General features: G+C 44.0%; 1 protein-coding gene and 1 long non-coding RNA gene across 2 annotated transcripts; one reads left to right on the forward strand and one right to left on the reverse strand.

The window, feature by feature from the left end:
- Positions 1-34,116: 34,116 nt before the first annotated feature.
- On the reverse strand, positions 34,117-41,521 carry DYNLRB2 (dynein light chain roadblock-type 2). The gene is made up of 4 exons (XM_012926668.2): positions 41,415-41,521; positions 39,817-39,892; positions 34,595-34,762; positions 34,117-34,280 (listed from the first exon to the last, which is right to left on the reverse strand). Exons 1-4 carry the CDS (start codon positions 41,415-41,417, stop codon positions 34,237-34,239), a joined length of 291 nt encoding a protein of 96 aa, XP_012782122.1. The 5' UTR covers positions 41,418-41,521; the 3' UTR covers positions 34,117-34,236.
- A 73-nt stretch (positions 41,522-41,594) lies between these two features.
- LOC131482192 (uncharacterized) lies at positions 41,595-206,585 on the forward strand. The gene is made up of 3 exons (XR_009246796.1): positions 41,595-41,647; positions 46,572-46,676; positions 206,291-206,585. It is a non-coding gene; the product is annotated as an uncharacterized LOC131482192 (long non-coding RNA).
- The last annotated feature ends 21,890 nt before the right edge of the window (positions 206,586-228,475 follow it).

Below are 228,475 nucleotides of genomic sequence, written 5' to 3' on the forward strand. Positions count from 1 at the left end.
GATAAGTGTGGCTTAGTTCTTTTTGCAAATTTTGGTTGAAATGCTTATAAACTTTAATACAGTATATATTTTCAGAATATAAACTTTTGTATTTCTGTGGTAAGTTAGGATATGCGTTTTAGGCAATCTTTTCCATTATTATCACCCATTCTGTCATAAAATAACATGCTGGTTTGGTGCCAATGTTTTTATTATTATTATCATCATTAGAATCTATGTTCTTAAAGTTGGAGAGAGGAGGCTGATTTTCTTTTCCTTGAAGTAACTGAGTTTGACCTATATGATTTGGAAATGTGTTGAGTTTGTGAATAAGCCTTACCACTAGGATAAGTAAATTCTCCATCCTTTACAACTACAGTGGTAGTTTCAGATCTCCCCATAAGTTCTCACTGTGTGGCAGTTGATGGAGTCTGTGAACAGAGCCTTAAGTGAGTTGCAAAAAAATAAATAAATAAATAAAAAGGAAAAAAAAAAAAAGAAAAAAGTAAAAAGCAAAAAAAAAAAAAAAAACCACACACTAAAGGGTAATACGGGTTGTTTCTCACATGCAGTGTAAGCCATGGGTGGACTCAACGCAGTTTGAACTCCATGGCTGCCTGGAGAGTTTGGTTGAGTTGATGGCGGCAGGGACCAGATATACACCTTGGTGACTGTCTTTGGCTGGCTGCAGATTGGACCAAGGACAGGTTTGTTTTTTTTTTTTTCTGGGGCCACTTTGGCACTGTCGCATGGTTATACATGGTCATAGGGAGGAATGCTGGTCCGTCGTTTTGTTCTGAACAAATGGCAGTTCCTGCTTCTTGTCTGGCCGTTGACTGACCCCAGGTTCCATATGGATCACTTGGAAATGTCCGGTCTGGCTAAGGTCAGCACTCCTGGAGATATGTGAGCAGAGTATACATACAAATCTTACTGTGTAGACAATCGCAAAGTTGGTTTTAGTTACACAATCAGATTCCCACGTGTCTTCAGTGTCTTATCGATGAACTGTGCGTGCCAAGCCATACTAAACTGGAGTTTAGCAGGACGGTAGGCAGACTAGTTACAGAAAACACACACACTTAACAGGTTGGTGAGGCCAGGACTGTTTCAGTGGAGCAGAGCTCATGGGCCCATGGTGTCTGGGACCTGATCAAGCCAACTACCATTTGAGCTTAATTTTCAACGCAATTCAATGCATTTGGGATGATTACTCTTCAGTAGTTAACATCTACTTGGTTCTTGTCCTTAATAGCAGTTTACAAGGGCTCTTGAGTCCTGGGTTGGAATGTGGCTGCAGTGGTTGGGTTCATATCTAGTAAATGTTTGGAAAGCCAAGTTCACAGGCTTTGGGATAAAGATTTGCTCCCCATTGTTGCAGTGTGCATGGGAGCCAGGAGAACCCACATACAGTTGGAAGCTTCAGCTCTGATCCGACACTGGTTTGACCTTACTTCATTGCCCAACATCTGGCTCAATGGTAGAGCTCAGTTATTTGACTCTGGGAAGTTCAGAGGGTGTATGGAGTTTTCCATCTTGTATTTAATTTGTCCCTGTGCCATTTGTCTCAGCTTGAAGTCATTTGCCAATGTCTACATTGACGGGATTGTGAAAATATTGCCTTTCATAAAACCAAGGACCAAAGAATTCCATTCCAACAAAGCATGAGTCTCTTGGACTGTGAGCACATCTAGACAGGGATGTGCATACTCAAGGGATCAGAGGAAAATAGTTACTCCCACTGTCTGATGCTCCCCCTGGCTGACCACATTGAGAAGGCTCTGGAAGGCGAGTTTCCGAGATTGAAACTCATGATCTCAGGTGGATATTTCTGCTGTATAGTGTTGAGCCTTGATTTAAAAAAATTTTTTTTGTATCATAAAAAAGCATAGATCTGGCATTTCTGCAGACTATTTGACCGGCGTAGACCATGAGTGTTACAGGTATGTCTGCACTGGGTGGTGGGAGCCTGCACTTGCCAGATTTCTCCCTCCTTTTGTTCTTCATGGTCACATTCCGATTCTTGTTTGGCCTGAGAAGAGTCCTCTTCCGTTCTCAGGCAGAATGATGCTCCACTCGTTCATGAGGGAAGCATTGATCCACTAACCAATTAAGAGAGATGGTTGCTGAAGGAGTGGCATTCTATTGGTAAGGCTTATTGCCAAACTTCCGATAATGAAGCAGGCTACCAAAAACTTATCCAGCCCACCCTAGGAGTGCTTGGACTGGTCAAGGATGTAGCACACACACCAAAACCCACGGAGACCTTTGCAGATTTGGCCACTCTTTTGTTTTTCCAGTTTATCATGGGAGAGTCTTTCACTAGTTCTGAATATTTGTAAGTATGGGTACTTCATAGAATTCTAAAGCAGGTACAGTCTACCCTTTCTCACCATGCTGTAAATATTTACTGAGACTGGGTACAGTACTGAGGGATAATAATCTTCTGATTTATCAAACGCTGGCTGTCTAGAACAAATTGTACAACCTCTTTGTGAATGGTCCTGTAACGTGTATGAACACATTTCTGGGTGCCTTAGAAGTTGTATTTTTCATGTGTGCTAATATGCAGTATTTATACATTGTGAGAAGCTGCTTTGAATAAAAAGGTCAAAACTTTGTCTCCACACTCTTGTGTTTTTGCAGCCTGTACATGAAGTTTGCAGTCAGATTCTGTGGTTTCTGAACAGAGAGACTTGTGGGGCCCCTGGGGGTTGAGACATCTGATGTGTTTGGGTCGCCTCTGAGTTCCTGGGGAGTGTGGACATGCGACACTCCCAGGCTTTAAACTTCAGTTATTCAGGGAAGCATTCACTGGACATGGGAGACAACAGCTGGGTTCCGGGAGTGGTGGGGGGAGGTTAGAATGATGGACACAGGGTGGTTTTTAGGGGTTAGCATGTACCCCTTCCCTGATATCCCACAATGCTTCTCTTGTCGCTGGAGACAAATCCAACTGCACTGGTCTTGCACAGTCCCAGCTGCACCCCTCCATTGTTCCTATTCCGGTGAGCCACCTTTCAGCTGTGTGGGTCAGCCAGCTTGGGTGGGGCCTGGGCTGTTCCCCTGCGGCTTCTGGCCCTTTTCTGTTGTGTACTGATGTCATCACTGTTGTCATGAAGTTGTTCCTTTTGGGGAAGCCCTCCCTTCAAGGTTCCGATCCTCTTCGGTGAGAGGGCAGGGTCCAACCTGGAAAACCCTTTGCACTTGGCTTCTCAGGGTCCTTTCAACAGATTGGACTAGGCCTATCACGTGCTCCAAAGGTACCACCACAAGTATGAAGCCTCCTTTTGGTTTCTGTAGGCTTCTAAAGCAGGTTGCTGCTGTTTGAAAGGCACAGAAGGATCCACTGGTTTCACTCTCCAGATGCCTACAGCAGTCAGGGTTAGGCCAAGATGAAACCAGGGCCAAGAACTCAATCCTCTCCCATAGGAATGGCAGGGCCCTAGGTAGCAGAGCTAGGACTTGCACAAAGATACTCCACAAATCCCAGTTAGCAACCACTGTTGTGCCTAATGCCTGCTTGCCAAGCAAGACCTCTTGTCTTGACTGTGTCTTGGGCTGGCTTTGACATGATATCATGGTAAATAGAATAAAGAAACCTAAGGAACAAAGTTCAAAGGGCCGAGATTCACCATCCACTCCTCCATGCCAACAACTCAATGATTACCTGGCATACAGGATGGGCAGTAATAGAGTATAGTCCCCGGATCAGTGGTCACTCAGATCTGCGGAGTAGAGCTATCTTCCCAGCCCTGGATGTTCTCTTATGGGCTTCAAGACGTTTTGTCGCTCTCAGGCATGGTTCCTTACTGACAGAAACATTGTCTGCTTTCAAAAGTTGACAATGAACTTGTTGCTGTGGAGCAATCATTGCTTCCAGTTTCATTCCTGATTGAGGCTTCACTCATCCTCGGTGACTGTCGCTGCCTTTTCTCGTTGGATCAGGAGAGCAGGAAGGAGCTTACATGGTAAGTACTGTTATTAAATGGTGCTCTTCTTTGTGTTTGGCTTCATAGAAGTTTACACCTGACTCTTGCATTTGGGCTTTTTGTAAACGACTTTCCTTACCTCTACAATTGTCAGGTGACTTGTACATCACCAGATTTTTACTTCATTTTCAGTCCCTGGGAGTCTGGTGGGCCATTGACACTTTTACAGTGGAGGTCTACTGGCCTCTTGAGGGGGCAGACAAGATAGTCAAACCCCTAGGTAGCTCTCAAATGGGTCATGGGAAACACTCCTGCATCCTCTATCCAGCACAGGCAGGAGGGCGCATATATAGATACACACACATACACACATATACACACACACTTATACATACATAGGAGGGTATATACATACATACATACATGTGTATATATACACTATATATAGATATATATGAGGTTATATGCATATATACATGAGATTGTATCTCTACAAAATGTTTAAAAAGTTATTGGCATATGAACATTTTTGAGTGATTAAATGAGCTTTCCATAAATGCATGAGATGTGTTAGTTATTTTAAAAGATGAGCTTAGGTAGATACACAGAGAGAAACATACATACACAAACGTTAGACCGCTTGGCACAGCCTTGGAGTCATTTTAGCTTCCGTGTACTCAGGGCTGGGGCCTGCTGGCCGGGAATACAGCACAGGGGGTTTGCTATAAGCACATGCGAAGCAGGGCACAGCTGAAGCAGGGCCTAGAGCAGGCTCCCAGAGATGGTCCTACAGCGGTCTCCCTGGTGGAGCCCTAGCTCCTCCACTGAGCTCCCTCTGTGCTGGGTAGCATCTCCTCCTGTAGGGAGCAGGAGTGTCATCTTCAGATAGCCTTCCCTCATGGGTTGCCTACCACAGCCCCACCAGAAATTGGGGTTCTGTGGTTTCTAGTAAGTTCTGTCCCCATGCAGCATCCCAATTCCTTCCAGGAAATAGGGAAGCCCATGACATTGGATAGGGAAGGATGGGGTGTGCTCCTGAGCAGGGCAGAGAGCGAGTCCAGGAGTCCAGGACTGGACAATCTGACCAGGACATGAGTGTGGCTGGCTGAGAGCAAGAACCCAGGGATGGTGTGAGTGGTTCTGGATGAAGAGTGGGAGGGACTCCTGGGCCCTGGGATAGTTTCGCTGCTGTCTTGACCCAGGATGAATAAGAAACTTTGCCAGGGTAAGGATGAGCAGCGGAAAGTGCCAGGCTGTGCGAGAATTTATGAGGCTGCCTCCTCCAGGACTGCCAATCTGTAGCAAATGTGGCGAGGTTTCATGGAGACACCAAGGCAGGATTAGGGATTCTTGGGTTTTCATGGAAAGGGCATAGTTGGAAGTCAGGCGACCTTGTATTTGAACCTGACTTGGCTTTGCTCATTCTCTCGCATAATTCTCTTAATCTCCACAATGACCACATGAGTATCTGTCCAGGTTATAATGAAGCTCATGTGAACTCGATGCAGAAAATGTCCAGGAGAGTGGTTTGTTTGTAAATGCCCCCAACATCCACCTTACCCCCTTTCCTTTGAAAGTAATGGAAACCTGACTGGGAGATGTGGCAGAGACAATTGGGAGCAAAATCAGAGGCACAGAGTATCTCTGCAACTCAGTCGTTAGGGACCAACATCCAGGCTGGTGTAACTCAAGAATGGCCAGGAGACTCCGCCCCCTTGGGACACTGCCCAGCCAGATGGTGACGCCTGGGGTGTAACTTAATAACCTCTCAGATTAAAGACTTTCAGAATGATTCATGACTGGTGGGTGGTTGGGGTTGGTGGGTTGAGCCACTGTGAACCGAGAAACACAGGCACGGAAATCGAGCTCTCGGGGGGGGATGTCCCCATGGCACTGGTGTCAGGGAAAGCCAGTCCTGCTCTTGTGGAACACAGCCCTTGGCCTTGCCAGCACAGATGGCAAATGAGCTGCCTCCAGGTGACCAGGGACCTTTCCTCATGGCACACACACTGCCCCAGGGGCCACCTGCGCAGCAGCCACGCTAGTTTACGCTTTCACTTCCAAAAAAAGACACCTGACCTGCTCTTCTGGCCACTTGGATGGTGGCAAGCAGGGAGTGATGACATAAGAGAGTATGCAGACGGCATGGTCCAATTCCTGGGAGAACGGAGCTAGTGATGGGTGGTGTTTCAGCAGCCTTGCGGTTGCGTCTTTAAGATCTTATCTGCTCTTGGCCGCATTTCCTGTTTGCTTGCAAAGGCTTTTGCTCTTCAGGTCCACTTGCTCGGCATATTCACGGGTCCAGTGTAGCAGGAAGAGCAGAATGCAGGGGAGCAACCAGCATGGAGTTGCTCTACCACACCTGTGACGTGTAGTGACGACACAGTTCCTCCTGGCTGCAGGTTGCTTGCTAGGAGTTTTTGTTTGTTTGCTGACTCAAGGATTAAGAGATAACATAGACAGATATGCTATTAAATAATGTGTGCTTACCTAGTTCCTTATTTACAAGGTGTGTGTGTTTTTTTAAGTTTACTTATTTTTATTGGAAAGTCAGATTTACAGAGGAAGGATAGACAGATCTTCCATCCTCTGGTCTACTCCCCATGCAGCCACAACGGCTGGAGCTGAACTGAACTGAAGCCAAGAGCCAGTAGTTTCTTCTGAATCTCCGACATGGGTACAGGGTCCAAAGTCTCTGAACCATCCTCTACTGCTTTCCCAAATCACTCACAGGGAGCTGGATGGGAAGTGGAGCAGCCAGGACACAAACCAGAGCCCATATGGGATCCCGGTGTTTGCAAGGCAAGGATTTAGCCACTTGACCATTGCACCAGGCCCATTTGCAAAGTATTTTTATGTCCAGTCTCCTTTAACACTTTCATTTAATAGGAAAGAAATTGGACCCAGAGAGTTCAGGTCAGACTTCCCAAGGATGCACAGTGGCAAGTCCCATATACCCTCCGTCTGAATCTACCCAACTTTGACATCTGCTGTGTGCATGGGCACAGAAGGAGGTGAGGGCAGGAGGTGAGCCAGAGTCCTCTGCTAGGTTGCAGCGGGTCCTTTGCCTGGGCCGTCTCTGGTCCAATCTTTCTTGGTGTGTGTGCTTATCACGCCAGGACATGAATGTGCCTGTGGCGGAATCCCAAGGTGAAGGGTATTCCCTGCAAACCGTTTCAAAAACCACCCAAAAGCAGCTCTGCCAGGAAAGGAAATGCCCGAATCAGCTTGATTCAAACCGAAACTCCACAGGTCACCAAATTTCCAAACGTGTGCAGTTTTGTGGTGAGTAACAAGCAGCAGCCGGGGCGCTGACTCATCAGGCCGGGGGCCAAGTGTGGCCTGGGCTCTTTCCCACGAGAGCCTTCTGTCAACGGGCACTGCTGCCAAGCTGGCCGTCCTTGGGCTGGCGATTTTCACCATGTCCAGTGGTCAGTCTGCCCTTTGGACGCACGCATGGCTCATGCCTCATGCACATGTGGCCTTGGAGCATCCGGCTGGCAGCTCAGAACACACTGGGGTGCGGTGTGCAATTGCAGGGGCCTGACTTTGACTTATCTTCCTGCTATAAAATAGCGGAGCAGGTTTGTAATCTCTGAGTCACCCACAGTTAATAGAACCTGTGTTCTCTATTCTAGTTTTGTTTGTTTATTTTGGGGGGGTTCCAGAGCAACCCTGGTGGTCACTGCAAGAGAGGGTGGGGATCCAAAGTTGGAACTAAGCAAGGACCAGAGAAAGCTCCCCTCCCTAGTCCCGAAGGAAGTTTACTGTTCTGTTTCTGCGGACCGCTCAGGGCTCCTGGCAATGGAACCTGTGTTCTCAGTGCCACTCTAACCCCAACTTGTCCTGCTCACTGCCCTGTGTCCTTGCATCCTCCGTGTCCAGGGCCTTCTCCCCAAGCTGGTTATCTGCACTCTGGCTAGTCCAGAATTTTCTGACCTTCATCTCTTGGATTTTTTTGGCCAACCCTCTATCCCATTTGGGCTATTCAACCCTATATTAGTTTCCATCGACTCCCTTCATTGTATAAAGTTCAATATTGTTTCATATATGCACACATACACATCTAACATACATTAAAAAAAATCAAGTTGTTGGGGCAGCATTTCCTATCGTGTTAGGCTGCTGCCTGCAACACCAGCATTCCATATGGGCGCTGGTTAGAATCCCAGCTGCAGCACATCCAATCCTGCTACTGCTAATGTGCCTGGGAAGGCAGTGAAAGATGGCCAAAATGCTTGGGTCCCTGAACCCTTGTGGGAGACCCAGATGAAGGTCATGGCTCCTGGCTTTAGAAGCCTGGCCCCGCGCACCTGTTGTGGTCATCTGAGGAGTGAACCAGCAAAGGAAAGATTTTTCTCTCTCTCTCTCTCTTTCTATTTCCTTCCCTTTCTCTCTCTGTAACTCTTTGAAATAAAATAAATCTTTTTTTTTAATGAATGTATTAAGATGAGCCTAGGCATGACATATGTTACATTCGCATCTCCCTATGGGTGCTCCTGTCACTATTCATGAAGCTCTGAAGCCTTTCTGTGTTCAGCAGCAGGAGTGGTCTTTCTGCAATACAACTCGCAACTCATTCCTCCCTGGATGAAGCTCCTCCTGAGCCTTCATAGCAGGTTCTGTGTAGGCACCTTGTGTCCTGCTTCCCCGGCAGGGCAACCCTAGTGAGCTTGAACGGAGCCACCTGTGCATCTGCTGCCTCCACTGCTCCCACAAGTCACAGCTGTAGATGGGCCTCAGTGGTCCACCTGCCTGGAGCCTCCCTGTAGTCTCTGGGGGCAAGATACCATAGGGTGCATCTGCCAAGTGCAAACAAGGCAGAAGCAGCCCAGGAGTTGGCCACCTGGGGGGTGAGCTGACAGAACATTCCAGAAGCCATAAAGTGCCCTCTCTTCTTTCCCCTGCTGTTCTTCCAAGTGCTAAGCATATCGCTTTGTCACCAAGTTGCAGCCCACTTAATGACTTCCTCCTTCTTGCTCTTCATTCTTCCCTCTCATCCCGTAGCTTTCTGTACATTGCCCCCGAGAAAGTGTTGGCACCTAAGCTTCACCCTCAGGCTCAGTTCCCGGGGAGCCACAGGCTGAGAGCCTCCTGTAGACTTCAGGATGGAGCTTGGACCTGCCACACTCAGACCTTTGCAGATGTCGCTCGTCTCATCTCTTCCCGTAGCAGCTCTTCTGTCCCCTCTGCTCCCGATGTCCCAGGATCAGTCCACTGTTGGTTTCCTCTGCTAGCCAGCCATCTCCCTCCTTTGCTCACAATGCTTCCTCGCCCTCAAAACCGTTTCTTGCTCTCTCTGAGTTCCCAGCGTGTAGTCTCCCCTCAGGACTCACTCAAGGGTCACCTTCCCCAGGGAGCCCCCCTTGCTGCCCGGCCTTCCCCATGCCTTCTTGTCCCTGCCGAATTCTCACCAAGGTTCTCTGATACCAGTCAACTTCCGATCCTTTATTGTGTCACCTCTCTCATTCAGGTCAGTTCCACAGAGAGTTTCCACTTGTGTGCCTGTTTCTACCTCAGATTGACTTATTTGAAAGGCAGAATGTGTGTGTGTGTGTGTGTGTGTGTGTGTGTGTGTGTGTGTGTGTGTGTTTTAGAGGGAGAGAGAGAGATCTTCCATCTTTCTCTCTGCTGCTTCACTCTCCCAGTGGCTACAAGGGACAGGGCTGGGCCCAGCAGAAGCCAGAACCCAGGAACCATGGACTTCATTGAGGTCTTGCACTTGGGCGCAGGGGACCCAAATACTTGGGCCAGCCTCCCCTGTGTTCCCAGGGACATAAGCAGGGAGCTAGATTGGAAGTGGGGCAGCTGGGACTCAAATTTGTGCCTGGATAGGATACAAGTGCCCCACACCAGGGCTTAACTTACTGTGCCACAGCACTGACCCCAGGCATGCTTGTTTCTGACTCCTTAGCCACCCTGTGCATGCCTTGAGGGCAGATCTTTGTCTTGCTCCACGGTGTACAGAGCAGAAGCTCACAGTGTGTGTGTGACACACACAACGCATGAATGCCCAGATGGAAACACAATCTAAATCACTCAGCCTGTACTGAGCAATCATCAAGAACACAGAAGCACCCCAACACTAGTTGCCACCACGACACACAAGCTTTCTCACGGAAGGTAGCGGCTGGGGAGGAATCGTCACAGAACTCAGCAACCAGAAGATTCACACCTCTGCTTGGCTGCTCAGCAACCTGGCCTTTGGAGTCAAAGTCCCACTGGGCTTTTTTTAATTGGTTTTTTTTTTCAAGATTTATTTTATTTTTATTGGAAAGTCAGATATACAGAGAAGAGGAGAGACAGAGAGGAAGATCTTCCATCTGTGTTTCACTCCCCAAGTGGCCAGACCTGAGCCGATTCAAAACCAGAAGCCAGGAGCCTCCTTCAGGTCTCCCACGTGGGTGCAGGATCCCAAGACTTTGGGTTACCCACAAATGCTCTCCCAGGCCACAAGCAGGGAGCTGGATGGAATGCGGGCTGCCAGGATTAGTACCAGCGCCCATCTGGGATCCTGGCGCGTGCAAGGCAAGGACTTTAGCAGCTAGGCTACCCTGATGGGGCCTTCATTGGGCTCTGACAAACTCTTGTACTCTCCCTGAGAAACATGTGGGGAGGACAAGGGACAGTGGGGCCAGGCAGTGGCCTCAAGGGCTTATTTGCTGCAGGCCTGGAAAAGGAATGATGTAAGGGGATGATGACTCTGGTCCTGGAACCTTGATGCATAGACAGGGATCTGTGTCTGAGGCCCCACGTGTCTTCCTAGGGAGAGAGGACCCTCGAGTTGCCCTGGTGGGACAGTGGGCTCCACAGAGTTCTCACACAGCACCCCCTGCAGGCTCAGCTGGGAAGGTGCTGGCTGCTTCCCAGGGCCGCCATGAAGACCGAGTCAGGGTGACCACACTGGTCCTGGCGTTGACGTGCCAGCTGAACCTTAGTTCTCAGACAACGCTCTCGGGTACCTTGAAACACTCCGGAAAAATGCAGTGTGAAGACAGCGTGCCTCATTGATGAAGGGGCTGCAAAAGCTCATGGGAAACATGTTTAAGAAAAAAATCTGTGCACACGTTCCAAAAAGTCTCACTCAACAAAACAAAACAAAAAACCTTACCGTACCCTTTTCGTGAACCACCAATGAAGTCCCCTGACCACACAACTTAAGAGAATTCACACAAAGCCCTTGAACCTGGTGGCTGTGTTCGGCCAGTGTTTGACAGCTGACAGCTAGTTTTACTATTGCTAGTGAAGGTGGTGGTTCCCAGTAACAGGGTGAGAAATTTGAAAACAGGCTGCGTGCTGCTCGGCCGTTTTGGGCTGTTAGTCTGCCAGTAGACGAAGCGGCCAGTAGCCAATCATAAGTCTGTTTCTCACTGTCTTGCAGGCTGGGTGCCACAGCAGGCCCTGAAGAGTAACCATGTTCCGAGTCACAGATTAACTTCACTGGCTGTGTCCTCGCATGTGGAATGGATCGGGGAATGCACTCCCACCTCTTTATGAGGGCCTTGAGCCCATCAACCCTGCTTCGTGACCTCATGTGCCAAAGTCCCCCATGTGTTACTCAGCTGGGAGCGGAACTGTGAGGTTGGGGAGCACACACCAGCACTCAGGCCACAGCCATGGGGTTGGGGAGCAAGGAGTGCCTTCCGATGACAGCATGGCCTCTGTTTGGATCCCCAGACTCACAAGAAGAATATTTAAATAAGTGGGCTGGACTTAGTCAAAAGAGAAGGAGGGAGCTCAGAATGTGAGCTTTAGGGTTCCAGCCTTCAAGGAGAGGGTGCCCACCGTGAGCCCCTCTGCCTGGCATTCTAACCTTGTCCTCCTCCTTTAATCCTCATGGGATTTTTCTAGAGATTCAAACCCTCCTGTGAAAGATAGGTTAACTGAGGCCCAGACACTGGACGTTCCCCCTAAGTCTCACCCTTCCCTGTGAAGAGATGCTGAGAGGAAGGCTCGCCCAGGTAAAACTCCTCCACGTCCCTCCTGCTCACCGGACAGAACAAAAGTGGCCAAGATGCAAGAAGCCCAAGTTGTGAGTGTAAGTCCTTGGGTCCTCAGAGCCGGCACCCAGCGCCAGCGGTTGAGCTCTCCTCTCTGACTTTGCAGTTTCTCTGTACCCCAGTGCTGTGCTGTCTCACGTGTGACAGAAGCCCCGTGAGGAACAAAAATGAAGACACAGCCGGTTTGGACCAGGGCTCCATCTGCCTCCCTGGCTTGCAGCAGAAGGTCCTGGTCCCAGCCAAGGAGAGCAAGCGGCTGGGTGAGCTGGAGAACTGGTTTGGCTGAACGTTCTATATTTAGAAGGGGACTTGGACACACCCTCTGTGGCTTTTGACTCCAGCCCAAAGTCAGAGCATGGTGGTGTTTTTCCTCTTTGGTTTCCCGCCGGGCAGGAGAGCTGCCTCCCTCTCAGGTTCCTGAGGGCCCTGTCTCTGGCGCCAGGTTTATAAATACCCTGTCCTTTCCCTGGCAGCTCCAGCCTTGGGAGTCGGGGCGGGAGGGGGTGAGTGTCCGCAAACTCAAGGTTTCTCCAGGAGTTCCAGCTATCGGGTTCACCAGGGTGATGCTCGGGGCTTTCTTCATCCTCCCTGTGGCCTGGGAGGTGGCAGGCTGTGGATCCTCCTCAGGGGGGCCTGGGAGGTTGGCATGGCGTGTCGGCAGCGGGTGGCAGCTCAGGGGACAGCTCACCAAGTGAGCATCGGGAGAGCCCCAAGCATGTGACAGATGAGCTGGGTGGGGCTGACACGGAGTGTCTGCTGTGTGCATTGGTGAGCTGGCCAAGGGATGCTGTGAGTGCCATGAGCCAGGGTCAGAAATGATCCCGTGTGACAGGTGGGGCACCTGAGGCTGTGAGCAGGAGAGTGACGTGCCGCAGCTGCCTGCAGGCACCCCGACCTGGACTGCCCATCTTGCTGCGGGGAGAGCGCTTCTGGTTTCCAACTTACAGCATGCTGGAGCAGTGAAGTGATGCGGAAGGTTCTGAAGCCATGGAGATGACGTGTGTGTGTGTGTGTGTGTGTGTGTGTGTGTGTGTGAAATCTGCACTTCCACTTGCTCTGAGAACTGGACCCAGACCTCTAAACTCTCCTGCGCCTCACGTTTCTTATCTGTTAGACAGACCTGAGAGTAGAGCTGGTGTGAGGGCTATCTGAGATTGTCTAAGTCACTCATTTGGGACAGGTTATGCCCTGAATTAACAGCGGTGATGAAGACAAAGGAGAAAGGGGTAACACTGGCTTGATCCCTCCTCAGTGTCGGGCTGGGCTGCGCACATCACAGAATTTATTCAATGCTCTGAGACACCTGAGAGAGCTGTGCTTTTGTTAATTTGTTGTTTAACAAAGGCTAAGTGACTGGTCCATGGTCTCAGTGCTGGTAAGTGGTGGCACATGGGTTTGAGTGACTTTTGCCGGCTACACTACCTGCACCATCATCATCATCACCCATCACTGCTATCACCCTCCTCATCTTCATCCTCCTCTTCCTCTTCGCTTTCACCATTTCATGACTGTGGCATTCTTTAATTTCCCTGTTGGCCCAACTAGGGAGGGTCTGTGACTCAGCATGGGCATTGCACAGGGCAGGGTGTTAGCAGGTGGCTGTGGACGGGTTGAGTAAGCCATGGCTGACTGGCAACATGCTTGGGGACATTCCTTTCTGAATTCTGCTCAGGCAGGAGGCTTGCTCACCCCACTTGTGGGAGGAAACACTGGGAAGTACAGGGGTGGCCCAAGGCAAATGACTGAGTCCCGTGGCCAGTGTGGAAGCCATGGGCTACAAGCAACTATTCAAATGGAAAAATTCAAAGAATGAAAGTTAAATAAAAGTAGACTTTGGTTTTCCTATCTATAAAAGAAACCTGCCGATTCCTAATTAGGCATTATAATGAGGTCGTAAGATCTTCATGGTTGAGGTTTAGCATCTTTAAAAATGTTATTAATTTATTTGAAAGGAAGAAAGGTCTTTCATTTGGTGTTTGACGTGCCAAATTCCTGCAGGAATGTTAACACAGACTTCCCAGGTGGGTGGCAGGGACCCAAGTAGAGCAGCCATCACCTGCTGACCCCCCGGGGTGTGCACTTGCAGGAAGTTGCACACCACAGTAGTGGAGCCTGCACTGGGATGTGGGATGCGGGCGTCCTGTGTAGACTTTGACCTGCCCCTGAGGCTTTTCGCTGGCGCCCAGTGGAGTTCTGGGCCCATTAGGAACCTCCAGCCCCCTCGGCCCCTGGGTGTGAGTGTCTACCACTGTCTTGTTGCTTTGGGCTGGGCTGTCCTGGATATCCCAAGACATTTAGCAGCGTCCTTAACCTCTCCCAGTAATAGCCAGCTGAGATGACCCCCTCAAATGTGCCCAGATATCGCCAAACATCTCCCTTGAGGACAAAACTGTCCCTGGAGGCAGCCCTGTGCTAGCCACATTTTGCTCTCAGGCACCGAAGGTGGCGCATGCGCTGTCTGCAGTCCTGGCGTCCCTTCAAGGAGCCCCTGACAAAGGCAAGGAAGCCCCCACGGACAGGTGGGCCGCTGGCCTGGCACCCTTGGAGGTTTGGCACCTAGCTCGCCGTGGCAGTGGGCAATTATATGAACAGAAGTGCTCTAATTGCCTGAGGATTGGGTTTCCTCTGGGGGTCATTTCTTTCAAGGCTCCTGTTGCTGTTTATTTACACTCACCTCAACATCCAGTGTGTGCTCAGCTGTGCCGAGTATTAATGATGGAACGGTCGCTCCCGACGGCGCCTGTAGATCCACCCTCCAGGGGCTCCTGGGCTGCTGATCTGCCTGGTAGGGTCCTGGCTTGGGGAGGGGACGTGGGAGTGGTTGGTGGTTCAGAGGCAGGGGCCCAAGGTGTGTGTGTGTGTACATGTGCATGAGCAGGCTGGCATTTCTTGCTTCTGTGAGTTTGGACTTGTGATACCGCAAATGCTTCCTCTGAGAAAGTTTTTGCCCTCTGCTGTGGCTGCCAGACCTGCCCACTGACAACCCAGGCTTCCTGCATCTCATCCCAGGTCCCTGCGGCTTCCCCCTTGGGCCCTGGTAGGTACATGCTGAGACCCAAGTGATTCCAGCTGATGCTCTCCCCAGAGAACAGCTAATGAAGTTAATGAAGGTGCCGCATGTGGGCTTTGAGCTTTGCTGTTAACAAGAATTCTGTTCTCTCTGGGATGATCATCCTGATAAGGGTAACAGTAAATAAATGAATAAAAACCCTTGTTGATCAATGACTCGGTTGTGACCCCCACACTTTTCACTGCTTCATTCGGTCACTGACTCACTTGTCCACATGTTGAAAAGCATGGCAAGTGATGAGTACTGCGGCAGCCTTGTCTTCGTTACCGAGCTAGCATGGTGGAAGCGATCAGATGGACAATTAGGCTGCTGCCTTGGAGCTGACACTTGGGAGAGGCACAGGAGACACAAAAAGCAGCCTCCCGTAACACCTGCCACTCATACAGTTGCAAGCTGAGTAAGTAACTGCGTCGATAAGATCCCTTGTGATAGTGATGAATGCGAGGAGAAAACAAAGCAGGTGTCGTGACAGGGGTTGGTGAAGGGAGAGGGGCTCTGTTAACATGACGCTATGTCATCGAGGGAGATCCCAGGCCAAGCCCTTCAGTACCAGGAATGGGCGTATTCAGCAGAGGGGAAACAGTGAGGCGGACACGACGGTGGCCGGAAGCATGCACAGAGTGGCGTCCAGGGTGGCCAGAGCCTGCTGAGGAAGTGGGGTCAGCTTGTTCAGAGAGTGGGCAGGGGTGCGAACTGAAGGGCTTTTGAGGCCACACTGGAGGTGTATTCTAGGTGCGGTGGGAGCCATTGGAGGGTTTTCTGTAGCAAAGTGATGTGATCTGACTTAAGCCTCTGCAAAGCTCACATTATCTGCTGTGCAGAGAATGAATTAAGGGGCCAAGAGGGAACAAGGGAGACCAGTTAAAAGGTGAAAGCAGTGAGGCGCTGGATGAGCTTTCTAGCACTGCAGGGGGAAAAAAAAGCTTTCCATGAACTTTGCATGGCTTAGAAAACGACATATTTACTATCCTATGGTTTTCAGAAACAAGTCTTGTGGCTAAGGTCTGGGTGTCGGCAGAGCTGGGATCCCTCCTGGGGCTTGGGAGAGAAGGAGCTATTCACTGTCCTTCCCAGCTACAACTGACCTCCAGCATTTGTGGGCTTGCAGCTCTTCCCCCTTTTTGGAACCTGGAAGCAGCATCTCCAGATCTCTTTTTCCTGCCCTGGCATTTTGCCTGGATCTGTATCAGGGTACCAGGCTGCAGCTCCTGATGAGATCCCTGCTAATGCAGACGCTAGGGAAAATGACTCCAGGGGCCCATGGGTTCTCACCATCCATGTCAGAGATTCAGATTGGGTTCCCAGCTCCGGTCCAGCCCTGGTTGCTGAGGGCATTGGAGAGTAAATTTACCGATCACAGCTTTGCCTGTCTACTTTTCAAATAAATAACAACTTCTTTGTCAAAACCTCTTTCTCTGTCCCATCCTTCTCCTCTTTCATCATCAGCTGTCCTCTGACCCTGACCTTCTTGGGTCTCTAAGGTCCCTTTAGTTCTGCTGGGCCTATCTGAGGACCCCTGGATCATCTCCCCAGCTCTGATCCCAGCTTCCATTATGTCTGCAAGGCCCTTTTGCCATGACACTTTTGCTATTAACCTCCTCTAAGGTGGTCTACTTCAGGGGCATGCCACCTCAACACTGAACCCCAAGGTTAAGGTGTGAACCTCTAGGGAAACCAACAAACTATGACAGTCAACAAATGAACATCTCTCCTAAAATATCAGGCCTGGTCTCAACAGATGGCAGTCCTATGCCACAAACTTCCCCTTTTCCAAGCAATTAAACTTTTTACGATTAATTAATTAATTTGAAAGGCAATAAGAGGGAGACATTTTCCAGCCACTGATCCACTCCCTACATAGCTGCAATGGCCCTTATTGGACCAGGGTAAGGCCAGGAGCCTGGACCTCCATCCTGGTTTCCCAGATGACTGGCAGGGACCCAACCACTTGCGCCCTCTCTGCTGTATTTTTCTGATCATTATCAGGAAGCAGGATTGAAAATGGAGTACCTGGGACTTGAACGATAGCCTAGATGGGGTGCCGATGCCACTTAGCCCATTGGGCCACCACACTGGCCCCCTGAACGATTAGCTTTAACATCACACGTTGGTGAATAGAGACAGTATCTGACCAAAACAGCTAGTTACTTACTCCAGAAAGAAGGCTAAGTTCCTTGTGTACATTAGTGCACGTAGGCCTGCAGCTGTGCCTGCCTCGCCTTCACTCCTCTCTTCACCACAAGCACATGGGAGCATGTGACTCAGAGCTGGGTACTGGAGCCCGCCCCGGAGGCATGACAGCCCACCTCGGCCCTTCTGACACGAAGTTCAGAGTTGAACCTTGCTCCAGGCAGAACATGCCCACCAGCTGAGCAACCTCGGGCCCTGCCCTTCCCCTGCACCCCACCCCCTGGCCTGGGCTGAAGCCATGCCCCAGTGATGGCGAGGGGAGTCAGGATTCAGTTTCAGAGATGTGCAGTTGGTTAAGCCAACAGCTCTCTGAGGAAATGCGAAACCGAAACCCAGTAAGTGCTGTGAGGAGGAGGGTGTGAGGAGGGTGGACTCCAAAGGGATTCTGGGGGAAGTTTAGGCTGGGGATGTCCTGAGAAAGTGACTTTTTTGTTTAAAGGTTGATTTCTTCAAAAGGCAGAGTGACACACAGAGAGAGATACCTCTTAAAAAATATGTATGGGGCTGATGCTTTGGCATAGCAGCTTAAGCTTCCGCTTGCAATGCTGGCATCCCATATAGGCATGGATTTGAGTCCCAACTGCTATACTTCTGATCCAGTTCTATGCTAGTGTGTCTGGGAAAGCAGCAAAAGATGGTCCAAGTCCCTGGGCCCCCACACCCATGTGAAAGAAACAGAGAAGGCTCCTGGCTCCCAGCTTCAGATCAGCGCAGCTCTGGCCATTGTAGAATGAACCAGCAGATGCAAGATCTGCTTTTCCCACTACATCACAATGCAATACTGGTTCTAGAAGATGTCTTCTGTCCATCGGTTCACTTCCCAGATAGCTGCAAGAGCCAGGGCTGGGTCAGCCTGATGCCAGGAACCTGCCTCTTCTGTGGATGACTTGAGCCCAAATACCTGTGGCCTTCCCAGGCACAGCCGCCAAAAACTGGATCCAAAGCACAGCAACCCAGACTCAAATCAGCACTCTGACTTGGAGTGCTGGTGTTGCGTGTGGTAGCTTAATCCACTGAGCCATGGTGGTGGTCCTAGGAAAGTGAGATCTGAAGGGCGGACAGGTAGGAGTAAAGCAGATAAAGATGTACCTCCCCTCCAAAGCACGTGACGAGGCCTGTGTGACTGGGCAGGGTGAGGCCTATGGCAAGGTCCTTGGCAGGACCTCGGCAGGTTGTAGCTGGAGGGGTTGGGGGTGCGGGATGGTGAATCAGCCGGGTGTGGCCGAGGTGGTCCAGGGCTAGACCACTTGGGCTTTCCAGGCTTTGCCAGCTTAGGTGGGAACTTTGTCTTCATCCTGAGATCAAAGAGGAGGCTTGAAGGGCACTGAGCAAGGGCTGGCATGCCTGTGCTCACACACATGCCTTGGGCCACAGGTGGAATGTGTGGGCAGGCATTCCAGGGTGCCTGTTAGAGAGGCCAGCCAGGAGGCCTTGTGATGGCCACGAAGAGAGGTCAGGCACTGGGCACACGGTGCTTGTGGTTAAGGAACGGCCTGAGGCTAAGTCTCTTGGCTGGGCTTGCAGGATGGCAAGTTCAAACCCGGTTCAGTTGTCTTGCACAGCTAATTTCTAACCACAGGCACCCCTTCATCAAACCAGGGCATCATGCTTGTGAGTCAGGAACTGTATTTTCCAGAGAAATGGAGAGAGAGAGAACCAGAGAGAGACAAGCATAAATAGAGACAAAGGATAAAGTCTCAGCTTGGTGTGTGAGGTCGAGGGTGAGGATTTCTTCACGGATGTGTTTCTGTTTGTTTCGAGATCTGCACATGGAGGGACCAGACTGGGATCTAAAACCCATTTCTGTGGCTGCTCCTGGCTGTTCCAAGAGGCTCTTGGGCTCACCATTCCCTGCTTCCTAGAATGAGCCAAGGAGTCCTCCCCCACCCTCATCTCTGCTGCATGCCTTGCGGTGTCTGATAATGTAACGTTGTACTGTGACCGGGAGGCAGGCCTGGGAGCCCCATAGGTACACACATGACCTGAGCCACTGCCGGGGCGGGTGTCCTGGGCCAGCAGAGCATGGGCTCCCACCAGTTGCCCCTGCATTATGCAGTTGCCCAGCCCTGGGGCGATGAGTCAGAATGCCCTTGGCCCCAGCCTCTCCCCATCCATCCCTGGCTGCGAGGCAGCAGCCGTGGAGCTGCAGAGCTGAGAGGCCTTTAATTTGTTTGATGTAAGACCTTGCTGCCAGACGGAGTGCACTGCCAGCAAGGCCTCCGAGGAAGAGGAGGAGGAACACACAGCTCTCACAGGGAGCTGCTCGAGAGCAGCAGAGAGGGTGAGCCTGCTCAGGTCTCCTGTCCACACACCAGACTTCCCTTTGGTATGGTACTCATGGCATGGCCAGCAGACTGGGGAGGGCTGGGGGCGCTGCCTGGAGTCAGAGCGCAGTTGCAGGTGGAGGCAGCGTAGCCTCACTGGTCACCCTGTCATTCCCTCCCAGGGTGACCAGGACCATGGCAGTGGTAGTGAGGATAGAAAGGGGGCCTCTCCTGCTCAGACGTATCTAGCTAGCTATTACCACCTATCCATCGACTCCGTTCTCCCTTGCCTCCCTCTGTTTACATTCCTAGCATCCCTTGTAGCCAAGGCTGGCCAGTGGAATGTAGACAGAAGTTCCTGGAGAAGGCTCCCATGTTCACTGAAGCCAGACTCGGAAGAAACTGCAGGCTGCTCCCCTTCTTCCTCTGCTGGGTGACAGCGTGATGTCCAGAGACCCAGCAGCCATTGTGAGGCTGTGAGGATGTATAGGAAAAGGTGAAGGAACAGATGGACTGTAACCTGTGCTGTGTGGATGTGAACTGCCCACACTCTGACCTTGGGGAGAAGGAGTGGTGGGACAGTCCCTGCCACAGGTTCTGGGCATCTGGGTTGACCCATATTCTGGTTCTGTGTTCCCTGTCCCTCTCTGCCCCCAAATAAGTTCATGGGTTTAAAAAAAAACACCTCAAGTAGAAAACCAGTCTGCCCATTTGCCAGGCTTATCCTTGTGGTCTGAGCAGAACCCGCCAGGAATGTTTGTCGTTGCTGTGCTGATGAGCAGAGAGATGGAATATTTTCCTGGAAGGAGATGGGATCCTTGGGACCACTGGTGTGTTGGCCCTTCTCAGCAGGGCTGTTTCCGGAGAACAACACATGCCCTTCAGACTGTGTCCCAGACACAGGGCACGTGAGGTACTGCATCTGGAACCCAGAGAAGTGCACCTGCCCAGTGCCCCAGGTGAGTGATTTCCCATTTCCATGAGTCATTTTCTGCTATAAACTTGAGGAGCCTTCGTCCTCCTCTGATACTTTATTTTGTTAATGAAGTTCAGGTAACCTAAAATTCACCCTTTTAATGTGTACTATGTATAGGGTTTAGTGCATGCACAGAATCTTCCTTAAAAAGCTCCGATGCCACTAGCAGCCAACCTCTGGCCTTGCTGGTGCAGACTGTGCATGCCTCTCTGGCCCGTGGAGGCTGCTGGCAGCGGCGCCTGCAGCCGGAGCAGAGTGTTCTCTGGAGCACGGCTTTGGTTTGGACGTCTGCTAGTTTACCTCCGCTTCTGGATTAACAGATTGAATCATCTCTGAGACGTACTTTGTGTTGCTCACCCTGTGTTTGGCTCTCCTTCCTGTATCCGTGGACTTCCTCAGAGCACAGCTCGTTGTTGGAGGCAGAGGCTGTCTGGCCATATTGGAAGGAACAGAGCTACAGCTGTGTCTCCACAGGTGCCCTGGCTGGTATTATTTGCAGCAGTAGCAGTTGCCGTGTGTCACTTGTGAGGGGTGGGGCCCGCAGCAGAGGGGTGGTCCTCAGGGCACCAAGGTCCCCAGAGGGCTGGCTTGGTTCTAACTGTGATTCCCTTGTTTCCTATTGCTTCAGCTGCTTCTCCTGCCCCCTGGGCTACTGGGTGAGCTAGCCCTCTGTCTTTGAAATAGATTCCTTTTCAACTACAGCTGTCTGGAGTTCATTTTTATGTTTGCAACCAAGAATCCTGTGTGAAAAGAAGTGCTTTCTAAGAGTAGAGTTTGAACAGGTTCATGGAGGTTTTGCCCCAGAACACTGCGATTTAGAAGACGCCACCGTTTGAGGCCTGACCCCCCCACTTCCCGACATCTTCATTATTCCTGCTGCAGTGCAGTAGTGAGTGAGCCGGCCTCTTCTTTCAGCACGAGCCTTTTTGTAAAAGCAGATGAACAAAAAAGAAGCAGATGGAGAATCAAGGTCAAAGGCATTGACTGCCCTCCACGGAGAAGGACAAGTTTCTCCCACATCTCTCTGGATGTCCTTGTTTAGAAATCAAGATGCTCTCTGCCGGTCCTCTTGTAATGGGTCGAACCACATCACCCCAAAACGTGTGTCCAGGTCCTCACCCCTAGTGTCTGGGAATGTGATCTTATGTGGACACAGGGCTGTTGCAGACATGGTTAGTTCCATGCGTTCCTGCTGGAGTCGGGGTGGGGTTGCCTTATTCCGGTCTAATGGGTGTCCTTTGGGGAAGAGTGAGGGTACTGGAAAGACATGCTTTTAGGGGGAAGGTTGTGAAAGGCTGTGACAGAAGCAAGAGATAGGAGTGACGCACCTGCAAGGCCAGGAATGCCCATGGCTGCTGGCTTCCACTAGGGGCTGGCAACGTGGAAGTTGGATTTTAGCTTCCAGCACTGCTAGGAAATAATTTCTCTTGTTTTAAGCTTCCCAGTTAGTGGCAAAAGTAAAAGCAGCCAAAAAATCCTTTGTACCCAAATTTCTGGCAACAGTTCTGCTTAAGAAGACAGTGCTAGAAGCAGGCGTACCTGGGTCTGAGCCTTGGCTGCCTTGGGTTGGAGTAAATGCTTTCTGGCCCTGGAGTCCCTGTTTCCTCATCTGTATATCAAAGACAACCAAGCCTTCTTCAAAGGCTGTTAAACATTTATGGGTAGTGCATGGCACATAAATGGCAACTATTAAGACTAAACAACTGCTTCTTCTCAGTCTCCTACCCCTTGAATCCCTGCCCACGGAGGGGAGTAAGTCCAAAGCCTGCAGTTAAGACACAATAAATGCCATGGATTATTCAAAAATAGTGAGTTACTATGTCTTCCCAGCCCCACCTCCCGCCAATTTAAAATATGTTATATGTATTAGTTTAGGATGCTGGAAAACCTCCTTCCCAGGAAGAGCAGGTGCTAACTCATTCCCAAGTAGGGGGAATCCACTACACTTCCAGCCAACACACTTCCCAGCCAGGGTGTGCGGATAGTACAAGGAAGAGCTGGGGCTGGGCTCAAAGTGGGTTAAGCTGTTACTTGCAATGCTGGCATCCAATATCAGAACACATGCTCCAGTCCCAGCTGCTGCACTTCCCATCCAGCTTCCTGTTAATGTGCCCAGAAAGGCAGTGGAAGACAGGCCAAGTGCTTGAACCCCTGTCGTCCATGTCAGAGACCTGGAGCAGCCTCTACCATTGTGGCCACTTGGGAATTCAGTGATTGTTTGGAACATCTTTCATCCCTCTCATTTCATCTCTCCCTGTGTGTGTGTGATCCTGCCTGTCAAAAATACACGAGAAAGAAGAAAGGAAGAGTTGTGCAGAATCTGCCTGTTAATCTGTGGAGAATGGAGCAGCCAGTGGCTATAATATCGGCTCTGTGGCTTGCCCTCCATGCAAGATGGCTGTGCTGATTGTAGAGTAATAAAGCTGGGGTGTTGTCTCATGTAGGAGCCTCCACAATGCTCTTCACAGAGGCGGAGGAGCCACTCGGATAACGTGGGGCTTTAGGAGTTGAGATCATGTATGATTCCTGTTGACTCTGGGGATTTAGTGATTCGAGCAGGTCGCCCCATTGCAAGGCTGGCCTACCATCAGCTTGGGGAAGTTTAGCAGGTTTAAATGCCTAGCGGTGCCAGGTGATTTACATGCAGCTGTCTCTGTTCATGTTGCAACAGCCTCTAAGGTGGATGAGGCAAGGGTCCCTAAAACCAGACTCCATACAAGGATTTCTGGGCAGGCAGCATCTCAGGTCAAGGGAGGGATGGGGAGAGTGCAGCCAAGGAGCCCTGGAGGGCGTTTTTCACCTTATCCATAGGCCAGGAAGCTGCAGCTGTTGCTACTTCACAAGGGTGAAGAGCTGATCGCCCCTGTGCAGCCAGCGTATATGGGCCGCCAGGCACTTGGGGCTCCCTAACTGTGCCCCAAAAGGGACTGCCATGAGCCATGGGCAGGTGGAAGCCACAGACCCCAGGCAGCAGGAAAGCATAAAGAGCTGGAAGGAATCACGAGGGCCAGGTGGGAGGCTCTCAGTCCCTGCTCCAGGGAGTGATTCACTGAGAAGCTGAGCATTGCAGTTTGAACTGGGCCTCGGGGGCATGTGCTTACTGAACCGCTGGGCTCTGGGGGCCCAATACGGCAAGTGTTGACTTTTCTTCTTAAAAATCATGATACATTTTTCTGTGCTTAAAAAAGCAGTAAATGGGGATGAAAATGAGTGGTCTGCACTCACAGAAGGATGTGAGCCTGGTGGCTGAGTAAGCCCAACTGAGAGAGGTTCATTTCCATATAGTTACAAAGAGAAGGATCCTAAGCACAGAGGAGAGAAGCACACCTGTTTGGTACCTCTGCTGCAGGCATGAGGGACCTTAAGGGAGCCCGAAGGACTCTGCCGGGGAGCTGCATGCTGGGTGGGGGGGTCTTCCTTCCAGAGTTGGCTATACAGGTGTGTTCTGAGAGCTCCTCCAGCCATAGGCACATGTGTGTGCATGTGTGTAGATGTATGCCATACTCCTCTGTCCATTTACAGCAAGGAAAAAGAAAGTGAAACTGCGAAGTAGAGAAACACAGGAAGTTGAAGGGAGAAAATGAAACAGGTCAGAGGCCGCTCACTCAGGAGCCACTGGCTGACGTCTGGCAATGCACCTTTCGAAGTCTTCCCACATGAACATGCCCACACCCATGCAGGGCCGGGTGATGGTGTGTGTTAGGGGAGTGCTTATGCTGGCCTTGACAGTGGAGCTACTGCCAGGAGTTCTAACTGCAACAGAGGTCATGCAGAGGGGACAGAGGGGATGAGGGACAGGGCCTGTGGCCTGGAAAGAGCTGGGAAAGAATAGGTCAGAGCGACCACAGGGGTCGTGGGGCTCTGGGAGGTACAGCCTTTAGTCAGCGGGAGCCCCTGTTTGCACCCCACACTGGGTTGTTCTAGCACTGACAAGTCACTGATGTTGATTTAAACAGGTGTTTCGCTGAGTACCAACTAACAGAGGTGCTGACACTGGGAGTAGAGCACTGCATGATGGTGAAGCCCTGTCCAAGGGCTCCAGATCCAGCACAGTGACTGCCCAAAGACTGGCCTCAGAGACCCCGTGGGCCTGGCGTTCTGCTTCAGCAAGTGAACTTGCTGCCTGTGATCACCCGGGCTCCTCTGCTTCTTCTTCTTCTACTCCCTTTTTTAAAGATTTATTTTCATTGGAAAGTCAGATATCCAGAGAGGAGGAGAGGCAGACAGAAAGATCTTCTGTCCGTTGATTCATTCTCCAAGTGGCCGCAACGGCTGGAACTAAGCGATCCAAAGCCACGGACCAGGAGCTTTTTCCAGGTCTCCCACACGGTGCAGGGTCCCAAGGCTTTGGACCGTCCTCAACTGTTTTCCCAGGCCACAAGCAAGGAGCTGGATGGTTAACGGGGCCGCTGGGATTAGAACTGGTGCCGATATGGGATCCTGACATGCGCAAGGCAAGGACTTTAGGCACCAGGCTACTGTGCTGGGCCCAGCTGCTGCTCTGCTTCTAATCCAGTTTCCTACTAACATGTCTAGGAAGGCGGCAAAGGATGGCCTAAGTACTCGAGTCCCTGCCACTTACCTGGGAGAATGTGATGGAATTCCAGGCTTCTGGCTTCAGCCTGGTCCAGCCCCAGGATATTTGTGGCCATTTGGAGGGTGAATCAGCAGGTGAAAGATCTCTTTCTCTTTCTCCCCTTTCCTCCCCCCTCCCTCTTCTATCCCTCCCCTCCACATGGGTGACAGGGGTCCAAGTCATTGAGTCATCTTCTGCTGCTTTCCTAGGTGCGCTAGCAGGGAAGTGGAACAGCTGGCACTTCAACTGGCACTCATATAGAATGCTGGCCCCAAACACCTCACTGTGAGGTGCTGACTGTGGCTTGGGTGGTCTGGGCTTGGCAAAGGAGGGAGCTTCGAGAAGAAGGGTATAACAGCAGTGTCCACAGACTTGTCTAATCATGAGCCTTCCCTTCCAGGACACCTGTTGGGGAAAGCAGATTTCTTCCTCCCAAAGCAGCAAACTTTAAAGGGAATAAGTATGCCTTGGGGTCTTGTTTAACACAGGTGCTGATTCAGGTGGTTTTGGATGGGGCCTGGAATTCTGCAATTCTGACATGCTGTCAGGGGGTGGTGACGTCACTGGTCTACCACTTGGAAGACAAAAGAGCCCCTGTTCAGAATTTCAAGGAATCTGGATTTTTGAAGCAAGCTTAGAATAACCACACAGCATAGACTGAGTGCTTGCTGGTGTGTCGTTAGGCCAACTCACCAGGCTGCGGTAGGGGAAGTATTCCAGGCAGGATGCTTATTTGCAAGGTTTTACAGACCTGAGCTAAGATTGAGGATTCCACACACTAAACCTAATTGACTTTGCACAAATGCTCCTGAAGGTAGCTGTGAACACCTACAGAGCAAAAAAATGAAGCCGAGAGGTCAGGTTTAATTGTGGGAGTGCAGCTGAAAGTATCCAGTATGATCTGAATTTATCAAAACTTTCCAAGGTCATCCCAGTTCTGGTTTAAGCCATGGCAAATCCAGAATTCGCAGTGCTAAGCTCAATGGTTTCCTAAATCTGCTTGTACTGCCTTGGCGTGGGGGATGGGGTGTGGTGGTAGGGAGGATTGTGGGCGTGTTCCGTGCGATGCCCTAGAAGGACCACTGTGTGTGAGGTGGCAAAGGGCATCAGAGTAGGGGGAGTTTGGGAGGAGCCTTGTCTTGCTTCACATTGCTGTGTTAACTTGGATCAAAGTTCATTGTACACCTTGCTTTCCCTAAGAAATAAAGCAAAAGGTTTGAGAACTGCTAGCTTAGGGCAACCTTTGCTTTGCAATTCCTCCTGCCCAGGTTGTGCCTGCTTTCCGCATCCAACGTCAGCTCCTTTCCAGCCTTTTCTCTTGCTGCAATCTCTGACTCAGCCTTTAAAATCCAACTCACGCATGTCTGCTTGAGGGCAGCAGCCCTCCCTCAACAGTCTGCACAGTACCGATGTCTGGTCTGCGTGCACTTTTCCCTCACAGGTGCTCCTCTGCTGTGATCTCACTGCACTGAAAGGGTGTGTCTTTGCACCCCTGTTCCCTTGCCTTTTCCCAGAGCTCCACAGGGCATGGATGACGGCTCCCTTGTCTAAGTGTGCCTGGTTGCAAGCAATTTCTGGTTAAACGCGTGCAGAGTGGAATGCCGCCTGGTTCATGGGTCCATGACTAAGAAGTGCATATCTTTCCTTTAAATCTGCAGATGGAGCCAGTGTTTTTATTACCTTGAGATTTCATAAGTGGCTAATGATCTCTGCTCGCTTTTCCCCAGAAACTGCTGGGCTTGGCAAAAGCGTGGGGATTCATGTTCCGGTAACATCCACCTTCCCATTCTCCTGCCCTCTGTGATGGTGGTGTGTATATGTGTTTATCAGATGGGTGGGAGCTGGTGGACAACTTAAAGTCCATGCTGGCAGAAGGATTTGGCTGCCAGCCCCTCCTAGGCATGGCCAGCCTGTTCCCCGGGAGCCCTGCACTTGCCTGGACCGGCCTCCCCTCCAGGCTCCACAACAGGTGCGGCTCTGTGTGCCGATGCCATTCCACAAAGCTAGACCTTTCTGCTCTCCTGGTGTTGAGTGGGAAAGGCCTCCGTCATTCCCCAGGGGCTATTTAGGAAGCAGAAAGATGCAGGAGCAGAGGCCGAAGGAGGCTCTGAGAACCACTGACCCACCTCAAGGCCTGTTGCAATTGTGAGAAGGCCACGGTTTAAAGCTCCTAATTGGTCAGGATCCTGGCTTGAGTCTTCTCAGGAGATTTCGCTTATCTGTTTGCTTCCAAGATGCTCATTAACTTGATGAACTTCTTTAAAACCAATCCCATGCTCTAGGGAACTGGGTTTCAAAAATAGGGCCTGTATTGGGGAAGAGCTGTGGGCTGTTTACCCCTCAGACACTGGGACTGAGGTTGAGACAGTTTGTGTCCTCAAGCCTGAATCACTGTCAGTCACATGGGAGATTCTCTTGTTTGGATTGCTGTGTAAGTGTGGACCAGCAAATCTGTTTGATGAACTGATCTGACCTATCTGTTTGGGCTAAATAGAAAAGCAAGTCATACAAGGTTACTTGGAAAAGTCTGCAGAATAAATGAAGTGAGAAGCTTATTTTAATGTGGAAATTTGAAATTCATGTACAGCTCTGCTTTTTCATAATGTATGCTCTCCATGAACTTTTTGAAGGTTCTTTGAGTGTGTGAGCAGAGTGGGATGGGGGAAAGGAATGAGTCAAGCTGGTTACAAGTACAGACAGAAGCGGAGCAAGAGAAAGGATAGATTTGGTGAATGGACACCACAGTAGATGTGTTCTTGGGTGTGGAAGTTGACCCTACGAGCAGATCCTTTATATGAGGATGTTCCTTGAGGGGTGATGTAGTTGACTGTTAGCTGAGGATTCCAGAGGCATGATGAGAGGCTTAGGGGTAACAGACTCTCATGGTTGAACCCATGGAATATGTCTGAACGTTGTAATGTTGATCTTATAATGATAATATTGTCTTCTCCCAGTACTTAATGGTTCTCTAGGTAGTATTGAAGATGGTGCAGATAACAGCACCACCATTTGTTGAGTACCTATAAAAGTATCTTACGGAATTTTTTCTAGTCTTCCAGCAACTGACAATGTGGTTCTAGTCTGCATTTTATATGTAAGAATTCTGAGGCTCAAAGGTGTTAATTCCCTTGCTATAGAACTGTTAAGTAGGCATTAAGGAAGGGAATGAGTGTGTGTGCTACGTTCAAGAACTGGACTATGGATGCCTCCTCTTACCCTTATAAGGCTTGACTGACCTTGGACAAACTATGCTACTTTCCTATGTCCTAGTGTTCTGGTGAAAAATGAGGAAAAGCCGATGTGACTCTTAGAAGGTCAAAATGATCGACGTGTTAGCTGTAGCTGGTGCTGCTGTTGGTTCAATTGTTACCTTTCCCCTTCTTCCTCTTCCTCCAGCCCTTCTTCTCTTCCTTGTTCCTCCCCAAGCTCCTCCATCTAGTATTATTATTGCTTGCTGGGCTGGAAGCCAAAGACAGTGTGTCTAGCTACAAAGCAAGTTTCATTTCTTCTGCCCTGGACTGTTGTCTGGGGAACAGGGAGTTGTAGGAGGTCAGGTGAGTTGGTATTGCATTTCCTAATGCTTTTGCCCCTCCCCAGGCTCTCCTGTTCGGCCACGTGGCGTGGGGCTGTCAGAATGCATTTACTCAGAGTCCAGCTGGTCAGTTCTCTTTCCAGCCAGTGACAGAAGTCTAGGCCAGGTAAACTACATAAACGGAAGACTCTGCTCCCCATGGACAAAAGCATTTGGTGCCTTCCTGTCTGCTTACAGTTCACCTCCTCAAGGCTCCCTGAGCACCCTGTCTCCCTGCCTAGCTGAAGCTACTAGGTGGAACTGGGACTAAGGATGTGAATGGCCATGCCCAGTTACCTGGAGAGCATTTTCAAAACACACACACACACACACACACACACACACATTTCCTGGGTGCTGGGGGGCAGGGAGACATAGAGGCATTGGGCTTGACTCTGTTTTCTTGGCTGTGTCTAACTAAAACAGCTGAGATGACACAAATATAGCCCAACTGTATTTAATTGAGGCCTTTTGGCATCCAGGCAACCTAGAAACCCACCCTGGAAGTCTTACTGTAAGGTTTCATGGAATGCAAAGATCAAATGCACTGGAGGACCTAGAAAGTTGTGGGGACCTCACAGGTGAACATATTATACTGTGCCCCGTATTACAACCCTCGCTACTGTGTTCTTTCCTTCTGAGAACTGACTGTGCGTGTTCTTCTTCTGTGGAAAACATGGCTTCTCCTACACCCGTGGCTGTGTGCAGAGGTACAGCTGCGTGACTACCTTCTCTAACTCTCTTCTAGACCTACATCCCCAGGAAACATCTCTCACTGATTTTCATCCTGGCCAGATTTTCAATGCAATCTGTTTTATGGAACTGCATTTAGATTATTAAATCAATGAAAACTCTAGGTTGGAAATCCTTATTAAATGATAAGAAATTAAATATGGTAAACCTTGTTTATTTTGCTACTATTGCCAATAATGATAAATAATAGCAATAATTGGCATATATACTTATAGTTCAGCATGCAAGGCTGTGGTGGGTGGACATGCTTCTCTCTTGGAGGCATAGAAACAGATTCAAATAGTTGTTGGCACTGAGAATAAACAAGTCATGGAGTTAGACTCAGTTACACAACACTAGGCTTCATGTTGCAAACTTAAAGAAAATTTTAAAATAAATTCTATAGGAAGCAGGTAGGTTCCAGGTTAGTTCTATAGGCACAGGGATGCCCCCCTTCCATCTCCCATTCTATTCTCCATATTGTTTTCTCCCATATTATTACAAATAGGATAGTCCTTTAGTAACAGACTAAGGGAGCTGCTGAAGGTCTTGAAGTTGCCTGTATTGAGGGAAACAAAGAATGGTGGCTCCCTGAGGCAAGAATCCAGGAGAACGTAAGAAGGTCCAGTCTTCTTTTCTTTGGGCTTGTTCAAGACAGTGATGGACACACAGCCAAAGCTCTCTGCCACGTCTTGCCCAAGAAATACGCTAGGAGAGTGTTGCCAATTTTACTATTGCATATTGCTCAAAAGATGAGTTTCCCTTGCTAGAGGTTGTTTTGCATTGAGGGAGCCCTGTAGTGCCATGATTCCCAGGATCTGAGACCCCTTTATATTTGTAAGGGCCCTGGGTGGAGATGTCACCATTGCTGTGAAAGTTCTGCTACAAAAAGGTCCCATTTTCTCCCCGCCTTTTTGATGAAACAGGATCTGTTAAGACTGAATGACAGCTGAATGCACGTGTGAATGCTATGGTTTCTATGGTAAGGATACGGCATTGTTTTCTAATATCAGAAGAGTGAGGATATTCTGTCTCATCATATCAAGCACATATTGAAGAAACTTGTGATTTTTTTTCCAGAGGGTAAGAAGGAAGGGGAGAAAAAAAAAAAAACCCAGCCTTCGTCTATGATGATTTTGGCTTTGGAAGAGGACAGGTGATGCAGCTGATATGCCAGAAGCATCCACGCAAAAGGGCTAAGGGAAGCAGGTGCAGTTCTAGGGATTTAGGCAGTTTCCCAAGCTCTAGTGGGATGGGTCCTGCTCATCAGAGCTGCAGATTGGGAATTTCTCGGTACTAATGATGTGTAAATGCATTTCCAGCTATAATATTAAGCTGGTCTCTCCAGGTTCATTATCATTGATATTTATAGTCGATATATGTTCCTCGAGAGACTCATTCTGTGAATAGTTCTTCTATTGTTCAGCTGAAATTTATAGCAAGTTGAACGAAGAGGAGCAGCATGTGAGCCCAGGTTTGTTCTTCTCATAGGAACTGAAAGCTATCCCATGGGTTTCAACGGTTGTGGGTCTTTCATTGATTGGTTCAGCAGCTTTCAAGTCGTTAATTAATTATGCTGTTATGAATCCAAGACAGAATGTAAAGGTCTGTGTGCTGGAAGGCAGAATCATGGCACAGATTCCCTGAAATCACACTTTGCTCTGTTGGAGTTGGCTCTGGCAAGAGTCACTGCCTTTTACAGCCATGGTCTCTGCCCAACCAAGGTCGGTTTCCTCTGGCTGCAGAAGAGGCTGCTGTGAGCTCTCTGCCCAGTAGGATGGAAGTACCTTCCTCTCTGGAGGAGCCCATATGGAGCCCTGGCACTGGTAGCAGCGCCATCTGTACCTGTCAGGGATTTCGCAATGCTCCATCTCAAATGGGGCTTAAAATTTCTGGCTGGGCCAAGTGGAAGGAAGTGGCTTTACCACTCGGCCACGCATCTGCTGGGGAGCTCTGGGTGGGATAGGGAACTCTGGGGAGAAGACAGATTTAGGTATTGGACTCAAATGTTATCTCTTTTACAGGCTACACTAATAATCTATTCTGTGCCGCGTACAAACCGTATATAAGGGGGGTGTCTTACAAGATACTCCAGTGAGGTCATTTTGCACCAGTTCCACAGGCAAGACCAGACTAACACAAGCTCAGATACCAATCCCTAAAAGATGCCTTGAATTATAATAAGATCTTCCTTAAAAAATGCAGATGCTCAAGATATCCAGGATAATTGCGTATCATGCCAGGAAGAGGCCAGCCTGATGGGATACACGCACCTGTGAGAAGATCGGATCCTCAACTGGATTTCCCAGGGTGACAGTCTATATCGTGGGCCCATCAGGAGGAGCTCACGGGAAATGCAGGTGGGAGGGGGGCAGAGAGGGGACACATAACACTAGGGACTCCAGGGAGGGCAAACACAATTCTGATACCACCTAGAGGTAGAGGAGTAAAGAAAAAGATTTCTAATGACAGATAAACATTTTGAAGAGACATGATAAGCCAAATATAACTCATCATAGGCCCTGGACTGCCGCCACTATTAAAAAAAACATTTTGGGGACCAGTGGGGAAATGTGAATGGGATCGCATGATAGACGATGTTGCATCAATGTCATATCTCTTAAATAAGGATGTGGTATTATGCTCATGTAAGAGAATACCTTTATTTGGGGGAAACTCCTACCAGAGCATTTAAAGTGTTAACATATCTGCACCTTTTGCATCTCTCTCTCTTTCTCTCTATTTCTCTCTCTCTCTCTCTCTCTCTCTCTATATATATATATATATATATATATTTATATAGGCATAAAATGTATATTCATTTGATATAGAACACATTTATGGAGACAGATGAGGCAAATGTTGTAAGATAGTAACATTTGGTGAACACAGGCAAAGCTTTTATGAATCTTCACTGTGCTATAGTTTCTAATCTTCTGTAAACCTTATGTCTTTTCTGATAAAAGGCATGGGGAAGACAGCTAAAAAAAAAAAAAAGGAGGCAAATGTGAGGGGGATTCAAAAGCATGTGAAATGGAACTAAGAGAAAATACGAGTTTTCCAGGGTCTTTTTGAACCCCTTCCCTTTCCCTCCAAATATGTATATGGTGTAACACTCCGGGCTCACTGTGTCGGGAGTCCTTTCTTCTGTGTTTACTCACACAGCACAAGGGTGAAAGCCAGTCTCCTCGGGGCTCTACTTAGAACACGTTTCCAGGCATCTGGAGCCACCCTTTCCCCACCCAAGTAAAGACGTCTTGCAGTAACAGCAGCAGCAGCAGCTGCGGCCAGCATTGTCAGGGCTCCCTCGCTTCCAGGCACTCAAGCTGCAGCAGCTCTGTTGATTCTGAGGAACCCGCATTAGATTCTCTTGGTCACCCCGTCTTCCAGAGGAGCCTGTGGGGTTCCTCCTGCTTGTAAAGGGTGGAGCCAGAACTTGGAAGAATTCAGGAGCAGTGACTGCCGCGCCATGCTCATCTCAGCCTGGAGCTGCAGTGCAGTTACCTGGAGAGCATTTTCAAAACACAGACCGGCTGGGCTCATTGGCTTCAGCCTCCATCGCCTCTACATCTTAGGTGAGTTCTGTTCGTCAAGTGCGTCCTTTCCCATCACCCTTGGGATGGTGACCCTTTTAGCCACGGGGATTAGGGTTTAGCCCTTGCTTTCTGTTCATACCCCCACCCGCGTGGGTCAGCCATGGGAGTTTCCTGAGGTCCAAGCTGGGGTCATGCGAATGGCTGTTGTGAAGAGGCAGCAGAAGCTTAAGTGAAAGTGTGTGTGGACCCTCGCACGCAGTGACTTTCGGAACTCTTGGGCAGGACTCCTTGGGATAAGGACACAGGCACAAGGAGGAGGAGCAGCTGTTAGCTGAAATCGGAATCTGTCATTTGTATTTTGAGTGACTCTCAGGATAATTATGCTGAATGAAAAAGACTCAGTGCCCAAAGGTTACATACTGTGTTAGTCCATTTGCATAATGTTCTTGATCCGATTAAGATGCAGAAATACAGGGCAGAGTAGTGACTTCCAGAACTCAGGAGTTGCAACAAGGGGACAATCGAGGGGTGCTTGGGGAAGGGTGGACCTGTTCTGTAACTGCACTGTGTTAGGGCCAGTTCTGCCGTGCCTTGGTAAGGGTCCTAGAAGATGCTGCTAGTGGGGAAAACTGGGTAAAGGGGCACTTTACCCAGTGTGGCTCTTTTGTTAACGTCAATTTTAATAAGCTTAGTTCCAAAGAGAGGAGGTTATAAAGCAAATGCGGGAAAAATCCATCTAATTCTTGATGGGGCTAGGGTACACGGAAATGTGCGTATTTGTGACATCATTTTCACTGTATTCTGAATACCTGAAATAACTATTAAAGATCAAATTCCCGGGAGTCATCTGCTCAGCACATATGGAAAGAAGCTTGCTCAGTATGTTCTCCTGGAACCCTCAGGCTGCTGCGCAGAAGCACAGATCTGAAGCATTTCACAGGAGATGCATAGCTGTGTTGCTAACTCCAGGGGCGCGGCACGCTTTGGACTTCCCGCGACCCTGCTGCACCTGGGAAAAGCAGCTGCTGCTTTTCATGTGATGGGACTCTCTGCCCCCTTGTAGGATCCACAGCGCCTGACTTCATCTCCTTGGCAGGTCATGGAAATCGGCCAAATTCTACTTTGACACTTGGTGATGGCTACTTCCAGGCTACAAGAACTGTCACACCCAAAGCCCATCTTCTCACTGGGCTCCTTCAGGTTTGTGTGTTATAAACAACAGAGATGTGCACACCAGGATTTATTATATTGCTAAAGCACAACTTCACAACACAATCAAAAGGGACTAAACGAAACATGTTGAATACTTCTCAGTGTAAAAGTAGAAAAGAATTTCCAAAAGATTAGTTACATTGGAATATAATCGTAGTCATCGACCCAGTCTCGGGGACAGGCTTGGCCACAGGAGGTCTATTCACACGGATTCTGAATGACAATCAGAAGATATTCCTTGTCTAAGGAGAGACATGGACAAAATTAAATCAGCCTAAAAATTAAATTCAACAATAAGCATTTCAGATAATCTGCCTGCTGTTCTCTTTAAAACGTCATATGGGCCTGGTAGAGACCAATGGTTCCTAATGGTTGTACACTGGAATCACCTGTGGAGTCTTGAGGGGAAAAAAAATCCATTCCCCAAGCCCAGCCTCAGGAAGACTCTGACTTCATTTGTCTGGGCTAGCGTCCCAGGACAGGATAACTTGCTTTAAAGTTCTCCAGCTCTTCAAGTGGAAACACATTTTAGACAGGATGTGAAATACCAAGTTACCTGGTGCTACCATGATTTCATGTTTCTTTGATCTGATCCTAAGAAAAGTTAGGTCGTTCTGTGGATCAATATCACGGACAGTGCTCTTGGCTTTCATTGTCAGCTGATGAAGGAGACCTGCGTATTGGACTGTTGTGGAGTTGTCCAAGGTCGTTCGGATTGGAATGCCTGTCAAGAGATTTAAGTTGGGGTTAAATTATTTTTCTGATTATAAAAGTTGTATGGACACTGTAGCAAAATTGGGAAAACATTATTGTAATGAGGAAGAAAACAATGATGGTGTTTATTTCTCACTGGAATCAGGGTGAGTTTATTCCAGTATTTCTGTCTTTGCACAGAGAGACAAACTATACTGAGCTAAACTATATAAGAACTTCCTGCTTTTTTCTTCATTGAAGTGATGTGTTGATGTCACTGCATATCTCACTATTTGATATATCACAACATAAACACTCCCCTCTTCTTTGGTCACCTGATACTTTTTTCTTGCACAGAAAATAGTGTGATGAGAAGTTATGTGCCTAAGTCATTGGGAAAACATGAATTGATTATGCCAAACCTAAGTTAACATATTTTTATATTAAGTGCGTTTACTCAGGTGCCCCCATTATAAGTGGCTCTGTTGTGAAAAGGGCTTGGTCTGGGACACGGTGTTACTCTTTTTTCTGATGAGACCAGAAGCAAAAAGAGATGTTACTACGCATGTAAGAGTGTATCCAGCGGCATTTCAAATTACTTCCTAAATCTTCACATTGTATTTTGAAAAACAGATTTTGCTAGAAAATAGTAACAGATACTGTAGTTTTGCTGTGCACTCCATGGCCTGGATTTTCCAACCCCCGGTTTGAACACCATTGAATGTGGCTACTTTTTGAATGTTCTACTCTTCTATTACATGCATTTAAAAGAGAAGCAATTAATTTAACTGTAAAATTCTAGCCAGAAAAATATGCAAGTATTATTAAATTCAGTTCAAATCAACCTAGCTCAACTCCAGCCACCTGGTTCTCAGTATCTGTTGTATAACAGACACACAGTGAAAGCCACTGTTCTATCTAATCAGAGAGAGCCTTAATATTATTTTGAGAACTTCCAGACACCAAAAGTAACGTGAGGGATTCTATTTGCAAATATGCCTTTAAATTAGGTGGGCGCATGAATTGGCATTGTTGTCAACAGGAGGGTGTAAGCTCATGATTTTTCATCAGAGAATGCCAGAAACCATTAAATAAGATGAACACTTTCAAGAGAGGGTCAGGGTTAGACACTTGGGATTTTGTCAAGTTTTCATGAAACTGTTAGAGATGATTGATTTTGATTTCAGGGCAGACTAACTTCAGGTAATGACTATCTACAGACCAGCTCCTGGTGAATAGTATCAAGACGATAGGTACAGGGACATTTTTGCAATCGAAGAAGTAGTTCTTTTGTATTATGATGTGCTGGCCACCTTCCCCATGGAAACTCTTCAGCTGTCTCCCACACCTGACAGTAAGGTCAGCAGGCAGGGATCTTCAACAAGCAGGAGACAAACGTAGCAAGCATTCAACCTTGGAAGGGAACTTTTTGATGAATGGTTTTATTTTGGATCCTAAATGGTGACTACCTAAGAAGTCTGCATTGCTCAGTGTCAAAACATGACATATACCCAGAATAAATTATTTAACATGCAGATGGCAAGACTATGAATCAGATGCTCAGGCCTCTTTAGTAAGTCGGCTCGTGATCCAGGTGAGTAAATCCAGGCGTGCCGTGCCCCGTGGAACATGTGCAGTTCTCCGTACCCACCACAGGTATTGGAGGAGAAAGAGATCAGTCAGCAAATATTTACTGAGTCCTTGTTGGGTATAATGTGAGGTAATGAACAATAATTTATTAAGAAATAATTTTGTCCCATGATATCAGGTCACCTCCCTCCCTTTGAGGAGCTACTGCTACTCCTGGTTTCCTACGTATGTTTCTAGAGATAGTCTAGGCCTGTTCAAGAATCTACATGTTTTGGTCTATATTCTTTACTGATGTTATTTTCTCTTTGCCTTCATTTTTGTGTTTTTATGTCACACCCTTGGGAAACTATTCAAATCAGTACACGCAGTGCTAAATCACTCATGTAATGACTCCCTAAGCGGCTGTCACCTGGGACGTTCTGTAATACACTGAGAGAAGTCCTGGTGTGATGTTGACTGAGGCTGTTCCCGCCCTTTGACTTTTGTAACCGGGGCCAGAGAACATGTCCCTGTGTTTTCACATTTGGTATGTGTTTCTGGAACAAACTCCTGAAACAGAGCTCCTAGCATAAAATGTCTATAAGGCTTAAAATGTGATGCTGTCAGATTTACGGCACGACGTTCAAAGAGGGCTCTTTACGATCCCAGTAAGCTGGGCTTCATGATTTCAGTTTGTCATCTTCAAGTGTTCATTTGTACTTTGGCTAATATACTGTATTTCAAAATAAAAGGAACTGGCTCAATGGCTGATAAGATCTAATGAAATTCAAATGATGGAATGTTAGAAATGCCAAGAATATTTAAAATTAACAGCTTATGGAAATCAGGCTTATATACTTATAAAAATGTATGCCAGACATGGCTGCCTGGGAGACAAACATACATTTCAAGCACACACACACACACACACACACACACACACACACAGATGCATTTCTAACACAATTTTCACTGCTGCAACGTTGGAAAAAAGGTTTGGTTCACAGATCTAGAGAAACCAATCATTGAAACCTATACCACTTAGCATTGATAAATTAATACATCTACTTTCTTGTCATGAATAGCAAGTATATATTTCAACGACATGGAATATAATGAGATCTAAATGAAAGGGCACAGAAGGACAACCTAATTGTAGATACAATCTGAAAACGGTGACATGGAATTAGTATACTAAAATCATTACAGAGTAGGGACACACAGACACCCTCCTCTTGGTTAAACATTTCTGGTATCAGTTTCATGAGACTTAAGAGAGCTGCAAAGCTGCAATGCAGTAAGTGGCCCCTTCCTCACACGAGTGACTGGAATAGTTTAATTCTGACCACAGAGTTTATACTACATGCTATTAATAAATATCCTTGTCATGTTTTCTGGTGAATAATAATCTGGCTAATAGAATAAATAAGCCTCTCATATATTTGTTGGCTGGGGGCAGGGGGAAGATTAATTTTATTTTCAGGTAAAAATTCTTGAGCATCCAGAAACCTTGAAAAGTGCCCTGAGTCCATACACAACCTTCTCCTGGTGGAGGTTAATTAAAAGTTAATGGGTATTAGAAATAACATTTTGTCAGCTACGGCTAAGAGAAGTATTAATTGAGGAAGCCCCAGGAAAATACAGTAAAATTCACTTTTATCCCTCCACTCAGACAACTGCCATCACACATCCACATATTTCCACAGCATGTATGCATCTGGTTGTATGGTTAGAAGATGATGCTTTTTTTTCCATCCCATATTGTCAGTAGTTCCCCAGGACTCTAAATGTTCTTCCGTGTTTTTGAGAATTGTCTTCATTTTAGTACACACTGCATTGTTAAAAGTCTCCCTGCGGTTGGGAGATTTCTTATTTGTCTGTGCATAGGATGCCTAAGGCAGTATCCTGGCACCTACATCTTTCATTCATTCCCTCATTAGGCTGGATCTCCAGGTGTGGGATCTGAAGATCCAAAGGTGCAGGAATTTTATCCAGCCATGTGGTACAAATCACCAGGATCACACACTTCAGCATTAAATCTTCCAAAGATGCACTCTGAGTTAGCTGTCCTGGGTCTCCTGGACAAATGTTCCTGAACAATGTCCCTCTAAAATTCAAGTCTAACCTAAACCCCACAGTGTGATCTTATCTCGATGCAGTTTTTGTATGTGTACTGAGGTGGATTAAGGTGGGCCCTACTCCAGTAGCGGGGGTCTTGGCAAGCACGGAGAGGAGAATGTCATAGGGCCTGGAGGCTGCGACTGGACCGAAGTGTCTGCACTGAGGACCGCCGGGAGCTAGGAGAAGGTCAGTAACGATCTTTCTGTAGTGACCTTGTTAATGTCTTCATTTCAGACTGACAAAAAAAATTTTTTTTTTTTCTTCAGCACTTGGTACTTCATTACCTAAACTAAAGCATCTCCATGGAATCAGGCAGGTATCCCAAAGTTGGTGGTGTGGCAGAGTTGGTGCCAATACCTGGGCACAGAACCCGTTTACCCAGGCCTACCAATCTGCCAGCGCTGGGCTGTGTCCTAGTGTCATTAGCACAGAGCTAGGCTTCCTGGGAAGGTTGGTTGTAAATTCTGCCTCTCTCTCAAACACTCAGGCTGGCTGAGCTTATTGTATCACGTACACATGTACATGAATTAAAATTTCATGGAAAAAATAATTTCAGTGCAAACTTACTTTGAAATGCATTTTTTAAAATTAAGATGCATTTCTCTATGAACTTTTTGAAAACTTAATGTCTCTGTGTATGGCACGGAGGGTTTTTCTTTCATAAAAATTTTAAAAAATCTATATGCATTAAAACTTTGCACATTCTGTGAAACATTTAATTACAATTCTATTAAGTGTCCGTCTATCATGCTGAGCATCTGAAGTCACCAAATCAGGTAGGTTATTTGCCTTCCCTAACGACAGGGACCTAGCCAAGTTTCTACGTTTCTAGGTTTCTAAGGTGGGTAGTTGCACAAATATTCAATGACTTCCTCATGAATTTTTTTTTTTGAAGTAGTCATTCTTGCTTCAGCAAATGCTCTGGAATTTCTGGCACCTCTTGCCCTGATAGATTCCTGAGTTAGCAATGAAGTCAGCAAGTCAGCTGGGACGTTTAAGAGGTCACTGTCTTGGTGACCACGGAGCAATGTGCCTGAGGCATGGCTATGCACATTCTTCATGAAGATCCTGCAGCGAGCACCAGATTCTGGGAATTACAGATTTCCTGCTGGGAAACCAACAATGACAGTGTCCTTCAGCATTGGAGAATAATTACCAAAGCTCTGAGAAGTACATGGTGGTTTTGTTTGTTTGTTTGTTTTGGAAGACACAGATATTTTTTAGACAGGTCTTGTTCATATTTTTATATCTAGCTATCAGCAGAGGGTTTGGCATATCATAGATAATAAACATCTGATGTGTATATTGCCATTTTAGCTTCAGTGTCTGGCATGTTGGTGTTGAAGTCCCTGGCTGGCCTGTGCACATCCAGGAGTTGGCATGTGACACACATACCTTCTGCGTTCACAACCATCGTGCCAATCACTCCTTTGTGGCTCTGAATCCTCTTCAAGGTTTCCTCCACCTCTGCCTGGAAGAGACCAGGACGGGAGGAAAACACAGGGGTCTTAGTGGTGACCCCAACCTTAAGGAAAGATACCTACTTCCCCACCTGAAGTGCTGCGTGCTGTCACTGGGTGTTTGAAAGACGGCTTGAAAATGGCCATATGCAGCTGCCCACAGCCCTGGTGAATCTCTTTGTTGGAGCCCCTCTACTAACTGAGCACTAACTATCTCGTGGAACCTCCTTCCATTCTCTAGAAAACACTACATCGCAAAGTGTTTACACAACATGACACCCCTCTGTCCGAAAGTTGCCCTTCCAGGAAACCTTATTTTCATGAATGATAACCTACTTCCGTGTTCAGATGATGGTTTGCAGGTGCGTATTCCATACAACATGCATATTGGGATTCTCTCCATAACAACAGAGGGCTCACACTAGGGAGCTGTGTGTTCAACACTGAATAATTGTTAAGCAATTCTGTTGCCATTTTTAAATTCCCCTTTCTGAATAAAACTGATGCATAAACTGCATAGGATCAGTCTTCCCCCTCCCTCTGAAAATGCCAAAAACCAGGACTGACTTCCCCCACCCCCAATACTTCGGAGCTGTTCACGACTGATGAATCGCTGCGTATTCTGAATGCAAACATGACTCTGCAGGATCTCCTGATGAAGGTTCGTTACTTTCTCTTCCGCCCAACATTGTGGGGCGGACATTGCGGGCCTCACAGGCACTTTTCCTCTGTAGCGCACACTGCCCTGGGCACTCACTCCCCTCTTCCACCCCACAGCAGTCCTTCTCCACATTTCAGGAATCATGCATATTCGATGCGTGAGTTCTTGCATCTAAAAGTTTAGATAAGCTAACTTTCGGGAGAAGACTCCGCCTACCACAAATGGAAATTTGGCACTGAGTTTACCAAATAGAGATCGCTCAACAAACAAAATGCATCGAGCGCACAATATTAAATTCTACTTCAATAGAGGCGACAGCTTGAGGTCCACCGATGTGTGTATCTCATTTTGGGAGATCCACAAAGCAGACCAAGAGTTGTGCGAGAATTAAAAACTTCTTGCTCTTTTACTCATCCTGGAGAAAGCTGAGCGCTTAGAACCCTCCTTTTTCTCTCGTTTCTGTAACTTCTCTCCCACTCCTGCTTTCCGTGCCTCTTCTCGCCCTTCCGTCTCTCCTCAGCTCTGGGATGGCCCTCCTCCCCTGCGCCATCCTTAAGCGGTGCCTGCTCCACCTTCCCCTGCTCCTCAGCATCTGGTATTTCTTCTTTCCACTCCCCTCTCCCCTTTACAAACTCAGCCGTCCTTCCGACCCAGGATTTCTTCTTCTCGTCAGCCCCTCTTATTCCCCCAGTTTTGTCTTCCCTGAGACCAAACCTCCAGACACTGTCCCCTTTCCCCCCAATCTAGACATCTTCTTTCCCCTCTTTGGGGTCTGCCCCTCGCCCCTTTCAGAAGCTCCCGGTGCCGCCAGCTCTGCTCCTGTCTGTGGGCGTCCTCGGGGCGGCGGGGCGAGGACCGAGACCCAGATTTACCATCGCGCGGACGCCTAGACTCCGGACTCAAGCACTGCGGCCACCTGGGACGTCAACAACGCTTCCAGAGGTTGCTAAGAGACAAGAGAGGAAGTGACCTCCGGAAGCACCGGGACGCGCCTGCGCACGGCAAGGTGTGGGGGGGCAGCCCCGAGGAGGCGGCATTTCCGCCCTGACTGTGCCCGGTCGCCTCGCGGTTGCCGTAGGCAAAAGTTCTGGAAAGCAGGCAGTGGGTTAGTGTCTAGTCCTGAGGGCCGTGGAGCGGGAAGGGAGGGACTGCGGAGTGGGCCAAGCTCCCCGCCGTGTCATTCGTTCGCTGCTTTCGGTACGCGTCGCTGTGGCACCGGGGCCTAGGTCCCAGGCGCTCTGGCTGAAGGCCGCCGGGCCGCTTCTGGTGTTTGGTGATAAGACTTAGGGTCTTCGTGACGCGTCCTTTAGCCCGCACCCAGCATCTCCCAACCCCGTCGGCCCCCGACCAGTGGAAGGAAAACGGAGCCCCCGTTGACAAGGACAGCTGTGTGTTGTGTGAGAAAGAGGTTCATGTCGAACTGTCCTCCCTCAGCCAAACCGATACAAAATAAGCGGCACCTCACGTTTAGGCCCTCACCCGGCTGTAGCACCCCGAGTCACAGAAGTTGCTCCTTTATCCGTAGTTTTGTGGAATCTATTGGGATGTGTTTGCTGTTTTTTGCTTAGAGTTAGCTGATAACGTCGTTAAGCGGAGCGCTTGGAGGTCCACAGATGGCCGCGCCAGTGCCTTCTGCTGGAATGGCGGGAGGAATGCTGAAGTTACAGACGTCGGGGACGGGCTGAGGTCCCTGGGCCCTTTGGAAGGCCACCCGGGAGGAAGACAGGAACACCTGTGACTGGTGTGGTGTTAGGACTCCCTGGCCTTGGAAATACCAGTGGGACAGCGGCCATGCCTCTGCTTGGAGACCACTCTGTCCTGTCTCCCCAGAATACTGGTTTGTGCCTCCATTTCCACAAAGTGACCTGGCCTTGCTAGTGATGTCAAGTAGGGTCTATGTGAAGGACCCTTGTGAGGAATGTCCTGGGACAGGTTTGAATTTATTGAGTACAGCGAGCCTTGTCAGCTCTGTCCTTTTCCTGGATCCAGGAGCTCTCAGTTCTACTTCAGTTTTGTGGAGGTGATTCTGGTCACTGTAATTTATTATGATTCTTGAAATAAAAACAAAATAGGTGTGTTTGAAAGGCAGGTGGAGGTCTCATTCCTGGTTAGTCCCCAACTCTCTGCAGAGCCCAGGACTGGATTTGAGCCAGAGCCAGAAGCCGGATGCAGCCCATTACCTCCAGCAGTCCTCCTGCCTGCCTCCCTGGGTCGGCTTGCTGCACGTGGGTGCCAGAATCTGGAGCTGGGAAGGGAAGGCAGGCCCCTCAGAGGGGGGTGTCTGCATCACTAGACTATATGGCTGCACCCTGCTGGGAGGTTTCCACTGATTTCCCTGGGGGTGCCAAGCTGAGGTCTTGTGGAAAGGCTAGCTGGAGTTGTGGGACTGGAGTTTTGAGTCTGGCATGTGTGTGTTGTACTGATCTGGCTTCTAGCGGATCAGTTAGCTCTGTTATTCTGCAGTAATGAAAATGCAGAACTGTATGCATAGTGACCCTTGGGCCTGGTGGATGTTTCTGATCAGAGACAGTTGTTGACTGTGCAGCACCATTTGTATTTTTGATGTGAAACCAGTGGCAGTGCATCGCTGCTGGTCTGTTAGTCAACTTCAGTGAAGGCAAGGGGTGTAAACTCCCTCGTTCCTGGAGTCAGGGCGTCAAACTCATTCAGTAGCTGCCAGCTGTGATTAGAAGGAAGCACGAGTATAGCCTGAAAGGCACTGACAGCAGACTGACCAGCTGAGAAAGAAATAAGAAGTAGCCAAACTGATGTTCAACCAACGGCCAAGTGTGCCTTTGTGTGCAGGAAATCAATGAGAAGAATATGAGCTATTTTCTCCTTATCGATTTCCACTCCTAATTATTCCCTCAGAGGTAGCTTTGTTTAATTTTTACCCCTTTTGGGGACTAATGGATATCTGCAGTAGCGCTGTGTAGCACAGCTGGCAGTGTCTGACTGTTCTCTGTTCTTTCCTTAGTACGTGTAAATTCTCCCTTTAGCCCCTGCCCCCTTCTCCTTCTAGCCGCTCACCCTTTGCTGTGAGTCCTGAGAGTGCTAACTATTACTCGAAAATTCAGCACAAGCGTTGCTGAGTAGTAGTTTCTGTAAGTACTCTGATGTGACACCCAAAGATGGGGTACATGCAGGCATAAATTCTGCTTTTCCTCACCTGCAGTGTTGTAAAATGAGCTGGTTTCCTTTTAGGAAGATCTCTCGCACACTCTGATAAGTTGCTACTCTTTTTTTTTTCCTGGTTAAACTCAAGAAGTCCTGGTTATGTCATGATCTTGAGTTTTCTGTTGTAATTTGCTAAACTGCCCTGTAAGGCAACCTCCAGCATTTCTGTACACCAGAAAATACTGGAAACAGAGCCATGGAATGTTATTTCATGTCTGTTTTCTCACCAGGCATTGTTTTCCAATATAAACAGAACAGCTGCTAGCACTGTACTGGTTTTCCTCCAGGAAGTAGACCACACATTCTTCTAAAAATGCCCTTTACATCTGAGGTAGAATGAGAGAATGTCAGTGGTGATGTAAGTATTCCACACAACTGCCCCAATGATGTAGAATTACAGAATTACAGATGTAGGGTTTTAGAAGATCAGCCATTTTTTTCTTCCTTGTTAAAATTAAGCAACCTCTGGCCAATATTTTGCAGGACCCAAGTATTATATAAATTCTGATTTCCCGTAGTAGGATCCTCCATCTTGGACCAGCCAAATGGTTCCCTAAACTTGGGTATACATAGGGTTGATGCTTCTAGATGCTTCCTTCTGAAAAATAAGCTCTTAAAGTTCTGGTCTCTTTCAAAATGAGAAAGATAATGCTTTAGGGTATTAATGAGAGGTTTATGTTATATGGAAGAAATGGCTCAAATCAGGTGCCAAGGTTCACTGTGTTTCTTTTGTCTTTTCCCTGTTCTCTCAGGCTTTCTTCCATTTATTCCTTTCCTCCCCTGTCTCTTTCCTTTTCATGGGTTCCTTTTTTCACCTCTTGCTCCCTGCACTGTTTCCTCACACGTGTAACAGCCTTTTCTTTAGTCACTCTCTTGCTCAAGCCTCTGCTAGGAAGAAGATCCAGAGTTTATTTTGTTAACCTTCTTGCTAAACAACATCTTTCCCCTGTGCATCCTGTTAATAACTTAGCACTCTCATCTACTACATCTCATTGCATTTTTATTGTTGTTGTTTTTGGAAGTTCCCATTAAAAATTTTGTCTTCAGAAAGCAGTTTTAATATCAGCATTTGGCAATTAAAAGATGTTAGTCTCTCAGGGTTGAGCACAACAGTAAATATTTCCTGGTCTATTAATTCTGTTCAAAGACGATGGCAGGAAGGAAGGGTTGAAGGGAGCAATAAATCGTATGTACTTGTGCACCCTTCCTTTTCTCTGGTAATCCAGTCCCCAGAGCTAAAATTGATTTTTCTAAGCTCCCTAGTCCATGTAGTTTTCAATCGAGTTCCACCAGTAAGTATAATAGACAGAAGTACAGTGGGCAAGTGACTGCAATGAGAACTCTTTTGTAACCACCAAACCAGTTTAAAGAATAGCATACTCCTCACAGCCCAAGCGTTTCCACATGGCCACTCCCAGGCACGACTCTGTCCCCCACCCCCAAGTTAGTTATCAACTTTTAGCAAGATGCTTTTTCCATTTAAAATTGCATCAGTGGGATTTCCTAGAATGTAATCTTTTGTTCTGGGCACAATTTGCTCAACATTGTGTGTGTGTGAGAGAGAGAGAATCATTGGTAGTGTGTGTAGCTGTAATTTCTTCGCTGCTGTGCGATAGCCAGCTGTAAGAACGTATACTTTCATTGTTGGTATGTACTTTATAGACTCTGTTAAGAATAATACTTCCATAAGCATTCTCTCATAAGTCATTTATTGCACATGGTCATATGTTTGTTTTGTATATGTATGTAGGGGTGTAATTGTTGGGCTATAGAATATGATTCGTTATCGGTAATGCCAAGCTGTTTTCCACATTGGTTCTACCAGTGTTCCCAGTATTAGTGCAACAGGATTTCTGATCTGTAGTCTTACTAAAAGTTAATACTGTGCAAGTTTTAATTTCAGCCATTTTTGCATTATTTAGTGATAATCTGTTTTCATTTAAAATTTTTTATTTCCAAAAATTTTTTATGCAAAAGGCATACATTTATCTGCATGTGTGTAGAACATATGTGTGTGTGTGTGTGTGTGTGTACATAAATGAGAGAGAGAGAATCTTCATCTGCTGCTTCAACTCTCAAATGCCTACAACAGCTGGAACTGGACTAGGCCAAAGGCAGGAATCTGAAGCCCCGTCCACTTGGGTGGTAGGAAGCCAGGTACATGAGTCATCATCTCTTGCCTCCTAGGGTGTGCTTTAGCAGGAAGCTGGAATTAGAAGCAGAGTCAGGATTTGAACACAGACACTTAGAGATGGAATGTGGACTTCTCAGGTGGAGTCTTAATCCCTGTGCACTTATTTTAGTTTTCATCTTCCTGATGGTTGTTGAAATTGAGCACTCTTCCCCATTTGTTCGATATGTGAACCCTGAAGATAAGCTCTTTGCTGGTTATTTCTGTATCTCTGGATTTACATATATGCTTACACATGTAAATATAAGTATGTATTACTAATCTGTGTTTGTACTCGGGGGCTCACATTCTTTGTGTCATGTAAGAAATGGAATTTCTGTTGTGAATTCTAGTCATGAGTATTTTCTTTTAGGAGGATAATACTTTAGTGTATTGTGTAGCAGACACTTCCTACCTGATGGGCATGAAGATGTTTTCTTGGTTCTCTCATGACATCAGATTGACATATTCCCATTGCTAGGAGCTGAATGTGTGTCCTAAGATCATGTCCCTAATACGACAGTGTTGAAAGGCAGGACCTGTAAGCAGCAGTTCAGGCTGTACAACTCTGCTGTCTTGCGTGGATGGCTGTTTTTGTTGCAGGAGAGGGTTTGTTGCCTTGGGAGTGGGTTAATTAATTCTGACAGTGATTTAGGCCCTGTCTTGTTGCTTGCTCACGCAGTGCTGTCCGGTCCTTCCTTTCTTTCATCCACTGTGGGGTGCTGCACCAACAAGGATTCCACCAAATGCCAGCACTTTGAAACTGGACTTCCTAGCCTCTGCTACTGTAAGTAGTAATTTCTTTCCTTTCTAAATTACCCAGTCTGTAGAGTCCTGTTACAGCAGAACATGAGATGGAGTAAGATGACTATGTACTGGAAAGACCCTTTCTCTGGCTGTCCTGAAGGGCAGCCCCTGGTAGACGCCAGGTTCCATGTGTATGTGTTTCCCCTCCTGGGCCCTCTATCCTGTTGGTTTTAGGGTCAATACCATTTTAATGCCTTATAAATAGTCTTTATGTCTGGGAGAATGTTTCCCTTCCTTGTTATTATTAGTGTTTAATGAAAAGTGAAACATACCTTTTTTCTACATTTCCATACAGTTTTTAGAATAAGGTTGGTATTTTCACAAAAAGATAGCTGTTGTTTCAATGAAAGTTAAATGTTTAGATTGGTTAGGGAAAATTGAAATTTTTGAGTATTTTAATTCACAAACATCACATGTCTTCTATCTTCAATTTTTTCTTCTACTTTTTTCAGTAATGTTAATTTTTGCATTTTAATTATATATCTAAGCTAATATATCCTGGATATTTGTTGGAAATTTTATTTGCTTGTCACTTGTTGGTGTATAGATCAGTTATTTTATACAGACTTTTTGTCTAGCAAACTTCAATTACATCTAATTATATGTTTTAATGCTTTTAGCATGTGTTTAAAATATTTAATCATCTGTTTTATATTTTATGTATTTGTCTTATATATAGCAACATTACTCAGCTTTTTAATTCTGTATTTTAGTCTATAGATGTTTTCGAATTTTCTATATATGTAAGAATCATCTTCAAGTAATGACAGTTTCCCATTATCACACAGATAGTAGAATGAGAAAATATACTTACCACTGTGTTTATGTGAGATTAGAATAACATTGATTAAAAATGACCTAAAAATAGGAGCAGGCATGTGGCAGATTTCCAGCCACCACTTGGGTACTCACATCCTGTCTTGGTTGCCTAGATGTTAGTCCTGGCTCTTGGACCTCCTTGCCAGTGTGCTGCGCCTGGGAGCAGCAGGGCGGAGTGGGGATTACAGGTTCCTCATGGCCGTCACAGAGACTGAAGGGAGTTCCTGACTCCTGGTTTCAGCCTGGCCCATCTGTTGAAGGAATCTGGGGAGTAAGGCAACAGATGAAAGCTTTTTCTTTCTCTGAGGCAGGTTTTGTCTCTCTCACTTGCAGGTAAATGATAATAAAAGGTAAGTGAATAAAAAGATTAGCATTAAAAATAAGCTGACAATATTACAAGGAAGGAAAAGATGCAAATTTAAATTGAACATAACTGCAAATGTTTAAACAAAATAGTGAATAGTACTTTATATGAAAATATACAATATACAAAAAAGAATAATATGGTTTAATGAAGTTGGATTTATTTTAGAAACTCAACTTTGATTTGCTGTCTTGAAGTCAGTTATCTCAAGTGCATTCTATGGCAGAAATAAAACCTTTACTGAGGGACCGGCGGCGTGGCCTAGTGCATAAAGTCCTCACCTTGAATATTCTGGGATCCCATATGGGCGCCGGTTCTAATCCCGGCAGCTCCACTTCCCATCCAGCTCCCTGCTTGTGGCCTGGGAAAGCAGTCGAGGACAGCCCAAGGCTTTGGGACCCTGCACCCGCTTGGGAGACCTGGAGAAAGTTCCTGGCCCCTGGTTTCAGATTGGCACAGCACCTGCCTTTGCAGTCACTTGAGAAGTGAATCATCTGATGGAAGATCTTCCTCTCTGTCTCTCCTCCTCTTTGAATATCTGACTTTGCAATGAAAAATAAGTAAATCTTAAGAAAAAAACTTTACTGAATGCGTGAGGAAGTTGTCTGATTACTCTGAAAAGTAAGTGGTGTCATGCATAAGGTAGGACAGAACTAAGAAGGCAAACAAACATCAAACCAATGGTTTTCTCGTTTTTGCCCCCTTGTGTCTATCCTGGTCATGGATAAAAGACAGCTCTAAACCCCAGAAGAGGGCCGTGGTGTAGGCAGAGAGTTCTGGTGGAACTAGTTCTGGTGGAAATGGGAAGCTCCCGATGCTCTAACGGAGTGGGGAGACATCCCCATTTTCCTTTGTTTTTTCCAGTAGGTGCCCTAGATCCTAGGTCCTCCGGTGGTAGAAGCGATGACGGTGATGGTTGCCCACAGGCACCAAAGCAGGATGGGGGCAACCTTCCTCTTCCACCAGAGAGGCTGTGGTTCCAAGACTGTGGGACAGAGTACGCTGTGCTTGACTCTCTACAGATGCAGTCACAGAAAAGGGGAGGAAGCGTCAGCAGTTTGGCCAGAGCACTAAAAGGCTGGGCGCTCTGGGAGTTTCTGATTGTCAGGGAGAGCTCAGAGAGGGATGTGCCAGGAGAACAACTGCATCATGGGATTTTGGACTCCTGGGCTTATCTCTGGATTACGCATGAGTATTTCTGATCTCCAATTTATGCTACAGACTTTTGAATTCAACTATGGTGTAGCTCCCTGTCCAGGTCCCGGAGAGGTGACTGGGTAGACTAAACATGGCAGGGATCCACACAGTCCTTTGGAGTCTTGCAGAGTGGGCCTTACATTGGAACCGTAAGTCACAGAATCCTGGGTAACGTTTGGGGTGAGAACCACACTGGATTGACTGCCAGCTGAAACAGAAAATGCCAGTATTATTTATAGAATTTAAGTAACACAGCCTCTCATTATAAACTATTAAAACATCCTAGATACTATCCAAGTCACTAGGCATACAGAAGATGTAAAAAAAAAAAAAAAAAGAGCATAAAATAGCAAACACAATTCCCACTAGATGGACCATAGAGCAAGCTGGAGATTGCAGAGGAAAGAACCAGTAAACTTGCAGATAGATAAAATGATCCAATCTGAGCAAAAGAGAAAAAACCTTAAATAAGTGACTTGAAGGAAGTGTGGGAAAATCCAAAAAATCTAAGAATTGTCTTCTTTGCCTCAGAAGGAAAGGAAACACAGTGCAGAAAAAAAAAATTTTGAGTAACTAATAGTGAAATATTCTTTATATTTTAAAATGTACAAACCTACATACTGATCCAGTAAGCTTGGTGAATCCTAAAGAGAATAAGCAAAAACAAGCTATTTCCAAACATAGCCTAACTGAATTGCTAAAAATGGAGAATTAGGAATGTGGAAGCAGTCAGAGAAAAATGAAGCACGGTTTATAGAGGAAAGATGCTTGTGACTGTGGGTTCCTCACTGTACATGTTTCAAAGAGCTCAGAGATAAATGCTCTCAGCCCATGACTGTTTCCAGTAAATGCACCCTTCAGTAAAGTGGGAGGAAACGAAGCCCAATCTCAGACATGAGTCAAAGAATTAGTATTAAAGGGCACAAATGCAAGGATATAGGCTTTAGAACATAGGGCATGGAGGAGGAAGAAAAGATGTGAAAAAGATCACGATAATTGTAGTGCACCAGGCATCAGCCAGTGGTGGTTCTCGTACCACATTCAGCTCACTACCCAAGAGCAGTCCTCGGGTGTCCATAGGAAAACACAGATTATGGAAACAAAAGAAAACCCTGCAAGTTTCAACTTTTTTGTATTGAAATAAGTTTACCTTTTAATTTGATTTTTCATTGGAATTTTTGAAGTACCATTGAATTTTTTTAAATATATATTTATTTTTATTGGAAAGGCAGATTTTTTTATAGAGGAAAGGAGATACAGAGATAAAGATCTTCCATTCACTGATTCAGTCCCCAAGTAACTGCAGCAGTTAGAGCTGAGCTGATCTGAAGCCAGGAGCCAGGAGCTTCTGCCAAATCTCTTAGGTGGGTGCAGGATCCAAGGCTTTGGACTATCCTCTATTGCATTCCCAGGCCAGAAGCAGGGAGCAGGATGGGAAATTAAGTATCCGAATCATGAACCAGCACCCGTAAGGGGTCCCAGCATGTGCAAGGCAAGGATTTAGCCACTGAGCTGTTGTGCTGGGCTCTACCCTTGTATTTTGATAAACACAATTTTGTTGAAACATAAATATGTGTATTTGTTTATGTATTTTGTTTGACTCTTTCTTGATTGGCAGAGTGAAATGATTGTGATAGTTAATATATGGTTTATAAAACTTAGGATATTTATTTTCACAGTCCTTTACCAGCCTACCTAGTCTAGTACAATAAATTGTTCTTCTTGTGAGGGTTTTATAACTTATTTGAGAGAGAGACACACACATAGAGAGATGGGAATGGAGATAGAGCTAGAGAGAGGACTCATGATGGAGATCTCTGTTCACTGCTTCAGTCCCCGCTGCCTCAGCCTGGGTTGTGCCCCAGGAGGAAGCAGGTATCCAGGAACTGAATCCAGTTCTCACAGGGCCCCAGGGGCTTGGCTTGTTTCATAAAGTGTGCTTTAGTGGGAACTGGAATTGGGAGCAGAGCCAGGACTGGATCTCAGGTAGTTCGAGATGGGATTAGGGTGCGCCCAGGGCATCTTAAGTGCCCCCTTTTGAGTGTTTTCAAGACATGTTTAATAGCTGAAAACAGATTCTAATATTGTCTGGGAGCTTAGAAGTATATAAATGTACTCTTTAAGATAGCTGCAACGTGAGATGGGGAGGACACAGGCACCTATCTGAAGGTAAGTTCCTTACATTATTATTGAAGAGGTCAAATGCTAATCTAGACAAATGGAGGGATCTTGGTTCTCTAAATTTATGTATAGGTTTAATATGGCTTCTTTCACAGTTACAGCAAGGAATGCAAAGGGAAGAAAAGTCATTTGGGTAAAGCACAGCGTAGGAGGAATGAACCTAGTGTTAAGACCCATTCTGTAGCCTCAGTGATCAAGGCTGCTGAGGAACAGTGATGCAGCGGAACAGAGGGTCTGGAAGCAGACCCACACCTGTCTGCTAGAGAGTAGAGGCACAAAACCTTTCTCGTGAAGAAGCCTGGCTTCTTCAATAAGTGTTGCTGAAGGCCTTTGCATCCATAAGCAAAAGCAAAAGGTAAAACTCTTATAGGTCAGACTTTACATACATAAAATTAAAAATACACCACATACTTGCATTTAATATGTAAAACTATGCCATTTTATAGTCTTAAGGGAAAAGTAAGATAAAATTGTTATACTCTAGGACTTAGCCAAGACTTCTTACACTTGGCACCCAAACTACTATCCATAAAAACAAAATAGACAAATTAGACTTCATCAGAGTGAAAAACTTTTAAAAAATATCTACTTATTTTTATTGGCAAGTCAGATGTACAGAGAGGAGGAGAGACAGAGAGGAAAATCTGTTCACTGGTTCACCCCCAAGTGGCTGCAGTGGCCAGAGCTGAGCTGATCCAAAGCCAGGAGTTTCTTCCGGATCTCCCACTACTGCTTTCTCAGACCCAGGGAGGTGAATGGGAAGTGGGGCCGCCGAGATACGAACCAGCACCTGTGTGGGATCCCAGTGCATGCAAGGCGAGGACTTTAGCTGCTAGGCTATTGTGCTGGGCCCAGTTAAAACTCTTTGAGAGTCCCTGTAGAAACAATGAAAGACAGACTGTTAACTGGGGGGCAAATATTTGCATACCGTATCTGTTATAAAAGATTCCCATTTAAAATAATTAAAGAAAATAAAAATTTATCAATAAGAATTACAAATGATCCAGTGAGAAAATGGGAAGTTGGGTTTTCCAGTAAAAAGACATGCAGATGGTGAAGGAGCTGGTGAAGGACTTCCACCACTTCGACCGTTTGGGCGTGCCAGGTGAGACTGTGATGAGACTGATGGCGAGCATGAGAGGACGCCGTGAAATGCTGGCGAGAAGGCAGAGACATGGAGTCCCACGCCTGCTGCAGTTGCATTGCGTGTGGTTTCCCTTGTGCTCATCTTGTGTAGGGATTGTTGTGCCTCTTGAAACTGTGGCTTGATGTCTCCTGTCAGTTTTGTATACTTCTTACCATATGTTTTGTTAGTTTCCAGTAGTTAAAAACATGATTTCATGAGTGAATTGGCCGAGATGTGTTTATCATACTTTGCATCTATAACAACTGCACAGTCTTAATGAAAGCAAACAAAATGGAACCACCACCTGCCCTTTACCCTCTCTTGTACCCTAAATGCTGTCTGCTTGGTTCTCACACTTGAGGTCCACGGATAATCACTTAATAGGGGATGTGCTGGTTTTGCTATTCATTTTATTTCCCAACTAAACATTTATTAGGATGAAAGCAATGAAACATTCTCAAGATTCTGGAAGTGAAGCATATAGGATATAGGATGCAGGGGCAGTCTGATTTCTATAGAGGAAGGCAAAGAGTGATGCTGTGAGTTCAGATATACAGAAAGGTAAGTGAGCAAAAGCCAAAATGAGGGACAGATTCCACAGCTGGGCACCGAGAAGAGTTGTACAACATCATTGTAACACTAGTAGATTGTGCAAATTCGCTAATCTCTTATTGTGTTGTTGCTTGGGCACAGTTTTCCAGTATTTTCCATGAATTCTCTCAAATATCCTTAGAACCTCCTGTAGCTTCAGAGCCAAGATGTTACAGAATAATAAATCAGAGTGGTATACCTCATTTGTTACCATCCTGGGATGGCTGTGTCTGGATGACTGCTGTATATGCTTCATGTGACCATGTGGTCCAATGGAATTCTAGTTCCAGCATATAGTCCTTCTAGGGACACAGTAAGTGGTCATGCCAGAAACCTACTTGGTCTTCCTTGTCTGAGTTTCTGTGTAATATGCCAGTTGCATATGAGAGACAGAATGGAAATGTGTGGTCTTGACAAGGAGGCATCTCATCTCCCTACTAGCAGTGGGGTGGGAGGAGACAGCACTCCAGGCACCCCAGGGAGCATCTCTGTAAATTTATCAGCTGACTGCTTCTCTGGCAGTTGACACAGGAATTAGAGGTTTTCTATGAGGCCTGCAAGGAGTCAGGAGATGGTGAAGATTGCCAAGCCTTAAGCCTTGATGATCAAGAATAAGGTGACATAGTTGACTCCTTTGGGAATTAGAGGACAAAGTAAGAATGTGGGGAAGATGGTGGATATTGAAGATCCAAGTTTGGTAGGCAATGAAATGGAGGGTACACTTGGAACTTCCAAGTCCCTTCCAGGATAAATCATGCTGTGTAGGATGATAATCCCTTGAACAGTATTGGTGGAACACTTGAGACAAAACCACTGGGGCTGCAAGGAAAATCACTGTGAATGGAATTAGAGATAGCTTCTCCTTTCATGGTACCCACAACCTGGTGGGGGATGTAGCTACTAAATGATCATTTTAAAAACTGCACCTCAAGTTTCCTCAAGGGAGAAGTATTGGTTACACGTGGGCTCACAGGAGGCCATCTTCATGTACTCTGGGAAGATCCCAGAAGGATGCCCAGAGCTAGTGAAAGAGAAGTTGAGCTCTGGAGGCGAGTTAGATACAGTTAGGTGAGAAGGCATGGGGTAGACGGGTGTGAGAATGGAATGATGTTCCACAGAGCAGTCTGATGTAATTTTAGCTGTGGCAGTAGCCTGCAAGGTGGGTTTTGCTCTAGCAAAAATCTAGTATTCCTTTTGCAAACTGGACGTGGGTACACAACTGGAAATTCAAAGCCTCACCATCAGCTGAGCCACTAGTGTGTCCAGATAGGAGCCCCAGCCTTATTATTTGAAGACAAGAATGCTGTGGCTCAGCAGAGTGACTCAGCCCCCTAGCACCATGGCGGTGGGAGTGAAGGTGGGCACCCTGCTTGTGTGCAGCTCTTGTATGCCGCGTTGCTTTCCCTTGGCAGTGTGCGGTGGGCAAGGAGTTAGGGAAGACTGCTGAAATTCTATTACCCAATAACTCAAGGAGAGTGCGCCTACCAAGAGCCAATTTATTCTAGTATTTGACTGCTAGCCCTTTTAACATGCTGCCAGGGAAGTTTCCAAATCAAGAAAAATAACCAAAAAATCACAAGAGAGTGTGAGAACTATAAACAGCGGGAAATGATTTGTCATTTCTCTCTCAGCCCCATCCCCAGAACATGGATTCTGCCTTGGCTGGCGGAAGGGGATTAGGAAGTGGGTCTGCTGGTGTAAACAGTGCTGTCAAGCCTCCTGACAGGTGCTGGCAGCAGTTCAGGGATGCTGCTTTGAAGTGCTCCCAAGTGTCACTTATGCAGGTGATCACAGATGCGGGGTGAGCACAGAACCGGGAGGTGTGTGTGTGTGGGGAAGGTGTCCGCAGTGCCTGCGCTCAGTCCCAGGGCCCTTTTCTCCAGCTCCACCTTTTCCTCTGCGGGGAGTGTTAGGACTTTATGTCCCAGTGCATTTCACTGCGGATTATTCGGTTAAGTTTTGACCTTCCCTGAAAATGTCTCGATTTAAGAAGCCACTGAATGACCTACATAGACTTGAAATACTTTGAGGGATTTTGAGAAGTGAAAATGCAGTCGCTTGGGGGAATTACTCGCCTTGCCTTGAAGAAGCCTCTAGGTGGTGCTGCTGCGACAGCGATTGGCTAGGTCTTTCTCCTGGCACTGGTCAAAGCCAAATATTTAACTTATTAAATGTCTTCTACTTATGGCTAATTGCTAACATGATACCATTGATAATTTATATCATCACATTTACATTAGAATCTCCTAAGAAGGAACCTGTGTTCATAAATTACACAAGAGAGTAACTGCAAGGGTTGGAAAATATGGCTTTCTGTGGTTATTATTTAATAAAGTTGAAGACTTTCATATGCTGCTGGATTTTTCCACATGCATAAAAGCAAGCTGACTTTACAACGATTTCTTCTTTATCTCCACAAAAGTAGGATGTCAGGCTGTGTTGTACCTGGCAAGTGTCAAATTAATGTTTACCAAAGGAATTGGTAGTTTTCTGTTTCTCCTCTTTTACTATTTATTGGAGATTAAATAATTGACCAGTTTAAGCTTTTTAAAACATTCATAAGACATTGCTGCTGTCTTTGTTCATGAAAAGATTAGGGGGTATTTTTTCTCTATTTCTGAAAATGGCCTGAGGTGTGTATGTATCTGTATATCTACATACGTACTCACTTTTTTTATTTGAAAGCAAATTGGTTTTTGAGGTTAACTCCATTGAAATGCAGGAATGGTATGAAAAATTGCGTTTGATAATTGCTGGAATCTTAATCAAGATTTTATTAAAATCAATATTTGATATGCAGCTCAATTTAATTAAATTAAACCACAGAGAAATGAGTAATAAATGAGTTTGAAAATCAATCACAGGATAATGTATGTTTCTTTTAATTAGTTTAATGTATGACATGTTGGGTGAAGCAGCCACTGACCATGAGGGAAACCAACAAAATCACTGCTTTTGCTTTGAGAAGATGACTACACTCTGTCCCATGCGCTGTGAGGGACCCGGCCTGTGTTCTCGTTTCATTCTAAATCAGTTGCTGATAGTGGGAGTCTTGTTCACTCAGCTTATGATTAGACATAAAAATAAGGCCAGTCATCCTCTCAGTGAGAGTTGCAAGTGAATTTTAATGCAACAGCCACACATCTAAGGAGAGCTATGATCAGATGGCTCATGAATAAGGAGAAGCTTAGCTTAGTTTTTGGAGAAGGGTGTGGGTGGTGGTTTCCTTCCCAAAAGAGGTGGAGTTTTTACAGGCAAGTGAATGGAGACAGAAAACCTAAATGAAAAAGGCCTGAGAATTGCAAACAAACTAGCTAACCAACCAAAACCCCAACTAAACACAAGCAGCTTTAAATTTTTCTCAGTAGACGCAGGATATGGTTATTTTCCATCTAATTTGTGCTCGTTGACAGTGGAAGGAATTTATGGCTTTGATAGCCTCTTGTTCTTACCGAGCTTAGCTGATGAAAAAGTCACGGTGCAGGAGAGGAAGGAGTTGGGAAGGCGCGACTTCTCTGGAGGCGTCTTCACTGGTGGGATGGCAGCACTGGGCGAGTTTGCGCAGACCTAGGGCAGGGAGCTGAAGGTGTTGTTGCTGTACCTCTTTGCCATGAGAAGCTGCAGCTCCCTGGGGAACACAGTCTTGTGGGTCTCAAGTTTGGCAGGAAGGAGTTAACTGATTTGGTTCCTGTGTTACTTTTACTTTTTTTTTCCCTCTCTCATTTCTCTACATCTCCTCAAGTACTTAAAATTTTTATTTAAAAAGTCTATTTTCAGCAACCAAGGTTAAATGAATTTAATTGTTTCTCAAGCATAAAATGGGAAACCAAAACACACCCTCAGAAGTATATGTGTAAAACAAAAGGACAGTTGAGTTAAAAGTGTTGTCACATTTTGATCTAGGGACCTGTTCAGAGATGTTGGAGACATCCTTATACCAGGCTGACACTTCTTTGGGAAATAAAGCCAAGATTAGAAAAGGGTAAAATTTACAGTAGGGGAATCAGTTTTATCCAGTAAAATGTCTACAAGCCGCCTGAAGTCATGTTTTCCATGAAGAACTCAGCTGTTAGCCTGGTGAGCAACAGCCCTTGTGTCGTTTCCAGCAGGCCATATGAAACTGCCCAACTCCCTTTCTGCATTTTCATTTTCCGGTTTACAGCTAACCTTCACAGGTGCCTGAACGTTGCTCTCTCTTCACGTGATCCCATATTCCTCACTTCCAGCTATTTAGAGAAGCCTGTTCCTTTATTTCCAGAGGTCTAGAGAATCCTGATTCCTTCCCTTATTGCCAGACACTGGAGAATACTGATAAGCCAGCAGGCTTGCACCAGAAGGCAGGTTAAACACAAACAGTATCTATTATGGGTTGACAGGACTTTTCCCCACATATACTGTTTTAAATTGCTTCTTTAATCGTATCTGGTGAATTCTCAGCAACAGTACAGTAATTCTAATGAAAAATAAGTCTCTCTTTTAAAAATTATTTATTTATTTATTTATTTATTTATTTATTTATTTCATTGGAAGGCCGATTTACAGAGAAGGAGAGACAGAGAGAAAGAATGATCTTCCATCTGCTGGTTTACTCCCCAAGTGACTACAATGGCCAGAACTGAACTAATCTGAAGCCAGGAGTCAGGAGGTTCTTCTGGGTCTCCCACACAGGTACAGGGTCCCAAGGCTTTGGGCCATCCTTCATTGCTTTCCCAGGCCACAAGCATGGAGCTGGATGGGAAATGGAGCAGCGGGAACACGGACAGTTACCAATATATGAGACCAGTTAGCAAGTTTAGTAAGGTGCTTAGCAAGGCAAGGATTTAGCCACTAAGCCGTTGTACTGGGACCAAAAATAAGTTTTTCAACTACTCCAGGTCTGCTTAACTCCTTCCTACTTCCAAGGGAATATCTTATTATGAAAGTGGTGGTTTGTTTATAGGCAATGAATTCATAGGATTCCCCTTAAATTTCCTATGCAGAAAGTCAGACTCTCCTGTGGCTCTATACTATTTTTTACCCAATGATATTTGTCACTTAGTTTTGTATTATTGCATGGAGCCTGATCTGTTCTTTAGAATAGTACAGGAACACAATCCGTGCATGTATCCAACTACCTTTTGGTGGACAGTTGTATTATTATGTTTTCGTCTGCAAACAGTGCTGCAATATCTTCTTATGATTGTCTTTAGGTTCAAAGTGACTATAAATAAGTAAATAGTTATACCTAATGTTGGGCAGTGGATATTCATCAAGTAGATCTCAGAGAGTAAGCATGATTGCGTTTTTCATGACTACAGTCTTTATCCTCATCTATAGTATAAGTTCTTATTTTTGGTGCAGCTCTGTATAGAAACATGAATCCTGCTTTGCACTTGAAGTTGTAGGTTCTGGGTTATGTTTGTTTGGTTGTTTAATACTATTTGATTCTCTCGCACTGTGAGCCCCTGAAAATTTTTAAGAGGCCAGGAAAGGGACTGTTGCTGAGTTGGAAAATGCAGTGGCTCCATCGCAGAGAGCAGCACCCAGCACTAAGTCATTTCACAACACATTGAAGAGACTGTGACCGCTTCCCCAAATGTGTATGTTGGAACTCAAACCCCTCAGTGGCAGCCTGTTGCAACAGGACTGGCATCCTCATAAGAGGAGAAAGACCAGAGATTTCTTTGTTCGCTTCCCTCCCCGCCTCTGCCATGTCCACCATGTGAGAAGACAGTCTGAATATGATCATGTTTTTTCAGGAAGTGGGGCCTTAGAAAACCTCCAGAACGGCTAGGATCTGCGGCCTGTGGCAGTCTGCTACGGCAGCCCTGGCTGACTGATCCACTGCTCAGCAGGCTAACATAAATACTGTGCAAGTAAGTGGGCACAGCATGGATTACACATAGAATGGAATTCATTCTCACCCTGAAATTCGTGGGTGTCATGATTGACTAAGGTCAGAGAAATGCTTTTCGGGCATTTGTATTCTTTTACATTTTTTCCCCCTGCTTTTTCATCTCTGCATTGCTGGTGACCAAGCTACTTGTGTCTCACTGAAAAGTAAGTATCGCTGCTTATGCTAGTTTACAAACCTGGCATCTACCTTGTTGCTTCAGAGCAGCTGCTGGAGACCTGGGGTTTACTCTGCATCAACAGAACAGAGAACAGCTCCTCTGTAGAGAGGCAGGCTGTGCTGGGGGTGGGCGTTGAATTTCTCTGATGTTTTTTGTTGGCTATAGGATTGGATACTGGTGACTGTCGCAGTCACGGTGGGGAGATGCCTGTCCCACCTGCTGAGTCTTCCCATTGTATCATGACAGCATAGTCACTCCCCACTGTTCATCATTCATTTATTCAGTATCTTATAATGTGCTTATAAGGTGTCTGCATTCTTGTTACTGCAGGAGACATGCAGGTGTCCTGACTTTACCTTCAGGAAGTCCTTAAAAAAGTAGGGAGGGAAAAGATGTGACTGCAGCTAATGTACAGGACAAACAACAACAACAACTGTATAAAGACCTCTGCTCAAGAACTGAAGGGCCTGGAAGAGGGGGAGACAGCTTCTCCAAACCCTGTGAGCTACATTTGTATGTACCATCTCTTTAATTCTCAGACCATCCAGGTGATTGTCTCTCAGTTTTCAGATCAGTAGAAAAGCAGTTCTACTTCATCCTGGTATAGTCATGTGAAAGAGAAAGGTATACTGCCGCAAGAGGCAAGCAGCTGTCCTCCGTGTCAGTTAAACTACCGGGGAAGTAACACCTTTCTGTGCTGCAGCAGTGTCCCAATTGCAGATGCTCCAAAATGGTGGTGTTCTGATGATGTTTGGCCCGAGACCTTTCATTGTCACACACAGTCTCTCTGGTGCCTGGGCCTGGTGGGATGGAAATGGTGGTATGTTTGTTTTTTTTTTTCTTAGTATGGCATTTTTGTGTTCCTTTTCTAGGCTGCTTATACCTAAATATTCAACAAGATTTAAGGTTGTTGAAAAATCCTAAACTTCTCTGACCTTAGGAGAGTATTTGCCATGTTATTTTAAGAGCAAGTAAATGCACATTCCTAGTGTGACTCGAATGGGAACTAAGAAGAAAAAAAGAAAAAAAGAGAGAGAAAGGCACCCACACCCCGTGAGAATTGAGACTGCTATTTCTGCCCCAGCTGTAATTGGGAAATACCAGGGGTCTCACAGGAAATCTTATCTCACCGGAAGGTGATCCTGGCCTCTTGGCTGAAGAGCGGGTGTGCATTCTTGTGCACATAAAAGTTGCAGACCCAGACAGGGCTGGCCAGCTCAGCCTGCCCTCTTCTGGGTTAACCTGCCATTTATTATCATTCACCAGGTGGTGTGAGCAGCCCAGCTTTAAAAGAGAACTGGCTCTTCAGCAATATTTCTACCCTCAAGAGTATGGAGAGAGCGCTCTGTGTTGTGTATTAATCAGAGCCCTCACGACTGGCTTTGAATGGTGTTCAGCATGTCTGGAAATGTGGTGGGTGAACTCTGCCCAAAGAGTGCTCTATTATTTATGACTCAGGAGTGCGTCCATCTGAGACCAAGGCTGAAATGAAAGGACTCAAATACCCATCTTTATGAGCTCGGTGTTCTCTCGGTTTCTGCTCCCTTGGGCACCCACCTTCCCTGTGCACAATTCTCAAATTTGGCACCTCTGGAGAGTATGTTTGTATGTGAAATTGGACTGAAGCGTGCCTTTTTAAGCGCCCCACTCCTTCTGTCTCCGTGTGACTCCTGCAGCGCACAGCACTTCACCAGCCCTAGGCAGATGAGCATGGAGGCTGTTCCTCCCGGACCACCTCCCTTCCTTTTCCTCAGTGCCAACTCGTGCGCTTCCTACAAAGGCTGACTCAGATGTACTCCCTGATGGGCCCAGGCAGTTAGCTCTGGCTTCTCTGTGAGCCTGCCCTTTCCTCTTTCCGGGTCTGTCACATACAGCTTCTGCAACTGGCAAACACTTCCCTTTTCTCTTGAAAATATTGTAATAATAATAACAAAAAATGAAAATAAAACCATGAAATACATGTGATAATTTCCTGCTGATACTTTCTGTCCTGGGCAGACAGCTCTGCATTCAGGGTACTGTTTCCTTAGAGAAATAGTGACACTTTGGGCATTTCCAGACAAGTTCAAAGACAAGTTCAATTTCTCTCTTTGAGGATTTCAGGCCAAAGGGTGACATGAATGTGACAGGCAGTGTGGTCTATCTTAACCCCAGGAGGCCCCAAGGAGAGTCTTTTTTTTCTACTTTTGGACAAAATGGACAAATATGAAAGGTTAGGTAGTCTGGGGGAAAAAATGAAGAATGTCTGAGGCTGATTAATGGAAATATCAGAGAAATGATTGGCAGTGGTATGACCTGAACTCTTAATCCGTCCTAGAAAGAATCATTTCAATAATTTTCATGGTATTTTGGGAGACACACTTATCAAATCTCTGAGTTACACATATTAAAGAGGAATAGCAAATACCTACAGTGATAATAATTCTAACAACTTCCCAGGAGGTTAGAGAAAAGAGTCTCAACTCTTTGGACCCAACATTCCTTTTATATACAAGATTTCATTATGTCACTGTGAAAAGAAAATCACAGTTAGTATGTTATCCACTTGTAATTTCTACATATTAATATGACACCTTGAATATAATAGAAAGGAGAAGTAAAAAATTTTAAAAATTACAGTGGGAACCATATTGACAGATAGTTCTGTGATACTTGCTTTTTGAAGATGCTGATTTGCTTTCATGTAATTGACATATTAAGAAACAGTGTGAGCACTTGGGTTGCTTGTGTGTGATTTGTTCCACAAGAAGTACAGGGTGAATACAGAAAACAGCACCCGGCAGCACCATGCAGTTGAGTTTCTCTGCTGACTCCAGCAGTGGTGGTGGTGTGAAAGATGGCAAAGAACTTCTGAAGTCCTGAGCAAAGCGAAGTATATACTGATACTGTGATTTATACTGTTTATGCTTTGCTGAAGACTTCAGAAAAAAAACTGTACTTCTGTGACTAAAATGGAATCAGATTCTCGGTGGCATATATCCTATACATACGCACACATATATCATCCATACATATGCGTACTTATATATAGTCTATAGAAATGGCATATAGACCAGAGAAGTGAGATGTAATGTCTCTCATCCACCATAAGCCATCCAAGCCCTTTCCTACTGAATGCCAGCAGTATCTTCTCCTTATCAACCTGAACGGTGCCCGAAAATTTCCCCATCTTCTGGTAAACCAGTCATCTCTAGGAGTGGACTTCGGTTATGCTACAGCTGGGATTCCTTCAGCATGTCTGAGGGATTGACTGCTGAAAACAGGCTGGAGAAAGGGAAAGCAAAGGTAGTAGGCTTTAGTTAGTAAGTTAATAAGTGAAATATGAATAATTAGTTTGATGTGACACAGGGTCCTTGGGCTGAGGGGTGAAACTCCAATAATGGATCAGTGTTGTCCAACAGAAATAAAGTGTGAACACAGAGGTCATTAAACACTTTCTAGTGGTCAAATTCAAAAACAAAAAAATGTAAGAAAACAGCTACAGAAGACTTTATGTCTTGGTATAATTTACCTCAAATATTATCCTTTCAGGAGGTAATTAACAGTGTGTTATGAGATGCTTCGTGTGCTGTTTTCAAACACTAAGTCTCTGAAATTATGTGTTTTTCACTTTTATCTCACGCTTCAAGTGTTCAAAGATCTTTTCTTGCTCCATATCCAGTATTATTTGGTCATCATAGCACTTACAAATTAACAACTGAATGTGTTTGCTAAGGTGTTTTTGAGAGTGAGTTGAGAAGTCCCAACTCAACCACCTTAGGCAGTGAGAACATGATTGTCTTACAGAGGCCAAGGTTTGAGGTGTACTGTAGGATTGGTTGATTCAACAGTTCTTGGTGTCAAGGACATGTCACTCCCTCCTGATTTTCAGGCACCTACTCCTATCTTGTTTGCAAGATGTGGCCAGAAGCAAGATGGGAGTCTCATGCTTCCTTGTTTGTGTGCAACAGGAAGAGTGAAGACTAAGTTCTCCCCTAAACTTGAAATAGCCATTTTTTCCTTCAGTCTTGTTGGACCAGAATGCCTTGTTTTGTATGACTGGCTTGCACAAGTCACGTGGGACAGGATATAGCACAGTCTTATCATTCATGCAGAAGTGCACCTGTCTGTTTCTGTTTACACACCGTAAGGCACACCGTTTTCTGTCATCTTACATTTGCCTTCTTCATTCGTCTACACTGCCTTCCTGGCTCTCTGTAAGTGTTTGTGTCATAAAACATAGGCTGCAATCATTGCCGATCCACACAGGCAACAATATGCTTAATTTTGACTTAGGAGGATATAAGAGCACGGGTATATGTTTAAGGGAGAGAGCTAAGGAAAAGGGGGAATTGAAATCATTCCATATGAGGGCTGCTGAAGGAAATGATAAGTGGAGAGGAACGGGGTGGGGATGATGATGCTGTGTCTGTGTGTAGCCAGTGTGTGCCCCTGTCGCATCAGTTACCACTAGCTTGTTCTGGAACTGTTAGCCAGATGATTACACTTGTTAGAGTAGCACGCACTGTAAGAACCAGTAGGCTGTGAATGAGAACCTGAGGTGCTCCCTCGTGAATAAAGCACTCAGTTATTCGTCAGTTCATGACTTTGTTACCCTTTGTTCACCTCTCTCTGTTCTCTCTTGATGAGTTTGAGGCCTTGTGCTTAGTTCTGAGTAGATAATTTTATCAGTTTATGAAATGTGCAAATACATTCATGAAGTAATAAAATATTTATATACGTAATATAATAAGTGTATATTTATTGACATTATGAGAAATGAGTCATTTTATCTGTATTACCTTCTTAAATCCTCCCCTAATCCTATCACAGAGTTACATTTGGTATTTTACAGATGAGGAAGAAAAATAAATTTCTCTAAATTTATGGAGTTAATAAGTTGCAGACTTGGGACACACCCCTGGGTACCCAATTTCAAAGCCCATCATCTTACATATTACCAAGTGGACATTTGGAGGAATCTCTGCCCTTGACTAACAAGGTATTAGGAAGGGCAGGCTGTCCTTCTAATTATCTACAATGTCACTGGGGCATACCACTGACCCAGGGGAATTGTGACATGGACATAAAGCTGCATTTCTTGTTTTTTCCTTGTTGCCCACTCCTCTGGGGTGTGTGATTTTTTTTTTTTTTTAACACAAAGGATGAAAGCTTCAGTTCATTTTATGGGCTGCCCTTACTCCTTCTTGCCTGATTCTGCTTCTTGGTAACTGTGAAATTCAAGGGACTCTCTTCTCAGGGGGTGAATTCTCCATCATCTTCAGGTTTCATGTTGCTGCATGTAGGCAGCATGTTCAGTAAAGAGGGGATGAATGAGCTAACCAGTCACATGACCGGTTCCCCAGGAGATTTGGGCTTATTTTTCTTGTGTACTCTTCACCTCTCATTCCATTATCCATAAAGCCTGAAGGACCTAGACCTTGATAGCTCTTCAGGCAGTTCATGGCCAAGGGGAACACGGGTTATGTTAGGAAGAAGGAAAAAGTAGAAATCCTTCAAGGTCAAAAGGAGTGTGGGACATTCCTAATTTATACAAGGACATTTAGAATATAATAAGGGAATATACTTCAACTACAGAGAAGCTAGAATAGCTAGCATTGGTAGTGTTGCTTTACTGTAAGTCCTGCATTGTGTGGCACGTCACAAACATTATCTTACTTAATTCCCACAATAAGCATCCGAGGGATTATTCTCATTCTACCCAATGGGTGGATACATGGAAGGCTCTCATGGCCAAGTGATGTTCTTGAGGTCACATGATGGGAAATGGTGGGGTGTAATAACATGGGAAAAAAAGAAGTTTGTGAGATGAAGGCAGCCAGCTGTAATTTCAAGAAAATGTTGATTGCATGCTTTAGGAACCGTTTCACAAAGCCTTGTTCCAGTGCAGATTTTCCTTGTAAGGTAGCGTGGAAGAAAAAAAAAGTTTTTTATTTGAACTTGGTGCTCATTGTTTCTTCATCAGCAGCTGTGCCGATGCAGTGTTAATTACTCAGAGAAGAATTATTTTGATTATTGACAGTTGGCATTCTTCTTATAATTTGGAGTTCTTCATCTCAGACTCGTCTCCTCACCTCTTCTCCTGTCTGTGCGTGAATGACACTCTGAAAGCCCCTGCCGGGATCCTTCCCCAGGCAGCTGTCAGGAGGATGCGGTTGCAAGTTCAGATGCACTTCCGAGCAGCCAAGTGTGCATGGCTCCCCTGAGAGTCTGAAGGGGCTCCCTGGACGGAAGAAGTCATCCTGCTCTGTGGGTTCCTTTCCCTTCACCCCGTCTGCTGGCAGCCCTGTCTCTCCCAGCCACATCAGTTCAGAAAGGCACGTCAGAGGCACGCCTGATGGATTAACAGAAATTAATATCTGCACTGTTTTCTGTAATTTTTCCTTAGAAAAAAGACCACGAGAAAACTGAAAGTGATCTCAAAGACCTCCGTTTCAGCTCCCCGTCAAGTTGTGTAGGGAACCTCTCTGGAGAAGCCTGCCTTGCAAGCTCTTGGCCCACCTGGATCTCCACTGTGGGTGAGACAGAATCCACCACAGGCTTTCTGTCTGGAGGTGTCAGCACCCCAGGGAGAACCCTGTCCAGGCATGCTGGCAACCAGTGGAAGTCAGTCCATAGAAAATATTCTGAGGTGACAAAGCCCACAATATGAAACATACTGGTTTTCTGTTTCTGAAGCACCCCAATGCACAATTGTTTTCCCCTTTGCCCATGAAGGGCGTACATCCTGCCCCCAAGATGCCGGTATTTCTAATACTGCCGCAAACACCATTTTTTGTTTGCTTATCTTTCCCTTTACTTCTGGGATTGACCCAGAAGTGATATTTTTCACCCTAAAGGAAAGTTCCAGAGTTTTTCTCCTTCATGGATCCTGCCTGGACAATTTAAATGGGAAGAACACGTCCTGCCTCCCATCCTCCAAGGGTCTGACCCTGTCTGTAGACAGCGCTTGCTTGGCAGCCATGCACACAGCCATCTTTCATCATGGTTTCTGTTAGCTTTTGCATAAATATTGTAATGCCACTACCCTTTCTGTAAATTTGTACATTTTTCTACCAAATGAAATTGCTCAGTCTTGGGGGAATAAAATGATTTTCGACTTTGCCTTTTAATCTAGGCCAGTGGTGTATGGTCTCTCAGGGGACCTGGGGCAGTGTCTGGAGAGTTTTGATTGGTTGTGACTGGGGGTCTCTACTGATGTCTAGTGGACAGAGGCCAAGGCTGCTGCACAGGACAGCCCTGATCACAAAGCATCCTATCCCCACAGTCCAGAGCGGCTAGGGAAACGCTGATGCAGAGCGGAGGCAGCTAGGCGTTTCCTCCTCTGGATTGTTCCAGGGCACTGCTGGGTCTTCTCAGCAGGGAGGCATGTGGAGCTTCAGGCCTTTTCTGAACAAAAATCTAAAGACAGCTGTCTGAGATCCAAGTTTCCTAGTTATTTACTACTGCTAGTTAAGTACTACTGCTCTGATGGAGATTGGCAGGTAGAGTTCAAGTCCCAGTTCAGTGACTTTAAGGTGTGGAGATTACGCACGTGGCTCTGATACAACCGGGAGAGCATTTTATATTACTTTTCTTTATTTATCTTTCTATTTTAAAAATTCAGTTGGTTTTGAAAAGATACAAAATCTTTCAAACCACATTAAGGAGTTCAAAGATGCAATTCTCAGAGTAATGATGTTCTCTTCCTTCTCCCATCCTTTCTCCTTCTCTCTTTCTACTATTGCCTTTTGAGATAATATTTTTGACATTGTGATACTTAGAATTTTATTTATATAAGATGAAAATAGCATGTATTTAATTTATACAGAATAAAGAGAATAATAATATTCCCATCTTTTTTTTAAAGATTTTTATTTATTATTGGAAAGCCGGATATACAGAGAGGAGGAGAGACAGAGAGGAAGATCTTCCGTCTGATGATTCACTCCCCAAGTGAGCTGCATCGCCTGGTGCTGTGTCAATCCGAAGCCGGGAACCAGGAACCTCTTCCAGGTCTCCCACACGGGTGCAGGGTCCCAAAGCTTTGGACCGTCCTCAACTGCTTTCCCAGGCCATAAGTAGGGAGCTGGATGGGAAGTGGAGCTGCCGGGATTAGAACCGGCGCCCATATGGGATCCCGGGGCTTTCAAGGCGAGGACTTTAGCCGCTAGGCCACGCCGCCGGGCCCAATAATATTCCCATCTTACCCTCCCTTCAGCGGATGCTCCTACCCTTTCTCCTACTACCATATTTTTCCTCTTATTTTTACGTATTTCAAACTTGCATTACAATAAAAGACTTATTACTTCACCAAATAAACAGTTGAACAATTTGACAGCAAAGAGACATTAGATTACTGAGAATATAAGCAACTGCTGTAAGTGGTAATTGAGTGCTAATGTGGCCACTTCACTCATATATGAACTTTAGAGGATCTTTAAACTATGATAATGTAATAGCAAGCATTGGTTTGACAAAAATATAGAAGAAAGTTGCGTAAATCTATATTTGCGGCAATAATGATATACAGACATTTTTTCTTCCTTCTTGTTTGTTTTTTAAGTATTTTATTTTTATTTTTTAAATTTTAGTTCCCATGTGCAGTGGAGGACATGCAGTGTTTGTCTTTCTGCTTGTCTCACTCACCGTGGTGTCTTTAATAGCATTATTTTGATGGTAGATGCTAGAATTTCATTCTTCTTCCTGACTGCGTAATATTCTTCTGTATATACATACCGCATTTTCTTTGCCCAGCCATCTGATGATGGGCACCTTGGTTAAGTCCAAGTTTTGGCTGTTGTGACCAGATTTGCTATAGGCAGCATGGTTCAGGTACCTTTTTGGCACCATGTGTTCATGTGTTTGAGAATATAGCTAGTAGTGGGATTGCTGGATCACATGGTAAGTTTATTTCAGCTTTTAAAGAAATATTCACAGTTTTTTCCACAGTAGCTGCACAGTTCCATCCAGCTGTGTCTGTTACGGAAGTACTTTATAAGTAGAATCTGCAGGCCTGCACTGTAGCATATCAGTTAAAGCTGCTGCCTGTCACGCTGGTATGCCACGTTGGTGCCAGGACATGCCTTAGCTGTTCCCCTTCTGATTCAGCTCCCTGAGAACAGCTGGTAAAGCTGTGGAAGATGACCCAAGTTTTTAGTCCCCTGCCACTCTCATGGGAAACAGATAAAGCTCATATCTCCTGACTATGGCTTACTGAGTGATTCCCATTTGTGGCCATCTAAGGAGTAAATCAGCAGATACGAGACGTCTCTGTCTTGGTCTTTCCTTTTTCTGTAGCTCTTTCAAATAAAGAAATCTTCAAAAAATGATAAAATCAGCCTTCTGTGACTTACAGTTGACAAGGAAGTCAGATTGAAAGGACCCACTATCTTTGGTTTGATGATGGAGGCAGGCAGATGGACAGGAGTGTGGATGGCTTCTAGGAGCAGAGGGTAGCCCACAGCAGGGAGAATCAGCAAGGATCTTGTGACTTCAGACCTGCAGTCACAAGCAACTGATTCCAGCAACATCCTGGACAGGCAGATCCTTTAGATAAGGACCCAGCATGGCTGGCATCTTGTCCATTGAGACCCACATTGGCGGATCTATCCAAGTTCTTCTGGAACTCTGCACTAATAGATATCGGCTTAAGTTGCTAAAGTGAGTGTCAAGATTTTACTGAACAGAAAATTCCTATGGAGTCCAGCCCTTGGTTTAACCATGAAGCTCCTTTGTAAAAATAATTTCTGAGCAAGTGTTGTGGCATATCAAGCTGTTGCTGCAGATGACTGCATCTCATGTTGGCAGTTTATGTCATGGCTATTCTGCCTCCAATCCAGCTCCCTGTTGGTGGCCCAGAAAAAGCCACGGAAGACGGTTTGAGGGGTTAGGCCCCTGCTACCCACCTGGGAGACCCAGATGAAGCCCCTAGCTTCTGGCTTCAGTCTGGCCCAGAGCTGGATGTTGCTAGCTTGGGAGTGAACCATCAAACTGAAGATTTCTGTCTCTCCCTCTCTTATTATCAAACAAATAATTAAGGATTTTAATAATTAAACACTTTAATAATTAAATCTTTTACATTTTATTTCATATATTGAGTGAAAAGATAGTTCTTCACCTAAAAAATTTGATATCTTAATTAGCCAAGCATGCATGATTCCTAATGATTTTGGGGGTTAGGTGGATGTAAGTTTGAACTCCATTTTGCCGTGTATTAACTATGGGTTAATGAGTTGAATCTCTAGTTTCATGTCTGTCAAATGGGTCAAATCTGCCTACTTCTTAGGGTCATGATCAGAACTCAATCATATATTTCATGTAAAATAGTTATCACAGAGGTTGGCTCATAAATACCCAATAAATACAGCCTGTGAGTGGGAATCAGTTACCTTCTTGAGATCTGCTGATACTGGGTTGAGTAAGTGAATAGCTAGCAGGAATCCTCAAGTTCAGTGTCTTATAAAGATATTTTGACCATTTCCATGGTTTTGGTCTTGACCTCTGCCTTTCAAAAGTTGAAAGCATGACCCTGAAGCCCAGTTGACTTGTTGGAAAATGAAATTTCAGGAGAATAGGTGTTTCTTAAGAGATTTTATCACCATCTGCATTTCCCCCTTTCCTTCACATATATGATTGATCTTCTTGATGTGCTGGTTTTTCCAAAACTGTCTGTAATGAATGGAAAGTCCTGTAGGATTGTAGGACCACAGTAACATTTAGCCTTTTGTTTCTGTCCTGTCCTGTTTCAGACAATTAACACATCATTACTCTTTAATTCTTATGCCAAGAGATAGGTACTGCCTTCTGGGTATTGAGGCAAGAAAGGTTACATAAATTATGAAATGCAAAGCAGGAAATAAAGGTCAGAGCCAGGATTCAAGCTGAGGTAGTGTGGGTCTAGAATCCATGACTGCTATGCATTAATGTCTTAGGGAAGAGCATCTGGGGAAAGGCATTAGGCTGAAAGCAACTGAAGTGAGAGGAACTCTGGCCAGTGTAGCAAGAATAAGGGGGATTCTTAGGTAATCAAATGGTGGTTGAACCAGCTTGAAATTTTTCTCTTCATGATGAAGTCTGTCTTCTAAGATACCCAAAGACAAGTAACAAAAGGTATCCCATTGACCCTAGGTAATCCGGTTGAAAGACTCAGATTTTGAGTTCATTTCTGCTCCAAAAATTACATAAATATGGGCAAGGCATTAAATCCCTCCAGATTTTAGATACTTCCTCTGACAAATGGGAAGAATCAGATTTCTTCTGCCTATTACAAATAAATACCCAAGCCAAGCTACTAATGAAGGAAGACGTGTTATTTTGTACAGACAGAGCCTTTGGCATGTATGGCAGAATGCAGAAGTAGGATCACCTCATAGGTAAGGAAGCAGAGGGAGACAGCTACACCCAACTTGTCTTTTAGAACCAGTCCTCTTGCAGGAACTGCCTTATGAGCACATACTTCCCCCACATGTGCTAAGGACCTCCCTGCAAACCCACCTCTAGTTGCTGTGATTGGATTGCCTCCACACTTAACCCATTAATCCATTAACAATTAGGATAATATTTGAGGACCCAGCCATATTTAAGGAACACTTCAACTAATATCCAAACCATAACATTCCTTCCCAGATTCATTGTATCAGAGAACAGTGCATGCAAATATGTGTTAGAGCATACAAATGCACTTGTGTTGTGACCATCACATTTATTAGTTTGTCTCAGCTAAAATTCTGGATTCTGGGTTTTATTTTGTCTTTAGTATACTCCTTTTATATATTTGGATTTTATCATCATCTGTGGGTCTTAGATAAGGATAAACTCAAGGCAGGGAGCTGGTGAGAAGTCTGTGGTCCTGCTGTGGAGACTCTGACTCTCCTTCCTACCAGTACCTTTCAAGAGGTTGGCTTCTTGGGCTCCATCTCCCTTCCTGGTTTCCAGCCTACGGTTTAAGGACATGATCTCCAAGGATGTTGTTGTGGTGCAGTAAGTTTTTCTTGGAAGGATCACAATCCTGGCTCTAAAACTGACCCAGAGAAGCTTTGGAAACCAGTTCTTTGGACATTTCTATGCTTTTTCTGGTGATAGTAGAAAACCAAGGATAAGACCAATTTATATACCTTCTTAGCAAGATCCGACTCTTTCAACTAAAGGTAGACCAGCCATAACCTAAACTGTTATATGTAGGTCTTATGTCCAGTGTCAAGCTCGTTCGTGACCTTTAACATGGGCTTTAGACTTGAATTCTAGTAACGAGGAATGGGTGCATAGCCCAGCAGGTAAGGCACAAGTTAGGAAACCCATACTTCACATCATAATATCTGGGTTAAACTTCTGGCTCTAGTTCTGTGCAGGCCCCGGTCTCCCAAGGATTAACTCCACAGCTTAGCTTGTTTCTCAGAGGGAAACAGGATGAGCAATTTTGGCCTGATACATCTAGCCACTGGCTTAACCACAAGTTCCTGCTTCCTATTTGTCAAGTTATCTGCCAAGGGATTGGATAAACACTGGGAGGAACTCAAAGTCTTTAGGGTGGCCACAACAGGATTGGATAAACACTGGGAGGAACTAGGGAGAGTATAAAAGAAAGCCTGGAGTTGCAATAAAGATCAATCTGTCATCGATCAGCATTCGGTGTACTGCGTCTTGTGTTGTCCTCTGTGCGCTGTCTGTGTTGTAACCCTAGTCCCTCCGCTCAGCTCGGATTACGTGGCGACGCGGGCGTTGCCAACAGTTCTGAATTCCAGTTTTATTCTAATGCTGACCCTGGGAGGCAGAATACTCAAATAGTTTGGTTCCTTTCGCCCTGTGAAAGAACTGGATTGAGTTCCTAGCTCCTGGGTTTGGCCCACTGACTGAAGTGGGAGTGAAGTAACAGACCAGAGCAATTGCACGTTTTCTCTCTGTATTTCTCTCTGTATTGTGATTGTTTCTCTGCCTCTGAAAAACATAAATTATAAAAATGAATTCCAGTGAAGACATGTGACTCTGTTCTAGCTGCAAGGGAAGGCAGGAGGACAAAATATAAAGAAATTCTCCAGTCACAGAATGGGGATGCTGACACTGGACAGCCAAAATCATAAGATCTATGCACCATAGGAATAGCCTGAAATGTTGGGAGTGAGAGCTCTATAGTTTTACCCTCAAGAATGTATACCTTGTTTGAGACGTGGAATGTTAAAATGGTAGAGGAACTAGCTGTTCAGGATGAGCTATGTGGACGCCAATAAGTCTGAAGGAGGAAATATCTTAGCAGTGGCATTGAAGGAGATGCAATTATGTGCCAAAATTCAGGAAGAGACCAGAACAGGTCTTGATCAGATTCAGCTGTTCCTGCTGTTTTGGAGAAGCACCATATGCCATGAAAGAGACTTATGAAAGAAATGACTTTGTATCCAAACATTTCCTCTTGATTTTCTTTGCTTTTGTAATACGTTATCTAATCTCTGTATGAGAATGTATCTGAGAAGGCTGTTTGTCAGGTTTAGCAAATAAAAATACTTGTTATCCAGTTAGACTTCGATTTTAGAGATGCAACAAAGTTTTTCTTAGCATAAACGTGTCTACATTTTACATTCTCATACTAAAAAGAATATTTGTTGTTATCTGAAATTCAGGTTTTACTTTGTGTCTTATTTTTGGCAACCCTAGTTGGAGAATCCTTCATCCTAGACCCTTTGAGGGACTTCAGGATTGGGAAGCCAACTTTAGCTTTATGCATGTTCTTGGTAAGTGCTGGAATGTGCTTGCATTACTTCTGACCAGTGGTTTTTTTTTTTTTAGAATCTGGCAAGCAAGCAAGCCTGAAAGTAAAGAAAGTGAATATGTCGAAATGGAGATAGGTGGAGGTACAGGGGGATCTTCAAATTGTTGATTGAGTGTTAAAAGAAAAAGCAATGTAAAAATAAACATGCCAAAACAAAACCACTCACTGACAGGACTGAGAATAACTGTGACATTGAAGGTCAGCTCTTGATTGTATTTAAATTTTTGGCATTTTGTTTATCAAGGCTTTTTTTAGTTTAGTTTTGCTTTAAAATATTGCATGAAAAGGTACTGCTTATATTGGTTATTGAGTTTCTTGGTGCCTCTTAGATTGGGTATCCTTTTCCTTATCTGCTTGTTGTACTTAAAACAATCCTATTCTGTTGGGGTGATGTTGTTGTTTGTCCTATGGAATTGTTGCAGGAGTAGCCACCTCTATCTTGGCAATCTCTGGAGAGTTCTTTATCTCTTGTCATCGTTTCTTCTAATTGTGTATATTGGCATCTTTCCATCAATCTTGGCTCTGCCCTTGTGACAACTGTGTTGCCTCATGTCAGTTTCCCTTCTGTGTAATTTAAGAAGAAAACCAGTTCTTACCTCATAGAGTGGTTTAATGGGATTTCTGCATTATATCTTGTAATGGAAAGCAATCAATAATGATAATAATCTTGTTCCAGACAACCATGTGATGTGGGCACTGTTTTCTCATTTCACGAATTAGAAATTTGGAGAGTAGTTTATACAGTGTAAACTAAACTTGTGACAGGTGTGGAAGTCAAGCACCAATCAAGATTCCATCGTAACTCACCAGAACTTTCAGTAAGACTGAAAGACTTCATGTGTGCACATTGAAGCCTCTGCAAGCTTCTAGGAGCTGAGGTGTGATATTCTTTCTAGCTTCACCATGGAATGCAATGTGCAAAATAATTTTAATTGCCTTGGATTGACAGTATACCGCAATGCCAATATTTTTTGATTGATCTTTCAGATTTGATGTGTATGTTTAACAGTCTAGAGGCAATCTCAGCTAAGTATTAATTTAACTTGTAAAGTATTGAGTGTGGAATATAGTCATGGTGGAAGGAATACATTTTCACATTTGGTTGCATTTTGGAAACACAATATTGTAGTGTAGGGGAAAATGATTGAAATGTGTTTGGTTCCTATACTAAAATAAGGTTTAGGGGAGACAGTCAGTGAGTCTCATTGGGATATTTCCACTGGCAAGTGATCATTTCTTGGGAAGGCATATGGCTGTAACAGAAGTGCTGGCTGAGTGTACTTAGAAAGCATTGACATTATCAGAGAGTTAAAGAAAACTCAAGGGTTAAAATCTGTATTTTTCTTTGCTAGTTATCTGTTTGACAATATTTATTCACAGTGCAAATCCTATAATAAAAGCAAATTGCACTCTATATTGGAGAGTGGAGACTTTCAACTACCACAGAAAGATAGAAGGTGAATAAAGGCAGTATCACCTTTCAGATTTATAGCTCAACCATCACTTTTTACTGTTGGCTGTGATGTGTGTCCTGACATCTTTTTGTTTTTCCTCTGAGAGTCAATTTTCCTGGTAACAGAGTGTGCTCTTGAGAAGCAGTCTGGTGTCATGTGGGCTGCAGGCTTTAAAGAGTAGTGGGTCTGAACGCCAGCTCTACAATTCCAGCCATACGAATTTGGGCACATTCCCTAGGAACTTGGAGCCTAAGCAGCTGGATAATAGTTGTGTCTTCATCCTGATGTTGTGTTTGGGACCAGGCCTTATCAATATTATGTGGTAAGTATTAGTTTTGTTGTGAAAGAGGGATGACATGAAACACTGAAGGATGTAAAGGATTAACTGAGATGCTTGAAAAGCATTTAGGTCATTACCTGACACACAATCAGCACTCAACCAGTGTTGATCGTTGTTGCACTTGGTATGAGTGGTTTGTAAAATGTGGATAATGTAATTAATGTCCAATTGTTGTAAAGTCTAAATGAGATACTATGTGTGTGAAAAAATTAGCACTATTCTCAGCGTGGAGTAAGAAATAAATAAATGTTAAACTCCTTAAATGCAAAAACTGGATTTTTTTTGCACCATTTTTTCCTTCACCGCTTTGGCCACATGCTTAATGCCTAGAAAATATTCAAGTAAATTGTGAATGAATGACTGTGTTAGTAATTGGTTTCTTTTTCACCTCAAGTGACAAAGAATATGTTGGGAAAAAAGTTCTGTTCTCCTTTAGAATCTGATGGCCCCTGAAAATGGAGAATAAAATAAACCCAAAACAGGATGTTCCCAAACTCTGAGATCATCATCATAATCCCCTACATTAGAAAGGTCTTTATGGTTCACAAAGAACTTTCACATCCAGTATGTCATTCAGTTTTTTTTTTTTAACAGAGTAGAAATGCGCTTAGGGTCAGCAGCCTGGATATGGAACTCAATTTGTTACAGATGATTTAAAACCCACTGTGTCCTGCTACAGATATTGCTTATAGAAAACTTCAAGCACGGAAATGTTACCCAGCTTGATTTAGCTTAAAGAAACCTTTTGTGACCTTATAAACAAACACAGCCTAGTGGGAACCCAAGCAGAACTTCAGAATTTTAAAGATGAGCTGAGAGAATTTGCTCAGATATGGGACATATTAAAAGCAATCTCTACCAAAGGAGTAGAAACAATGAAGAGATTGACTCAGAGCAAAAGGCCAGTGCCACTTAATGGCAAGCAGAGAGTGCCTTACTCATTAGAACTGTAGACCGCGTAAGAATAACATTTGGGAACACTGCAGTCTCAAGAGTGGGCTTGTAATAATGCTCAGCTGCCCCTATGCATAGATGGTCTCACATAACTCTGAGTGCTCATGAGAAGAGCTTCTGAGCCTAAATGTACACGCCAGAAGGGGGTGCTGAGCCAGGCTCATTAAAAGACATTTTTATGAATATGAATTTCAGCCTTTAAATGCCCATCTTGTGACATCTTGATGTGTGTGTGTGTGCAAGAGTTGGGTGAGTGTGCGTTGATCTTGTGTCCTGTGAGTGGGTTAAACTAGTTGAGCAACTGTGTGAGTTACAGAAAGACTAAGGCTGTTTGGTCAAAGTTTCTTGACAGGAAATGGATGGTTCAAGTGCAGCTTCAAATAGGTCAAGTGGAGGGATGTTCTTGATGAAGGTATGGGCAAAAATAAGAAGCTGTTTTAACCTGTAGTGTGTCTATAGCAGTATGCAAACTCAACTGGTATCTGGAGACGTGGGAGAGGAGCATGTAGAAGGCGCTGTGACCATGGGATGACACAGATACTAACGGAAATAATACCATGCTTTTCTTCTAGCCCCTGATCTCCTGCAGATAACCTCTCACGGGTTAAGTCCTGTTGGGTGCTAGTGGGAAAGGACACTTCTTCAGGGCTGCCGTCTGCCAGTGGTCCCAGCATAGTACGGCATGTAAAAGAAAATGGATGGATGTGGGTGAGCTAGATGAGAGAAGAATCAGCACAAGCACAAGCACTGTGGAATTTGCTTCCTGACTTCCTCCCTACCACTATGCCATGGGTCATTTCTTTTTTGTGTGTACCAACCTGGGCTTTTGCTTCTTGTTGTGTATATGCTATATATATATATATATATATATATATATATTTTTTTTTTTTTTTTTTTCCCCTGCAGCCGGCTTTTGAGTTCCTTGAGGGTAAGAGTAATACCTCATTGCTACTTGGTTCCTCAGTCTGTCACCTAAGGGATGCCCCACAACATTTGTCAAATGACAGAATAACTTGGGACAGCTGTTTGTTAGAGTTCATAGAAAGGCTAAACACAGCGTGACATTCTGTAAAAGATGACATGGTCTTTTATAGAATATTCTATTTGGAAGGCAGCATGACAGAGAGGGAGAGATAGAAAAATAGATATAGGTATAGAGATGGAGATAGAGCTCTTCCATCCACTGGTTTGCTTCCTAGATGACTATGACAGGTTAAAGCAAGAAGCCAAGACTGCCACCTGGGTCTTCCACGTGAGTGGCAGGGTCCCAAGCACTGGGGCTGTCTTCTGGAATAGCCAGGACTCAAACCATTGCTCAGATACAGGATGCTAGTGTCACAGGTGGCAGCTTTAACTTTTGTGACACAACACAACACAACACGGAGCCATAAAATGGTCTTATAATATCATGGATTTTTCTAGTCACCCCATCTTTGGCATAGCTAGTCATCTCCACAAAGGAAAGCATCTAAGCCAGTATGTAAATGAATAAATACAGCTGTATGCTGATAGTAGCTTATTTACAGAATAAGTTGTGGGCCACAAGCTGACCCATAGCTGAACATCTCAAACTTACTAGATGATTTATATCCAGCCATCATTCAGTTCTGGGTGAAAACAGATAATAGCAGTGGTGTCATCATTAAATCTTTTTGGTAAGGGCCCATCTCCATTTAGTTTCTGTCCTAAGTGTCATGGAAGTGGAAAAAAGCTCCACAGTGCAGACTTTGCATACACCAGGGTAAATTATGGAAGAAGCCTTTAGCACACATGAAATGAGGACATAAATAATTCTATTAACTGCATAATCAAGGCAATTCCAATAATATACGTGTATTACAAGTGTGTTCCATGCTGTTTGTCTAGAGTAACAGGGAAATGTGACAATTACATGTGGATAAGATGGGTACAGCCCTAAGACATGGTAGCCATCCCCTTGTTCAGCTAGCCGGCTTTGAGGTGCATGTGACCTGCAGGCAAAGCTATAGTAGTTTCAGCTAAAAGCAGGATGACCAACCACCTCCTCTGTGGAAATGCACCAAGTCAATACACAGAAATCAAGTATTCAGACCTTTCCTCAGGCACCATCACTTATTTTTGGCAGAAACTCAAAGGCAGACAGGGGAATGGGAAAGTTTCTTAGTTAAAAGTAGGAAGAGATGGAAAGGTTCAAACGTGCTGGTTGGCATGAAGAAACTGGTTGTAGCCACACAGGAGTAGGGTTAGGGTTAAAAGCCGGCAGCTTTGACTCAGTTCTCGACTGCTTTGGGTGGATGGTTTTGGAGGTTGTTGCTTGGCTTCCCTGGTTGCCTGTCTTGGGGCCATGGGCCAGGCTACTGTGGTTACATCCTCTAATGGTCTAGGCCTGGTCTGTGTGTTCATTCTGTTTCTGCTATTACACAGGTTTCTGATGGTTCTTCTTCCTGGCTCTGCCATGTCCAGGGGGGATGTTAAGACATAAGAGCATCTCAGCAGCTGGAATCCATCTCATTGTATATGGGTCACAGTGCCCTTGTCAGCGTCCAGCTTTCACTCATGCTTTTGTAAAAATGTCAGATTTGTTCCTTACTGACCTCATCCTTGGTTGCTTCATCCACTTTCAGTTCCTTCGCTGGTTTCCCATTAGATGTGTACTCGTGTACTGTTCACTTGCACGTGGTTTGTCTCATCACAATTTAACCAGCCTAGGAGGTATCTTTGAGGCGGGAAGCCCAAGTATGGAATGCTGCTGGTGAGAGCAGGTGCCTCTTCCAGGTCAAACCAGATGTGATCTAATTCCTTGCGAGGTCTTGGCTTCTCCGTCATATGTCCGTAACCGATTGTAAACTGTTTCCCAGGTGTTATGTTCTCCTTTTTAGTTCATGTGGCATTTCTTTTCTCAACATTTGGCCACATGGTATAGTTTCATGAATTTGTGAAATTGCTAGATGCGTTTCTCTTCTAAAACATACGACCCTCTGAATTGTATTTCTGTTAGCGTCTCTTTGAGCACCTTGTGTCTGATCAGTGCTTCTTAACTGTGAACAAGCTCTGCAGTCCATTTATTTTGTGGCATGCATTTACTTACCTGGGCAAAGCAATGAAATTCTTTCTCATAGACTTACAGATCCCTGGAGCAGGAAGAGGTCTCCAAGGTCGGGGAAACTAATGTTCTCCAGACGTGGTGCATGGTCTGTGGGGAGAGCGCATGAGATGTTAGCTAAGCATTCTAAGTAATTCTGGTTGTTTTTTATTTTCTTTTATCCTGCTAGAAAGGAAATAATTGGCACACCAAACCATAGAAACTCGAAAATATTTTTGTCTGTAGTGAGATAGAGACAGGTGATGTCTTAGAAACTTACAATATCCACAATCTGTGAATTACTGGCATTTTTTTCAGGTCATATTTGGAAATGATGTAGGTCACAAAAGCAGAATTTCGGAAGCATGTAGCTGCTCCAGCCTCCCTAAAGCCACCTGTGACAAAACAGAGACTAAAGATGGAGGAGGTTTGTCTAAGACATCAGCTCTGGGAAACAGGACGAGGACTGGCTTCCGGTTGCCTGGATTGGTTCCTAAGGTTCTGTCATCTCAGTTTCCAGGAGTTCAGTTCTAGTTGACTACATTCTCAGAAGGTGCTTTGGGGATGAATTTTCTGAAGCACAAGAAGCCATAGGAAAGCCTGTTCTATCCATATAGTGAATTTACCTGAAAGAATCCAAGAGCCTTGTTTTCAGACACAAAAACTGGTCGTTTATTGAATCCAGTAAAACTGAACCTTCGCAGGATAGCAAGGTAAAGGAATGCATCCTGCCATTCATGGATGCAGAGGCCTGCAAGCTGCTAGCTCTTCGTAGGAATGCAAGATTCAGAATGCAGTGAATGGGTCAGTGTAGTTGTTACTGTAAAAGAAAACTAAATTAAACTGACAGTTTTAATTAAATTTGAATTGGCTGTGATTTTACTCAGTTTTAAAGGCCACTTGAGATACCAGGGTTGCATTTAAAATTGAGTGTTATAATTAGTGACATCTACATTTATTATAATGGTTACTGTACTGTATTGAATTTATTCAGGAGTAAACAAAAGCTCAGCAGCTAAAGAGCTTGTATTCCAGGATGAGCTGGTTCTGGAAGCCGCCTGTGTCGTCTCTTGTTAAAGCATCAGGTTGATGATACTGATCTTGAAAAGCAGGTTTGTGGTTTAGTGATTAAGCCACATGCTGGGACTTTGTGCTATCTCAACTCAGAAATGTCCCCAAACACTGTAACTATGTGTCTGACTCTGGAATATACAAATTTGGTATTGTTTAAGCATCTCTCAGCCATCTCTCCCCAGTAACATTGCAATTCGAGGTCCTTTTTATGGACTGCAAGTTTGTCTTCTTGAAGTGCAGCTCTGGAAACCGTAATCCATAAAGGAATGGTGTTAGGAAGTTGATTAGGATTAGGTGGGCTCCTGAACCCTATCATGGGATTGTGGCCTTGCAAGAAGGGAAAGACACTAGAGGTTTCCCATTCTCTGCCATGTGAGGATGGTGGTAAGAAGGCATGTATCTGCAAGCCAGGAGAGCCCTTTCCCAGGAACCAGATCAGCTGGTCCATGCTTGGCAGCCTGCAGAACAATGATAAATTTCAGATGTTTAAACTACCCAGTATTTTCATTATCACTTCCCAAACTAAGACAGTATGTGTTAAATGATAATGAAATATCTGAGATGGCTTTTTATGAAGGAAAGAGAGATTTATTTAACACAGAGTTTTGAAGGCTGAACAAGATGAAGGCAGATGGGAGAGTGAGAGCAGAGGCTGGGCCACGTGGCAAGCCAGGGAGTAGAGAGAAACTGTGGTCGGGCTTTTCTTTATTTATTTTAAAAGATTTATGTATTAATTTTTTTGAAAGACAGATTTATAGAGAGAAGGAGAGACAGAGAGAAAGATCCTCCATCCACTGGTCCACTCCACAAATAACTGCAACGGCTGGAGCTGGGACATACTGACTCCTGGAATGGACAAGGCAAGAACTTTAGCCACTAGGCCATGGAGCCAGGCCCCTGGTCAGGCTTTTAAAATAGCCCTCTCATGCTGGTTGTTTAGAAGGAGGTATGGAACAGAGAGGAAATGGTGATGTGGTGTTGGAATTCACAGTCAAGTCGAATTTTAATTATTAATGAGAAATAAATGCTCAAGGGGTGATATGCACATGGAAGGAACTTGTGACAGCCGCTCGGTCCTTTTGCAGGTTGGGCCTTTTATAGCTTGAAGGTCTTGGGAAGATTTATGGGTGGAGAGTGGGTCGGGCTGCAGCAGCTGCTTTTAGGTATTTGGACGTTGGGCCTAGGTGGTTTTGAAGGAATGCAGAGGGAGCGGTGGTGGGGAGCAGTATGAGGAAGGCACAGGTTAGACTGGCCTTCAACAATGCAGTAGCAAGTCTGGTGAAGATTGTCTCTACTTACAGCAGAGACCTGTGTCCTTGCTGCAGCAACAGTGACCTTCCAAAGACATGCACACAGTGACCTAAGGGCCTCCCCCAAGGCCCCCCATAATAGCTCCCTCACCTCCCAGTAATGAGTACCCTTCTGGGGACAAAGCTTGGTGGGCATTCAGCATCTTGACCACATGATGCTACAAGTTTAGGTCTGGCTAATTTGATCTGGAAATCAGCCGAGCTCTGTGACAGCTCCAGCGAATGTTGTGGGGGAGGCTGCTGGCTTCTTGAGGAGAGCAGGGCCACGATCATTCAGCATCATCCATTCCAGACAAAATTGGCCTTGATGAGAATGGTTCTGGTAACTTTGATGTGTGTCGCATCACCTGAGAGATAGGTTTTTGATCAAAAATCTCCTGGGCCTCATCTTGGATAGTTCTGATTGGTGAGTGAAATGTAAGACAAAAACAGAATAACTGTTCTTTCCTATGGTACTACTAGAAATCCTGTCAGAGGTGAGTCTTTCCATCCCCTGTCCCCATGTTGTAGGGTTTTTGACCCCTGGACCTTACATGCACCTGGCCAACTTTTGGATTTGGGTAACAGCAGAACTTTCCTGGGTGCATCTAGACTTGAAACTCCAGTGTCCATGTGTGTAAGATCTTAGAAACAGTTTTTACTAGCTGGCACTGTAACCTTGAAGGCCACTGTCTACTGGAGCCCTGGCCTTACCATAGCCCTTACTTAGCTCCTGCTAGCAGCCAGAGTCCCCGTGAGCAGAGGGAGGGGACTAGCTCAACTCTGTCCATTGTGGTCATTTGGGGAGTGACGCAAGATCTTTCTCTTCTTTCTGTAAATCTGCCATTGCAATAAAAATAAATATATTTTTTAAAAAGATTGATTAGAACTGGGTATTTTTTTCAGGAGTAATACATTATGTTTAATAAATAACCTACAATTATAATAGATTTGTTGTAGGGTTTTTGTTAGATGATGACCATTGACCACTGACCACTGGCCTGCTGGTGGAATAATATCAGCAAGTTGTTCAGAGTTGTAATGGAAGCTTTATTGAAAAATCCACTCCTGGGCCCCCTTCGTGCAGAGGGGAAGGAAGATGGAGGCAGAAAGGGCAGCTGAGATACGTGTGGGGGAGTTTTACACTCCTGTAGACACATAGGCTGGCAAAGGGACTGTCTGTGCCCCAATTAGGTAAGGAATGTCCATTCAGATGTGCCATTGGTTGGCTGGAATCCCACCAGGCCAGTGACGTAACTGTCTCCTGTGGCCCCTCCTGTTCCAGGCTGAAGCCTGGGAGACATGCCGGGTATGGAGCAGATCCAGCCCCTTCTCCTCCAGTGCCCTGGGCAGCCATCATTTTTGACACTGAATATGGCAGCAACCTTGATTCTTGTCTCACAGGAAAGAAGAATTTTCATGCAGACACCGTTTTAGTTTTAAAGCAAGATTTATTGGAAAAGCTGAATTTGGAAACTGTCTGTAAAAGACGAGTTTTGATCAAAGTTGAAACAACTCTGAGTCATTTGCATTTGATTGTTTCAGTTCAAGTTTATTGACTTGAAACCTGTGGGACCTGAAATTATTTAATAACAATCAATCAAACAAAGAAAACAAAGAAAACTGCCAAACTCAATGTACAGGGATGCAAAAGAAAAAAAGTCAGGTGCAATTTCTCTTTCTTTTTAGTCAGTATAAATCCAATTTCTTATTTCCTGTTGTCAAAGTGGCCCCATGGAGCAAGGAACATTAACTTCAGAATTCTACATCTTATTCACAAAAGTTGAAATCATTGACAAATATTTTAGATTTTGATAATGTTCTGTAGATAAGTTGGATAAGACTCCTAAGTGTATAAATTAGAAAATCATGATAGCTATATTGGAAAGAGATTAAACATTTGACCTTTGAATTTAGGGAGACTTTGGTTCTCATCTGTGTTGACCCGCAGGTGGTTCTGCCCCTTTTAACTAGTCTACCAGTCAAAGCTAATCACATGGCCCTATCATCACTGAGTAATTGGGGGACTGTGAGACAGCACATAGACTATTGGGTGAGTTCTAACTCTGCCATGATCGTGACCATTGCTATTAAATCCAAAGAGGTAAAATCATTGTTTTTAGTCTTACAGAACCAGATACAGTAAAAGCAAGATATGAAGCATTGAGCCACGATTGAGAACTATAACCACTAAGACTGTTTATTTCATGGATGGTAACCCTTGGGTTCCTGAAAGTAGAGTGAACATCTCAAGACATGGTGTGACTTAGGAGCGAAACTGAATGCTTTCCTTCCTTCCTTCCTTCCTTCCTTCCTTCCTTCCTTCCTTCCATCCATCCATCCATCCATCCTTCCTTCCTTCCATCCTTCCTTCTAAACCAGGCTGCCTCTCCTCTCTACCGGAGATTTCTGTAGCACCATTCCCTTTTATTTCTGTGACACTTCCCCTCCAAATTACTGAATTGTTTATTATCACCTAGAAAGAAGAAGTCTTTCAATGAAATGTATGAACATGTAAATTTTATGATAATGAGAAGCACTTCCTCTGAAAATGAGAGACCATCTGGAAACATAAAACACACATTGAAATGACTAGAGAGATGCCTCCCTCAATCAAAGCAATGAACGTTTGGTTTCAAAGATTTGTATAAAGATGAGGAAGTGCTCCTTCAGGGTCTGTGGTTATGACAGGATAGTCTCCTGGCATGTGAATACCATTGCTGGGATCCATGTTATCTTAGAGTAGGCAATTGGAGCTGAAGAATCTGCTTACATGATCACTTCTTCATTCCCATGTCTGTTGCCTTCCCAGGCATTACAACAAAATGGAACCCAACCAGGCTACTATCCCTCCTCCACATAGTCTCTAACCTGTCCACGCAAAGGCATAAGTCTCCCAGAACACTGGACTAGTCATGGAAACTGCCTCGTGCCTGCCTGCAGCTCAGCATGGCTGGCCTGGCCTTTCTTGCACCTCTTGCCTCTTTCTTGGGAAGAATAAATCCTGTGTCTTGCAAGTGTCTGGACAGTGGGCATGTGACCCAGACATGTACATGTCTCCCCTAAGAACTTTATGTCATAGTCATTGACAGCTATTCAGTTTTCCAGGATCGCTAATCTGATTGCTGATTTCTTTACATAAGGGTTTCCACAAAGAGAGGGAAGAAAAGAGGGGAGACAGACAGACTCACAAAGAGATCTTCCATTTGCTGCTTCATTCCCTAAATGCCTGCACCTGCCAAAGATAGGAGGCAGGAACTCAACTGAGGTGTTCTACATGGATGGCAGGGACCCAATTTTTGAGCCATCCTTTGCCCCTTTCCTGGGTGCACATCAGCAGGAAGCTGGAATCAAAAGCTGAGCCAGGATTCAAACTAAGTCACTCTAGTGTGGAATGATGGCATCTCAACCCCCAACCCCAAGGGCCTCTAATTTGAAAGTGTTGCTGTCCTGTTATAGTAATGCTGGCTCAGAATAAACTAAAGAGCAGGCAAAGTCCTTAGAAGATTATGCAAGCATCTGGGGCCAACCATCCTGCAGGTGGATAATAATCATTGTACTTTTTTATTATGTGGTCAAATTGATTTCTCCTTCCCTTTTTTTTTGCCCAAGTTAATTCAGGGTACATTTTTATTGTCTGCAAATACTGAAAGCTTTCTGCAGTAGATGATGCTTGAACTGGGTCTTGATGGATGAGTAGGAATTCCTCAATGAAACAGTGCTAGTATCTAATGTGGGTACGATTTCCAGGCAGAGAAGCCAGCAGACTCATGGAGATAGCAAGAATATCCATACAAAAACAATTATATAGTGGGCATTGCAATTGATTCTGGCTGTCACTTAGAGAAGTGTTTCTATAGAGTAGCCAAAACTAGTTTGTAAATGATACCTACAAGACCAGACCTTCTAAGTAGGATCCGCAAAGCAATACTGTATTGCAACTATGCTAGCTCATGAAGGTCACTTAGCATTCAGGGATCAAGTTGTAAGTGTAATACACATGGGAGACGTCACAGAGATTATACCTTTAATAGGAAATTTGATTTAATCTATATGAGCACTTTCAAACTTTGGGGAAAGCCAGTAATGTTTACCGTACACTTATTTATGTATAATGACTAAAAAAAGTGTGTTTTCCTCTAAGTACATGTATGTAATGGAATTGTTTTCAGCCAAATCATTGCCATTTTATTAATCACACATGTCAAGTTTAAAGCACCTAATAATTAAGATAAGTCCTCTAAGCGGCATGGTTAGCAATGACTGCCGCTGTAAGCAATTTGAATATATCATTCTCCAAATGGGTCCTTTTCTCCTGTTCTTTATTGCTATTTGCTTTAGCTATTCTTTAATGGCCCTTTCACGCTCTCCTCCCTCTAGATAGTTGCATTTACATACTGTGATAGAATTGATCCCCAGAATGACACGTGCAATTTACCATTTTTTTGTGTTTATGTAATTTGGTTAGGGAACTACTGCAGGTGGACAGTTTTGTCCCTATGCCTGACCTTTTGGCTGTGGAGTGGATTTGGTGTATAGCTCCCTACAACAGTACCAGTATACTTCAGTGCTTTGCACAGGATGTCTCCAGGTGATGTAGTTTCATGTGATACTATAAGTTGTGTGAAAATTTACTCTTGATGAAATGGAGTGATGTCTGGGGGAACCCTGTACATTTAACATGTATTTGTAGTACATGACTTATCAGGACCTTTCACCTATTTCCTCCTTTACAAAAGGAGAAAAATAGCCTGAGGGTGTTTCAAACAGCCCAGGAATAAAAGAAAAGGTGTTTATTTTGATTCTGAAAATGAAGTCCATAGATTTTTTTTTTTGCAATAAACATTTTTCTTGAATGTCTTGAAGACCCCTTGTACAAAAAAAATGCTTGCTAAATTTTCTGTTCATGTGTTTCCCGTTGAATCTACTTTGGAATAAGTAATTCCTTAGTTTTCTAGGAGGAGATATACAATTCTCTTATTATTGCTTAGTAAGTGACTTCCAGAAACAGTTTCCCTTCCTGGTAACTGCTTCACTTTGGAGGCAGACTTATCTCAGGTTTCTCATTAATTTTTAGCAGTACTTCGTTTTAATTGGCCCATTATAATTGTACAGATTTATGGAGTTCACTGTGATCTTTTGATAATGTATATATTGTGTAACACTAAGATTAGAGAAAGAACAATCTTGGTTGATCTTAACTGTGGTCTTCAAATTCTTGCTCCTGCAATAGATGAATCAGCAATGGACACTGAGTTTATTTCACCCAGTGCCACCCTTGTAGTCTCTATCATCTATTAAAAGGATTCTTTCCATCCCTCAAATCTTACACCTAAACGGAATGAACTGTTTTTCCTAACAAATATTACAGTTATATTTCAATGTTAGTGTAGTTTTGCAAATAGAAATTCACCACAGCTTTTGCTATGATATGTTAAGAGATGTATTTATGTTAAACTGACCTCATGATCAGTGATTGCTCTCTGTTTGGAAATGCCCAAAAAGACTGTTCTTTTCCCTCTTTTTATCCTTAGCATCAGCCACTCTGGGAATCCTAGCGCAGAAGGAGTGTGGGCTTCAGGGGAACCTGAGCTTGAGTTTGTGCACACCTGTTCTGCTTTTTCTTAACTTTGTGGGTCTGAGAAAATTTTTCACATATTTGAACCTTTTTTACCTTCATCTAAAAAGTTCGAGTGTTTTACCAATCTACCACATCAGAAAGTTGTGACCTGCCTCTTGCTCTCATTTTGGCAAGATAATTCCATACCCAGTGATCACCCTGAATCTAATGATTGCTAATATTGTCTGGAATTCCGCTTCTCTCTGCGTGTGAAGCTTTCCACCCCAGTTTGTCCTGCATGTACACCTCACAGCAGCATACAGACCTTTCACGATTGCCTGATCATCGTTTTTCTGTACACATGACATTCAGAAGCAGTAGAGATACTATGTGAAGACTTCAGAACCTTTCTTTTCAATTGTTGCTAGATATGATTTTTTCAATTATTTTGTATAAATGAGTTAATATTGCTCAAGGTTGAATCTTGTAAGCATTGTGGTCTTTTGTAAGATATACCTTTGAATTAACTGGATTATGAAAGAAATCAATGTAAATTTATTCCTTAATATTTTCTTTAAAATTATTTATTGTATTTGAGAGGCAGAAGGACAGAGACGGAGTGAGACATACATAAAGCTAGCGCTCCCACATGCTGGTTCCACCCTTCCCACAAAACAAACAGAACAAACCTTTGAGCCTGGAATTCACTCCTGGCTTCTAGACACTCAATGTTTTGCACCCTCATCTACTGTCTCCCAATGTTTACAATAGCAGGACCATGGAGTCGAGCTGGAGGCCAGTGTGGGACGGGGGTATTCCAGTTGACGGCATAACTACTGCACCAAATGCCTGTCCCATTCCTTTAATCTCTAGACAAAGCGTGGCAGAGCAATTTCTGATTTGATCCTCTTTTTTTTGTATTCAAGAATTTATTTGAATTATCTATTACAGAAAAATCAAAATATACAAAAAAAGGCTAGTGTAATAAAATCTTATCTCCTCAGCTTCATTAATTACCAATTCATGGTCACTCTTATTTTCTGTATACCTTCCACTTGTTCCTCACACCATTGGATTGTTTTGCTTTGTATGCAGGTCATCTTGTCATTTAAGCTATGACTATTCCAAAATTTGTATTTCTGAATTAAGGCACTTATAAACATATGAGTATAATGAAGCGATCAAATCCAGATGTGTAAAAACATGTTAATTGAATGGTAAAAAAGAAATGTACAGTAGTTGTGGTATATTATAGAATAACTGTGGATTGATAAATTATTATTTCTAAGCCTGAGCCATTTTGTAACATTGACCTTCACTCCTACTCTCCGATTAGAAAAGTCTGAAAAATTTCGAAGTCATGAAAAAGCAAGAAGTGAAGGTTGAGGAGTGATCCTTTTAATGTCTGAACCTTGATTGGGTGATGTAGTGTGTTGCCATCCAGCACAGTAACAGGGAGCTGAACATCCCTGGAGCCTCAAAAATGCATTTGGTGGGTTCCTCTGCAGTTCTGATGCTCTTTCCTGTGTTAGTAATCAGCATATCATTGGTAAAAGATGAATCATCTATAATTGATAAAAGTGACTTCTTATGTTCCAGCACCGTGGTGTTTGCTTCAATATGGCCTTTGGTTAGGAATGAAAGAATTAGTATGATTGTGATATTATTATTCCTCCCAGGAACTAGTAACAATCATAAAATTAAAAATCTCCAAAAATAAGTCTTAAATGTGCTACTGGAGTGCCAAAGAGTATCCTCAAGTGGCAACTTTTCCTGTCAAAATGTGCCAGAATTTCCTTTTTCAGAAAAGTGCCAAGTTAATTAGCACCTTCTAGGACCTTGTTATAGCTCAGAACGACTTTACATCTGTTCGTAATTTAATCATTATAAATGTGACACAAGGAAATCGAGCTTCACACTTCATTATATAATGTTAATTGACAGTGAATGCTGCTCGGTAGCTTGACATCATTAATAGGGTTGTTTCTTAAGTGCATAATAAACATCAAATATAAATATAATAAATATCAAATTGTTTTTTCCCAAGGTTAGGAAAATAGACTCAACACATGGGACAGTTTTGAGATGTCAAAGATCTGATGTTCAACTTGCCTATAGATGGGGCATGTTGAAGGTCACATAGGTCAAGCAGGCCATGTCACATGGTCCTGCGACTGCTGTCCTTCCAGGCTGTCTTTAGCTGCTGGCAGAGGGAGGGAAGAATCTTTGCTGTGGAGGACTTCTGTCTGGGATTTGCGGAGATGTCTCTGAGATTGTGCTATGTAGGAGTCAGAGGAAGTACACTGGGCTGTTCTTGTGCTTCCACAAACTCTCAAGATTGAGTCCAGAACATTCTGAGAGAAGCTTGGGTTGCTTGCCGCTCCAGACCAGCACATGGAAGGGCCTGAGCGACATCCCTACTGTGATGGCCAGCCCTGGCAACCTTAGTATGCCTTCCCTCTCAAACATCACACTGGAGGGAAATGAGAGAAGCCTTTCCAGCTCCCTCAGGTGGAGTCCTACGCTCAGAGTTGAAACACAGAGGCAGCGCCAGCAGGAGTGGGCGGCAGGAAAAGGGAAGACAAGAGCGTTAGGCCCGCCTCACAGTTCTCAGCGGCCAAATGTGCAGAAAGATGGCGATTTCTCAGGTGTCTTGAAGGAGTCAGATCTGGAGCCTGTAACATTCCTGAGCATATGAGGAGAAGAATCCGATGTAAGATTTGACTAAAGAGCGGGGACCAAAGTGTCTTGGCAGATGGGGATTCCCAGCTGAGGCATGTGGCAGGAAACTCTGAGGGTGGGGTGGGGCGTGTGTGTGTCGTGTGTGTGTGTGCAGTAACTGACTTTGGGGAAGCACCAGGTAGACCTGTCACATGAAGCAGTGTCAGGCTGTCACTGGCAGTGCAAGGACAGGGGCAGCCTCTGTTTCCACGGTGGCACTCTGAGGGAGTTTGGACAGTGGCCATGCAGGAAGCAAATGTGTCCACAGCCTGGTGCAAAGAGAAAGCAGCATGAAGCGTAGTGGCTAAGTGCGGCAGCTGTGTTAGATAGAGGCCACACCCAGGTTATTTTATGTTTTTCAAGAAGAACTTGCCTGGTTTGAAACATGTTTTTTGCTTATTAAGAGAAAGAGTAGTAATAATAGAAAAAAAACTTTAGATAATAAAAATGAAATATAAATAAGAAACACCAAATTTACAAGTAATATATGAAGATAAATCACTATTATAAGCTTGATATATTCTTCCTTTTCCCCTTTCTTCCTTTTTATGTGTTTATATATAACAAAAATGTATTAAATTCTATTTTGTATCAATTTTTCTTAATACTGAAAACATTTCTTACATCAGCAACAATATTTTAAAGAGATTTAAATAAAAATATTTGAAAGCAGAAAGGGATAGAGATAGAGTGAACAGTGAATGCAGTCCCTCTTACATCTGCTGGTTCACTCCTCAAGTTTCTACAACAGTCAGGGTGTCTGGGTTGAAGCCAGGAGCTAGGTACTTCAGCTGGTTCTGCCACGTGGGTGGCAGGGGCCCAAGTACCTGGACCATCAGCTGCTGCCTTTCCAGAGGCATTGACAGGAAGTTGGATCAGTGCAGATTCCAGATGTTGAACCACCCTCTGATATGGGTTGTGGGCATTGCAAACGATGGCTGATTGTGCTGCACCGAACGAGTACATCCCTGCAACACTTCTTGATGACAGAATAACATCCCACTCTATGAGTGTGTTTTTCTCATTGCCTGAGGATCAACATGACACTCTTCCTAGGAGAGGGGCATATTGGGGATTGTACTCCTTAGATGCACCTCTAAACATGCACCCGGGGAAGAAAGCAGGAAGGCTTCTAGAGTCAGAGACACAGGTGGGAAGAAACCTTGGTTGTGGTTTGGGGAGTTCTGTGGGAAGTTTGAAGTGCTGTGTGCATCATGTCCGCGTCTTCTTCTACTCTTGGTGACTGTAACACCTCGGTCTTCACAAGGTAGCAGTTCACATCACTTCACTTGTTCTGGCTATCCTCTTGCATTTGCTCCCATTGTGCCCATACAGAGTGGTCTTCTCCCTTCCCTTCATTCGCAACAGCCCCTCTGCACTTTTCCAGATTAAAACCTGCTTTTCTGATGGGAGACCCCAATGGCTGCTCTGCTAAGCATACAGAGACACTCCCTTCGCTAAAGTTTGTCTTCCATTCCAGCCTCAAGGGACATGCATGCAGGGATATTTCTGTCTGTAAATTCTGCTTGAAAAGGAACAGTTGTGAAACCTGAAATGTTTTGATGTTCAGTGTTACTTGTCTCCTGTTTCTCTGTTAAGGATGGATTTTGTTAGAATTATCTGTATAAAAACATTTTGGATGTCAAGATCTCACACTGGGAACTCCTTGAGGGTAGGAACCGTATCTTACTCATTTCTCTCTCCTGGCTTCCTACAATGTACTATTGATAGTTGCTGTGTATTGCATGATACCAGATGCCATACAAAATATCCTAAACATATCAGAGCTCTTCAGACAACTCTGTAGGGGAATTTGGAAAGCTTAAACAAAATATCCAAAATCACACAGGCATTAAGATTAAGATTCTTCCAGGTCAAGAAATAACAATATTTTCTTGCTTTTATGAATGGAAAAGTAATTGTTGGACACAGGAGCCAGGTAAAGATTAAAATATTGCCCTTACTACCATAAAACACAGTGTGAATTATGCCTGTCAATTTATGACCAGGGAACTGCTGGCATCATCTTCTCCTTTCCTCTTATGAGTTAAGATTTTCAAGTTAAGAAGCCATCTGAGTGAAAGTTAGGAATTGAAGAACAGTTTGCTGTTCATACTAATCTGGGTGAGAGGGACACAAACACAGTGTTGGTGGGAAGTGTTGACTTCCCAGAGATTACTTCCTTTAAATAGATTGACTTCACTCAGTCATCAAGCTTAGAAAAGTGTCCCAGAATCCAAGCTCACTCCTGTATGGGGGCAAAATAAGAGACTGGGGAAGGGGGTGCCTGGGGGTTGATTTTTCGCTAGGGACCTTTTACCCCAGAGATGCAGTTCCAGAGGACAGTAGGATCCTCCACCAGTCTCCATCAAGACATGAACCCAGGTCTTCAAGGTGTTTGTATTTTCTTTACTTCTCACTAATTTGTCTACTGAACAACTTCGTTTTTCCATTTGAATACTTTAGGGATGAAGAGGAGGCAATATTCAGAGTTTTTCCATGCTTCAATGTTTTAAAGAACATTTAAATACACGGTCTATTTTTTTTTTTTTGGCTTGGCAAAATTCCCACTCTTTGACATAACAGATAACTTTGCCTGTGCCAGAAACACAGACTGCTCTGACAACATATGTGACTGGAGCTGTTTGCTAGATACCATTAAATGACTGAGAAGGTTAGCAGCTTTTCCAGGTCCTCCCGCCGTGTCCAGCCATCTTGTCCATCCTGCTGTCTTATCCCCATTGGAATAGATCAGAGGGGATGCTGTCTTGACTCTAATTAAATTCTCATCTTTGCACAATGGTTTGAAAGGGCAACTGTCTTAAACCTTTGAACTTTATTTGTAAAACAAAATTTCAATGAGATAAAGGACAATAATTAGCAGATCTTTTATCTTTGGGCATAATTAAATCATTAAGACGGGGCATTTTAATCAATGAATTGTAATGACAAGTTCATAAATTAATTAATCCCACCAATGGAGGCTTGGCAGTAATCAATGGATCCTTAAGGAGGTCTAGAGTAAGGGGATGTAGCTGTGGGAATATAGATGTTTGGTTCAGTTTATTGTAAAGATTCCCATTTATTAGGATTAGTTGGCTCAAAGGTAATTTCTTTATAAATGGGCAAATCATTTAAAATATTAAGATTTTATAGGAAGAAAATCTTAGAAGTTTTTGCTTTCAAAACATTTCTTTTAGTTGAACTTTAACTCAGACCATTGCTGCCAACACACATTTTTCTTCTTATTCTGGAGTTGTGTGCCAAATACTGCTTTTGTAGCTAGATTGAATTAGAGGGAAACCAAAACGAAGGTTGAATGCCATTAGATGTCTCAAGCTTTTCCTTCTAAAAGGATTCAGCAAACTCTGACCAGCTTGGCAACCAAATTTGATCCAGTGTTAGTCGTTGGAAATAAGGCATTACTGGAAGTCAGCTGTGCTGACTTGGTTTTGTATCATCTGTGACCATTTTCACACTGGAAGAGCATAGTTGAACAATTACCACAGGTACTGTGTGACCCATAATATCAAACATTTGTTGTACCTGACTCTCTTTTGTAGGTTTGCCAACCTATGTTCTAAAACATTGAGTGTGTGTGTGTTTTTCTTTTTTTTTTTTTTTTTTTTTTTACCAAATCTCATATCCCTTTACCAAAACTTGAGGGTTTTTGATAAAATTTGAGCTTTAGAGTCTGGCACAATGGCTCAGTGGCTAAATCCTCACCTTGCATGTGCCAGGAACCTTTATGGGCACCAGTTCGTGTCCTGGCTGCTCCATTTCCCATCCAGCTTCCTGACTGTGGCCTGGGAAAGCAGTAGAGGATGGGTCAAAGCCTTGGGACCCTGCACCTGTGTGGGAGACTCAGAAGAAGCTCCTGGCTCCTGGCTTTGGATCGGCTCAGCTCAGGTCATTGTAGTCACAAAGAGAGTAAACCAGCAGATGTAAGATCTTTGTCTCACTCTGTACATCTACCTTTCCAATAAAAAAAAAATAAATAAACCTTAAAAAAAAACCTGAGCTGTAGGCTTTAAGTTCAATATTCCGAACATGAGGTCTTTCTGTCTAGGTCAGTGTCGTCCATCCATGTAGGAAAACGAGAAGACTGATTTGGATGGGTAGTAGAGAGAGGAACTTCCATCTGCAAAGGCCCTGTGGCAGGAAGGAGATGAACAGATTCCAAGTGTAGGGAGGAGTTTCTGGTAATTTAAAGAGCAAGTCTGGGGGACAAGCTGAGGGTAGAGGCCAGAGACTGAGCACAGCAACTGGACCCGGCAGTGACATCTGACCACTATCGTTCCTTCTGTTTAGCACCATTAACAATGTGAGTGGCATCTCTCCAGGATGAAGTTCCAGAGCTTCACCTGTGTATCAGAGCAGAGTTCTGATGTTGAAAGGTGAGAGGAGAGAGGAGCTTGGAGAAGCAGAAATGCTGGTGGGGTTTGTAGGGCTGCCTTTGTAGGGTTTGTAGGGCTCCCTCATCTGCTGCGTGTGTGTGTGTGTGTGTGTATGTGTGTGTGCCTGAGAGAAAGAGAGCAAGCGAGAGAGAGAACACAATCTTCCCCTCTGCTTTTGGATTGTGGACCCATTCTGAATCCAGGACGGTTTCATCTGAGATCCTTAATTCTATCTACAAAGAATCTCGTCCGCAAACAATACCAAGTAATGCCAGCTATATGTACTGAACGACTAGGGCCCAAACACATCTCCTTGGAGGAGGCAATATTAGCCCCCAAGCAGTGGAGGGCCTAATGTACTTTTTCATAATAATGAAAAATACAATGCGTACTTTCTTGGTGTAGGACCAAGGAGACAAAAATTAGAGCTAAGGGGACTAGCAGTAAGATTGATGCGGGCTTCTGGATGTCATCTGATGAAGATTGCTCTAGCCAGCTGTGTGGGCGGCAGGGTGGGGTTGAGTGGGAACTGTTGCTTCATCAGGGTGTATTATTGGCTTGGAAAAAGTTAAGGTGGGTCTTCTGCAAAAATTGTTTTTCTTCTCCTGCCCTTTAAGGCAGTGTGTAAAAATAAGGACAAGGAGGATGAAGGTGACACTAGTCTAGCAGAGAGTCTGACCCATCATGCGGAAGATGCTTTGCATGAGTGTATATTCAGTGTATGCTGGTAGAATAAGTTCCAGCAGAGGAATATTCAGAAAATTCTTTTCTGTTTCATTTTATTTAATTCTTTGGTTTGGACAAGAATGTAGGTCTTTCTTTTTCAAAATGTTTTTTAAAAATGACAATACTCATTTGAATGGGGCTCAGAGTTCCTTGGCCGGGAAACATCCAAACTCTTGGAAATATTACTATTATTTCTGGATCCAAATTTAGTAAGGACAGCGCTGCCTTTAATTACTGGTTGATGCTGAGTTGTATAGGCAAATGATTACATGCACAATTAGTTGTTCCCACAAGTAGCCAATTATGGGAATGATTATTTAAGAAAATTGTGGCTCCTGCTAAAGAAACTTTACATTGTAGCCTCAAAATACTTATCTAGAAAAATTCCTTTAATTACATGTATTATTATTTTTTCCTGTCTCCTGGGCTGCTAGAACAGTCATCCTGGTCTCATCTGTGGCAAGATAGAACCATGAAATGAGACTCTGGCCCTCTGTGGTGCTCGCTGGGAGTGGAGTTGGGATTGGAAGTTCTTCCAAGGCCATTTTCACTTAGCAGACCATTTCTTAGCCTGAAAGACAGACTCTAGAGGCGAGCTCAGACCTCTGGGTGGCTCATCAGGAAGTCTCGGGAGAAACACAGAGCCCAGCAGCACAGCTCAACCTTGTGCTGCTGATAACTTCATCTTTGCCTATACCCATCAGTGCTGTTGTCAGGTCCTCTTGGTGACCACACTTCTTGCCCCTTCTCCCCTGAGCATCATAGTCCTATTCATGTAGCCAAGTGATCGTGAACTCACAAGGTCCTGGCCTGTCACTCTAATTTCAGAGATGATAAAACTCAGGCACAGATTGATGAAGGACTCACCCAGTGGTCCCAAGGACACCTGAAATGTCATCCATTTTAACTGATTCCAAGGCTGTTTCCTCAGTGCTATGATGGCTGCTGGGAACACCACCTGTGGGGCAGTGCAAACACTGCTTGTGAAGCTCACAGTCAAGGGGTAGCCTAATGTTTTCCTTAGTGTCTGTGACCGCCGAGAACCCCACTAATGAGGGGACTCCAGAGAACCTGAGGTCTGTGCCCCCTACCTGGACACAGAGTTTTTATTTTTATATTATTGTCTTAACTACTAGTAGTCAATAGTACATTTTTGCTTCTTGTTTTCACATAATACTGTTTTTCATAGTATTCTGCTATTTTACCATAAGGTGGTATGTTACACAATTGGTCTATATTCTTCATTGTCTTATATTTAATGTTTCTTATTCAGCCCATGTCAAAGCCTCATAGTGGGTGAGATGTCATTTCCTGCTCCTTAAGTTTTGGTTTGGTTGTGTGGTTTTCTCTGGCTAAGAGGTTGTCAGATATGTGACAAGCATAGAAGTCTAAAAGATGCTTGCACATTTGGGTGTGTCCTTGTGTCATCCAGGGATGTAGCAGGACAAGAACTTTCCAAGAACAGTTGTTGATTGTTCAACCTGAACCCGAGAATGAGATGTTTAGAGCAGACCCATTCTCCAGAGTAAAAACATTAGTAAAACTTTGTCCAGTTCAACAACTCGGAGCCCACGTAACCTGGAGGTAACTGGCACATCTATGAATGTAGGAATAAGTAACTGCTATTTTAAGCTACTGAGTTTTGGGTTCATTTGTTCTGTAGTGTGACTTTGGCAATGGCTCACTGACGTGTTCTGTGTTGCATTCTGATTAACACTGAGGTAGATTTAGAGGTGATCTATAGATTTAGATAATAGCTGAGGTAGGTGGGATGGATCCAGAATTATCCAGCTCAAGCTGTATCTTTCATTACTCTACTCCTTAGGTGGTTGTTTGGACTTGGTAGTTTGTGTTTGGGGTCTCAGTGTAAGCATCTCTCTGTACAAGAGAAGTTTGGGGAAAAATATAGCACATAGTTTTGAAATCTGCTTCTCTTTTCAAAACGAAGGAAACTGGCTAGCAACATTTTATATTTCTTAATCGGCTATTCAATCAACTCATCTCTGACAAGCAGTTCTGTGTATCTTGCAAATACCCGCCGTGACCTTTGCTAAGTGGACTGGATCCAGTAACCACAGACTGCTCTTGTTGAGTGCTCAGGGTTCTGTGTTTTTTGGCAGCTGGCAGATAAAGTTCTGAGAAGATGCACTCTTCACTCCATGAGAATGTAAATCCATTTTCCTCTCCTGAATACCATAATTCAAGCTTCCAGAAGCATTAAAACCTTTGATTTTAGAGTAATGGAATTAAAAGATGTGATTTCTTTCCTGCTAACATTTTATTCGTTCTTTGGTTCATGCATTGATTTGTACTGTTGAAGATAAAAGCGAATTTTGTGGTAATTGTGAGGTTCTAGGCATTGTGAACGAAACTAAACTCCAGGGTGGATGTTACAGCAAGAAATACATGGTCCATTGTTTTGTCTTTAGTTTTCCATCAAAGGATAAGAAACTTTGATTTTGAATGATAACATAGTTCATGAAAAACTACTGTGAACTAGAAAACCATTGGCTTCAGAGTCTAGATCTTCAATCTGCCACTTGCTGAGTAACTTGAGGACTTGATTTCTTGATCTATAAAATGGGAGTAAAGTGTCTGCCTCAGCAATAATGGGTTAGAAGTCTGATTGTAAACAAAGTTCTGTATAAATCAAAGCAATTTCAAATGAGGATTGAATGAACAAGTTAAGAATACCTTGTGTAGGGCCTAGCGCTGTAGCCTAGTGACTAAAGTCCTCGCCTTGCACGCTCTGGGTGCTGGTTCTAATCCTAGTGGCCTTGCTTCCCATTCAGCTCCCTGTTTGTGCCCTTGGAAAGCAGTCGAGGACAGCTCAAATCCTTGGGATCCTGCACCCACGAGGGAGACCCGGAAGAAGCTACTGGTTCCTGGCTCTGAATTGGCTCAGCTCCGGCCATTGCAGCCAACTGAGGAGTGAATCATTGGACAGAAGATCTTTCTCTCTGTCTTTCCTCCTCTCTGTAGATCTGCCTTTCAGTAAAAATAAATAAATCTTAAAAGAAAAAAAAGAACATCTTGTGTAGTAAAACAGAATAACAGTTTCCATAAAAAAGAGTTCTGTCAGAATCCCCAGAACCTGTGAACATGTTAGGTTTTATAACAAAGTAGCTGTGAAGGTTTGGGGTGCAGTTAAGGTCACTAATCAGCTGAGCTGGATCAGGGGCGTTTCCTGGATGCTTCAGGTGAGCCCAGTTTAGTGTCTTCACACGAGTCTTTTTTTTTTAAAGATTTCTAAAAAATTAGACACAGTTACAGAAATAAAGGGAAACAGAGAGAGAGAGAGAGAGATTTTGGTTTTTTATTGTAAAGTCATATATGTACAGGAGGAGACACAAAGACGAAGAGATTCCATCCATTGATTCACTCCCCAACCAGCCACAACGGCTGAGGCTGAGCCGATCCAAAGCCAGAAGCCAGCAGCCTGGAGCCTCTTTTGGATCTCCCACGTGGGTGCAGGGTCCCAATGCTTTGGGCCGTCCTTGACTGCTCTCCCAGGCCACAAGCAGGGAGCTGGATGGGAAGGGGGCAGCTGGGCCACTAACTGGTGCCCATATGGGATTCTGGCATATGCAAGGCGAGGACTTCAGCCACTAGGCTACAGTTCCAGACCCTTGAGACTTGGTTCTTGCTGTTAGCCCAGTGAGAGTTGCAATCACTTCCTCCTTAAAGCCACAACTGCTACTCTTAACTCTTGTGATATTTCATGTTGCAGTGGAGCTCTAATCATTGCTTTAGTCTGTAATCCTGCTCTGCTTGGATCTTTGCAGGCCCATTCACCTGTCCTGTAAGGGTTTTCATTGCAGCATTGTCAAGACGAGTTCCACTAAGCTCTTGAATAGTACCTTCCTGAGGAACACGCCTAGTACTCCCAACCCTAGGGCACGAGCAAGGTCAACTCTGACTTAGCTGACACAGCTGATTTCAGTCGTTCGTCCTTCTTTTGTGGGAAGTCTTACTTCTTGGGTTGGGTCCTAGTTTACTGCCTTGACTCTGTCTCCAGAATCATTCTCTGCGATGTAGACAGAAGTGACATCCGAAGTGTGTGCTCTGGAGGACAGCTGTGTCCTTTCTGCTTGTGGAGAGCACCCTCCTAGGGAGCTGGGGGTCTCCCCCAGATCACCCCAATGCTTCTCTCCTGGGACATTGCTTCGGCTCAGTTCAGTTGGTTAGAAGGGATGGGAGGAGAAACAGATGAAGTGGGCCTCAGTGCTCTCCTGAGCAGTGTGGGCACCACAGAGATGTTTTAATGTTTGTTTGCTATCTGGCATGTGTTTGGTATTTTTGAACAATGAGGGCTCACAGTGAAAGAATTTTCTCGTCACACTTAAAATAGAAGCTGTGCGCCCTCTCCAGTGTTATGCTGTAACTCCTCATCCTGTTAGTCTTATACATCATGGAAAGTTGTCAGAGATGTGTGGTTGATTTAGTTTTGAAGGGTTTAAAGTTTTCTTCTTTTCTCCACAATTTTTGGGTGTGAAATCAGGAGAAGCTGGATGAAAATTCTTCATAAAATGTCATATATGGGGGACATTTGTCACATTTCTCCCACAACGTCAGGCTTTGCTCAGAAGGCATTGTAACATTTGGAACTGCTGGTATTTTGACTTGACACAAATAAAATGAAGAGACGCAGAAAGGTGGCCCAGGGAGACAGAGCCAACAGGCACAGGTGAAGCTTGGGGCTGGGGGTTCTGACTCAGGCCTTTTCCCTGCTCTTGGGCATGTTTTCTTTCTGCTGCAGTGGAGCATTTTGGTCTTTGCTCTCTTTCTGGATAAACCTGAACACTGAGGGTCTGAAAGTGGGTGGCGTTTTGCAGCTTCTTTTGGGGGAAGGTGAACAGTAGCAAGACCCATGGACAACTCCCGTTGCTAACTCGTCGGTCAGTGCTTGGAAATTGCCTTTCCATGCGTTAGGCATAGTGCCAAGATCCAATTAGTCTTCCGCTTCTAGAATCATTTATTTGTAGGTAAACATCCATGTGTGTGCCCAGAGACCAGTACAAGGCCTGTACAGCTTGTAGTAGCTCACGCAGCATCATCATCAACGGTACGGTGGACAGTATATTTATAGCATGGAACACAATACAGGAATGAAAAGGAGCCAGATGAAGCAGTGTGGGCAAATCTCATAGCCTTGAGCAAAACAGGCACACTTAATGTAAGATTCCATTTATGTACATTTAAAAATGAGGCAGAACTACTTTCTGGCCGACATGTGAACAGCAGTTATTTTGCCGAGAGGGGTAAATAGCTGGGAGAGGACTTGGAAGGTAAGTCACCTGGTGGTGCGCAAGTTCTGTATGTTGAGCCAAGTGTTTCTGTCTTTGTAAGCGTTCACCAAGATGTTAATTTGCAGTTTGCGTAATTCTATTTTGTATTAAACTCCAATAACGATTCACCTGCGGAGTTAAAATCCTGAAGACTCGTTTGCATTCTTCCATGGCCTGCAGCAGTTCCTCAGCTTCGTTCAATCCCATGTTTGTTTCCTTATGTGGCTCTTTGATTGGCTTCCTTAGTGCCATTCCCATCTTCCTTCCTGTCACTACTTCATTCCTATGCTGGTTTCTCTTTCTCTACCAGCTACTTCTAGCAGTTTTAAAACTCCACTTTGACTTTAAAACAAGTTGCAAAACCATTACAAAGAATCCCCGCATTTTATTCATCCATTTTTCTAGAATGGTGTCAAAACCAGGAAGTTAACATTGATCCCAAACTAGTAACTGACATGCAGATTTCATTTCTCTGGCTGGCCCACTCGCATCCTTTTTCTGCCCTGGCATCCAGCTCAGGAGCCCACATTGGTTTTAGTCACCATGCCTTCCTTTCTTCTCCAATCGGGGACAACTCCTCCATCTTTGTATGTATTATGGTTTTGACATGTTGAAGAGGACTGGCCAGCTTGGGTTTCTCGGTCCTTTGCTCAGTCAGACTCAGGTTCTGTGCTTTTGGCAAGATGACACAGCCGTGTGTCCGATGAGAGGCACAGGGCGTCAAACTGCTTCATTGCCGTTTGGTCAGGGAAGCTTTGGGCAGACTCCTCCACTTGAAGATGACTCTCCCAGCTGCAGCCAGTGGTCTCCTCAAGGGGGAGGTTCTTGGGGATCATGTGGATAGCCTCCGTTGCCTGCTACACTTGACCTCATTGCAGCACCTGTTGTTGGCCTGCCTTAGGGCTTGGCTCCACAGCCTCTTCAGGGACCCTCTGCCTGCTGCTGCCTCCCGCACTGCACGTCCAGCTCAGCTCCCTCCCTTGAGGACTCTGCTTGGGTGCGTCACAGGCACCTCGTCTGACCCGCACCCTCACTCCCCAACTTGTCCTCCTTCAGTCACGGTGTGATGTTTCACCTGCTGCTGCTTCTGTCATCGGCTGTCCTGGCCTGTTCCCAGGCAAAAGCTGGGACTTCCTTGACAGCTTTCTTGCCCTCACCTCTTGCACGAAGGTAGTCACCAACTCCTGACGAATCTGTTCTTCCTGTGCTCACTGCCAGTGCCTAGAGAAGCACAGTTATCTCCCCATGGCCCCGGCTCTTAGTTCTTCCTTTCCAACGTGCATCACGTGCAGCTTTGTTCATGCCTCTTTATTATGTAGAAAGTGCTGTGGAAACCGGGCGGCTCACACTCTGAGTTATTACTGGGGGAGTAGTAAATGAGTGAATGCATGAATAAATGATAGAAAAAGGCAACAACTTTCCCTTTCCTGGGGTTAATGGCTCCAGGAGCACTTTGCCCAGAGCTGGGGCCAAAGAAGGCAAGAGAGACGCTTCAGAGACAAAACTTAAGGGGCCCCCAAGACACTCAGTAAGACAGGTAATATTTTAATGCAGTGTTAAAAAAGTAATGGACAAAAATCCACGGTAAAAAGTCAAACTTTGAATAAAAACAGGATCTCTAAGATGATCCCCCCATCCCATTGCTAACAGAACGTGTAACTCCTCAAATTGTAGTCACGCAGAGCAGGGAACTTCAAGGGGTGGGGGCCAAGGTTTCCTCCTTTCCCCCAAAAGGACCCTTGCCGGTATCTGGAGACATTTTGGCCTTGACTCCCGAGGGACGTGTGTGTATCAGTGACGTGTCTGCATCTTGCAGCATACCACAAGCCCCAACAACACAGGGTGATCTGGCTGAGCTTGAGAAACCTCACCTTAGCGACACTTCAAAAACACCGTGTGCTTCTCTTTCCAAGCTCTACATACCTGGAAAAATATATTAAGAGTTGAGCAGCATGGTAGATAATCTCAGCACTAGGATACATTGTCTCCTGTTGAAATAGATTCTGATCCATCTGAGAAGAAACATTGCATTGTCTCTACTTCTCAGTTACTGGATTTTCTGCTTCACACAGGGTGGGCTGGGCTAAATGGAAGAGCCTGTGCTGAGTGACCCGGGAGAGTAGTTGCCCATTTCAAGGGAGAGCCAGCACCCAGGATCTCCTCCAGGGACACCCTCATGCGGACGCTCCCAAGGCCCTTGGGTGACTTGGTGCTTAGGAAGCTGCCTTCTCAGCTCAGCTCCCAGGGGAAGGTGAGGTAGCCAGGCCAGGTAGCCTCCAGTGCTGCCGCCTCTGGGACGTGGCCCATCCTGTTTATTTCTTGTCCTGTGTCTAGTCCATGGCACTGTGGCCTCCTCTCCTGGCTGTGCCAGTCTCAGGAGTGCCAGCCTTATCGCCGTGCTCAGGAACCACCTGATTTCGTCTTGTTCCCTTAGCCCTACCTGCATCTTCCAGGTTTTTCCCTTCATAGCCTCCTCATTGACATTGGAGCTCTCCTGATTTAATTTCCTTGCTGCTAGTGTCCAGAAATATAAACTCCTCTTGTCCTTCCTTGGTGACCCGAGGTCTCCTGTTATCTTACTAGCTGGCACCTTCTAGCTAAGCTAAGCTCTCCACATCATTAGTGGGGGACCATGGGCCAAGCTATGTAGTCCCAGCAGCCTTTGCTCTATCATCTGTTAAACTGAGATGGTGGTTACATGTCCTGTTGGCCTCACAGAGCAGTCCCAGTCATCTGCTGAAGCGGTGCATGCCAAGGGCTTTGTCCACGGTGAGGTATTGCACAGAGCGGACCTGCCGCCGGTTCTCATGTCCCCACGCTTGCATCACACTTGTGTTCAAAAGCCTTCCCTGGGAGTCCTTGGAGATGTAGGAAGGAACTGTTGTTTTTAAATTTGGAGGAAAACACAATCCAGTAGGCCTCCATTTGAAGCTGGGAAGGGGGCTGCCGTGTAGGAATTGTTCACACACATCCTCAGCTTGTTTCTTCTGAGGGGTGGAGTGGGACTGCATCCCAGTTGTTTGCCAGTTGAACAGATATCTCCTGGTCACCGTGCGTGAGCCACTGTGGGGAGGACAGTGTTTCAAGCAGCTTGGGCCACCATAGCAAAGTACGACGGATGGAAGCTGTTGCCTTGCAATTCTGGAGGCTGCAAAATATTAGATTTATTTATTTGAAAGGCAGAGAGAGAGAGAGAGAGAGAGAGAGAGAGAGAGAGAGAGAGCTGATTATCTGCTGGGTTAACTCCCAAATGGCCACCATCGGCTGGGACTGGGCAAGGCTGGAGCCAGAAGTCTGGAACCCGGTCTGAGGTTCCCAGGTGGGAGGCAGAGGCTCCGGCACTCAGGTCAGCCGCTGTTTCTTCTCCAGGTGCATGAGCAGGAGCGGGCTGCGGGGGGACAGACACCGGGGGTGGCACACAAGCAGACCTGGGCTTTACTTTCAGCTTGAGGCCTTGCTGCTGGTGTGACCTGGGCCAGAACACGAGGGTCTCAACTCGATCATCCGATCATCTGTGAACTGGAGAGAGTGACGATCCCTTACTTTGCATGGGGTTGCTGGAAGGGTTACTTGTAAATGATTGTTTAATTATTTGTTATTAAGTACTAGTTAGTTTGTTATTAATTATTCATGAATGCATACAAAGTATCTGACAAATCGTAACTGTTTTGCATTTGCAGCTGCCAACACCAGCATTGTTGTATTTTCCTGACTGCCAAGTAATCTTATAACTTCCATCTTAATGTCTTTGGGCATCTGAAGGAGTCAGTGAGCTTGGGTGAAGAGCATGTTGCTCTACAGCCAGGGAAAGGCCACCCTGTTCCCAGGAATACCCACGGTCAGGATTGGCAGGATGAATTTTGACTGTGCTACCCCATTTTCTCTAATAGCCACAGATAAGATAGAATAGGACTGAGTCAGCTTTGCTCTCACTGTTTTCAGGAAAGGGATTGTTTTGCCTTTCATTTTTCAAGTGCTCCTAATTTTTTCTTGGCCAAGTTAACTTTTTCCCTGCCTGAGACAATAGCCAGTGACTGTAGCACATCTCTCCTGTAGCCACCAGATGGCAGTATTTCCTTTGTCATTGTCCAGGGAGTCCTCAAGTCAGTGCCCAGCAACCCTAACCCGGGCGGAGGGCTCTGTCAGGCTGTGACGGCCCCATCTTTGGGAGGTGGTATGTTAAAGTGCAGTTTCTCAGTACAAACTAGTGCCCCTGCGTTCCCAGTCAGAGCTGACCCAGGGAAGGCGCCTGGCCTTGCTTCCAGCTGCCCATGCCAGTGTTTCCCCATAGCTTTGCTCTGGTTTGCCTCAATCAGTGGCTTTTTTTCATAAGTGAAACCCCAACAATTAGCCTCTTATTACCATGAAACAAACTCTCTTCCATACAGTATTGAAATGCAAAGAGAATTTCTGGAGAACAGAAACCGGCCTCAGGCAGTCTCCTGCTGTGTTGAGGAGAAAGGATCTTAGGTAAGCCCTAACGCCTTGGCCAGCACTGGTGCGGAGCTGCAGGGTCTTCCTATAGGCGCCCATTTGGCCCGCAGCCTACAGGTTGGGGCTATGTTTTGGAATCCCCAGTCTGGGCCTTTCACCTCTTCTCTATTGTTTGAACCTCTATGCACTTTTGTGTGGGCCTCATGGAAAATCTACCCAGCACACCGAGACAAAGTCACAAGCCCTAGGAGTTTGAATCCTGATGTCATCATTTATTTCTTTGATGTTCTGGATAAGCTGTTTAATCACTCCTCACTCATCTATAAAATGGAGGCGAGTGGAGCACTTGGAGCAATGTGTGGCATATTTTGTAAAAAGTATTTTATGACTTAGCCTTGTCACCTGATCTTGAGATAAAAGGAGCTCAAAGAAGGGTCGGGAGGAGGAAGTAAGAGATTGGAGTGGCACTTTTAGAACAGATCTCACGATAGTAGGAACAAACAGCGATGAGAGTAAAGCAGCACTTCTGAGTCTCACACAACATGGCGTGGCACTGTAGGCTGGGCCTGAGGTCACATGCTGACAAGCTCCATCTGAGAAGTTGTGCGTGCGCCCTCCTTGTCAACTCTGCAGGGAGAAGATTGCTCACTTTAAGGGGCGATGTGCTGTGTGCCTCTGCACTTCTGCTTCCCTCCCATCCTGCAGTCTGTTCTGTGCACCTGCGAATGAGCCTTGTCCATCATCAGACTCCCCCGCTTTGTCCTTCCTGCTCTCCAGACCTCTCTGTTCCCTCGTAATCTCTCTTCTTGTTCAAGACTGTCTGACTGGCTCTGTGAGGTCCGCCTCCAATGCCGCTCTGGCCTGAGGTCTTGTTGAACCTCCAGAGCCCACTCCTTTCCTCCCAGTTCTTTCGCTCAGTCGGCGGACATCCTTCTGGCCAGCTCCTCCTCAGTCACTTGACCATAGCCCCAATCTTGCTGCACTTATGGCATCATAGAATAACACGAAATCGTGGAAATAACCCCACGTAGTGCAGCTCTAAGATGGCTTGGGGTCTCTGGAGATCTTTCTCGCGTAGCCTGGTCGCCACACTTCAGTTTGCAGTGGGAGGTGGTATCTCCTGTCCTTCCAGATGTTTTTGGGAGTGCCTGTGTGTCAGCTGATGTTTTGGACATCTCCTGAGAGCAGCATGGATTGCTTTCTGTTGAATGTTTATCTGTATCTGACTCCCTAGCAGGCTGCGAGCTCCGGAGGACGCTATGTCATTAAGCTAAGCTTTTTAAAATTTATTTATTTTTTAAATCTCTAGAGCCCAACACCAAACCAGACACACAAAAGGGTGTGTTTCCTGGGGTGGCTACCTAACAAACAAGTGTGGTTGAGTGTGTGCAGGATGGACTGGGGCAGGGTGAAAGAAAGATTGTGACAGAAAGGTTTAATTGGAGTGTCACCTCCCCGTGTTGGCTGAAATTCCCAGAGGACCCTCTGATCTCTGCAGAAGCTGCCAGAAGAGGCAAGGTTGGAACGAGCAGCTGAGCAGAACATTGAGTTAAGTGCAGGCACTGATCCTTGAAAGGTCCGGCTCATCCAGGCAGAGAGGGCAGCACAGAGGGTGCCTGGAAGCGCAGCCGTCCTGGGCTGCCCACTCCAATTCACTGCAGCAGTAACATTCAGGGGAAGGAAGAGACTCTTGCGGAGGCCTGTTGAGAACACACTGCACACGCCTCTTCGGCTGCCACGGAGGACTTGGGAATTCCGTCTCCAAACCAAGGGAAAATGGGGGCAGTGGCAGGCGGTGCTGTTGGAGGCAGGTTTCCTTATCCGAGTTTGGGAAGTCGTTTGCAGATCCTCCCCACAGGTGGGAAAGTCTTCTGCATTTTACACCTGTCTCCTTCCCTATCCATCATCTTGATTCTCTCCTTCTGTGCTTCCCTGTCTGAAGCCTTTCTCAGTATTTATCTTGTAGTCTTTAATAAATCATTTCCAGATCACGTGCCACCCAAAACATTTTACATGACTGGAACACACCCCGTCAACCCAGGACATCTTATGTGACTAGAACACACTCTGTCAACTCAAGACACCTTACGTGACCAGAACACACCTGGCCAGGTTTGCTTGACTTCCGTTCTGACTGCCTCCCCACACTGCAGTGAATCCAACTACCTCCAAAGTCTTGGTGTGGGGAAAGGCAATTTCTCATGCTCTGATTATCTGTAGTCACTGTTTCATTAGAAAATTCTTATAGCAGAAACACTGGCTAGCACAAACCAGCCCAAGTTTCCCCTTGAATCTTTCCCGTTTATGGAATTGCCCTGGGGCCAAATCCAGCCCACTTCCTGTTCTGTCGATAAAGCTTTATTGGAAAGGAATGACTGCACCTTGTTCTGTGCATTGTCAGTGGCTGCTTTTCCCACATCAGCAATAGAGTGCTTGGTGCACATCAGTCAGTTGTTTGCAGAGGACATTTTCTGGTCCCTGTTCTAAACTTTTAACCTACATTATCGCTGGGGATAATGTGTTCCATCAGTATGTGTCACCAGCATGACAAATCTGTCAGGGACAATAGCACATATGCCCAAATGTCCCTATCTGTGGCACACACGTGGGTGTGGTGTGTAGGTATGGCCCTGAAGCCAAGGGCACATTGAAAGTACATCCACCAAGCAGGTGAATGGTGCCTGTCTGGGTGGCAGGATCTCATGCCATATTGTGCATGTGCATTTTTTGAGTCTTCCTACAGTTACTGTGTTAGTTGTGTCACAACACCAGCAGCCGTAGCAGCAACAGCAGCAACAGCAACCAAGTCTTTTCATGGTTCCCAGTGTCCCCTGCCCTGGCTGTGCAAGGGGGCAGGAGATGTGGCCCCGAATGTTGAGAAGCTGAGGAGCAGCCTGTGATAGACAAGCACAGACCTCTGATTCTCCATGGAAGGCCGAGGGTTGTTCATTCATAAGGTGTTAGCCCACAGGTGTGTGATTCTTTGTGCAAGGCTGAGGGGTTGTTTGCTCATAAGGTGTTTGCCCCAGAGGGTGCAGACTGGCTTCACATGGATACCACTCAAGCGCCTGATTAGGAGAAGGAGTGATTATAGCATCTTCTTGGCACTGAACCTAAAGCTTTTGTAGGTCAGTTGCCTGTGTAATTAACTTCCCTCAACCTACATGCCCCTCTTTTGTGTGAAATGTCTTTGTTTTCTCTCTCCACTTGTTATTTATCTCCATATTCTGGTAAGTCAGTAACATTGGGAAAAATAGGAAAACCTTGAAAAAAATACTTTAGAAAGAGAATGTACTGGTAAGTCATAAGCTGCGGAAGGGGCTGACCACGTTTTCTTACTCCTGGGAGATTTTCTCGGGGAGATTCATGCAGGTCTCACAAAACCCTTAGTGCATGAACTCTGTATCAGGATAGTTGAAAATGGAAGTTTGGGACCCACTGCGGTAGCCTACTGGCTAGGGTCGTTGCCTTGCACGCCCGGGATCCCATATGGGCACTGGTTCTAATCCCGGCAGCCCCGAATCCCATCCAGCTCACTGTCGAGGATGGCCCAAAGGCTTGGGATCCTGCACCCGCGTGGGAGACCCTGAAGAAACTCCTGGCTCCTGGCTTCAGATGGGTGCAGCTCTGGCTGTTGCAGCCACTTGGGGAGTGAACCAGCAGATGGAAGATCTTCCTCTCTGTCTCTCCTCATCTCTGTATATCTTTCTGTCCAATAAGCATAAAATGACTCTTAAAAAAAAGAAAATGGAAATTTAACTGCCTTTGTGTGTTTCCTGGTTTTAAAAATACAAACTTTCAGGGGTAAGATCATGAGGACCAACTTGCACCTCCAGGATCTGACTTTCTCTTGCCTAGCACATGGGCCTGGCTGGGCCTGAGGATGTGCTGCTGTGGTTCTGAAAGCAGGGCCTTGGGGCCCAGCATGGTGGCCTAGCAGCTAAAGTCCTCGCCTTGCACATGCCAGAATCCCATATGGGCACTGGTTCTAATCCTGACAGCCTCAGGACCATCCAGCTCCCTGCTTGTGGCCTGGGAAAGCAGTCAAGGATGGCCCAAAGCATTGGGACGTCGCCCCCATGTGGGAGACCTGGAAGAGGCTCCAGGCTGCTGGCTTCTGGCTTTGGATCGGCTCAGCTCCAGCCATTGTGGCCGGTTGGGGAGTGAAGGGATGGAAGATCTTTGTCTTTGTGTCTCCTCCTGTATATGTATGATTTTACAATAAAAAACAAAATCTTAAAAAAAAAAAAAAGAAGAAAGCAGGGACATGACCGCAGCCCAGGGCACTCACAATCTGAGGGGTCAGCCTGTGGCGACTACTGCATCTCCATCTGTATTGGTGCGTCATCAGACTGAGCTGGGAGGTCCATAGGGAGGGACGACCCCACAACTCCAGGTGTCCCTTGACAGTGGCTGCGTTGTACAGAGAATGTAGCCTGAATCCGAATCTGCGTCTTGTCCTTGGGGGCGTGGGGAGGCTCAGACAAGGTGTGCCTCTCGCAGAAATGAGTAGGCTCGGTGTTTGGCAACTCTTGCACATCACATCACGGCTAGGTGGCCCTCTGTTCTCAGAGGGCCTGGCTGAACAAAATATTGGCAGGACTCAAAGTCAGGATTTCCTCTTTGTGAACCCTGGCAAGGATTTCAGAAGGTCAAAGTAATGGGCATAGAAGGTTTGAAGCAACCACACCATGCCTTTGTAGATGGATTAGCTCATTTTCTAATTGCCTCAGTATTTGAACACCCCTGCACACCAGCGGTAGAGACAGGAGGCACTTCTTCTGATCTCATCGCAGCCTCCCCCAGCCTGCTCCCATGTGGGAGCTCCAGATTTTTCTGTTGTACTTTATCAAGTTGTCCCCTCCTCCCTACCCCCTGCCTGCCTTTTTTTTTTTCTCCTTGAGGCTGCCAATCCCTCCTCCTTTCAATTTAGTTCTAATTGTCAAGCAAAACCAAGTCTGAGGATGGGGTAATGTATCTCACAGGACTCCACCCCAAGGTTAGCTGGACTAGTGTGGGCATCCTCCCCACAGAGTGTGCTCTTGGGGTTTCCAGTGTGCTCCCATTCATTTCTGACGGTGGTGCTGATTATCCCAAAGAAGCTCCGAGCCCAGAAGGAGAAAGTGCAGGGCAGATCAGTGCAGCCCTCACCAGAGCTCTGCCCTTGCATTCTCTCCGTTAGTCAGCGCAAACTCCTGTGACTAAGGCCCTGTCTGTCAGAGAAATGAAACCTTTGAGCCCAGAATTGCGTGCCCATGAGTGAGGTTAGAGCTACCTCTGCCTGACCTTACAGCTCGTGGGCTTCCTGCTGGTGCTTCTCAGAGGGAGGGGATCAGGCAGGTTGGAGGGTAACCATGGGGGAGGAGGCAGACACAGCACCCCTGCTGGCCTGTTCGGTGTGTCTGCCGGGTGGGAAGGGACAGCATTGTGACATAGAGGAAGCATCCAGCTCTGCCCACGAGCCTGTGGGTGGAGGACTGTGATGGGGAAGGTCAGGAAAAGCTTAGCAGGGAGTTGGTTGTATGTAGTTTTTCAGTTGAAAGAGCAGAGGTTTTATGGGGTGCTTTTTCTCCCACTTGGAAGTTTCCCGAGGAAATAAAAATAGTCTTGGTGTCTTCTGTGAGTTCTGCATCTCCAAGGCAGGCCACTCATTCCCTATGCTGGCAGCAGGGATCCTGACAGCCCGAGACGCTGGTGTGAACTCCAAGGCCCTCATCAAGATTTGCTCCCCTGTTTCCCTGCCAGGCCTGATGTGCTTCCATTTACCAATTGAAAACATACTTAATAGTGACAGGTTTTTGGCAGGGCCAAGATATTGTCCAGGTTCAAGTCATTATGCTGGAAACAGAAGAGTCAATATTCCAGTTTGAAGAGTTGAGCTCAACTTGCCTTGGAAAGAGCCTCTTGCCTTGTCCTCCACCCACCTCTCCCAGAGGGCCTGATTTTCTCAACGGAAGTAGGCATCTCTTTATCACACCAGGGTGCTTGTGGGACCAGTATGTGGGATTTCTGGAATGAAGTCCTTATTGAAAGCAGCGGCTTCCTCTGTGTCCTCCCCCTCCAGGAACTTATGGAATGTACTTTTCTCCTTTGCAATTCCAGTCTGCTTTTGGCTGGAGCTGCTTGCTTTCTTTGCTCGGGACTATATTTGCCTGGTCTCCATTCAGCTTGCTTAAGAAAGTGTGTTGCTTCTGGTGTTCTTGCTGTGTGGATGGGCAGAGTTGTGAACTGAGCCAGTCGTTTGAAACATGTAGGCTCTAAGATTTCAGCCATGGTATGTCTGGAAGACTGAGCCTTGATAAAGTTGGGGCCTGCATGTCCCTTATGCAGGCACCTTCTCGGGTTCCAGGAAGAGATGCTTAGGCTCAAGAGGTCCAGGAATTCTACTGGTATCTCATGGAAAATTGCTAGCATGTTCTGCGTCAGATTCTTGGCTAATCTCACCAAGTCCATTCCCGTTTCCTCTCTGCTCTGTGTGTTCCTGTATCACTCTTGCAGATATTTGCCTTTGGGGTCTCAGCCCAGCAAGTGGGACTGCATAGCACAGATATTCAGGGGTTTTGGGATTTTGGGGGCTAGTTTTTGTGACCAAGAGTGTCATGCAATAAAACAATCCAGGTCAGACTTTAGGCTTCTAGGTGTATTCACAAGACGCTGAGAGACAGAAGCTGGGGTTTGGAACCAAGGTGGCTGTGTGAGAACAGTGACTCAGTCACCTAGGAGTGTGGAGCTCAGGCCTTCTCATTCACCTTGCTCATCAGTGTTGTGAGCCACATGGGATGGGTACGGGATACTATAGTGGCTCCTCTCTTCCTCCTTCCCTTGGGTCCAGATATGCCATCTTAATCCAATTTGAGATTCCCGAAATTTTGAGATTTGGGCAGTCTGGGAGAAGGGGGAAGGGGACACTGTGGTGCATCGGTTGTGTTCCAGATCATGTGCTGCTGGGACCAGCTTGGGAGTTCACCTTGGGGAGTTCTTCACAGGGCAGAGAAGGAGTAGGACAGTTCTTGCGCACTTGGGTCCACACATAGAGTTCATGGGCACGTCATACTGTCCTGACGAAATTACCTGTGAATCATTGAGAACTCATTCGCCAGACTGGGCTCTAACTTCTGTTGCCCTGTTTCAGCCATGTGATTGCCTTGGGAAGTGGGACTACTAGTCCAGTTCTTAGTAGTGAACATGTGTGGCAGCAAGGGACTTGGGTAAGAGTTCAGTTAGGTATCAAATTCAGATTTTTCTGGCTCAAAATACCAAATGGGCCATTGCTTTTCTTTCCTTCTTTAGGTGCATGTTGGAATCTGGACGCTGTTTCAGGCTCTGAGCTGTCGGCTAATGAAAGACTATTATTCGTCTTGCCTAAAAATTGGCAAACTATGCCCCATGGGCTAAATCTGGCCTGCTGCATGCATTTATAAATAAAGTTTTATTGGTGTGTAGCTGTCACTTGCGTGTTGTCCACGGCTGCTTTCATGCACCAGTAGTGCAGTTGAGTGGTTGCAACAGAACATATAGAGTATAAAACGCTTGCCATCTGACCCTGTGTAGACAGTGTGTGCCGATCCTTGATCCAGACCACACTTCATTTGAAAGATTAGGAAATGGTGACCTGGAGAAGTGGGGTGTGTATTAAAACAGAAAGTTACTTTCTTTTTTTTTTTTTTTTTTTTTTTTATTAATTATTATGCATTATGTGACAGTTTCATATGCTCTGGGAATCCCCCCACCCCTCCCTACACCCCTCCCCCCTGGTGGATTCCTCCACCTTGATGCAGTATTACAGTTCAAATTCCATCAAGATTCTTTCCTTGCAAACATATACCCAGCATAGAGTCCAGCTACTCATTGTCCAGATGGGTTGAACAGTTTGTTGGGGAGACCATTTCTGGTCCAAAGTCAGAGCTGGTAGAATATCATCCCAGTCAATTAAGAGTCTCAATATAACATTAACAGCAATTTGTAACATTATGGAATTGACAAGGTTTTGCGTAACCAGTATGTTAAAAAAAACAAAACAAAACAATACAAAACAAAAAAGAAGCAAGTTCTTAACCACAACCTATGATTAGCTCATTGACATTTCAATTTTAGTTCATATACAGGACCAGCTGCTATATACCTTAAAATGGCTATAAGGTACCATTCAGCTGTCTCGTGTCTGTTTCATTTTAGTATTTAGCCATTTGTTGTGTTGAAGTCTAATTTTACTGATCTTGGCAGATTTTAGGATAATCTAGACTGGCTTGTAACTCTAACAAGACATTTGTCAGCAGTTAAGGTGCAGAACATTTTTTTTTTTTGGGGGGGGGGTGTGCAGGAAAGTCCCCAACACCACGGTAAGGAGTGACTAATCTTTGTGTCCTACCCAGCGAGGCATTAGCCAATCCATGCCAGCTCTTTCCTGTCGGATTTCAAGCTCTACTTTTTGTTGTTTGTCTATTTATTTTAGGTTTTTTTTTTAGTTTGTATGATTGTTTGTTTGCTGTGAGGGGTTTTCGGAGCGATCCTGATGGTCATTGCAAGGGAGGGTGGGGGTCCAGAGGTGGAGCCAGGCTCGGTCCAGAGAAAGCTCTCCTCCCTGGTCCCGAGGGACGTTTATTGTTCTTCTGTTTCTGCGGACCGCTCAGGGCTTCTGGTTGTCATTCCGATGACGTTGGTTTCTGCGCGGTAGTGTTTGGACTTCTTCCATCCCCTGCGGGAGCTCCGGTTAGGGGTGGGTGACCTCAGAGTACTCGGCCTCCGAGGGCATCCAATTCCCTGTGGCCTCCTTGGCAGTTGGGATATAGTCCTTGTTGCTCGTATTAGTAGTTTGTGGTGAAGGTCTGGGAGTCTTCATGGTTGGGATCCAGGCTTTCTCCTTGCCATCTGCTCTACCCTGGAGTGCCCCCCTGCTCCACGCACATGACCTCCTGTTAAGAGGTTGTCAGGATCGCACCCGATTCCCCCCTCATGCATTGGTATAGTAGTTTTACTATTGTTTAGTGCTGCTTTGGGTCTGTTGTCTATGAATTACCAGATTTGATCATGATAGGCTATATTATACTTTTTCCTCACTCTTTTTATGGTCCTGAAAGGCTTCCCTGCACTCCCCCCCATTACGGATTAACATAACGTATTGAGGGTATAGTAGGTTTTACAGTTTTTCGATGTAGATCTTAAGTATTCTGACATTAATTGTTGGTTTATAGATTATATCACATTATCTTATTGTATTGGATACAGGTTGTTAGAGATTGCAATAATATTACAATATACAGGTACTATCAGGTTGTCATCTTTTCATCTCAGATTAAGGCAAACATGTGGTATTTAACCTTTTGGGATTGGTTCATTTCTCTTAGCATGATGGATTCCAGTCGGGCCCATTTGTCCACAAAGAACTGCATTTCGTTTTTTTTAATAGCTGAGTAGTATTCCATAGAGTAGATGAACCATAGCTTCCTTATCCAGTCTTCTATTGATGGGCATTTTGGCTGCTTCCAGGTTTTTGCGATTGTAGATTGTGCTGCTATGAACATTGACGTGCATGTTGGTTTCTTGAGTAGGAGATGTTTTGGATATATCCCTAGGAGTGCTATTGCTGGATCATATGGCATGTTGATTTTCAGTTGCTTGAGTATTCGCCAAACTGATTCCCATAGAGGCTGTACCAATCTGCAGTCCCACCAGCAGTGGAGAAGGGTTCCCTTTCCCCACATCCTCGCCAACAAGTGTTGGTGGTATTACGTATGTGTGCCATCCTTACTGGAGTTAGGTGGTACCTCAAGGTTGTCTTCATTTGGATTTCCCTTATTGCCAGGGAGCTTGAGCATTTTTTCATATGCTTGTTTGCCATTTGGGTTTGTTCCTTTGTGAAATATCTGCCCATTTCCTGTGCCCATTTCTTGAGTGGCTTGTTTGTTTTGACATTTTGGTTGTTTTGTAGTTCTTTGTATATTCTGGAAATTAGCCCTCTGTCACCTATGTCGTGCGCAAAGATCTTCTCCCATTCTGTGGGTTGCTTTTTTACTTTGTTGATTGTTTCTCTAGCTGTACAGAAGCTTCTTAGTTTGATGAGGTCCCAATTGTTTATTTTGGTCTCGATTTCTACTGCATTTGGAGTCTTTTTTAGGAAGTGAGGGCCTACTCCTAAGTGTTGCAGTGTGTTTCCAACATTTTCTTCCAAAAGTTTGAAGGTTTCTGGATGTAGGTTTAGGTCTTTTATCCATTTAGATTTGATCTTAGTGTATGGTGAGAGATGTGGGTCTATCTTTTTGTTTCTGCAGGCTATCAACCAGTTGTCCCAACAGCATTTATTGAACAGACCTTCCCATTTGCTTGGATTGTTGTCTGTCTTTTTGTCAAAGATTAATTGATTGTATCTATGTGGATTACTGTCTGGTGATTCTATTCTGCTCCATTGATCTTCCTCTCTATCTTTGTGCCAGTACCACGCTGTTTTGATAACCACTGCCCTATAGTATGTCCAGAGGTCTGGAACTGTGATTCCCCCTGCTAACTTCCTGTTCTTCAGGATGGTTCTGGCTATTCGTGGTTTTTTGTGCTTCCAGATGAACTTTTGGATCATTGTTTCCAGTTCCATGAAGAATGTTTTGGGCAGTTTGATTGGAATTGCGTTGAATGTATATATCGCCTTTGGCAATATAGACATTTTAATGATATTGATTTTACCTATCCAGGAGCATGGGATGTTACTCCATCTTTTGAGGTCTTCTTCAATTTCTTTTTTAAGTGGTTTGTAGTTTTCCTCAAATAGGTCTCCTACATTTTTGGTTAGGTTAATTCCCAGATACTTCATAGTTTTCTCTGTTATTTTGAATGGTATTTTGCTGCTTAGATCTTTTTCCAACTTGGGGTTGTTTGCATACACTATGGCTGTTGATTTCTGTTCATTAATTTTGTACCCTGCCACACTCCCAAACTCTCGTATAAGTTCTAGGAGTCTCTGTGTTGAGCCTCTTGGCTCTTCTATGTAAAGAATCATGTCATCTGCGTATAGTGAAAGTTTGACTTCTTCATTTCCAATTTGGATTCCTTTGATTTCTTTTTCTTGTCTTATGGCCTCAGCGAGTACCTCTAGGACTATGTTGAATAGCAGTGGAGAAAGTGGACATCCCTGTCTTGTTCCAGTTCTTAGTGGGAAGGGTTCCAGTTTTTCTCCATTCAGTATGATGCTGGCGTTGGGTTTTTCATATATTGCTTTGATTATGTTGTGGATTTTTCCATCTATGCCTACTTTGGTTAGGGTTTTTAGCAGGAAGTGGTGTTGGATTTTGTCAAAAGCTTTTTCAGCGTCTATTGATACTATCATGTGATTCTTGTTTTTCAGTTTTTGGATGTGGTGTATCACATTTATGGATTTGCGAATGTTGAACCATCCCTGCATTCCAGGGATGAATCCTACTTGATCCGGATGAATGATCTGTCGGATGATTTTTTGAATTCTATTGGCTAGGATTTTGTTGAGTATCTTAGCATCAATGTTCATCAGAGAGATAGGTCTGTAGTTTTCTTTCTCTGTAGGATCTCTGTCTGGTTTTGGGATTAAGGTAATGTTGGCTTCATAGAATGAGTTTGGAAGGGTCGCTTCCTTTTCTATTATATTGAAGAGTTTGTAGAGGATTGGGGTTAGTTCTGTTCGGAATGTTTTGTAGAATTCTGTAGTGAAGCCGTCTGGACCTGGGCTTTTCTTTGTTGGGAGTTCTTTAATCACTGATTCAATCTCTGCTTCAGTTATGGGCTTGTTCAGGTCGTTTGTTGCCTCTGGGCTAAGTTTTGGCAGGTTGTATAAATCTAAGAACTTTTCCATTTCTTGATGGTCATCTGATTTGTTGGAGTACAGTGCTTTGTAGTAATTTCTAATTATGTTCTTAATGGTTGCAATGTCTGTTGTTATGTTGCCTTTTTCATCTTTGATGCTGTTAATTCTTGCTTTCTCTTGTTTTTTCTTTGTCAGTCGGGCCAACGGGGTGTCTATTTTGTTTATCTTTTCAAAAAACCAGCTTTTTGATTCATTGATTTTGTGTATGGTTTTTTTTATTTCTATATGGTTGATTTCCTCCCTTGTTTTGATGATTTCTTGTTTCTTGTTGTGTGTGGGGCTCATCTGCTGTTGCTTCTCCAATTCCTGGAGGTGTGTGTTTAGTTCCTGTATTTGGCGCCTCGCTTGGGCCTTGACATGAGCTCCAATTGCGATGAATTTACCCCGTAGCACTGCTTTGGCTGTGTCCCACAAGTTTTGGAATGTTGTGTCAGAGTTTTCATTGGTTTCCATAAATTTTTTGATCTCATCTTTAATTTCTTCTCTGACCCATTGTTCGTTCAATAGCATATTGTTCAACCTCCAAGAATTTCTGTATTTCCTTGGGCATTTTGAATTGCTGATTTCCAGTTTCATTCCATGGTGGTCTGAGAGGGTACATTGTATGATTCCTATCTTTTTGAAGTTACTTAGATTTGCTTTGTGTCCTATCATGTGGTCGATCCTGGAGAAGGTGCCATGTACTGCTGAAAAAAATGTATAATCTGTGGCTTTAGGATAAAAAGTTCTATAAATGTCAACCAAGTCCAGTTGTTCTATTGTTTGTATTAGCTCTGTTGTTTCTTTGTTGAGTTTTTGTTTTGTTGATCTGTCTATTGTTGTTAGTGGGGTGTTAAGGTCACCCACTACTATTGTGTGCATATCTATGTCTCCCCTTAAGTCTGTAAGTAATTGCTTCACGTAGCTAGGCGCATTGGGATTTGGTGCATATATGTTCACGATGGTAATTGCTTCCTGATGGATCAATCCTTTCACCAATATATAATGTCCTTCTCTGTCCTTTTTGATGTCTGTAAGCTTGAAGTCTATATCATCTGAAATTAGGACAGCTACCCCAGCCCTTTTTTCTCGTCCATTGGCGTGAAATATCTGTTTCCATCCCTTCACTTTAAATTTCTTAGAGGCTTTTCTGGTTAGATGTGTCTCTTGTAGGCAACAGATAGTTGGATCTTGTTTGATGATCCATTCCGTTAATCTGTGCCTTTTGATTGGTGAGTTCAGGCCATTTGTGTTAAGAGTCAATATTGAGATGCTGCGATTTTGCCCTGCCATACATATGTGTCTTTGTGGGTGTTGTTATCTGTGTAATTACCCCTCCTTGTGTGGGCTTTAGTGGGGAGATCTTCCTGTTTGCCATCTTTGCTTGTGGTTTGCCCCTGTTTTTTCTGTGTTTAGCACATTTCTAAGGAGATTTTGAAGAGTTGGTTTTGTGCTGGCATATTCTTCAAGTTTCTCTTTGCTATGGAAGTATCTGATTTCGTTCTCGAATATAAATGAGATCTTTGCTGGGTACATTAATCTTGGTTGACAGTTGTTCTGTTTCAGGATTTGGAAGATCTTTGTCCATTCTCTCCTTGCTTGTAGGGTCTCTTCAGAGAAGTCAGCCGTGATCCTGATTGGTTTTCCCCGGAATGTGATCTTTTCTCTGCTTCGTACTTGTCTTAGGATTCTTTCTTTGTCTTCGTTGGAGTGGAACTTGAGCACCATATGTCTGGGTGAAGATCGCTTTGGGTCATATCTGCTGGGAGTCCTCTGACCATCCTGGATTTGGGCTGGGTTCATGTTCCAAGTGTTTTGGAAGTTTTCCTGTATAATTTCGTTGAGCACCGTTTGCATTCCTGATTCTCTTTCTGCTCCTTCGGGCAGTCCCATAATTCTGATATTAGATTTTCTTAGGTTGTCTTTCATCTCCTGAATGGTCTTACTGGCTTTGTTCAGGCTTGTTTCTAGCTGTTTAATGAGCTGGGTGTGTTCATTTTGTGTGTCTTCTGTTTCAGAGATCCTCTCTTCTGCTGTATTTATTCTGTTAGTTAGGCTCTCAAGTTTGTGCTCTAAGTCAAGGATTTTGTTTTTGACTTGCTGTATTTCTGTGACTATGTGGTTCTTGAATTCCTTGAAGTCTTCCCAGTTCTTCTCATTGTCTCTGACAGCTTTTAACATTATTTTTTTAAATTCCTTGTCTGGTAGAGCTTCCATGTCTTCTTCTCGTATCTCCGAAATAGATATTGGCTTTTGGTCTTTTTTTGGTGAGGTACTGGCTCTCTCGTCTGGATCATTCCCTTTTCTGAAGTTTCTTCTCATTGCGTTATTGTTTCTTGTTGATTTCAGGGATGTATTCTCTGATTTGTTTATCTACAGTTTCTGGTCTTTGTGCAGTAGTTTGGAGTAGGTGTGAGTTCGCTGCTTCCTTTAGGTTTACTTTTGAAGGAGAATTTCTTTGAGTTCTATTGGAGATGTTTGGTGCGGGGGGATAGCTATATCAACCCCTGAATGTCTATAACCCTCTGTAGCTTGGTTTCTGTAAGGTCTGTTGGTTAGACCTTTCGTCCTGTGTGTGTTTTCAGGGGTAGGGCTTAGTAGCAGTATTTTGTAGCTTCAGGGCTCCTTGTCTGTAGTTTTGGGGTGGATTTGGAAGACCCCTAGCGCCCCTCAGGCCTGCAGTTGTGGAGCCGCCCAACCCTGGCCTGATGTGAAACTCAGATGCTGGTGTGCTGAGGGGTTTGCCCAGAGGGATTCCTCAGAGGACTGCTGTTGTTGTGCTGGGGCAGTTTTCCTAGGGGGATCCCTCAGAGGAACCGAAGCAGCACTCCTGCCGCAGGCGCGCACTGCTGGGGACCTCCTCTGTGGGGCCTCGGGGATTCAGCAGTGAGAAGCTGCAGGCGCGCACACCAGAAGTTGCTGTTGCACCGAGTGGTTTTACTGAGGCAGCTCCCTCAGAGGAACTGAAGCAGCACTCCCCGTTGCAGGCGCTCGCTGCTGGCGCCCGCCGCTGGTGCCCGCCTTTGTGAGGCCACAGGCATTCAGCAGTGAGAAGCTGTGCTGGCGCACACCAGAAGTTGTTGCTGCACCAAGGGGTTTTACCGAGGCAGATCCCTCAGAGGAACTGAAGCAGCACTCCCTGCCGCAAGTGCTCGCTGCTGGCGCCCGCCGCCGGTGCCCGCCTTTGTGAGGCCACAGGCATTCAGCAGTGAGAAGCTGTGCTGGCTTGCACCCCAGTTGCTGTTGTTGTGCTGGGGCAGTTTTCCTAGGGGGATCCCTCAGAGGACCCAGAGCAGCACTCCCTGCCGCAGGCGCGCACTGCTGGCGGCCTCCTCTGTGGGGCCTCAGGCATTCAGCAGTGAGAAGCTGCAGGCGCGCACACCAGAAGTTGCTGCTGCACCAAGGGGTTTTACCGAGGCAGATCCCTCGGAGGAACTGAAGCAGCACTCCCCGTTGCAGGCGCTCGCTGCTGGCGCCCGCCGCTGGTGCCCGCCTTTGTGAGGCCACGGGCTTTCAGCAGTGAGAGGCTGTGCTGGCGCACCCCAGAAGTTGTTGTACTATGTGGTCTGCCCAACGATGTCCAGTAGAGAGAGTTAAGCTGCGCAAGTCTCCTGCACCTTACCACTGGGGGACCTGTAGGGACTCTCCGCCCTGGCTCCCACACAAGTTGGAACGTTCAATTCTCGCACAGCCTCAGACTGGGAGAATTCTGGGGGACAGGGGGCACTGAACAGGGACAGTCTCAGTATAGTTCTCTCAGGGAGCGAAAAGCCCGAAAATAGTTTTTTTTTTTTTTTTTTTTTTTTTTTTTTTTTTTTCACCTCTGGCGCACTCCACCTCTCTGGGTTCCTGTGTGTCCCAGCGCCACAAAGTCGCCAAGCTAGGTGCCTCCAGGGGCCAGTGTTGCTGTCTCCAGCTGCCCTGGGTCCTCTGGGCTTCCCGCTGTTGCACCCCCTTCCCGGGATGACTCACCACGTTTTAACTGGGTCTTTGTGTTTCCTGCGTTCCTTCTCTGGATTTCTTCCGAACCATGTGTTTCTTCTTGGATGCTCGATGTCCAGGGAGCTTCTGGCACTCCTTCCTGTGGTTCCTCAGTCCGCAGATCTCTCTCCAGCCGCGCCCTGTCTCTCCTTCAGCGCCTCCCTTTCTATGCCCGTCCTCCCAGGTCGGCCATCTTCTCTCCCTCCAGAAAGTTACTTTCATGTAGTAATGAACCACTAGGATGACACAAAATGACAATCTTTGGAGTCCCATGAATAAGCATTCTAAAATCACATAACTATAATTTGTCATGAAAGAAATGATAGGAATGTTTTTACTTTTTCATAATAATGAAACCTTTGAAAACCCTAGCAGAAAATAATTTTAAAACAATCGACTACTGAATTGATTTGTAGTGATGTCTTTTTGGTCAGACCATATGCCATTTGCGATGTTGTCCATAATCGGTTAATTTGACTTTACATCAGGAAGGTTTCCCAAGCCATTAACATTTTTCATAAATGTAATTAGAGATGTTGCATATTCTTCTGCTCTATTGAAATGCCTTTAATTTACATAACTATTATAATATTTTCAGGTTTTTTGTTTTTCCTCACACTGACCCTTTGTACATAAATCTTTGTTCATTTTTCTGAAATTTTTTTGGCATTGATTCGTAGAAGTAGAATTCCTGCTGAAAGCATACAAATGCTATAATGGTCTTGATTCATCTTACACATTTATTTTAATAAAGAGCCATAGAATTTATATTCTGTCCTGAAGATAAGGATATTTGTCATACAAACTTCCTGAAGTATACTGTTACATCTTTTTCTTTCCTTTGATAATGCACAAATAATGTATTTTGGTTTTGATCGCCATTTACTAACCATATTTTATTACCATCCAGGGTGATTTTTTTTCATATGATGCCAGCTCTTTGCATGTTATGTTATGAAACTACTCCGTGCTAGTTACCTGTTGCTTGATTGAGAATTTAAAGTTTGAGAAGCTCCTTTGATGTGTTTATTACTCACCTCTATGCATTAGCCTTGCTGTCCTCAGATTGGTTTGAAATGTCCCTTTCACCATTACTTTCCTCCCTTCCCGCCCTGTTCCTTCACTCCCATCAGCGAAGGCGTTTCACAATCCTAATGATCTCCATTTCGCATCTCTGTCCTCTTCTCCTGGGCTGACATTTTCCTTTGCAAACTGCATAGCACTGTGTGTGTTGATGTTGCTTTTGCTCAGGCTTGAACTGAGGGGTGGCCACTCCAGCACTGCTCTGACAGCCTCATTGCCTTGGTCAGCCATTGCTGCCATTTGGCCAGTCTCAAATGCTTCAATAAATGCGTCTGATGTTTTTGGTATTAGAACAGTTCCATAGGAGTCTCATTTTTTCGGACCTGATTTTTGAATGTCTATGTGAGAACTGATTTTTAAACAACAGTGTCAGGCACCTTTCACAATGTTTGGGTGTGTCCGAAATATAGGACCAGTGCCCCCACAGAACTTGAATCCCATGGCCAATAGTATAATAAGCAAGTAAAGAAGAAAACAGAGCAGAGGGGTCTGTGATAAGAGAGTGGTTGCAGTTTAAAATGGTACATTCATGGTTACTGTGTGATGAAACATCCAGGTCTGAGCAAAAATGTACAACAGGTGAGGAGGGTAGGTGTGTGGATGAAGTGCATCACAGACAAAGAAAACACCTCCTATTCGTCCTAAGGCACTTTAGCTACCGTCTTCAAGGAGCCACAGGGAGGCAAGTGATTGGAGCAGGGCAGCATCAAGGGAAAATAGTAGGAGATACAGTCTGAGGTTAAGAAAGGTTAAGAGGGCTGGGCTTGGTGTAGTGGGTTAAAGACACTGCCTGCAGTGCTGGCATTCCAAATGGGTGTAGGTTCATGTCCTGGTTGCTTTGCATCTGATCCAGCTCCTTGCGAATAGCCTGGGAAAAGCAGTGGAAGATGGACCAGATGCCTGGCACCCTACCACGTATGTGGGAGACCCAGATGAGGTTTCTGGTTTTTAGCCTGGACTGATGCTGTCTGTCAAGGCCTGTGAGGGATGAATGAATAGGGAGACTGAAGCTCTCTATCTTCTCTTCTGTCTTTGGAACTCTAACTTTCAGCCTAAGCATCATTATTATTTTTTTTAAAGAAAGAGTTCAGACCATGCAGATACTTTCCAAGTCGTGTGGGTTCTACTCTACAGTGTTACAGAATGGGTAGGTGCCAGTTGATCATGGCATCTCTAACTGAGGGCCTTGATCTCATTGAGGTTTTAAAAGAACCAATAGCTGTAGTGAGGATGTGGTCCAGAAGTGAAGCATCTGTGGGTGGCACTGGTGTGGAGATGATGACGGAGCACTGTGGACCTGTAGACACAGCTGGATTCTTTGTGTGTTTTGAAGATACAGCTAGCTAGATATTTCCCACTAGACTTAATGCAATAAATAGCTGAGAGAAAAAGAAATAAGAACCATGCCAAGGTTCGTTGACATGAAGCTGGTAAGAAGAGGCTGCCATTAATTGAGATGTAGCACACAGCAAGAGAGAAGCAGGCTTTGGGGTTGAAGACTGTGTGTGAAATGTCTACTTAGGGTCACTGGTGGAGCTGAGCATGCAGAGGACACTGGATTTCAGTGGGGAGAGATCTGAGCTGGAAATATAAAAGTGAAAGTTTTGGGCCCGGTGCGATGGCTCAGTGGCTAAATCCTCAACTTGCACATGCCAGGGTCCCATATGGGCACTGGTTCATGTTCTGGATGCTCCACTTCCTATCCAGCTTCCTGCTTGTGGCCTGGGAAAGCAGTCAAGGATGGCCCAAAGCCTTGGTACTCTGCACCTGTGTGGGAGACCCAGAAGAAGCTCCTGGCTCCTAGTTTCATATCAGCTCAGCTCTGGCCATTGAAGCCACTTGGGGAGTTAACCAGCAGACAGAAGATCTTTCTCTGTATTTCTCCTTCTCTCTGTAAATCTACTTTTTCAATAAAAATAAATAAAATATTTTTTAAAGGAGGATTTTTTTCAGGATATGTTGGTTAAAGTCTTCAAAGTGGATGAGATCCTAAGCAAGTGAGTACAGTTACAGATTCATTGGCCACTTACAAATTGCTAAACTAAATCAACTGGACTCCGTACAACCTGCTCATCCTTTTTGTCTTTTCTTTGACTCTTTCATTCTGTGCTTTTTATTTGGAGGCCTGATTTCTGCCTAAAGGAAAGTTAACAATTCCATGATCTCATGGAAACCAGGAAAAACATTTATAAAATATCTTGACTTACAGCTCCCTCCATAATTGAAATGCTATTCCTTAAAGATTGTTGACTTTGTAATGATTCGTCCCAATTTTCTAATGTGACCAAACTTTAGAAGTGTGCATTTTCCATGTTAAGAGAAAAAGTTGGAAAATTAGGGACAAGTCATTTCCTCATCCATTCCCCAAAGTTAGCACTGTCATTCCTCATCTTACTTGGCTTTAGGGCTTTTGATTGTTTACCAAGTCAAATTTTTCTTCCGTGTAAATGTTTCTAAAGAATGCAACATGGGTAATGGAAGACTATGCCAAGGGAAGAATAAAACCGTTTCTAGCTATGGCAGCATCCTTATGGGAAGTGCGTGGTGTCTGTGGTGTGGGTTTTGTAGTCATCACTCTCTGGATGTGTGATGTTTGGACTCATTTATTAAAATTACAGCTTTAGGACTTTAAATTTACGTTTCATATGGCTCTGTTTATCTTCATGGTTTTCAGACACAGCAGGAAAAGAACAGGGGAGGGCCTCAAGGAATCCAGGAAAAGATGGGTCCAGCTTAGAAAGCCAGTACGAAGGTGTGGGATGGGGTCGGGGTGTGTTACCGCCATACCATTTTCTTAGATTGCAACAGCAGGATGGATAACTCCAGAGAAGAGAGATTTTGGGGAGAAAGGTTTTAATATGCTCGTGATATACTAGGAATATAAGCATTTAAGGATTAGATAAACATTTGGGAGACAATAGAAGGATAAATTAAGAGTCCATGAAAAATAAAAAATATATATACAGACAGGGAAATGCTATCTTTTACACTCTACCTGGTTTTTATTAATCACTTGTAAAGAGAATGCCTGGACTTGTTTTTAATCATAGAGCAGGACCCGTTTTGGAGAAAAGTGTGTCATTCAAGTGAACTAGCATTGATTGAACATCTGTCACATGTCAATACTTTCTTAAATTCATCACTGTTTATAAAACATGACTTCTCTGTGGAATAACTAATACAGTGAACATTTTGCAGAGGTAAAAACAACTGAAGGAGAGATAAGAAGTTGCCCCAAACATGTGGACAGTTAAGTAGCACATCTAGATTCAAGCCAGCCTGCCTGCTTTGAACGTTCAAGCTCTCTTCTACACATGGCTTCAGTCTCTTCTGAGGGTTAGGCAGAAGAGCTGCAGAAATGGCTACCTACCACCTAAATGCTACAGGTCTGGACATATTGATCAGATTACCTGGTTATTCTATCACAGTAATGTCAAAAGGTAGAATTTATTCGAGTGCTTCAATTGGCGTTCTCAGCCAGGATGACTTTTCCCTGCAGGGAACATTTGGCCCGTGGCTCTGGGCTGTGGGAGTGTTCTGGACACCTGCAGACAGAGGCCAGGGATACTGTGGAGCACAACACGGTGCATAAGGCAGCTTCCTCCCCAACATGGACAAAGAATTAATTCAGGCCAGAACATTGGTAATGCGGAGGTCCGTCTAAAGAGTATAGGCAGAGAAGGAAAACAAATGCAATTTGATAAGTATGTGGGTTTCTTCTTTTTTATTTCCCCTAAAATATAATTGAAGTTCTGAGTGAATATTTGATTTTTTTTGACACTAGTAGTGTTTGGTTATGAAGGTGAAAACTAATAGTTTATAATGATCTGAAAAGGGCAGCTATCCAGTGATCTCCCATCAAGTTTCGTGTGTTTGTAAAGCTTCTGGGTAAAAGGAGTGTGTGTCCTCTGTGCAAGGTGGATTGTGTCAGTTGTAGGAGATTGTTGTTGCCTGCCTGCTGGTGTCTGTGTGTGTGCGTGTTGTGTACACACCTGATGGTTTGGAAGGGAAGTGTAAATTGGATTTCCGAAACAATGCCCCGTGCTACTTCTAGCCCTAAGCCTTCACTTCTTCCCATTAAGATTTCCCTTGCAACTTGGCCTCTTTTAAACTCCCATCTCGTGCATTCTCTCTTCTAATCTAATACCTCTGCGTACATATCTAAACATGATCAGTGACAGTTTTCGCTGCGGGGTGAGGCTTTTACTGACAAGGCCAGTGAGTGCTGATTTGAGACCAGCCGTTGTGAGTGACTTCAGCTGTCTCTTCAAGTGACATCCAGCTACTTGAGAAAGGAACGATGACGAAAGTTCTTTGGACAGAAAACTTTCGCTGTCAAGAAGGTGACAGGTCTCTGCACAGCTGGTCTTCTGATATGCCTCAGAAGGGGCCCACAGAGTGACTAATTTGAACTCTGCGGTGGCTGGAGAGAGTATCGGGCCCATGAGAGGAGAAGTGTGCTATAAAAACCAGTGATGGGCCTGGGCTGGAGGAGAGCATTGTTGGTGGGCAGCAGGCCAGGGGAACTCATGTTCCTAAAACATGAGCACATTCGAAATACTCATGGAGAGTGGGTGTTTTGCCTGTCACAAGTCTGTCCTTGTTTGGTAACAGTGTCTCATTTTCCCTTTCTGTAGCTGTCCCATCTCAACTCTCATTTGCTTAGTACCAGTCCCAGCTTCCTAGTCCCAGCACAGTGTTATATCCAGTAAAGGACAAGTGATCCCATCTGATCCAGTGAAACTAGATCCTGTGACTTTTGGTACACATACTGGGAAAGAGATGCTTTTCTACCTGCTATGAATGTAAGCATAATCTCGGCACCACTGTGTGGAACAAGTTAGCTAGAGAAAGAACCAACTTAGAAAATAGGAATGCTGAGAAATAGAAGAAAGGGATGGGAAATTCCAGTTCTACTTCACCTGCTCCCATCTTTTTTCATTTTACAAACCAATCCAGTTTTGTTTTCCAAAAACTGATTTGAGTGTTTTTTCAAGCATATCTGCAATGTTTTTCTGGTCAATACAAACAACTATGATTTTGAGCACCTGTTATATGCTAGGCACTGTGTTTATAATTAGCTCATTTATTCTCTCAAGACAATCTCGTAAGGTGGGCACTGCTACTGTCTCCATTTTAGAGATGAGGGTATGTAATGCCTAAGGATTGGCAGCTGGGTATCCTAAAAACCCTGCGGATGCATTTCTGACACCCTGTGGGTGTCAGAGCCTGACTTCTTGGCTTTGAGCCTTGGCTTGAGGACATCTTGACTATGAGTCATTTTTTAGAGGAGCTTTCCTGTTCTGTTCCTCAGTTTTCTGATCTGAACAATGGAGGATATAAGTAATAGTATCTGTTTTAGAGTGGTTGTGAAGTTTATATGAGATAATGGATATAAGTGCTTTAGAATGAAGCTTGGAACACCATAAACACTCAATGCATGTTAGCTGTTGTTACGTTTTGTGACCAGTAAAGAGCTACATTTCTGTTTTGGGGTCTATTTCTACTATACATTCACTTGGGACACCCTGAGAGTCCTAAGCACTTACACTGACTGATTAATGCTAAGACTAATTATACTGTTGATAAGAGAGATGTTTCAAAAGTAATGGGAATTTGGGCTATGTGATGCATCATGCTTCATTTGTTCATTTGTTCTGTGTTTCTGGAGTAATTACTCAGTGCTAGATGTTGAACACAGGCCATAGTAGGTCAGAATTTTCCCTTCACTAAGGAGAGAAATCAAAGCACAAATAGTATTAATAGGCCAGGAAAATTACTGCGCAGTGTAAGATAGAAGGAATATTTTGAGAGCTAGGAGGAAAGAGAGGGCTTGAAAAAGGACAAAATGAGAAGTTTCAGGAAACAGACCTTGGATAGATGGGATTCTAATGTGTGGAATGTGGGCATTCTAAGAGAGAAGCATGGGCCTGGCTGCAAGGTAATATGGCTCCCACTGGGAATCCCTTTCATGGGAAATAAGGTTGTATCCAACTCACTGTCCTGAGTGTATGCTTTTATCTGTAGGGTAAGTCTAGGAGGACACTTACAGTGACGTGCACTCTTGAGAATTACCTCAGTGTTTATGATCCGGGAACTGGCTACATGTACTCATCGCCCCTTTCACGGTGTCTCTTGAATTTGTACATTGTGTCCAGTCTCTTGTGTGCCCCTGTGGTGATTTCTTCCCTTTTTGTTCTCAGTTGAATCAAAAAGTTGTCTTGTCATGTTCACTTATGTTATTTCCTGGCGTTATTTATTCATCTTATGATTCAGCTATGATTCTGTTTTTTCATTCTACACTCGCAGTGCCTTTAATCCAAAGCATAGAAGGTCTGTTACTCGCTTTTCCCGGATCAGAGCATCTGTCCTATTTTCTTCCAGCGAAGCATGCATAGGCTGTCTATACTACAACTCAAGTCTTTCCAGTCACATTTTAAAGGGCTGGATAGAAGAGGAAAGAATGAGGATTGAGACCCTTGGAGGTGAGGGGACTCTGGCTGTTGGTGCGATTAGGTATTGGGACATGTTGAGGAATAGTGAAAGACAAGACTCAAATAGAGTCATCATATGGTGAAGGACCTTGAATATCAGCCAAGGGAATTTCAGTTCCTTATTTTCCATGACTGAATCTTTTTTTTTTTTTTTTTTTTTTTTTTTTGAGCATGAGAGTACCATATTCAGCTGCCATTTAGAAATGCTTGTCATGGAAGCAGTGTTGTAGACAGGATGTTGAAGGCATGGAAGCATTGAACTGTTACCTGGAACACAATCACAGTGGCTCTGGCATTGAGAAGGCATTGATCATAGGTGTGGGATGGAGGGGTTGATGTGAGGAAGAGAAGTCTCTTCCAGGTGCCCTTTCTGGTTGGGCCCACCACTCCTGACTAGAGCCTGGACATCCATGAGGGATAGAGGGTGGGGAGTTAGAATTACAGGATAAGTGTGTGCATTTCTGGTGAATGCCATAATAAGTTACCCCAAATTTGGCAAGTTTAAACAACAGGAGTTGATTGTTTCATGGTTATGGAACCCAGAAACTTGCAGCTACAGTGTCAGCAGGATTGTGTTCTCCCTGGGGATGTAAGAGAAGGACTTGCCTCTCCTGCCCTGTGCTGTGTCAGGCGTTCCTTGGCTGGGGCTGCATCATATCCGCATTGGCCTGCTCCCCAATCGGCCTTCTCCCCGTGTGTCTGTAAGTCCCAGATCTCTTTCTGTCTTTCTCAGAAGGACACACAGAATTGGATTTAGGGTCAGTCCCCAATTCAATATGATCTCATCTTGAAGCCCTGAAGTTAATTAATTACAGCTGCAACAACTCTTCCCAAGTAAGGTCACCCCTCTTCACAGTTCCCAGGAGTTGGAGCTTGGAGGTTACTTTTGGAAGCTACCATTTAAACCACTGCAAATGGTGAGAACAAATGATAAAACTCTGGGAAAGGATGGTGGAAATGGGATTGAGAAAGTGGGCTTTAACAGGATTTTGAAGATAATTGAGATTTATGCGTAAGTGATGCAACATCTGAAATTTGCTTCATAAGAATCCAAAAGTGGGAAGGAGGAAGGTGGGAGTATAAATGAAACAAGATTTCTCTGAATCAATTAATTATTGCGGCTGTGGGTAATATAGGGCCAATACTCTATCCTCTACTTTTGCAGATGTTTGAAATGTTCTGCAATATAAACAAGTCTAAAGAAGATAAGTGAGAATATTCCATTTCCTTGGGTTAACTGTTTGTTACTTAAATTTAAATTTTTGTTAAGTATTCACCATGTGCCTGGCATTTGCCAAATACTTTATTAGTGAATTGTGGGGTAGCCACTGACATTTTTTTTGATGTAATAAGACACCCATATCATCTGAAAAATAGACCTGAAAATTTACTTTCTGTGAAGGCGTGTGAATCTGGGACAAGATTTAGGTGGCAGGATAAATGTCTTTCATCCCTGGTCTGTAGGAAATTCGTGTCACCTAGTTTAAACCCCAAGCAGGCAAGTCCTGTGAATAGCCAGGGTCCTGCAGGCCAGCAGTTGATTTTATTCAGTCATCATGATGTCACTTGTAGGTAGGCATGAATGACCAGGATGTCCTCCAAACTGTAGAAACCAATTGTAACTGAAAATTGGAGCCCAGGTAACTGAGGGGTAATGGTGAGGTAGTTTGCTTATCTTGTTTCCATAGCAGATGATTGTTATCAGAATGGAGGAGGGGAAGACAGGGCCCAATGAAATAGTAAATGCAGACAAAAACTTGCAGGTCAGTATAACTTTATAGTATAAGCCACATGCTTTTTTTTTTTAGTCTTTCAGATCATTTCTAGTTCTGTTGCAAAATATGGCATAAAAATGATGTCAGAGGAATAGTTGGCTGGGTTATTTAAGAGCTTGCACACACCATTTACAAGTTATGTTGTTGGTGGTTAAAAATGACATATCTATTATTCATGTGGTTGCCCCTGACATAGAAGAAGCTGCTTGAACTTGGCAGCTGTAGAATAAGAAAGAGGAGAGTAATGGAGTTCATGATGTAAACATGTGCTTAAACGTGCCTCGGGCTGTTTGGGGAACTCAAATTGCAGTTTTCTTATAAGAGACAGATACCTGAGTCTGATATGAGCACCACTTAATGAAGTTTCCTTGTACACTCCAATTATTTATTTCAGTTTCTTTACTATGATCTTCATTTCGCTCTGACAGGAGTGGTTAGGAGCAAGACACCCAAGACTCATCCCAATTGGAGTTGAGTCTAGTTGCTTGAGTCTTTTAAGGGTGTAAGTTTCCCCTTCTTCAAAATGATCATCACAGTTCATAGATATTTGAAAACACTGAGAATCAAGCAATGTATGCATGTGATACTCCTTAGCACAGGGTTTGCCCTGTTACCCAGTAAATGTCAGCTATCAGACATTCTAAATAAAGAGATTTCAGTGGCCCCCAAGAACAGAGAGCCAAAGACATGAACACCTGCTAATGTGCGGTTTGCAGGCTGGTCAGCAACAGCATCACCATCAGGGAACATGGGAGGCTGTCAGGGTCCGTTGTTCTGCACCGGTGCATGAACATCTGCATTTTAATGTGTTCCCCAGGTGATCTGCATGCACATTACAGATGAGAAGCATCACAAACACTTCTGTTCTGGGATTGTGGGGGAAGGCCGGGAGGCAGGTAGAGTAGTTTTCTGTGTCTTTGAACTTAAAGGACAGGTGCTCAGGATCCCTATCATTGCATAGGTAGTCAGTGGAGGTCCTGTCCTGAGCCCTCGACCCCAGCTTTTGGAGGGTCTGCACATTTTTCTTGTACTCCTTGAAATGAGCAGAAAAATGTGCTTGGCATTATTGGGGGGGGGAGGTATTATCAGTGTTAGGAGTTGTTGACTCAGAATACTATAAATTTTTCAATTTTTCTGCCCCCTAACCCCAACCCTGACCAAGCCAAGTGAGGGAGCATCTTTAGTGACTTCATTCTGAAGATTGGGGATGCTTTGCAGAATTTAAAGTATGCAGATCCTACTGTATTGGCTGAAGGCTGAGTTGATAACCTCTTGGGCCAGTCTGGCTAGGTGATGCTGTTTGGGGTGAATGGAGCAAGATGCACAGGGGCATTCTTGGAGATATTGGCATGTGTTTCCTAGACTGTGGGGACATGGCGGGAGGTAGGAATTAGGGACTACTGTTTCTTCTCTAGGTGTTTCTTACATCAGTGTATACTTGGGAACAGAGCTGAAGAAACCTCCCCAGCTCAGGTCCTGTGACCCTCAGGGAGCACAGAACAAGAACCGTACATTCCTTGGCTCCATGTGAAAAAACAGGGAGTTAGAGAAGAAGCAGGCTTTGTAGTGTTCCTTGGCCTTAGATGTAGTGGGCAAGTGCATAGAGCAGCCTTAGTGTGGCTGCAGAGGAGCAAACCTTCCCCTGTTTACAGTCCTCAGAAGTGCCGCCTGGGGAGGCTACCAGGATGGCAGCCATATATGAGAGAGTGTTCCTGTGTTCCTCCTGTTCTAGGCAGATCTGATCTTTCTGGTTTTTGATTCAAGGGAGGGGAATCCGAGTCCTTGTCCTTGTACTTCTCTGCATATGTGGTTCTAGGAGAGAAGATGAGTGAAAATGAAACCTGACTGGTGATAAGGAATGAGAGAATTTTAAGGTGGGCCAAACATTTTAACAAATTTTATTAATTGAATGTAACCTTGAGGTGTGAGTCTATCCAAATGCTTACTAAGAGAATGGAGATAGAAAATCAACACACTATAGTCCAGAGCTGTTCCTGGAAAATGTGTAAATATTTCTGATTTACATCTCTCAGAGTTCAGAGGGCTCAAAATCAAAATTTTAAAGGTATATAGCAGCCACAGTTGGTCTAGCTACCAGCCACCTTTGGGTCCCATGGTTTGCAGTAACTTTCATGTTTCTCTAGCATGGATTTGAAGCTCCTTGGAGCTGAGACTAGAGCATGAGCATTGCCCAGTCCCCAACCAGGGCATAGTAAGTTATGCTTTGTACTTTTTTGTTTGTGGACATGCACATGGTGACACTCTGCTATGATGTTTACTTGTAAGCACCACCAACACTGAAAAAGAAGCAAACAAAAAATAAAGACAGCGGGGGTGTGAAACTGGAGGCAAGTGACAAAGAACGACTCAAAACCAGAGAGCAGAAATTTGCAAGTACACATGGAAAGAGATGTTTGTGCCAATAAGAGCATCACTCTTTTCCACGAACACATTGGCTGGAAGTTCTAAAAGTCCCATGAACACACATAGAACTGGTTCTGTGTTGAGATTATATCATGTGTATAATAACTCAGTGCCTCTTCTCAGGGTTATTGATTTTCTTTGCACTGGACTCAGTGCAAGTAGATAAAATTAGTTTCCTTTTGGTAATTGATCAGTTGTAGGCATGAGGAAGTGCTGTGCACATTCAGGAGAGGGAAAGCTGTATTTCTTAGTCTTTTCATCCTTGGATGGACTGAATCTTGTTGGTCTGGAGATGGTCTTCATGGTGCTTGCACGCTTCCTTAGTCTTAGCCCTGCACACCTCACCTTAGCTAGGACTCCTTGCAGGCCTGTCTTCCTGCGGCTTGTAGTTGTGTTCCATGGGAATCTGCCCTTTTTGAGAGCACATCTCCCTTTGCCTTCAGGTACAAATTGTGATACGTGTGATAGTAAATCTTAGATTCTTGGTATGTTTGAGCAGCCAGCGCACAAATGGCATTCTCCTTATTCAGGCTACCCTGTTTGGCATTTGAGCATAAGCTCTGCCCTTCCACTTACCCTATGCCTATATGCCTCCTTCCCATAATTCCAAGGTGTTTCTGTTTTTCTGGCATTGAACTTAGGAATGGACAGTCACAGGCTTGCAGACGATCAGCCTGTCCTTGGCCAGCTTCCAGATATCCTGATAGAAGTTGGCACTGTGGTTTCATCAGCTTCATTGGGGCCTAAACAGATTTCTTCTGAAGCCTGCACATACTCATGGCTGTGGCTGAAGTGGGTGAAAGGAAGTTACAGATTTTTAGTTATTCAGTATAATGTCAGTGGGGAATGAGGTTGGTATTAGAACAGAATGAAGGTTCGAGACCAGTGTAGGTGAAATTTGGACTTGGAGGTTCTTTGAAATAGGAACAGCTGCCTTGCGAAGCAGTAGTCTTTCTGCTTCATAAGCCATAGAATTTCAGTGTTTATAAAGCTGTAACAGATACAAGTTGAGGTACTGTGATCTTCTCTCGTTTCTGATGCCATACCTGTATTTGATATTGTTATTAGCTTTAAAGCAGAAGCGTAGATCCTTCGAAAGAATTAATTGTAGATTCAGTCTTTAATTGAATCATAAGAGAAATCTGTAAATTTGTTGTTGCCTTGTTTACCGTAAAAGCAATGGCTAAAGTTATTAAGCACTTGCTGTGTCCCATTCTGCCGAGCCTCTCACCCATTCATCCATCTAGCTGTGTGTTTGTCTGTCTTCTCATCCAAGGATTCATCCAGCCAGCCAACCGTATACCCACCCTTCATTATCTGTAATTCAATGTTGTAAGTCCTCAGGAGGTTCCTGTAAGATTGGTATTATGATGTCAGAGTTATAGATGACTGGTGTCTGTGAAGTCTGCAGGTTTCATCTGTAGTGTGATTGAGAATATTTAAAACCTAAAGACAAAATGAGACTCTAGGGCTGATTGTTAGTCAGCTGTGACAGTATAAAAAAGAAGGGACAGAAAAACAGGGTTCAGAGATTGGAATAGTTGCTTGCGTCAAGAACTTCTTTTTAAATCAGCTTTCTTTCTTTCTTTCTTTCTTTCTTTCTTTCTTTCTTTCTTTCTTTCTTTCTCTCTTTCTTTCTTTCTCTCTTTCTCTCTTTCTCTCTTCCTCTCTTCCTCTCTTCCTCTCTTCCTCTCTTCCTCTCTTCCTCTCTTCCTCTCTTCCTCTTCTTTCTTTCTTTCTTTCTTTCTCTCTTTCTTTCTTTCTTTCTCTCTCTCTCTCTCTCTCTTTCTTTCTTTCTTTCTTTCTCTCTCTCTTTCTTTCTTTCTTTCTTTCTTTCCTTCCTTTCTTTCTTTCTTTTCTTTCTTTTCTTTCTTTTCTTTCTTTTCTTTCTTTCCCCTATCTATTAAGGACATATATGAGGCTCTGAAGAGAATAGGAAGATAGAAGTTTTCTGTCTGTGCTGGGAACTAGTATTGTTTGATTCTCTGTTTTGTCTTTTTCCAACATGTGAAAATTTGAACTCATCGCTGCCACTTCCAGAGTTGCTAACTTACTTGCCTTTGTTTGAAATATCTCTGCACCTTAGCCTTAGTAGATGGATGCGCTATTTTCCTTTCCTGCAGCCAAGAAAAGCAGCTAGTACTAGAGGCACGCAGGGTTTGGAGCCACATTCTGTATCAGGGGCTTTTTTTTTTTTTTCTGATTTTGAAATGAGGAGCACTTCTCAGCCAGCTCAGCCTCCCTCTTGCGGCTTTTAGCTGACTATGGAATGATGTGAATTGAGGTGTCTGCAGTTCTGAGGTGTAAATAAATCCAGAGATGAATCTCCAGGGTGGAGGTGCAATGCCACTTCATTCAGTGCTTCGTAGAGACTTCCAATGGCAGCAGTCAGAGCGCTAACCTAGGAGAGCAGTGTGAGATTATGTCACTGAGCTGGCTTCCCAGGTTCCTGGGATGTTGCAGGTGCCAGGGCAGGACAGCTGTGGCTGAAGCTGAGCAGGGATGGATCTTAGGTTGAGGTACTGGATTCATGTCTTCACTGGGCGCAAAGGTAGAGTCCTAGAGGTAAGAAGGGATTCTTTCTTTTGGGAAACACTATTAAGCTTAAATCCCTGTCTTTTGTTTTGTTTTTGTGGAAGAAAGTGCTTTCTATTTTTTTAGAAGCTAGACCCCTATCTTCAGATTGGTGGTTGGGACATAGAATACCTCCTTTTACTTCTTATGGCAGTTTCACACAAGAGAATGTGGGCTAGTCTTTTCTTACTGTCTTGGAATGGACAGTGAAGTGGTCCTCAGTGATTCCCTGTGTCAGCACACTCCGGAGGGAAGGCTGTGAGGCTGATGGTGCCTCTGCATTCCTGCTCTGAGTACGTCGAGTTGGGCTGTCTAGAAGAAGAGACATGCCTTTTACTGATCTGAGATTTTTTAAAATTTTAGATGGAGATTACTGTGTGTGAACGTGCATGTGTGCATGAGGTCTTCATCCATCACTGCCCGTCCTTGTCCAGTTTCATTAACCTGAGCTTGTATTCATCCTGTGGCAGCTTAATAACCTTTATTTGTGGAGTCCCTCAAAGAAAGCCTTGGTGATAAATCCCACATCACAGAAATGAAGGCATAAATGCCTATCTGTGTCATTGTAAAATATTTATTATTTTAATTAAAGAAAATGGATAGTGACATTTATTAGTTCACAAGTTACTTGTTAATGGCAATGAATGACAAAAATTTACTGGTTTTATGAGCGAATCTTGGAATGTTGCTCCGTGATTATTCTGTTAGCTTTCAATGCGTGCACTGCCAACAAAGCACTGGACATATCTTTGGGAGTCATTGCTTGGTGAGATACTTTTCATAAAGGAAATACCAGTTCATTGAAGGGAAGTCTCAGAAGACTTGTGGATGCAGAGTTAGCTTTTGTCTACAGCTCTGCTGTGGGCAAGCACTGGCTTTCTGAGATGAGTTTCAGTGTGTGAGTATGTGTGTGTAACTTTCAGATATGAAGAGTGTGTATTTGAAATCTGAGCCATATACAAATATCTCCACATCAGTGCCCACTCCCATTGGGAAGGAAACAATCAAGAATGATGTATAACCATGGAAAGGATTGGGACCTCAAGGGTGTTGGAACTGAAGTCATTTTACTAAATACTCATACTTTTACCACCAAAAGCATGACTTTATTTGTACAGCCTTCATACACTTATTGTTTGAAGTTAGTTGTTTTAGGGAAGAGTTTATGGAGGAGCAAATAAATACACTGTTGTTTAGTAACCTGTGCCTAGTTTAGCACATCTGTAAATCCATTGCTGACAAGTGAACCTGTTGTCTCTGTGCCTTCAAAACCTGCCATTGTCAATGTTCTAATGTGTCCTTCCATAAAGTTCTGTTTCCCAGCACTTTGGCTCTCTTAGTTTGTGAGTAAACAGGCTCAAAGACAGTGCTGAAAACTTACAGTTGGCTATCTCCTGTAACAAAAAATTATTAACCTACACACAATCAGGTGAGATCTTTCTTTTGATATCTATTTTATTTGCGTACTATAGATGGGAAAATACTAAGCCGTATAAGTTGAGTTATTTTTAATTCAGTTTCTCAGTAATTATTTTGTTCCATAAGTGTAATGACACCAAGAATAATTTTGTTCTGTAGAAATACAGTTTTCTTTTCAGAATGGGCTTGCATTCTAGCATTTGGTCTTTTCAGGTGCACAGTGTTCTTTTGTAACTTTATTATGGGAAACTTAGGCAAAGACTCTCTGGGGTGTGCACTCAAAGGCTGTGAGGTCAGTTGTACACAACTCATGTACAGTTCCAGGAGCCCTCTGTGCGTGGGGCACTCACTGCTTGATTCTTTAAAAACATAGGTATTGAGGCTTAACTTATACACATCAACGTGTATCTGAAAGATAATGGTTCAGTGAGTTTTGTAAAATGTACACACATATGTAATTGATACCCTGGTATATGTATAAAACGTTAGCATCACTCCAGAAATATCCCTTGCTTGCTCTTCCAGTCAATCCCCATTGTCCACAGGCCTCTCTTTTGTGATTCTTCACACACACAAAAAAATCCAAGGCAATTCACTCTTCAAAGCTTTGACTATTCAGCATATTGTTTTTTAGACCCACAAATGTGTTTCAGTAGCTTGTCCCTTTTTTGTGGCCAATAGAGTTACATTGCATGGATGTGTCCCTGTCTCGTATTTGTCAGTTCACCTGTTACTGGCCATTTGGGTTCTTTCAATGCTGTGATGACTATGAATAAATCAACTGTGAGTATTCATTTTCAATCTTTGTGCAGTTTGTCTCATCTCTTGGTGAAATAGCTAGAGTTGGAATTTCTGAGTCTGAGTGGAGAGCAATTCTTAGCATTGTAAGAAATGGCCAAATGGTTTACCAAAGTGGTCGTGTCATTTATTGTTCTCATCAGCAATGTATAAATTCTCGTGGCTCCATGCTTTGCAAAATTTGCAGATGACAGCCTTTTTTTATAAAAGATTTATTTATTTTTGTTGGAAAGGCGGATATACAGAGAGGAGGAGAGACAGAGAGGAAGATCTTCCATGTGATGGTTCACTCCCCAGGTGACTGCAATGGCTGGAGCTGAGCCAATCTGAAGCCAGGAGACAGGAGCCAGGAGCTCTTCCCATGTCTCCCACATGGGTGCAGGGTCCCAAGGCTTTGGGCCATCCTTGACTGCTTTCCCAGGCCACAAGCATGGAGCTGGATGGGAAGTGGAGCCGCTGGGATTAGAACCAGTGAGCATATGGGATCCCGGTGCGTGCAAAGCAAGGACCTTAACCACTACGCTATCGCGCGGGGCCCGACAACCTATTAATTAGAGCAGTTCTGGTGGTTGTGGTTTGTACCTGTTTCATTTTAATTTATGTTTCTATATTAGTTTATGGTGTATGTATCCTTCATGTGCTTATTGGGCATTTGAATGTATTTATAAAGTGGCTTCTTGAGTTTATGGCTAAGGATTGAATTGTTGTATGTTTATTATTGAATTGTGAGAATTTTTTAATATAATTTGGATATGAATCATTCTGATTTTAGACATATATTTTACCTTTTCTCTGTATATTTCCTGTATAATTTCTATGTTTACGTGTAATTCCTTCTTAGTACTTTAAATGACTTTATTTTGCATTATTTTTTCTTATTAGTTTTCTTTTATTTTAATTATTTTCATTGTCTCTTCTACCCCAAGTGTGCAGAGATATTTCACCATTAATTCTACTAGTTTTACAGCTGTCTTTTAAATTTCAGGCCATAATTTTTATTTGTAGATTGAAATAGAGGTTGAAATTCACTTTTTAAAAAGATTTATTTCTTTATTTAAAAGCACAGCTGGGGGGATCAGTCAATCTGTCTTCCATATGTTATTTCTCTCCCCAGATGGCTACCTTGGTTCGAGCTCAGCGGAGTTGAAACCAGGGGCATTTAACTCCAGTCAAGTTCCACACAGGGGTGTTAGGGACCAGAGCACTTGGGCCATCTTTGGCTCCTTCCTAGGCAACCATGGGATGCTGGCATTGCAAGCAGTGGCTTCACCTGTGGAACCATGATGTTAGTCACAAGGTTCACATTTTGCCGTATGACATAATTTATTGAAGACATTTTTTCTCATTGAATTCTTTTATAGCTTTGTAAAAAATGAAATTATCTTAAACATTTAAGTCCCTTTGTGACCTTTAATCTTTTTTTTGCCATTCAACAGGTCAATCCTTTGAGGATAGTAGTCAAATATTTGTCCTTTTTATTTCCATATAAATTTCAGAATAAGATCACTAAACTCTAAAAATAGTACCTGCTGGGATTATGATTTGTACCATTAGTTGATAGGTCAGTTTGAAAGAAAATTGATACCCCAATAATATTGAATATTCAGGTTCATGGAATTGATATGTATCTCTGTTGGTGACTTTCTTGATTTCTCTTTTTTGTGTTTTGCAGGATAAGACTGCTATGTATATTTTGCTAAATTTACTCTTAAGTATTTTTTGGTGATATTATAAATGATATGACTTATAAATTTCATTTTGTAGTTGTTACTTGCTGCTATGCTGAAATTGATTTTCTGCATTTATATTTTTACCCATTAATCTTGCTAATTCATTTATGAGTTCTAGAACTTACTCTGTAGATTCCTTTAGATTTTATATGCGCGCAGCAATATCATCTGAAGATAAAAACACCTTGACTTCTTTCTTCCAAATCTGCATGCTTTTCATTTCTTATTCTAGCCTTTTGTGTTTTCTAGGATTTTCCCTTAGATGTTTAGAAGTAGTGAGAACAGTTGTCCTTGCAACTCCTCTTCTTAGGGGAACATGCATATTTCTTTATTAAGAATGATGCTATTTTCAATATCTTTTGACTTTTTTGCATTCAGTTTTGTAAGATTAAGGTATTTATCTTTGTTGTTAATTTGCTAAGCACTTCTTTTAATCATGAATGGTGGTGAAAATTCATCACGTTCTCTTCTGTATCCATTGATATACTTTATCAGTTCTTTATAGATTATTGGTACAGTCAGTTACATTGATTGGTTTTTCAAATTGTGCATCATCATTGAATATTTTTCATAAGGATAATTTGGTTATTACACATGACCTTTTAGCAAGTTACTAAACTTGACCTGTAAATATTTTGCTTAGAATTATTTCATATAATTCATGAAGTGATTGGTCTGAAAATTGTCTTTCTTTTGTAATCTTTGGTTTTTGTATGAGAGTTACATTGGGCATTTCTGAACTGTCCTTTTATCAACTCCTGGGAATTTATTTAAGTTTGGTAATATTTGCTTCTTGAGCATGTGCTAGTATTTATTATGGAGGCCTAGTATGCCTGGAATTTTCTGTGTGAAAGTTTCGATCACGAATGCATTTCTTCAACAGAAAACTCTATAAGTTTTCCATGACTTCTTATGAATTTCTGGTATATTTCAAGGAATTTAGCTATTCCAACTGTGTCTTTTACTTTATTGCCATGCATTTCCTCATAATAATCCCTTATTATCATTCTGATGTCTTTAGGGTCTTGCGATGTTCCTTGTTTCTGCTTTTCATATTGGTCACTTGTGATTTTGTAATTTCCAATTATTTTTTACCTGAGAGGTCGATTAAGAGAGAGAGGGAAATGGAAGGAGAGAAAGGGGAAGAGGAAGGAAGAGAGTGAGAGGGAAGGGAGGGAGGGAAAAAGAAGGGGAAGAAATTTCACCTCTACTCTCTCCTGTGCAGACACAGCTAGAAGGAAGATAGAAGTCAGCTGTTACAAAGCTGGAAGAAGAATCCTTGCCAGGAACTGAATGGGTTGACACCTTAATTGTGAAATTCCAGACTGTGAGAAATAAACATTTGTTGCCTGTGCTCTGCAGTCTGGTATTTCTTCAAAGCAACCTGAACTAAGTCATTTTGTTATGACTGAATGTTTTGAAATCCTTGCAGGATCAAAAATGCTTTTAAAATTAATTCATCAATTGATGATAGCGTAATACCATGGAGACAACACACTATTTAAAATCACACACAGCTGGAATTGTGTCCCATTTCAATATGTGGAAATAGGTGACTTTGGGCAAGTAACTCAATTTTTTTAAGTGCCAGCTTCTTTAAACAGAAAAAAATGAGACTGTTACTTCTCAAAGAGTCAAAAATATGAAAATATGTAGATAATATAACAAAAGCTAGTGTAGAATAAGGCCTCAGTAAGAAGTAGATCTTATTAATGCCCATCAGAATGGCTAACATATTTCTTAACAGTAGCAGGCTTTGGTGGGGGTGGGGATGAGGAGCAGTTAGAACTCTCAAACTCTGCTGGGGATTTTGCACATGAGCACACCCCCTGGAAATCTGCTCAAAGCTGGCGTCTGCATGCACCATAGCCAGCGATTCCACCAAAGTGCATAGAGATGATCATAGATACATGTTTCATATTAATGTAACCTGAAACAAGTCAAATGTCTGTTTCCAGTTTAATAGAAAGATGAATTATGTGGTTTTTTTATAGTGGAATACCATCTGACGATCAGAAAAATAAACAACTGCTGTTGGAGCAGTATTTGTGAGTTTCACAAGTATAGTGTTAAGTGGGAGAAGCCAAACACACACGAGAGCAGTGTGACTCTACCTAAGTAAAGTTCATAGAGATGAAATAATACTCTCTGTGTAAGAAATTAGGAGAGCGATTGCTCTGAAAGAAGGAGAGGCTGGTGGCTAGAGTGTAATGAGAGGGGCTGATGAGATTTTATACATCCTTAATCTTTTCTTGATATTATTGGCAAGAAGAAGGCATTTTGTGAAAATTCCTAAAGATAGATTAATGATTTGTATACTTTCCTGTGTGTTTGTCACACTTACACAACAAAAGTGCTTATTCTAAAATATAGCTGTTATTGATATTTATTGTTTCTAGTTATCCCTGGAAGGACTTGCTTTACCTGCCTGCCTTTGCAACGTATTCACTAGCTGGAGCCTTTTGCTGCCAAGGCGAATCCTAGCACTCTAGAACTCCTCTGTTGTCAGCTTGCTGCCCACCCCTGGGTAATCTTAGAGACAGCCCTGTAAAATCAGGCTTGACTCTTCTTTGGACAAATTCTTCCCTGAGCAGGAGGAGACGGCGGCCTTGCCCCTCAGGCATGTGGCACTGCCAGTCCCTTGGAGCTTTTGGTTGATTAAACTCTACATCTTGCAGAGCTTGCAAAGTTCAGGATACTGCTTAGATCTTAGCTGCTGGAGGGAGGCCCTACTGGGATTGCTCCCAGTCTGATCCCAACACTTAAAGGGGTTTCTAAAAACTGTGTTCTTGGCCAGTTTATCCAGAGATGCAGGCATAAACCGTGCTGATGGCTGGAGAAACAGCTTGCTTTTAAACAGCAGACTGACTAGCTTTCAGGGGAATAAATTCATTTGAAACGCTAAACAAAGAGGTTAAAAACTTACAGGACATGGGCCTCCTTGATTCTCTCAGGGAACTGTGTCTCTCAAATAGAAATGTTTGGGCCCCTTGCATATACAGACTTCATATGATGTTATACCTACTTTACCTTAAACATTTGTGATAGAGATGGTATTTTCCCACCCTTCATGGGAGGAAATTGAGTTTCCAGAGAACTTAAGTAAGTTGCTCATGGATAGATGACTATTAAGTAAGTCAGGAATTGCTGATGGTTTAGATATACCTAATTAATGGCTGCAGGTGAAAATCACCGAACTCATAGTGTCAAGGATTTCAAACTCAGAGGACTGGTGGAAGTGATGCCCAGGTTACCTTAACAGGGACTGGGTATAGGTGAAGAGTGTTCAGCAGGTTGAAGTTGCACAGACCAGGAGAAGGCAGCATCAACATCGTCACTCAGCGTCATCAACAGCTTCGTTTGTCCTACCTTTCTGAAGGATTCTTGTTCTGTGGCAAAGTGGCTGTGTGGCTGTGAGTTTGAATTTCTGGTCAGGTTGAAAATTTCTTTTTTTTTTTTTTTAGTTGTAGTTTTATTTATTTTTATTTTTTTTAAGTTTTTTATTTTTTTTTTTGACAATCTTTATATAGTTAATTAGGGTAAAAAGGCTCAGGGCTATAGGAAAGTGGGTAAGACTATTGTTTCCATATTGTTTCCTTCATGTTTAAAGGGGGGTATTAAGGGAGAAGGCCCATCCAATTTCCCACCCTCCCCAGGTCCTGGATGTAGGGCATGCTCCGAGGTTCTTGCTCAAGTGGTTTTGATGGTTCACAAGTTATGAATTGCTGCCAGTCTTGCCACTCCAAGCACTATGAGGTCTTTGAAGAATCCACTGATCGACATAGTCCATCATAGAGTCTCCGTTTGCCCCGTATTTTGCTGCCACCATATAGCTGAGATGGTTGATTGACCTGTTCTGTCTTCTGTCTTTTCTTGGTTAGGGTTCTGAGTCCAGAATTTTGACTGGGGAGATCTCCAAAGAAACTTTGTCTGAGGTGTTCTCAGACCAGATTCTTGTATGTGCTAGCAAGTATAGGGCCCAGCACAGTCCATCGCCTCGATCAGCTGGTGGTTGCAGTCCCTGGGTTGGTTCTGTTTTCAGCCCCGACTTCCATTGGAACCAATGGGTGTTGCAGTGCAGCCTAGTTGGAGTGACCCACAATAACCCCCACCAGGCCCGCCCCCTACCCTGGTTTGCCAATATGTGTAGCAGTAGTCCAGTCTGTCCCACACCCCATTTGGCTCTCGTACATGTCAATGGGTATTAAAGCTTTGTTCCCTCTAACCTGTTCCACTATGCAGCCCACACAGATGCTGTTAGGTGTCTGTCTAGCCACCCCATCCCCTGTCCTAGTTTTCGTGCCCTCCCGTGGAAGTGGTAACCCAAGAGGGAGGAGCCCACTATTTCCCTCCCAGGTCTCTCCCACTCCCGGATTATGTACTCTTCAGGTAGTTCTGTGGTTTGACTGGACAGAATTAGACCCCAGTGCCAACTTCTGCCAGCTGATGCTGTGGCTAAGCCCAACCAACCTTCACCCACTCTAATTTGTTTGTACCAGTAGGAATAATCTGCCCAGCCTGATCTAGTCCACATGAGGAGCACAGCAGTTGTAGCCCTGCTTAGTCTGGTCTGTCTCCATCCTAGCTCACACTCTCCAGTGGGAATAGCTATCCAGCAAGGGAACCACCCCATATTCCCCCTGCTGGCTCCGCCCCCTCCCTTCCTGGTTCTCACCTGTGCTGGTTGGGTGCTGCTGTCACATCTGGTACAGGCAACCTCACCTTGGCATTCCGTATTGTGCACTAGTTTTTGTTGCGACCGAACCCGGCTCGACCCACACGGTTCTGGTGCTTGGATTTGTCAGTGGATGACTTGAACTGATCCAGCCTGGTCTGCCCATGACCCTTGCCAAATGTATGCCAGTGGGTAACTTTCCATGGCCTGTTTTGGGCTGTTTCCTATAATGTTTCTTGTGCTTACCTGCTGGGTCTGTGTCCTGCCAGAGAAGTTGCCCAGGCTCCTCCATCAGAACCTCTCCCAATGCCAGATTTTGCGCTTACCAGTAGGTCCATGAGCCAGCCCTACTCAGTTCACCTCCTGTCCTAGCAGGAGCAGTGGCTTTTTCTGACTGGCCCAGGTTGAAAATTTCTTAGAGTGGATGCTTCTTGCGTGGAATTCAGGCCAGGACATTTAATGACTCCCAGTATCCATTTAAAAGGCAGATTTAGTCATTTCCCCATTTCAGTGGCTGTAAAAAAGTATTCCCTACTTGGACCTAGGTCATTATGCCCGGTAATGGAAGTCTTCAGGACATGGTAGGTTTTGCTTTTTTTAAACTGATGAGAAAATGGCGCAGCCACTGTGTCCCTTCATTGCTTCCATCACTGTTCCTAGATTAATTCATCCCTCGAAAACCTATTGATTAAAGATCAACCACCACGGTGGCCCAAGTGACTAACCTTACAGTACCAGGCTCAGGGCTCCATGCCAGCTCATTGGCCAGTCCTGCTTGCCCAATTAAATACCTTCTACCATCCTGACTACATTTGGGGTGGCTTCTCTTTTCCATTCACCTGTTATTGAGCATTAAAGGCAAACTCAATCTTATGCAGATAAATAGAGCTTAGTGGTAATGTGCCTTATGACCTTTGAAGTGACAAGATGACATGAATTTTTCGGGATTCTGCCTGCTCAGGCTGTCACTGTGCGCATGTAACTTGATGCGAATGGAGGTTCCCGCATTTTGAGGACGCACTTGCAGTTTAACATGCTGTTCCAAATGTAAGGAGGCTCTCTCTTTAATTTTTTTTTCACCAGCTTGACAGTTTTTCAAACATATTCACTGTCAGCCCTAACAACCTGTCAACAAATGCCATTATGTGAAAATTACCAGGACTTGCTTGAGGACTGTGAAAAGTGACAGACATGCCACACGGATAAGTTTCTCAAAAACCCAAGGCTGAAACTTTTGAAAGACACTCCAGCCCTTCCCAGGAAAAAAAAAAGTGAACAGTCAGATCTCTAGGAAAAAAAAATACACTTGTCATATCAGATATCTGTTTCTTTCCTGGCTAAATTAAGGTGTGTGTGGAAGAATAAACCATACAGAAGACAATAGTTACTGGGATCCGATGCTCTGCTGTTCCTGGGAGTAAAAGGAAGGAACAGAAATCTACCTTTTTTTTTCTTCAACTGGAGAATATAGAGGGATTTTTTTCTTGATTTTTAGGTTAAATGTTTCTGGAATAGAGAGGCGTGGAAGGAAGAGTTGTTTAGGTAAAACAAAATAAAGCCAGAAGATGACAACTTGTCGAAACATCAAGGCAGGATGTGTCTTGGTGGAAAATATGGGGGGAAATACAGTGACTCTGTTTAGAGAACCTTGGATTTGGAAGGAGGCAGCGTGGGTGTAAATCCGTTTCTCTTATCTGAGCATAGCCTGGCCTGGCATGCTTCAATTGCTCCTGAATCAGGTTCCTTATCTGGTAATACCCAGTCCAAGTTTTGGTATGAACGGATGTTTTCTCACAAAATTCTGTGGGAATCTAAGATCCAGAGTGTCTTGGCAAAAGAAAGTCTCAAATCCAAGGACATAACACTAGTTTAGCTGGCATTTTGTTCTTCATTTGTAGTTGAAGTTCATTTGCCTGTCCAAATTCAGCTTCAGTGAGAGATATTGTGCTTGTGGTGACATTTAAAAACCAAAGGCAACCCTTGTGAGCAGTGATGGTGGGAGGGGGACGGTGGGAACAGAGGCGGAGAGGGGGGAGATCTAAACAGCAGGTACACAGAGCCTCCCATTCAAATAATCTCTTCATTGTTATTTGTCCAGTTTCCTTATTTTGTTACATTTATTATAAACTTATTTATTTGGAAGGCAGAGACACAGAGAGGGGGCAGAGAGATGTAAAGAATTCCCGCTGATTCACTCCCCAGATGCCTGCAGTGGCTGGGCCTGGGCCGCGGATTTTCATGTTTCGTTATCCCCTAGGGGATAGCTCATCATTGGGCCTGGCATTAGCAAGAATTTGGTTAGGTTGATCTGGCCAGGAATCCCCTTTAGACCCACTATTTCCTCTCAGTAATTTTATATCCAGGGATGCCCTCTCTGCTCTCTGGATCTCAGTTCTCACTTGCTGATGCCCCATCTCTCTCCTCTTTTTGGTAGAGGTCCCCAAAAAATCTGCTCTAATTTCATGAACAGTTTTTCTCTTTAGGAGGTCCACAAAGAGGACAAAGAGGTAACTTACCATAGCACTCGACAAGGTAAACGAAGATTTGCTTCTAGTCTTTGCAGTTCTGTCCTTAAGGAAGCATAGAAAATGGATATTGAAACATAATTAGGGTGAGGCTGCTGGGAGTGCAGTGTAGAGGGTGAGATCAGTGGTCATTTTCATTCCATGTTTCTCCTGCATATCAATTATGCAGTCATGTTTTTATTTTCAGATATATTCCAACACCCTTGATACTCTTAGAATGTGTAATATTTTCCCTTGTTTAGGAGTAATTGCTTCCTTCCCGTGCTGGCTCCTTGGATCTTAGGTGCTGATGTTGGGTGGCCATATGCAAAGTAGATGTTCTGACTGCCCTTTGTGTCAGGGCTAAGGTGATTTGTAGTGATAATGCCCTTGAGGAAAGTGTTAATTGCTTCTCAGCCTTAAGATCAAATCAGGAAGTTGCTGTTAATTGTGATGATGATGAACATAACAAGAGAATTTCTTGCTCATTTATAGGATATTCACTTTGGACGTTGAGTTCATTATGTATACTATCCTTTCTACCCCCCAACTGTAGTAGCCATTGTAACTGCATTATTAATCATATTCCCTTTCCCAAGATGAATCAACTGAGGTCTGACTGGGATCAATAACTTTCTCAAAGTTAGACAGCTAGTATGTAGAAGAGCTGGTGCCATTGTTGTCTGATTTGGCTTAGAGATCGGGGCCTCCTGAGTGTCTTGGTCTCCTCTGTGTAACGAGGGTTTTTTCCCATTGAACAACTTCCCCGATCCCAGCTCTCTGCCCTTGGGAGCAGAGGCCTCACCTTGGTTTTGGCTGTAGCTCCCATTAACTCTGATGGGTGGGCAGCACAGCTCCCCCATCATGTTGAGATGAGGTTATTTCCCATCCAGTTGTTTTAATGTTGTGGTATTGAGTGAGTCTACACACATTTAACCTTTGGTTTCATTATAAGGTTCAGAGTAGTTGGGATGTGGGGAGAAGATAAACTGGGACACACATGCCAAGAGAGATGCATTGGTGGTGGCATTATGGGAGCACAGTGTATGAAATGAAATGATAGAAAAATCATTACGGCTGCTTTTGAAAAGTAGATGGGTTTTTGGCTTTAACTGTGAATGTCAGATGAATATTTCCAGAATGCACAATGGGAGATGCTAGGAGAATAAAGGAGAACAAAGTGGCTATAATCTAAAATAACAATAGAATTGCCTTGCTTATTTTTCATTTCTAATAAGACAACAGGGTTTCTGATTTTAGAGGTATTTTATGGCATTGTATGTGTCTTGTTTTTTATTTTTATAATTTGTATGGTTTGGAGTTTCAAGGGCATGGTGTTTGTATGGTATTGATTTGAGTCCATTTTATATACCATTTAGAAGTTTATCCAAAGGAAGACACCAAATTCTAATGAAGACATATACGTTTTCCTGGTGTTATAGAGCATTTTGGTATGTGTATGTGTATTTCTATAGACATACAGATACACACAAGAGAGGTTTCAAATAGCTTATGGAAAACTAGAATCAAAATATAGGTTTATTTTGGTATAAAAAGTTTGAAATTTGTGAATAATTTTCTCTGTAATATGCCTTTTACATTAAGTTGTTGAAGGCCTCTAATATATGCAGTTGTCCCTTAGTGTTTCTGAGAAGTGATACCAAAATCTGTGGTATCTCTCAATCCCAGACCAAAGGGATATTTTACTTTTCCTGTTCTAAGAATAGTCTACTGTTTCTGTTCTTACACCCGACTTCCAAATGAACATCCGTATTCTGTGACAGAAGCCACTGCGTGTGTACCTACATTGCACACGGCATAGCATCACACAGTTCTTATAGGACATGTAGATACATTTCTAAAATCAGCCATTGTTTTATGACTCTCTTGAAACTCTAGTTTGTTTTTGACACATGAACAATGTTTAGGAAATACCATTTCCTTAGAGTTAAAATTCTCAAAACAGTGAAAGAGACAAGAATCTAGGGGAGTCATTAAGAAAGAGGAGGGTCGTGCAATGTGCAGTGCGATGCAGGAGCTGGAGCACAGTACTGATTTCTTGGTCTGTGTTTACCTACTCTAGAATGATGTTCAGCTTTCCTCATTGGTATTCTAGATACATGAAGTGGGGTCAGCCTGACTGTGAGTCTAAGCTGTGTAGGAATCACCATCTTGCGGCTCTTTTTAAGGCTCACTTTGGAACAGGCAGCCTGTGGAAGGACGGTGGGGAAGCCTGTGAGACCTCCAGAGGCTGTGTTTTGGCCCTTTAGGAAAGGCTTCTCTCTGGAGGGTTCAGATGGTGTGTGGTGTTCAGTTTCTAAGTGACAGTCTTCCTTTGTGAAGCAGAGATTAACTCCTGCCCTGGGCACATCTTAGGGGACCTCTTTTCTCAGCACAGGAAAAATGGTAGAATCCTCATACTTAAAGGCACGCCCGGGAGCATGCTAAAGTTTTGTTGTTGTTGTTTTTGTTTTTAAGATTTATTTATTTTTATTGGAAAGGCAGAAATACAGAGAGGAAGATCTTCTGTCTGATGAATCATTCCTCAGGTGGCCACAACGGCTGGAGCTGAGCCAATCTGAAGGCTGGAAACCTGGAGCCTCTTCTGGGTCTCCCATGTGGGTGCAGGGTCCTAAGGCTTTGGGCCGTCCTCGACTGCTTTCCCAGGCCACAAGCAGGGAGCTGGATGGGGAGCGGGGCTGGCCGGGATTAGAACTGGCGCCCATATGGGATCCCAGTGCATGCAAGGCAAGGACTTTAGCCACTAGGCTACCTTGGTGGGCCCGGAATACTTATATTTAGGATTTATGTCCCTGAGCCAGAAGATTGAGAATGAACTTCCCTGGTTCTGACAAGCTTCGAAAAGATTTACTCTGTCAGTCAGATTGTAGTAATTGCTCATTTAAAAACTTTCAGTTTTATTCCACAGGCACCAAGATACAGATTGTTGTTGTTAGCAAAGAACACAAGCCCCAGCAGACACTTGGTGTATCTACTGTCTTGTGTGTGTAGCCTCGGCTCCTGCTCCAGAGGGAGAGGCCTTTAGGGTTCTTGCTTCCCAGGACGTGGTAATCCGTGCAGAGGTCGCTGTTGCTGTCGGTTAGGAAGAGGTGTCTGTTCCCTTACGTTCCTCGAGGAAACAGGTGGCTGCATAAGGGGCCACACAGGAAAGCAGAAGGATCAGAAAAGTGGCAGAGAGAGTGAGGAGAGAAAGTGGGCAAGGATCTTTATTGTGGTTTCTGAGAAGAGGAGGTCCACGGGGTTCAGACTGTCTCGTTCAAATTATTTCAGCAGGTTCGAGTGTGCAGTAGATGGCAACTGGGGCTGCCTAGTTGTCTGCTTCCGTTTTCCCTTCCTCAGTTCTCCCCCAAAGCCACTGCAGAAAAAGGGGGAACTTGAGACCCTGCTTCATGGTGGGCAAGCCTTAATTGGCACATAAAAGACAGCCCTGCCATTCAGCGTGAGGGTGATATTCCTTGAGTTTTGGATGCTTTCTAAATTTAGTGAGGATATTATCAAATTTACTTGATAGAAAAAAATTAAAAATATGAGAATCTGATCAAATTCCTTTCTTTAGTTCATCAGTGTATGTATGGGAATGAGTGGATCGTAGCTTTAACTCCTTAAGTCATGGCAGGCAGTGCTCAATGAGTTAGATTTGTTACCCAAAGGGTCTATAGCACTGAGTATCTATTGTGATTGTGTCTGTCCTAGGAACTTCCTGTACATGCAGAATCATGTATACACACCCACGCACATTAGGTCTCACTTGATCAAGTTTTCTTTTTAGCCATGGATCTTATGCCTTTCATGGGAGACTGTTTAAGACTCCTTGTTTTTATGCATTGAAGAGGATGGAGCTGCTTTTGAAAATAAGAGTGATTATGTTGTGGACTTAGAATGTTTTCTCAGACACTTCTGGGCATCAACAGCACAGGAAATAATGGGCTGGGCTCTGCGGGGCTGGAGACCACTTGCCTGTGGAAAAGCCAGACCCCGCCATGCACTAGGAGGTCAGAGGAGGAAGGCTTGGTCCATGAGATTGTGGCATGTCAGTAGCCTTATCTGCTTTCTCCCCAGCCTTTCAGCTGATGGAAAGCAAATTTGAACTTTTTTTAAAAAAAAACTTTGTGTTTATTTCCCTCCTAACCAAGAAAAGCCCTGGACCATATGGCTTCACTGCAGAATTGTATCAAATATTTTGAGAAGAACTTACCAACAATCTTCCACAAACTATTCCAAATGCTAGAAAGGAAGACAGTCCTTCCAAACTCTTTCTATGAAGTCAGTTATCACCTTAATACCAAAGCCAGAATGAAACAGAAAAAGAGAACTACAGTCCAATATCCCTGATGAACATAGATGCAAAGCTACTCAACAAACCATTAGTCAACAGGATCCAACAGCACATCAGGCAGATCATTCACCCAGACCAGGTGGGATACATTCCTGGCATGCATAGATGGTTTAACATTCACAAATCAATAAGTATGATTCACCACATCAGCAATTGGAAAAATAAAAACCATACAATCCTATCAATAGGTGCAGAGAAGGCATTTGACAAATCCAACACCTCTTTATTGCTAAAACTCTTAAGCAAGATAGGCATAGAAGGAACATAGTATAATCAAAGCAATATATGAAAAACCTGTATCATGGAAAAAACTATCATGGAATAATAAACTGATTTTTTTCAAAAAGATTTGTTTATTTTTATTTGAAAGACAGAATTTGCAGAGAGAAAGAAGGTTTTCCATCTGCTGGCTTACTCTCCTTACGGCCACAACAGTCAGAATTGAGCTGATCCAAAGCCAGGAACCTTGAACCTCCTCTGTGGGTGCAGGGTCCCAAGAACTTGGGCCATCCTCCACTGCTTTCCTAGGGTTTAAACAGAGAACTGCATCAAAAGTGGAGGAGCTGGGACACGGACCTGCGACCATATGGAATGCCAGCGCTACAAGGCAGAAAATTAGCTTGCTGTACCACCACCCTAGCCCCAGATATGAGTCCTTGAATGTTCTGGAATCTTCATTTCTCAACTGCATACCTATGTGAACATAGCCTTTCCCTTCTATTTATATGCAGATTGGAAGCGAATGAATATTTGTTGAAAACATTAGTGGATGACTTAATGAATAGCAGTAAGGCATTGGAACTTTCCTTGTTGCATGGTGGCATTCCACTCTCAAATGCTCTCTTTCCGCTTACTTTTTAACAGGCAACATTTGTCAGGTGTTTGCTTTAGTAGATATTCCTCTCCCTTTGAGCATACTGCTGTTTTGTAACTTGGTGTTTTATTGCATTGTAGAGTTGAAAAGCAGCTGTGTTCCGTCCTTAGGTTTCACCTTGTTAAAGAGTTCCTGTGGTGGAACCTGATATTCATTTACCTAAAGAGACCCCATGGTGTCCACACCATTATCCTTTTTGCTTTTTGCAGCCAATATTTGAATATTCAAGCCATTGCAGGAAATAAGACAGTGCTGGAATAAAAAATTAAAAAATGTGAGGGACCCAGCACGATAGTGTAGCAGCTAAAGTCCTTGCCTTGCACACACTGGGATCCCATATGGGCGCCAGTTCTAATCCCGGCCAGCCCCGCTCCCCATCCAGCTCCCTGCTTGTGGCCTGGGAAAGCAGTCGAGGACAGCCCAAAGCCTTAGGACCCTGCACCCACATGGGAGACCCAGAAGAGGCTCCAGGTTTCCAGCCTTCAGATTGGCTCAGCTCCAGCCGTTGTGGCTGCTTGGGAAGTGAATAATTGGATGGAAGATCTTCCTCTTTGTCTCTCCTCCTCTCTGTATATCTGCTTTTCCAATAAAAATAATATCTTTAATAAAAGATGTGATTATAAATTTAATGGAAGTTTAGTTTTTTCCTTATAAAAAATAGTTACCCAAGATATAAAAGCTTTATGAAATTCCACATAGGGCTATGGTAAAGTAACTTAACTAAAATATACCATGTTGAAAATAATTCCTTTGGCTTTCTGTATTTCTTGTTATCCCATGAACTTGTGTCATAAATTTAACAATTTAATTGAGTATATATTTACTGTTATATGCAAGTATCTTCAAGGACTTCTGACTTCTCCTGAGATTAATTCTTTAATTCTTTTTTTCCCAGTTCCGATTCTAAGACCATTTTTTGAGCTATTGTGCTTAGTAATGATGCTTTTAGATGTTTTTGGGGATAACTTTGCTCATTCCTATGGATAAGGACAGAAAATTTCAATGAGTGAAATATTGGCTAGCACTAACACAACCAGAATCAAAATCCCACATTCTTTATTCTAAAGTTGATGCTTTACCATTGAGCTAAGTATGGCTACACAATCTTCTTGTTTACTGTTCTTTTGTCATATTATTAGGTGCTCTGTGACTCTCTTTATAAATACCCAGAAACCATAATGTTTCTGTTACAGACAAGGCCTGTAAGGTTTCTCGGTTTTGCCATTTGCATTACCTAGCCCCTCTGGTGTGTTCCGAGCTGGGGACATGGCACCAAATAAGGCTGCATGGCCCATCTTAGGGTGCTTCTGTTTCATGGGGTGGGTATATGAGAGCCAAGTAAACAGATGATTAAACAAAGTAGGTAATTGTGGCCATATATAAGAGCTCCACGTTAAGTAGTGAACTGCAAAATAATTTTGGTCTAAGAATTTGGTCAAACAGAATAGACAGAGAGGAGTGACATTTAAGTCCTAGAGAAAGATTGATGGCCAGTCAAGGATCAATGTGGCGAAAAGAAGCTTAGCCATCAGGAACAGCACTAGAAAGGTCTAGAGGCCAAGACTTTTGCCCAAGGAATTTTGTTCTATTAGCAAGACCTGACAAGAGAGTCCAGGCAGATGGTGTGTGCTGTACTCCCTGCCCAGTGAAGTCCCCCAGGCGTGTAGTCTCCCAGTGACCAGCAACACTGCTGAAGGGGATTTCATTGCAGTCCACAAGATTTATGCTCCAGGAGGGTGGGGAGGCTGGCAGGTGCCAAGAATGCAGCCAGTATCTGGGACCCCTGCAAGGTGCGGTCAGCCCCAGAGCACGGAGGGCTCTCGCCGTCTGCCCAGGGCCATGGCAGGCAGCATAGGTCTTTCGTTCTGCTGCACTGCCAGTGGTAAATCACAGTGGGCTATTGCTAAATTCTGGGATTTTCTTCTTAGAGAAAAATTAACACTGGCAGGCATTTGATTGCATTAATTCACAGGAAGAAATGCCCAAATGATAAATCCATAGTGGGAGAACTGCCCATATGTTACAGATTGCCTTTACATGGTTGAGGCATTAAATAAAAGAAGTCTGAGAAAGAAAAACCTTTATCAGCTTTATTAGCATTGAACTCTGTGGCTTCCACTGGGGCTGACACACTTAATTAAAGATGCTCTGGTCTAATTAGGTTGCGCATCAAATACACAAATACTACTATTTTTTTTCTAACCTCTCTGGCAATAAGGGAAATTCAAATAAAAACAACCCTGAGGTTCTAGCTACCACCTGAAAGAATTGCCCAATATACGGAAAAATACCAACAACACCTGCTGGCGAGGTTGTGGAGAAAAGGGAACCCTACTCCACTGCTAGTGACAAGGCAGGCTAGTGCAGCCACTATGGAAGTCAGTATGGAGAACGCTGAGGCAATTAAAAATTCTCCTACCGTATGACCCTGCAGTACCACTTCTAGGAATATATCTGAAAGACTTGTTATACAACAAAGCAACATGCACCCCAATGTTTATTGCAGCACAATTGGCAATCGCAAGAACTTGGAAGCAACCTAAATGCCCATCAACAGGGGACTGGATAAGGAAACTGTGGCTCATCCACACTATGGAATACTACTCAGTGATTAAAAAAAATGAAATACATTACTTTGTGGACAAATGGGACAAACTAAATACTACTTCTTTAAAAACCCACTGATTCAAGTCTGGATATTGTCTCTTCACACACACACACACACACACACACGTTCACCACACCAATACCAGAACTTTCTGCAGTGGTATATGGGCACTGTAAGGCAATCTTGCCCTGTCTGGAAGCAGTAGGCGTTGTGTCCCCTTGTGCCGAATCTTGGAACCAGGAGAAACTGAAGAAGCTATGGGCTAAATATAAATATTCACATTCTAGAGACAAAGATGCGGGCTAACCAAATGAGTGAGCATCATGGTTGTGTGGACATCAGAGGCTCAGCTGGGTCTGACTTGAAAGCTCTTGATTGCAATGCTCAGACTCTTTTTCTTGTGCCCTCTCTGCCTCTGTCCACCACAGAGCATGTCACGAGTGGCTTGCTTCTATTTTACTGACTAAAATGAGACAAGGGCATATTACAAACCACAGCATCTCTGATTTAAGGCATCATAGAACCTCTCTCATGAACTAGAGGGAAACAGGAAAAAAATTGGCAAAAATTAAGAAAACAGATCCCATGTAGTACTTAGAATTTTTTCCTGCAATACATTAAGTGCTCAGTTATTAGTAACCACTGATATTGTTCAAAGCTGTGTAGTAAAATTAATTGTAAACTAACAAAGTTACCGAAGATTGGAAATGAATGTTCCCTTCAGTTGGTGAATTTCCTGTCATCTTGCTAAGATTAACTTATGCATTGTGCCAGTGATGTAGTGTAGGACTAGTAATAATTTTTCATTATAAAGTAATTAAATTTGTGAAAAATTTAGCCATTTTGTAAATCAAAATAAGTTATTTTAAACAGACCATTTACATGTGTTAGCCAATGTTCTAAGCACTTTAGATATTAACTAAATTTTCATAATATCTGCCTGTTATTGGCGAATAAGAAAGAAAAAGGAAGCTAAACAGTTTACCAAGAAGTACTCAGTTAATAGATGGAGAAGCCAGGATTTGAACCCTGGATGTCCTGGCTCTGAACTTCATGCTGTCCTTTACGTCATCATAAGCAGACTTTGTGTACTTCTTGCCTGTGTTTTTGAATGCATTCTCAAATGGAGAAGTGGAGTCTTAGCTCATCTTCTAAGGACAGCCCGCAACTTGGCTTCCTTTCCCATGGCCTATTGGGGGAACCCACTGTTAGATAGATCAACGGGTAAAGCTTCTGACACTCACTTCAGAATGGATTACATTTTTTTCTAGGACAATACCACGCCTGTTCTTATGAAAACGAGATACCTGTGATGTGTGTTCTCTGACCCTGCCATTTCAGAATGGGTGTGGTGACCAGCTCTGTCTGCATTGCCTGCACGATGTGTGTCAAATACTGACTGTTGCAGCTCAGTGCTCTGAGGTGAAGCAGACTGCTCTGCTGTGTGTGAGTCTAACCTAGAGGCGGAAGGATCAGCCCTCAACCGCTGGACCTTAAAAGTCAGCCGAGGAATATCCAGGCTTCCCACCTGCAGGAGTTCAATTCTGAGGTCTGTTTTTCTTGACCTTAAGATGATCTCAAGGAAATCAAGGCCCAGCTGCTCACAGAGGACCAAACTGGTGTGTTTTTCTCAGCTTTCTGTATGTGATACTTAGCTTTATTTCCCTGTCTCAGGATCTGTTCTCAGAGGAACGGAGCCCAAGGTGCTTGCACATTTCAGTGATCTGTGCAGACTGCTGTGTGTGGGAAAGGCCTTCTGTCCTAGAGGTTTCTGACCTGGATGTGACACCTTAAAATTCACGGATGCTCCACTGTTAGCAGTGTTTCCTGAGTACTTTTTCAGAGAGTGTATCTTTCTGTAATATTGGAGTGTGGACATTTATATTTACGATTTGGACTGAAAGAAATCTTGATTCTGGCAATATTAGAATATATACCATGGGGCTGGTGCGGTAGAATATCAGGCTGACCTTCTTCCTGCAATGCCAGCATCCCACTTGGGTGCCAGTTTCGAACCCAGCTCCGTGATAATGGCTTGGGAAAGAAGTGGACCAAATGTTTGGACCTGTCCATGTGGAAAACCTGGAATAAGCTCCAGGTTTCAGATCAGCCTAACTCTGGCTGTTGCATCCATTTGGGGAGTAAATCAACAGTGGAGTTGAGTTATAGAAACTCTCCTTGATGCTCCTGATGTGACTCATTCATTCAAGACAGGAAGGTAGAAATAGAGATTAAAGAGGATATGTTGTTTTGATTGATGATGTTAAAAACAAAGTGGCTAAAGTTCTACTCAAATTTTGAAGGTGCATGCAGATAGTGATTTCCATGATTGTTGCTATAAGGTGAACATTCACCCTGATTTGTCATAGGTACCCCATTACTCTCGCTGTCCTCATGTGCTGTTTAGTGTGCACCTATTTTATTCCCAGAACTATCCCAACCTACTTGTCATCTAAACTCAGTTTGGAATAGCCTGGCAACCAGGTGTTCCTATATGACTGCTCTTGGCAGCAGTAGCCTTTGGGAAGCTTTATTAAGATATGCTAGAAAGGTGGAGAGAAAACACTAGGTCTGATCATTTGGCAGCAGTGTAGCATTCTGTGAGCTGCACAAGCCTCTTTGGCACCTTGTCAGGCCTTGTGATTCTTTTCCTGTATTGTACTGATCCCATTCCTGTGAGTGTATGTGTGTGCACGTGTGTGTGTACAGGGTGTGGGTTTCTGAAAGATACTGTGATCCTGTTTTGTTCTGACTGAGCTTGAAGAGTGAAGTATATGGCAGCACCACTGATCTCTGAATCACTTGTTTTCCTTGGTTCCAAAAGAGGTTGTGACACTGTGAGTTCTAACTTGGCTTTACAATGACAGTACTAGGGTCTTGCCTAACCCCAAATCTGTGGACTGTCCAGATGTAAGAAGCAAATAGACCTGTGATGGAGGATCACTCTTCTTTCTTACTTTTTTTTAGGGGGGGATTCACATACTTTTTTCTTCTAAGCTATTTGCTGTGTGATTCTGGCAAAATGATTGTACTCTAATACTTAGCATCCATCCGTCCTTCTGTCCATTCACTCATCCACCCATTTACCCAACTACAGTATTCATCCATCCATCCAGCCATGTTATGCATATTTGTTGAATATCTGTGAGGGCCATGGTCCCTACCTTTAATAACATAGAATCCAGTAGAATGTGTGTCAAATGAACCAAGAGTTTTAATTTTGATAGAGTGAAGGGTGATACTGAACTCTTCTTAGAGGAGGAAACTCCTGGACTGAGCTTTGAAGGAAATATAATGATAATCTAAGTGAAGGAGGGAAGGAAGAGCATTGGAGGAAGAAACCACAGAGTGTATAAAACTTGGAGACCAGCAAGAACATGGTACACTCAGAATGAGGCAGGTGTACACACAGGGCAGTAGGGTGCAGCTAAGCCTGAAAGTACAAAGGCAGACCATATGCAGATCCTGCAGGGGTTTATCTGTCTTGCTATATAGAACTTGGACTTGATCCTCAGGATGCAGTGCTGGTGGCTCTGTAGCCATCTTAGGGTGCTCATGATCTGAATTGAATGTTAGAACCCGAGATAGAACTTCTAGTGGCATTCTGTCTTGGTGCTTATGTTAGTGAGCATTTTGCTCTAGTTTTAGGAATAATTCTTTTACGATTTCAAAAATTAACTTACTACAGCTAAGAAAACAATGTAAAGATTGTAAAAGTTAATTTCTATTTGCATCCTCACTACACCTATTCAAAAGAATTTCATATCAACTTCCAAATGTATTCATTTAGCACCTTGCTGCATCACCAGTCCTAAACACACACAGAACCTGTGTAATTGAGTTTTGCTGTTGGAAAATGAGACTCATACTAGCCATGCAATTTGGCAGCTTTCTTTTCTTTTGAATAATACATGAGAGATAAGCTTCCAGATTAACAGGCTTAGTTTTGAATATTTTTTCAGTGGCTATGTAATACTTCACTAAAGCATAGTGTGTTTTATACTCAGCCATTTATTTCTTAGTAAACACTCAGGTTGTTTGTTTTTGGTTTCGGAATGATATACTAAATACCATAAAAATAGCTTCATGTTCTAGCATTTTATTGTCACATAGTTGTCAAAAATGGGTTCCTGGGATAAAGTGTGCATATTTTAACTTTAAGAGATTCTTCCGAATTACTATTCCAAGTGTTTGGGTCAGTTTTCTCCCTCCTGCCATGTGTTTGATGCTTGACAATATAATCTTTGTGTTTCGCACTCTAAGCTTTCTGTTGTCAGGAGTTAACTGTCTCCTGCCGTATGATATAAGGTATAGTCTGAGTACCACGGGAGTAGCAGAGGCACCTGGGAACTTGTTAGAAACATAAAATGTCTTCCTTATCCTACACCATCTACAACTGAATATTCATTTTAATAAGACCTGAGGCAGATCATGTACACATTATTATGGGGAAAGCATTGACCTTCTGTGGTGGTTTTCAGCCTTGGTTACATAACAGAACAACCTGAGGGAATGTTCCTACCTCCTGTGCCTGAGTCACAGCCCTACAGAAATCCTATTGGAACTCTGGGAGTTATGCCCAAGTGAAAGCATTTCATCTCCCATGTTAACTCTAAAGTTTATCACAAAGTGATAAGTGCTGATCTAGCGGGAGGGAGAAATGAGCATCCTAAAACAGTAATTATCCTAGGATGGGCAAGAGTTTAAGATACTAGGGGAAGGAGTTGCTACTATCCTAAGAAACTGGCATGTGTCTATGGGAGAGGTAACATTTGAGATGCAGCTGGGTGAAAGGGTAAGCTGTAGATGGGGGTGGCACCGAAAAGGCCGTGAGGCTGGGAGAAGGACATAAGACAGAGCAGGATGTGGTGGTTTAAGAAGAGATCAGAGTGCATCATGATGAACCTTTGCTGCAACATCACAGTTGGTTTGTGAATTTGGTTGTGTCACTATGGCATTGTAGCACATAGTAATGACATGGGGAGTGTCTGTCTCTGCTCATTAGGTAAGCCAAGATTGGATTTCTCTTAAGAGATGCTGGCTGTTTTTTGAACAATGGCTGGGTTGTATTTTCCTTTGATTTATTGGATATTTCTCACTCCTGCTACATCATCACTCTTCACTGATTCTTAATTAATTGATTGATTTTCTTTCTCCTGGAGGTGGTTGACCCTTATTTCAGTCCTGCTGATGACATGTTGCCTGATTAACCAACCTAGTAGCAAAAGTAGTTATGGGGGCTAGAACAAATAACTGAAACCGTTAGATGTCCTTTTTGAAATGATATAATTCAGAGATTTTTAAAAGGTCTGAATTTCCCTAACTGTTTTCATCATTTTAGCTAGAGACACAAGGAAAAATTAGAATCAGTGTTTGTTTATATGTTGTTTGGGTTATTTAAATGGATAGTTGCAACCAACACTTTATTTTGTTCCAGGCAGGACTGAAGAAGAAAAAGATTCATCCTTGCACATACTCTCTTGACCTTATATATGTTCTGGGGGTTTGCTTAACAATTAGGATCATGAGGCCTCGTGTGGTGGCCTAGCAGCTAAAGTGCTCACCTTGAATGCGCCAGGATCCCATATAGGCGCGTGTTCTAATCCTAGCAACCCTGCTTCCCATCCAGCTCTCTGCTTGTGACCTGGAAAAGCAGTTGAGGATGGCCTAAAGCCTTGGGACCCTGCCCCTGCATGGGAGACTGGGAGGAAGTTCTTGACTCCTGAAATCGGCTTAGCTCTGGGTGTGACAGTCACTTTGGCAGTGAATCATGGGACGGAAGATCTTCCTCTGTCTCTCCTCCTCTCTGTATATCTGACTTTCCAATAAAAATAAATAAATCTTTAAAAAAAAAACAATTAGGATCATGACTGATGTTGATAGAATGTGTACCTGTGCCTCTTGAAATGTTCAGTGCTAGAATACCAAATACCAGTGAGCTCCCTGTGGTGATCAGTACAGAATTGTTGAGTGGGTGAGAAGTTAATGAACTGCATTTACAACATGTGTGTAAATGACCACATTATAGCAGTGCCATAACCTCTGGACACCGAAACTGGATTGTCCTTATTATTTAACAAAGTTAGCAGACTTGAGAATATTTGTGGGGTAGTATATTTCAGGTTTGCATTGCATAGTCTCCAATCCAGATAAATCTATTTATCCTTTTTAAACATTTAATGCTTCTTTATAGTGAAAACATCCCCAAATTTCCATTTTGAGAGTATTTTAATAGGGTAGTATATGCATTACCTAACATTACTTTTATGTGCAATAGAAACCCAGAAGTTCTTAACTCCCATCTAGCTCTAAATTAGTGTACCGTTCAATTAATCTTTCCCCACCCATTCCTTCCCACTTCCCTCAATAGCCTCTGATATTGCCACATTTTAAATGTCTGTGAGATCAGCTATCTTTCAGACTTCACAATTGTGAAGAGCGATTATGTGATGTTGTCTTTTAGTGCTTGGTTTATTTCAGTTGACATGATTCCTCCTGGATCCATCCACGTTGTTATAAATGGCAAGATTTCATTTTTATATGACTGAGTAATATTCTATTGTGTGTACCACATTTTCTTCATCTGATTCATTAGTGGGCAAACACTTAAGTTATTTCCATTTCTTGGCTATTGTGAATAATGCTGCAATAAATATGGGAATGTAGATGTCTCTTTGACAAATTTCTTTTTCCTTGGATTATAGGCCCAGGAGTGGGATCACTGGATCACATGATGCTTCCATTTTTATGTGTTTTTTTTTTCTGTAAGATACTCCACTCTGTGTTCCACAATGGCTGTCCTGATTTTCGCTCCCAGTGATAGTGTGAAAGGATTTCATTCTATCCACAGTCTCAGCAATACTCATTGTATTTTCTCTTCCTAGAATAGCCAACCTCACTGGAGTGAGATACCACATTGATTTGTAAATCTTATTTTAGGAAATGTCTGTTTTAATCTACTATCCTTTTATATTGGATTATCATTAACAATTATTACTAAGTTTCTAAATACTTTGAGTACTAACCTATTGTCAGATTTCTAGCTTTCAAATATTTACTCATTCTGTAGTTCTTTACATTCTGTTGATTGTTTCTTTGACATGCAGAAGCTCTTTAGTTTGATTCAATTTCATTTCTTTCTTTTTTCTTTTTTCTTTTTTAAAAAATTCAGGCATTGGTGCTGTAAATTTTGCTGTTGTTATTGTCTTTGCTGTATTTCATAGGTTTTTGATATGTCATATTTTCATTTTAAGTTGTTCCAACTAATTTTTAAATTCTCTCCTTGATTTCTTCTTTGACCCATTGATTATCCAGGAATGAGTTGTTTAACATTCATATATTTGTGTAATTTTCAAAGTTTTTGTTGCTGATGACTTCTAGTATTGCATGTGGCCATAAAAGATACTGGAAATGATTTCTATTCTTTAAGTTTGTTGAGATTCATTTTATAACCTGTCCTGTAATTTATCCTAGAAAATGTCCCATGTGCTTCAAGAAGAACATGTATTGTGAAGTTTTTGGGTGAATGTTCTGTAGATGTCTATCAAGTCCAGTTGATTTAGGGTACAAAATAAATCTTTTTGCTGTTGTTGTGGATTAGAGATTTTTCAGTTTCTGGAAGTGCAGTGTTAAGACATCTTCTTTGGGTCTCTGTTGAACGCCCTAGGGTCTGAATAGGGTACATCTATTCTGGCTGGTCAGAATTTTTACACCTCGCAGCCCTGGGTGCTCTCGGGGCTGTCACCTTGCCACCAGGCACTTTCGCATGTGCATGCGTCTCTCTTTGTCTAGACGGAAACCCGTGAGTGTTTCCCAGTGGAATTCTGGAGCTGTGGTGTGTCTTTGCACAGCTGTGCCTTCTCTTGTGTTATGCCTTGAAACATGAAGCTCACCCGTCTTCCTGAACTAGTATGTCTGTCTCCTCAAGCCAATGATCCCACCGTCAAGCTTTGCTTCTGTTTCCCATCCTGTGGCCACATTTAGAAAGTGCCTTGAAGCAGAAACCGGGGTGATTTTCTTCATTTGTTCCTGTCTCTATTAGGGTCTAAAACCCTGTGACACTTAAAGTTAATTGTCTGGAAAACGTCATTTTATTTATATATTCTTGTTTTCTAGTTGTTTTAAAGAAGTGCAATGCTTGTTACTTCAATATGGACAAAAGCAGTAATTGTCCCCGTTAATTGAACTTAAAATATTGTATGTAATTAGACATTTTATATATTCATTTTACTTATGCTGTATTACAGTGAATTGTCCAGCTAAACCTGGGATATATTCCTGTTTTTCAAATCGAGGAAACCCTTAAAGGTTGGTAACTGGCTTCTTGAGCCATTCTTTCTTTTCCCTCAGTAGACTCTTCACTGAGGAACCAGTCACATTTAACTTGGGCCCATGTAGACATCCATGGATATCCTCAAATGTCTCTTCTGTAGTAGGAAACACAAATATGCTGAAATCTGGTTGGGAGGTCCAAAAGTGAAGAAGGGGAGCCTTTCAGGGCCTCAGCTAAAAGCATCCCATCTCAGCACTGAAAAGAAAACCTTTAGTTAATGTGTTTCCTGGATAGAAAGTGCTGAAAAATGCTTCTCAGAGCTTGAGTAATGCATGGAGTCCACTCAAAGGTACATTGCTTGACTCAGTACTAAGGTACATTGGACACTTTGTGTTTTCAGTTTCCTTGTTGTGACTGATGACAGACTGGTGCTCTGGGAAAATCGGAGAGAGGAATTGTTTAGATGCACATGGGACAAAATGGAAGCCAAAGCTACAGGACCAAGAACTGGGCTCTGCATTGTACAACCTGGTGAATGTTCATTCTTCTGCCCACGACTCAGATGAGTAGGGCATGAAGAATGGAAGGTTCTATGGCTACTTGGCTCCAGGGTCTCAAGTTCTCATATGAGTTCTTTACCAGATCATGAGCTAAGAGTATTCACATCCCTTTATGGTTCATCTTTTCGTTTTCATTATTATTGTGGTAATGTTCTGCCTCAGTAGTTCATATTAGCCGGAAGGTTCTTGAGCAGACCTATCCTTTCAGGCTCATCTGCAGAATTTTATGACCTCAGTCCACCCACATTCAAAATTGAACTTCTTTTTTCATTCTTTCAGGTTCCTAAGAACTGATGATTAAAACTAAGAGATCTCCTGTATGCTGAACTTATTTCATGTCTATATTTTCTATTATTTTCAAGCTCTATGGACATGTATGATATTGTTCATTAGCATTGCCCAGAACAAGACTTGATACCTAATTGTGCATCCAGAAAAACAATTGTTGTCTGAATGAAGAAATAGAAACATATATACAGATTCTTGTTAGTGTTGTACTAAAACTCAACTTTGATATTAGCAGAGCTGGGTTCAAATCCCAGCTTGTAAGCTCGGGAACTTGATACAGTTAATTTATTTCTCAGAAGAATGTCTGTCCCAATAGTTATTGTGAACCTTGTTTGTCTTGCTCTGGGCATGGACATGAGGACATGTCCAGCAGAATGCTCGTTATTAGTAGGCATTTTGTCTGAGTTTAGAAGAATCTGGTGAAACTTTTGTTCTTGAGTGTCCCATGTTGGCCTCTTAAGAACTCAATTATGATGTGGTCACTATCCTCTGATGTGCCTAAGCCTGCAATCAGTCCAGTTCTAGGTCTCTATTCTTTATCAGTCATACATTTCATGTCTTCTAGGTTAGTTAATCTCTTTTCTACTTAGTTTTTTCCTTTGTAATATGCAGTTAATGTAATCTTCTACTTCATGGGGTACAGTCATAATGAATTAGAGCTTGTAGCAAAGTATTAAGCACTGTTGCATATAATGGGTTCTCACTGAGAGAAAGATCATAATGGGTAATTGAAAGTGTCAGCCTGTATAGGCAGCTATATGTTGGTTCACCATTAGAAACAGTATTAAAGTAATTTGGAGTGGAGGGCTGCCTCATAGGTTTTCTGTTGTGTTCCAAGTCTTATTGTGCAATAGTAGATACCTATAAATATGTATTGTGAGGGATTCTGGGGCTACCAGAGAAAAGGATACCATGATGAATTCATAACCTGTTTATAATGGCAGTCCACATTTGTATGCACTGTTGGTCTCTGGGTCATCTCTGTGATACTGTTCTTGCTGTCCAGTGTGGAGTGAAGGACAAAGGAATGAAGAATTGAAAGAGAGAAGAGAAAGGGAGGTTTGGACAGGTCTCATCCAGAAGACTGTGTGCTCCATCCCATCCTAACTGTATCTCCCCCACAGTGCCTCACCAGGACCTCAGAACTTCTCCACAGTGCAAGGAGGGCCACATCGAATCAGCGTGGTTAATGATCCCCTCTTTACTGTGTTCTGTTTGCCTGTAATGTGGACTCTGAATTTGTTTGCTTGGTTTTTAAGGCTCATTAGGCAGGCCAACCTTGGTTTTCCCTAAAGAGCAACCAGTTGATTTTGGCCAATGGTCAGGGAACCCCTGCCTTTGATTTCTTCGATACCCCTCAGCCTGGCTTCAGGCATCACTCTTCACTGGTTCTTAACTAATTGAAGGGTTTTTGTTTCCTTCAGAGTTGGTAGACCTTTACACTGGCCTTACTGATGACCTGCAATTATTAACTTGCCTAGTAACAAAACAGCAATGGAGAATACAAACAGATAACCAGAGACAGTCCATGGAAAGGACCCTGAAGGGGAATAATTTCCAATGGCTTATCTCATTGGGGTGCAGTGAAATAATGCACACATAAATGCTGGTGAAAATAAAAATTACATCAGAAATTACATCTAGCACTGGCCAACAGCTGCAATTACAAGTTATTCATGTACTAGTGTTTTGTTGATCGTTTCCTTTGTGGTCCACATGATAGATGCTCCATAAATACAAATTGAGGGAGTATGTGGAATAAAACATTATGTAACAACAGTATAGGTTTGGGACTAAAATAATTGCAGCAATGGATTTGTGTCTTGCTTTTGAAAAATATTTACTATGAATAGTGTAATGATTGGGCATCAACCAATTCCCTCACTTAGCAATACTTTATTGAGCACTTACTGTGTCCTAGACACTCTCACACGAGATTTTTGGTAGAAGAAAACCAAGAGATTTGAAGATGTGGCAGCTTTAGTTCCTATTTTTGCTGCCGTTTTTCATTCTTCTTAACCAAGAAATGTGATTCTAATCCACTGGTTTAAAACAAACAAGTAAGCAAACAAACTTTAGACTATTCCCCGTGCAAATTGATCTCTTAAATCCTCCTTCTATATGAAAAACTTTCTTGATTGGAGGAAAAAAATGGATCCGGATATACAAAAATGAATCTCAGTAATATGAAAATATGGTCTTTTTTTAAAGATAATGAGTTGAAACTTCAAGTGCAGATGTAAACAAAGGAGCACTATAACCAAGAAGGTGCCAAGATCAAAGACTCATTATTAAGTACTTGCTGTATGCCCAGTACTGTGGCATTTTACTGCATTGTTCTGAAGTGAAGGAGATGCTAGTCTTCTCAGAAATGGCAAATGCTGCTTGTCTTTGGATCCCCTAATCTCATGGACTTTGCTTTTAGGTGGAGGCAACTTGCCCTTTTTTTGAATTCCCACAGCATTTTATTTTCATGTCCCTGAGTTTATTTTTTTTTTTAATTTTTTAATGAGACGTCAACACCTGGTGCCCTTGGAGATGAACAAGGAGATGAGAAGACGGAGAGGCAGGTGTCCTGGTAGCCCCACCAGACCTGGAAAGGAGGAACCACAAGGAGGCGCCTCCTCCATGTCCTGCTGTTCTGGTCCCCAATCTCAGCTGTGTCATTTAGAGTCTGGGGGGCTGCCTTCTGCTGATTTGCTTTACAAGACATTCTTATACAGGCAAGGCTCAATGTGTTTTGTTTTGTTTTGTTTGGGGCAGTTTCATGACTGTTGGAACAGGCATACTGGCTTGGGTGTTTAGGGACATGCTTGTAATCCTTACTCCCTAGAACTTATGTTCACGGAGGGGCCCCTTTTCATCACACAACCCTCCCGGTTACCCAGCTGCTCCAGCCTGTGCTGCAAGACTAGCCCTGGAGGTGTTACTGTGCCTTGCTCCACATATCCAAACAGCAGCTGAATCCCACGAGTTCCTCTCCCCTCCATCCTTTGTACCTGCACAACCACTCACTATCTGTGTCTCATCTCCCTTGACTCTCATTGGTCCTTTCTCCAAAACTCTGTAGGGAGATTAAAGACAATCACGAACATCTGTTATGTATATAAAAAGAACTATTTGCTCCTTATTTCTGAAAGGTGAATGAATCCCTGTGGAGGAGTCAGACGTTCTATTTACCTTCTCATCCTGTCCTGGCCAATAAAGAATACAGATTCTTCCAGTTTCAGGATGCTCTTTGCACAACCTTTGTCACCCCATGTGTGAGCGATTCACCTAATATACTCTGGTTTACACTCTGTTAAGTAAGACGCAGCTTTCTCTTTGGTAATATCTACTTGGCCCCTAACGCACACATAGGAAACTTGGATTGAATTCTGGGCTCCTGGTCTTGACCTGATCCACCCTCAGCTGTTGTAGGCAGTGGATGGAATTTTCCTCTCTCTCTCTATATATATATATCTTTCAAGTAAACTGACAATTAATTAGTTAATTAATTAATTAGTCAATTAATTAAAATGCATCTGTTGGCAGGAATGCTAGGTGAAGGTACCGTAGGGTGTTTTCTCATCACAAGTGTATGCCAGGGTGCACACTTGAAAAACTTTATTCCCTCCCTTTAGATGAAGAAGGAAAAACCAGCCTGGAAACCCATCTCTGAGTCTGTGACAAATTTCTGGAAGGCCATCAAGGCTTTTGTGCACACTTGACACGTTCTCCTGCAGATGTGTGACTGCCTCTCCATCTGGATCAAACTCTTCCTGTTCAGATGCTCTCCCTGCCAGGCTTCCCTCCTCCCTGCAGTTCTGTGAGACTGGCATTAGTTACTCTATTTTTAAAATAATGAATCTGAGATAAGGAGCATTAAAAACATGTTCAGATTTATTTCCACTTATGTCAGAATGAAGATTCAAATCTAGTTCCATGTGGCTCTCACATGCTGTCTTTTTTATTCTCTGACCCTGAATCTGAAATAAAAACATTTCATTAATCATTTAAAACAACATGTGAACATGACCTATAAATAACTTTTCCTAAATTCTTCACAACAGGAAGTTTACACAGAACATTCTCAGCTTTGGAAAAGGAACTCAGGGGCTGCATTTGAGGCAGTGATACCATGGACCCACATCCTTTGCAGGGAGAATAACGCCAGGGAGGCCTTTTAGGCGGTTGGCCTAGCAGTTAAGGTTGGGCACACACCGCGGGACACAGCACGTGGTGACCCCAGTGCCGGGTCCCTGCTGCTTGTGAGGAAAACCTGGAGTGGGTTCCTTGCTCTTGGTCCTTTAAGCCTGTCCTGAGCAGTGATCCTGTGGATGAGAGCTTTGTCTCTGCTCTGTTTCTGCCTCTCAGATGATCAAATACATTTCAAAGGGGGAAATATCTGAAAAAAGCATATAGTTTTAAAGTTTTGAAGTTATGGAACAACTTGTGCTTATTGTACACATTTCAGATAAAACAAGAAGACATTCAGTAACAAGCACATAGTAAATGTCATGTTAAAATGCAGTGGCTATTTTTTATTTTCCTGCTGAACTCTGCTTTACTTCTCTCCGCTCTGTTAGCAAACCAAGTCTGTGATTTGTTTGGTAATTTTTTTTTACCCTACTATTCCTTTATGGTTTGCATAGAAACTTCCATTCTGTCCCATGATCCTTATTCTGCTGCCTCTGTCCACTCCCACCTGAGGTCAGAAAGTATCCATTTGGGAGGACCAATGGGCCAAATGTGCTAACTATAGCCCTTTTCTTGGAATCGTAGACTTCAGACCATAAACTGCAATTGTCTTTCTTCAGTAGTGGCAAGAATGAGATGAAAGAAAATAATAGAAATGAAATCTGTTTCATGCAAGGCAGTAAAAACCAAGTTTTAGTGATCAGGAATCCATATGCCAATATTAGTTGAATTTTTTTTTTGCTGGCTGGTGACTTGGGCTTATCGTTTTACTTCTCTGGGCATCAATTTTTTCATCCGCTAAGTGGCTGTGTTCTGCTGTTTCAAGTAGTTAATATATGTGAAGTGATTAACAGATGAATGATGTACACACAAAAAGCATTATATAAACGTGTAGTGCTATTGGTAGTAACAGCAGCGGCAGCAGGTGAAGCTGTAGAATCACGGAGACATGAGTTGATGCAGAAGAACTCAGACAGCAGAGTTGGTGAGAGAGTTCTGGAGACCATTGTGTTTTTGATTTGAGGTCCTTTATAAGGTCACCTGTAGATCTGCCCTTCCCAGGGCCAGGTCTTTCAGTATCTGCTTGGATTCGGTGACTCAATTAATTCCTTTTAAACTTGTTACTAAGATTTCAGTAGCTCAATTTGTTGGACACTTAGCATGTGTACTAGATTTGAATTTATCATAAAAGTAAGATGCCAAATATGAGTCACCATTAGTTAATAATGACAAACTTTAACGTCTTGATTTTTTGCTACATTTTGTTTTTCTAATTAGTATATACAATGTTACAGATACCATTGAAGCCCCAGTTGTGTCCTCATCAAGTTTGTGTCTCTCCCCTTCTCCTGAGAGAATACTAACGCTTTGGGAATTATCCTTGACTCCATTATTTGTGTATTTCCTGTATAAATAACTTTCAGGATGTAGTACGTGGTAGTGGAATGCATCGGTGGTATATGTGCTGTTATGCAGAGCTTATTTCGCTGCTATATAAGAGGGTACCTCATAAGATTCATGGAAAATGGAATTCAAAGATGAGTTCATTTTGGTAAATAATTTACCTGTTTTTCTCCTGGTGAAGACTTCGGTGTTTTATTTATTTTATTCTCAGAAGTGATGAGCATGTTTACTATTTGTGTGTGTGTGTGTGTGTGTGTGTGTGTGTGTGTGTGTCCTCTTTAAAATTTGACCAGAATACTTGCCTTAGAGAGTAGAGTCACTGATTGGCAAGGTCTGGGCATCTTTAACAGTGCTAGATCCTGTCAAATTGCTAAAATGCAACCCCCATCCATAGTACATACATGGCTGCCCCTATATTCAATATTGTCACTTAAAGAAGTGCCAATCTTTTGTGTGTAAATTGGTTTTCTTTTTGTAAATTGGTTTTCAGTAGTTGTTTCAGTGACATTTCCTAGGCAGTAGAAGTGCTAAGTCTTCATGTATCGTCTTTCTGATGAATCGAATGCCTATAGCTTTTGCTGACATTTCTGTTACACTCTTTGCCTCTTCCTTTTTGAACATTAGGCATACTTTATATATTTTGGTACAAATTACTTGAATGTAATTTCTCTTTGATGATTTCAAATTTATAGTTAATTTCGTTTGTTTTATTCTGTTTTCAGTTAATTTTTTTGAGAGGTGGAGAAGCACAGAGACAGGCTGGTACAGAGAGTGCGCTCCCGTGTATCAGCTCACCTCCCAGGTGCACACAGCGACTCCAGGAAGAGGCTGAAGCTGGGAGCTGTGCCCTCAGTCTGGGTCTCCTGCGTGGGTGGCAATGGAGCAGCCGCGTGAGCCCCCCCAGGACGTACATTAGTTAGAAGCTAGAATTGGGAACTGAAGTTGGGTTCCAACTTCAGGTACTGTGATGTGGGCACAGGTCTCTCAGCTACTAGGCTCGCATGGCATATCTGAAAACCAAAGTGTGCTCAAAGATGCCCCGTCTTCTACCCTGCACATTGGTGTGCCTGTGTTTGTATAATTAAAAGCAAACACACATACATCCTTACCTGGTTTTTTTTTTGCACAAGGACAGATATATTGTGTGCTTTCTTGATCCTTATATTTTCAAAAATATTATATTCCAATGATACTCCATAGCAGTGGTTAGATATACTTTGTTATTTTTTAGCTACTTAGCACTCACTTTGGAGGGCAGTGCCATAGATTAACCAAGTGATCATTTAGTGATTGATACTTACTTGGGAACTCTACAACAAATATTAAAGTTTCTGTTTTTACTTCACCAATGTATTTTGTATGTGTATATGTGTCTCTGTGTTCAGAGTATTTTGTGTGCATGAATATTCAATATGTAGATGTGTATAGCATATATTTACATATTGTTTTCAGATTTTTGATTTGCTTTACACGTATAACAGGTGTGGAATTCTATTTAGCTGCAGTTTTCCTTTTCCTTTTTCTTTTATTTCCAAGAAGAAATATCCTTTCATGCATTTTGGAGCTGTTGTGTTTCTTTTTCTGTGAATTCCTGTATATCACATCCCTTTTTCTAGAGGATTGTTGGGTCTTTTGTATTTGCAGAAACGTTTTTTATATATAGGATATTAGCTTAGCTGTGGTGTAGGTTACATTGGTTTGAAACATTCGTTATTTTGGTTTCTGGTCTTTAAATTGTCCCCATCATTGTTCTACTCTTACAAAGGAAAGCATTCCATTTCCTTCTGACTTGGACTATTACACTCATGAGCAGAGTGGCATTTGGTAAGAGCTCATTCTAGTACAGGCAGAAGAGATCATTCTCCCAGAGAGCTGTACATGACCTTCAGCAGAGGGGCTCCTGGTGTCCAACGTCTTCATGCCCAGGAAGGAACCCAGTCCCCGCTGTGTATTTGCTAGGGGTTTATGCAAGTATTCAGTACCTGTGATCATTGTGAAGTGGAAAGAACAGTGGTCTGATGACATTCTGTTTGATTGCTTACTGGCTGTGTGACCTGTGTGAGCCAACTGAGGTTCAAGGAGCCTCACGTCTCTTATGTCATGAAGCGTGCTGTACATACATTACAGTGGCGTGAGGCATCCTGTTGACCAGCACATGGGTTGCCCTGGCTGTCTGTGGTTTGAAGGTGGGTGGGGCCTTTATACAGCGCAAGAAATGATAACTCTCCTTTGTCCTGGACTCTTGATCCACTACTGAGTTAGGGCATCTAGTCGTTTCTAGCAAAGAACCATGTGTTTCTCTTGTTGGAAGCCCTTTCTTCCCTGGCAGTTCTCACACATCCCAGGGAGCAGAACCCATGCCCTAGGAACTCCAAGGTCTTAAATGCACACGAGTGCTAGTGTGCCTACCTCTGTAGCCAATTGAGAGAGATTTAATAGCCCCATTATCTAAGATTTTCCTTCAAATCTTAAAGATTTTTCCTGAACTTGTCTTTTTGCCTAATTTTTGCCTTTTCACTTTTATCATGGGATATTTGTATCATTAAAAAATGGTAAGCCAGAAAGTGAATATATGTTCTGGGGGTCTTTTGTAATGTTCTGTCAGAAATGTGTCTTCTATCCATCTACATCTCCACATTACCACCACCTCTCCTTCATCCAAGCCCTCAGCCTCTCCAACTTGTATTATTATAAGAGCTTCTGATTCTTTAGCTCTTGTTTGCCTGCAGGGTTATCTTTCATAAGCCAAAGTGAACGTAGTGCATTCTGCCTGGTTGAAAACAATCCAGTGTCTCCTCACTACAGTTAGGAAGATATCCAGATTCCTGGTGTATTAGCAAGGATTGGTATTATCTTGCTATTTCTTTACTTGTTTGATTTCATGAGTTCCCAATCTCTAACTCCTTTGAGGTTTCCAGCCATGCCTGCCTTCTCCGTCTTTCTGAAAACACCCAAGCCCAGTCCTACTGCAAAGCGTTTGTGCTGGCACGATCCCTTGGCTTGGGATGTTATTCACAAGGCATCCTCTTGTGGCTGGCTCATTGTATTGTGATTTTTGCCCAGATGCTTGCATACTGAAGTGTCTTTCCTGAACATCCCTTCTGAAGCAACCTGACTCCTGCTGCTCTTTAGCGTATTGTTCAGTCATATATTCTTCATAACACTTGTATCTGTATCCTGTTGAAATGTGACCTTTTGTTCTGCAGCATTTAGATATAGTACAGTCATAATAATGAATGAATGAGTGAATAAGAATATGTCTGTGATCATGGCCTGGATGCACCTGAGCTTCAGCGTCAGAGTGGGCTTAGTAGCCCAGACATGTCTGTGGGTGAAGTCCCATAAGATCAACAAAATGGTCCATTTTCACCATGCCTTAGCAGTATTGTTTCATCTAACCTTACATGTGAATGGTCTGTGGCAGCTAGCAGGTATCCCATTGCACGGATAAGAAAGGACAGTCTGCCGAGTCATTTGTCAGAGGCGACACTGCAGCTGCAACAGCCTAAGAGCTCGCCTTTCTGGCTTCCTGAGCCCCACTTGTCTATAAGTAACTGCTCTCCTGCCTTGAACTGCTGGCAGACAAAGTGAAGATTAAACAAAATGAGTGGCTTCTGCAGAGCAGACTATTCAAGGACTGTGCTTTCCAGAGGTTTAAAGTACAACTAAATGCAAAGACCAAGTCCAAATTGAGATTGGAACAGAAAAGAAAGCAAAAGCTCATCTGAAAGACTTTCTTTAAATGCCATGGTTAGAAGAAGGAAGGAGAAATGCTGCCCAGGTATGGATAGTATTATTCAAAGACTCCTTCCTCAGCCCTCTCTCTTCTTTTTTAACTCTCTCTCTTTTTTATTAATTACATTGCATTATGTGACACAGTTTCATAGGCTCTGGGATTCCCCCAACCCCTCCCCATGCCCTCCCCCCATGGTGGATTCCTCCGCATTGTTGCAGTATTACAGTTCAAATCCAGTCATGATTCTTCCATTGCAAGCATGTACCATGCATCGAATACAGCATCTTATTGTCCAGATAAATTCAACAGTTTCTTGGGGAGACCATCTCTGGTCTGAAGGTAGAGCTGGCAGAATAACATCCCGATGAATTAAAAGCCCCAACATAACATCAACAGCAATTTACAACATTATGGAATTAATTGACATGATATTGAGTAACCAATATGTTAAAAAAAAATGCAAGTTCTTAACCACATCCTGTGACTACTTCATTGACATTCCAATTTTAGTTTATATACAGAACTGGCTGCTATACATGTTAAAATGGCTATAGGGTACTATTCAGCTATCTTGTGTCTATTTTTATTTTTATATTTAGCAGTTTATATAGTATTGAAGCATAAATTTGCTGAAGTTGGCAGATTTTAGTATAGTCTAAACTGGCTTATAACTCTTACAAGGCATGTGTCAACAGTTGAGGTGCAGAACAGTTTTAGGAGGGATGTGCAGAGAAATCTTCAATACCCTAGTGAGGAGTAACTAATCTTTGTGTCCTACCTAGCAAGGTATATGTGAATCCACGCTGACCATTTCCTGTCTGTTTCTAAGCTTTTCTTGTTGTTCTCTGTCTATTCTAATTTTTTTTGCTGTTTGTTTGTTTTGTTTTGTTTTGTTTTGGGGGATTCTGGAGCTACCCTGATGGTCATTGCAAGAGAGGGTGGGACCCAAAGTTGGAACCAAGCAAGGACCAGAGCAAGCTCCTCTCCCTAGTCCCGAAGGAAGTTTACTGTTCTGTTTCTGCGAACTGCTCAGGGCTCCTGGCTGTTGTTCCGATGACCTTGGATCCTGTGAGGAAGGATTTGACTTCTTCCATCCCATGTGGTAGATCCAAATGGGGGTGGGTGACCTCAGAGTTCTCAGCCTCTGAAGGCACTCCAATTCCTTATGGTCTCCTTGGCAGTTGGGATGTAGTCCTTGGTGCCCGTATTGATAGTCCTTGGTGAAGATCTGGGAGTCTTCAGGGTTGGGATACAAGCCTCCTCCTGTCCACCTGCTCCACTCTGGGGTCCCTCCCTTCAGCCTTCTCTTTGATGTGGCCAGCTATGTTCATGTGGCAATTGGAGACCAGGTTGCAGTGGCCCAGGCTCTTGGCCGTTTTGAATAAGTCTCTTGCAGTCATTATGTGGGAGAATGGGGGATTTTTCTGGTCTGTTTCTTGCCTCTGCTTCTTCAATTTAGAGACAGCTTACAGAGAGCAGTCTGGGCTTTGGAAGCAAGGTGAGCAGGGTGCCGGAGGGGTGCAGAGATGCTCCTGCTGGGTATCCTTTAGAAACAGAACCACCTCAAGGCCTCCACGGACCCTCCTTTGTTCTAAACTGCATGGCTGTTTCTGGCTTCCTCTGCTGAGGGAGTGAAAAACAAAACCAAACAGACCTAACACATTCAAAAGTGGTAAAATTTAGCCAAATCTCTGAGGAAACATTTATCTTTAAATTTCCAGTTTAAAACTAACTTTTCATTAAAAAAAATCCACATTTGTCTCTGCAGATTGATGAGTTGAAGAAATCATTTAATGTGCACTTTATCCTTTTCTGATGTTCTTAAAATGTTTAGCTCTGCAGCATTTACAACTCAAAACAAAATCTCTGAATCCTTCTCAGCTTCACAGTTCCTCCCTCAGGAGATATCTTCAGCTTTTTGATTTATTTTCCTTTTAATAAAATATTGAATGTCATTTTCTCTAATTATTTCTTATTGAATGCACTCCTTAAGTCCCCCTTTTTCAAATAAAAGAATAAAACCGACCATGTAATAGGACAATGGTTCTATCACTACTGATAATTATACATTTTGTTCTCATTGTAATTGCCCCGGTTTGAACTATGCTTATTTTAGCAGAAAGCGTTCATTATTTTATCAACAACTGGCAGACCCCGCTGGTATTTACTGACTTTTCTTTAACCAAAACAAGGATTATAGCTCCTATCCGGGGCTCAGCTGCTAAATCTTTGCTAAGAAATTTGGGAACCCCTTTTGAATGAAGCACTGTACAAAGCTTGAAGCACTCTTTGCAACTGAGTTGTATTAAATGATAGACAAAAAAAGCCCTCTGAAGAATTGGTGCTTAATTACAACTTAATTAGCATAATTATGCATGCTAATAGCATCTCAAATGAATAGCAGTTGTCAGGAGGTTGGGACCATCTGTAAGAATGTCGGATTAATACATCATTTTTTATTTCTAACAACGCTGTAACTCTTTCCCTGAAAGTGATTTTCATTAATCAAGTTCATTTTTATTATATAGAAAATTTGGCATTTTTCATTATGGGCCATTATCTGTTTCCCCACGCGACTCTAATACAATACTAATGAGCCCCCATGTGGCTGGTCCGCACTGACAATGGTGGTACAGGTGTATTATTATAATTGTTACAAACAGCACAGTGTACCTCTGGAGTGGCGGAGTTCTAATCTCTGAGCACCCGCGTTTCCACTTGGTACCTCCCCAGGGCCTAGTACAATTTCCAGAGCTTTATGAAAAACATACATGTTTGTGGTTACCAATAAGCTATTTAAAGAGAAAGAGGCCTATGGTTACCTGCAACGCGGGATGCTGTTTTGCTGAGAATCCCTTTTGTGGCAACAGAAGGCTTTGGAGGAGGAGAGGAGGTGTGTGTCTCTGACAAGCCCCACTCCAGAGAGGAGGGAGGCGGTGGCCTGGGCTGCTCTACTGAATGTAGTGAGGTGGGGAGCGGATGCAGAGAGCATCACTCATTGCTAAACGTGGTCATAAAACCTCAGGGGGTGAGTGTGTCTTCATGCTGCTTAGCCCCAAGGAACCTCCCAAATGGGAATCTTAGAATTCACATCTGCATCTGCCTGTTTGTGCTGTGGCAGGCAGGCGCTGTCTGGTCTCTGAATCTGCTGTTTATGCTTCATATTGGACTTAGACTGTCCTGTGTCAAAATAAAACCACCACACAGCTTCTTCTCTCCTGTGGTCTACATCCACATAAGCTCTCTGTATTTTGATATTTTCAGAGAAACTTCATCTGTTCCTGTATTTACACTTCAGAGGGACGCCCCAGCTGCTTGTGCAGGGGCGAGCTCTGTTCAGCCATGTCTAAGCTGAAGAGTGCAGCAGCCTCTTCGTCCAGAGGCAGGCCAGAATGACCGCCACTTCATCCAAAGTCACAGCTCATGTCCCAGGTCAGTGGAAATGAACCAAGGGCCTCCTAACAGGCCCAGTGTCCAGAGAAGAATAAAAGGTCCCTCTCTCAGCATCCAAGCTGCAGGAGAGCGAGCACAGTGCCTTGATGGTGGCCAGAGATGTGTTTATACCTGGCAGCTGCAGATGAGGAAGAAGGGAGACGGGGAGGGTCTTGGGACAAGGTGGACACAGAATCCACACCGCAAGTGAGTTTGCAGAGACCCCCTGACCACAGGGTGGCTTGGAGGCCTGTGTGGGGCATTCCTAAACTAAGTATTTTACTGAAATCAGACACATCATCATTTTTCAATTTTTTTTGTTTGGTGATTTGTGGAGTCTTGTGTCCTGGCTTCCCTTTCCAAGCTGTGTGATTCTGTGCAGTTTGTTAAACCCCTCTGTGCCTCCTTGCCCCAGGAAAATGATCAAATGCAGCTCATGTGGTCCCCCTGGGAAGCCTGTTGTGAGGATCCAGTGATTTCAAGAGGCCAAGTTGTTGAAACAGTGTCTTGCAATGGGCAACCATGACGGGACACTTACCACGTTTTGCCTTGGGAATAGAATCGTCTCTGGTCTTTGCTCCACTTCCAAGTTTGCTGTATTTCTGAGTGCTGCTCAACATCTTTAAAGCCAGATGCTTCAGGCTGGATGATGTGTGTCAAGGCCAGAAGAACAGATGCAAAAGTGTCACCTGTTGGTTTCATCAAGACCCTAAGGACAGCTGTAGCTGGTAGGGAAAGCCAGGTCAGAGGCTGCTCAAAGCAGTGGTTGCAAGCATGGATGGGCTTTGTGGCTGCAGGGTTTTCAAGCCCTGGAGTTACCAGCTCTGGGCTCCCTGTGTCTCCATTGGCCAGTGGAGTTACTCATGGTCACTACTGTGATGACCACCTGAGAGCTGTGGACTGCTCAGTGCAGTGTCTGTGCTTTGGACAGCTTCCCCAGCTGTGTGCTCTGGGGCTGGTGGCCTGATGCATGATTCGCCCCTCTTGCTGTGTGCTGGCTCTGTGACTTCAAACAAGTTACTGAACTTCTGTGCCTCAGTTTCCTTCTCTGTAGTCCCATGCAACCATGAGGTGATCAGATGGCCTGTTGGTGTGCCGTTTACTCAGGCCAGCACCTCGCACTCCCTCAGTCAACTCACAGAGGACTCCTGATTTGGTTCTCTTGGCCAGGATTCTCTGTCCTCTGTAAGCTCCCATCAGTGGTGGTTCAATGAGGCCATGGGCTCTTCATGACAGTGAACTTCTAGGCAGGGCATCTTTGGGAGAGCAGGAGGCTCGCCTGGATCACAGTGAATCGTGCTGGGAGCTGCACTCTAAGACAGTTCCAACCAGCCTGGAACAAAGAGTACTCAGCAGTGCCACCTGTAGCCTGGTGGGAAGTGCTCAGTTCCCTGGACGGTCCCAAGTCACTGCTCTGTTCTCTGGTGTGCATACCTGCACACACACACACACACACACACCATAGCTGCTGGACAGTTCTTTGTACCTTTAACACCAGCAGGATCACCATAAGAGACAGAAACCCAAACTAAAGGGAGACAAGATGCTTCCTCTGCTCACAAAGGAAGAACAGAAGATTGAGTGTGTCACTCATTTGGTAGACCATGAAACCCTTGCCTGGCACCATCAGAACAGGCATCATGAAGATTTGAGCAAACATGTTATGAATCCCCTTTTTCTGCAAGCTGGGAGGAAGGCTTGTTGGGCAGGGCTCAGAAGGGACTGGGAGTTTGGCTCTTGGTGGAGCTTCTAACCTCATTGTGGAAATAAGCAGAACCTGGATGCTGTGGAGGAGGAGGGAGGATCCCAAGGGTAGGCAGAAGCTGGTGGAAGGGGCCAGGCAGAGGAGCACACCAAGATGAAAGATTTCCATGTGCTTAGTGGAGAGGCTGTGTGATCCCTGGGCGGTCAGTCTTTCGATCCCATCTCTGATTTTTGAAATGCCTGTGTCCAGTCAGCCAGCCAGCCAACATGTTTTCTTGAGTCCTGAATATGATTCACAGAGTTTGGGAGCTAAAAACCAGGAAACAACCAAGATATCCATTGATAAAACAATGGTCAATAAGTGATTGTTTGCTTGAACAACGGAATATTATAAAGTTGTGGAAGAATGAAGTGGATCTCTATATACAGTGACATGGCAAGATCTCAAAGATCTTTTTGTTGAGTGAAAAATATCTGGAGCTGTGTAACAGTATGGGATGTTCCCCTTGGTGGAGAGAAAATGAAGACACACAAAATACGACAAAGAGGGCTTCTATTTGAAAACAAGGCCTAGACGTGTGTGTGTGTGTCCTTTTCAAACGGAGAAAGAGAAGTACAGAGAAAGAGCCTTGCTCCATGCTGTGGCATCAACAGGGAGACCTGAGAGAGCAGGCGGCTGTGCTGGAGGTGGGGAGGGTCCCATTTACAACCCTTTGACCTCCATTAGTCCTTCCACAACCCACCTCAACGATTCTCTGTATTGTCAAATAGTGAGCCTGCTAGATCCACCGGCTTGCTAATAATTTCCCTCCCTCCCTCCCTCCTTCCCTTCCTTTCTTCCTTCCTTTTCTTTCCTTCTTTCTTCTTCCCTCTCTCTCTCTCTCTCTCTTTCATGGGAATGTTCACTGAACATCCTTTCAGTTGAGTTTGTACATGTTTGGCTTGTTCCTGCAGCTGGAACAGTTTTAGAAGCAACAAGCTTCTTGGCTAAGCACTCTGAATGAGCAGTTGGACATAGTCAGGTTTTGAAAATGGTCCTCATAATCTTTTGACATTTTACAACCCTTCTGAGACTGCAGGAGCATTGTACTCTGAATTGCAGGAGGTTCTGCGGCCCTGGTCTCCTGTACCCTCTCAGCCGAGTCCCCTTCCGCCCTTCAGCCTTGGAGTCCCGTGTGAAGGGGATCCATCCTCCCACCACTGCCAGGATCTTTGGCACTGATTTCCAGGTAGAAAGCATAAGGCACAGTGAAGAGTCAAGACACCAGCATAGTCCCCCTGATGCAGGGCTGACACCTGCCTGCATATACTTCAGGGAGGTCATGGAAAAATACAGTTTGAAAAGTTTATTTAGATATTTAGGAATTTTTGAAGCATATGGGAAGTTTTCTCATAATCCACACTTGCTATGCAATTTTTGAAGACTATACCTTACCTCCGTTATCTCCTAGATGTAATTTTTTTTGCCTTAAACACGGGAACAATTTGTTTTTATTAACAATTATTATTTTTAAAATGTTATTTTAATTTTTGGCAGTAAATAGAATTGATTTGATGTTTCATAGGCATAATTCAAAGATGATAACCATATTAGGGTAACTTAAGCTCTGAGTTCTAATAGCTATACTAGATTTTCCACCTTCCTATTCTTTATTTTGACTCTGTTTTTCCACCCCATATGGATGTTCTTACCCTGGACCCTCCTGCCCTGCTAAGTCCCCTTGCAGTGTAACCCAGGACCTCTGCTGCACTCAGCCTGTGGTCCTTAGAATGCGTGCCAAACCTGTGGCTACTGGCTCCTGAGAGCTAGGTTCTTCCAAAGCCAGTGTTTTCCTGCTGTTTATGATATTACTTTATGAAAGAAGAAAGAAAAGGAAGGACGGAAGGAAGGAAGGAAGGAGCAAAGGAAGAAAGGAAGGGAGAGAGGGAGAAAGAAAGAAAGAAAGAAAAAAAAAGAAAAAGGAAGGAAGGAAAGAAAGAAACCCTTTAAAATGTTTAGAAAAGGCAGGGGTGGGGGTAGTATGGGGGAGTGGCAGTGCTATTCACTGGAATCATTATAGAGTAATCAAGTCTTTTCATTCCGAAGAGTGTTGTAGCCTGGGAATTAATATTAGATCTGATTTTGAAATAAGTCTAATGAGGATGACATTTGGGTGGGTCTCTGTGCTTTTTCTTTTGCTGTATATGCATAAAACTCTTTACTTAGCTTGGCACATGGAAGTTACAAATTTGAGTTCTACCCTTAAAATTCATGTAGGTTCATTATCTGGCAGAGAAGGCATCTGTTTGCAGGGAGCATCACCGGGGAGGCTAGCTTTGTGTCATTTGAAATTCTGTTTTGGAAACCCAGTGGCATCGGTCATGGATGTGGTGAGTTGGTGGGAGGTTTTGCTCGGAAGTGGGCAGTGGTCTTCATGGCGTGGGCATGCTTGTTTACAGGCTTTGCTTTCTTGTCTTCTGAGCCACGTGCCCCCTCTGATGGTTTCTGCATCTCTCCTGTGTTTACTTGGTGCACCTAGCGGCACACACACACACACACACACACACACACACAGAGGGAGGTTCTTCAACCTGTCCTGAAATAGCACACACCCAAGGTTTGAGTTTCCCTAGCCCAGGAATTCGGGAATGGCTTAAGGGTGAGAATCTGGTTCAGGATCTCGCCTGACCACCACTTTCTGCCCTTGTTTCTTCACATACATTTGCTTTTCTCTGCTTGGGATGTTTCCCCCGTCTTCCTTTCTCAAGTGGCAAATTCACATCCATCACACAAAACTCTGACCAGATAATCTCTCTTTATTTGCCCCTGGACATTGGCTACTACTTTTAGACTTCCGTAACTTCTGGATATCCCTCTGCTAAAATGATACCTGCTGATTTTTAAACGTATGCTTGTACTCCTGAATTCCAGATCTCTGGTATCTCATATGGCAACCAGTGGTCCCATGTGTCTATTTAAATATAAATCCAGAGTGATCAAAATCAAATGAAATAATGAGTCAGTCCCTTCGTCGTACGCAGCACGTTTCAGCACTCTCTCACCACTCCAGGCTGGTGGTGACTTACTGGAAACCATGATTGTTGAGCTTTTTCTTCATCATGAAGTGTTGGATCATGTTGGTGTAGGATATTGGCTCTTTTAAGTGTTGCACACTGTTTTCTTCATCCAAATATCACTTTTTTTTTTTTTTTTTTTGCTGGTCCAAAGCAGCAAGTTTTAGCTGATTCACTTCTGTGTTGCCTGGATCTGGTATGATATCTGGTTGAATAAACAAAGAGAGTGGCTTCTGGAAGGTCTTAGAGATCTTATTAGATAAATATTGAATTCTCCTTGGATGTCATACACTGAATGTCTGGTCAAGGACTGACTGGGCTGCAGAAGAAGCTAACATGGCAGACTGTGTTGACTACCTGGCTTGATGTCTAATACGCTCCTCAGGTGCCTGGTAGCACGAGATGGAAAAGTATCATGACACAGTCACCACTGCAAGACATGGGTGTTCATCTGCTTTAAAATTCTGGCATGTTTTATGACTTTTCCAATTCTATTTATTTTATTTTATTTTTGATGATGTTTACGTAGCTGATCAGGGTGGAAAGGGTTCAAGGATCAGGAGAAAGTGGGCAGGACCATTGTTTACACTTTCCTTTTTCTTCTTTCTGCATCTGGGGGAGGGAAGGATACAGTGGGAGAGACCATGTGCAGACCAGTACTCAGTGCCATCCCAGGGTCCCCGTTATGGAGCATATTTTGAGGGTTCCCAAGTGATTTCGATCGTTCTGAGATACTGTTGATATCGCTGCTCCAAGGATGAGGAAATCCTTCCAAGGTCCATTGGCTGACGTAGTCCACCTCAGAGTCTCCATTTGCCCAGAAGTTTGCTGTCAAGTTTCACTGGGATAGTTGAATAATTTGTTCTGCCCTCCTTCCCTTGCAAACCAATGGGTGTTGCAGCCCAACCCAACCCTGCCTACCACACACTCAGTACTCACCTATACCAGAGGGAACTATAGCCCAATCAGAGCGACCCCCAGTTACCCCTACTGGACTGGCCCCCAGCTCTGGTTCCTGTGCCTGCCAGCATGTGCAGTGGACTGGTCCAATCTGCCCACATCCCATGTTGGACATTGAAGCCTAACTCAACCCAACTGACTCCACCCTCTAGTCCACTTGTGCCAATGGGTGCCACCACCTGTCCAGATTCTGGAATTGTTTTGGATTCCTTTCATCCTGCACAGCTTCCAATTAAGTCAGTAAGAAGTGCTTCACTTTGTTAGTCAGTAAATTAATTCAAATGTAACTACTTTGACCTCCATCAGATCTCCTATGAACCCCATTTCAGCATATCAATTAGATATTTAAAGGAAGTCAAAGAAGATGTGTGGGGAATAGAAACACTTGTTGAGAGTGAACAGGAAGAGCAAACTTAGTTGTAGCTTTCCAACTCTGTTCTGAGCAATACAGCTTCCTTAGGTTTCTGGTTTGGAAGGCTTTGAACTTTAATTGGTCTGTAACAGCAGACTGACAGCAAGCCAGATTTCCATCAACATACTTCTATTTACCAGTATTTTGAGCAATAAATTGCTAGCTAATAAATTTCCCATAGCTTCCTTTGTAAATGCCAGCAAAGTCCCTAAACATCCCGTGTAGATTTAATTACACATTTAGTGTTCCTGTAATTTTGAATTAATTACATGCCAAACAGATTTATGTTCTATGTACTTAATAAACCTTGGTAAGTGCCCTTTTAGCAATCAGTTGGTATTTAGGACCCAGTTTGTTTTGAAAAAATAATGGTTCATGTCTCTGGGTCTTTTTGTTCCTTCCATATGTTTGGGTGTTGATAGAATTAGAGGCGCCAGATGTTGATGCAGAAATACAACAGAGTTGCCTGTGGATAGCGGGTGCAGGGTGTGGGGCAAGAAGGGGGATGAGTTCATGTTCGGACATCAGAGAGTCAGATCATGAGCTTCATTGGTGGTTTGGGGTTTGGGGTTTGGGGTCTGCAGTCATGATGTGATTGGAGGAGAGATTGCACTTTGAGAACAGAAGTCTTTGGGGAGCTATAAGGTCCTTAACTGTCTCCAGGTGGGCTGTGCTGTGCCTGATGGTTACTAGGAATTGATCTTTATTTTCAAGTATTGTAAGAATACTTATTGGCATGCTGGGAATTAACTGCTGTGTATAGAAAGCATCTATGCTCATGAACAATAGTAAGATTTTCATTTTAATTATAGTCAATTTGATTGTTTTCCCTTTTCTCTAATTGCTGTGGTATGACACCTTTAAATATTAAAAATTTAAGGGTTTTTGTTTTTTTTGCAATGGATGAATAAACAGACTGTTGTAATAATTTGGGAAAAATAATAAAAAGGGAATATTGTTAAAAAATGTGAAATCTAGTCAATTTCTATAAATTAAAAAGAAGAGTACTTACTATATTCTTTCTCAGAGAAATTCTCTTTGCCAACTCACTGGAAATCTGGATTATATTCGTTGAGAATTGGCACAGTGCTTGGCCCAGTGCTAACTGTTGCTGACTCTTGTCTGGATGCCTTCTCGGTGGTACAGTCTTCTAAGGGAGCACCCAGCCAGGAGGGGCAGCGTTTCTATTTTGTAGCCAAAGGAACTGAGGTCTGGAGAAGCCAACTCCATCATTGGGGTAGCAAAGCAAGGAAAGAGGCGTAGGGGATTGGAACTCCCTTCACTTTATCATGAACATTTTTTTCCCTAGGGATGAGTACCAGATGTCTGTCATGTATCTTGAGCCTTTTTGTTTTGTCTTTTGCTTTGGGTTCTCCCGCTGTACAAAATTGTCTCAGCTTCAGTAGCTCAACAGACATGTATCTTCTTACGATTCAGGAGCCTGGAAGCCCAACATCAAGTGGTTGGCTTCTTGGTGAGAACTCTCATGCTAGTTAGCAGGGAGCTAGCTAGCTACAGGTTGACCATCCCTAATCCCAAATCTCCATATCAGAATTCCTCAAAATCACATTATGCTAAACTGGAAAATTTGTACAAAGTTATTAGAAGTACTATGTAGAATCAGCTTCAGATTATGTGAGTTAAGTGTGTATGAAAACAAGCGAATTTTGTGTTTTAACTAGGCTCATGTTTCCAAGATCTCTCACTATGTTTATGCAGATATTCCAGAGTCCCCAATATTCCAAAGTCTGAAACACTTGTGGTCCCAGTTTTTGTTTTATTTATTTATTTTTTTGATAAGGGATCCTTCACCTGTCCTGGCTGTGTCCTGACATGAGAGAGAGGGAGCAAGGTCTGGAGTCTCTATTGAGGGTACCAGTCCCACAGCGGTGGGACCTCATTGAGCCTCATTATTGCTCATAGGCCCATCTCCAGGTCATCACCTTGTGAGTAAGGGTTTCCACATATGAATCGGGCGGGGGGTGGGAGGGAGAGGATGTCATTTACTTCCTAACACTTCTTTATGCTAACTCACAGAGAGAGCAAATCCAGGCTTAATCAGCTCTGGACTGTTGGTCTGCAGTGCTGTGCCACCAGCAGGCACACCCGTTCCTACTGTAGAGCCCCTAGTGGTGAGGGTTTACCAGAGCCCTCTGCAGACAAGCTCCTTTAGAATGCAAGTGCCCTCTGTACCAAAGATGAAAGTTGAGCAGCTAGGGAATGCAGAGGGGCAGGTCAGGGTGATGAGAAAGGGACGCCTGTGAAATGAAAAGGCAGCTCCTTAGGGGTGGGATTGGAATTTTCCCCACAACAGAGTCGCGTTCATTCTCCCTCCATGGGGCTGGTGTCTGATTTCCCCTGTTGTCCTGGGTCACAGAGGCCAGTTTGCCGCGTGCTGTAAGGGATGCTGTGCTGTCACTAAAGATGTTCTTTGGTGGTTTGGGTGGATGCGGCTCAGGCAGCGTGCACCACGTGCACGCCACATGCTGCTACCTCTGTAGAAAAATGCAGGAGCCAGCTCCTAACCTGACCACCTCTTCTCGTCTTCTGAGGCTAACTTTGAAACTGAGTTGCATTAAATATAAGGAGAAAATTGCCTCCTCCTCCACCCCCCCGTGTTCTCTGTATGGAAACACTCAGGCCTATGGAACCAGTCAGTAAAGATACAGAGTTCTCATTATTGCCAGATAATTGATGACATATCCCGACTGAAACAAAGGTGGTTATGGAACAGCAAAATTGGTTAGCATTTATTAGCAGTTGCAGCATAGCAGAGCAATTTATAAACCCAATTCTAAAGTTGAACAGCATCCTATTTATGTTTTGAAAGGCAGGAGGCTGGCTGCATTGAATGAAGCAGGTGACATTTAGCTGGTAACATGGGGTCTGTGCTTTTGAGATCCTTTTTCAATGAATTCTTTATTAGAACACCTTTGTAATGCACCTTCAGACTGACCCCTGTTCCTCAGAAGGAAAGCTGCTAAACATGCTAATTATCTTCGCCCTGATTTGGGTGAGTGGATATGGCACCGATTAGCATCTAAGCGTGGGCCATAGTGTGCCTGTTACCCATGCACCTGTGTCTGCAGTTACCAGAGGAGTGCATGTGACACACAGCCCAGAGCAGTGGGAGCTAGCTTTGCCAGATCCAGTGATCATAAAGTGGGCTGCTTAGCTGACTGCAAAGTGGAGAGAGAGAGGACTGGAAAGTAAGAAAAAGAATGATGAAAATAAGTGTTAGGTTTTTATCTGAATGTGATTTAGGATTTTCTAGTTTTTTTAAAATTAGAAATATTTATTTATATGTAGGGCAGAGTTAGATTGAGAGAGCTTCATTCCACTGTCACTCCCCAAATGGGCACAGTGTCTGAGGCTGTGGCAGGTTGAAGCTGGGAGCCAGGAGTTTCATCTGGATCTCCCATGTGGGAGCCAGGGGCCCAAGTATCTTCTGCTTGTTTTCCAGTTGCATTAGCAACGGGGAGTTGAATCAGAAGTAGAGTAAGCAGAATTCAAATCAGCACCCTATGGGATGCCAGCCTCAGACAGTGGCTTAACCCACTGGCTGCATCACAACACTGGCCTGGAGGATTTGCTAATTGTTGAATGCATTTCTATCTTTGAGTTGGAGTTTTAACTTGACATTGTGGGTTATCTATAAATTACATATTTATGGTAACCGGAAGGAGTTTCTTAATTTTTTTCTTCTGATTAAAAAAAAAACCCACCTTTTTCTTACATTTCAAACTCCTGAGTAGGATGATACCATTCATGATTTAAACAACATTTTGTCTCTTTCTATCATCCTCTGTGTATGGACTTTGTTTCTGCTGTGATTTCGTAGCTCACAAAACCCACGTCAATTTACAGTCCACATCTAACTTCCTGAGGGAAGGCTCAGTTCAGAATGCTGTGCTCTGCAACTTGGGGAATGTCCCTGTATAACCTGGAGGCACAGTGAGTATTCCAGGAAGGCAGAATTTGGGTACTCCCTGTTTCCTTGTCCAATTTATAGAAGTCTTGGCAGTGTCACAGCATCAGGTGCATGATGTGAGTGTGAGCCATGGTAATTTCATTATAATGTCTTTATAATGATCTAAACATTGTGGTGATGCAGCCTGCAGCCATATTGGATACTTCTAGCTCTGGTTCTAAATGGCAAGAAGAGGAAAGCTGTGGTTTCCACTACGTGGGAAAGGGGAACTTTGGGCAGTGCATGGAGAAAGAGTTTGGATGGTACACAGAAGAGTGATGGCTTGGGGTAGTATGGGGAAGGGATGTGATTTGAGCAGCTCAGGCTGGATTGTCACAAGTGCTGGGCTGAGGCTGATAAGCTTCAACCCTTTCTGGATTAGAGTTCTCTCCCTACCTACATCACCTTTACTTTGCAGGACCTCTCAATTGGGAGCAGAAATAGAACTGACCTCTGGGAGTGTTGTCCTTGGCCTCTGGTGTCTCACCACATGATTTAGCATGTTCTCACCAAATCTAAACTCCGCAAGACACAAAACCAGAGCATGTCTCTCCTGTCCCGGCTTTTAGTAGTCACTCTCCACTACTCTAATGGAGATTTTCAAAGAAATCCTGGAAGAGGGGCTTCATGAGAGAGCCTGAGTGCCTGAGTGTCAGAGTGTTTTGTTTTTGTTTTGAGGGTGGGGTACTTATGGCCCAGTAGTTGAGACTGATTGAGAAACACCTGTTCCAGTTTGGAGTGTCTGGTTTTGATACCTAGCTTACTTTCATAGTACAGTGGGAGTAGGTTCGAGTGACTGGGTTCCTGCCACCAGCTCTGGCCTGGCTCAGTCCTGGATGCTACAGGTGTCTGGAAAAGGAACCAGCCTATGAGTTCCATCCGCACCTCCATCCCTCAACTGCTTTCTTTTGGCCTTGTAAACAAACAAACAAACTAACAAATTTGTATGGAAATAGTTATATTTTAATTCAATTCTTACATGAACGTTCTGAAACCCTTTAATTTATAGGCAGCTCAAATTATTTTGTTGTTTTGTCCTTTGCCCCAGCACCTTTTCCTCACCCTGATGTTTGGGACCCAGTAGTGTTCATTCTTACCAGATGTTGTAATGCCTGATAAACACAGTAGGTGGTTGCACATCTGGAATTCGCACAGAGCCTCTGCTCAGCTATGATGCCCCCTTCTCAGCTCTTGTTCTTTGCTGTGAAGTCAGCAATAAGCCCTTACCTTTCTCTGTTCCCATTAGATTTTGCTTCAGCACATCTGATTTCAGTCACAGGGCTTGGGGTCTAGCCCTGATTAGAGTCATTCCTCACATTGCTGCTAAAACAAGGGCAAATCACGAGAATGATTCTAAACAGAATCCACCGGTGGGGCATGATGTGGGGTGGCAATGCCGTAGTGGATGCTGCGTCCTTGAGAAGTTGCTGAGTTGGAAACTGTTTCCTAGAGATTCTGCTTGAATAGTGGTGATTGTGGGGCCTTGCCTATACCTTCTGTTGAGAACCACCAGGCTGGCCGTAGCAGGAAGATTCTTTCTCTCTCTCCTGAGAAAGAGAGTAAGTAAAACCCCCGTAGTTTCTCTGTGACATCCTGCATTGGACTTCCCCGACCCACTTGGCATTGGCTTGGAATGTTTGGCCCTAAACAAACCTTTTGTGTCCTCTTAAATAACAGCTGGGCCCCTCTGTGGGAGGATGAGTTGAGAGACCTTTTCATTCATTGCGTCTGTATTCTGTAGTTGGGGCAGTAGCACATCTCCAAACACGAGAGAAACAGTTTGTAGATGAGAGCTGCACCATCATCTAAAATCCTCACACTGTTTTCCCGCTCGTCAAGGTTGGGTTGGCGTTGAGAGTGCCCCAGTGTGGGGTGGCAGCCCAGTGCTGAGCCTTCACTCTGCTGAGTTCCTCCAGTCACAGGCAGGTAGGCACCCCTGTTCTTCCCCAGATACTCTCCCCCGCCACAAACACACACATGCGCGCACACCAGCTCCACTATTCCATCACACTTTCTGTCTTGCTCATAAATATTTAAAGCTACAAAGTTTACAGATGGACAAGTAAGGAAACCCAATCCTGTCTGCAGTGTCCTTTCTGTTCCAGGGTCTGCCTGGTCTACCCTTCAGAATCAGGTCACATGGGCACGTAGCTCAGAATGAACAGGTATGAAGTTCCAACCTAAGGAAAGCCATCAGGCACTAGCATGGGCCACTGCCCGCTACTTCACTCTACTGCGTGCTGGATGAAGGATGTGCAACAGATTGCTGGAAGTGAAGACGTTTGACTCCACCTGTTATTTCACATCCATGTTCTGGGAACCTTTGCATCAACAAGTACATTCTACAGACTTTGATTCTGCCAACATCTGTGCTGAATTTGGGGAATATAGGACTTAAAGGCACAAAAATCCACCAAACAAGAGCTTATTTTCATTGTATAAGTTTTTTTTTTATGCTTATAGAAGTCCAACTAAGGACTTTAGGGATTTAAAGGGCTGATTGATTTATTCAGTCAGTAGCTATCAGCCTGCCATGTGCTGTGTATCAGGGAGACATGGGTGATGAAAAAGACTGGTTCTTTTCTCAGCGTGCTTATTATAGAATGGAAATATTTATGGGAAAAACAAGCTTTACCTAAGGGACTAACTGTGTTGGGTTTTGAAGGGTGAATAGGAGTTCTTCCGTTTAAAAAGTAGATAAGGCTTAGGCAGAGGGCATTTCTGGCGACGGGAACTCAAGGATCAAGTATGCAAGTGGCCACCATGACCAAGGAATGGGTAGACAGTCCGTTAATTTCCCCAGGTGCTTGGTATCCAATAAGCTAGAACCATGTAGACCAGAGTTAACACATTGCATTTCATCAAAGCTGCAGCCTGGTGCAGGGCTGTGTTCACTGAGAGAATTGAGACACTTCCCCCCTAATTTTTGCTTCTAGAGGGATCCCTTTATCGAATACATTGCATATTATTCACTTGCCATGAAAACACTGAACTAGCGCTGTTGCACCCTGAACATAGAAGGGAGAGTGCCTCGCTGGGGTGATAAGAAGGAGCGATCTGCTGTTCTGGTCTGACTTTGGGGCTGGCTTTGGCTTACCCAGCTGTTTGAATGGACAATGCAGAACAACTTCTGGGGATCTTTCCCACTCTTGGAGTCCCAGTGCTGCAACAGGAGGTTTCTATCTTTAATGAATGTCACACATGAACACACACACACACACACACACACACACACACACACACACACACATTCTTCTGGCAGAGATCTGGATGCTGTCAGAGTTCCGTAAGCCCAAGGCTCAGCAACTGAAATATTTATGCAATTGCAAGTTAGGACGATGTGGGTTCCTCTTTGTTGTACAGTGTGAATGGGAGGGGCAAGGAGTGTTGTGATCAGGGTGTAAACCTTGACCCAGATGGTCAGTTTCTAGCTGAGTTGTAAGTCTCTTCTTCCTAACATGCTGGTGACTCTGGTGACTCTAAGCCTTATTTTTGTAAATTGACTTGAAGGATAGAGTAACACACACAGAAAGCAAGTTTTCAGTTTGCTGGTTTACCCTCTAAATTTCTACAGCAATACGTGGGTGGCAGTGCCCTACGCAGTTGACCCATCATCCTTTGTCTTTCAGGCACATTAACAGGAAGCTGGATTGAAAATGAAGTAGCTGTGACTTGAACACCAACAATACTCTACAGGGGTTATCTCACAGCACCACAAACTAGCCACAGACTTATTTTTTAAAGACCTGTTTATTCAGCTACAGTGAAGCTATATGTAACATTGAAAATGGTTTTTTTTAACATGTGAGATTAGCCTGGAAAATTGTCAGTTTTTGCTACAATTTATCCTTCCCCTAGAGAAAAATTGATCATCTAAGTAAGCAGTTACTGTCAACATGACATTCTAATATGTGTTTTCTGTATAAGATCTTGTAAGGATCGGGGCAGAAGTGGGGTATGGGGAGAGATTCCATTGATTCACTCACTCCCCCAAATTGCTAAGATGGCCAGGGCTTGGCGGAATGAAACTGGGGAGTCAAGAATTTTACTCTGGTCTAACACCGATGAAGGGTACCAAGATCTTGCTGAGACTTAATGTGATCTGTGACTCGTCTTACACATGGTTGAGTTGCTACGGTTCCTCAGAGGGTATAGGGTGGCTCAGAAAATATACAAGACAATTAAAATTCATGAAGACAGGGCTGGGGAGAGTTTGGTGCAGTGGCTTGTAAGCAGCCGCTGCTTGGGATGTCTGCCCCATACATGTAGTTCCTGTGCCCACGGGTCCCAGCTTCACTGCAGACTCCAACACTTTACTAATGTGTACCCCTGCAAGTGGTGCTCGATGATTACTATACTTTGCCAACCACGTAAGACACTTGGATTGAGTTCTAGGCTCTTGACTTTGGCCTGGGGATGTTCTGCCACTGTAGACATTTGGACATCAGGAGCATGGAGTAACAGATGTAAGATATCTTTCTGTCTGTCTTTCTGGCTGGCTGGCTATGTCATTGCCTTTAACATGATTTCAGGAAAGTTTATAATAAGAACATTTTAACTGAGGATTTGAACTGTAGTCTCAAAGCTTAAGGCAAAATCTGATTGGGTGCCTTCACCAAGGGTTAGGAAACTGAACAGCCCTCATCCTGCTGCTGAGATGCTGTGGCCTCAGGGGACATGTCTGTTCTCTGGGGAAGTTATGTGACTGGGGGACTGAGAAGCAGTGGGATGATTCTGGAATTGTGGCTGCAGGGGCAGAGATGGAGTAGCTGCCCAGTCAGTGCCCTGGCCTAACCAAGGCCCCCCTGTGGTCAGGAAGTACTCTCTTGTACTCAGATCATCCAGAGTAATCACCTGGGCCTGCCATGAAGATGATCAAATGGCAGAGTGGGGAGTTCCTTGCTGGGATTTCATCGTATCCTTTCAAGTCACCTGCAGTAACCTAGGACGGCCTGAAAGAGGCTCCTTAAGACTCTGCCTTTTTGCTTCCTGTATGGTGTAACATTCATCCCAAATATCAATACCTTGTCTTCTGCCCACACAGAGAGGAGGAACTGAAATAACCCCCCCTTTTGCCTTATATTTGCACCATACTTTTTTTTCTTTCTTTTTTTTAAATGATGCATGCATCTGGCAGGCAGAGGCACAGGATTTAGACTATCTTCGATTGCCTTCTCATGCACATTAGCAGGGAGCTAGGTCAGAAACAGAGTAGGCTGGATTAGAACCAACATTGTGATGTGAAATGCCAGCGTTGTCTTTACCCGCTATACCACAATGCTGATCTCCTCATTTGTTTCTGATCTCTTACCTATCTCCTTCCTTTTTCCATTGTCTCACCCAGTATTTCTTCCCTGTTCATCCTTCTGAAATGCACCCACAGACTGTGGTATGCATTCTGGGCTGGCAGTGGCTGGGCTGTATGAGATTCTGTCAGCTGCAGTCCATGGAACAGGACCTGGGACCCGAGGTTGAGTCATCACAGATGTTCATTGTATGTTTCACGGGGCCTATCTTTCAGGCATGTCAAGACTACATCCACAATGGAGAAGAAGGAAGGGGTCCTGGGGAGCTCCTCCTTTCGGTGACTTTGTCAGAAGTTGCCACCCAATGCAAATGAAGCTTTCTCTGTCTGCCCCCTCACACCCTATCTACAGCTGCACAGTGCTTCCCTAGTACAAATGTCTATACAGAAGCTGTTGTGGAGTTAGGTCACCTCTGCGTTCCTATTGCTGGGGTCACCTGCAGAGGTGGTGGTTTTAATGGAATCACGAGGCTTTAACCTCCTCTGAAAATGCATTTCTTCAGTGAAGGAGATCCACAGCAGAATTCTTTCTGTGCCGTACTCCTGAGTTCCCAGCCTCTGCTGGGCCTGCACATCAGAATCGAAGTGGTTCCCTGAATCTCTGCTGTGAAAGATTTTGGCATGGAGGAAAGGAGAGGTCGAGCAGCTGGGGCAGGAACCAGCACTCATGTGGGATGCTGGCATCCCAGGCAGTGGCTACTCCAGCTATACCGCACTGCCAGTCCCTGGGCCTCAATTTCAGGTCTGTGTGCTTCAGTTTATTCCTTCTGCTGGGAATGACAGGATCACCTGCTTCCTTAGGCTAAAGATGGCCTCCCAAGTATGTTCATACTGTCATCCATAGAAATGGAAGATGTTAGTTCATTTGGAAAAGGAGTCTTTGCAGATTTGATTTAAGATAGGGATTTGAGATGGGGAGAGTCTTCAGGATTCTGTGGGTGAGTTATTAATGCCGTCACAAGGCCTTGTACGAGGGAGGTAAGGAGGGGTTTTTGCTGGAGATAAAATTGAGAGAAGTCTGCAGATACCTGCTGTGGAGACTGGAGTGATGCAGTCACAAGCCAAGGCATCCTGCCTGCAGCCAGGAGAGACAGGAAGAGGTCAGAAGCAAACTCTGAGGTCCCCAGCAAGAGGCAGCCCGGCCAGCGCCTTGAGTGGTAACCCAGGCTTGCTTTCTGGCTCTGAGCACGGAATGCACTTGTCTCTTGAAGCATTCTGTGTTTGTGGAAATGTGTCACAGCAGTCATGTGAAGCTGATACACAGCTTCAGGGTGTTGTAGAGAGGATTTTATAAGATCACAACTTAGAACCCTTAACAATTGTTTTGTTTTGAAACTAGGGGAAGATTGCAGGGGACAGAACTGCTACCAACTGGGCTCTAAAAAGTGGGCATCTGGCTCTGGGTGGGTCATCCTAGTTTGCACGTTGAGCTTCCCTGTTCTCTTTTGGTGAAAAGGACCCAGTAAAAGTCATGCCCTGTTCACCTCTCCCAGAACTGCGAGGACCACATGAGTTAATGAACGTGAAAGCATTTGCACGTTGCCCCTGTGAACTGCTAAGCCACGGACACAAAGGCTGGGAGCAGGCTGAGGCAACATCAGAGAGGGCTGGGTGCAAGCTTTGTTTCTTTGCTCTGGGAGGTGAGATCATCCCTTTCGGCTTTTGTTGCTGTCTTTCTGAGCTCATTTGCTGGTTTTCCCCCTAATCCCGACCCCTTCAGCCCAGAACGGAGCCTCAGATGACAAAGCCGCAACAGCCCCGACCAGTGAATCTCCCCTGGGCCCTATTTCTTCTTGATTCTATGTTTTAAGAGGCACAAACAAAAATAAAAGCAAAAACCAGAATACACCGATCTTAGCAATGATTTACAGCGCCTGTCATGGATATTAGCTCAGCGGCTTGCAGCTTCACTGGACTAAGGCTTTGTTATGTTTCTGATCAGTTTCTTTAGGCCAGAATCCCAGGAGACTCAGTGAAAGGGTGTCAACTCTGGCCAAATGCTTGCACGTGGTGAAGATAAGCAGCCTCCAGGAAATGTGCTGTTTTAGCCGGAGAAGGCAAAGGAATACACATGAGACAAACCCAGGTCACTTCTGGCCAGTCCTGGCTTTGTCTTTTGCTGGTGTTTCTTCTGCTGTCCCTGTCTGCGATGATCAGTTGTGTAGGTCAAGAATTTGGTGGACCCGTCCAAGTCCTGTGTTCTCAGCTGTTACTCACTGGCAAATATAGGTTTCTAGTCATACAACCATTCATTCACTTTAAACAAAAGCAGACTGTATCAAAAACCCATTGCATTCCAGGCACTGTGCTAGGCCCTGGGGAAGCAGTGCTGAATGCAGCGAGTGTCTGGACTTTATAGTCTGGCATCAACAGCAACATTAACTGAAGAACAGCAAGACATGGAGGGTTATTGAAATGCTAGGAAGGCATCTCCAGTGAGGGAGGCTTCCCTGAGGCAGTGTCCCAAAGTGAACCCTGGCTCCTCAGGAGCCACAGGAAGGAAAGCACAGTAGGTGGCAGAGAAAGGAGAGATAGAGGTGAGGCTGAAGACAGCAGGACTAGCATGACCATCTAGTTGGCCATCTTTGAGTGCCCACTCTTTGGAAAAAAAAGATTATCCTCCCTGGTCTACTCTTGTGGAGGTGCATGGGTGTGGGCCTTCCCTGGACCTCTCCACTTCCCTGATTGATCTTGCTCATGCCAGGGTCATAACAAAGTCGGACTTGAAAGGCTGACCATCCAGGGTCTCCATTTAGATTTTCTCTGTGCATCCCCACCTGACACACACTCACAAGGGTTTTGCTTCCATTTCCTTCCAGGTCCCAAGTCTGTGTTCTGAACCCAGTATTCATCAAGCACTCATCACAAGACAGGCCCTGGGTTGGGGTCTGAGGCTGCTTTGCTGGACAGTCAGGCTTGCCACCTGCTACAGAACAGTGTCAAGTCCAGGGCGGGCGAGAGGGCTGTCGCTGGAACCTTTCTCCTTTGCCTGTGTAAACCTGCTGCCGTCCTCCAGCGGTTGCCCTCTTTCAGACTCTATTGCCACAGTTGTGTGGCAACAGCCCACACTCAGGACTTTCAGCCAAGGACTGCATTGCCGTCCCTGCAATAGACCAAGGAGACTTTCCAGCTCCTTTGTTTCTTTTCTCGGCTGCCTGGCCCCAGCCCCAAGCTGGAGGTGGGACGCTGCGCATTGTGCTGAGATCCACTGCTTTGCCTTGTGACTCGGGGTGCCCAGAAAGGCTGTCTTCCCTGTCATTTTCCTCTGGGCACAAGGCGCACTCACCATTGGCAAGTCTTCTGAAGGCAGCATAAGTACCTCCAGACCGCAGCAGATTCCCACTTGCCAGCAGTTAATGAACTGCTGCTGGGGATGCTTAATGCCCTGTGAAATCAGTCATTAATTGTAGAAACAACTGATTTCAGAGAGATCACAGCAATTATGAGTCGTTCATGATTGTGCTGGCAGAACAAATACATGGCCGTGCAGCCTGTTCTCCAGGCAGCCTGATGTGGCATTTTTCCTCGAATAGGGAGTGGTCATGGGCCGCTGACCCACACTCTTAAAACCTTGGCCACAAACACTGAAAGTTAACAACTGTATTCCTTGTGGGGGGAAAAATAAATGTTCACCTGCTGGCAGAAGGAGGCAGCATCGGACAGTGGATTAACTTGCTCTTGGCTGTGGCTGTTGCAGGTTCTAGAGGCTTCTGTGCTGCAATCCGGGGAATCTTTGGGGGTCATTGAGATTGCCCCCGGTCATCTCTGGGGTGATTTCTGAAAGTGGATTCTGAGATTTACTCTTCCTTTATTTTGTTTTAGAATAGAGTTGGATTTAAAACAAGCAGGTCCTTTTGTTACTAATGTAACCAAAACATACTCATTCTTTTTTTTTTTTTAACAGCTTCCCTCCTGGCAGGTCAGAACGCGGTCACTGTAACCACAACCAGTCTTTCTCTGACTTGTCTCTACTAATTCTCCTCTGACAATCTGAAAGTCCCCAGCTATTTTTGGAGCCCTAGGCTGTCCTTGGTGCAGTCCTTTAGGCCCTGGCCCCTTGTTTGTGGCTTCTGGGGATTTGGGATGCCTTGCTTGCTTACAAACCAGCATTCACAAGCACTGTGTTTGCATCTGGAACTGTTACCTTCAGTGTCTAGAATGAATGGTGATCACAGGAGCTTTCTTTCTTTATTTTTTAAAGATATATTTATTTATTTGAAAGTCAGAGTTGGAGGAAGAGAGAGAGAGAGAGAGAGAGAGAGAGAGAGGTCTTCTGTGTGCTGCCTCACTACTGAGATGGTCACAAAATCCAGGGCTGGGCCAGCTTGAAGCCAGGAGTCAAAAGCTTCATCTGGGTCTCGTATGTGTGTAGTGGAGGGAGGCCCAAGTACCTGGGTCATCTTCTGCAGCTTTTCCCAGGCATTAACAGGCAGGATCAGAAGTAGAGCAGTCAGGACATGAACCAGCACCAGTCTGGGATGCTGGCATTGCATGTGTGTGTGTGTGAGTGAGTCACTACTGATGCACTCCAACATAACAGTGATTTTTCTGAGAGATGAACAATGACTTTGAAGTCCTCCTTATACTCTTCTATGGTGTCTTAATTTATGGTGGTGAAAATGTCCTGCTTTCATAATATGATGAAAATTTTTACATCTAATTGAAACCTGTTCTGTTTTATTCATTGTAATAAAAAATGATGTCCTATTAGGATTTCCCAAAGCTCTTTGTTACTTGCTTTTATTAGCCAAAGTAAAGCAGAATACTAATAGGAAGATTAAAATACGAATTCAGAAAATAATGAAATCTCCAAAGATAGAGTTTAAATTAAAAAAAAAAACAGAAATTGCTTGTCCTATTTTTGAATCTGATGAAAAGTCATAGCAAAATATCAAATCCAAGTGTGACTTGGGCTGTGTCGGAGGAAGTAACTGTAGCAGAAGTGTGATGGGGTCAAGGGGATGGAGTTGAGGCAAAGATTGCATTGGAATGTTGGGCAGCACTGGCAATGGTCTTGTGCTTACGGGGGTACGTGTGATAAACTAGGGCCTGTTGTGGCCCCTGGAGTGATTTTCAACCAATCAAATCTGATCATCTTCATTCTGCTGTGAATTTTCACTTTTATTGGATTAATTCCCAATAAAAGCTTAATTCCCAATTCTCCTCTGTCTGAGTATTGAACTCCCACGTTGCTTATTTTACCAAGAACTGACTATTGTGAATACTCAAGGAAATGATTCCAACTTCCATCTGTCCTTAACTGAGGTTTTTTTCTTTTTTTTTTTTTATAAACATCATTGCATACAAATCTGGTTGTAAAATAGTGCCACACATTTGAATTCCAGTCAGCGGTGTGTTCAAATTACAATGCAAGTTGTTATTTCTTTGACAAAGTAAAGAAGTACAAAAAATCGTGAAATCAAGATTATGAATAAAATTCTTATCTAATTTATGAAGGAAGCAGCTGTGGGAGTTGAAGCAAGACTCTCAAAATTAGGTCATTTTAAATAGTAACTTTTAGGGTTAAAAAAATCAACAAAACAGCAAGCATGAGAAACACTTAAAATCTTTATAATCACAATCAGAGATTTCTTAAAAAAAACAAAGCTATAGCATAATAAACAGCAATATTGTTCTCTATTAGTGGTTGAACTCCACTGATATTTCTTGTACATACTCCATTTTTTTTTTTTTACTTAAGAAAAGCCTATATCTTCTCAGAGAGCCCCAGTTTTGAATACGTATTTTACAAGTAACAATAAAGGGAAATCTATACAAAGCATGTTCTGATTGGGAAGTGAGACGTAAGAATACTGGAGGATCTAGCTCAGTAAGATCCCAGACACTTCATAATCCTCACAAAGACCTTTACAGTGTGTCTTGTTAGCCAGCGTGTGGATGGTCTATCCATTACACTGTCTTAACTGCTAGGCCAGATGCCACTCCTGTTGTGTGAGAGTTAAATAAGAAAGGTTAAGTACAGGCTCGACACGATGGCTCAGTAACTAAATTCTCATCTTGAGTGTGGCCCGGGATCCCATATGGGCACCGGTTCATGTCCCAGTTGCTTCACTTCCCATCCAGCAACCTGCTTGTGACCTGGGAAAGCAGTCAAGGGTGGCCCAAAGCCTTGGGACCCTACATTTGCATGAGAGACCTGGAGAAGGCTCCTGGCTTTGGGGTGGCTCAGCTGCAGCTGTTACAGACACTTGGGGAGTGAACCAGTGAACAAAAGATCTTTCTGTCTGTCCCTCACTCTGTAAATCTTCCTTTCTAATATAAACAAATGAATCTTTTAAAAAGTGTAAGTTCACAAAGACTAGACATAGCTGGTCCAGAGCAGTGCGTAGTTGGTACAGCACCATGCCAGGCTTATTTCCTTCTCTGAAATCCAAGTTGTCCCACACTGACCACTTTGTGAAGATAGTCACTCTTCTCCCTCGTGTGAGCTGGATGCTGACAGCTCTTCACAGACAAGTTTGGAAGCCAGAATGAGATGGTTCCCTGGGTTTCCTGTTAGAGTGATGGGTTTCTTCACAGAATGTCCAGTGACTCTGGCATCACAGCCCCACAGCTCTGGGTAGCTATGAAGCAATCTAATCAGGAAATAAATTCAATGCAAACTAATACGCAATTTGGAAACCTTCTGAGAGTAGATGCATTTTACACTTTGGAAGGTTTTTGTCTTATTTTATTACTGAGTGTTCTGATAAATGAAAAGGAGAAGAGTTGTTCTTGAGCCAGAGAAACCCATTCAGTTAAATTAAAATTTAAATCCTCTCTGCATCTGCTCTGTCAGACTGGTGGGGCTTTGTCAGAAGGGACCCGAGCTGTGTGACACTGCTTTATATTTCTTTTTTTTTTCTCCTTGGTCCAAAAAGTCTTTATTGACTTTTCTTGTGATTTTGTTAGACTGTCACTAGGATGTTGCTCTTGCATATAAAGGAAAAGATTTAAAGTGTAAGGAGAGTGATTTTACATTTATAAATTGATTTAACAACCAGTAGAGCTTCCAAATAATTAAAAGCATGGGTGTGAAGTGCAGACAGATTTGGTTGGTGATCCTGCGCCAGCCACCCAACAGCTGTGTGACCTTGAGCAAATTGTTGCCTCTTCAAGTCTCTGTTCCCACATCTGTGAGTTGGAGATGACACTATTGCTAAATGAAAAGCTCAGTGGCTTATTCCTCCTGCAAGTGTGTGTCAGATGGGCTGGGGCCTGCTTAGCTGTGTGACTCTGCAGAGCTTGGTCGGGCTCATTCCCCATGTGCCGGTTGGCTGCATGTTGGATGGGGCCACTCTGTGCCACATGTGCCTCGTCCTCCTTGGCGTTGCAAGCTGGTGAAATCTGTTCTTCGCTGGAGATTCAGAAGAGCAGGAGCCTGCACCTAGATGCTCATGTTTTGCAAGCCTTTCATCCCTCTTGCTAACATTTCATGAGCTAAAGCAAGTCACATGACCACACATAAAGGCAGAGAATTGTGCCTCTCCCATGGGCTGGGATAGTGGATATGTCTGAACAATAATCATCTATTAAAATGTAAATACCACATTCTTTAGGCTGTTGTGATTTCAGGAAATAATCAATGTATTTTTATAGAGTTATTAGAACCTCTGGAATACTAAAATAGAGGCCAGCTCTTAATTCTACCAATTATCACTACCACACTACAAAGCAAACTCTTTATTAATACAGCTGATATCTTAAGGTGGGGAGACTATTATCAAAGCGTAGAAATCATATAGGTAGGTATAGGTGGCTTAAAATATATCCACAGATTTTGATACTCCTACAAATAGGATATAGCATCTAATCGTCCTCTTGAGTGACTTGGTGACTCACTACAAGAACTAATAGAACAGCAACAGAAGTGGCCATTCCTTTGTTGCTTTGGAGAGGAAGGCCATGCAAATGAAAACCCAGTTCTGGAAAATTCAGCAAAAGGCACCTGTCCTGGCAGGGTTTCTTGCCTTCATAGCAGGCATACAGCTGTCAGTGTGGGTACCATCTTGTGATGAACAGAGTGAAGCCAGAAGAATGGCTGAGACGTTGGCAGCAGCATACAAAATGATACCTCCAATTTTATCAGAAAAATTAACTGGGGTTGGCTAGGTCTGCTCTGACTCATACTCAGAAACCTTGCTTACAAAAACAGAAGAACGTATGCAGGATGAGTAATGGCCCCTGGAGATACATACTCCTGAGTATCCAGAACCTGTTGATGCTGTCTCATCTGACAAAAGGGACTTAGAGATGACTCAAGACTTCTATTTGGGGACATTGGCCTGGATTGTTTGTGGGGATGCTAAGTATAAGTCACAAGTGTCTGCACAGTAGAGGATAGAGGGAGGTTTCTTTACTGAAGAGAAAGCAACATTATGATGGTGGGAGCAGAAATAGTGATAGTCACAGCCAAGAAACAGGTGGCCTCCAAAGGCCTGAAGAGATGAGGCAAGGGCCCTTCTCTAGAGCTTCCAGAAGGACTCAGCCCTGGCTGCACCTTGATCTAGCACTGCAAGACTTTATTCAAACATTGGACACCTGCGTCTAAGAAAATAAGCCTCTGCTGTTGTTTGTGGTAGTTGGTACTGCAGCAAAAGGGATTCCTACAGTAGACTACAGAGATGAAGAAGACTACAAATGAAGTGCTTTCCCAGGCCACAAGCAGGGCGCTGAATGGGAAGTGGAGCAGTGGGGATACAAACCAGCATCCATATGGCATCCTGGGCATGTACAAAGTGAGGATTTTAAACACTTGGCCCAAAGTGCTTTGCCAGAGCAGGGTAGATGTTGATGTGGTCTGGGGGGGTGGCGGTCTGGGAAAGCTCTCCTGAAGGAGTGATAAGTAGCCGAGCTGGTCTTGACGAGGGGCACGCAGGCAAAAAGCAAGAAGCTTTTGATTTGGGGGTAAATGATTTATAACATGGAGACAGATCCTGACTGCTGGTTTACTCTCCAAATTCTTGCAACAGGTGAGCCTAGGCTCACCTGAGATGAGAGGTGGAGACTTCTGTGCAATTGTCCCATGCGGGTGGAAGAAACTTGGTTTCTTGAACTAATACCACCGTCTCTCAGGGTCTGCATCAGTAGGAATCAGGAACAGAATCAAGAGCTGAATTCAGGCATTCCTATATGAGATGGAGCTATGCCAAATGCCTTCCTGTCTCCTACTTGACATTTTGTGTGTGCCAGTCATTATTGAAGAAGATGCCATTGTTTTTTTCCACTTTGCAGATAAGAAAACGAGATGACCCCTCTTTCCTCTCCCTCTACTTTCTTTCGCTACTGTTTGTACTTCTTTTTTTTTTTTGTTCTCTCTTTGAACAATCTGTGTAAGGAAAAAGCCTTACTAGCCTTTATTCACCTTATATTCCGTAGGTATATGATGGAGTTCATGTCAACACTGTAAACACGTTAACAAACTCATGTGGACGTGTGTACTCAGACACACAAACGTGCAAACACACAGGATTTGGGGATGTCACACTTCTCTGCTTATGAAAAACAAAGCGGCTTTAGTTTTGACATGCTTCAGCAGAAAAGAGCGTTTCTCTTTTCTTCCATCATTTGCTTAAAGGCAGTGATAGAACGATCGTTCATTCACTGCCGCTCCCACAATTCTGTTGTATCAAACTGTCCTTTGGTGAATAGTTGCAGGGTTTTTTTTTTTTTTTTTTGGTCATTCTGCAGCTCTGGCTTCTTATAAAAGCGTATCCTTTCTGAGGGAAACATCAAAGCCAGAGGGTATTCAGAGTTAGAAATGGTTCTGTCTTTTCATTCAAGCACAATCCCGTTAGAGACCCAGCTCTCAGGGCCAGGGATTCCCTTCTAGGGAGCCTTGATCAAGAGAACAATTTTGAGATCAGTGGCTTCAGTGGTCCATACTTTTTTAAAAAAAAGTAAGGGCATCTGTTTACTTTCTGTAAATGTCAGCTTCTCCAATACCTGGTGAAAGAAGCATATTCTTGCATGGGCTGGATCTGGGTTTTTGGTCCAGGGGAAAGCGAGGGAACAGGACCAGTACCAGGTTTTGTTCATATGCCAGTAGCGTCAGGCGGCTTTGAATTATGTCTGAGGGTGTTTTAGAAAATCGCTCGTTCATGAACAGCTTCCTGAGAATAATGGACAGCTACACCCACTAGACATTGATTCTCAAACTTTGATCACAGCAAGATCACCTATAGAACCTGGAAAATATGCAAAGTATCAGGCGTGTCCTGTTTTAGGGATTTGGGGCATGTGTCCTTTAATGGCCCACTCAGGTGCCATTGCTATCAAGTAAGAGTGAGACCTTCTGCACTGAAACACACACCCCACAGGTTAGGGTGCTTTAAGATAACCTGGGCAAACTTTTGATCTGCCAAATAAGATAAGGTCCAGGTGATCTTAACCCAGAATCCCACCCCACTGCTCTCTTCCTATCTGCTGTGTGCTTCCAGTCATAAGAAGACCGTAGGCTGGTTGCTTATCCTGAGTCCTGAATATAACAGATCTTTTTCTTCCCTACCATGGGAAGAAATTTAATCGACTGTGGTAAAACTGGAGGCATCTAGCATCTGAGGGTAAAGCCCTGGGGACAGAGCCTTTTGTGCTGGTGGTGAGGCGTTGGCTGTCGCAGCGGCCATGAGCGTTTGCGTGGAGTGACTTATTGAAGCCCCAAAGAATATAGCTTCCTAAAACTTTTGAAGTCCAGCACTAGATTTCTATTCTGTAGGACTGGAGATAGACTGAGTGTTAAGGGTGGGGCAGGTCTTTGCTCCAGTCAAATCTGTTTCTAGGTTACGTTTTCCTAAACATTCAGCACCTAGCCTCTCCTCTGATGCTAGGTTCAGCGAGATTAAAAGAGCCCATTTTAGGAGAGGAGACTGAGGCATAAGCAAGACAACATGACCTGCTCTGGGTCTCTGGGAAGATGAATTCTGTGGCTGTTATAATGTCCATTGACTTCTGGTATTTGACAGAGCTGAAGGTGTAGAAAAGAATCTCCCCAAACTTGTCCTTAGCAGGCTCTCTTCAAGTGCTGTTTCTTTTTTTTTTCTTTTAAAGATTTATTTATTTTATTACAAAGTCAGATATACACAGAGGAGGAGAGACAGAGAGGAAGATCTTCCGTCCGATGATTCACTCCCCAAGTGAGCCACGACAGGCCGATGCGCGCCGATCTGAAGCTGGGAACCAGGAACCTCTTCTGGGTCTCCCACGCGGGTGCAGTGTCCCAATGCATTGGGCCGTCCTCGACTGCTTTCCCAGGCCACAAGCAGGGAGCTGGATGGGAAGTGGAGCTGCCGGGATTAGAACCGGCGCCCATATGGGATCCCGGGGCTTTCAAGGTGAGGACTTTAGCCGCTAGGCCATGCCGCCAGGCCCATCAAGTGCTGTTTCTACAGAAAGCCATGGCTATGCTACTAGACTGAGGGCTCTGGCGATAAACTGTCATTAATGAAATTTCAATATCTTCCCACGAAGTGAAAAACAAAAATCCATAAGAGGCCCTGATGAGCCATTAAGTGTTAGTAGAAATAATACAAGTGCACAACCGGGCACGTTAATGAACTAAGTGAACCCAACCTAGCCCACCACAACCTGTAACTCTGAGTTTCACAATACTTGTGTTTGTGGGTTAAGAGTAATAGTAACCCAGCAGTGAAGAATATCTGTAGCAACTGGAAGACTCTGAATCCCTACCCCAGCTTTCTGGTTAACACAGACCCTGGGGGACAATGGCTTATATAACAGGGTTGAGCTTACAGCCCTTAGCTTTGGTCCTGGCTGTTGTAGGCATTGGGAGTGAACCAGAAGTGGATGGGAACTGCTTCTGTCTCTGCCTCTTAAGTAAATAAAGAGAAAGTTAAAGAAAAATAATAATGAAAATCAGTGAGGCAGGATTGCATAAGTTAATGTTAGAGCCCCTTTGCTCATTAACTGATGGAGTGAACTTTGACAAGTTACAGAAACTCTAAACTTGTGTTTCCAATGTCTAAGATGGGAACAATCATGTCTAGTTGTAAAGGCTGAACAAGAAGAGCTCTTTATTTCAGCTTATGACTCCCCAGCCTCTCAGTGGACTCAATACCTTTTCCTATGTGTTTGGCCATCAGTAGACCCTCTCTTGTTGAATATATGGTTATGTGCTTAATCTAGGTTTCTTTGGAGTTTTTGACTTATGTGTAGGTGCTGTGGGTAGGATGCAGAATGTTCCCCAGAGGTCTGTGTGTTAAAAGCCTAATCCTCAGGGTGCCGTGATGTGGAGGAGGTGGGAACTAGTGGGAGAGTCTTAGGTCACTGGGGATGTGTCTTGAAGTGAGTCCTCATAATATCCATCATGGGTCTGTGTCATGGACTGTTCAGACTCCAAAACTATGGGCTCTATAAACTTCTCTTTTCTACTTAAGTACTTGATTCAGGTTATTTCATTATAGTAAAGAATGAGCACTCCAATATGACTATTGATTTTTTTATTACCTATATTCGCATTGTGGACTCCCTAACTCTAGTTTTTAAACAACTGTATCAAGACATAACTTAACGTAAAATCCAGTCATCATACAATTCATGAATTTTTTGGGGGGAAGGATAAATTTATTTGAGTTGTGAATTCATTACCACAGTATTGTTTTTAGATTGATTTTACCATGGGGAGCATTCTGTTGTGTCCATTTACAACTTACTCATTCACCACCCCTAACCATAGGCAACTAACTACTAATCGTCTCAATCTCTTTGTCATTTTTGGAGGCTTTGTGTCCGATGGAGTCATGCATACTCAATGTAATCTATTTCATCTGGTTTCTTTTTCAGAACAATGATCTTAGACTCATCCACTTTGTAGCATGTGTCAAGTTATAGTTCCTGTTTATTGTTGAGTCAGATTCTATCGCAGGGATGTCTCCAGGTCTGTTTTATCCAGTCCTCAATATACATGTATGAAAACTCAGCCAGGATTGCGCCTCCCCAACCGTGACCATGACCATACAATCAGACAAGTAACCTTGGGCTTTGTTGCCAGCTTGATTGTCCCCTCTATTGGTAATGGACCTTGGCATGGGCGTTGCCCCTTTTAGCTGTGGCAGAGAGGCAGTCCATCTACACCTGCCTATCCTGAACAGAGCCTTTGCAAATCTAGCCAGCAAGGAGCAGTAATTCAGTGATGATAATGATGGTGGTGGTAGTGTGGTAGTGATTATGGGAGGGATGTTAATGGCATTGAAGATGTTGGCGGCGACAGCAGGGGTGATTGTGGTAGTGACGGTGATAATGGTAGTGGTGTTGATAATGGTGATGGCTGTGATTGTGACACTAGCAATCCTAGGCCTGAATTTTACAGTTTCACTGTGTTTATCTAAAGTTTAGCAGCTCTAGAAGCATAAATCCTACATGGATCTCTGTGGGCCTTTATTGATTTCGGGAACATTAGTTTTCTTTGTCATTTTTGGAAATCTACGTCTGCCTTCCAATTTAGCTTAGCTGTTAGGTCTACTGTCACAGATAATTGTAATTTTTCTGTAGAAATATGTGTTAGTGGGTTGGTGCGATTGCTCTGTTAGCTAATAATCCTCTGCCTGCAAGCGCTGGCATCCAGTGTAGGTGCCAGTTCAAGTCCCAGCTGCTCTACTTCTCATCCAGCTCCCTGCTTTTGGCCCGGGAAAGCAGTGGAGGATGGCCCAAAGCCTTGTGACCCTACATCTTTGTGGAAGGCCAGGAAGAAGTTCTGAACTCCTGGCTTTAGATTAGATCAGCGCAGGCCATTGTGGTCACTTGGGAAGTGAACCAGCAGATGGAAGAAATTTCTCTCACTGTGTCTCCTCTCTGTAAATTTGTATTTCCAACAGAAATAAATACATCTTTTATAAAATATGTATTGGTGCTTTGGTTTCAGCATGTATGTTCTTTTGGTTTTGTTCAGAGAGATTCTCACCATCCTGAGATCATTGACAGATTCTCTTAGTGCATTCCTCTAATGTTTTACAGCATTGCTGTTTACATTTGAAGGCTCCTGATTCATGTGAAATTGGTTTCTGTAAGGCTTGTACAGATTTATAATTTGGTGAAGCAAGTAATAAATTTTTTTAGCTAATGCTAAAATTTCCAGAGGGCAAGTGTTGTGCATTTCACATCAAGCTGGTACATGGGATCCTGCATTCCAAGCTGAAGTATATGGGATCAAGTCCCAGCTCTGTGTGATCCAGCTTCCTGTTGCTCTTGGTGGGCAGCAGATGGTCAGTCCTTGGCTTCCTGCCATTCATGCCAGAGATTGTGGCTCTGGGCTGGCCTAACTCTAGCTGGTGAGGGCACTTGGGGAGTAACTTGGTAGATAGATCCTTTGTCTCTCTCATTAAGATGCTTTCAAAACAAATAAATGAACAAACAAATGACAATTGTGCATATAATCCTTACCATCAAATTAGAGTATTTCTTAATTTTTTATTTTCTTTTATGTACTCATATTCTTTGCCAAATATTTCTCTTTCTTTTAAAAACATTTATTTATTTGAAAGGAAGAGTTACTGAAAAGGGGGGAAACAGGAGTCTTTCAGCTATTGGCTCACTCCCCAAGTGGCTGCAAGTGGCTGGAGCTGACCCGATCCCCAGCCAGGAGCCAGGAGCTGGTTCTTCTCTTGGAACAGGAGCCCAAGCACTTGGGCCACCTGCTGCTGTTGCTTTCTAAGGTGCATTTGCAGAGAACTAGGTCGGAGCGGAGCAGATGGAACTTGAATCAGTGCCCACATGGGAATGCTGGTGCCTCAGGCGGCAGGTTTATCTGCTATTCCACGTCACCAAGCCCATCAAATATTTCTTATGAAGTCTTTACACGTGGGGGATATTGAGCTCTCATTTATTGTATTTGCTGCACCTATCTCATCACCTCACTATTGACTGGATAAATTCATCTTCTCATAATAGCATTCAAAATAATTTTAGAAAAATGAGGAAATGAAAAATATAAAAACATATGCCATTTCACTTATACCTTAGTATTTATGCGTTTCTTAACTTGTGTGTGGATACACATTTACTCACACAATAAGATAACCTGTCATATGATGGTTTTTTCTGCTATCATGAACTTCTCTCAATCACTTCATCCCCATTGTATTAGTCAAAAAATATCTGTTACCTGAATGTGCTCTAGTTCATTTAATTTGTTTCCTTTGGTTAGTTCATTAGGTTCATTGCCACATTTTTCACCTGTATCTAACACTCCGAAGAACCGTCTTGTAGCTCGGTTGTCACAGATGTCTTACTTACTTCCTCGTGTGCTTCGCCAGAGAGTATACCAACCACTGGGGCTTCTGATACAGGTTGACAAATTGGCCTTCAGAAAACTCACTCCAATTTATATCCTCACTGTGATTTATATGAATAACTACATATACGACAGCAAGTATTACCATTTTAACAGGATCTCCGCAAATTTGAAAGAAAATTGAAATCTTCAGTATGTTTAAGATGCATTAACGCATATGCTAATTTTCATAAAAAAGTAAAGTGTGAATATCAGTGTATATACATGTCTGTCTATATACACCAGCTTGTATGTTTATGTATTGATGCATTTTTAAAAGTGGCAGTAACTTGGTGTTTAAGGACTTTGATCATTTTTCAGGTTAAGCAATTTACATTATTTCAGAAATTGCCTCTTTGTGTTTCTTGCCTACTTATTAAATGAAAGTATTGATCCTTTTATTATTTATTTGTGTTATTTTACTTTAGAAATATGAGACTGGTGTTTCTGCAGTGTGCATTTCCTCACTTTAGAACCATAGTTAATATAGCCCTGATGATATAGCATTTATATTGATAACAAGAAAATGGTCTCATTTGACTTCTTCCTTTTCTTCTCTCCCTCAGGTGAGTTGATGGCAGACATCTGTCAGAAAGTCTCCCTCCAGTCCTGATTTTCCTCCTACAAAGGGCCATGCAGCTCTTGCCTGGGAGATGGGGTCTTGAGTCCATGCTGACTGCTGGACTTGCCCTGCCAACAGAATGGGATGGGAGTGATGATGTGCTGCATGAGGCTTCGCATGCCTTCCTTTGCGTTGAAACCCGCCGAGGTCCAGTGAACAGGCCTGGACTAACCTGCTGGATGATGAGAGATGTTTGGCTGCATCGCTCGATTGCCTCAGCCGTGACAAGCCAACTGCCAGACTGGTAAGTGAGGGTGTCCTTGACCACCAGGCTCCACTGACCTGCAGCTGTGTGCAGACCTGTGAGCAGGTCTGGGTGAGGTCATCACTGAAGGCTATGGTCAGCAGAGCTGGGGACCATCCCACCGGATCATCAGCAGTAATGCATAGTGGTTACTTAACAGTGTGAAGGCTTTGGCTGTTTGTTACAGAGTAGCAAGCAAACAGGGTGGTACAGAATCTCATCTATTTTCTTATGTTACAGGATTGTGATTTTATAAGTATTGTATTATTCAGTGGTTATTTTTATATTAGTGTACTCATACTTTATAACCATATGGAAGTATTTAATATTCATCACCAATTATTTTATCTGGTGTGCTAATGTTTGAATTCTGGATTTTGATTGATTTTTTCTTTTTCTGCATATTGATGAGTAAATCATCAGCAGGCAGTACTATGAGGAAGCATTTCTGTTATTGTTACCCTTCATTTTTACTTGCAGCATAATTTATACAAGGCTGAGTTTTGTTGTTGGTTGGTTCATTTGTTTCACAGCTCCATGAAAATGTGGAGTAGATTTACATCGGCTGAAGTAATTAGAGCAACTTCAGTGCATTCACAGATATTATGGTTGATTGATAAACTAAAATTCAATTCCCTGAAACAAAATCACAATGAGTAAATACAAATTTACCACAATAGTAAAGTCATTATTGTCTTATTTAACATATACAGTAGCAAACGACTTAGGTTGGAGTAGCATTTATACAGAGCTTCGAATAAACAAAGGAGCAGAAATTCAACTTTTCTTAATAAAAACGTATTTCTGACAAGGAAAGACTTTTACCCCACCCTAGTGAATATCTCTACTTTTATGTTTAAGTCATTTGATCTTGTTCTGCTTGTACCCTTATTTATACATTGGCTCACATTTTTGTATCATTACTCAGTCTTAAAATCTTTCAAAGTTACCTGTGAAAGTAAGTTATTTAGCCACTAACAATATGAGGTCTAACCATTTTATATTTTCCTAATATTTTATCAGTTTCTCCCCTAAATTAATAGATGGAAATAAAAATGTGATGTACCATGGGCTGTTTATCATTTAATCATTTCAGGTGCTTTTGTCCACTTGGCTGGGCATAATGGTTACCTTCCCAGGGTTCCCATTCTTTGTCTCTTCTGAAACTGCTAATACGGTATTCTGTGCCTCCCCAACCCCCCGGCTCCGGCGCTCACTGTTGAAAAGGCAACATGATTTACTGTATAGGTAACCAAAGTTTTGAAGGAGACTGAGAGGGAAGGAGAGAAGGAAGAGAAAAAGAGAGAAAGAAAGAGATGGAGGAGCTAGAGAGAGAGAGAGAGAGAGAAAGAGAATATGAATGAATTAAAGATATATGGCTGCTAGCATTTTTGAAGTAGAAGACAGCTGAAGATGTAGGTGGGTCCAAAGCAGGAGCAGGTAAGGACATCTCCTCTCTCACATCACCCTCTCCCTGCAGTCTCCCCTGCTTCCTGAAAAAACTGGCCTTCACACTTTAGTGAGGCTCATCCGGAGCTCTAACCTGCAGAACTCTAAGTTACTGTGTTAAGTCACGGAGAGTGCTGTGCTTTGCTATACCAGCCCTAGGTGACTGGCATCCTCCATAATGGCTTACAGATATGTACACCTGTACGTGTGCTTTAGGCATTCACATATAGTTTGTTTTCTTTCTTTCTAGGAATGGTATTAGAAAGGACATGCAGGAAGGCTTTTGTAAGCAAAGAGCTCAGAATTTGACAGCAAAACTTCAGTCACTTAGTGACCTTGTATGTGGCGTACAACAGAGGCGTGTGCAGAGTGCAGAGGGAGGATTCAGAGGAGCTCTTCTGACCAGGAGATGTCGGAAAAACATCTGTAGGGAGAGGTGGACAAAGACAGGCCGGGGAAGAGGGATCAGCATGTGCAAAGTCACAGGAGCAGGAGTCAAGGCAGTGAGTGGGAAGCATGGCACGGACTGTGCCCACAATGGCTCTCCCATCAGTGGCTGGCTCACTGTAGTACCTGGGCAGCCAGACCCTCACAGCAGAGCCAGAGCCAGGGAAGATCTTCACCTGCCAGCTGGACGCCTGGCTCCAGAGGTGCCGTCAGTCTCCTGGTTCGTGAGCACTGAACGTCAATAAAAATAATCAAACGAAACCAGCAGTCCATAAACAATATTAACTCCAGGAGTGGTGGGACACAAAGGCGGAGGGAGAGTGTTGGAGTGACGCACATTTGAGGACTTGGACAGAACCTCAGGGTGAGATGTGTCTTCTCTATTAGCAACAGATGCTGATCAAACGATTGGGACTATAGTGGTTTGGCTTTCTATTTTGAGAGGAAGACCATGTTCTTTTCCTTTTTTGACACATTTCATCACGAAGACTGTTCTTCTCTCCAGCTATCAGCTTCTGCGCACTGTTACAAGTCCTCGAGGTGAAGCCTAGAACCCACATCTGGTCTGGCCTCTGGCCTTGCTCACACACATGGTGCTGGGACTCTGACATCAGAATTCAGATTTTTTTTCTGCCTGCCCATAGCAATAAAATTCAAATAGCCAGCACTCTGATATTCAGCTCATGCATAAAATCAGATCGATTGGTTTTGCACTGTTATGGGATGCAGTCCTGTCGATATTGTGAAAAGGTAACAGAGATTCAGATACTGAGTCAGCATAGTTAGTGTTTCTTTTAGCATCCTTTACCTGGTTTAATTAATTCCAGTTAACTAGCAGTGGCTTCCAGTGGCCTGACTTGTGCTGCGTGGCTGGGGCCTACAATTCAAAGGCCTTATCAACAGGATGGTCTCTGCCTATCCATTCCTTGGCATTTTTGTGAGTTATCTCACTTCATTATTTATATTTTATTTATATAGCACGTCCTATGTGCCAAGCATTCTTTCAAGCACTTAAAGATATTAACTCTTTTAATCTTCATAACGGCCCCACACAGCAGAGGCTATTCTTAGCCCAGTTTAGGTGATGAAAAAAACTGAGGCACGGAGAGGCTAATAAATTTCCTGAGTGTCGTGGCTTGTAAGTGGCAGAGCAAGGATCCAAATGTAGACCATGCAAAGTTGGCCCAATCCAGTGCTGCCTCATGGGGCTGGCAAGGCTGGTTATCTGCAGTGTCTCCTGCCCCTCACCTCTACTCAGGGCTGGAAGCCACATCTCGTAACCCCGGGAGCTTCTGGCTGCTTTCAAGCTGATGGCAGACCCAGGCCAGCCTGGCCCCACACTCTGTCCGAGCTGGGTTCTGTCTTTTTGCCTGGTCTTGGCCCCTGACATATGATGAAGCCCAGGCATGAGGGGCAGAAAGAGGCTCCCTCTGTTCCCCTTGCTTGCCAGGAGTTGCAAGCCAGCCACTGGGGAAAAGGGTAGGGACGAGCTCTGGCAGCCTGATCCTGCTACCACCCAGGGATGTGCCCAGCCCCTAGCGGCAGTCAGGGCCTTTCCTGGCAACCAGCAAAGGGATGCCAACAGGAAAGGCAACCTGCTCTCCTGTTGTGTCACACTGAGTGCTACTCATTCCTGTCCCTGCTTCTAGAGTTTGGGAGAAATTGGAGTTCTTGTCACAGGCTCCAGATAGTGTGCTAATCCCTTGGGAGTTGGAGAATGGAGGCCTTTCTGTGATTCTCAGTGAGAGTCCCTGGTGTATGCACCTGCAGGGATTGGCCTCTATGGCGGAGCCTTGGTAAAGCAGACCCCACCCAGGGAGTCTGTATCCCCTCCACCTGGGACTTGATTCCTTAGGATTCAGGATGGTACCTGAGCAGTTCCCTTTCTCACTGCATTTTTTTAGTCAACAGACACAGAAGAGCTGGGCAGGCCCTGGACCAAACACAAGGAAAGCAGACAAGCCAGCCACACTTTCTGTTCCTCAGTTCAGAGTCTGGGGGAGGGGAGTAGAGAAGTGAACAGTTGTGTTGAGAGACCAGAAAGGCTTTGATGGTAAGAAACAAGATGGAAAGATGGGAGGGACAGGTCCAGGGTGGACATGACCTTTCTCAGGGATAACACCTGTACTACGTCAGCTCCCGAGAAGCAAATGGTGATGGATGGAGGTTACCTGAGCAGAGCGGGAGAGAGTGTTTAGGCCCAGGAAAGGGCTGAGTAAGAGCAGAAACACTTCAGATTGTTGACCAATGTGATTCCTGATGATTGGATTAAAGCTTGGCGCAGTGAGTGGATGCTGTGGTGACAGCATGTGAGATTTGGTGCTGTAGCAGTTATGTTGTGATTTGAGAGATGCTTAGCCTGGGAATTCTAGCCAGTACCTCTAGGATGTTAGATGGACTTTATGTGTCCTTGGGATCTAAGCTACTCTTGTTGATTTTTGTTTGTTTTGTTTTTGTGACTTTGTGTTCTTGATGATGTGAATGCACGTATTTACATGAGCTTCTGTGTTTTCCCAGCATCACCCACTCAGGTGGGGTCCCTGATCTGTGTATGGGAGCGGTCAGCGTGGAAGCGCAGGGGCAGGTGCGTGACTGCCATGTGCCGCCTCCCCTGTCTTCTGCTCAGGAGCCACACTCAGGTGGAGGATGCCAGCCCTGCGGCTTTGGGAAACTTTAAAAATTCATCATTATTTTTAAAAGTTAATACTTATGATGAAAAGTGTTCTCTTTGATGTGAGAGTGCTTTTGGAGCCTGGGTGACCTATATTGCCAACATGCTCTGTGTATGAGGTGAGGCAGGGATTGGCTGGGGAATTACCCGTGTTTAATGAACACTAAAATTAGAATTTGACTGAAATCCACAGAACTGGCTCGGCAGCAAGTTCCAGATGCCCCTGGGGAGCTGTGGGCAGCTCAAATTCACCCACAGGCATTTTTGAATTTTTTTTTTTTTTTTTTTGGTAATCAGCATAGTTTGCTCTTTTGAGCCGAGAATGCTGCTTGCAGTCAAAGGCCTCTCTCCCCTCCCCAACCCCCGGCCACTGCCACTGAGGCTTTGGGGACAGCTAAGCATCTCTGTGAACCTTTGTCACATTGGTCATGCCTGCATGAAGCCTGGCGACAGTCCATCTCCTCGTTTCCCCTCTTGTCAGTGACCACACTGTCTTGGGAAGTTCTAAGGACTATCACAGTGTCAGGGGTGGCCACATCATTGACTGAAAACTGCCCTAGCTGGACTCTTGTTCGTAGATTCCCCTGCACAGTGTTCTGGAGTGGATTTTGACCATCTCAGGCCCGATAGAAACCACACTTTCCATTGATCCTGATGAGAGCCGGCCACGTGCTTTGATCAGTGAGCGACTCTCCAATCTCCGAAACCAGCAGGACAAAGACTGAAGAAATGGTGACAAGGAACAAGTTTGGAGGGGTAGCTGCCCCACCTCCCAAGAGGCCGTACAGGAAAGAATAAGGGGCAGAACACAATGTTGGTGCCAGACCTCTTCAATCCTGGGTCCTCATGCTTCAACCTGCTTCATCCACTGACAGCAGACTGCTGGCACTCAAATTATTGGGGAACACTTTGTTTTAGTTTTAAAAGTATTTATAAAAATGCTTTTTAAAAAAAGGAAAAATGAAATGAAAAAACGAATCCTAAATGAATACTCCTGACCTCTTTACTCCCTACTCACTAGCGAGTTGATATCAGCATTTTGATGTAGGGTGTTCTGTAGGCTTTTTTTTTTTCCTCTTATACAGATATTTAGACACCTGTCTGTCAACTCTTTGAAAAGTCTCTCCCTTCTTATGGCATTTCCGCCTTCCAGACTTACCTCTGCTTCTTGTGGGGTTGGTAACCTGCCTCCTGTGCCCTGGGAAGAGGTGGAGTTGATCCCCGAGTGGCTGCAAGCCCCTTACTGGATTTGAATTACAGTCCTCTCCCTCTGAACCCCAGCCAATCAATAGCATCACTCACAGAACTGCTTCTTTGAAAGGATTCTTAGGCTCATCTTCTGAGACTCAGATTCAATAACGCCAGGGTTCCCAGGGATGGGGCCCTGCAGTTTCTCCAGCTGATTCACACGAGGAGGGCAGCGTGCAAGTTGCTGGGTTCAGCTATAGTTTCTGCCAACCATCTGTACATCTTCCAGAGATGGGCGTTCCTGGGTTCCTTTATGCACGTGTGTCTGGGATGGAGCCAGGGGTAAGACTGAGTTGAATGGCCCCGATGTGCATACAGCAGGCCTGCCTTCAGTACTTACACAGGCTGTTTGAGGACTGTGTTTCTTGTCTGCTGCAGGACCTTGTGTGTAGGGCAGGTTTGTTTGTTTTTTGATCCAGGGCTGAAGTAATATTTTGTGCAACACTTCCCATTTTCCCTTTTTTATTCCTGAGGTAGGTTTGGTGATTTTTCAAGACTAACAGTTTCTGGAAGTATCTGCCTTCACTGAGTGAAGCCTGTTCCTTGTTATAATCGCTAGTGTCATCTCGTTCTCATATCCTTCTGTCTACCCTGGGGCCAGGTCAAGCTGCTCCTTCCTTGACCTTGGTCCAGCAGACCTCTCCAGCAAATTTAGGGTTGCCTCTGGGGCTCTTACCTTTCATTTTATTTTCACTGAATCCTTCTGGGGCTTCTATTTGTATCCCATGTTTGAGATGTCAAAGATGTTTAAGAGGAGCACTTGGCCATGATAGTAGCTCTCGAGACCGCAGCTGCTGTCCTCTGGCGCCCACCTTGGGGCATTTACCTGGATGCATGGGGGTGAGCTCCTCCTCGTTCTCTTCTCAATTCTGTTCCACACACTACAATTCAGGAACAACCTTTGTTAGACAGATAAAAAGGGAAATACTTCAGCTGTCCATTTCTGAAATCCGTTGCATTTTCAGCATTAATCTTTTTCTCCTTTTATCTGTATCTGTTTGATTAGCAAGTAATGTTTTCTGCCTTGTAACCAAGCTTCACTTTTTGCCCTGCAATAGTCTATCCCTGACATAAGACCATGTTTTGGGGTTGAGGGTTCGTCTTACCTCTCTTTGCTCAGAGCACCCAACACCTGGGAGAGTTTGGTTACTGCTTGCATAATGAGGACTTGTCCTGTAATTTTTGAAAAAGTGATCAAAAGAAAATAGGTACTTTGTATTTCAAAATGTGTCAGCAACCTGGTTTGCTCCCACATCCAGAAGAGAGTTTACTGACTGTGTCAATACTCTACCTGGTAAAGTGCACCTGTCCATCTCCTTGGGGACGGAACCTAACCCTGTCTTCTTCTTGAGAGGCAGAGGAATCCATATAAATATAAACTTGACTCTGCAGGAGAGAGCTCCAGCAGTGGCAGTGGTCCCACCCTCTAATGCTCCCGGGGCTAAATCCACCCTGTACAGTCTCCTGCCTCCAACTCTGCAATGCAGCCTTGTTCTTGTTACCTTCCTTTGGTTCAGTGAGCTGCAGCATTTCATTGGGCCTGAAATTCCCTTTCTTTTCCTCCTCAGCTTGATAAAAGTCTACTGATTTGGAAGAGCTCATCCTCAGTGTCACCTCCTGCAAGAAACCTGTCTTGACTTCCCTGCCCCTTGAGAGAGCGTTAGAAACCCCTTCACTATCTTTCTGTGCCATCGCTCTTTCCCTTCCTTGGAGTTATCACCCTCTGTGTAGAGGTCATGGAGTTACATTACCCAAATCCTCTTTCAAGAATAGTCTTGGTGTGGGCAGGTATCTGGCTGAGGTGCCATGTGGAAGCCCCAGCTTCACTGCCCTCAACCTAGCTGCCTGCTAGTGCATCACCGTGTGACAATTCAAGCACTTGTGCCATCTTTGTGGAAGGCCCACCTTGAGTTCCAGGCTGCTGGCTTCAGCTCTGGCTGTTAGAGTGAATCAGAGGTTAGATCTTTTTGCCTGTCTCTGCACCCCTCATCTGTGCCTTTACCAAGATCCTGACTTTAAAGTGAAAAAAGTAAAGAGTGGACTTGATGCCTGTGCAGGAAATACAGGCAGCAGGCAGCAGGCTTCTTCCGGTCTCCATCAGCTTCAAAGAGTCATCTGGGCAAGGCCCATCCACTTGTTGTGGCTGAGTAGGGCAGGCTATTGATGACTGAGCAGGTCAGGCTGTAGATTGCTCCCTTTCAGTCTGATTCAGGTCAGTTGTGGGTCTGAACCTTGCCTCAGGTCACTGAACCAGCTGGGCTGAGGGTTTGCTGCACCTTCATCACAGCCCAGCTCTATCCCTTCTTTTCATTTCCTAGGTGCTGAGCCCCTCAAACTCCTTCCCAGTACTTGTTTATGGAAAATGCATCCCAAGCCTCCTAGTTAAATGTCTACTTGACTCCCGGAGGCCCATGGAGAGTCTCATCCACCATTGTATTTTAGCACCTATTACACTCCTGGGAGCAAATATTTATTGATCTGTTGTGTGAATGGCTGAATGAATTTGGATGACTCCAGAGGAGAATTTCACACTGGTGTTGCCCCAACCTTGGGCCAGGTATTTGCTTTTCCCTGTCACTCATGGAAACTGAACCCTTTTGGTCCACTCTCCCCATGGGGAAGCTCATGTTCATTGTGTCTCTTCGCTTTGATTCTGAATCCTTTGCCTGTCCCTGGGAGGGCTGGGCAGGGGTGCTAAGCAGCCCAGAACAGACAACCCTTTTATTCCTTTTGACGGCCTCTGGGCAGTTTGATGGGGTTATTTCCATAATCAATAAGGGAGCCCTGGCCCCCCAAACATGGAGTCTTTAAAGAGAATAGGTTTATGCAAATTGGATATTGATGGAGTAATGATTAATTGGCCCTGAGCCTTTGTTAATATGCAGTTGTAGTAACAGAGATACATTTATAATTATTTTGGTTAATTGTTCAAACGAGCATTCAAGACTTAATTGCACAGAGTAATTGAAGAACCTTGGTATTAGGATTATTTCTTACCAGAGAAAAATCAAAGTTGTTTAACTAGTTGGGTTCCTGTGCCAAGGAGGGCAGGTGGAAGCTGGTTCTTTGACGTCTTTTATGTCTCAAATGGGAAGCAGCAGTCATCCACTGTCAGTTCTTGTGTTTGCAGAGTGTTGGGAATAAGACTCTTGGGCTTTGGCAGACCACTGCTCCAACTTTGCTACTTCAGAAAGCTGTGTGGTATGGAGCAGTTTACTTAGCTTCTTGGAGCTATAGTTTCCACTTCTGTAAAATAAGAGAATTGGCACTTGGCTTACATAGTGATGCCAAACATTGATGAGACCATTTCCAAAAAGCCTTAGTTTGGGGCACAGCATGCAGGAAACAGTCATGGCCATGCAGGGATGAGACCAGTGATGGTGAACTGGGGCTCCCACTCCTGTGGACCTCATGCACATGAAGGGGGGAGGTAGTGGCAAGAGGCATAAGCATCCTTATAAAGCTTATTTAAAATCATAGAAATTGTGAAAGGTGAGAGGAGCCCTTTTGGGCCTTCACAGAGTGGCTGGCCTGACTTCCCACTTTAGAGTGATCTAGTTTCTGAAGGGAGTTGTCACACTTTTACTTACCTTCATTAGAATTCTGCAGTCTCTCCATCCCGCGTCATCCCTACCTTTCTACCTCCAGCAACTGCTGTTTCACTCTCCATCCTCTGTAAGGCCAACTTTTTTGGTTTCATCATGTGAGAGAAACGTGTAGTATTTGCCTTTTTGTGTTTGTTTTGTTTCATTTTTGTCCTCCCAGGAAGGATCTTGCTGGTAAGGCAGGAGTGTGTGCAGACCCTTCTTGAAGCTATTTTGTGCAATAAATATGGCCAGTCAGTTGGTCTTCTCACTGTGCAGTAAAGGATTGGGTTGTGTCTAACCACTGGGGACCAAACTTAATGGTCTTAGCATGTATGTAGCTGTTGCCTCTCCTGAATGTTAGTCACTTCTTCCTATGGTGATCACTATGGTCCCTGTGCTGCCAGGAGCTTCATTGAGTTCAGAAGAATCCTGTGAATATGGAGCACACAGAGTGATCCCAGGTCGTGTATAATGCATACTGGATACCGACATGTTAGTTTATTAGTTATTATTGCTGGGTATTCCTGACAGCAGGAAGGAAGGCACTTGGAGAAACTGGGGGACAGGAGAGAGGCTCAACATTGAGTGTTGAGAACAGAGTTGAGCCACACATCCTAAAAGAACCCATACTTTTTTAGAAACTGTGAAGTCTTGCTCCTAAAGGTGTCTGTGGTCTAGGTGAATGATAGAGGGTTGACCTCTAATATTTAGTTAGCAATTGCCTCCCATGAGCAAGGGTTCAAATTTTGAAGGATTGCCAAGAAATTATTTTTGCGAACGTTTTTCACCCACTACTTGAGAGAAAGTATTCACATGAGTGTTTATTGTATGGTAGTGAGTTAGTGATTTTGTGACTATAGAATTTTATTGTCTGCAAGGATTTCATTCTGTATTTCTCTTTTCCTTTTTATCTGCCTTCTTCCTTTCCACTCTTCTCCTTGCCCACCTTTATTAACCTCTTGGTCTTCCCTGTGTTTTTCTCTCTCATGCACACTAAAGAGACCAGATGTCCTTGCCGGCATCTTATGGTCTCACTGGGTGCTCCCTGGAACTGAGTAGGATGGAGTGGTTAATTCAAGGCACAGGGCATCCATTTGGCATTGCTCAAGGACATTTTCCAGTAACTTCCAACTTCTCTTCTCCCATTTCATTTTCTCCATTATATAAACAATGCTCCTTTTCCTGTCCAAATGTAAGCAAGAAGCAGCCATTTGTTCCATTAATGTGACCATCTTTTACTCCTGCATGCTCTTTGCCCCGTATTTCTGTCCTCTTCCACACCAACCTGCTTCATTCAGACCAGATAATATATCTCCCCTGACACATGTTTCAGGAAACAAACAAATATCCTAATAAGCAGCAGTAACTCCTTGAGTTAATTTGCTTCCTTGTCTTTACCTGGCAGCTGTACCATCCTATGGCCTTCATCAGCTTTGAGGCTGCCAGGTTGTACAGAGGCAGCCAGATGCACAATTACATTTCTGGAGGCAGTGCCCTGACCTCTCTGCTGCAGATCCAGACTCTGCTTGGGGTGGGGTCCCTGCCTGCCTCAGTCCTCGCAGGTGACGTCGAGTCTGCCTTCTCCCACCTACCCTGAGAGTACCCTCCTTTATCCCCTGGGTCCCAACCTTGCTGGCTGCACCCAGGCATTGCAGAGCAGGGGATTTAAGAGCCTTTAGAGTCTTGCAAGTCTTGGCTCACTCTTCTTTACTTCACTTTTTGCCTACCTGAAGAGCTTGAGACCAGGAAGCGAAGGGCTGCTCCTCATGGCAGGTATAATCCAGGTGTTTCAGAGGTAGCAATGATTCTTGAGATCACTGTCCATTGTACCCAGAGGGACTGGCTGTCTTCTCATTCATTGCACACACCTGCTAAACAAAACAGTTTTTCAGTTGAGAAGTATCCAAGGAGAGACACTGTGTAGAATATTTGTTACTGACTGTAAGGGTGTTAATATGATAAAGTTGTTGAGACTCTGATTTGAACAATCTAAGATTAAGTCACTTTAAATAAGAATGGGAGTTTATTAGCTAATGGAACCACAAAACCAAGTTGTTGTGACTTCAGGCATGGCTAGCTCCAGAGACCAAAGCAGTGCTTTTGTGACCATTTCCACTGGTTTGCTTTTCTTTATCAGAGAGGCAAACTGGCATCTGTACCTTTCCTCTTTCAGGAACGACAGCTGCAAATTGTACCATTCCAATTTCTGTTATCCAGGGACACTATTTTATTTTTCTCTACAGTTCATAAAATCTTTGGAGCTATAGGTTGAATCCATTGAATCTTCATGGGCCCTATCCTGTTTGGCTATACTTGGTCAGAGATCTGCCTAGGAGCCCAATGTTCAGTGATCTGGTAAAAATTTCTAGACAGGTCTAGATAGACCACACAGATGAGAGTTACCAATGTGTGTTTTAAGCAAGAACTCTGAGGCTTTCTTTGACATCAGAAAGCCCCACAACTGTCTTAGGTTTACTGGTATACCATTTTGCATCTGTTTAATATCAACTGGTATCTTTACACTGAAGACTTATCTCTGTCAGAGATGGCATGCTATTTATATCTTAATTTTTTCTTGACAGTCTCTGCCTTTCAAAGTATAATATTTATTCCATTAGCATTTGATGCAATTATGGATGCTAAAATTTAGGCATTCTAGTGTACTATTTGTTTTCTGTTTTTTTTTCCTTTTAAAATTTTGTTCCTTTGTTCCTTGTCCATCTTCTTTGGGGTATCTAAATATATATTAGATTGTAATATTTGCAAATTGGAGGCAGGATTGTGATGCAGTGAATTAAGTCACTTCTTGCAACGCCAGCATCCAATATCAAAGATACTGTTTGAGCCCCAGCTGCTCTGCTTCTGATCCAGCTCCCTGATAATGTGCCTGGGAATGTAACAAAGGGTGTCCTAAATGCTTGGTCCCCTGCCACGTATGCAGGAGACCCAGGTGGAGTTCTTGGCTCCTTGCTCCTGGCCTCAACCATTGCAGTCATTAGGGGGTGAGCGGTGTATGGAAATTTTTTCACTTGTATTTCTCTCTCTCTCTGCCTTCCAAATAAAATAAGTATTTAAAAAATAACTTTTAAACAGGATTATTCCCAATATGAAATTAGAAACGCTTTAAACTCTGCAACTTTTTGGGTGCCAACATGATTGTGGACCTTTTTGACTTTTGGAGCATTTCAAGATGTAACATTTTCAAAGTAGAGGTGCTCAGCTCACAAAGTCTATGCAAATATCCAAAAATCAGAATAACTGAAATCTGAAATACTTGTTGTCCTGAGAATTTTAGATGAGCATTACTAAACCTGTTGGCTAAGTTTGTTTTTGGTGGCTTGTCTAGGTCATTGTATAGGTAACCCATAACTATGCACACTCTTGTTAGAGTTGGTATGTACGCTTCGTATTTGCTTTTACCCCTTTAACCCAAAGATTGGCAAACAGTGGCTCGCAGGCCAAATCTTGCCTGGTTATCACTGGTTTTTGTAAATGCAGTTTTACTGGACCCTGTCCATGCTCAGCTGTTCACACACTGCCTGCGGTTGCTTTTGTATGTCAGCAGTAGAACCAAGTACTTAACAGCAGCGCAGATAGGAACCCTAGAGTCTCACACGTGCCCTGTTTGACGCTTTATGTGCAGGGTTTGCTAACCCTGCTTTAGGCAGTCATGGGCATTTGGAAGAAACTGAGAGGAAGGAAAAGCTTTGTGCAGATTCCCAGGTACTCACTGTAGATGGGGCTCCTTGTTGTCTGCGAGGCTCCCTATCTCTGTGTGACTTCCTCTTTGGCCTAGAAGAGCTCCTCTGGCATACCCTGGAGTGAAGGTTTCCGGATGGTTGGTCCTGTCTTACAATTCTCCACACCCTTCCAGAATCTATCCGCATTAGTCTACGCTCCGGTACCTCAAAGTAGCTTTATATATTGTTCAGTTTCCAGTTGTTATCCAGGGAAACAATCTTTTTGATAGGAGCTGCTCAACGAGGACTAGAAGTAGAACCTCTGATAGCCTCAGGTGTAATGGTAAATTGTGTGTTACAAGCTGTCCTCCATCAGGGGCAGGATATTCCATAGGGAGAGGTAGTAAGGAGCTTTTCCTGAGGTCACAGTGGCTTCGGCAAGCTGCTCTCATTGTTAGCTTTACAGTGCTAACACTGTTTTTGTGAGCCTATGTGCCATGACCACATGGGTAATTTCAGTACATCCTTATGTAAATCCTCTGATGTGGACAGAAGGCCTGCGGCTTGAGTGGGGTGCTCAGGGTCACAGAGTCAGTGATGGGGCTGCCATCAGTCCAGGTTATCTGATGGTAGAACTCATGCCGCAACCAACACTGTGCACAGGTCTTCCTGGACATCTCCTGCCTCACATGATTATCTCTGATGGGTTTCTGCCTACACAGACATAACCTTCCAGAGTATATGATCAGGCCTTTCTTTTGGGGGCAACTACCATAGCAACAGTGCTCTGCGCTGCCCCAAATAAGTGTCTCGTCATGTGGGCATTGGGAGGCTATGTGAACTTTGCAGGAGAATGAGCAGAGGACATGAGTGCTAGATTGCAGGCTAAGTGAGGCAGGGGGCTGGAGCACAGGAGTGGGTTTGATTCTGGACAGAGATCCTCAAGCTACAACTGAAAAAGGACTGTTTCATCTGTAAAAAGCAAAATTGATGGGAGATGGCAACTGGGGCTCAAATGAGTAAAAAGGGATGAGTTTCACAATCAAGGGGGAGATAGCCACAATCAGAAAAATGTCTGGATGATGTCTGGAGAGTCCAGAATTGTCTGCCTCTTGCCCAGGCAGTTGCAAGAAATATACCTTTGTGTCCCTCTTAAAAGTTTCAGCTTCTGGAATTTGGCCCCTGATAGCAGGTGCACAATAAATCCTCACTGAATTAAATTAAAATGTTTAAGGAGCCATTTCCTTAGCCAGGCCTTTCTCTACTGTCAAGGAAGAATTTATTTAGCAGGACCTAGACTTTGGCAAACGGATTCTACTTCTCTTGGCTGGTCCATGACCGTGATTTAAGATGCTGATGTTTGCAGCCCAGTGTTGTTAGTTGGGGGAGAGATGTGGCTTAAAGGTTTGGAAAAAAGAAACTCCAAAAATAATACTTGGTTTAGTCTCTGGTCTTCCTAGATGCTTCTGGATCCTCGAAATAGACATGACAAAGGCAAAATTCTCTCAGAAGGCAATTATTCATTTTTTTTGTCACAAATATAATTACTTTGGCACCTGCACCATTAGCTTCAGACTGCCACTATGTAAGAGGCAGGGAATAATCATGGAGTTGGTCCAGTGTCTGGGGCAAGTTTTCTTTATTTTGCCTGTTTTGCCATTTTCTCTTCCAACACTGTGTTCAAATTAACGTGTATCTGCTGCAGGAATGGTGTGCTCTGAGATGAACAATTAGCTACCAGTGGGAGCTGGCCTGCTCTTGGTGAACCTTTCCTGTTCCTGACCAGTAGCAAAACATTTCCTCCTCTAAGCAGAAAGGCACTTTTCTTCTCCAGACGCCCAGAGCTAAGATGGAGTGTCCTGGCCAGGCCTTAATGATCACCTGTTTCTCAAGCCGACAGTTACAGCAGCTGGAATGGGCCCTGTGATTCAGTGAGGCAAGACCGAGAGGAGACGTTTTGATTTTAGTCATGAGTACTGGGTGGCTGCTCGGAATCCAAGTGCTTATTCAACTTTGGCCAAAGCCAGCTCTTGTCCCAAGTACTGACCCAGTCTGAGAGGCCGACCTTCTGCCAGAAGGGCAACCAATTTGTGCTTCTTCAGCAGGAACAAGGAAAGGGCAGGGAATAAGGGATATCTCTCAGTACTGGTCTGTTCCTACAAACCCTCCCAACTCTACCCTTCCCGCTCCCCACCCAGTCTGTCTTAGCCACAGGGCAGTGTAGCAAAATGCTCAGGGAGCTGTTAAATTCTCTGGGGTTTAGCACCTGGGCTCAGCCAGAAAGAAAAAGCAGCAGCCTGCACATGTATGTGCTGGAACCTTCCTTATTGGTCTGTGGAGTTGGCCGTCCCAATCCCTCCAGGAAAAATAACAGAAGTGGTCTCTGTTTGCTTAATTATGTGGGATTCTCTGCTAGCTTACAGCGATTTCTCTTGTAGACGTGAGACATTTAGCAAAGTTCCAAACAACTGGGCAAAGCAGAGCCTGCGTTTGAGCTCCTGTCGATGAGTGCCGAGGCTCACAATGCAGTGGGACGTTTTCGTTGATTTCATCTTGAATCCTTCAGCAGCACACAGGCTGCTTCTGAGCTCAGTTGTCTACTTCTGTTCCATTTGACATCAAAGCCCCTTTCAGAAAGCATTTTTCTGCCTTTGGTGCTTCTTTATCAGGTATTATTCCTGCATATTTTAAGTGAACAGGCAAAACAAAAATGGTAATGATTTTAACAGTGTCTGTGACCCCACCGTAGAAGTCAGTGATTTCATGTTTATCCTCATATTCGTAAGTACTTTATAAAGCAATACCAAATGCATGCTTCTCGAATACTCTACCCCGTGGAGTTGCAAAACCATTTTAATGATTGCTCAGTATCTCATTCTACTGTTGCAAAAATATTCATTAAAATTATCCCTAAATATTTAACATTTACATTTTTTCAAAGGATTATCTTTTAGAGAAAATAGATACTGAATTAATGCATGTATAATTTCTGTTGGTTTACAATTTTGGGCAAAATTCATAGAAGCTGAGTCATTATATTTTCATGAGTCATGTAACCTTGTCCATAGTTTCAGGTGTGGTCATGCCAGTGAATGAAAGCATGAGCGAACAGAGTCCACTGAAATCTCACCAGAATTTGGTGTTACATTTTGTGCAGTTTTGTAATATTCAAAGAGTGTCTTACTCTCACTTAATTACCATATATTTGGTTTCTCTCCAAGCTTTTGATCTTTCTAGCAAAAGAGGCCTGGCTGTTCCAAGCTAATCAAAGGCAGAGTGTTTCCTTGGCTTTAAAGTATACCAATCATTTCTCTAAGAGCTGTACATTCCTCTAGTTTTTCTTTCCAAACACAAAAATAAGTTATCCAGACATATGAGATTGTCAGTATCTGTAAAACCCAGAGTTATGTTTGCTACATGGGAAAATATTTTTCATAATTGTTTCTTTTCTTACAGTTGAGACGTCATCTTTGTTATCCACTATGCGTTCAGAGGGTACTTTTCAGTCCTTTTCCAAGTGGACCCCCTGAGCAATACTTGGCCCTGGTTCGCTCTGGCTTCCACTGGGGTCTGCAGTCTCCTCCTCTCAGGTTTATTCCTTGTGTCTAGTTGTTCTTTAGTGTTCTTTGTTGTCTTTCTGTCCTATCACCTCGACACTGAATGTGGGAAATTCCTTGACTTTAGTCTTAGGTCCTCATCTCTTCTGTTTTCCTTGGGCAATATCATCCACATCAAGAAATGTCCATTGGCATCTCTGTATCATGTTTTCTAAATCTGAATCTTCATCCCAAATCTACCAGTGGGGACACATAAACCTGCGTGTCATCAGAGTATCCACATTTGTCTTCAGTAAGTGAGGCTGACTCTGATGGACCTCCTCTTGCTGCCAGCCTCCCAGACCTGGTCCTTTCCTGAAGTCTGTATCTTGGCACAGGGCATGTCAGGCAAACCAGGAGCAGAGCAGCACCATGGTGCCCATGTACCCTGAGTCCCCACACCTGTGTCAAAGTCAAGTCCTGCTGACTTGCCTTCATCCATTCTGCACTCATTTTCACCATCACTTTAGTCATCATTGGCAGTTCACACAAGCCCATCTTCCCATGTCTACCTGACTCCCCCACCCCGTTCAATCCTGTTTTTACTTTGCTGTAAAACCTCTGTGACTTTACATTAGTTTGAGGGTAGGGACTAAAGAAGCCTCTCACAATGGCCCAGGAGGCCCCCACCACAATCCCATCCTGGTCTGTTCTCTAGCTTCGTCTCCTGGGCTTATGCTGTCTCTCCATGCCTTAACCTTACGTGAGTGTTCTTTCTGTTGTCCACATGTCCCACATTCCCTCTCCTACTGATTCTTTGTGCATGCTATTGTCCCCCTGCCTTCTGCCCTCAGCCACCCATTTGGCACAGTTGCACTTCCCCTTTGACAGTAACTCATTTTAAGGATACTGGTTGCTTTATTGCAACCAGAACAGTTATGTCCTCACTATCCATAACCTTCATCTGCATACAAATGAGTCTTTTCCCATGGATTGTCTTTTGCTAAAAGGAACTATTTCCTACAAGAGTAAGCTTGGCCAGTGTGAGCATGCTAAGTGCCCAACAATCAGGAGTGTTTCTGATGTGCCTTCTAAACTCCAATGCCTCTTCTCGCTCCCACTCCTGAGGTTTGACTGCTGCCACTTTTCTCTCTGCCCAGTAGGGCTTCGCTCATTCTCCTGCAGGTATGGTATCTGAGAGTATTCCCCATGGTGCCCTTGTTGCCCTTGTCTGGGTAGTTATAGCTTCTTCCCTGAAACCGGGACTTCAGCCCTCATATTCATGTTTTAGATCTCAGCCCTTGTTTCTCAAGCCTCCCACTCATCAGTGTTGTTGCTCGATGTACTGAGTGGTATGTGTCTTCTCCACCAAACCCTGAGATCCTTGAGAGCTGGATGCTCATCAGGGCACAAGGGATGTGCCCATTAAACCCAGTCAGTTCTCTTTGTGCAGGATTGTATATTCCTTGGTGTCACCACACACATTGAATTAATGAATGCTAAACTCCTAAGAGAAGTACAGAACTACAAGTGGTTTTTTTTTCTAAGATTTATTTCTTTTCACCGGGAATTCAGAATTATTGAGAGAAGGACAGACAGAGAGAAGGATCTTTCACCCTCTGGTTCGCCCCGCAATGGCCAGAGCTGAGACGATCTGAAGCCAGGAGGCAGGAGTTTCTTGCAGGTCTCCCATGTGGGTGCAGGGTGCCCAGGTTTGGGGCTATCCTTGGCTGCCTTCCCAGGCCACAAACAGGGAGCTGGATGGGAAGTAGAGGAGCCGGGACAGAAACCTACACCCGTTTGAGATCCCAGAGCATGCAAGGTGAGGACCCAAGCCAGTAGGCTACCATTCTGGGCCCAGAAATATGAGGTTTTGAACCTCTGGTCACAGCTCTATTGCCTATAGACCAATACATAATGTTGTTTTGTGTATGTTCAGTTAAAGACCCCCTTATTAACCTGTTCTGGTAACTTATTAACATGGATTGTGCAGCCCCATAGTAGTATAACTTAAGCCTAAGTGGGGCTTATGCATTTTCCACACCTTCTAGCCTTCGTTTTGTTTTTTTTTTAAGATTTATTTGTTTTTATTGCAAAGTCAGATATACAGAGAGGAAGATCTTCTGTCTAATAATTTACTTCCAAAGTAACCACAATGGCCAGAGCTGTACCTATCTGAAGCCAGGAGCCTGGAACCTCTTCCAGGTCTCCCACGTGGGTGCAGGGTCCCAAGGCTTTGGGCTGTCCTCAACTGCTTTTCTGGGCCACAAGCAGGGAGCTGGATAGGAAGTGGGGTTACTGGGATTAGAACTGGTGCCCCTAGGGAATCCCGATTGCATGTAAGGTGAGGACTTTAGCTGCTACACTATCGTGCCGGGCCTGTGGTAGCCTTCTTAAGCTTACAACCAGTAGCTGGCATGTCAGCGTACTGTCGGGAACCTTTTGAAACAGCAAAGCCACCACCAAAAGGGTACAGATATGTCAACCATGGCACTAAGGACACCGAAGAACAGCACCTGTCAGTAGCGTGGATGCTGAGACTAGAAGGTGGACTGCCACCTTGTTGAACCTCAACTGGGAGCATACTGGTCAGGTTACTTGATTTTCTCACTTTTGTTTGCATGTCTACAAGTGACTACCAAAGGGTTGAGAGTATTGATTGATGTTGGGGTAATACGTAATACAGCAAGGAAGCAGATTTGCAAATATGGAATCTAAATAACAAGGATGGGCAAATTTTTTTAAACAGATATACTAATTATCACCCCTCTTAGAGTGCAGCATTTGGTAATGACCTCTTCTGCTGAGTCTTCGCTGGTTGGCATCAGAACTTGCTATGGCCAGTGAAATCATAACAAGCATTAAGCAAATAGTGGCTTAGAAAGTCCTTTTACATGGAAACTTGTGTCCTCTTGGTGTTTTCTGCAACTATGTATCCACCAGCACATGCATAAAGCCAGGCCAGGTTGATAGATTATGGGACTTTTGCGAAAATTGTGCTAATCCCATGATCTATCTGAAGCTAGAGCCTACCTCTGAACATGTGGTTGAGATCACTGTAGATCATCTGTTTCAGCCATATGACCTTGAGCAGGAAGAATTACCTGCAACAGATTCCTACGAGTATAATTGTTCAGGAGATAGCATGGGTGTTCTTGCTGTTGGCAGATGCGAATACCTGAGACTGTGAGGAAGAGTGAAGTTATCATAAAGATATAGGCTGAATTTTGGGAATGATAAAAATATCCCAAGTTTATACAATCAGGACTTTAAAAATATCTGTTTGTTATTTGAAAACAGAATGGCTGAGAAAAACATGCGAGCGTGTGCACACACTCACGCACACACACACACACAGCAGCTATTTTCCATCCAGTGCTTCACTCCCCAGGTGGCTGAAAGGAGTCTGGAACTTCATCTAGATCTCTCACATGGGCAGCAGAAGTCCAAGTACTAATGCCTTTCCAGCCACATGACAGGGACCTAGAAGCTGAACAGCTAGAACTTGAACCAATGGGGGATATTGGTATCTATCCAAAGGGAAAGCTTAATTTGCACTACCAAGAAGCTTTCCTGGGGTCCTCTTTTTAGTAAATAGAGTCCTGGCCTTCTCCTCTTATGGGAAAAGTGAAGGGAAGATGTTATGCTAGCTGGCCTGGGGTGAATGTGGACACCCAAATCAATCATTTAATTCCCTGGGTATACATTCTTAACATGTCCTATGTTGTCCTGGGTCCAGCTGAGGAGTTGGCCACAGGATGAAGTAGCTGTCCCTGTTGTTGTAGCCTAAGACTCGTCTAGAGGCACGAATCTTCCAGGACCGCTTCTTTCTGACAGATCTTCTTCTGATGCTCACAGACTTCACGTGTAGATTTCCTAATGCCGGGCTTGAAAGCGCTTGCAAAATCCCTCAATATCATTTATCTCAGGCAGCAGTGTGTCTTTGGGAAAAAGAAATCGTTGCGTCAAGAACCAGAGCAGCAATTAAAAGTACAGAGGTCTATGAGGGTAAAAGTAAATTGAATTGGAAATGGGATGTACACCAAACTTTGAAAAAAGCCAAGAACTAGTCATTCAGGAAGCCTACAAAGTTATTTTTTAAAGGAGGCCTTTTCAGTGGTTCCCATTTTATTTATTTTTTTAATGCTTCAGCGACTAAAAATGGCAAAAACATTTATTTGTATAAAAAGAAATCACTTGTATGCAAAGTTGCAGCTGCTTCTTATAGGTATACAAATGAATAAAAGCCCTAGGACATGCTGGGCTTTTTTTTTCCTTCTTTCTTATAATAGAAATCTTGATTTCCTCTGCAGCACTGAGTTGTGAATCCCTCATTCAGTAGTATCTTGGAGTTTGCAGTGGATTCAGAGCAAGAAACAGAACAGTAAGATGATGTACATCCTGGTCATGTCTCATCAGATGCATTTTGCTCTTACGCTTTTGAGAAATGCAGCTGTCTTAAGTAAACAAGGAAAATTGAAATTCTAATGTTGATGGTAACAATTAGTAATATTTATTTCTAGTTGTATTTTGCCCTCTTTTTCCCATCCCCTGTCTTCATTTTGAAAATATTTTTTCCTTCCAATAATGTTCAAAAACAGGGAAGTGATATAAAATTATTTAGAGCAGAAACAAGTAAGCATTGTATACTTTGATTTACTTTTCCTTGGTGACTCCGAAGGGTAGGGGCTGGGAACGGTGTGGCGAAGAAATCTGTGTGTAGCACAGACCAGCATGAAGTTCTTACAAGGAGGAACAAGGAGTCAATTATTCAGAGCCCCTTTAATGCTGGTTTATTTCATCTTTTAATTAAAATGTTTTCTGCATTTGGAAGGCAGAGTTTCCCAAAGAGGTCTTATCTACTAGTCAACGCCTCCAGTGCCTGTAACAGCCTGAGCTGCGACAGGACAAATCCGGGAGACAGTGCGTCAGTCCAGCTCTGCCACACGGGTGTGAGGGACCCAAGTGCTGGGGCTGTCACCTGCTGCCTCTCAGGGTGTGCATCAGCAGGAAGCCAGACTCAGGAGCAGAGTCCTATTTGGACAAAAGAGTATCAAACATCTCACCCTGCACGCCCACCCAGGACACACACACTTGTTTATTTTTTCCTCATCGCTCCAAAAGGCAGCAGAGCTGGAGCTGGCGAGGCTGTTGAAAATCCCACCTATGGCTCCAGGATGGGGAGAGATGGTCTGTGCAGAGTGGACTCCAAGGGGCTTACTTTTTGCTAAGATGCCCTGTTCGGCCTGTGCTCTGACTCGGTCTTA

Source organism: Ochotona princeps, chromosome 16 (genome assembly GCF_030435755.1).
Source record: "Ochotona princeps isolate mOchPri1 chromosome 16, mOchPri1.hap1, whole genome shotgun sequence".
Classification (NCBI taxonomy): domain Eukaryota; kingdom Metazoa; phylum Chordata; class Mammalia; order Lagomorpha; family Ochotonidae; genus Ochotona; species Ochotona princeps.

Excerpts from the sequence above, each read along its gene's own strand:
- DYNLRB2 (XM_012926668.2), bottom strand. Across the intron at positions 34,763-39,816 it reads GATGGTTGTGAACGCAGAAG|GCATTCCAATCCGAACGACC; the intron begins GTATGTGTGTCA and ends ATCTCTTGACAG. Across the intron at positions 34,281-34,594 it reads TGAAATCATGGTAGCACCAG|ACAAGGAATATCTTCTGATT; the intron begins GTAACTTGGTAT and ends GTCTCTCCTTAG.